Source organism: Choloepus didactylus, chromosome 2 (assembly GCF_015220235.1).
Source record: "Choloepus didactylus isolate mChoDid1 chromosome 2, mChoDid1.pri, whole genome shotgun sequence".
Lineage (NCBI taxonomy): Eukaryota > Metazoa > Chordata > Mammalia > Pilosa > Megalonychidae > Choloepus > Choloepus didactylus.
In genome coordinates this window covers 103,729,329-103,972,842 of record NC_051308.1, presented here as the reverse complement: position 1 = coordinate 103,972,842, position 243,514 = coordinate 103,729,329, and the positions used below count along the sequence as shown (strand labels likewise).

The window sequence follows — 243,514 nt, the reverse complement described above, 5'->3', positions numbered from 1 at the left end:
AACTGGGAGTCTGCATTCTGAAACAAGTGAGTAAGCTGGCTGAAAGTCCCACAGCTGTGCCGCAGTGTGGGGAAACCAGGGGTCGGCATGTGGAGACAGACTAGTTCTTTTTTTAAAAAAAAAAAAAAGAAAAAACCCAGGAACAACTGCAGTTACGACAGTGAGAACTGTGCAGTGAAGCACGGCAGGAGCGGGCTGTGCCAACCTCTTGGTGTCTGGCGTGGAGGATAGACCGCTGCTGATTCCCTCAGGCCAGGGGGCCAGAGGGGAGAGCCAAAAGGAGAAAGAAACCACGCTGCTTGCAGCCGGCTCCCCAGCGGGCTGGGACACTCCTGCCCGGGCCATACCCACAGCCCAGAGCCGCACCAGGAAACTGACGGGGAGTGTATCCTACGGCACCGCACACACACCACAATATCAGCCCTGGACAGTGGCCTTGGGTGCATACACAGCTAGTTGTCTGGGAGCTGGGAAGGCGGAGCTGTGTGAAAAGGCCCACACCCCATTCAGCCATCTTTCCATCAGGCTGGGAGCGCCCCTGCATGGCCCGGCAGCCCGGGGCTTCCCTTGAGGGATGGCATGCACTTGTGACGTAGCACAGCCTTCCCTCGGCAGAGGTCCTGGAAGATCACAGGTATCAAGCAAAGCAAATGCCAAGAGGCCAAAAACAACAGAAAATCTTAAAACATTTGATAAAACCAGATGATATGGAGAACCCAATCCCAAACACCCAAATCAAAATGTCAGAAGAGACACAGTACTTGGCGCAATTAATCAAAGGACTACAATCAAAGAATGAGAGCATGGCACAGGATATAATGGACATGAAGAAGAACATGGCACAGGATATAAAGGACATAAAGAAGACCCTAGAAGAGCATAAAGAAGAAATTGCAAGAGTAAATAAAAAAAATGGAAGATCTTATGGAAATAAAAGAAACTGTTGGCAAAATTAAAAAGACTCTGGATACTCATAATACAAGATTAGAGGAAGTTTGAACAATGACTCAGTGTCCTAGAGGTCCACAGAACAGAAAATGAAAGAACAAAAGAAAGAATGGGGAAAAAAATTGAAAAAATCAAAATGGATCTCAGGGATGTGATAGATAAAATAAAATGTCCAAATTTAAGACTCATTGGTGTCCCAGAAGGGGAAGAGAAGGGTAAATGTCTAGAAAGAGTATTCAAAGAAATTGTTGGGGAAAACTTCCCAAACCTTCTACACAATATAAATACACGAAGCATAAATGCCCAGCAAACTCCAAATAGAATAAATCCAAATAAACCCACTCCGAGACATATTCTGATCAGACTCTCAAATACTGAAGAGAAGGAGCAAGTTCTGAAAGCAGCAAGAGAAAAGCAATTCACCACATACAAAGGAAACAACATAAGACTAAGTAGTGACTACTCAGTGGCCACCAGGGAGGCAAGAAGGTAATGGCATGACATATTTAAAATTCTGAGAGAGAAAAATTTCCAACCAAGAATTCTTTATCCAGCAAAACTCTCCTTCAAATCTGAGGGAGAGCTTAAATTTTTCACAGACAAACAAATGCTGAGAGATTTTGCCAATAAAAGACCTGCCCTACTTCAGATACTAAAGGGAACGCTATCAACAGAGAAACAAGGAAAGGAGAGAGAGATATAGAGAATTTTAACAGACATATATAGAACCTTACCTCCCAAATCATCAGGACACATATTTTTCTCTAGTGATCACGGATTTTTCTCCAGAATTGACCATATGCTGGGATGTAAAACAAGTCTCAATAAATTAAAAAAAAAAAAAAAAGTTGAATATATTCAAAGCACATTCTCTGACCACAATGGAATACAAATAGAAGTCAATAATTTTTTATTTGTAACTCCACTATTTACTTCCTACATGATATAAAATACACAAAGTGTAATGACAAATCAGTGGTTTTGGACTCAATGTAAAATATGTAATTTTTGACAAGAACTATATAAAGGTGGGGGAATGGAGGAGTATAGGAACATAGTTTATGTGTCCAATTGAAGTTAAGTTGGTATCAAAGAAAAACAAGATTGTTATGGATTTAAGAGGTTAATTTTAAGCCCCACAGTAAACACAAAGAAATTATCAGAGAATATGACCATAAGATGAAAAGTAAGAGTATGGGTTACAAGAAGTGGGGGAAGGAGCAATGGGGAGTTAAGAAATGAGTGTAGGGTTGCTGTTTGAGGTGAAGGGAAATTTCTAGCAATGGATGGTGGGAAGGTGATAGCATTACAACATTCTAAATGTGATTAATCCCACTAATGGAATGCTAGGGAGGGGGTGGAATGGGAAGATTTAGTCTGTATATATGTTTCCACAATTGAAAAAAAAAAAAAGACGACAGTCTAAATAGATAACAATTGAATGCCAAGGATGATCCTGGATGGGATCTGAGGACGGAGGACAGGAGGCTCAAAGGGACACAGTTGAGACATAAGGAAAAAAAAAAAAGGAAATATAGAATGTAAGCTTTGTATTAATGTTGAATTTCTTGAACTTCTTAGCTGCGCTTAATGGGATTGCATAAAAGAATGTTCTTGTTCATGGGAATTGTATACGTGAATTACAGTGTTTGTTCAAGGATGTGTGCAGCTTGCTCTCATATGTTCAGAAGACAGAGCAATAGATGATGGGTGATAGGGAAGGAGGGAGGGAAGGAGGGAGGGAAAGAGAAATGGTGGTGTGACAGCATGTTAAAGTTGGTGGATTGGGGTATCGAGGGAGGGGGGTCAGGGTATGCTGGAGTTCTGTGTATGGGGTTTGTATTGTTTTTGCAATTGTTCCTATAACTTTGAATTTACTTCAAAATAAAATTAAAAAAAAAACACATCATGCCAAATATTTTATTCTGATTTTTATAAATACATTTATTTCTATATGGCATATTCCATGGAATTACCATACCGTTAATGGTTTCTAGGAGCTTTCTTCCCTTCTGTTATAAGTAATGATTTGGATTTCTGCCATTATTAATATATTTCCTTATGCCTTCTTGCCTATATACATGCTCTTCTGTCTGCCTAGAATGCCATACTTCCCCTACTCTCTGTCTCCTGTCCAATTTACTCATCCTGAGTTCAAATGCTGTTTATTAGCCTTACCTGATTCTCTCAGATATATTTAGACATTCCATCTACTTTGTTCAGATAGTACTCTCTATACCTCCAGAATAGGGATTTCTTATTGTATAATTGTCTGCCTATTGGCTTCTCCCCAGAGACTGTGTCTTTTCATCTTTGTTAACCAAATCCTTTGACACCCCCATTTCTTGCCAAGATCTCAAGAGCCAATAAGTAGAAGTGAAATCACATCAACAATTAAACTCAAAGTCCATCGGTCCAAAGACCCTCAGGAGGACGGCAACATCTCAGAAGGGCCTCTTCCTGTGCACACTTTCCCTCCACTCATGGGAAGGGATTGGTTGTCTCTCATGTGTTCCTGCAGCTGTGCTGTGCTTGGTTAAGGACCACCAGTCTCCCCTTGTGCTTGCAGAAGCACTGGTTCACTGCTTATTGCTTTCTGCCTTTTAGGGACATCAATAGCCCCTACCACCACTCCCAATCCCTCAGAAATCTGTTAATTTCACATTGACCTGGTGATGGTAGAGAGGCAGTTTAAAAAGTGGTTAAACTTTGTGACTGGATCCAGTGTATAGGCAGATGAGTAATAAAATAAAGACAAATATATATATATATAATATATAATATATATATACACACACATACGCACACACATATATATGTAATGGGGGGATAAAGGGTATGGGATGTTTTGGGTGTTCTTTTTTATTTTCCTTTTTTATTTTTATTATTTTGGGGGGTTAATGAAAATGTTCTAAGATTGATCATGATGATGAATACACAACTGTGCCAGTTTGAATGTATTATGTCCCCCAGAAAAAGCCAATCCATCTCTGGTGTTTTGCATTTCGCAGCATTAGCAAACTAGGACAGATTTTGGTACCAGAGAAGTGGGGTGCTTTTGCTGCTGAGTTTTCAAATACCAAACATGTTGGAACGGCTTTTTAAATGGATAAGGGGAAGATTCTGGAATAATTGTGAGGAGCTTGATAGAAAAGGCCTAAACTGCTTTGAAGAGACTGTTTGTGGAAATATGGACGCTAAAGATACTTCTGACGAGGCCTTGAACAAAAATGGTGAATGTGTTGTTGTAAACTGGAAGAAAGGCGATCCTTGTTTTAAAGTGGCAGAGAATTTGGCAAAATTGAGTCCTGGTGTCAGATGGAAGGAAGAATTTGAAAGTGACAACCTGGAGTACTTAGCTGAGGAGATCTCCAGACTACATGTGGAGGAAGTACCCTGGCTGCTTCTTGCAGCTTATAGTAAACTGCGAGCAGAGAGAGATAAACTTAGAACTGAACTCTTGGGTTCAAAGTGACCAGAAGCTGATCGCTTGGAAAATTACGAGCTTCCAGGGGATGGAATCCCAGAAGCTACAGCCCAATGTGAGGATGTAACCAAACATGGAACCCAGCCGCCATTTCAGTACAAGCCAAGATTGGAGATGGAATTATCCAGAAAGGATTTGTGGAAAGTCCTATTGTCTGATGGCTTTGACCCCGGCATGCTTCATGCAAAGCCAACAGAATTTTTGCGAGATCTTTACAGACAGAGCCATTGCCAGTCTGGACTGGAGGAGACAGACAAGGAACAAACTGAAGGAAAAATTTCTTCAGAGACAGAGCCATGGAGGTTGAGGTCTGGAGTCAGGAGGTCTCGGGCTGGGAGAGCGGAGCAGCCCACACGCATGGAAAGGGTGAGTTTGCCCTGGAAGTCTAGGGCGGACCTTCTGCCTCGATGCTTAGGAAACGTCCTGCCACCTCAGGTCCCCAAGAGGGTGGAGCACATTTCCAGGGAATTGGGGAGAGCCTGGCTGCCACCACACTGTTCTGAAGGGGTTGAGCATGTGCCCCAGAGATGGAAGGGAATCCGGGAGCTGCCCCGATGTTTGAGGAGGGTGGGGCCGAGAAGGTGGTCTCCCCAATGTGTGGATATGTTGGAGCACTCACCCAAGTGTTTGGAGAGGAAAGGGCTGCCACAAAGGCCCTTAGGAAGGGTTAGACTCCCGCTCTCTCAAGCCCCAAGGATGCAACGTCGTTCTGTTAATGACTCTCAGACTTTGAAATCTAATGGAGTTTGTCCTGCAGGTTTTAGGAACTGTTTTGGTCCTGTTAACCCTGTTTTCCTTACTCCTTCTCCTTATGGCAATGGGAATGTTTATCCTATGAATGTCCCTCCTTTGTATATTGGAAGCATATAACTTGTTCTAAGTCCACAGATCCAAAGCTAAAGGAAAAGTATGCCTTAGGACTGACCACGCCTATATTTGATTTTGATGGGATCTTGTACTTAACTATTGTTGCTGAAATGATTTAAGTTTCTGTGGTATTGTGGGATGAATGTATTTTGTATTTGGAAAGAATATGTTTTTCTGGGGTCCAGGGGTGGAATGTGCCAGTTTGAATGTATTATGTCCCCCAGAAAAAGCCAATCCATCTCTGGTGTTTTGCATTCTGCAGCATTAGCAAACTAGAACAACAACTATATGACACTGTGAGCTATCAATTGTATATTTTGGATGAATTATACGATGTGTGAATATAGCTCAATAAAATTGCATTAAAAAAGTGGTGAGAAATGTGTCTGGGATTGAATTCCATTTCTACCACTTACTGTATGTGTGATTTTGGGCTTTTGTCATTTAACCTTTCTGTGCCTTGGTTTCTTCAGAGGTAAATGAGGATAACAAAAGTAACTACCTCAGAAATAAAGGAGTTAACATTCTTAAAATGTTTTAGGATAGGAGGATGGGGCAAGATGGCAGCATAGAAAGGAGTGGAATTTAGTCAGTCCCCTGGAGCAACTAATAAACAACCAGGAACAACTAATGAATAATTTGGAATAACTGCTGGGGGCAACCATGACTGTCCAGGTATTGTACACCAACCTGGACTGGGAGGAATGCCTGAGATCACAGCATGGAATCTGTAAGTAAAAGCTGCGGAATTGCGCTGAAAGCCCCCACCCCCCACAGCAGGCTAAGCTGCAAAACCTCACTGGTAGAAACTAGCAGCACTCTCCAAGCAAGTGAATATAGCGCAGCTGAGCTCCAACTCAGGTTTTAATTAGCAAATATGGACCGCTGAATACAAGCTACAAATCCCCAACAAGCAGACAGAGGCTTTTAGTGATGACTGACCTTGAAGAATGAGAAGACTCATCTGTCCCTGGAGGGGGAGCCCAGAAGACCAGGTGTTACCTCTGGCCGATGAGTGAAGCTTGAGGGCAGTGTACTGGCTCCAAAAAGGGGCTTTCTGTCCCTTTTTCTCTCTTTCAACCCGAGGGGCTCAGAAGAGAGAGCTGCAGCCATTTTCAGTTTGCAGTGCTCTGACCCAGATGAGTGGAGATAACAGAGTAAGAGAGACTATTCAAATGCAGACGGTAACTCCGTAGGGGGTTTATCTTCCCTAGGAGTAAGGAGGTGGGGCCCAGCTTTCCCTTCAGAACCAGACCCCAGAGACTGAGGGAAAACAGCCAAAATAGAAAGGAAGGAAGCCACACCTCCTTACACCAGTTGAAGCAAGAGGCTGACAGGCGCCACCTGCTGGGCAGGTTAGGAAAAGCACAGCAACTAGAGACCTCACAGGAAAGTCTGTCATTCTTCTAAGATACACCCTGAATATAACCCCATTCTGAGACCTGAACCCATGCTTGTCTTGGAAAATCTGAGATTGGGGTAACCAAGGAAACCAGATACCTAGACAACAGAAAACTACAATCTACACTAGGAAAAACAAAGATATGGCCCAGTCAAAGGAACAAACTTACACCTCAATCAAGATATAGTTGAGATATTGTTTCACTTTAATGAAAAAATCTATTAAAGACTTTCGAAGAAATATGCTAAATCAAATCAAAAACCAAATCAACAAGTTCAGGGAAGATATAACAAAAGAGATGAAGGCTATAAAGAAAACACTGAGTGAACATAAGGTAGAAATAGAAAGTTGGAAAAAACAACTGGCAGAATCTATGGAAATGAAAGGCACAACACAAGACATGAAAAACACAATGGAGACATACAACATCAGACCTCAAGAGGCAGAAGGAAATATTCAGGAACTGGAGAACAAGACACCTGAAATCCTACATACAAAAGAACAGCTAGGGAAAAGAATGGAAAAATATGAACAACGCCCCAGGGAATTAAATGACAACATGAAGCACATTAATGTATGTGTCATGGATGTCCCAGAAGAGAAGGGAAAAGGGGCAGAAGCAATAATAGAGGAAATAATCAATGAAAATTTACCATCTCTTATGAAAGACATAAAATTACAGATCCAAGAAGCACCGTGTACCCCAAACAGAATAGATCTGTGCCAAGACACTTAATAATCAGATTATCAAACATCAAAGACAAAGAGAGAATCCTGAAAGCAGCAAGAGAAAAGTGAGCCACCACATACAAAGGAAGCTCAGTAGATATCTCAGTAGAAACCATGGAGGCAAGAAGGAAGTGGTGTTATATATTTAAGATACTGAAAGAGAAAAACCACCAACCAAGAATCCTATATCCAGCAAAACTGTCCTTCAAATAGGAGGGAGATTTTAAAATATTCTCTGACAAATATACAATGAGAGAGTTTGTGTACAAGATACCTGCAGTGCAGGAACTACTAAAGGGAGCACTACAGACAGATAGGAAAAGACAGGAGTGAGAGGTCTGGAATACAATTTTGGGTGATGGTAGCACAGCAATGTAAGTACACTGAACAAAGATGACTGTGAATATGGTTGAAAGAGGAAGGTTAGGAGCATGTGGGACACCAGAAGGGAAGAGGAAAGATAAAGGCTGTGACTGTATAACTCGGTGAAACCTAGAGTGCTCAACAATTGTGATAAAATGTACAAATATGTTTTTACATGAGGGATAACAAATAAATGTGAACATTGCAAGGTGTTAAAAATAGGGTGGTATTGGGGAAAAAATACAATCAATGCACACTAGCGACTATACTTAACAGAAACTTTGTATTATGCTTCCTTTAATGTAACAAAGAGAATGTACCAAAGCTAAATGACTATAAGAAGGGGACATAAGGGAGGGGTATGGACTCTTGACATTGGTTATGTTGTCTGACTCTTTTATTCTACTTTAGTCTAATTCTATCTTTCCTTTCATTGCTATTTAGCTGCCATGTTTTTCCTTTTTTTTTTTTTTTCCTTTTGTCTACCTTCTTTGACTCTTCCCCCTTCTTTGTGGAAGAAATGGAGATGTCCTTATATAGATAGTGCTGATGGTAGTAAATACATAAATATGTGACTATACAGGGAACCATCAATTGTTTACTTAGAATGGAAAGTATGCTGGGTGAACAAAACCATCTTAAAAAAAAACAGGTTGATGAAGAAACCTTGAGGGCACTATATTGAGTGAAAAAAGACAGACACATAAGGACAAATATTGCAGGGTCTCATTGATATGAACTAATTATAATATGTAAACACATAGACATGAAATATAAGTTAACAGAATATAGAACGAATCTAAAGAATGGGGAGCAGTTGCTTATAATGAGCAGAATGTCCAACTAGGTTGAACCTAAGTGTTTGGAAGTGGACAGAGGTGACGGTAGCACGTTATTGTGAGAATAACAGTGCTGAATGGTGTGTGAATATGGTGGAAAGGGGATGCTTAGAGTCACGTATGTCACCAGAAGGAAAGTTGGAGGTTAAAAGTTGGGAATGTGTAAAACAGTGAATCTTGTGGTGGACAATGTCTGTGATTAACTGTACAAATATTAGAAATCTCTTTCATGAACTAGAACAAATGTATGACACTATAACCAGAAGCTAATAATAGAGGGGTATATAGGGAAAAATATATACCTATTGCAAACTATGTGCTACAGTTAAAAGTATTTTAACATTCTTTCATCAACAGTGACAAATGTACTTATACCACACTATGAGTCAATAATGGAGGGGAGGGGATTAGGGGTATGGGAGAAATTGAGTTTTCTCTTTTTATCTTTATTTCTTTTCTAGAATAATGAAAATTCTAAAAATTGGAAAAAATTAATTGTGATGGATGCACAGCTGTATGATGGTACCATGGGCAACTGATTGTGCACTTTGGATCCTTGAATAATTGTATGGTACGTGAATAATCTCAAAAAACTTAAATTAAAAAAAAAATGTTTAGGATAGAGCCTGGCACATATTAAGCAGTGGGTAAATGTTTACTATTATCTTTCTCTTTACCTATTAATTCTAAGTGAACCCATCCATCCCTTTCAACCCCCACAGCATAATAGAGACCACCTACAACTTCCAATAATTCTTCCTTAAAGTCTCAAGATAATAAAAGGTGATAACAAAAGAGAAAATATTCCAAAACTGGCTATCTATCTGCACTGATCCTCTATGGGGCAGTTCCCTCCCTGTAGGAAAGCCAGCCTCACCCTCACTATTCTTAAGAATCTTCCAGGAAGTAAAGTAGGTTTCTTAGGTTAGTAGTCTTTTTCTTACTCCCTTGTTATGGTTTGTTGGAAATTTTTTTTATTGTATGTTTTTAAATTTTTTTTTTATATAGTTGATTTAAAAAAGAAAGGGTTAATTAAAAAAAGTAAAATAAAATAAATGCAGAGCCCCCTTGAGGAGCTTGTGGAGAATGCAGGGTTATTGGGCTTCCTCACCTTGATGGTTGCTGATGTGCTCACAGACATAGGGGACTGGTGGTTGATGGGCTGAGCCCTCTACCATAGGACTTGCCCTTGGCAAGACTGTTGCTGCAAAGAAGAGGCTAGGCCTCCCTATAATTGTGCCTAAGAGCCTCCTCCCAAATACCTCTTTGTTGCTCAGATGTGGCCCTCTCTCTCTAGCTAAGCCAACTTGGCAGGTGAAATCACTGCCCTCCCCCCTACGTGGGATCAGACACCCAGGGTAGTGAATCTCCCTGGCAACGTGGAATATGACTCCCGGGGAGGAACGTAGACCTGGCATCGTGGGACGGAGAACATCTTCTTGACCAAAAGGGGGATGTGAAAGGAAATGAAATAAGCTACAGTGGCAAAGAGATTCCAAAAGGAGCCGAGAGGTCACTCTGGTGGGCACTGTTATGAACAATATAGACCACCCTTTTTAGGTTCTAATGAATTGGCGTAGCTAGCAGTAAATACCTGAAACTATCAAACTACAACCCAGAACCCATGAATCTTGAAGACGATTGTATAAAAATATAGCTTATGAGGGGTAACAATGGGATTGGGAAAGCCATATGGACCACACTCCCCTTTGTCTAGTTTATGGATGGATGAGTAGAAAAATGGGGTAAGGAAAAAAACAAACAAAGGCACCCAGTGTTCTTTTTTAGTTTAATTGCTCTTTTTCATTTTAATTATTATCCTTGTTATTTGTGTGCGTGTGGTAATGAAGGTGTCAGGGATTGATTTTGGTGATGAATGCACAACTATGTAATGGTACTGTGAACAATCAAATGTACTCTTTGTTTTGTATGGCTGCATGGTATGGGAATATATCTCAAAAAAATGAATTAAATTAAAAAGAATCTTCCAGGATAGTGGAGTCCAGACCCAACTCCTTAAAGACCAGGAAGAGGAAACATTTTTCTTCCTTCTCAAGCCCAAGGTTTATTTCCTAATCCAGTGTATATTTCTCCTGCTGTCCCCCCTGCCTTTTCGCATGATGACCGACAACAGGGCTTTCAACTACTTTCAGCAGCTCTCCCTGTGCACTCAGATGTAGCATCCCACCAAAACTATAGTCTGATATCAATGCATTTCCCAGAGTTAAGTTATTTAATCAATTGTATCCAATCCGTTTTTATAGCTGTTTTAGGATAATTGGCTTGAGGACAGTGACTCTGCCTGCCTTGTGTACTACTGTATTACTACTGCCTGGAACGTGGTAGGAACTCCATAAGCATTTCTTCATGAAACATTTCTTGATGTAGGAACTCCATGAAACATTCCCCGTAAACATTTCATTTCTTCCTCTGAAATAAGGTGAAGCTCATGCCTACACACTCTTCCATCAGTCTTCTGGATTTCTGCTTCTGATCTTTTGTGAGAATTACTTAATATTTAAACAAGTATACATCTACACAATAGTAAGTTAAATTCATATTTTAAAAAAATTCTTTAAAAGAAATATACTTTGTAAAGGTATAACATTACCTACAATATAGAAAGCCCTTTGTGTTATTATACATATTTCGAGTTCTGCTGTACTCAGTGGCCTAATAAGGTGATTTTTCAAAACAAACAAACAAACAAACAAAAAAGCAACATGCAGCTTTAAAAAGACAGCTTTCATGGTGCTTACCTTACCACCAAGATATTTGTTTATGTTAAAACTATTGATTGAGCACTTACTCTGTAGCTGGCACTGTATTAAGTTTTAGAAATACAGCAGTGAACAAGACACATAGTGCCTGTGCCAGTTTGAATATATTATGTCCTCCAAGAAAAAGCCATGTTCTTTTAAACCAATCTTATGGGATATTGGGATGAGGTTGTTTCCATGGAGATGTGACCCACCCCACTGTGAGTGACACCTTTGATTAGGGTTGACCTCTTGATTGAATGTTTCCATGGAAGTGTGGCCCCGCCTATTTAGCCTTGGCCTTGATTAGTTTACCTGTGCACTATAAGAGCTCAGGCAGAAGGTGCTTGGAGAGCTGCAACTTAGGGAAACATTTTGAAGATGGCTGTTGAAAGCTGACATTTTGGAGAATGCAATTTTTTTTTTTTTTAATCATCATTTTATTGAGATATATTCACATACCACGCAGTCATACAAAACAAATTGTACTTTCGATTGTTTACAGTACCATTACATAGTTGTACATTCATCACCTAAATCAATCCCTGACACCTTCATTAGCACACACACAAAAATAACAAGAATAATAATTAGAGTGAAAAAGAGCAATTGAAGTAAAAAAGAACACTAGGTACCTTTGTCTGTTTGTTTGCTTCCCCTACTTTTCTACACATCCATCCATAAACTAGACAAAGTGGAGTTTGGTCCTTATGGCATTCCCAATCCCACTGTCACCCCTCATAAGCTACATTTTTATACAACTGTCTTCGAGATTCATGGGTTCTGGGTTGCAGTTTAATAGTTTCAGGTATCCACCACCAGCTACCCCAATTCTTTAGAACCTAAAAAAGGTTGTCTAAAGTGTGCGTAAGAGTGCCCACCAGAGTGATCTCTCGGCTCGTTTTGGAATCTCTCTGCCACTGAAGCTTATTTCATTTCCTTTCACATCCCCCTTTTGGTCAAGAAGATGTTCTCCATCCCACGATGCCGGGTCTACATTCCTCCCCGGGAGTCATATTCCACGTTGCCAGGGAGATTCACTTCCCTGGGTGTCTGATCCCACATAGGGGGGAGGGCAGTGATTTCACCTTTCAAGTTGGCTTAGCCGGAGAGAGAGGGCCACATCTGAGCAACAAAGAGGCATTCAGGAGGAGACTCTTAGGCACAAATACAGGGAGGCCTAGCCTCTCCTTTGCAGCAACCGTCTTCCCAAGGGTAAAACTTATGGTAGAGGGCTCAACCCATCAAACCACCAGTCCCCTATGTCTGTGGTCATGTTAGCAACCATGGAGGTGGGGTAGGCGAATACCCCTGCAGGAGAATGCAATTTTGAAACACAACCTGGGAGCACGCTGACTCCAGCCACATGCCTTCAGAGGTAACAGAGGTTTTCCGGACACCAGTGGCTTTCTCCAGTGCAGGTACCCTATTGTTGTGTTACTTTGGACACTTTATGGTCTTAAGACTCCAACTTTGTAACCAAATAAACCCCCTTTATAAAAGCCAATCCATTTCTGGTATTTTGCATAATCAGCAGCATTAGCAAACTAGAAGAGTGCCCACCTTGATTGAGTTTCCAGTCTATCGAAACAATTAAACAAGCGTGATGATGTTGCTGACAGGGCAACGCTGAAATGAGACACAGACACAAAGTTAAGATTTAAGGGAGCAGGGGACCCACAGCATCATGTGCCAAGTGGGTGCTGATGCACCTGTGCTCCAGTTATTTATTCGTTACACAAAGCTAGACTACGCTACGTGATCAAAAGCATTCAGGGTCTCTCAGATATTAATCTTTACATCCTGCTGCGGATAAGAAGGAACAATCTGGGGTCAATGGTTAAAGCTGCTGTCATAGTCACAAGACACACATCTTTACAGGGCATGCCTACACGGCATTCCATGAAGGCTTGTGACCCAGCGTTCCAGGCCACCGCCCCAGACATGGTCTAAGTGACATGAAAAGCTTGGTTCCCCACATGATGAGTGGTTACCATAGGGGATATATTCTCAGAGATAGAGGTCTACTGCCTGCACTTGTACCAGAGCAGCACTGCATATATCACTTTTGTGTTTTGAGATGTCAAGTAAGATTTTGTTTGCAAACCTGGCTCCACTATAAAAAAGTTTGAAAACTACTGCCATAATGAAGAGATGTTGCATATAGTTACAACAACCCCATAAGCATTATTAGTCTCCTTTTATAGGTGAAAAGATGTGGTTCACATAGGTAAAGTAATTCTCCAAAGTCTTAAGACAAATCTCAAAGCTTCATTCCAAATATCTGCTTTCTCTACCACACCACAGTGTCAATACCCTAAAGGGAATAAATCTTTATTTCTCCTAGGAAAGAGCTCTCTAGTGAATATTACAAAGCTTTGTGTTGAACTTATCATGTCTCACACTTTTCATGAAAGAGATATAACATGGTGTTCTGGTTTGCTAGAGCAGCTGTTATGCAAAATACCAGAAATGGATTGACTTTTATAAAGGGTTTATTTGGTTAAAAATTTACAGTTGAAAGGCCATAAAAGTGTCCAAACGAAGGCATCAACAAGATGATACCTTCATTGAAGAATGGCCAATGACATTCAGAACACGTCTGTTAACTGGGAAGGCACATGGCCAGTGTCTGCTGGTCCTTTGCTCCTCGGTTGCATTGCTTTCAGCTTCTGATTCCAGTGGCTTTCTCTCTAACTGTCTAGGAGTCCTCTCTTAGATTCTCCTGGGCAAACTCTGGGCTCCATCTCTTAGCTTAGCATCTCTGAATATCCTTCTGTCTGCATCTCCAAGCATCTCTAAGCATCAGCAAGCATCTGGGTCTGTACCAGCTCTTAGCTTCTCTCTTAAGTACTCCACTGAACTAATCAAGACCCACCCTGAATGGGCAGGGCCACACCTCCATGGAAATAATCTATCAAAAGTATTACCCACAGTTGGGTGAGTCATGTCTTCATGGAAACACTCAATCAAAAATTTCCACCCTAACCAAAAGACTAATTGATGGATGAGTAGAAAAATGGGGACAGGGACTAAATGAATAGGGTAGGATGGGGTGTGTGTGATTCAGGTGTTCTTTTTGTTTGTTTGTTCTAATTCTTATTTTTATTCTTTATGGTGTAAAGAAAATGTTCAAAAATGGATTGGGGTGATGAAGGCACAACTGTATGATGGTCTTGTGAACAGCTGATTGTACACCATGGATGATTGTACAGTATGTGAATATATCTCAATAAAACTGAATTTTTAAAAAAGACTAATAAAACTTATTAGTCTCTTTAAAAAGACTAATAAAACAATTAAATCTTTAATAAGATTGCATTAATAGAACATGACTTTTTAGGGGCATAATATATCCAAACTGGCTCATTCCACCCGCTAGACCCCAAAAAGACATGTTCTTTGCAAATGCAAAAATACATTCATTTCATCACAATATAGGTAAGTACAAAGTTCTTACATTCTCCTCTGGCTGTGGACCTGTGAAACTCAGAACAAGTTATCTGCTGCCAAAATAAAAGGAGAAACAGTCATAGGATAAGCATTCCCACTGCCCTAGGGAAAAACTGAAAGGAAAACAGGAGTCAAAGGTCCAAAACAGTTCCTTAAACCCGCAGGGCAAACTTCATTAGACTTCACAGTGTGGCAGTCATCTACGGAATGATGTTTTTTCCTTGGGGCTTGAGAAAGCAGGAGTCCAACACTTTCCAAGGGCCTTTGCCACAGCCCTTTTCTCTCCAAAACACTGGGGTGAGTGCTCCAGCATATCCATGAGTCGGGGATACCACCTTCTTCTCAGTCCCACCCTCCTCAAGCATCAGGGCGCCACTCAAACTCTTCATCTCCAGGGCAAAGGCTCTCCCCTCTTCAAACAGTGGGGTGGTGGCCCAGCTCTCCTCAATCCCCAGGGAATGTGCTCCACCCTCTCTGAGGCCTGAGGCAGCAGCACTCTTCCTGAGCATCAAGGCAGAAGGTCCACCCTCTGCCTCCCAGGCAAACTCACCCTTTCCATGTGCATGGGTTGCTCTGCTCTTCTTGCCCAAGATTTCTTGGCTTCAGACCTTGGATTTCAAAGTCTGCCTTCTCTGAAGAAATTTTTCCTTCCATCTGTCCCTTTTCTGTCTCTTTTAGTCCAGCCTGGAAGTGGTTCTGTTTATACAGATCTCGCAAAATATCTGTTGGCTTGGCATGCAGCATACAGGGGTCAAAACCATCAGACAATAGGACTTCCCACAAATCCTTTCTGGATAATTTCTTCTCCAATCCTGGCTTGTACTGAAGTGGTGGTTGGGTTCTATTTTTAGTTAAATTCTCAGGTGGGGCTGTAGCCTCTGAGATTTCACTTTCTGGAAGCCCAGAGTTTTCCAGACCATCAATTTTTGGTTTCTTTATACCCAAGAGTTCAATTCTTAGCTTATCTCTTTCCTCTCACACTTTACTATAAGCTGCAAGGAGAAGCCAGGCTGCATTTTCCTGATTTAGTTTTGAACTCTCCTCAGCTAAGTATCCCAGCTCATCGCTTTCAAATTCTGCCTTCCATCCGACAACAGGCCTTAATTTTGCCAAATTCTCTGCCACTTTAAAACAAGGATTGCCTTTCTTCCAGTTGGCAATGACACATTTATCTTATCTATTTAAGGCCTCATCAGAAGTATCTTTAGAGTCCATACTTCTACCAACAGTTTCTTCAAATAAATCTAGGCCTTTTCTATCAAGGTCCTCACAATTCTTCCAGAATCTTCCCTTTGTCCATTTAAAAAGCTGTTCCAATATGTTTGGTATTTGCAAACTCAGCAGCACCCCACTTCTCTGGTACCAAAATCTGTTCTGGTTTGCTAGAGCTGCCATTATGCAAAATACCAGAAGTAAACTGAATTTTATAAAGGAGGTTTATTTGGTTACAAATTTTCAGATCTAAGGCCATAAGAGTGTCCAAACTAAAGCATCAGTAAGAGGATACCTTCACTGAAGAATGGTCAATGACGTTCAGAACATGTCTGTTAGCTGGGAAGGTACATGGCTGGCATCCACTAGTCCTTTGCTCCCGGGTTGTGTTTCAAAATGGCTTTCACCAAAATGTCTCTGGGCTCTGTCTTTGCTCCTCTCTCTCAGCAACTCTACATCCTTGCTTCTTTCTCCCAGGACATTTCCTCTCTAAGCATCTGGGAGTCCTCTCTTAGATTCTCCTGGCAAACTCTGGGTTTCCTCTCTTAGCTTAGCATCTCTGAATATCCTTCTGTCTGCATCTCCGTTCACCTCTAAGCATCAGCTAACATCTGTGTCTGTGTGGGCTCTCAGCTTCTCTCTTAAATACTCCACTGAACTAATCAAGGCCCACCCTGAATGGGTGGGGCCACACCTCCGTGGAAATAATCTAATCAAAAGTATCACTCACGGTTGGGTGAGTCACCTCTCCATGGAAACAATCAAAAGTTTCCACCATAATCAAAAGACTAATAAAACTGCCGCCACAAGATTAGATTAAAGAACCTGACTTTTTGAGGGACATAATATATCCAAACTGGCACACATGGCAATAAAGGACAAAAAACACACTCATCTCAATCAATACAAAATCCAGCACCCATTTATGATAAAACAAAAACAAAAGCAAAAAACCCTCAACAAAGTAGGAATAGAAAGGAACTTCCTGAACCTGATAATGAGCATTTATGAAAACCTATAGCTAACATCATACATAATAGAGAAAAAGTGAATGCTTTTCCCCCTAAAGTCAGGAACAATTATCAGGGAGTGACATCACCAAGATGTGGAGTGAGACACTCCTAGGTTCTGTCCCCCTACAGAATTTTTTAACAAAAAGCAAAATCTGGCACAAGCATCTTTCTCAGGGTTGCAGTAACAAGGTGAGCACCAGATCAAGAAAAAGGCAATTTAAAAATGGTAGGAAAATACCCAACAAAGCTATTCGAACCAGTGAACAAATTCAGCAAAGTAGCAGGGTACCAGATGAACACATAAAAATTGATGGTGTTTCTATATACTAGTAGTGAACAATCTGAAAAGGAAATCAAGAAAAAATTCCATTTACAACAGTAGGATATGTAAATTAGGGCCAAAATTAAAATAATCCGTTTAAATTGAAAAACAACTGGAAGATACAAAATTCCGCAAAAGGATTACTGGGTACCTACGACATGCACCAGGGATACAGAGCCATGATTCTTTCCTAAATGGTTAAGTCCAGACCGAAAAATGTCTAGGATTCAGTCAATGAGTGCCTATTCTAGGCTAGACTGAGGCAACTCTTTTGTGACTTCTAAACTCCTTTGACACTATTAAGACTTCCCTAATTAGAAAGTGTTGATTCTTCATAGCAGGGATTGTATATTATACTTTAATTCTCCACGTTTCTAACAATTACCAGGAGTTCAATATTCTTCTGTTGGATGAATGAATTTGGTCCCTGCTACCACAGTTGGACTACGTGAAACCAAAGGAAGCTTCTTCCAAGCGGAAACTTACGAACCTCACATTTAAGGTAAAGAGTGCTCGGAAAGGTGTCTAAATTCAACCTGCAATTCTAACAGCTCGCCAAGTTTATGTAAGTGTCCCGAAAGGTTTTCTGAGATTACTTCTCTGAGCATGAGCAGAAGTCACCCTCTGAGAAGTATGCGGTGTGTTTAATTAGGTGCCATATTCAAGAAAGAAATCCGTTCCTCCTCTGTTCTTCCCTTTGCACCCACAAGCAGGGTGACAACTCTGTCTTCGCTACAAGAAAAATAAGGATCCCATTCACAGAAGTTTTAAGGCAGCCCAAGCCCCCTTCTTCCCATAGTAAAGATGGCGGCGTCCTAAGTGTTAGCAGCTGGCAGACCACTTCCGCGTTTCTTTTGCGCCCCAGTTCAAGATGGCGGATGAGGTTACTCGGCGCGTCGTGTCAGAGATCCCTGTGCTAAAGACTAGCGCCGGACCCCGAGATCGGGAGTTGTGGGTGCAGCGACTTAAGGAAGAATATCAATCTCTTATCCGGGTCAGTTATGCTTCTGCAATGTATAGGGTTGCAAAAGGGTTGCGGTAATCCGGTGTCCTCAGAAATACGCTCCGTGTGGAAGCCGCTTCCGGTTTTTAAATTTAATCCCCAAATTTATAGAAAGTTACTGTGAGGTTGCGGAGGCTGAGGAGGAATGGATGGGAGAAGGGATAAAAAACTTGGGTTAGAGGTACAATGCTGCCAGACCTTCTGGTTGAAAGCAACAGTTTTTTTAGGGTTACGCTCCACCGGAAGGTGACGTGTCTCTCCGGTTCCAGGCGTTTTTCTCCTGGGTAGTAGGGAAGGTGGTTAAAGGATTTCTCGGGGTTCTATGTCCACGTCTGCACCTCTCTGCTTTTTACTTCCCTCTTTCTGAGGAAGGAACGCACGTTAGGCCTGAAAATCCAATTAGTTGATGGTTCCGATGTCAAAGAAAAAACTGCCCCGGACAATGTGGAAGAGACAAGCATGACTATTCATAGCTACTGTGGTAGGGGAGAGAGAGTAGAACTCAACTCCGAGGAAACAAAGGACCGCAAGTTTTTTAAGGGCTGGGAGTGGGTTGGAGGGTGTTGGTGGCGGTGGTGGTTGGGGAGGGAATGGGGTGTTTGATTATTGAGATGGGTGAGTGATTTACTTAGGTTGCAATTAGGACCACCTGGTTCAGAATGTTTTCCATTGGGGTAATTAGGCCACCTGGAGAATGTAGGAGCCCGGAGGGAGGAAAGAGGGAGAAAAGTAACGACCTAGTTAGGAACATCTCAGGAGCCAGGATAGCCTACAGGCGGGGGTGGAGAAGGAAGTCAGGGTTCCTGGAGTTAGAGAGAAGCCTGTCTAAAGTATAGTCGAGCAAACCAGGATGGCTTTAATATTCCTATAGCTTGACTAAACTTCGGACAGGCTTTCTCTTTATCTTGACTAAATGAGGCATCTTCTCAGCTAATCTCTCTTCTGTGGGAAGAGAAGTAGTTTGTCTTCTGTGCAGTGGTCTTGTCAACTCCAAAGGCAATTAGCTCTCCTACCACATGTATTCATTCACTCAAACAAACAAAAACACTTATTGTGCACCTGGTACCTAGGGAAGGGATACAGTGTTGACTAAGGTGGAGTCTACTGAGGTAGACAGACAGAAACAGATCTTTATAATGTACTGTTTAAGTAAAAAAGAGAGAGAGAGAAATGGCTAGGATGCTTTGAAAGCTTAGAGGAGATATACCTAATCCAGCTTGGGCTTGGTCAGGGAAGACTTCCTGGAAGTGGTGGTGCTTGAGCTGAGACTTAGAGAGTAACCTGATAAAACATAAGGGAAGGTGAAGGACATTCAAGACAAAGGGACAACAAAAGCAAAGGCATAGAAGCTAGAAACTGCATGTTTTGTATGAAGAAACACAAGTAGTTCAGAATTGCTATAGAGCATCAAATAAGAGGCAGGGAGTGTAGATGAGGTGGAGAAATATGATTTTTGTCTTGGATGCCTTTAACGGATTTTAAGGTAAGGAATAAAATCATCAGATTTCGGTTTTCATCAATCACAGTGACAGTAGAGAAGAAAATAGAATTGAGAGGGATAAGACTGAAGGTAGGAGATAAGCTAGGAGGCTGTTATTAATCCAAGCAAAAGAAAAATGATCTAACCTAGGCATTTGTGGTGACAATGGAGAGGTAATCTAAAGTAAATTCAGAAGGCAAAATCAGCAAGACATCTGCTCTGGGCAAGTGCCCTGCTTACCAGTGTGGCTTTGTCTTCAGCCTTGCTTATATCAGAAAAGTTTGATAAACATACTAAGAGAAAAAGTAATCATGTTTTTTTTCTTTTGAGGGAAGGGGGACTGCCCTTGATGCCAGCTCCCCCTCAAAGACCTCATTCTCTGCTTTTAGTATGTGGAGAACAACAAGAATGCAGACAATGATTGGTTCCGACTGGAGTCCAACAAGGAAGGGACTCGGTAAATACACCCTCTTTTCTAACCTGGCTTGAGCAATTTGGTGTCCCAGACCCCATTGCTAGAACTGCCCTGCCTCATGTTTCATGTTTCCACTCCCACTCCCCAAACCCTATCCCACACTGTCTCCCAGACTGGTGTCATTTGAGTATGAAAAGAATGGGCAAATTGGACTGAGATTTGGTCTTTGTTACAGGTGGTTTGGAAAATGCTGGTACATCCATGACCTCCTCAAATATGAGTTTGACATCGAGTTTGATGTGAGTGTGATAGAGTGGGAAAGGTAGAGATTGGTAGAAAGGGGGAAATTAGGTGATTGCTAACAAGCTAACCTCTCTTGGAGGAACCAAAGAGAACTTTAAAACTGGGACAGGAAAAGCTAAGGTTTGAAGCAAGCATAGATTACAGTTACTCATCTTCATGTTTATAATGCAGGTGTGTCCACGTTGCTTGGGGAGTATGCAGAACATTTCAGTTCAACCAAGAAATATGTATGTCTGATTAGATTAGTTCCTTTAAATCCTATCTTTTATTAAGATTTTATAATTCCTCCAGATTCCTATCACATATCCCACTACTGCTCCAGAAATTGCAATCCCTGAACTGGATGGAAAGACAGCAAAGATGTACAGGTATGACTGAATAGAAGATGGGAAAGGGTCAGAGAACATCTTAGAAAAGGATCAAAGAAGGCCTTAGGGAAGAACTCTGGGAGGCAGAAGATTTTCCCAGAGTTCTGCTGACCTAGAGGAGCTCTAGGCCTTCCTCTCTCACTCCTGGGGAAAATACTTAGCTGATCTTGTTCTCAATTCTGATTTCTAGTAGCCTTCTTCTGCTCCCAAGGTAACCTAACATGCCAATACCTTCCTCTCCTGCCTTTCCTAGGGGTGGCAAAATATGCCTGACCGACCATTTCAAGCCTTTGTGGGCCAGGAATGTGCCCAAGTTTGGACTAGCTCATCTCATGGCTCTAGGGGTAAGTTTTGGCATATTTGACACTTGAGGGGAGTTAGGCCTTGAGCAATACAAGAAAATTAGCTGAGAGTCAACAAGAAATAACACTATTGTCCTTTATGTATGCTCCTGCAGAATCTCTCTGCAGGAAGGAGCTTCCTGTGGGACAGGAGGTGTTGACTGGGTGGTAGTACTCTCACAGGGTCTCCTTTGTATTGCAGCTGGGCCCATGGCTGGCGGTGGAAATCCCGGATCTGATTCAGAAAGGCGTGATCCAGCATAAAGAGAAATGCAATCCATGAAGTGTCAAGACATTGGGGCAGGACAGAGGGACCTTTGATAGGCTAGGTTCCTGTTTTACTGTGCATCACTGGTCTTACTCACCTAACTTCTACCCCAGACCCATTTCCACCCCTAGTTGTTACTAAGTAGCTGCAGCAGGTATTGCTGCAAAATATACATGGCTACTAAGTTTCTAACTGAGGCTGAAGAGGGAGAGGAAAAGACTTGGCCCTTAGAAAACCAAGAGGCAATGTATAACCCCTCTCCAGATGGACCTATGTGAGATCCTGGAGGGATGGGGGTAAATCAAAGTGGGTACGTAGTACAACCTTTTTGGTTTGTAAAGACAACCCATCAATAAAAGCTGCTTCCTCCAGTGACTTATGGTTCTCATTGATGTCTGCTGACAGAAGGTGAGCAGGCTAAGACCTGCTACATTAGTTTGGGAGAGGGGGGAAATGAAGGCTGCTCTGGTCAGGAACTGCGGAATGAAGAGAAGTCTGACTGTTCTCCCTGCTGCTGAGATCTGCCTTTGTCCTTTACCCATGAGCTATGCCTCCCCCTACTGCTTTGGCCTGCAAAGAGCTTAAAGCATGGTTTTGCAGCGCCTGCACTCCCCGCCCTCCAGGGATCTTCCCAGCCCTATATTGAGTGCTGGATACTTCTCTACTGGTCTGCGGGCTGGACACAGGCCCTGCAGCTTCCCCATCCGCACCTCTGCTGTCTGGGCAGGCTCTGTGCTGCAAGCCTGGAGGCCATACTACAATTGTCAGTCTACATTCTTTTGGGCCACAGGATGGGGTGAAGCGCGCCTGTACCTCAGCAGCGGTGGCTTAAAAACCATTCTAGGCAGGATTGGGAACCGTAGATGCTAACACTGGCTGCGTTTCCATGGTGTCCGCCGCGGAGCCAAGGGGGCGGGTTCACGCAAGCGCCAAGAATGCGGGCGGGTGGGTTACGAGTGTGGTTGCGCAGACTCTCTGGGAGGCGGTGAAGCCGGTGGCCCGGCGCTGGGCGGGACCAACAAAGATGGCGGCGGCGCCTGCGGCGGTAGCGGTCTTGGCTACAGCTGCAGCTAAAGCTGCAGTCGGGCCCGCGGGGGGGCTGCACGGGGGTAGGAAGGGGTGGCCCTGAGCTGGGGCCTGGCCCTGGCTGGCCTCCCCCGCTGCCTCACCGGGGGACAGGTACGGGCTGGGGCAATATGGTGTGGGGGTTGCTAAAGGAAGGCTGCTCCAGACCCAAGAGGACGATCTCCCACAAAGGCGGAGGCGCGGTGGGGCCCAGCGGAGCTTGGGAGAATTGGGCTGGCGGGACAGCATCCCTGGACCGCGGGGAATATGCCGCCGGACCCCGTAGCCAATCAGTGGCCTCGGCCTTTCTGCTCTCGAGAGGGGCGGACCCGGCTAAAGCCCAGCTGGGGTGGGAAAGAAGCAGAGATTAGGGGTCAAGGAGTTGTTAGTCTTCCATCCCCGACCACTGTCCCCCACCCCGACCCCACTGCCCCCCATGTCAGAGCTCGGGGAGGAGGGGTGGTATGGAGGGAATGGATCACAAGTCACCCGTTTAGTCTGCTTTCTTTGCAGTGCGGAGGGACAGGTTTTTGAGGGTGGAATACTGTCTTTGAGACAGTTATCCTTGTATCCACACCCCCATTTGACCAAAGGTTCTAAGTGACCCGGGGCACTTCCCACTTCACTAGCTAGGTATGGGGGCCCTTGTCCTGACCTTACAGAGTATAAAGACAGCAGAGATGGGAACTATCACTGGCTTTTCAGTAAAGCTGTAGTCTTCAGGGAGGGGGTGGGGCATATCGAAAGGGTCAATTCATTCATTTCTTTACTTAATAGATATTAAGTATTTACTATGTGCCAAACACAATGCCAGGTACTGGGGTTATAATGACTGATATGCTAGACATGGTTCCTGCCCTCAGAACATGTATAGGCTAGCTAGTATGGGAGCCTAGGTGCCCATCTCTGTCCATACTCAAATGTTGACCATCTCTTCTCCTCCCAGGTCCAGCCTGTGGTGTACATAATGCCCCAGGCTTCTGAGCACCGCCTGGGCCGAACCCGAGAGCCACCTGTTAATGTCCAGCCCCGAGTGGTATCCAAGCTACCACTTGCTCCCCGGGCCCGCAGCAAGGAACGCCGCAACCCAGCTCCTGGGCCAAACCCCATGTTACGACCTCTGCCTCCCCGGCCAGGTCCCTCTGATGATCGGCTAAAGAAACTGGAGTTGGGACGGGGACGGACCTCAGGCCTTCGTCCAAGAGGCCCCCTTCGGGCAGATCATGGGGTTCCTCTGCCTGGCTCCCCATCCCCAGCTGTGGCTCTGCCTCTGCCATCCCGGACCAACCTAGCCCGTTCCAAGTCTGTGAGCAGTGGGGATTTGCGCCCATTGGGGATTGCCTTGGGAGGGCACCATGGTGTCGGAGAGCTGGGGGCTGCACTTAGCCGCCTGGCACTCCGGCCTGAGCCACCCACTTTAAGACGCAGCACCTCTCTCCGCCGCCTCGGGGGTTTTTCAGGGCCCCCCACCCTGCTCAGCATACGGACAGAGCCCCCTACCTCCCGTGGCTCCTTCCATGTGATACCGGCTCGGCCTTCTGAGGCTTTCTACTCAGATGACAAGATGGTGAGGACTTGCCAGCACATGTGGCCTTCCATGCTCATGATCCTCCTTGCTCTCAGCTTTCTTGCCAGCATATGGTTTCCCTGTCCCCCTTTTCCCCAAGTTCATTTCTCAGCCCCTCATTACAACAGTTTTGACTCTCTCCTCTCCCTTGCTTAAGTACCCTTGAGCCTCATAGACCCTTTTCTGGATTGTCTGTGACTCCCCAACACAGAGTTAGTCCCCAGGGAATTAACCCAACTATTTGGAATTCTTCATTGGGTCCCCAGGCCCTTCCTTTCCCTTGCTGTACCTTCTCTCCACAGACTCTGCCTAGGCCTAATTAATCTCTGGAGCTGAAGAAGGGCGGGCTCAGAACATCTGAGCTAATGTGGTTGCCCATTTCCTGAGCTAAGTGAGCTAGGCTGATTGCAGTTGGAGCCAGCAGGAGAGTGTGCAAGAAGGGGCCACGGGGGCAGGAGGGGGCCTTGGGGGCAGCAAGGTGGGGGTGGGGAGCGGCTGGGCAGCCATGCCAGTGCTTGGGGAATTGCCCCAGGAACTGCAACGCCGGCTAGCTGGGCAGAGGAGTAAGTGGGGAACAGGTGGGACAGCCATGGCTGAGTCCGTGGTACACTCAGCTGTGATGGGCTTACTGCTCATGGCCACTGAGGTAGGGAAACCAGAACACCCAGTGAGGGAAAAAGGGTAGAGTTTGGAGATGAAGAACGTATGGGGTGGGGGAGGCAGTGAGCAGCTTGACTGGGAACCTGCTGACTATATTCTGACCTTCCAGGCTCATCACACACTGCTTCTTGGTTCTGGTCATGTTGGCCTTCGAAATCTGGGGAATACGGTGAGAGCCATTCTGTCCTTCCTCTCCAAAAAGAATGTAAAATAATTCTGGGAGTGGGAATGGGGGTGTGTTGGGGGGACTGGCTGATTTGGGGAAGGGATGTGGAAGGAGAACACTGAAGCTCTTCTAAGGCTTCCAGGACTGGAGAGATAATGGCAGGGTCTCTACTGCTCCCTAGTGCTTTCTGAATGCTGTGCTACAATGTCTGAGTAGCACTCGGCCTCTTCGGGACTTCTGTCTGCGAAGAGACTTCCGGCTAGAGGTGCCTGGAGGGAGCCGAGCCCAAGAACTCACTGAAGGTGGGATAGCAACTCCTCTTCCCTTTTTTCCAGGTCCCTTTTCCCCTGCCCCTTGCAGGCCCATCAGCCAGTGCTGGTGGGCCCCAACCTGTAAATCTGGCAGTTGTGCCCATTTTTTCCCAGTGTCTACTTACCTAGAGGTTACTTTCCACCCTTTGAGCCTCCTCTTGCTTGCCTCTTCCAGTCATTAAACTTTGCTTTCCTTCCCTACTCCTATCCCAATAGCCTTTGCAGATGTGATTGGTGCCCTGTGGCACCCTGACTCCTGTGAAGCTGTGAATCCTACTCGATTCCGAGCTGTCTTCCAGAAATATGTTCCCTCCTTCTCTGGATACAGGTGGGAGAACTGTAGAGTATGAGATTTCTCTCTGGCCATGTCTGTGGGGAGGGCCAAGCTGGGACTGTGGCAGCACTGTTCTGAGCCTGGTTCATCCAGGAAATGGGGACCAATGTCTGGGGAGGAGTAATGTTTGTGGACTAGGAGAGGTTCCGTTGCCAATACTTTCTGTCTGGCTCTAGCCAGCAGGATGCCCAAGAGTTCCTAAAACTCCTTATGGAGCGGCTACATCTGGAAATCAACCGACGAGGCCGCCGGGCTCCCCCAATCCTAGCCAACAACCCAGTCCCCTCTCCACCCCGCCGAGGAGGGGCTCTGCTAGAAGAACCTGAGTTAAGGTAAGAGTCACTCTCCCTCCCTCCTCTCCCCAATAGTTTATCAGCAGATTTATCCTTCACTGAACTGAGCTAGTCAAGGCTGAGGATGCAGGGTCCAGGGAAACCTTTTAGCTTGGAAAATGGTTTGGGAAGGAAGTGGGAGAAGGAAGAAGAGGGAGGCTGAGGGGTATGGATGGAGGCAGAAGATAGGGGTAGGGATGCCACCATGCTAAGGGACCTTATACATGGAATGTAAAGGGTTTGAGGTCAGGTGAAGGAAGACAGCATGTTTTTCCCTTGTTTACATTCCTTTCTTCTCCTCTCATTTTGGATTTCCCCAGAAAGGTCTCTGAAGCTTTACTCCTTTGACTTGTCCCTGAAATTTAGGGAACGAGCTGGGGCTTGGGTGGGGCATAGGATTCTATGGATCATTTCAGTGGTGTTGGAGCACCCAGTGTTCCTGCTGTCTCATGGGTGCTCTCTATTCCCCTCGGTTTGTGGTAGTGATGATGACCGAGCCAATCTAATGTGGAAGCGTTACCTGGAGCGAGAGGACAGCAAGATTGTGGGTATGGAGTGGGGCAAAGCATTGGGGGAAAATTAGTGTGTGTGAAATGCACAATTGGGAGAAAAAACTGGAACTATCAAGGGGGTGTAGGAACAAGACTGGATGGTAAAAATGTGGAAATGGTGGGAAAAATGTTAGGAGGTTGGTTGCGGGAAAGGTCAGGCAAAGGGGTAGGGGAGATGGGAATCCAAGAAAGCACCTCAGGCATCCAACAGTGACTTTTTCTCCTGCTCCTTTGCTTCTGTCTAGACCTGTTTGTGGGCCAGTTGAAAAGTTGCCTCAAGTGCCAGGCTTGTGGGTATCGCTCCACGACCTTCGAGGTTTTTTGTGACCTGTCCCTGCCCATCCCCAAGGTGGGACTCCAGAGGATTCCAGGGGTGGATGGGACACGGGCTCTATGACCCAACCCTGCCCACCCCAGAGTGTGGGAGGGAATGCTGAGGGTGACTGGAGCAGGATTGAAGCCTGGGCTGATTGAAAAGAGTTGGAGAAGGCAATTCAGGACATGCTGACCCTTCCTTCCCCTCTCCCACCAGAAAGGATTTGCTGGGGGAAAGGTGTCTCTACGGGATTGTTTCAGCCTTTTCACCAAGGAAGAAGAGCTAGAGTCGGAGAATGCCCCAGTATGTGGGAGTTCACAAGGGATGTAGTAAGGGTGGGAGACCTGGGGGACTCCATATGGGTAAAAGAGGTTGCATGATGCCTTGGTATAGGGATTAGTATTTACATGTCTGGGTTTGTGTTGGAGTCTCAGGAATACCCAGTACTCCTAGGGCAAAAGGGAGTGGCCCAGAGGATACGTACATAATGGGGAACATTGTAAATTGTATGTGGGTCAGGGTGTCAGAGAAGCCAAATGAGATTAACCTACATTAATCCAACACTATCTGACATTTATTTAGGTGTGTGACCGATGTCGACAGAAAACACGAAGTACCAAAAAGTTGACAGTACAAAGATTCCCCCGAATCCTCGTGCTCCATATCCTGATCTTCAAATTCTTATATCTCTTAGGATAGCTCCTATCCATTCTCTTCCCTCATTTTTTCCTGTTGGTAGAGGCTGGCCATTTGGGAATTGAGTTCTCCTTAAGAAAAGACTATCACCCCACCTTTCCCCACCATGCTCCCAGTGTGTTGGGGGGAGGTGGGAAAGAGGACAGTATCCAGGGCTGCAGTCCCCCTCAGAGGCCCTTTGCCTTCCAAATGCTCCTTAACCAGGGCTTAGATCTGAATAGATTTTCTGCCTCCCGTGGCTCCATCAAGAAAAGTTCAGTAGGTGTAGACTTCCCATTGCAGCGACTGAGCCTAGGGGACTTTTCCAGTGACAAAGCCGGTGAGTCTGGTGGGGAAAGTCCTAAGGAGTCCCAGGCAAGGGAACACAGCTCTGAGAGTACAACTTGATCATCGCTAATCCTGCAGGAAGCCCCATATACCAGCTGTATGCCCTATGCAACCACTCGGGCAGCGTCCACTACGGCCATTACACAGCACTGTGCCGGTGCCAGACTGGTTGGCATGTCTACAATGACTCTCGGTAAGAATGATTTCTTACCCATCTCCTGCCCCATTCCTACCGCACCCGACACCCTCCCCTTCTACGAAGCCCCAGGGTGTCTGGTAAAAGGAGATGTGGGGTCTCCCTATCTCTTCCTTGGTACTGTGGGGTTGAGTGGGCAGGAGGGAGTATATAGGACTGATCACCACCCCTTTTCTATATCCGTTCTTCCTAGTGTCTCCCCTGTCAGTGAAAACCAGGTGGCATCCAGTGAGGGCTACGTGCTGTTCTACCAACTGATGCAGGAGCCACCCCGGTGCCTGTGACATCCCCTTTTAAGCCCCAACACCTGTGAAACCCTTTCAACACCCTTAAGCCCCAGGCTCCCCATTTACCTCAGAGACGTCTATTTTTGTGTCTTTTTAATCGGGGAGGGGGGAGGAGTGGTTGTAGGTCCTATTATTTTTTTTATTAAAAAGTACCCTTCCACCTGGAGGCCCCCTTGTCTCCCAGCCCCAGTACAGAGTTCACCAGGCTCCTGCCCGTTTACAGCCCCCAGTCCCTCTGCAATCTCACTTTTTGTGAATAAATTTATTAAGAAAAAGTGATGTCCTTATTTGTATTCATGCTTGGGTGCTGGGGATAAAGAACTTGGCTCCAGTTCCCTCTCTGAACAGATGGGGGCGCTCTTAAAGCCGGAGGTACGGAGGCACGACATGATGCCAACATGTGCCCAAGCAGCGAAGGTTTGGGGAGGAAAGGAGGGAAGACAAACTTGAGACTCGTGAAGCTGCAGGAAGGCCTGGAACAGAAATGCGGGAACTGAAAGGTCGGGTATTGCCGGCGACGGGGACTGCCCCCCGAGGGCGAGGCACCCAGGACCCCTGTTGACAAACACTGGGTACGTTGCTGGGCGGCCCTGGCTCCCGTAGGCCCGGCCTGTTGCTAACATCAAGGAGCTGTTTATGGAGCCGCTTCCCCGCGGACCGGCCTCTTGTGTCCCTGTCTCTTCTCCCTACAGTCAAAGCTCATGGGGGCCGTCCCTCCGGAGTTCTCACCCTAGTTGGGCCTGGGAAGCTTGAACTGGGGAAGGCTAACGGAAAGATTCAGCTCTCGCCGCCCGGGCCCCGGGGAGGGCAGTGCCAGATATAGCTGCTCACTCCAACTTGGCAAAGAACCAGTTAAATTTCAACTCCACGGAGTAGCTTTTCACAGCCACCGTCTTTCCGCCTCTGCTGGGAGAGTCACTACCAGTTCAGTGTTTTCATTGGTGAATGTGATCCGGGGCCTTCCAGAACCCACCAATCCAGAAGCAGGAAAAACAGGGTCACGCGCGTGCCGCGAGAATAGAATGGACGGGGAGTCGGAGAGATCAGTAAGGTTGGAGGCGGGAGTGCGCACCTGAAGCATTTGGTAAAAGGAGAGCGCCTCAGAACCCTTGCTGCCGGCCGGTTCTCGAGAGTCTTGTGAGGGCAGATAGCGTGGGTGTGTCCCTTATCCGCCTCCCAGCGAAGCGCGGGCGGGGTGTTGGGGCTAAGACTCCCCTATCTCCTCCTTTACCTTCGTTTTCTTACGTCCCTCCCCACCTCTTCTGCGTGAGTCCCCTGGACGGGAACTTCTCTGTTTCACCAGCCCATCCCCGCGCGCCGTGCCTTAGTGTGCCCTAAAGCAGTGAGGGGGCGAGGGTGGACTGCGAAACCGGAAGGGCTTCTGGGGAGCAGAGTGCCCCTCGGCCTGTCAGTATCGCCCCCGTTCCCGTAGGTTTCCCAATGAGCCGGACCGTGGTCGTGCTGGGCGGAGGCATCAGCGGTTTGGCCGCCAGTTACCACCTGAGTCGGGCTCCCTATCCCCCCAAGGTGAGTGCCCTACCGGCGCCAGAGGGAGCCTCCTTTAAAGGGATTCCCACCTCTTTTCCTGTTTCCAGCAAAGGCAGGATCCTGGCCCGCGGGATCCTTCTCCGGGCTTCTTGTCCCGCACCTATAGGCAGTGCTTCAGTGTCTCCCTCCTGTCCTTCAGGTGGTCCTGGTGGAGGGCAGCAAGCGTCTAGGAGGCTGGATCCACTCAGTCCGAGGGCCAGATGGTGCTGTCTTTGAACTTGGACCGCGGGGAATTCGGCCGGCGGGAGCCCTGGGAGCCCGGACACTACTTATGGTGAGAGGCTTGTGGAGTGCCTCGGAAGAATCTTTTACTAGGGAGTAGAGTTGAGGGGAGTATATTTGGTGGTTCAGTCCTCTCCTTAGTTTTTCCTCTTCCTGAGGGCTCGTGGAGAGCAGGTTTCTGAGCTTGGCTTGGACTCAGAAGTGTTGCCTGTCAAGGGAGACCATCCAGCTGCCCAGAACAGGTTCCTGTATGTAGGAGGTGTCCTGTACGCCCTGCCCACTGGCCTCAGGTAACACCACCACTTCCTTACTGCACATCCTTGTACTTTGGTCCCTATTGTCAAATCCCTCCCATTTCCACCTCTCCCTGTCAGCCCTCTCAGCATAAGGGGACTAAATGAATGGAAATGACCCCCTGGAGCTGAGGAGGTAAATAAGGAGCGCCTGGCTCACTATGCCTTCCTCCATGCAGGGGGCTACTCCGCCCTTCACCCCCCTTCTCCAAACCTCTGTTCTGGGCTGGGCTGAGGGAGTTGACAAAGCCCCGGGGCAAAGAGGCTGATGAGACTGTGCACAGCTTTGCCCAGCGACGCCTTGGACCTGAGGTGACACTGCCCAGAGGCCCCACCCCTCCTCTCCTTAACCAGTTACAGAGCCCCCTACTCAAATCTGTCACCTAGGGGCTCTTCCATATTATTTGGGAATGCCCTCTTCTCTTCATTATCCCTAGGAATCCCTAGGAATTCCAACCTAATGTTGGAAGTAAATGCCTGCACTTTTTTCCCATCCTTCTGTTAGTGGGAGTGCTTTCCAACCCATATCCTGACCAAGCCCTACTCCCTACCAGGCAGGGGCAGAGATCAGTCAGTGTAGCTTTTTCCTTGGCCTCTCAGTCCCAGTCTCACCCTTAAGGTTGCATCTCTAGCCATGGACAGTCTCTGCCGTGGAGTGTTTGCAGGCAACAGCCGTGAGCTCAGCATCAGGTCCTGCTTTCCTAGTCTCTTCCAAGCTGAACAAACCCATCGTTCCATACTACTGGGGCTGCTACTGGGGGCAGGTAAGGGGGATTGGTTCAAGGGGTGAGGATATTAAGGACTGCCAGAGCAAGGGATGCTAGCTTGATGATGACTTTGTTTCCTCCTCTGCAGGGCGGAGTCCACAGCCTGACTCAGCCCTAATTCGACAGGCACGGGCTGAGCGCTGGAGCCAATGGTCACTCCGAGGAGGGATGGAGATGTTGCCCCAGGCCCTTGACACCTACCTGACTAGTAGGGGGGTCAGTGTTCTCAGAGGCCAGCCAGTCTCTGGACTCAGCCTCCAGACAGATGGTCGCTGGAAGGTAGGGGAGCCCCCTGGACAGTAATAAACCTGGGTCTCAGTATTTCCATTTTTGCTTAAGTGGTTTAACCAGGGCAGACAGGACTGGAGTTACACAAATATTAGCCACTTCAGGTACCTAAGCCTAATTTGTGGACCTTCCTTAATTTTATGAATAGAAGTAGTGCTTATAAATGGCTCAGGAATAGGGGAAGCAACAACTCTGCTCCACTAAACATTTCAGAGTGGCCACACATACTGGCCTCTGCCTGGCCCACCTCCTGGTGTATGCAGGGGAGTGATTTTTGTGCAGACAATACAGTCACTCAATCACTTCATCACAAGTTAGCACTCAGTCTCTCCTGCCACCCCTTCTATTTGAATGCCTGGAAGTTGAAGGTGAGGCAGCAAAAGTCTTGCTTCACCCATAAAATTCCTATTTCTGTGTCCCTCAAATATTTCCATCCTCTCAGGTGTCTCTAGGAGACAGCAGCCTGGAGGCTGACCATGTTATAAGTGCTGTTCCTGCTTCAGGTAAATGAAGTAACCCCTTCCCCTTCCCATCCTGGGTGAGGCAATAGCTGTACCTTCCTGGGCCAGGAGCACACCTTACCCCTGAACTGGTCATCCCTATGAATTTTAATCCTAGAGGGTTGATGAACTTGTCATGTGCATGCCTCCCTGAACCAGGCCTGTGCCTAATCTCCTCCAGTGCTCAGTGAGCTGCTCCCTGCTGAGGCTGCACCTCTGGCTCATGCCCTGAAGACCATCACTGCTGTGTCTGTTGCTGTGGTGAATCTGCAGTACCGAGGAGCTCGTCTGCCTGTTCAGGTGTGAGGAAGAAGGTAAGAAGGAGACATGGGCTCAGCTGAAGCTCTTCCCTGCTGACCCAAATCTCTTCTCTCCAGGGATTTGGACATTTGGTGCCATCCTCAGAAGACCCAGCCGTCCTGGGAATCGTGTATGACTCAGTTGCTTTCCCTGAGCAGGATGGGAGCCCTCCTGGCCTCAGAGTGACTGTGAGAGGAAAAAGCTTTGCTTAGTGGGGGCTTCCAAAGAGTTCCTGTGTCCCAAAGTAGGCAAGGCCAGGCTGGTCAATGCTACATTCTTCCTAGGTGATGCTGGGAGGTTCCTGGCTACAGATGCTGGAGGCCAGTGGCTCCGTCTTATCTCAGGAGCTGTTCCAAGAGCAGGCACAAGCAGCAGCTGCTACACAATTAGGACTAAAGGAGCCACCAAGTCACTGTTTGGTCCATTTACACAAGGTGAGATAGGATAAACTCCCCTCAGCTCCCCCATTGGAGGCAGAGGAACTGGTATACTTGTCACTGTATGCCCACCAGAGGCTTGAGAACCAATAATAAACCTTTCCCTGTATCTCCTGCTCTCTCTCCCCAGAATTGCATCCCCCAGTATATGCTAGGCCACTGGCAAAAACTGGGTAAGCTGGGAAAACAGCTGGGTTGAGGAGGGCCAAACAGATCAGACCCCCAGCTATAATACTCATTTCCTTCCAGAATCAGCTTCCCAATTCTTGGCTGCTCAAAGGCTGCCACTGACTCTGGCTGGAGCCTCCTATGAGGGGGTTGCTGTCAATGACTGTATAGAGAGTGGGCGCCAAGCAGCAGTCCGAGCCCTGAGCACAGAACCCAACAGCTGATTCCTAACTCCCATCTCCTCCTGCCCCTGCTGGCGGGGAGTCTCCCACCCATGAAAATAAAAGTTGCTAGAATTTGGCTTGGTCTGGCTGTTCTATCACCTGTAGGCATATGGTTGTAAGGGGCAAAGACAGGTAATGGCTGCCTGGGATGCAGAAAGCAGGAGCAGAGGCAAGACAAAGTCCTTTATTAGAAAATATATCAAAATTCTAGCCCCCTTAGCCAGGTCCAGGAGAGGCAGTTACTCCAGCACTGGCAGAAAGTGCCCAGGGAGGGGCTTCCTTCACCAAACACACTTCCTGGGAACCATAAATAGAATAAATATTCACAGGAGGCCCTGGAGAAGCTAGATCACTCTTCTCTCCATGAAAGAGGAAGAGGCTTGGGATCCAGCCCTGCTCCTACCCCAGGGGCATGGGGCTCCCAGGAGTCAACACGTAAAATCATGACATCAAGGATTCACAGTCATAAGCCCTGGCAGGCGGCCCTAGAAAGAGGGACCCCCAGGTCTAGAGGAGCCCAGCTCCAGTCCAGCAGTGAGAGGCCCCTGCCCCCCAACATAGCTCTAGAGTTCAGGTCCCCCATAACCCTCTAAAAGAGCATGAGGAGCTGAGGGTGGGGATAATACAACCCCTTTGATTCAGCTTCATGATTAAAGTGGGGAGGAGGGAGTCAGTGTGAACCATGAGGGGCTGTGTGGTTGGCAGTAGGTGGAGGGCCAGGCCTGATTGGGGGCTGGCGCTGCAGCATCTCTTGACGGAAGGCCTGGGAGGAACCAGGTGGGTAACGGGGACCAGAAGGGGCCCGTGGACCACGAGGGTCAGTCCCAATGTCTGCTGTGATGTTGGTATACAGAGGGCCTAGTTCTCGAGCCAGCAATCGATATGTCAGTGAGTTCATTCCATCTTGCGTCCAAGAATTCTGAGTACGGACCAGCAGGTCAAATCTGAGGGTTAGAGGTTGGATACTAAGACCCAGAAAGGAACAGCCAAGAATCTAGGGACCTTTATAGAGTTTCCTGGCTATGGATACAGAATCCTGAAGATCTGTAACAATTCCCAGGCAGTTTTCCCTTCCTACCTGTGGGGATTTTCCTCGTTGCCTTTATCTCCTCGATGCTTTACCATCTTATAGTGTCCCACAGATGTGGGAGGACGAGAGATCTTCATCCCAGCCAGGCGTACCCTACAGGAAAAGTGAGGGGGATCTTGGAGGATCAGATTGGAGGAAAGCTGCTGACAGGTGAATAAGAAGAGCTAAGGCCAACAAGGAAGGGACTACATGTTTCCACTCACAAAGAACAACTATTAGTTAGGCAAAAAAGTGCCAGGTACTGGAGTGAGGATAAAGTCAAGCAGAAAGAAGGAAATGGCTAAAGAGTATGTATAAGCTGGATATATCCAAATCCTCAGGGTCCTAGTATCAGGAACCCTGGGGTGTTTAAACAACTGGCAAAGGAAGGTTTGTACTTCCCATTTTTGTTTTTCTAAATGGCTTCCAGGAGCTGCCTTTGTGGTCTGGAAAGGACAGGGAGACAGCCCATTTTGTCAAAAGGATAGGACAAGACTGGGAGTTACAGATACTAGCCCAGCAACTCTTATTTAGAATTGTGGCCTCTTGTCAAAAAGGGTAGAATCAGGAAATCAGGACCTGGAGAGAATCCCAACTCTGACACAAAAGCAAGGAGTGAATATGGTCTGGGGAAGGTACTGAAAGAATATGTACATTTAGGGTTTGCTGGATGCTTTACACAAATATGGAGGATGAGAATTCAGAAATGTCATCCCAGAAGATACAAGGGGGAGGGAAGACATTGGGTCCAACATACCCAGCCCAAATGTTCATACCACAAGTAAGAAATTGGGCCAGCTGAAGGTGAAGGTCAGAATGCGTCATATGTGAAAAAAGAAGCTGGCATCATCCCAATGATTTTTTTTTTTAAAAGTGATTCTGGGATATATGGAACAGAAACAACCCCTCCCCATCCTCACAGGGAAATGGTCTGGATGCAACCCTAGCAGAAGGAGGGACTAAGCTGTCTCTAGGCCCCTTTTCAGCTATGGAATCCCATGAAGCTATTTCCTATTGATCTTCTCTCCTCTTCTAAGAACCTAACTAAGTTCCAGTAGACTGAAAGAGGACAGAATGGGGAACAGCAGCATGTAAAACCTGACATGGGTAGACTGAAAAGACTAAGGAAAAGGCATGGGCTCAGGGGACCTACAGGGCACTGTTGAAGGGCTATGGCCAGGGGTGGTCTTAGAGCAAAGGGAGCCAGGCTAGGGTAGGGAAGGAAGTGATGGCAGAAAGTCTGACCTGGTAGCAATGTCATCATCCTCACCGCCCCAGCCCCAGTATTCGTTGGGGAAACCGTTCATCTTCAGGTACTGGTCAGGAGTGAGTGCTGAGACTCCCCCAAAGTACTGGGGGTACGGGAGGCTGGGGAGAGAAAGATCCTTAGATTCCACAAGTTTTCAGGGGAGATATCCCTATCCACAATCTCCTTGGTTTTCCTCTTTCCATTGGATGATGATTTCCAGTACCTTCCTCCCCTGCTCTCTACCTGTATCCAAACTTGTTCATGGCGACAGCGACGTGCCGGGGCCCCCGCGGATCACACACATACAGATTGTGGTCATTCTCTGGCAGCAGGTCCACATCATGCAGGAAGAGGCAGTCCCACTCCTCATCACGCAGGGCCTCCCGCACTCCAACATTCAGCAGCTTTGCCCTGTTAAATGTTCCATTTCCAGCCTAGAAAATAAGGGAAGGAGACCAGCCCTATGTCTATAAGTAGCATGGGGAAAAAGGGGGCTAAAATATAAAAGTGAAGGGGGAAATCAAAGTGGGGTGCAGGGTAAGGAGAATTAAGAGGCAAAATATCTTTTTCATTTAGTCATTCAACAAAATTTTTCTTGAGCATCAACATGTGTCCATTACTTAACATGCTGCTATTTAGCATTTAATCCTAACAACCAACACAAATGTGAAACAGGTGGTATATTACTTATCTGTTGCTACTTGCTTTATTTTAAGAGGTTAAGTAACTTATTCAAGGTCACACATATAACAAATATCAGAAAACTAGAATTTAAGCCCAGAACTGTCCAATCCCAAATTTGTGTTTTTCATTGCACAAGCCACCGAATAAAGGAAAAATCATCAAGGAGTATAAAGGAGAGTAGGAATACCCTAAAAAGAACAAGGAGAAGTATAGGACTAACAATTTTGGCAGAGCAGTGCCAACAGTGCTTCCCTTTGTTCAACAGTCTGGCCCTCTTAAAATTAGTCCAGGGACCCCTTAGATGAGAGTGGAGTGGTGTTTGCTTGAGCCTTCCTTACAAGAAAGAAAGTCAGGGTGAGCTGGGGATTACGGGTACCTGGTGGATAACATAGATGCCATACGCAAGCTGCTGGCGCTGCAGGAAGGGGTGCAGGTGGTAGAGCAGCAGGCGCAGGTGGTGCTCCCGGGCACGGTGGGGCACAATGATGGCTGTTCGAGAGCGGGGCTCACACCCTGCCGGGTGGTACCGGCCCCCTGGTTCCACCCGGGGATTCCTCTCCACAATCTCTGCCAGCGAAGGCACTGGGCTAAAGGACACCATCACAGGACCCACTGTCGGGAGGGGATGGCAAGGTCAGGGATTAGAGGGACAAGGAGGAAAAACAGGAACACCAGGGCCTGGGAGCACTTCTGGTAGTCTTGATCTGGGGCTCAGTTCTCCTCAGGGCTCACTCAGAAATCTCACAACCATTGGGTTCACCATCATCAGGACAGCTTTGCAAAGCCTGGAAGGTGTAGGCTCCTTACCCCGCCTACCTTCTTATTATAGGGTTCCATAAATTTCTCTTGCTTCACAGGGTTGAAAGCTACAGTTGAGGGTGGGTGGGTAGAGAGAACAGAAGGACTTCCAACTAACTAAACCAGGGTTCATCTACAACGGAAACAATTCCTAGCCTGTGGCAGGAAGAGTCCGTAAATGGTCAGGCAATAGAAAGTTGTGGCCCAAACCAAGAGCCCAGTCTAAACTCTGAATGCAGAGTCTACGCTACCCAGCCTACCTTCCGATTACATTAACCTCTTGTTCTGAGTCCCACTCCCACCTCCCCATGGATGCCCAAGCCTCCCTGTCCCCATACCCCTTCCTTCCTTCCTTCTGGACTCACCTAAGAGAGGGGATCGTTCTGGACAGTAGGGCAGACCCTGAGGAGCTGGAGGGCCCCCTGGGGCAACAGGGACCCCAGGCAAGTGACTGAGGTTACTGTAGACATCATGGGGGTGAGAATAGTCAAAGGTAGGCCCCTGCTCTCGGCCAAATAGAGCACTGAGGCTTCGGAAGCCCCCCAGCGACAGATACATCATGACAGCCAGTTGGGAGCCCACCAGCAGGGCCAGAGTGCAGGGCCGCTCCAGCAGCCTTCGCAACATCCTGAGATGGAATGGGGGAAGGGGTGGAGATTCTGGGGGTGGGTAGGAAGAGAGCAAGAAGCCAGTAGAGATCAGCAGGTAGGGATGAAGGTGGTGGTAGCGCGACAAGAAGGGGCAGGGCAAAGAGGAGAAAGAAGCAGAGAACAGTTATACAAGAGAGCACCCAGGCAAAAAAAAATGTAACCACCAGTAGCCCTTCCACCTGTCACTTCCAGCCCAAGTTTCACTATACTCCACCCCTCCCCCTAAACCACTCCCACCATCTACTCTCAGTTTCCACCCCCAGGAACGCTTACATCATTCAAGTCCCTTGTCCATTCAGAGTCGTCTCTGGAGAACTCCCCCTTCCAATCTTAGAGCAAAAGAAAAACTCACCTAGATTCAAGCTGTCTTCTTATGGGGCCTGGGGGCTCCAGGAGGTTCCGGAGGAGCAAAGATATGAGGCATTATTTAAAATTGGAAAGGTCACAGAGGGCAGAGAAAGGCTCCCTCCATCCAGCACTGGAACCAGCTGGAACAAAAGTGGTCACTGAGAACCAGCCACCCACAGAGGACAGCGAACTGCACCAAGGTGAAGGCTGTTTCCAGCAGGGGAAGTGAGGGAAAGTGGTTGGAAAGAAAAGGGAAGAAGCAGGAGATGTTAGATCCCAGGTCTCACCCTCTGGCTACAACTGGAGTGACAGTGTCAGGCTCGGACTTAATCACTACTCCCCCCTCCCACCCCAACAGGACAGACCTATTTGGGGAGTGAGGACACGGCGGCAAATAGAGTCAATGTCTTCCCCCAAACCGAGAACCGTTCAGGGGGCGAAGCAGTCATATCGGGACCGTCTCGAGTGGCCTCAGGAGAGCCCAGGGCGGGGTAGGAGACAAGCTCTTTTCCGTTCTTCACGTGCCTCGGAGCAGGGAGCGTGACCACCTGGGAGCTGCAAGCAAACAGCCCTGGAGCGCAGCGCAGAGTAGAGTGGGGGTGGCGTGCTCCACCTTTTGTACCTTTCCCCAGTCCGAGAGGGGGAAGGGGGCGGGAAGCTAGAGGGAGAGTTGCTTGCAGAAGTGAAATGGGGAGAGGAAGGGCTGGGGCAGAGAGGGCCGTGGGTACCTGGGCGGGCTCTCCTGGAGGGGCGTGGTCAACGCTTGCATTGGGGTTAAAGCCCAGCATTCCCCCACCCCAAATCGCCTCTTGCGTTTGCCCTACCTTGCAATCTGAGCCCACCCGGCCCCCGTCCATCTTTCCACCTGGGACCTCCCCCTCCTCCCTCCGCTCAAGCCTCGTCCCCTGCATTTGCCCCAAACTTCTCACCCTTCCGGCCGCCCGAACCTTTCTCCTGGGTTTCTCACTCCAACATCCCCACCCCACATACCTGGGCTTCTGGCCCCCGGCGTCACCGCCGTCCCGACAGCCGGGCAGGAATCACTGCCGCCATCTTGGAATCGGGCGGGCGCAGCGAGGGGAGGGACCTCGCGTCACGGGGCGGGGCCTCGGGGTGGAGCCCGGGTTCCTGGAAGCCCCGGGTCTGGCTGCGAAGCGGCGCGGGGTGCAGTTCGCCTGGGCGACCCCGGGGCTCGAGTGTGGCGTAGACTGGGGGCCGGAAGTGCCGGGCCTCTCGGGGAGCGGGCGCGGGGGCTTATCCTCACTGGACCGACTCCTAGCGGAGTTCTACTTCCCAGCCTCTAAGATCAATAAAAGGAAGCAACTCAAACCCTTGACTTTTCCTCAGGATAGAGACTGACCGAACGGCCTGTGGGACAGTTTCTGGTGCGTCCGACGACCTAGAACCCCCGGGCACGTTGAACCCCCCTCTGTATATGTCAGTGGCGCCCCCTGCAGCCTGGTGCCACTAAGTATAAATACTGTTTCTCGTTTAGATACATAGTTGCAGAGTACTCTAGTGCATTTTTATAACCCCACGGTATCCCACAGGCCTTGAAATAGGAACTGTAAGTTAGTAAAACAATGAAACAGGAGGGAGGGGCAGCGTCTGCTTTAATGTAAAAGTGTATTTCCCCAGATAGGAGAGTAAAATGGACTCTCCATTAATATACAACATGTTTATCTTGTGGCTACCACTATTCCCTGGCATATTGTGTTCCCTGGACGCAGATACTCATGCTGAGGAAACAATAAGAGACTTGAGTAACTCAGAGTCCCTGCGCCAAAAAGTTCGTGGTCTTATGTGTGTCTGTATGGAAGAAGGAAGGGATATAAACAATCCAGTGTAAGAAATATGATATCCCAGAAATGACACCTCATCCAGACTTGGAGATTCAGGAAGGGCTTCCCAGAAGTGATGGCTAATGGGAAATTTGAAGTGCTGTGATCAGAACGTTAGGAAATTTATTCTGGTGAACATGTGGAGCATTAATTCAAGTGGCCAAGACTGGAGGCAGGGAGACCATTTAGGAGGTTATTTCAGAAATCCAGGAGTGAGATGAAGCTTAGGCAAAATTAGGTAGTATCAGGCACATCTTTCTGCCTTACACAATTCTGATTTTATGGGAGCTGTTTTACAACTCAGTGTTTAGGTAACTGATGTACAAGCAACTTCAGTCCTGTCTGGTAGAGGTTCAATTAACCCCCATCCCTCACTTTGTGGAAAAAAATACAAACAGATTTTTGCCTCTATTTTCATATTCTTTTCTATATTCCTGGTCTATAAATGTGTCTATTCTTCAGATTCTCTCTTGAAGCAGTTGTAACATCTGCCAGTTCCCTCGGGAGTAAAATAAAATCTTTAACATGTGTTCATTTCTATATCTGTTTGAGAGCCATTATTTTACCATTTTCTGAAAATTATCTTTTAATTAATTAAGAGTGTTCTGGGCAGTGGAAACCACAAGTGCCCAAGGCTGCAAATGAGGAATAAATTAGGGAGTTTGGGAAAACAAAAGTGGATCAGTAAGGCCAGACAGTAGAGTGAAAGGAATGGTGAGATATGAGACTGGAGAGGTTAAATAGGGGCCAGAGAAGGAAAGACTCCATAAACCACTCCAAAAGTGTATAGGTTTTATCCTAAGGGCAAGAAGGAGGCATTAGAGTACTCCAAGCAGAAAAGTGCTATAATCAGAACTTTAGGAAGTTTACCCTTCCTAGTAGTAATTAATTCTAGTAGACAAGACTGGAGGCAGGGAGACCATCGAGGGGATTATTACAGAAATCCAGTGGGCATGGAGGGAAGAGGGTACTTTTGAGAATTGTTAGGAGGCAAACAGGACTTGGTGATTTACTGGATGTGCCAAGGGAGTTAGAGGACTCCAAGATGACTCCTGAATTTCTGATTTGGACCACTGTGTGGAAGGGGGCACATTTAATGAGAAAAAAAACTTGGGAAGAAGCACTTATGCAGGGAGGGGTGGAGATGACTAGTTCAGCTTTGGACATGAGTTTGAGGTGCCTATAGAGGTTCAGAATAAGATAATACTAGGTTTGGATACAATACCAGCTTTGAAACACATTAGCTATGTGACATTGGGCAATACACTCTTTGGGTTTTATCTGTAAAATGAACCCCATCATTGGGGGTTTTGTGATAATTAGCAAGAACTATGGAAAAGTGCCTAGCAGACCACAGATATTCAATACATCTGAATTTTGAGCACAAAGTAGGGGCTGAGTAAAAGCTCTAGTTTTTTAAAGGAGCTCACTGTGTGGTAAAAAAAGAGAAACTTACATAGAGAGCTGAGCCTCTGCTCCACTGTGGTGTTCTTTTCTTGCAGATCTGACTGCCTTCTATCCCTCCTTTCTACCTTCTCTCTGTCTGCCACCTACTAACCACTCCCCTGCATTCAACTGCAAGTCCCTGGTTTTCAGCAACCGTCACCACTACCCCATTTCAGCTACCCACACCCTGGCCCCACCCTAGACTTAGTCATCAACTACAACCGCTACATTTGTGAAAATTGAAATTATAATATGCTGGTTTCCACCATAAAATCCCGTCTTTCTACATTCTGAATAAACTCTGGGGCCCTTACTGGCACAGTCATGACACAATAATACAATGGAAGAAACCCAATCTAGTAACCAAATCTAGCATAAAATAATTTAAATCTTTACTTTGTTTCTCGAGGAAATATCAAAAGGAATGGGATGGTGCAGGAACACACTTTAATACATAGTTCAATGTCTTTAAAATCTTCTCTCTCCCACTCAACATTTTTCACCTAGTTGGCAGTCTGTCCCCAAAACTGAACCTCCCAACCCCCTTCAGCCCACATAGTTTTTCCAGATCTCTCCCCTCCTCAGCTCCTTACTGTATTATCCTCCAGCTTCAGGTCTGTTCTCTTTACTTCACCTTGATTTTGAGTGACAGAGGACAGCTCACCTGGCAAGCAGAAATTCTTCCTCCTCCTTCTGCCACCTTACTCCCCATGGGGACCCTACAGTCTTACAGCTTCTAGGAGAGGGAGATACCCTCTCCAGGAACCCTTCCATGATCCTATATTCTCTATCACGGCACCAGTCACACAGGTCTGGAATTTTTGTCCTACTTGAACATCTCATCCACCAGACAGTGAACTCTCTGTGGACAGGGACCAGGTCTTCCCTTTTATCATCCGCTAAATGTAACCTAGACCATTTGGCACAAACCACAAACTTCAAAAAATACCCTGCCTTAGATCTGACCTAGACAATTCCTGGGTATAATTATTTTCTTATGCTAATGTGGGGGAGGAGAAAAGGGGACAGGCAAAGGAATAAATTAGAGGGAAAGAGAATCAGCAGGTATTGACTACTTACTAGAAGCCAGACATGGGGCCTAGCATTTACATCATTAAATTCTTAAATCCTGACAACCATGCCATAAATCAGGTAGCAGTATACCCATTTTATAGATAAGGAAATTGAGGCTAGCAGAAATCATGTAATTTCAGGTCACATCATTACATGTATATAAGTAGCAAAGCTTGGATTCCATTCTGACTCCAAAAGTCCATTCCGTGTCCTTTCCCCTCTACCAGACACTATTGAGAGCATGATTTGATTCCCAGTCGTGGTTTATTTATTGAACAAATAAGTGGGATAAATAGTCGATTCTCAATGGGGGATTAGGACAATTAATATATTTGACTCTTTTTCTCAGACCCATTTTCTGGCCAAAATTCTCCTAAAGCATTTTCAGCTCCCTAATGCTTATTTGCATCGACATTATCAAGAGAATGTGCCAGTCTGTGTCCATAAAGTCAGACATATGTGTATCAATGTGTGTCACGGTATTGTGTATTTATATATTACTGGGTTTATGGGGCGTGTTGCTGGTCGCCCAAAGACTGTGAGAGATTCTCTAAATCTACTTCCTCCCCTCCCTTTCTTTCTTAAGGCAACTTAAGTACTCTGGGCCTGTCCCCATATAAGGTGCTGTCTGGGGAAGTTGTTCAGTGTTGTTACTTCTCTGCCTTCTCCCACCCTCCTCTTTCTGAGCATTTTTAGAACTGGTGGTTTCCCCCAGCTGTCAGCTGGTTACTCTTGCTGCCAATGATTTTGCACCACAAACCACCCCCCCACACCCCCAGCAACAGTCCTTCCCCAACATGGGGGAGGTATTCAATTGGTTCAGAAACATCCTCTTAGCCAGTAAAATGTTGATACATTGAATTCCACTTTCATACTCTTTCCTCCCCGATGGGCCCAGACCAATGAGATGCTGGTTTTGTCACTTACTGTCAATCTGGTATTTTAAGGGGAAAAAAAAAACACTGTAATACTGTACAGAGATTAAAGAAGTGGGTCTAGAATTGGAGTAGAAGCTCCCCCTAGAAACTGTGGTCCTCCCACCCCCACTACAAAAATAGTGTTTGGACAAATGCCCAGATTTCTTCCGCTCTAAGCACAGAAGTAGAGAATCTCAGGGGCAGAAAGAGCGTAAAGAAATTGACCCAGTTCGCATTAGTGCTTCAACCTCCTCCCCACCCCAAAAACACAGAACACTGGCCATCCCAGAAAATGGTCAGCCAAACTCTGCTTGACCCTCTGTAGGGACAGGTTGCTCCCTCCTTCAGCAGTCACTGGCTCTTCTCTCTCCAGCTCCTCATTGTTCCCTCTTTTCCCCTGTCAGATGAGACACGAACTGGCTCGGTGCCTTCTTCCTTCCTGTTATTCCTCTTTCTGCTCCTGGTTGTATGGCCACACCCCAGCTGGGATCCATGAAGACAATAGGCAGAGAGACTGGGAAGACCGAGCTTATCCTGCCTTGTAGGGGGTATGTGCTCCCCACACTCCAGCAAGAACTAGCTCCTGGCTTCAGGACTTTAGGGAGAGTCTACAGCCTGGGTCTGGGAAGGATGGTATAGGGGAAACTCTTCCAGAAAGGGGTCAGTCCTTGCCAGGGATTGAGGCTAGGATGCCCAACACTTCTTGAGACGCTAGCTCTCTCTGCCCCCTTTCACTATACAACCCCCACCCCTTTTCTGAGAAAAATTCCTTTATGCCAGTCAGCACTGTCTCTGAGCAACAGGCTTCCTCTTAAAATAATACATATGAAAGTAATTTGCAAAGTGTGAGTCACGATGAGAAAGTCAAGAAAGGCTATTATGATTACCTGTTTCTCAAGGCCCAGCTCAAGATGTACCCTGCTTAACCCTCATAGCCCATTAAATCTGGGCTCAGTGTCTGCACAGTTCACTGGACCCTTATCATACAGTTCCTGGGCTAACCCATTGTTCCTCTTTGTGGAGATGTAGTACATTACCTTCACGCCAAAATGCAGTGTGAGCTCCTTTAGGACAGGGTCACACATTGTTTGTGTTTGTACCTCACACCTACTTAGCACAGGGCTTTGCTCATTGTACCATGAGCTCAGAGTATTATGGTTCAAAAAGAGGTCATTGGCAATTATATAATAATGTAGATTACAAGGGGTGACAGTGTGATTGTGAAGACCTTGTGGATCACACCCCCTTTATCTAGTGTATGGATGAGTGGAGGAATGGGGATAAAAACTAAAGGACAGATGGGGTGGGATGGGGGGATGATTTGGGTGTTCTTTTTTCACTTTTATTTTTTATTCTTTTTCTGGTTCTTTCTGATGTAAGGAAAATGTTCAGAGATAGATTGTGGTGATGAACACATAACTATGTTATCATACTGTGGACAGTGGATTGTATATCATGGATGATTGTATGGTGTGTGAATGTATTTCAATAAAACTGAATTTAATAAAAAAAAAAAAAGAGGTCATTGGTAGTCCAATTTTGCTAACAGGTTAAACAATTAAAGAATACTCTGGTCTTGTCCCACTCTTCTGTTTCCTATATCTCCAGCCTGGTTGGTAGGAAGGCCAGAGGAATGGTGAGGTGCGAAGCACAGCGGCAGGGGCCATGTTTGCCAGAGTGAAGAGAGAGCAGGTGCCCTTTGTCCCATTGCTGCAGAAAGAGTAGGTGCTGTGCTGAGGGCATAAAGTACAGGCAATGTGCAAGGTACTGCCTGATATGGAACTTCAACAAAGCCCAGCCTAGTTAGCATCACGCCCACATTCACCACAACCTCTGTGGCCCCAACCCACAAGTCCCAGTTCCATACCCCAAGCAATGTTTAGCAGCTGAACCGGGAGCTGCAATAGCAGAGCGGATCAGCTTTACTTCCTCATTCTCTCCTCTCCCACCTCCAGCATCAGGGTCTTCTTTATCTATAGTTCCTCCCTCGCCCCCTACATTCGGCTCCCTCCCGGACACACACAGGAATGCCCAAGTTCTTTCAAATTACTTGCTCAGATGGAAAAGTAGAGCTGTTCCCAGTACTGTATGCCCCTCAAGTGCTTTGGCACCGTGGAACACCTGGCTCTACCTCACCTCAAGCCCTTCTCCATGCCGTTCCTTTTGCCTTCCTTCCTATCATCTACCAAATCATGTCCTGTTCCTCTTATTAACTTCCATTCTAAGCTCATCTCTTCAAAGAAGCCTGCTGGGTTTTCACTGGTTGTTTCTGGGAATCTTGTCCCAGTCACTCAGTAGTCAAAAGGGTAATCTCTCATACAGGTACAGTCTCTACTATTTTTAAAGTATTTTAGTATTTATGTCCAGAACAACCCTGTAGGAACTGTTATCATTAGCTCCACTCCTCACCGTCAGTGACTTATCTGCCACCACCCAGCTAATAAGATGCTGAACCCCAGTTGAAATTCAGACCCAGAGGCTCCCCACCCAGTGCATCTTCTCCTATAACAGCTCACCCAATTTCTCGGCAACTTCGTTCTCATCATTAACCACTTGTGTTGATGTCATTCTTGTTATTCGTGAACCTTCGTGTTTTTGTCAGTTGTGCTTGCAGCTAAGTGGTTATTATATCTCCTTCATGTGACTGGGAGCCTCCAGAAAGATAACGGGCAGACTGGTCCTTTCTCTGATGGACCTTCCAAATCCAGGATAGGGTTCTGCAAACCGAAGGCACTGGGCCTTGCACTGGGTCTGTGGGCCGGGGCAGGCACCACTGGTGTGGATCTTCGTCACCTTCAAGTGTATCACAGACCCCACAGTGGGTGGACAGAAAGGGAAGAACAATGACTAACAGTGGCTGTCACTTTTTAAGAAAAAAACAAGTGCTAGGCATTGTGCTAGTTCTTTATTTACATTATTCAATCCTCAAAATCCTCAAAACAAATTTCCAAGGGAGGTATTATTATTGGCACATGAGGAAACTAACACTTAAGAGATGTGGAGCCAGGGTGCAACCCACAGCTGTCTGACTCCAAAAGGAGCACATAAATAACACAATTCAATTTATATTTTTAAAATATGACAATTAATAACCCTTGCTCCCTGAAGGTCCATCCTACCCTTGACTCTTCCTTTCCCAGAAAATAAAATTCAGGGAGAGGAAAACCAGGCAGGATGTACCTCATACGTAAGAACACATGTACACACACACTCTCTCTCACACACACACCCTCTCACACACACACACTCTCAATCACTTAAGCCAATCACCACCACCCTGGATGTCCTAGCCAGGGTGAGGGCTATGAGGGGTGGGGGTCAGTTTCCCCAGGGCCCAAGACCTCATCCCCTTCCCTGGTGCTAAAGAAAAGTGAATAAATACCAAATAAATACAACTGGGGCCCACCCTGCCTTCCCCCTCCCTCCTGTGACCAGCAGGGCAGAAGGGGCAGTTTAGATAGGGGACCACCTCCCAGCCCCCTTGGATCCACCAACTCTTCACTGCCTCCCAGGGCAGGAAACCAGGGCAGGGCCAGCCTGCAGATTAGGACAGGGAGGAGGGGCAGGTTTCACCTTCGAGCTCCCCCTCTCCCCACTGTGTCTTAGCATGAGGCAGCTGCAGAAGCCCCCACTTTCTCCCAGATAAATCCGAGGCCCCGGTGCCCAGAAAGGGCAGCCGGGTTGGTGAGGTTATTTCCTGCCTGCCCAGGAGCGCCGCCGGAGGATCTCCAGGATCTGTGCCTTGCGGTGCAGCCAGTCCTGGGGAGTGGAGCGTGGCACTGACGGTGCGGGCCGGGGCACAAAGAAGCTGTAGCGGAGGCGTGCGTTCTGGGGGTCACCAGCCACCAGGGCCTGCAGAGTCAAGGGCTGGGCCAGTGGCCCATGGCCCGACAGTGTCTCTGAGGCTGCAGTGGCCCCACTGTAGCGCAAGTTGGCTGCCCCGGGCAGTACCACGTCTGTTGGGGAGGGCATCAGTGTGTATTCACCATTGAGGGCATAGGAGCCATCTGGGAGCTTCAGGGCCAGGTAGATGCTCCGGGGGCCAGGAGTCCCCTGCTGCCGGACAAGGATGTGGGTGGCCCCCGCGGGGATAGTGACCACATCGTTGTAGCCATACCTGTGTGGAAAGAGTAGGTGAGGAACTCAGCATCTTCTTGAATCCCCTCAACCGTTCTGAGCTGTTTGTATGAGTGGATGTGTGTATACACGGGTGTAGAGGGTTATCTCCCCATACCTATGTGAGCCGTCCAGCCCAGATCTGAGCCACTTGCAAATGTGCCCCCCTCCTTCTTATCTCTGAACCTACCTGCTGCCCCTGTTACTGTGGTGCCCTTCTAAGCCCCACCCCTTGGTGCCTGTCCAATCCCTACTCCCCCTCCAGGATTTACCTCCCAGGGAAGCCTTCCTTGATGCCCACGAAGGCTCTTGCAGCACACTGTGCTGACACCTGCTGCACTCAGGTGACACTGTGCTGTAACTGACTGCTTACTTTCCTGCCTCCCTCCAACAGACTGTAAGCTCTTGGAGACTAGAAACAGTATTCAGTTCACCTCTGTATCCCCAGGGCCCAGAACAGTGTCCAGGTAGGTGGCAGAAGAAATAACTGGTGCACGAACCTGAATTTTCTGAAGGAGCCAGACTGCTTGCTGCAGCCAGAGCCATCCCCACCGCACACCATGCACTTGTCAAACTTTTTTTTGGAGCCAATAACGTGGTCACAACCGGCATGGATGCAGCGGCCCTGGACACAGATGGAGGAGCTGTCTGGGGAACAAGGGGTCCCGTCTACCACCTGAGGGAAAGAGAAGAAACGATGCAAAATGTTCTTTCCAAGTCAAGAGGGGTTGGTGAGCCAAACAAGATCCAGATCCCATCAGGGAAAGGGTGGCAGAGAAGTTGGGTGAGGTAGGGGATGTGGATGATGGAGGGCGCAGCCACTGTGTGGGATGATGATCAATAATGATGAAGATGATTCTAAAAGCCACCTTTTTTAGGGTACTCACTATGAATGAGGCATGGTGCTAAGTGCTTTATAAACTCTAATGTGTATTTTACAACAACCACTTGAGGTTTCTAGAAATGGGAATACTGAGGTTTAGAAAAATTAAGGAACAGGCAAGCAGAAGAGCCGGGATGGGAATTGCCGCCTGCCTGAGTCCCGGCACCTTGATAGCATTGTCCGCAGATGGACACTAGAGGGCAGCCAACCCACAGGCACTCTCCCCAGGGTAGGGGTGAAGGGAACAAAACCGCGGGGCTTTTCTTCCCTCTTCTGCCCTCAGCCTACTGCCCCATCACAGAGAGGGAGTGCAGTGGCAGCACTAGTCCCGGGAGGTCTTTCCACCGAGGGGCTGGCCGTCGGTGAGCTGAATGAAGCCACCAGTGTAATAAGACAGAGGAGCCAACAGAAAGGGGTGCAAGGGCTTGCCCCAAAGGCCACATTCTCCCGTTCTCATCAGATGGAGCACTGGGAGATGGGGAGAAAGCGGTAGACAAACCAAGACAAAGTTGCCTGGATGACAACTTATCCAGAGTTTGGGGCTTTCCCAATTTCCACGAACAGTAAGTCAGAGCTGTCCCTCGCCAGGCCCGGCATGTCTGTGTCCTGGCATGGCTGGGAATGCCAGCCTCAGTGCTGACTGGGAGGACCTTTGCCATCAGAAAAATAGAGTGGGTGTCGGGAAGTGTGTGAGCCTGGACAGGGACTGGGGGCATCGTGACCCTCACCCGTGGCTCCAGAACGTAGTAGTAGCCCAGTGCCCGGGCCTGGCAGGTGAGCTTGCACTGGTCCCGAGGGGCCACACCCGTATAGCGGGGGACCCAGTCCATGGGCCCCGGGAAGTTCTTGAAGAGGTCAGTGCGGTGGTTGTAGGCAGCACACTGCTCCTCGCGGAAGGTCAACGCTGGGGGCGTAAAATGGACAGTCAGAGCCCTTCCCTCCTCAGACTGCCCCACAAGCCTCTCCACCTAGCCCCTAGACCGCTAGACAGCACCGCCCCTCTCTTCCCCCATGGACTGTCAGGGACAGCTGCTGAAGGGTTACTCGCTCTCCCCCACAGTAGGACAGTCCTGTGTTGACAACACCCCTAGGTCCCCATACCTAAGGGATAGACTTTTCTGCTTTACCAGACCCTCCCAAGGACGCCCACCCCTCCTGCTCCTCACTTGAGCCTGTTGGGCAGTCCTGGGTGTTGCAGGAACGGAAGCGGGTGCGGCGGCCCTCACAATACTTGCCACCATTCCGAGGGATGGGCCGCGTGCAGTCCCGGGAGGAGAACTGAACGCCACCCCCACAGCTCCGAGAGCAGTCGCCCCACGGCCCCCAGGGACCCCAGCCACCAGCCTGGGGGATCTACAGAGGAACAGATGGGAGGGTAGGATAAGTGCACTGTCTCCTGGCCTCAGGGCCTGTGTCCCCAGGGCCCCAGTCCCACCCCTGTCCGGGGATCTCACGTTGAAGTCTTGGAGCTGGTCGATGTGCAGGCAGCGGCCACCCATGCAGGCCTGGTTCGGCCCGCAGGGGGTGCCATCAGCCCAGGGTGAGTGCTTGGTCTGGCACATGGCGTGGCCATTGAGGTGACCAGAGCACCAGAGGGCAGCACAGGGTGGCGGCAGCTGCGGGCAATGGCGTGAGTCGGGCCCAAAGGTCAGCTGGCACTGACGGTCGGCATCATAGTCCTTGCCAGGGAAGGTCACAGGCAGATGCAGAGGAGCCTCTGGTTTGTCTAGGAGACAGTGCCCTGGGAAGAGGGGTGGGGCACGAAGTTAGCAAGGGGCTAAGGCAGGCATTCTAGATTACCAGCTGAAATTGTGGGCTCTGAGGCCTGCTGGATCCTACAATCCAAATCCTTGGGCTGGAAGGGGTTTTAAATAACAGATACAATTTATGGAATGCTTATTATGTGCTGATTGATTGGCTAAACGCTTGCCTAGCACAAACACCTTATTCCTATTTTACAGACTAGCTACAAACAAAGAGAGGTTAAGTAACATGTCTACACACCTCTAAAGGAACCCAAAGCACTACGCCTTCCTACTTCTTCTACAGCAGGATTCTGGAGTCTGCTCCTCCTCAACAGCACTGCCCAGCAATTGTCATCCTGCTCTACCTGCACACCTCAAGTGACAAGGTTTCCACCTTGTTCACAGCCAGCCCATTCCTGGGTTGGACAGTTCTGGCCCTCTGAAGGTCACTTCTAATTCTCTTGGGCTAAAATATGCCCCCCCTCAAGCTTTGCTATTTATTCTGGAAGTAAGAGCCACCCACAGACAGCAGCATTTCCCGTCCCTTCCCACACTGCAGAGGAAGCACACTTGGGGGAGTCAGTGTGGCCCACATGGAGTGTGGCAGAGTGGTAATGGTGGGAGTGCGGGCCAGGAATTGAGTCTCACACAGGGAAAGGCAAGTGCCACCTGCTTACCATAGCCATTGTCCAGGAAGTCAGTAATGAAGCGAGCACTGCAAGGGGACCAGGGCTCTTCAGGGTCCACATGAGCCATCACAGGAGCCATGACATGGCGGGAGCTGCTCCCAGGCCCATTCAGATCCACGCAGGGCTTTGAGTTGTCGTGCAGCATGTTGAAGACATGGCCTGTGAGAGCAGAGGTCCTGTTAGGGTCTGAGGGTCCACTCCTGTGCCCTCAGAGGGGCTGCAGGCCCATCATAAACCTGGCTGCAGCTGTGAATAGTCAGACCCATTCCCCACCACACCCAATGCCCAAGCCCCTTCTGGTGCTCCTCAGTCTGTAGCCCTCACTCTTCCATCTCCTCTTCTTCCCACATACATTCAAAGCCCCTTCCCAACCCACTTTTCCTTGTTGCCAACATTCCCAACCCTGAGTCTACCTGCTCCCTCACTGACTCTTGTGAATAATTTCTCTCTAAACACTGTGGTGCCTACCCCCACAACACACACACACACACACACACAAAGTTCACAGTAGGTTTCCACACACTGTCTCATTTAATAGGAAAATCTAAATGTTTGTCTGCAGCCAGAGAAGAAAAGGATAATGGTCCCTGGACCTGGGCCTGGAAAGGTGGAAGACATACTTTGGGACCTCCATCTGCACTCTGGTGAGCTCACTATTCCCTGCTACCTCTCTCATCCCTCCCAGGGACCGCTGACCCCACCTTACCCAGTTCATGGGCAGCAGTAAAGGCCGACTGGAGCCCATCATCCTCTACGATGGCGCAGCTCCGAGCCGGGTCACACACAGTGCCTACATCTGCCATGCCCAGAGTGTCACAAGTGGAGACCCCACACAGATCCTGTGGAGAAGAATCACAGAGGATGGTGGAGAGCCAAAACACCAGGGTCCCCTGGGCTGAGATCCAGATTAGCGGGGACCTGAGCACTGAGCTCTCAGCACTGTCAGGGCTCAGGTACCATTGGCAGTGGTGGTGGGGCCAGGCGGCATGTTGCACAACTCCAGGAGTGCTATTTACATCCTAAGCTATGCAGCAGTCCTTCTTGGAGTCATGCAGTACACAGCCTGTGGCACTGATCGGGGTCTCACCTGACGGGTGAACAGAATGGCTGTGTCGAAGTGGTCAGGGTCTGAATCCTCAGGGGTATTGAGGCCCCGCTGCCAGGCACAGAAGCTGCGCAGGGTCTGGGCGGCACTGGGCCCCACCTGGGGCCCTTCCTTGCCTGGCCCCAGGATCACCAGCCGAGTCACCACCAAGCTGACAGGGTTACGGATGCTTGGGTGCTTGAAAGCCTTGGCTGCCGCTGCCATAACAGTCAGCAGGTAGCGCTTTAGCCCGGCGCCGTGAAAAGCCGCCATCTTGTCATCTGCTACCACCAAGGTCTCCACGAATCGACTCACTGAAGCAAAGCGCTGGGGAGAAAAAAGAAGAGGATCCTGCAATAGCTTCCCAGACCCGTGGATCACTTCTCCCCTCCCTTACTTCCTGGGTCTGGAATTCAGCAGGGCTAGCTGGGCTCTGCATATTCCACAGGACTCCTGACAGGTCTGGGTAGGGTTCTCCCCCCAACTTCATAGCGGTAACTATGAGGAATGAGCTGTTGGTTCTGAGAAGGGGAGGAGAAGGAGATGCCACGTCCCAGGGCTGCGTGGGCCCCAGAGGTGGAGAGCAGCTGGAACTGGTTCGGAGAGGGGCTTTGGGGTCCCCAGGCCTGGTGGGGCAGAGGCCTGTGGACTGGGGCTACAGGGCTGGGCTGCAACGTGTCTGCCCTGTGCGGTCTGTCAGAGGAACAATTCAGTCAGCAGCTAGGGCCAGGGCCAGATCTCAGCGTGGCGGGTGTGGAGCTAGCGTCTGGTCTGGATTAAAGCTAGGGAGGGAGGGAGGAAGGAAGAGAAGAAGGGGGGAGAGCGGGAGTGGGAGGGAGAGAGGATGGACCTTCAGGCAGCCTTGCCACAGTCAGTCCGTGGTATGGGGAGGGGATTGACCAGAAGGAGGTACAGGATGCTTCTCTTCCCCTGCCCACTCCTGCCCTAGTTTGCAGTTTGCCAGGACAATTATGAAGGCAGCGTCAGTAGCCAGAGCCCAATCCCCCAAGACCTCAAACCTTCAAACCTCACTCCTTTAGCAGGGGGTGGGGTTGGGGGGTTGAGGGGGTGGAGATTTGAGGGGGGTGGGTCATAAACCAAATTTGGAGCAGAGCAAAGAGACAAAGCCAAGAGGCTGTAAGGAGAGCCTTTCTGCTGGGGACTGTGCCAGCAGGGGATGCCACGGCCAGGCAGGGGCAGGGAGTGGGGGGGGGAATGGTCACTGCCAACCTAGAGTCTCTGATCCCCCTCTGAGAACCCTCAGTGGGGATCAGCAGAGCAGTATGGTCAGGAGAAGGGCTGGGGCTGGGGCAGGGAGTGACCAGAATCTTCCTGACGCGGCTCCCTGAACCCCCCCAGCCACCCCAGCCACCCCCAGCTTCTCCGCTAGACAGATCCCCAAGCAAGGAGAACAGTGAAGAGAGAGGAAAGGCAGGCAGGAGGGAGAGAAGCAGAATGGCCAGAAGTGGAAGTGGGTGGAGAGAGGGTGAATAGGGGTCAGTAGGACAGACAGAGCGGGAGGACACTGTAGGACATGGACTCCAGGGCTGCCTACCTTGGCTCTTCGGGGGCTGGGACTGGGGCTGGGACGCCCTGGGGGAGCCTTGACGTTGCACATGGGGCCTTGGTCGCTGGCGGGGCTCTTCCGCCGTAGGATGTGAGCCCCAGGCCCCACAGCAGAGTTTGGAGTGCCCCCCTCCAGGGGCTGGAGGTGGAGTTCGGCCCCCTGATACTGCAGCACCCCTAATAGGGCTCCCCCATCCCAGTGCAGAGATGCCACCGACTCCGGATCTCCATTGATGGTGCCCGTCAGGTAGGTGCCTGGCTCGGCCCCGCCCAGTAGCTCCGGCGCCTTGCCCAGGTACTGCACCGTCAGCCCCTCAACCCGCACGCCGGGGTCCTGCTCCAGCTCTAGTAGCAGCGTCTCCCCAAAGGCTGGCAGGTGGTAAAACAGCCTGGCAGGGGTGCCTAAGCCAGGCAGGATGCTGCCGTTGAGCTTCTCTGGAAATACGATCTCCTCTTCCCGGGGGAGGGGGCTGGCTGGCTGGGCCGAGGGCAGGAGGGAAGCCAGCAGCAGCAGAAGCAGCCACACCAGCCCGGAGAAGGGCACAGTGGAGAGCAGCGGGCGGAGTTGGACTCCCCACAGCCAGCCCTCTGCCAAGCCCCTCCCGGGACACGGGCCGGTCCGGGACATGGCACTGGTGCTACAGCTGGGAGGGAGGGAGGCTGTCTGGGGCATCAAGCCCTCCATGCCCTGGCTTGGGAAAGCTCCTCTCTGCAGCCTGGGGGCTCGGACTCGTGCCAGATGAGAGGCAGAGTTTTCAAAGGGGCTGGGGACCTCCAGAGGAGCTGGAGAAAACTTGGCTCCTAGGCTTAAGGGAGATCCCCAGTCGTCTGGCTCCTCCAAATTCTCCTCCCGCGCCTGCCTGTCCTGGATCTTTGTCTCTGCCTGCCTGGATCTTCTGCAGCTTCTCTGGCCTCTCCCACTTGACGACTCTGTCTGGCTTCACCTCTGTGCCTGCCCTGTCTCTGCCTCCTTCTGCTGTGCCTTTGTCTCTGTCTCTCTCCTCCTCTGTCTCTCCCGTGTCTATGTGTCTATGGGTCTCCCCGTGGGTTCTCCCAGCCTCTCTCCGCGCCAGCTGCTTTAAGCATCACAAACCTCTGTGATTGGCTGAGCGATAAGCCACTCAGCTGGGAGCTCTGTCGTGGGACTCAGATGTGTGTCTCATTGCTTCCCAAAATCCTACTTTTTATTTTCCTTGAAAAAAAAAAAATGGGACTTACCCAGAGGAGGGGAATCTCTAGCAGCCGGATGGATCAGAGGCACCCAGCCAGCTGATGACATAGCGTTTTCCCAAAACCCCACATCAGCTCTCAGCTGTCTCTTTCCCTTTTTGGTGGGATAGAGCCCCAGGAGAGAGAGGAAACTGGTGAAAGGGGCTGGCCAACATGCACAGAAAGGGCCACAGTCTTGGGAGAATTTCTGCTCTCATTGTCTAACCTGGACTAACCTCCCCTTTCTCAGGGCTCCCTCATGCTACCTTCTGCTTTTAGAGGCTCGTTCCCAGGGCCCAGGAGATTAAGTGAGCTGCCAGAGAAAGAGGGTGGGGAACAGGCAAAGAAGCATTAGGAGTGCAGAACAAGAAAAGATAATGGGGGAACCCTGAAGATGGGACCCAGCAGCTGGAGAGAGTACAGGAGGCTGGCAGATGGGGAAGGCAGGGAAACTGTGATCAGAAAGTTTACTGCCCAAAGTTAGGATGATTCTTAGGATGGACACATGGAGGGGGCAGAGGACAAGAAGAAGGGGTTAAGGACTTTTTCTTTTATAGAAGGAGGATCCAGGATGGCACCTCCTTTTCTCTCTAACGTCCCTTCTCCCTAGGCTCCCTCTTCCTGAGTTACCACTACCCGCCCCCTCCAAAGTCCAGAACAGCCATTCCGCCTCCATTCCCCCCAGGGCTCCCCCTCCCCACTTCCTGACTCCCTTTTCCCTGGCCCAGCTCCCAGTAGCTTCCCCCAGCCTCTTGGCCCTGCTCCTACCTCCTCCCAACTGCCCTAAACCCTGTCACAGCTTCAAGTTAGCCAGCCCCAGACCCCCAGCCTGAGAAAGGCTTGCTCTCAGGAGCCCAGACATACTCAGTGTCAACAGAACGGAATCCCCCATCCAGCTCCCTCCCCTGGCCCCACCTTGCCCTGAGAACTCAATCCTTCCTGGAATATCTGGTAATCTTTTATTTTCTCATTTGCTGTTCACCCTGGGACAGGCAGAGGGTGGAGGCAGCACTGTATATACAAGGAAATTAGGGTACTGGGAGAGACAGGAACCCAGTGCTTGGGGGTGGGGCAATAGGAGGAAGAGGTGTGTTAGGCAAAGGAAGCAAAATGATTCCCTTGGTTCTGGACTGGAGAGAACTCATAAGGAGTTAAGGACTTTCAAGGCAAGGCAGTAAGGGGTTCAGAAATAGGGGCAATTTCTGCTCACCCCACCCCATGGCCACTTGTTTCCCCAGGAAATCCCGAGGAAGGAGAGTGTAGTCAGCAGTCCCTTCCCTTTCCCAGGGGGGACCACTTCTCCCTCCCCCCATTTCCCTACTCACTCTCTGCCTTGTCACCTCCTGTCCCCCACATCATATCCTTCAGAATATTTCCTCTCCCCCTCCCTTCCGACTCAGGTCACTAATACCTGCTGGTGCCCCTCAATTCCCGTACTGCCTGACCCACCTCTTAACCTATTAACATGCCTGTTCCTGGTCTTAAGTTGAAGGGGCTGGGGCTGGAGGAGTCAGACAAGGGCCGGGAGAACAGAAGGGGCAGGGGCAAGAGGAGCTATCCCCAGAGGGCTCTTGCTGCCCCTCTCCACCCCCCATCTGAGATGAAGACAAAGGGGGTGACTAAGCAGTGAGAGACAAAGAGCCTTAGAGTCACAGAAGCAGTGTGTATGTGTGGGGGGTGTTGGCAGCAGGGAGAAGGCACAAAAGATGCAGTGTCCCAAGCAGCCCCCCAGGAGCCCTCACTCCAGTCCCAGCTTAAACTGCCCTTAGGGCCAAGCAGTCCAGACTTCTCCCAGGCTGGATTAGGGCAAATAAATGCAGTCCCCACAGCCCCCACCACCATCTGTGACCCATTAACTGTGTCCCAACTATAGAGGGAGAGAAAGCCCAGGGGAAGGGTGAGGAATGAGGCGGGCAGTGGGGCTTAATCTCTGCCCTGGTTCTGTGGGGGCTATCCTGTCCATCCCAAGTCCTGGCCAGTTCCCACAGCCCAGGCTCTGGCCCCACCTTTTGGTACTGTTCCCATTAGGTCAATTCCCAGGCAAGAAATTTGGCTTCCTCCTCTTTCTCTGCAGTTAAGAGTCCCGGTCTCTGCCACACCCCCTGTCTTGTCTGTCTCACCCTTCTGCACTGCTGGTGGGCTGTGTCCCAGAGACTCTGTCTGGGGGAGATCTGGGGAAGGCCTCTTTCCACTCAGGGTGGGAGGGATACACAAACTCAACGGGTGGCCCAGCTGGAGCTGGGCTTGGAGGCAGAGAGAGAGAACAGTAACTGGTCTCCAAGACTGGAAAACTCTATCCCTTTCTTACAGAATTAGGATCAGACTCCCAGAATTACTACATTTCTATGCTGTTGGGCACTGTCCAGGACTGAGGCAGGGCCAGAAAGACCTGAGGGAAAAGAGATTGAACCAGGATGGAAGAGGGGTGTGAAACATTTCTAAGGGCACTTCCTGGGTCTGTGATTCTGAAGATTTAGGGAGCTTGGCAGTTATCAGGGTCACCCATCGGGGACCCCCACCCCAGCTGGGGTGGAGTGGCTTTTCCACACCCCGACAGCCTGTTCTGCCAACGCTGGTGGCCTTGGCGCCCTACTCTTTTAAAGTTTTGGTTTGGCGGGAGTTCTCAGGCCCGCCTAGCTCTACTTGGGCCCCTATTCCTTAACCTGATTTAGGACATTTGTTAATTAGAAACGCACGCGGCTGGCTTTCCTCCGTTATCTTTTAGATTCAGGGATGGGGACGTAACAGAGAGCCAGAAGGTCAGGGCTCAAACACAATTGGGGAGTAGGACTAGGCAGGACGACAGCCAAGGGAGAAGGCGGTAGGGAAGGACATTGCGCTAGTGTGTGTGCTGGGAACCCCTGCGGGAGGGCAGTTACTAAAGTACACCAGGCGGACACGGCGAGAAGAGCGCGGAAAAGCGCGTTTGTCTCCATCAAGAATGGCAAGTTTCCCTGGCTCACACCTAGAAAAGTCACCCTGGAGCGGTGGGAAAACCCTTCCTCAGTTAAGACTACCGCAGTCCCCGTCATTTAAACGAAAGTGAAGGCGAGGCTCAGAACCCGGATGTTATCATATTCGCAGGCCGTGACCCCGCCAGCTTTCAAAAGGGCGGCTCCATTGTGTTAATAGGAGAGAAGCCCCCAAGGAGGCGCGCGAGAGTCACTTCCGCCCGGTTCTCCTTCCTGAAACCGGCAGCGGGTAAGATGGCGGCGCTGAGGGCTCTGTGCAGCCTTCGGGGCGTCACGGCCCAGGTGCTGCGGCCGGGGTCTGGGGTCAGACTGCCGATTCAGCCCAGCAGGTGAGACCGAGAGAAGCCTTCGACGCGCTTTCCCTAAGGTTAGGGTTTCTCGAAAACTGTGGAAAACTGTTGGGTTAGACATTCCATGAGCCCTGTGACCCCCAAGGAAAGAATGACCCAGGCCTGTCACCCCTCGTCTAGCCTGTCGTCTCGGGCTCCAGGTTGCAGTGGTGTCCACTCTGGCCGAGGGATGGAGGAGTGTCTTGAGCTCGTTCTCCAGGGATGAAATCGGTGGGGTGAGACACCCTGCCCTTCAACGTTGGTGATAGTGTCTTAGTAATCTGCTGCCCTTCCCGACTCGGGGTGGGGTGTGACTGGTGAAAAATCTCCTCAGAGATTGGGGACACTGGGAGAAGAGGAAAGCACCCCTGATGGAGTTAAAGGAGGAATACAAACTAGGACCCCGGGTTGACCCCAGTGCGCCTGTCTGGTTATACCTGAGCAACTATATCTGAGTGACCAAGATATATAAATATTTCTAGCTGTTATATTCTCCAGGATGGGAATGTGAATATAAAGGAGCTAGAATTCCCAACCTTGCATGCTCAAGGGTGATGGGTGAAGTGTAAGTTGTTAGTAGAAATGGAGTGTCTAGGTTTCCAGCCTGTTCTGCTAGAGCTGTTCTGTGTCACTGCCTTGGGGCATTGAAGGGTCCAGGACATCCTTTCCTGGGCCCACCCGAGAGGAACCAAGGACTGTTCAGACATTTGTCTAGGATTTGTCTTTAACTTCCTAGAGGGGCTCGGCAGTGGCAGCCAGATGCGGAATGGGCAAAACAGTTTGGAGGAGCTGTCATGTACCCCACCAAGGAAACAGCCCACTGGAAGCCTCCACCTTGGAACGGTGAGTGCCCAGAGCTACTGTCCCAATCCATGCCCATCCCTGCCTTAAGCTGATTTCTAACGGCTCCTGTCAGTTTAGATTGCTGCTCTCTGTCTTGGGCTTCTTTTACCACATAATTCAATAAACATAATAATAGTTGTAATGATAGGTGTTTGTGAGGCTGAGAAGGAAAGGAAGGGCATTCCAGGAAGAAAAGAAAAAATAGGTTCCAGCCAACACCTGAGGGTCCCTACCAAATTTAAATCTTCAGCTTCAGCTTTTTCCAGAGGGTCAGTACCACATTTCCAGCTCCCTCTCTGGACAAGGTGGTTTTCCCACTGGTGCCCAAATAAAACCTGCCTGGACACAAATCATTTTTTCCTATCAAAAGTAGTTCTTCCTTTTTACTTTTTGGTTTTAATCAGTAGCACCATTATTCTCCTAATCCCTCAGTATTGAAACTTTTTAGTCATCTTTGACTCTTCTTTCTCTTGCTCTCCTTGTCCATGTCCAATAAGTCACCAAATGTTTCATATCTGGTTATTTCTCCCTTTTTATTCTCACTGTCATCATTCTTGTTAAGACTTAATTTGCGTTATACCTTGATTATTTTAGGAGTCTCTTCACTGGGTTCCTGCCACTTTTCTGTCCCCTCTCCAACTCTTCTATACAGTGTCATTGCCTTCATCTTCGCCAAGTAATCATTTTACAATGCCATTCAATCTCTTGCCCAGAAACCTTCAAAGACACTTCCAGTTACTTTTTAAAAACTTTAAAAAACAGTAGACCATCAAAATTAAAAACTTTTGTGTATAAAAGGACATTATCAAGAAAGTGAAAAGACAGCCTGCAGAATGGAAGAAAGTAGTTGCAAATCATATATCTGATAAGGGGTGAATATCCAGAATATATGAAGAACTCTTACAACTCAACAACAAAAAGACAAACAATGCAATTTAAAAATGAGCAAAAGACTTCAGTAGATATTTCTCCAAAGAAGATATACAAATAGCTGATAAACACTTGAAAAGATGCTCAATATGATTAGCCTTTAGGATAATGCAAATTGAAACCACAATGCAATATTACTTCACACCCACTAGGATGGCTATTATTTTAAAAAAGAGTTGGTGAGGATGTGGAGAAATTGGAACCCTTGTGCGTTGCTGGTGGGAATCTGAAGTGGTGCAGCCGCTGTAGAGAACAGTTTGGCTTTTCCGCAAAAAGTTATACATAGAATTACCATGTAACCTGGCAATTCCATTCCTAGGTATATACCCCAAAGAACTGAAAACAGGGAACCAGTGTTCACAGCAACATTATTCACAATAGCCAAAAGGTGGAAACACCCCAAGTGTCCATCAACAGATGAATGGTTAAACCAGATGTGGCATATACATACAATATATGCAATGAACCTTGAAAACATTATGCTAAGTGAAAGAAGCCAGACACAAGAGGGCAAATATTATATGATTTCACTGATATGAAGTATCTGTAATAAGCAGATTCATAAAGACAGGAAGTGGATTCGAGGTTACCAGGGGTTGGTGGAAGGGAGGAATGGGAAGTTATTGCTTAATGGGTGTATTTTGGAGTGATGGAAAAGATTGGGTGGTGATGGTAGCATAACATTGTAAAAGTAATTCCCTGAATTATACACTAAAAATGGTTAAAATGACAAATTTCATGTTATATATATGTTACCACAATAATTAAAAGAAAAAAAAATAACTAACAATAGCTGATGTACTAAGTTTTTTGTATGCATTATTTCATTTAATCTTACAGCAATCCTATGAGAGTGGTACTGTATTATCCCAATTTTGAGGAAATTATGGTTCAGGGAGATTAAAACTTGCTCAAGGACACAGGCAGATTTGAACTCAGGTCTGTCCTCCAAGACCCATACTGAAGAATCCTGGTTGAAAAGATGGGCTTTGGGTTTCAAGTCTCAACTCTCCATTTAGCAGTGAATAAAGTACCTACTTCATAGAATTATTGTAAGGATTAAATGAGATGATAATGCCATAAACCATTTAGTGTAGTGCCTGACACATGGTAAGTCTTCTGTGTTAATTGTTACTAATGATATTGATAATTTAATCGCTACCCTCTACTGCCTCCCAACATTAATCTGCCCCTTTGGATGGTCTGTTAGAAGTTCTGCAGATAATTTGCTCCTTGTTTCTAAGATTTGACCTGGGTTGATTCCACAGCCTAAAATGCCTTTTCTTCCCTCTACCTACCTGAATCATTCCTTTTATTAAAACCAGCTCAGATCCCACCTCCATGAAGTCTTCACAATGTTCTTTCCTTCATTTAAAGACTAAGCCACCTATTTGGTAATTTATAAATTTGACCTGTGTCGGTAGTTTCTCATATTTATTATTATTTATGATATAAACAATATATTTATTAGTCATATACTTATTTCTTGAGGGTAAAAACTGTCATCTAGTAATAATAAACATGAAGTGTATGTTTCCTGATTTATTGGCCATTCAGCAGGTAGATATATTTGAAGGGTCGTATATCATGGTGGTTAAGAGTGTATAGGAGCTGAACTAGCTGAGTTCAAATCCTGTGTCTGCCACTTATTAGCTCTGTGATCTTGGACAAGTCATTTATAACTCTCTGACCTCCATTTCTCCAGTAAAATTGGGATAATACTAGTACCTACTACTCACATAGTTTTTGTGAGAGTTTAATTAGTTAATAAAAGTAAAGTGCATACAGTAAAGTCTGGCACAGTAAGGGCAATATAAGTGTTACCTATTATTATTAAAAAGGTATTCTGGGTGACATGGAAAGAGTGAAATTCATGGTCCTTCTCTTCAGAAAACTTAAATCTCCCTTCCCTTTTTTCCCACCCAATAGTCCTCTTTCTGCTTATGTGGGAGATTAGGACATTAACAAAGTAAGGAATCATGGGAGGGAAGATATACAGGGAGAGGCTAACTCCTTGCTGTCTCCTGGAGGATTCCCAAGGTAATTATCTTTTGGCTCTGAATTATTTCCTGTTTCTCAGATGTGGACCCTCCAAAGGACACAATGGTGTCGAACCTGACTTTGAACTTTGGACCCCAGCACCCGGCAGCCCATGGAGTCCTACGACTAGTGATGGAATTGAGTGGGGAGATGGTACGGAAGTGTGACCCTCACATCGGGCTGCTGCACCGAGGCACTGAAAAGCTCATTGAATACAAGACCTATCTACAGGTGAGGGGGGTGAACAGGGGTCTCTTGATGGTCCCTGGGGTGCTTTAGCCTGGGACTTCGCTGGTTTGCTGCCCCCAGAACCCGGTGGGAGAGGGTGTTAGGGGAGCAGTCCTTTGAGGTCATTAGAACGGTCTTGGTTGAGAGGAGAGGGGTTGGTGGGGGCAGGCAGAAGACGCTTGCATCATCTGGATTTGATTTATCCAGCAGTAATGCTTTGGAGCTGGAACTACACTCCCAGCTTTTATCTGGCTGACTTTTGGCTGGCCCTTTTACCCTTACTCTAGTGCCTCAGTTTCCCTGCTCTTATATCATAGTACTGCGTAAAAAGCTGGTGTCCCTGGGGGCAGGGAAGATGGAAAGAGACGTCAGCTCTCTAGGATTAACAGCTGATTCTTGTATCTTCCAGCTGTCTGAGTTTGTTTTCAAAATACTCAGTGAGTCAGTGTGACCAGTAGGGGGTTTGCGACTGAGTCTGCTGTTTTTCAGAGAACTGCGTGACCCAAGTGTTGAGGGTCAGATTTGAAGGAGTTGGATCTGGGAAAGGAATCTGAAGTTTTTTCTTACTTTCGTGAAGAAAGAGGTTCTGATACAGCCCAGTGTCAGATTGAAGAACAGTGACTAGAACATGATTCCCCCAGAGAGTCTTGGCGATGGTGGTTTCTTGTCCCAGAGTCTGTGCAGTTAACCCCAGTAGCGTTATCCCACGTCACAGTGACATCAGGCCAAGAACAGGCTGTCCCAAATAGGGGTATCCTAGCTCTGCCTCTTTCCTGGAAGCTGAAGCTGGTTCAGAAGACCGCTAGGACTTCACTTTCTTGGCATTCTGGAGAAAGAAGCATTCCTACCTGACCATTCCCTTCCAGAAACAAATCCTATCCTTCTCAGGGCTCTGTCTTCCTTAAATACCTCACTCCTCAATACTGCTAAGGCTGACCCCCTTTCTTCTTCAAAATCTCAGTTTTTAGAGACTTGAAAGAGGGAGCACAACTATGTGGTGGTGCTGTAAACAATTAAGTGTGCGCTTTGTTTTGTGTGGCTGCATGGTATGTGAATATATCTCAATAAAATGAATTTAAAAAAAAAAAAAAGGCAAGAGAGAGATGGAGTCCAAGGAACTCTTCTTTGACAGAGTCACTCAGACCAGAAGATTACAGGAAGCGGTGTGCTAGAGCCAGCTCATACAGGCTCACAAAATTGTTAAATTTTCAGGAATTTTGTGAGCTGATTGTTCAACACAGCCATTATTAATATCCAATTATCTAAGCTTATAATTCAATACATTACATTAAAAATGTTGGTAAGAAACACTCAAAACTCATCACTCCTTAATTTTTTACTACATTTTACTATGCTGTGCTCTCAAGGTATTTATGGTGGAAATACTGTACAGTGGGGTGCTACTGCACATCACTTCCCGACACTGTATTCAAATACCTAAAGTTGATAGTTTAAAATTGGCCATGGAGGGAGTATTTTTACTGTGGAAATTGGTAAACACTACAAATCAGTGTTTTTCTTCCCCCCCCTGGTAAACATATACCAGCATACTGCTGGTTTGGGGGATGTTTCATCGTGCCTTGCTAGTGCTCCTGAGCCTGGGAAGCACTGACCTCTGATGCCCACTGACAGCAAGGCTTCCAGCAGCCAGGCTGGGGCTTCTAGGTCTTTGGGTATGACCTGGATTTCTCCCTTTTCCCAGGCCCTTCCATACTTTGACCGGCTAGACTATGTGTCCATGATGTGTAATGAACAGGCCTACTCACTAGCTGTGGAGAAGTTGCTGAACATCCAGCCTCCACCCCGAGCACAGTGGATTCGAGGTATGCCCTGTCCTTGTCTTCCTGCAGCCCACTGTGAGCACAGTGCAGTGCCTCCACCCCATCGTAGAAACATTGAACCTAAACATATTATTCAGACCCCAGGCTCTGCTCAGAACTTCTGTGCCAGCCTGGATCCTTGGCTCCTGTACCCTTCTTTTCTCCTTTTTCTTCACTTCTCCACAGTGCTGTTTGGAGAAATCACACGTCTTTTGAACCACATCTTGGCTGTGACCACACATGCCCTGGACATTGGGGCCATGACCCCTTTCTTCTGGATGTTTGAAGAAAGGGAGAAGGTATGGGAAGGAGGAAGGGATAGGAATAGGGAAGGGAGTAGAGAAGGTATAAAGGAGACAAGAGATTAAAAGGAGGGTAAAAGATACCAACCAGTTATTTGTTTATTTATTTTTAATTATGGTAAAATATACATAACAAAATAATTTTAATCATTTTAAGTAGACAATTCTTTGGCATTAATTACATTGATAATATTATATAACTTGCACCACTATCTATTTCCAGTCTATTTACCTCGTCCCAAACCAAAACTCATATTTATTTAGCAAAAACATCCCTTCCCCCCCACCCCCATCCTGTGTAATCACTATTCTGTTTTCTGTCTCCTTGAATTTGCTTGTTCCAAGTATTTCATTTAAGAGAAACCATTCAATGTTTGTCACTTTGTTTCTGGCTTGTTTCGCTCAGCATGGTGTCTTCAAGGTTCATCCATGTTGAAGCATGTCATTAGTAATGCCCTCATTTCTGTTCCTGATTTTAGTTATTTGTGTCTTCTCTTTCTTTTTCTTTGTCAGTCTGTCTAAAGCTTTGTCAATTTTATTGATCTTTAAAATAAAAAACATTTAAGTTTAAAAAAAAAAAAAAGGAGGGTAAAAGAGAATGAGAGGAGAACATTTAGGCAGGTAAGGTATAGAATATAACCTGGGTTATATTCTTAGGAACTCTGTGTCATGAGGGGTTGGTCAGGTGTAAGAAAACGGGACAGGAGAGCGGACCACAGTGTTGTTGGCCTTAGGGGCCCAGGACTTTGTCACTAATTCCCAGTGTGTCCTATCAAGATGTTTGAGTTCTACGAGCGAGTGTCCGGGGCTCGAATGCATGCTGCTTATGTCCGGCCAGGAGGAGTGCATCAGGTGAGCCAGCTCCCCACCCTCCATGAACTTTTATTCCATGCCTGTATTCACTGTGGCTATTGGAGGGCAGCGCTAGTTGATAGAAACGCAAAGCCTGGCTGTCCCTGTAGCCCTGGGGGAGTAGGTTGAGCTGGTTTTCCTTAGTGGACCCTCTGCTGTACTGACTATCACCCTCCATTTGGCTTCTAGGACCTACCCCTTGGGCTTATGGATGACATCTATAATTTTTCTAAGAACTTCTCTCTTCGGATTGATGAGCTGGAGGAGGTAAGGAGGAGTCAATGGGAAAAAAAAATCTCTTTTCCCCTAAGAAGGGATTACGGGGTTTTAGTCCCCAGTTGTAGAGAAATACAGAGCTGTCTTATTATGAAGAGTGTTAACACAACAATTTCTTTAATAGATGCTGACCAACAATAGGATCTGGCGAAATCGGACGGTTGGCATTGGGGTTATATCAGCAGAGGAAGCACTTAACTATGGTTTTAGGTGAGAGGAGTAAGACTTCTCTCCTGGGTCCTGGGCTGCGCATTGCTCTGTCCTCCTTAGAGTTGGGACTTTAGTTGGGGATGAGGGTAGAGAAGTTACGGTCTACTGTATTGGCTTCAGGAATGCTTGGCCCTTTCCTTGCCATGTTCTGAGTTTGGATCCCATACACTGAAAGTGGGGGAGGGAAAAGGGGAGATGAAAGAGGAGAGGGTACCTCCTTTCTTAGTTTATGGAATGTGGCCCTTATTCCCATTATGTTTTCCACAGTGGGGTGATGCTCCGGGGCTCAGGCATCCAGTGGGACCTGCGGAAGACCCAGCCCTATGATGTATATGACCAAGTAGAGTTTGATGTCCCTATTGGCTCTCATGGGGACTGCTATGATAGGTAAGGCCCAAATCCTTTCCCAGCTCATTGTCCAGCTAGTATCCCCTGCCTGACTTTTCTCTTTGCCACATTCTTCTTTACCTTACCTCTCAATATCTGTTTGAACTCTTTTGTGTAAAATTAAACTAGGTTGCTTTCCAAAGCATTTTCACATATGCAACATCTTATTTTGCTCTTACTCTATCCCTGTGTCTTAGATAGAACTAGTATTGACTGCATTTTAAAGATGAGCAAGCTGAGGCATAAAAGTTAGGGAGTAGCCTGGGCTTATTCTGTTAATAGTGGTTGAGCCTAGAATCTTCCTGTCCAGTTCTCTTTCCACTACATTCTAAGCTTCACATCCCACTCCTGTGTACTGACCCTGAATAAGATTTATTACTGTTTTCTTTTTGAGTCCATTTGCTCACCCATTGTGTAGTCTAAAAAGTGTTAAAAGAAGATAGTGAAAGAGGGAAATTCTGCAGGGCATGTTCTAAGAAAATAAGGAGAGGATTTGGGGAAGGACCCAACAGTAGACTCAGAAGACTATAGGATTTATATGGATGACCAAGCTATTCAGAGAAAAGAGTAAGAAAAGTGTGCCTAGCTCTTTTCTAGTTGACCAAAAGGTGTCCTTCCCAGTCCTGTATCTGACCCTGTGACTGCCCTTTTCTTGCTCTGGGTCTGTCTCATCTACTTCAGGTACCTATGTCGGGTGGAAGAGATGCGCCAGTCCCTTCGAATCATCTTACAGTGTCTGAACAAGATGCCTCCTGGGGAGATCAAGGTTGATGATGCCAAAGTGTCTCCTCCTAAGCGAGCAGAAATGAAGGTTGGCTGTGGGGAGAGGGAAAGTGAGGTCTAAGGAAAGGTATTCTTGGATTGGATCCTGCTTTTCAATTTTCCATTCTCAAAGAATTTACTGTGTAAGATTCTTAACCTCTCATAGCTCTCCTCTCTTAATCTGCTTATTCTTGTTATCTTCTCTGCTCACTGACTTATGTATGGGCTTTTAGTCTCCCTGAGGATAGAGATTATTTTCTTTGGTCCATTTGAGTTAATTTTTGTATGTGGCATGAGACAGTAGTCCTCTTCCATTCTTTGGCATTTGGATATCCAGTTCTAGCACCAGTTTTTTTTTTTAATTCAGTTTTATTGAGCTATATTTACATACCATACAATCATCCATGGTGTACAATCACCTGTTCTCAGTACCATCATATAGTTGTGCACTGATCACCCCAATCTATTTTTGAATGTTTTCCTTACATCAGAAAGAATCAGAATAAGAATAAAAAATAAAAGTAAAAAAGAACACCCAAATCATCCCCCCCATCCTACCCTATTTTTCATTTAGCTTTTGTCCCCATTTTTCTACTTATCCATCCATACACTGGATAAAGGGAGTGCGATCCACAAGGTTTTCACAATCATACTGTCACCCCTTGTAATCTGCATTGTTATATAATTGTCTTCAAGAGTCAAGGCTACTGGGTTGGAGTTTGGTAGTTTCAGGTATTTACTTCTAGCTATTCCAATACATTAAAACCTAAAAAGTGTTATCTGTGTAGTACATAAGAATGTCCACCAGAGTGACCTCTTGACTCCATTTGAAATCTCTCAGCCACTGAAGCTTTATTTCATTTCATTTCACATCCCCCTTTTGGTCAAGAAGATGGTCTCAGTCCCACAATGCCAGGTCCAGATTCATCCCTGGGAGTCACATCCTGCGTTTTCAGGGAGATTTACACCCCTGGGAGTCAGGTCCCACATAGGGGGGAGGGCAGTGAGATCACCTGCCAAGGTGGCTTAGTTAGAGAGAGAGGGGGCCACATCTGAGCAACAAAGAGGCACTCAGGGGAAGACTCTTAGGCACAATTATAAGCAGGTTCAGCCTTTCCTTTTCAGTAACAAGCTTCATAGAGGTAAGCCCCAAGACAGAGGGCTCAGCATGTCAAACCGTCAGTCCCCAATGTTTGTGAGAACATGAGCAACAATCCAGGTAGCACCAGTTTTTGAAGAGACTGTTTTTTCCCTATTTAAATGGACTTCACAGCCTTGTCAAAATCAATTGGCTATAGATGTGAGGGTCTGTGTATCTATCCTTGTTCCAGTACCATGCTGTTTTGACTACTGTAGCTTTGTAATATGCTTTAAAGTCAGGAAGTGTGACTCCTCCAACTTCATTCTTCTTTTTCAAGATGTTTTCAGCTATTTGGGGCCCCTTACCCTTCCAAAGAAATTTGATAATTAGCTTTTCCATTTCTACGTAGAAATTATTTTCTGTTGTAGGGAAAGGCCCAGGGGATGGAGTTTGGATATGACTTATTGATACTCCGTTTTTCCTCTCTCCAGACTTCCATGGAGTCACTGATTCATCACTTTAAGCTGTATACTGAGGGCTACCAGGTTCCTCCAGGAGCCACATACACTGCCATTGAGGCTCCTAAGGTGAGGGGAGGAAGGAAAAGACAGTATGTGGAGTGGGTGACTGGAATAAGTATACAATAAAACACATGTTCATCAATGAGAGAGGGGACATGGGGGTGGGGAGGGGAATAGAGTGGCTTTGTTGTTAGAGAAAAATGTTCTTCCTGTTAATGGAGGCAGCCGACCTTTCTCGGACAGGGCGAGTTTGGGGTATACCTAGTATCTGATGGCAGTAGCCGCCCATATCGATGCAAGATCAAGGCTCCTGGTTTTGCCCACCTGGTAAGAACTCCTCTCAACAATTCTAATTCTAAAACTTTATTGACCTTGGCCAAGTGTTTTTATGAAGTCTCCCTCCTTCCCCTCCTACCCTGCAAATTTTGCCTAAAAAATGTTGCTATCTCAATCTCCCTAGGCTGGTTTGGACAAGATGTCTAAGGGACATATGTTGGCAGACGTCGTTGCCATCATAGGTAAAAGGCCCATGTGCAGTAGAGACACCCTAGACAAGGGGGTTGTGGACTCCATTTGGGGACAGAAACAGAGCACTCTGTTCTGCATAGACTGTGGGCGGGGACTCACATCCTCAATCTCCTGGGCATAGGAGTGAGTTTTTGATCCTTAGTAACACCACTTTTTTCTCCACTCCTTGACCTCCTAGGTACTCAAGATATTGTGTTTGGAGAAGTAGATCGGTGAGCAGGGAACAGCATATGATCTTTGCTTAACAACTTTCCGATTGGAAATGTGTGTATGTGTGTCTGTGTGTGTACATACTTGTACACCTAGCTCGCAGGCTTTCTGTGTGTATACTAGAAAAAGAAATTATAATAAATTAGCCGCCTTGCGGCCCCTATGCCCAAACCTCTGGTATGTCTTTCTCAGTATCTTGTCTTTCACTTTAATGGGAAATTTAGTAAAAGTATTCATTGACCCTCCATTTCTTTACTAGACTAGTTCTTACCACTTTTTTCCTGCTTTTCCCCACCCCCTCCTCTGACTTGTACTTTCCACTTCTCCATTCCCAATTTCCTCTTTTCTTCCTCTTCTCCCCTCAGTCCCCCCCTGCTCAAATCCTCTCACTGCCAAATTGGTAAACTCAAATCAACATTGAAGATAAAGTTCCAGGTAAGAAGGAGAGGGCTATAATGGGTCTTAGAGAATCTAAAAGGGCAGATGATCACAGTTACATCTCTTAGCAGAGGGAGAGTAAAAGATGGCAGATGTAGAAAGCCTTCTCCAAGCATGGGAATCCCTTCTTTTCATAGATCAATGGGCTTGATCATTGCAGGACTGAGGCTTAAGAGCCTGGAACTCCCAGCTCCCCTCGTTGGCCCTTCCGGGAGCCGCCTGGTCTCTAGGGCAGGAAGGGGAAGGGGCCAAAGCATTGAGGAAGGCGTGGCAGGAAGGGGGGAACTCTGTGGTCAGGGAACTGCTCGCTGAACACAGCTGCGCACTGCTGTCAGAGCGTCCGATCCCCAGCTCACGGCCCCTCAGCCTTTTGTACAAGATGATTCCAGCAGTGGTCTTGCTCTTACTCCTTTTGGTTGACCAAGCAGGTGAGAGGATTTGGTGAGAGACAGGAAGCTAGTCTCCAGGGTGGGAGTTCAGGGCATGTGTGTAAGGGCTGTGGCAGGGACAGATGGAGGAAGGCCGGCAGTGGGCAGATGGCCAGACGGCTGCGGTGGACACAGAGACCTAGAGACTGATCCTATTGAGCTCCCCCAGGGCACTAGAGTTTCGTGTTCATAGTTCCCTCCTTTCCTGATGCCATCTTTGGTGTAACTCTTCTTATCCTCTTACTACCTCCTTCTAGCCCTACTTTTCTCTTTTCAAGATTAATATGCTCATGCGGCTTCGGTTTAGCAGAGGAGGGGTGTGGTTATATGACATGAAGAGCTGGTCTGGGGCAAAACTCCATTTCCCACTACCAGCATTTCCTGCAGGATGCCATTGATCTTGTCCATTGGGGGCTGATCTCCAGCTGGTTTGATAGGACCAAACCCCCTTTAGGAAAGGAGCGAGGCCAGGGTGGTCAACATAAATAGATGTAATCACTGCTTTTGTGGGTCGTCACTAATGTATACCATCTGTCTTTGTGATGGTATGAGGGTGGGCAATATGGAATGCCCCCTTCTTTGATGCCTTGGCCTCAGCTGAGAAATAGAGGCAGAAATGGGAAGGTCCCGGCAGCTTGAGGTTCCAGTCACTCTAAGAACCCTTCCTGATATCTTCAGATTGTCTAAGCTGGAGGGGTGTGTGTGTGTGTGTGTGTGTGTGTGTGTGTGTGTGTGTGTTTGTGTGTGTGTGAAGAGTGATGGTGGCAGCTATGTATGTGCTGGAAGGGAGTGGGTTAGTAAACTGCAGGAAAACTGGAGCAATGGAAAGAACCACAGGGGAGGAGCTCCACAGTCCAGGTGTGAAGATGGAGGGAAGGATTAAGTTAGCTGCCAGTTTGCTGCCATGGGATAAGGAGAGGGCAGGAGCCACCGAGGCATAAAGGAAAAACACAGGTGTTGGAGGCTTTAGAAAACCTGAGTTTGAGTTGCAGCTCTGCCACTTAACTCAGTGGCCTTGGATGAGTTACTTAACTTCTCCGAACCTTGGTTTCATCATCCATGAAATGGCGATGATGGGTAGTTTTGAGATTTACGCAATATAATGTGTGAAAGAGTAGAATAAAAAGTGCTTTACTGGTAACAGTTTAACACCCACAAGCCTTTCTGATAGGGGCTGGGAACAAGTCTCTAGAGCCCAGACCCTATGTGATTTTTAAAATTGTAACAAACTTCCCCTCTCAGGCCCTGAGTGAGTGAGTATGTGATAGGGCAGAATAACGGGACATGGAATTTGCAGAGCTTGAGGTCATTTCTTTGAGCCTGGGCTAGGTCACTCCCCCAGCCTTGTGTCCAGAGCCTTTGGTATCTGTCAGGCCTAGGAAAGCAGGCACCTCGTTTTTACATATTTGTGTGTGTGTGTGCGCGTGTGTGTGTTGGTACAGAGCTGGGGCTAGGATATGACCAATGATAGAGTAATTGCCTTCTCTCTCCCTTGCCCAGCTCACATCCTTCCTGTCCAGCCCTCAGCCACAGGTCACAGGACTTTAGCAGAGACACTCCTGTGGTTTCTGCGCAGAAATTTGTCAGGGCCTTCTCCTCCCCCTCCCTCTCTGGGCTGAGGTTTTGGATCTCAGCCCAGAGATCTCAGATGGGTCCCCTGAGGCGGCAGAAGTGCTCAGTGGTGCCTGAGGAAGCCACAGTGCTAAAGAGAGGGGTGGGGGTAAGGGGAAAAGTCCTTGACTCTTAGTATACACAGGTTCCATCACAACAGAACCCTACTCATCTCTTATCCTACCTTGCCCTGAGGTGGGGAGAAAAGGGAAAGGCAACAGAAGTAGGAGACCAGAGAGGAAAGCAGAGTTTCTTCCTTTGGAGGGCCCCCATCCAGCCCTTCCCCTTCTCTCCTCTGAGCACTGCATCCTCCCTGATGCCCTTGACCCCATGGGAACCCTCTATCCCCTCAGCGGCCCTGGGAGAGCCTCAGCTCTGCTATATCCTGGATGCGATCCTGTTTTTATATGGTATTATCCTTACCCTGCTCTACTGTCGACTCAAGGTAAGACGGGCAGGGTGGACTGAGGGCCGGAAGGAGAGGTGGAAGAGTGGTGACAGCATGGATTTGAGGAGTGGGAATAAAAGGGGTTCCCCCACAGAGTTTGGAGGGAAGTGGGATGGGCCATTAACTTCCCCTCTACTGATCACCCTTCTTTTCCCCCACTCCAGATCCAGATGCGAAAGGCAGCTATAGCCAGCTATGAGGTATGAACCCTCCTGCACCTGGGTGTCCACCGTTTTTCAGCCCCTTGTGGGACTCGAGCCTCAAGGTCTAAGGCCTCTGGGAGGGCATGTTTCAATTGCTGACCTGCAGAAGCCTCAGTGGTTCCCCTCCCACCTCAACCCACCCCACCCTGCCACCTAGCCAAGCCCCAAGTAAATATTCAGCAAGTGAGATGGAAGAATTGAGTGCAAGGTGACAATAGTACATAAGAGAGTTGTATATTGTGTGTACATTTGTGTTTGTAGCCATGTGGGCGAATGTGTATTCACGTCCCAGAGCATCCATATGCATGCCCTCTAGCCCAAGGGAGCTAGCCACTCCTGGTCAGATCCCTCCCGGGGTGGGGAAGAGGGTGCTGGAGGGCTCTGGAGGTGTGGGTCTCTAATGCCTTGACCCCTTTGCCTCTGCAGAAATCGGATAGCGTTTACACGGTGAGTCAACCTGCCCCCAGTCCCAGGAAGTCAACAGAAGAGGGTGGGATTTTAAGTGACCTTTGGGAGGGGTGTGGTCTGTGGGGGTGGGCGGGGGCCCATGTGATGGGCTCAAACTCCTGACCTTCCTTTGACCTCCACCTCCAGGGCCTGAGCACCCGGACCCAAGAAACTTACGAGACCCTGAAGCATGAGAAACCTCCGCAGTAGCTTTAGAACAGATGACCTTGGTCATTTTCTTCTTCCCCTCCTAGTCCTCCTCCCCACCCTCATGGTTGGCATCCACATATGCCCGCCAACCCCATCATTAATGCCCCCTGACCCCATCCCTGTAATGGCCCTGTGTCCCTCATTAACATTCACCAGTGGTTCCTCCTCCCTGTCAAAGACATAGGTTCACAATGCTTTTCATTAATAATATTTACATTCTAGTCTCACCCTTTTGCCCCACCCTTCTCTTCCTCACATCCCCTAACTCTTAAGCAATGGGAGAGGAGTACCCCCAATAAAGCCACCACAGATTTAGATTCCATTCATTCATTTATATATTTTTTCAGCCTCTACTAAGCACTAGGCTGGACATTGAAGATACAGTTTTGAGTAAAGCAGACTCTTCCTGATCTCATAGGCTAATGGACTTCCAGGCTTTTTTGTCTGATTGAGGGAGGAGTGCTGACTGTTGGTGGGGGAAGGGTGAGACTCATGACCCCAGGTGCCCTGGGATGGAGCTGGGGTGGAGAGTAATCTGTTGAGAGTTGACTCGCATTCCGAGACATTAGAACCTAAGAAATGACTCCTGTATCCAATTGGCCTTCTGCATCTGGCAATTGAGCGAGGGTTGGGTTCTGGGGGACCCTGGATGTGTTCCCCCAAATAGTTATCAATTCAATTCAGATAATGGTAGGGGAGGGGTTTGGAGTGGGTGTTCCCAAGACTGGGGTCTAAGCGAGGTTTTGAATGGAGGAATTAGAGCACTTTTTGGAAGAGGAGTGAACCCAGGCCTTTTTGTTGTTGTTATTGAGGGAATGGGGAAGCATGATATTCCTGTGGCTCAGAAGGAAAGGCAGGGCCATGGGTGACACCTCTTGGTTCGTTTTTTGGAAGCTTTCACCTCTTCATAGAATGATTAAGAGGAAATTCCGAGAGGTGCCCTCACTTTCTGTGACCCCCAGGAGTCTAGGGATTTAGTTCACAAACCTTCATTGCTTTCATGGTTCCTTAACAGATACAAAGGCTCTTTAGTGCTCCACCACATAAGCTGTTCCCAGGCCTATAGGGAGATATTTTGGGTCTGGAGAAGGGTCAGAGGTATCCCTACCCTGTCATTTCCGTCACCTGCTTGTCAACCGTTCCCCACCCCACCCCCATCCCCACTTTCCTTTTAGAAGTAGATTTCTCTTTGTCTTTCTTCCAATTTTCCCCTCACTATCCCTACCTCTCCCAGTCTCCCAAACACACCAGACTCACAGTTTGACTCCTCATTTATTGTATTATAGAAAACATGAGTGGGTAGGGAGAGGGGCTCTTGGCTTGGTTGGTGGGTGTTCTAGGGGCCCGTGGGGATGAAAGACAATGGTCTGAACACCTCACTGGGCGACAGGTTGTGTTTTGGGGTTGATGAAGTTGCTTAAGAAGTTAAACAGATCAGTTCCGACCTTCTTAATCTGGGGTAGCAGATGCTCTTCCGCCTTCTCAAGGTAAGTCCTGGATATGTAAGGGACTAGAGATCAGTGTGAGGGACCCTAGGCACTGGCAGGGGCTTGTTGGGGGGAGGTAGAGCAGACTGGCCAGGTCCCCAAACACTAGTGCTCTAATGCCTGGCAGATCCTGGCATGGCAAAGCCCTAGGAGGAGAGCAAAGCCTTCTCCACAAGGCAGAGGAACCGACAACAGGGATTCAAATTCAAGGCCCAATTCTTGTTGCCCCTATCTGTCCTGGAGGCCCGTGGGATCCATGGGGTGTTGAAGGAATTCTTCTCTCCAATTTAAGTTTAATCCTCTCTAAACCCCACCCTTAAGCTCAGTCCTCCCCAGTAACTTCCATCTTCTCCTTCTCTCCACAGCCCCACAGCCCCTGAACCCCCTTCCCTGACACTCACTGGGCCTGGGTCTGAAGCTCCGGGGCCTTGACCTTTTCCATCAGGTCCTTGAAGTAGTCAGTCACGGTCTGGAAGTACTGGGACAACACCGCCTGCAGACTTGGTTCCTCTGTCTGTCTCCGAACCAAGGCCCCTGCACATACGCATGCGTCCACACACATTCATCTCAGCTGGATCCCTAGCAATGAGTCCTGGCCTCCTGCCACACCCTTTGCCAGTATCTAGCCCCAGCCCTCTGCTCCCTCTCCAAAGAGGTGTCTAGCTCCAGGTCGTTGGATTAGAGAGGGCATGATCTTCCTTTTGAGTCCTCTGCTTGCCAGACCTGGCCATAGGAGCACAGATAGATTGGAAGCTGGGACCCCCAACCCCTTCTCCTTTGGGGACACCCCTCTCCATATCACACTCACCCTCAAGGCTGCAGACGGTGAGGAACAGCACAGCCAGTGCGAGCAGCTTCATGGTGATAACCGTGGAGAAGGTGATCTGGGAACGGGGGGAGGGGCACTGAAGTCGAATGAGCTTTAGCCTGTCCCCAGGGATCTCCCTGCCTAGGCTCCCACTCCAACCTGATTCCCTCCCTCTCCACAACGCAAGCCCAGTCAACTTTGGATGCTGCCCCCACCTCCTGCCCCCTTACCCTACTGAGTCAGCGTCTGTCCTTGGCGTTTGTGCCTGGCCTGACTGGGGAGGTAGGGGATATTTATCTGTCTGCCTCCCCACCCCCTGTCAGGTGACAGGGATTGTGAAAGGGCCCAGTGGGGCAGGGGCCATGTTGGGGAACCGGGAGGAGTATAAGCACATGGCGATTCATGGTGATGAGGTGGAAGGCAGGGTGCAGGCCTTAATAGAGGCTTTGAGAGCCATTCTTTTGGGGCCCGGGGCTAGCCATCCTTGGATTTGAATACAGCAAGAAGCAGGACTCTTAGTTCTTTCTCTGGAAAGCCCTGACATATCAAATCCTTAACCCTTGGTATCTTTATCCCATTATGGGTAGATTTCATCTCCCCCTTCAATGAAACTTGGCAGAGCAGTATTGGGGAACAAGAGAAAGGAGAAGGATGTTGAAATCCGGGGCAGAAATGAGGGGAATGGGACTTAGGGGAATGAGGGTTAGGGTCAGAGGGCAGGTGTGATTGACTTTGTCCCCTTTCTGAGTTAATGTTTAATGAGACAGAGGGAGAAAACATAAGAGGCCAGAATGACCCTCCTGGGTACTGATCAATGAGCACACCCTACCCCCCAATAAACCAAATCCAGAAGGCAGCCCCTGACCTCTCCCTCCCAACTGGATGGCTCTGGGAAGAAAAGAAGTGAATGAGAGGCTTCTGTCAGGATAAAGGTTGAAGGTCCCTGATCATTTGATCACCTTATCGGTTCTAGGTCGTGGTCAGCCAATACTGAGTCAGCAAGGGCAATAGCTTCCCTCCAGCCAAGGCCCTGGCTTTTGTCCCTGCCTGATTGTGAGGGATGGCAGAGGCACATCCCCCAGGCCCAAGGCATTTGGGCAAAATCAGCTAAACAGATTTCAGAAGAATTTGTATCTTTTACCCGTTTGCCCCCAAAGCTGAATCCCTGTGGATTACATGGAACATTCCTGAGAGATGGGGGGTGGAGGTGTGGGGGCTCATGAGAGAGGTCATGACCATGAAATCCTCCTCCATCCTCAGTTATTCCCCCATGGAGTGCTTAGGGCTTGAGGATCACCCACTGACTTGCTCCTGGGGTGGAGCGTATTTGGGGGCCCAAGTTTAGATTCCTGGATTTCATTTGCCTACTCTGTCTAGGGACATGTCAGGGAAGGAAGGGCTGACTACAGGGAGCAGCTATTTCAGGTAACACTGCTAGAACTATTGCTGCAGGTGCAGCTCCTCTACCTCAAATTCTGACATCCATTCCACCCAGGAAGCAAGATGGCAAACTGAAAAGATATACACTTCCAGGAGAGAGGTGTGTGCCCATGTTGCAGGCAAAGCTGGGCTTATGAGTGGTACCTGTTTGTAAGTGTACTGTGTACCATGGTGTACGGTGGAGAGTTTCCCCAGGTACGGTGAGGAGAATTCTCCAGGGGCTCTCTATGGGGGGTGGGGAGAGGGAGCGGTACGAACCTGGGTTCGAAAGACGTCTTTAACAATCGTTCCCTCTACCACCCTTCACAAGACGCAAGTTTCCAGTCTGCACAGTTTATTTTCTCAAGGGTGAGGAAGCTTCAGTGGCCCAAGCTACAGGATGCTCCCTCTAGTGTCTCATGCTTACCGGTTTTTCCCGATCTTGGAGAGGCTGGGCGATTTCAGGCCTTCTACTAGAACAAGTCTAAGGGACCACCAATCAAGTCCCGCCGGGCTCTGCAGCGCGCGGGTTGGAGCGCTCCGGAACTGAGATCTGCCACTCCCTTACTTCCTCCTCTCCCACTGACCCTTTGGAGAGCGAGGAGGCTTCCCCCCTCACCCCCTCACCCCCTCATCCCCACCCCCACCGATTGGGCGGGGTTTATCGAGGAGTGGGAGGTGAGCTGGGTCTTCGAGATCTGTTTTTTGCCCGGTTCCAAGATGGCGTCCACAGCCACGGTGGGAATGCAATCTGAAGCCGTAGGTCTGCCATCACTCAAGATGGTCGCCCCCTTCAAGATGACCGGGCTGTGCCGGGGGGAAAAGGGGGCAGCCTGATGGTCTGAGACGGTAAGGGCTACTGTTCCATTGTAAGCCTGGCCTTGGGGTCTGGGAATGAAGAGAGACTGGGAAACTGGGTGAGGTCTCTGGTAGGGGCTAGGATTAGAGAGTAGAGGAGGGGACATGGGTGACAGGTGGAGGTGAGGGATCAAAGGAGGGACCAAAGTGTGCGTGCGGTTCGGTCTCTTCACCCGTGCTGTCTCCCCTCGTTCTCCCTGTTTTAGGTCTAGCGTCGGACCATGTGGAAGTTTCTGGGACTGGTGAGCCAGATGATGGGGGGTGGGGCCCGTGGGGGATAGAGGGAGCAGTAGCGTCCTTTCCCAGGCTAACCCTGGCCTCTCCCCGTCCTCTGGACTGAGATGGGGAATACGTTAGGCCTGGCACCCATGGGGGCTGCGCTCCGCCGCAGCCCCCGCCGAGAAGAACCTCTGCCCAACCCTGGGAGCTTCGATGAGCTGCACCGGCTATGCAAAGGTGGGAACTTGGCGTTTGAGTGTCTCAAGTTGAAGGGATGGAAGAGGGGAGGGTCTGGAATGCTAGATGTCCAGTGGTGGGAACAGAAAAGGGGCGATCATAACTGGGCATTTAGCCTCAGGGAGAATCAGGTGCCTGATTAAAGTGGAGCATTTCCTTTCAGGACTTGAATGGAGGTCAGTTCCTCCAAAGTGCTTCCAATGGAGTAGGGGTTCCTTGTCTGTGCTTATTTCTTCCCTTCCCCCACCTCCTTCAGATGTATTCCCTGCACAGATGGAGGGAGTGAAGCTCGTTGTTAACAAGGTTCTGAGCAGCCATTTCCAGGTGCTCCCACTTCTCTGACCTATCCTTACCATTCCTCCCTGCCTGTCCTCTTCTTTCCTTTTTACTCCTGCCTTAGCCAGGCTATATGGGGCAAATGAAGGGAGGATGTGGGGCTCTTCTTCCTTCCCTTGCCTGTGGGATTTGTTGCTTTTGATCTAGTAACCCTCTATGTATTGGACTATTTGGGATTCTAAAGAGGCCCTCAGGGTGGGGAAAAGATGAGAGATGGGATGGGTGACTGGAATGGAGCAGGAGTGCTCTCTCCTCCGTTGACTCCTCTTTCCTCAGGTGGCTCACACCGTGCACATGAGTGCCCTGGGCTTGCCGGGCTATCACCTCCATGCGGCCTATGCTGGGGACTGGCAGCTTAGCCCTACTGAGGTGAGGGTTTCACACACCTGGGGTCATCTCCCTAAAAGACTCCCCTGGGACCCAGGTCTGGAGGAGGAGGAGATATTTGTATTATGGGGGAAGAAAGGATTGGGCATCTGATTCTGTGTCCCTTCTGAATGGGAAATGGTGGGGAAACATTTGTTTGCCTGAAGAGCCAGGAGTTTGTCTTTTTGGATCCACCAGGGGGCGCTGGATACTGTTAAGGAAATCCTATATTGGGGTTTAGTTTAGCTTGAGAGGTGCCACCCAGCTCAGCCTTACCTAGTCTACTCTCTCAACAGGTGTTCCCCACTGTGGTAGGGGATATGGACAGCAGTGGTAGCCTCAACGCCCAGATTTTGCTCCTCTTGGCAGATCAACTCCGAGCCAAGGCTGTTTTCCAGGTGACCCGCAGTTTCCTCTTCTGTTCCCTGGGGCATTTCCTCTTTCTCCCCAATGAGTGACCTCCTCTGAGGCTTCTGTGGGGAGGGGCAGAAGTAATAGGGTCTTATGGAAGGAGGGAGATTTTATTTTTTCCTCTCCCCACCCAGACGCAGCAGGCCAAATTCCTGACATGGCAGTTTGATGGTGAATATCGGGGTGACGACTACACAGCCACTCTGACCTTAGGAAATCCTGACCTGATTGGGGAATCGGGTAAGGAATTGGGGCAGGTTCTTTTTATCTTGGCTGCTCACTCCTTAATGTCAGCTAGGCCTCTTCATCTTCTGCATGATTCAGGGATTAGGAAAGGAACTTCTTGGGCAGGGTGCAGGAGGTGGGGGGGGGTCCCTTGAGGGGAGGTACTAGGCCTGGATGCTGTCCCTGTGACTGACTCCATGTCCCCCCACTCCCCTACAGTGATCATGGTCGCTCACTTCCTGCAGAGTCTCACCCATCGGCTGGTGCTAGGGGGAGAGCTAGTTTATCACCGGCGGCCAGGCGAAGAGGGTGCCATCCTGACACTGGCCGGGAAGTACTCGGGTATGGGGTGAGGGGCAGTAGTGACGGGAAGGGGGCAGTTCTAGGCTTTGCTGGAGTTCCAGGCCTGTGTGCTACCCCAGTAATGCCCCTTTTTTCCTGTACTTTGGTTTTCACAGCTGTTCACTGGGTAGCTACATTGAATGTGGGGTCAGGTGGGGCCCATGCAAGTTATTACCACAAGGCGAATGAACAGGTAAGACTACTGATCCCACCCCCAACCCCCCACCCCAGCAAGTCAGTTGTGAACTCTTGCCCCTCCAGAGCTCCACAGGCATTGGTGACCCACTGTTCTCCCAACCCAACTTGCACATACATTTTCAGGAATGCCTTCATTCTGGACCCTGCTGACTCCCTGCCAGGGCCCCTTTAGTTTTCACTAACCTGCCCCTTCTCTCATCCTTGCTCATGGTTCCCAGGTTCAGGTTGGAGTGGAGTTTGAGGCAAACACAAGGCTACAGGACACAACCTTCTCCTTTGGTTACCACCTCACTCTGCCCCAGGCCAACATGGTGTTTAGAGGTGAGAGTTATTGAGAAGCCATTTGAATGTGCTGAGGGATTCGGAGGGTACAGAGAAAAGGAAGTTCTACCTTATTTCTTCCAACCCTGTTCTCCAAGTCCTTGGTTAGATAACCTGGTTGGTACTCTCTTCCCCAACAGGCTTGGTAGATAGCAACTGGTGTGTGGGTGCTGTGCTGGAGAAGAAGATGCCTCCCCTGCCTGTCACCCTAGCCCTTGGAGCCTTCCTCAATCACTGGCGCAACAGATTCCATTGTGGCTTCAGTATCACTGTGGGCTGAGGTTGTCCCAGAGCGCCCACAGCAGCTGGTACCTCTGAGCCAGGCGCCCTAGGGCCAGAGACTAGGCCTCTCTCCAGAGCCTTCCTTGCTGAGTGACCTCTAGGTCCCAGGAGCAGAGAGGGGAACAGGACCATGTCCTTCTCAGAACTGGAGCTACCACAGGGCAGCTGATGAGGCAGTGGTTTGGGGCTCCCACCTCCGCCACCAGTCCCACCATCATCCTCCCCATGTTCTTGGGGCTCTGGACTAAGGGAGAAGGATTAAGGGGTATATCTGGCTGATTTTACCCCCTCATTTCCTTCTTTCTTTCCCTTTGGGTTAAAGCTCCTAGCCTCTTCCTCTTCGGAGCAGAAAGGTCTGCACAGGATTAGCTCCCCATCCTGTTTTCCAGCCAGAGCATTCCAAAGTTGGGAAAGAAATGCTGAAGGGCTAAATTTTTGGCCTCAGAAATTGGGGCCCACCCATTCCCAGAAGGAGTTTCTTTACCTCTTGGCCCTGAGGCTACCTCTTTCCCCATCTACCACACTTCCAGAGAACATGTCCGTATGGTCATTCATCCCCCCACCCCATGACTGCATGAAGAGGCAGTTATTGCTTTAGTCTTTCATTGCAACCACTGGGCTCCCTTTTTACTGGTCCAAGCCTCTGGTCCCAGCATTTTCCCCTTTACAGGCCAGTGTGTCCCAGGTGGGCTGGAAAAGGAGGCGAGCCAGGGCCTCAGCTGCAGATCTCTTGGAGCAGAGGCATCATGGCGGACAGCCCCTGGATGTGCTGGATTTGGTACCAGTATGCGTTGTTAATGCTCCGGAGCTCAGCCAACAGGCTCAGCAGCTTGGCATATAGAAACCTTTGGAGGAAGCAGTGGAGTCCCCAGGGAAAGAGCAGAAAAATAAGTCAGCTGGTAGTCTTGTTCTGAGGCCCCAGCGCCCTGAACTGCCCCCCTCAGAGAAGCAAGCTCTGAATGCTAGGGAAAATCATGTTCTGGATGATAAATTGATCAAAGGTTCCAAAGGTCCCAAAGGACTGTCTTCTCTTGCCATGCCCATTTCCACCCGAATCCAGAGCTCCCAGGGCCAAGTGTGAAGAAAGCCCCAGACTTGGCCAGAACTTCAACTGTGTGGAATCTGAGGGTCTGAGCTCCTAGAGCAGGTTCTAGAAGGTGGGTGTCTTCTATGGGATAAAGAATCCCTCTCCTGGCCAAACTGGCTCATTGAGGAATAAGCCAGAACAGAAGTGGAATGCACCTCGAGCCTGGATAGATCATGGACTCTTGAGCCAGGACTGTGAAACTGTGAATGACCATAACTTCAAGGGGAATGAAAAATTAAAGGAATTGGCCCAATGGAGAGGCGGGGAAGGGCTAAGGAAAGGGAGTGAATAAGACTCTTGAAAGTCGGGAGAGGTTGGATTGGCAAGGTAGTGGATGTCATCAATCTCAGGAATGCTACCATTCAGGGCCTGTGAGCTACTACTTTGCATCTCTACTGAATAAAAAAAATCTGGAAAAAGTGAAGTGAAACAGCAGCAGGAGCAATTTGGATGCTGGAACCATGTGAGATGGGGATGGCCAGAAAGAAAGACTAGACTCCCAGGGGACCTGGTTTTCCAAAGGAAAGGACAGTAGAAAGCATTCATCCTGACACCTCCAGTCCCCCAGTCTCCCACTGTACCGATCCCGGGGCCTTGGCTGCTGGCCTCTGATGTAGTTGTGCAGAGTCAGTGCCATTTCCTCTTGCAGCTGATCAATCTCCTCTCTCTGGGTAATCCCAGGCCGGTCTGCAGGATGAAGAGCTGGGTAGGACAAGGTAGGGGCAGGGGTGGTCCTGCATAGTGCCCCCGGTGGGTGGGGGGAGGCGATGCTTGGATTGACCTACTCCACAGGTTTAAAAATGCTAGAAGACTGGGGATTGATGGGTTCAAGGGGCTGAAAGTTTGGGTGGAGGTGGTGAAGCAAAATCTTCTGGGCTTTGGGGGATGCTCACCAGGAGAAAAAAGGGCCATGGCAGCCATGAGCACATACTCAGGCTCCTGGAGCTGCAGTCGCCGTAGTGTCCCATGGAAGTGAAAGAGCAGCTCCAAAAACTCTACCTGGAACCCTGCTGTGGGAGATACTAGGCTTAGGAGCCTCATGGTCACTCTGCCACATACCATACCCCATGGACACATGCCCTCTACAGCTCCAGCACTGTCTCACCATGGGCTCCGTCTTCCATTGTATAGCGAAGAGGCCCACAGCGGAAGTTTTGTGTTTGGAGACAGAAAGTGGTATTGAGGGCGATGTGACAGATTTCCACAGCTGCTCCCTTGAGAAGGGAGATCTGGTCCTCCATGGGCAGGGACCTGTGGGGAACAGGAAACAAGGGCACCTTAGACTCTAGCCTGGACTTCAGAGAAGGAGAGGAACTCCCAGTCCTGACTGAGGCACTTAAAAACAAAGCTGGGAATATGAGGTCTGGTGTTTAGAAAGGCAGAGGGATTTATTGTGGTATTTGCTTCCTGAAAGGTGATGGTAGGTCACTCACCGGAAGAGGGGCAAGTCCTTGGTGAACTTGATGACTTGCTGTACCATGAAGGTGTTGATGTCTGCAAAATGCGTGAGCAGAGGGAGTACAGGGGCAAGGGTGGGCATGGGCTGGTGATGGATGAACAAATGAGCTGGAGGCTGCAGAGATCAGAGCAAGAGTGAGAGGCCCTGGCCCCAGGGCTCACCTTTAGGCCTCTCCAGCCTTATCTTGGAAGGGTTCTGGGCTGAAGAACCTGTCCAGGCTGGAGTTCTAGAGAAGCCCTGACTTCTGGATTGGTGCCTGGCACATAGCCCCTTCCCCTAGGCCGGCCTCCTCGGAAACCCTTTTGGTCATACTCCAGCCCAGATCCTGCAATTGCTCACCCCAAACTGCACAAACTGGTCAAACATGGTGCCCACATGGCGAGTGTGGGCTCTCAGGAATGTCTGTATCAGCTCTTTCTGCTCCTGACTCAGCTGCTTAGATGCTTGCTCTGCCCGCCGCTGGGCCTGCTTTGCTCGCCGCAGTGCCAGAGCTTCTGCCGACAGGATCACTGTGTCCGGGCAAGAGATAGGATGAAACTTTTGAGACCAGCAGAGAGCACCTTTCTCTGCCAGCCCTTGGTCTGGTGCAATGAAGGAGGGGAGTGGCCTGAGGCTCTTCTGGCCCTGACTGAAGCCCTAGAGGCTCCAGGTGGTAGGGGATTCCTGCACACTCTCACCACAGCAGGAACAAAGCACCATGGGAGAGAAGGGGAGGGTGGAGAGCAAAGTGGGAAATGTATGAGATGATTGGTTTCTAGGGGAACAATGATGGGGCGTGGGGCTTGCATAGCACTATAATTTCAAAGATAATAATTAAATCTCACTGAATTGAAAAAAAACTTTATGGGGAAATAGGACAGGTATTATTATCTATATTTTTCAGAGAAGTGAACAGTCTTAGGGAGATTTCTGAGACAGGTCCAGGTCACAAAATAAGTTATGTAGATTGAGTTCAAGCCAAGATCTTTTTAACTTCACAGTTTCCTTTCCTCTGGTCCATATGAAAAAGCAGTTTGATGCCATGGGAAAAGCAGAGCTTGGGAGTCAGAGAGACTTGAGTTTGAATCCTGGCTCTACAAGTTTTTAGCCAAGTGAACTTGGGCGAGTTAACTTCTGTGAGCTCTGGTTACATCATCTGTGGGGAGCATAGCACAGAGAAAGCTTTAAATAATTCAACATCTACTGAATACCTACTAGGTAACAAGCACTTTACTCAGGAGATAGAAAGGAAAAAGCATGTCCTATGAATATATAGAGGGCAAGCATTCCAAGTAGAGGGAAAAAAGCAAGTGCAAAAGTCCTGGAGAGAATGTGCTTGGTGTGTTTGAGGATGGCAACAAAGTCAGTGTGACTGGAAAGGATTGAGCAAGGGGAATGGAGTGGGAAATAAAGTCTGAGAGGTGGGATGGGGGAGGTAGGCTACGTAGACCATGAGATCATGTACCCTAAGAAAGATGGAGAGCCTCTGGAAGTTTTGAGCAGAAGAGTGACATGACTTTTTTGTTTTTGGAAAGCTTATTCTGGCTGTCATGTAGAGCATATGCTGTGGGGAGCAAGGGCAAAGAGATATAGTCAATGGATTCATGGCATGGTAAGGGGCCAACTCACTGTCCTTCCTCATGCCAGCATTCAGGCACTTCTGTATCCTGCAGGCTGGGCAGTGGCGCCTCTGAGTCTTGCTGACCGTACAGCTTCCCGCAAAGGGGCAAGTAAGACAGATGCTTTTGTTGACTGTTCGTCTGTGAGAGACAGAGACATTGTTAGGGACCAGTTGGCCATGAACAGACAGGTGGGTACACAAGAAGCTGAGATGACATGGTCTAAAAGGCCTGGGACTCGCTGATCAGGTGGGCTAGTCTGGGCTGTGCCCGAGAGTTCCCGGGGGGGTGGGGAGGGGGATAGGGTATGACTCATTCCAAGCATTTCCATGGGAGCACAGGGTTGCTTAGGAAAGCCTAGTTGGCATAGTACTTAGCTCCATGCTTTGCAGATAGTGGGTACATTCTAAGTACCCTTGACTAATTTGGTGTGCCTATAAGACAAAAGTTCGGTCTTCTCTCTGTTATCATGCCACTTGTTTATAGAGCATTGGATTGGCAAAATGTAGCATGCTAGCCACAGGGTAGTTAGTCTCTCAGATGCAGGAGTAATGTAGATGGACGAGCTCAGGCATGTGCCAGGGCTTAAAGGCTGACTGACAGGCAGTTTGGGGGGTTGTTTCTACTGGGGAGGAGGCTCTCACCTGAAGAAACCCTTGCAGCCCTCACAAGTCAGGGCATGGAAGTGATAGCCCGTGGCTCGGTCCCCACATACCACACAGTCCCTTGGCTCATCTTCCCCACTGGCCATGGCATCAGGTGTTGGGGTGGCCTTCACAGACCCCTGGATGTGAGAGGGATTAACAGTCAGCCCTGGGCCACCCTTATCCCTCTTTTTCCCTTCTACAGAGTCTTTCCCCAAACTGCCTTGGCCCTGTCCCCACCCAGTATTACTGGTACTTTAGTTTTGGTTTCTGGCCGCCAGCAGATTTCCTACCTGCCCCTCTTAGGCAGCATGCCACTTGCAGGCCACAGGATTGGATGTGGGATGCCTCTCCCTGAACGCTCACCCAGCCCGTGCTTTCCGTCTGATCTTAGGAGCTATCAATGCTTGGAGTCAGGAATTGTTGCCCTCAGTACCTGGAAAACAAAGGACTTCTGTTGTGTGTGGCCTCCAGTCGCTCTCAGTGACTACCAAAGTGGGGCACAGACTCTGGACCTGGGGCAAAGGCCTAGGTGGGAGGTTTTCCCAGCATGCCCATGGTGCTGGTCACTGGCACATGAGGAGGGAGCCGGAGGTGGGGCAGGGAGTGGCGGGGTGGGGGGGGGGCGGCTCGTGACTCATTAGAAACTGCTTCTTATAAGAGCCGTGTAGATTTTCCATACTGCTGAGCTTCAGGCCCAAATCTTCAGGATCCTGGGCAACCTCTGGAGAGAGAGACAGAGCATGCTTGTTCACATGTAGTATGTCAATAGTAGAAGAATAGAAATAACAATCGCACAAAGCTAACAAAAGGAAAGTTTTTAAAAAGAGACCAGGGTCTAACTAAAAACTTATGCAGAGAGCTAGAAGGAGTCCTATTTCCTAATTAGGGAAGTCTGAGAATTAAATCAGAGTGGCCTCTAATAAGTTAGAGGTAGCTGGGGTTGATTTGAGAACTCTTGAACCAGAGCTGGCTTCATGGGCATATGACCTGCAGAGTAGCACAGAGGCCTGCTCTCAGAGGGGCCCTGTGCTTGTTTAATGCTGTGCTATTGCCATCGCAAAATTCTTAATAATTTTTGAACAAGGGCCCTGCATTTTCATTTTATACTGGGCCTCACAAGTTCTGTAGCTTGTACCCAAGATGAAGGGATCATGGATTTCTACTTAATAAATTTAAGAATCAGAAAAGAAAAAAAAATAAGGAATCAGAACAGAATCATAAACAGGAGTCTAGTGCTCCACTGGCACTGAAGAATAGTTTTAAAAGTGTAAAGTGTACCTATGTGTGTGTGAGTGTATGTATTGTATCTATGATACACACACATACACACACTATCTCAACATCTGTGAACAGAAGTGATTTTTTCAAAAGGCATTTGGATGTTTTGGGGATGGGCGATATGTTCTAGAAATATATATTGGATAAAATAGGCAAAGGAAGCAGCACTTGTTTTTCATCACAAATCTGATCCCACACACACTGGAATCATGTCCAAAGTCTCAGTTTTCCCATTTGAAAGGTCCTTCTCATTGCACATCTCCCTGGGTATTTGCTGTTCCCATACAGCACAGTCTTCTCCTGCTAGAAATAAGCATTTTTCTAGTCTTCATTTTGTTGTGTCTTTTGCTTCTTCTGTTAAGAGTTAAATTGTAATTAACGAAGCTGTAGATGAGTTAAAAACCCAAAGTGCAGGCTGAAGTCATCCACACGCATACACGCACACACTTGCAGATAGGAGGAGAGAGAGAGGGAGAAGACTGCGTTAGAGTCTTGTTCAGGTTGCCAGAATGAGTTGACACCCTTAGTCCCTAGTGGCACAAAACCCAACTATGCATAACTTTGCATTTTAAAAGAAGCTGAGTTCCAGAGCACACAGGTGCTTGAATTTGGTGCCTGGGAGATGATGAGTATATTTATGTGCATGCATCTGTTAGTATCTTTGCTTGAGTGTGACTGAGAATTCGTATTGATTCATTCAATCAACAGATAATGACTGAGAACCTACTATGTGTTAGACACTAGGGATACAAAGAGGAAGATGCTTTTCTACATTCAAGGAGTTTAGTGCTAGTGGTGGCAGCAGAACTTTAAGCAGGTTTAAGGAAATACAGTCAGACTAGTGATGGTGCTCTGTAATCCCATGAAGCACTATGGGATTACAGAGAAGGGGGACCCAATCCTACTTTGGCAAAGGGGTGTTGAGAAGGAGACAGGAAACGCTTCCTGGAGGAGTGACAACTGAGCTAACTTTTTTTTTTTTTTTTTTTCAATTTTATTGGGATATATTCACACACCACACAAACCATATAAAGTATACAGTTACTCGCTCACAGTATCATCACCTACTTGTACATACATCCTCATGATCAATTTTAGAACATTTTCATTACTCCAGAACAGAAATAAGAATAAAAAATAAAACCCAAAAATAAGAATAAAAAATAAAACCCAAATCCTCCCGTACCCTCCTTTCTACCCCCCCCCATTGTTGACCCATAGTATTGGTGTAGTAAATTTGTTACTGTTGATGAAAGAATATTAAAATATTACTGTTAACTATAGTCCATAGTTTGCAATAGCTATGCTTTTTCCCATATACCCCTCTATTTCTATTATTTTTTTAAATTTGTAGTATTCATGCAAGAACTTATTTACATACATGACTTTACCACTTTCAAATTCACCTACAATACATCACTATTACTTATAATCCCAATAACAAGCTACCATCACCTCTATCCACTCCCAAACATTTGAGTTCAGATGCGTTAACAATTCTGTACATATTAGGTAACCGCTCCCCCTTCTTTAGTTTCTGTCTATCTTTGGTACACTATATTCTACATTTTAAGACAATGAGTTTACATGTTCAAGTTATGACAGGAGTTAGCCAGATAAAGGTGAATGGCAGCTGAGGCAGAGGCTACAACCTGAGAAGTTCAAAAAGCCAGATACAAAATAGTGGATAGGGCAGAACCATAAACAGTCCTCTCTTGCTGAGCATAACATTTCAGTCTGGGTGTGCAAAGACAAAGGGCTAGTGAGAAGAAATATGAGGTTGAGGTGTAGGCAGGACCAGATCATGGGAGACTTTATGTGCCAGGCTAAGAGCTTAGTCCGTCAGTATCTTAGTTTGCCAGGGAGCCTATGACAAATATACAATGGGTTGGCTTAAACAAAAAGTATTGGCTCATGGTTTTAGAGTCCATAAGTTCCAAATCAAGGTGTCTGCAAGGCCATGCTTTCTCCCTGAAGTCTGTAGCATTATGGTGATGGCTTGCTGCAATCTTTGGTGTTCCTTGATTTGTACCTCCACCTCTGTCACATGGAGCTGTCTTTGGCCTCTTCCTGTGGCTTTCTATGATTTCCAGCTTCTCTTACTGCACCCAAATTTCCTCTCTTCGTAAGACCTCCAGTAATACAGACTAAGACCCAGCCTGACTCAATTTGGCCAAACCTTAACTAATAATAACATCTTCCAAAAGTCCTATTTACAAATGGGTTCACACCCACAGGAATTCAGATTAAGATTAAGAGCATGTATTTTGTTGGGATGCATGATTCAATCTACCACAGTCAGAAAGCTCTTAAAGTGTCTTAAGCTGGAAAGTGACATGGTCAGATCTATATTCTAGATAGCTTACTCTGCTGGCTGTTTTGTACATGAGGGGTCAGGACTGAAGGCAAAGAGACCAATTAGAAAGTTATTGTCATAAATGTAGGTGAGAGAAGATTAAGCCTGAGCTGAAACAGTTGTAGGATGTAGAGGAGGAGAGGGTTGTAAGAAATACATGGGAGGTGAAATTACTGAAACTTGGTGATTACTAGTATGTCTCAGTTGAGAAGAATGAGAAAGGAGTTAAAAGGATGACTCCAAGTGTCTAGTTTGGGTGAGTGAGTGGATGGAGGTACCACCAGCTGAGAGAGAGACTCCAAGAAGAGGACAAGGGTCCTCCCTACTAGGGCCCTGATCCACTTCCATAATCACTGTTTTACTCTAGCAATAGGTTATTAAGTGCCCACTCTATAGCTGGGGAGGGATAAAAGAGAGCATACCTATTGCAGAGGAATTCATAGTCTAATGGAGATGGTGTAAATAAATTGAACTCCTGGATCTTTTTTTTTAAATTCGGTTTTATTGAGATTTGTTCACATACCCTACAATCATCCACAGTATACAATCAATTGTTCACAGTACCATCACATAGTTGTGCATTTATCACCCAAATCAATTTTTGAACATTTTCATTACTCCAAAAAATAAAAATAAAATAAAAATACAAGTAAAGAAGAACACCCAAAACATCCCATCCCCCATCCCCCCATTAATTACATTTTTGTTCCCATTTTTCTACTCACCTGTCCACACACTGGATAAACAGAGTGTGAGCCACAAGGTTTTCAAAATCACAGTCACACTGTGTAAGCTACATAGTTATACACTCATCTTCAAGAGTCAAGGCTACTGGGCTGCAGTTCAACAGTTTCAGATATTTCCTTCTAGCTTTCCAATACACTAAAAATTAAAAACAGGTATCTATATAATGCATAAGAATAACCTCCAGAGTGACCTCTCGACTCCATTTGAAATCTCTCAGCCACTGAAACTTCATTTTTTTTTACCATTTTTAATTGAAATATGTTCACATACCATATATTCATCCAGAGTGTAAAAAAATTGTTCATAGCATCATCATATAGTTGTGCATTCATCACCACAATCAATTTTTGAACATTTTTATTTTTTATTTTTTTTACATTTTCTTTTGAAATAAATTCTAAGTTATAGGGACAGTTGCAAAAACAATACAAACCCCATACACAGAACTCCAGCATTCCCTGACCTCCCTCCCCCGATACCCCAATCCACTAACTTTAACATGTTGTCACACCACTATTTCTTTCCCTCCCTCCCTCTCTCCCTAGCTATCATCCATCCTCTATTGCTCTGTCTTCTGAACATATGAGAGTTAGCTGCACACATCCTTGAACATACACTATAATTCACGTACACACTTCCCATGAACAAGAACATTCTTTTATGCAATCTCATTAAGCGCAGCTAAGAAGTACAAGAGATTCAACAATGATACAAAGCTTACATTCTATATTTCCTTTTTCTTATGTCTCAACTGTGTCCCTTTGAGTCTCCTGTCCTCCATCCTCAGATCCCATCCAGGGTCATCCTTGGCATTCAATTGTCATCTATTTAGACTGTCTTTTTCTTTTTCTTTTTTTTTTTTCCCAATTGTGGAGACATATATACAGCCTGTCTTAGTTTGCTAATGCTGCAGAATGTAAAACACCAGAGATGGATAGGCTTTTATAAAACGGGGGTTTATTTCACTACACAGTTACAGTCTTAAGGCCACAAAGCGTCCAAGGTAACACCTCAGCAATGAGGTACCTTCACCGGAGGATGGCCAGTGGCTCCCGGAAAACCTCTGTTAGCTGGGAAGGCAGCTGGCGTCTGCTCCAAAGCTCCGGCCTCAAAACGGCTTTCTCCCAGGACGTTCCTCTCTAGCAAGCTTGCTCCTCTTCAAAACATCACTCCCAGCTGCACTCCATTCCATCTCCTTGAGCCAGCTCATTTATATGGCTCCACTGATCAAGGCCCACCCTGAATGGGTGGGGCCACACCTCCATGGGAGTATCCCACCAGAGTCATCTCCCACAGCTGGGTGGGGCACATCTCCATGCAAACAACATAATCCAAACATTCCAACTTAATCCCCACTATTCTGTCTGCCCCACAAGTTTGCACCAAAGAATATGGCTTTTTCTGGGGGACATAATACATTCAAACCGGCACACAGCCTAAATCTTCCCATTCCACCCCCTCCCTAGCCTTCCATTAGTGGGATTAATCACATTTAGAATGTAGTAATGCTATCACCTTCCCACCATCCATTACTAGAAATTTCCCTTCACCTCAAACAGCAACCCTACACTCATTTCTTAACTCCCCATTGCCCCTTACCCCATTTCTCTTAACCCATACTCTACTTTTCATCTCTATGGTCATATTCTCTGATAATTTCTTTGTGTTTACTATGGGGCTTAAAATTAAACTCTTAAATCCATATCAATCTTGTTTTTCTTTGATACCAACTTAATTTCAATAGGATACATAAACTATGTACCTATACTCCTCCATTCCCCCACCCTTAATGTAGTTCTTGTCAAAAATTACGTATTTTACATTGAGTTCAAAACCACTGATTTGTCATTAGAGTTTGTGTATTTTATATCATGTAAGAAGTAAATAGTGGAGTTACAATTCAAAAATTATTGACTTCTATTTGTATTCCATTGTGGTCAGAGGTTGTGCTTTGAATATGTTCAGTTTTTTTGTGTGTGTGTGTGTGTTTTTAATTTATTGAGGCTTGTTTTATGTCCCAGTATATGGTCCATTCTGGAGAAAGATCCATGATCACTAGAGAAAAATGAGTGTCCTGGTGATTTGGGATGTAAGGTTCTATATGTCCGTTAAAATTCTCTATATCTCTTTCTCCTTTTGTTTCTCTGTCAGTAGGGCTCCCTTTAGTATCTGAAGTAGGGCAGGTCTGTTATTAGCAAACTCTCTCAGCATTTGTTTGTCTGTGAAAAAATTTAAGCTCTCCCTCAGATTTGAAGGAGAGTTTTGCTGGATAAAGTATTCTTGGTTGGAAATTTTTCTCTCTCAGAGTTTTAAATATGTCATGCCATTGCCTTCTCGCCTCCATGGTGGCCACTGAGTAGTCACAACTTAGTCTTATGTTGTTTCCTTTGTATGTGGTGAATTGCTTTTCTCTTGCTGCTTTCAGAACTTGCTCCTTCTCTTCAGTATTTGACAGTCTGATCAGAATATGTCTTGGAGTGGATTTATTTGGATTTATTCTATTTGGAGTTCACTGGGCATTTATGCTTTATGTATTTGGAAGTCTTCTCCAACAATTTCTTTGAATACTCTTTCTAGACCTTTATCCTTATCTTCCCCTTCTGGGACACCAATGAGTCTTAAATTTGGATGTTTTATTTTATCTATCGTATCCCTAAGATCCTTTTCGATTTTTTCGATTTTTTTCTCCATTCTTTCTTTTGTTCTTTCATTTTCTGTTCTGTGGACCTCTAGGACACTGAGTTGTTGTTCAGCTTCCTCTAATCTTGTATTATGAGTATCCAGAGTCTTTTTAATTTGGCCAACAGTTTCTTTTATTTCCATAAGATCTTCTGTTTTTTTTTATTTAATCTTGCAATTTCTTCTTTATGCTCTTCTAGGGTCTTCTTTATGTCCCTTTTATCCTGTTCCATGGTCTTCTTCATGTCTTTTATATCCTGTGCCATGTTTTCATTCCTCGATCCACAACTGTTTGATTAATCGTGCCAAGTACTGTGTCTCTTCTGATATTTTGATTTGGGTATTTGGGATCGGGTTCTGCATATCGTCTGGTTTTATCACATGCATTAAGATTTTCTGTTGTCTTTTGGCCTCTTGGCATTTGCTTTGTTTGATAGGGTTCTTTCAAGTTGTTAAAAAAAAAAAAAACCAATCTAATTTTTCAGAAATACAGGTTGGTGGTGTACGCTTTCTCCAACTAACCAGCAGATGGCGTCTGCGGGTTACCTATACCCCTCAAGTCAGTTCTCCCCAACTCTGTCTCTGTGGTGTGTGGGAAAATGATTTTTGTGGGGTTCAGTTGGTGAACTCAGTTTGGGTTTATTGTTGGAGCTGTCCACCCTGAACGTGGTGCATGTGTCTGGGTGGTCAGGGAGGCAGGGCAGCTTTAATATTCAAACCTCCCAGGTGTTCCCGGAGATTCAAGGCCGCTGCAAGAGTCTAAGCCTTCATTTCAGTTCTGCCCCAGACCCTCTCTGTCATTGTCATTGACCTCTCTGTCATTGACCCACAAACCACTGGCATTGATGTAGCGTCCCCGGGTTTTCCGAGCAGGCCCCCCTTCTCAGCTGTGATCTTCTAGGACCTCTGCTGAGGGAAGGCTGTGCTACATCACTAGTGCGCGTCGTCCCTCAAGGGAAGCCCCACGCCGCTGGGCCATGCAGGGGCACTCCCAGCCTGAAGCAAAGATTAGCCTATAATTCTTGACTGGTGTAAGATCTGAATGAAAGGCAGGTAGTAGAGCTGGGCCCCACCCCTTTCCTCTTAGAGAAGATGGACGCCTTAGGGAGAAGTCATTAGCATTTCAATGGTCTCTCTCTGCCTGTGCCACACCCCTGTCTGGGTCACAGAACTGGGAACTGAAAATGGCTGAGGCTTTCTCCACTGAGTCTGAAAAGGAACAGAGCTAGTCCGAGGCAACCCTCCAACTCTCCAAGGTCACTCGTCACCCCAAGGCCTCTGTCTACTTGTTGGGGATTCGTACCTCGTAGTGAGCAGTTCACACTTGCTAATTAAAACCCCAGTTGGAGCTCAGCTGAGCTATATTCGCTTGCTGGGAGAGAGCTTCTCTCTGGCACCAGGATGCTCTGTAGCTCAGGCTGTGGGGGGAGGGGTCTCCCGATTTGGAGCCGCAGTTTTTACTTAGAGATTTTATGCTGTGATGTCGGGCATTCCTCCCAGTTCAGGTTGAGGTATGATGAGTGGACCGTCATGTTTGTCCCCCTGCAGTTATTCCGGATTATTTACTAGTTGTTTCTGTTTTTTTTTGTTGTTCCAGGGGGACTATTTAGTTTCCACTCCTCTGTATGCCACCATCTTAGATCCTCCAGTCCTTTGTCTTGAACATTTTCATTACTCCAAAAAATAAAAATAAGAATATAAGAAAAAGTAAAAAGAACACCCAAAACATCCCATTCCTCCCCTCCCCCCATTATTCATTTACTTTTTTGTCCCCCTTTTTTCTACCCATCTATCTATACATTGGATAAAGGGAGAGTGAGCCGTAAAGTTTTCACAATCACATGGTCACACCATATAAGATATAGTTATACAGTTGCCTTCAGGAATCAAGGATACTTGATTGCAGTTCAACAGTTTTATATATTTCCTTCTAACTATTCTAATAAATTAAAAACTAAAAAGGATCTATATAACACATAAGCGTTACCTCCAGAATGACCTCTCTACTCCATTTGAAATCTCTCAGCCACTGAACCTTTATTTTGTTTCATTTCTCTTCCCCCTTTTGGTCCAGAAGGCTTTCTCAATCCCATGATGCAGGGTCCAGGCTCATCCCCAGGATAATCAAACTCTAAATTGCACAGTAAAGATTATGGATAATATTATAGTTATTAATTGGTGTATTCATTTACTATTACTGAGTGACCAATCCATGCAGAGTACTGGGTAAGAGTCCATACCTACATTAACCCTATAAGATAGCTAATATCACTATTTTACAGATGATAAAACTGAGGCTCAGAGAGGTTCAATAACTTGCACAAGGATCATTATATACAATAATTTATTAGGTGACCCACTTGGATGTCACATAGGCATTTCAAATTCAATATGTCTAATAAAAAATTCACTGACAACTTCCCACCCCTACAAACTAACTTCTCGTTTATTACCTGATTTGATGACTAACTATGAGAAAGTGGAAAGAGAATGGGCTTAGGTTCAAGTCCTATAGACTTAGGTTCAAATTCTTGTTCTGGCTCTTGCTAGTTGAATTACTTTTTTGCTTCTTCCTATTTATCTGAAATAACTGAGACCATTGGGCCCTGGCAGTCAGATATCATCAGGCTAGGCCAGCTCCAGACCTGGGAAAGGAGGCAGCCTTCCTTTTCCAATGTCACCACTGGATCATAGGGAGGGGTCCAGGCTGGAGGAGAGCTGCTCTGGCCCAGGTCAGAGCCTTGTTATTCTTGGCAATGCCCACCTTGCAGTTCTCTTGAAATGGGTTTGCCTGGGGGACATGCCTCTCTGAGCTTGCTCTTCTGTGGACAGAAATGCTCCCCCAGTCTCAGGGTCCCTCCCATGGAGCAGACTGTTCCGGTTTGCTAATGCTGCCATTATGCAAAATACCAGAAATGGATTGGCTTTTATAAAGGGGGTTTATTAGGTTACAAATGTACAGTTCCAAGACCATAAAAGTGTCCAAACTAAGGCATCAACAAGAGGATACCTTCACTAAAGAAAGGCTGATGGCATCCGGAATGCCTCTATCAGCTGGGAAGGCACGTGGCTGGTGTCTGCTGGTCCCTTGCTCCAGGTTGTGTTTCAGCTCCTGGGTCCTCTCTTAGCTTCTCCGGGGCAAACTATGGACTTCATCTCTTAGCTTAGCATCTCCAAACATCCTTCTGTCCACATCACCAAATATCTCCAAGTGTTAGTGTCAGCAAGCATCTGGGTCTATGTCAGCTCTTTTTAAAGGACTCCAGTAAACTAATAGAGACCTACCCTGAATGGGTGGGGTCAAATCTCCATGGAAATGTTCAATCAAGAAGTCACACCCTAATCAAAAAGATTAATAAGTCTGCCCCCTACAAGAATGCATTACAGAATATGGCTTTTGGGGGGACATAATATATACAAACTGACACACAGACTGAGCCTGTGATCTGTTGCAGGTTGCCCCTGGCATCCATGATGACAGGCTTTTGGGGTTAACTGATGTCCTCACCTTCTTCCAATATGCCTATCTCAGGCCAGGATCTGAGAGACATCTGCTGTGGTTGAGTCCTGGTGGGTTTAGCTCTCTGAAGCTCAGTTTCTCATCTGGGAAAAAGGGTTGATAACATTCACTCTCCGGGTTTTTGTGAAGATCAGATAAAGTAATATATGTAAAACTCCTTACACAGTGCTTGGAATGTGGAAGGAAGTCAATACATGTTCATCCCTTACTCTCTTCCTTTCCTTCCCCTCTACTGCCACCCTCTCTCAGTTGCCAAGCCAGAAGCTGAGAAGTCACTTAGTTTCCTTTCCCTCACTCCCTAAAAATGATCCAGTGCTATGACCTGTCATTCCTATCTCCTTACCTCTCCATGCCCACTACCTCTTAATTTCATTCAGGCTCCCATCATTTTTCTCTTATTACTCCTGTAGACTATTAAATTATTCTCCCAACTTCCAGCCTCCTCTTTCCAACTTATCCTCCATGCTATAGTTATTTCTAAAATGCAAATTTGATTGTGTCTCTCTCCTGCTTAAAATTCTTCATTTGCTTCCCATCACCCTCAGTACAAATTCCAATCTCTTTAGCATGTCATATAAAGTCCTTTGTGATCTGGCCCCTATTTATCACTCTTGTCTTATCTATTCCAACCTCAGTCCCCTCCCCTGACCTAATACTTCCCATTGTAGCTTAAGCATTTAGAGTTCCCTGAACAAGCTGGGCTTGCTCACCACTGAACATCTGCCCTTGTTTTGCCTGGTTAGAATTGCCATTCCAACTTCCAAACCCTTCTCTCCTGGTCCTCCTGTTGATGCTTCAGGCCTGAGTGAGGCAGATCACCTCTGGGAGCCTGTGGGTTAGAGTTATGCCCAGGTGCACACCTTTGTCACAACATTTATCACATTGAAGAACAAATGTCTGTTTCTTTCTGACTCTGTCAATCAAATGTGATTGTTTAAATAAAGGCTACATCTCTTGATTTAAGCTCCTTGAGGTCTTGTGTACTCTAGGCACTATAATAAATGCTGAATGAACAAATTGGCTAGGATATGAATTAAGGTCTGATTCCAAACTCATCCTCTTTCTATGGCATCATATACAATTATTTTTGAATGCATTCTTTCAATCAACAAACATTTAATGGGCATCTACTTTGTGCCAGGCATTTTGCTAGGCCAGTAGTTTCCATGATTCTATCTGTATACATTCCAGTTTCCCCGTTAGCTGCTATCTTTTATAGTTAATTACCCTTTGCTGTCCTGACTCTCTGGACATCTACCTCTGCCCACTAGTCTCCTAGTCTGATTCCTAACTCCTTTCTGACTTCTGAACCATTGCTACCTGCTATTCCTACCTGCCAGTTTTGCTTTTGGCATGTAACGAACCCTACTCAGTTGTCTTTTGAGCCAAATTTCCAGTTTAAGCCTGCTCTATCCTGTTTGCCCCCAGGTCCTGGCACAAACACTTCTTTGAAGAGGATTGGTTCAGGCTACCCCCTTTCCTTTCACCTTGTAATCTGGTTTTAATCCTCTTTCTCTAAATTCATCAGTGATCTCCTGGAGGCTAATTCAATCGTTTTCACTTATGTTTCTCCCAATCAACCTCCCTACTTCTTTTGACTTCCTGACAAGCACATTCTCTTCTTTGAAACTCTTTTTCTCCCTAGCCACTCGCCCCAGGAAGCTTTTGACTCTTTTGGTGTCAGCTGATGTCTTTCCTTGACCTATTATCTTTTTGAACTATTACTCTTAACTATTATACAACTTACTAATGTAGCATACTTGGGCATTTAATCATCTATGGCAGAGTTTGGCAAACAGCAACCTGTGGGCCAAATCTGATCTACCGCCTGCTTTTGCATGACTTATAAGTTAAGAATAGGTTTTACATTAAAATAAAAAATAAGGTATTATGACATGAAAATTATAGGCAATTCAAACTTCAGGGTCCACAAATACAATTTTATTGGAACATAGCCACACCTATTTGTTTATATATGGTCTACAGCTGCTTTCAAGTTAAAATGGCAGAGTAGAGTATTTGCACAGAGACCTTATGGCCTGCAAAACCCAAAATATTTACTATTGGTTTGCTGACCCCTGATCTACAATCTGAATTCTCTTTGATATGATCTTTGTTTAAGAACTTCAGAGAGGTCTGCTTTAATAAAGAAAATCTTTCCAATGCTAATTAGCCATTCATTAGAAAGGTGGGGGAAGCCAGAGGGGTAAGCTGCATAGAGTGGGTAGGAGTTAGCCTAGTTAGACACTTAGTAACTTAGGCAACCAGACTCCCATTAGAAAGTGAGAGTCAGAGGATCTCAGGTGGATAGAGGAAAAGAGGTGATCTTTTCCCATTTTCTCTGTCTCTGTTTGGGCAGAGAGTCTAGCTAGAGAAACGGCTGTTCATGGTCTTAAATCTAGCTGTTGAGAAGAGATAAGTGGTTGCTGATTGAGAGAAGCTCAGTTATTGACTCAGTTAAAGTAGGCCATGAAAGAAACCACAAAGTGTGTAACAGCTAAAGCTGAAAGTGTCTTGGCTGACTGAAGCTGTAAGTAGGCCTAGAAGTATCCTAGGCAAGAGAATTATTTAAAGGATTTCTTTCAAGTAGAAATGAAAGCTAGATATTTAGATAAATAGGGATAACAGTTGAAGTTATCACAATTTCATGACTTTTACCTATGTATATTTTTCTTAAAAATTATACAACATAATTATTTAACAAAGCTTCTTCTATTAAAAAAAATCTCTATTTCAAAAGTATAGATTATGGGTTTTATCTTTCGCATCTGCTCCCTGCACCCTGACAGAGTCCACTTAACTTGTTTTGATACTCAAACATGGACCACCAAATGGTGGATTGCTACCTGAATTGCAGGAAGGAACAGGCTAGACTGTGGGAGATAGGACCTGCATACTGAAGCCTAATATTTTAGTGGCAACAACAAGTATGTCTGTGTTTGTTTACTTATTTCTTTTTTTAATAGGTTCACAGCCATACCTGGCACAGTGAAGGGCACAATGCCAGCTTGAGGTTGAATGAATCAGTAGTTGTAAAATAACTTTTGGGGGAGCTCATTACCTTATCACTAGAAAGTGTTCAAATGGGCTCTGGGGGATCAGAAGGCAGATTTTGGGGGAGTTTTTATGCATTGTGTAGGAGGTAATACTTGATAAACCCTACAATGTCTTCCAACTCCTAAGATCTGTGATCTTCCCCAAAAAATAGGCACTTCACAATTTCCCTGTTCTGTGACACGGAACATCGTCCACTTGCTGCAGTTTCTCTTGCGCAAGCGCTTGCGCGGATCCCTTACCCAGAAAGTTCACCTACTAGTAAATACTACTACTAAAGCAACGTTTCTTGGCTTTACCATTTTCCTCCGCTGTTTTTGCTTCCCATGTACCCTCTTGACCTCCTTCGAACTCTTCTTTCTTCTCTTTCTCAAACTCACACACTTTTCTCTCCCTTCTTCCCCCTCCATCTTCGCTCCCCCCACTTGATTTTCCGTCCTCTCATCCGAGGGTCTCCCCCTCCTTCCCGCTCGCTGTCTGTCTTACCCTAGTTTGGAAATGCTGCAAACCTCCGGGCCTGCCATCATTGGACGCGAGGGGCTGTCATCTGCGGTAGGAGTAGTTCCTATTGGTCTGGCTGGAGGAAGGCAACGGAGCTGACTATAAAAGGTGGGGCCGGTGGAGGCGCGCCGAGCGGCTTTGACAGGACCGGGTCGGCAAGGGACCCCCTGGCGGGGAGCTGAGCGCGGAGAGCCGGGACTCCCGCACCGGACAGCTGCTCTCTGTACTAGCTCTCCGCGCCTCGTCAGCAGGGACCTCTGCCTCAGGGTCCCGCAACTCGCGGCCGCGGTCCGTGCAGCCCCGAGGGCCCCTCTCTTCACCTGCGCGTGCGGTGCCCCGCCGCCGCGATGAGCGAGGTGAGCGGGGCGGCCGGGCCCCCGCCGCTCGGATCCTGGGTCTGGGGCGGGGAGGAGGCAGCGGCTAGGGGTCCCGGGGAGATGAGGGAGGGCACGGCAGCCAGGAGCCACGGGGGAACCCTCCGGACACGTCCCACTGCCCCTCTGGGAAAGCTCCGAACTCAGGGTGCTAGGGACCTATTGGAAGAGGGGGCGCTCTAAGTCCCACGACTGTGGATGATGTTTTCGGAGTGACTGGAGATTGGGGGGCTGAGCTCTCAGGTAATAAGTCTCCTCAGTACACTGCCCTCTGCGTCTGTCTTACGGCTGTGAGGTTATTCTGGAGGAATTCCCTTCGCTCCCCTCAATTCTGAGAAAAACGTTCGCTTCTTGCCTCTCTCCACTAGGGCTGTATTGATCTCCCACTCCTTATGTAGCATTCCAACAAGAACCATCCCATGCCCCCTGCCTCGGCACTGTTCCCTCTTCAGGGACGTGGGTGGCATCCTGTCCTCCACTCATTCGGTCAGGAACCGTTGGAGGAGCCATTTTTGATATTCAGAAGCCTCTGGAGTGGGTGCGTGCTCAGCCCTTGGGGAGATGTCCCTTTCAAGAGTAGACCTCCCTGTGCGGTGTCTGTTACATTCTGGGTCTTCAGGCAAGCTTGGTGGTATTTATCTGAGCCAGACTCAGTCCAGTAACTGTGATTGACTCTTTTCAATGATAAGGGTCTTTGGGGGGAGAGGGGTATGTGAAAGCAGAGCTTCAGAAACACCTCTCCCATTGTTTGTATTGATTTGTAGGCACAGTCTCATGTCCAGAAACAGGTATCTTCTTTCCCAGGTAAAGTCAGTCTGGACACTGTCATCACATATTTGCTCTCTGCAGCCCTTTCCTAGTTCTCAGGTCCTGCTTTGTCTTCCTCCAGGTGTATTTGCAGATTGCTTTCCAGTCATAGTCTCAAATCCAAATTCTCGGCTATATGCTAGACCCCAGCTCCATTACTTACTAGATATTAGGCAAGTTACCAAACTTTCCTGTGCTTCAGATTTTTATCTGTAAAATGGAAATAAAATTATTTCGGTTGTTCTAAGGATTAAATAACATAGTGTGTGCCAAGTAAAAGAACAGTGCCTGGCAGCATAGGCATTAGATATATGTTAGCTATTATTATCTCCCTGTTTCTTTCTTCTATTTTAGAGTACTACAGGAATCTAGCAGGAGAATTCCCAAGGATTCTCGTTTAGTGAAGGAACAGGACCCTGGAGCCTGGGTCCCAGATCTTCATGTGAAACCATGCTATGCTGGCTTCTACTAAAAATGCCACTATGTTGTCTTGGCTACCATGTCCACTAAGTTTATCTTGGAAAATTCAGCTAGTCTTGAGGCTACAGATGAACCAAGTGGTTTCTAGTCCCCCAGCTACTGTGACTGTGACCATGGTGCCAAAAGAAAGAAAGACGGGAAGAAGGAAAGAAAGAAAGAAGGGAGGAAAGGAGGGAGGGAGGGAGGGAGGAAGGAGAGAGAAAGAGGGAGAGAGAAAAGGACCAACTTTCTCCTCTCCCTTCTTTCAGCCCTAATGTTTCACGAAGGGTTTCTTTGCTCTTCCTTACTGAGGTCTAAGGTTCACCATCCCCACTATTGTTTGTTTCTAAATCTGAAAGTTGCAATTCAAGTCACTCCCCGGGAGTTTGTGATTTGAAGGTTATGCCAAATGAAGGGTATTTGTTACACTGTGCTTTTTGAGGGGAAGTGCATGGCCCATCTAAAAGACATTCTCAGAAGCTGATATTTAGGGTGGTATTTGGTAGAGTTGGCAGAGCTGTTTCATTGACAAGGAAAACAAATTCGGTGTTCTGGGGGAAAGTCAAATCTTGTGGCTCCTCCTGACTCAGTAGCTGAGCGTGGCTAGCCTCAGTTGAATAATGAGAGGAGGATCCTTGGATGGGGGACTAGCTGTCAGCATGTGCAGGGCTGCCCAGCCTCCCAATCTGTCAGAGTGAACTGGTTCTAACTAGCAATTTAGCCATCAAAGCTGCCTCCTAATACGGAGCTGAGCCTGGCTTCAGGGATGAGTATTTTTAAAATCCAGAAGCAGCCACCTGGGTGTACACAGAGACCAACTGTCTCTGAACCGGATCCCCAAAGGGTCTCTGTTTCCCTAGAGGCCAAGACCCAGCCTGTTTTCTTCCTCTTATAAAATCTATGATGAAAGACGGAAGTGTTGCCCAGTGCTCTGCAGCTCTAGGGAGATTCCAAACTGCTTCATTTCTCTCAGCCCAGCCCCATGGGTCTCCTCTTTCAGGCCAGGAAAGCTCTGTGCACCCCGAATCTTATGTAAGCCTCACCTCCCCCACCTGCTTCTTTTCTTGTTTCAGAGAAACTGCAGGAAATTTGAGGATGTGGGATCCCTTTAAGAGATTCCCATTTCACTTGAAGAACAAAAACTAGGGAGGAGCCTCCAGACCACTAAAAATGTAGGGGTCCTGGGGAAGGGGCACTGCTGGGGAGGATCTTTGATTCTGCTTTGATTTCATGGCTCTTTGCTGTCACTCAGTACTGCAGCAGAGCATTTCCGTGTGAGTGTGTGTGCATTTGTGTGCAGAGGAGCTGCGGGAACTCTTCTCCAGCTTGTCTGCATCCTCAGCTGCAGGCAGGCCTTGACTGCTCTGGATCACTGTCTATCTTTTATCGTTTAATAACTTTTCCCTGGTTTCAATGAAGGATGGAAATGCTCATCCCTTTCTTAGTCACCCATTTAGGTTGTTGGCTTTAGCTGCTTGAGCAGGAGAAGACTCTGGCTGCAAGAAGTGTATGACCTTGTCATTCTGTGACCCAGGAATATGAATAGTTCTTTCTCCCAACCTGAAGCTATGAGCAGTTGCCTCTTAGAGGGTTACGTCTCTATAAGGATGGGCAACCAAAAGTAATGTGGCCAGAGTCCAAATATACAAACCTGATGAATCTTTCACGTCTGCCTGTGGAGGGTCTTAACTGATGGAAGTTATGGAGTTAAGGATGAGAGGGAAGGGGAGGAAGCAGGATCAGTTCGATAATTGTCTTTTTGTATTGGTGAGTCTATGGATCCCTTCCCTGCTTTCTTTATAGTTTTCTGAATTTCCAAGTTGTCTTTCATGAGTCTTGTTTTATCATGGGGAAAAAAGTAAACTTAGTTATGCCAAAATTCTTCAAGATGAAAACACAGTGTATATTGCATCAAAAAACCTCAAATAAAATACCAAAATATTTTAGTGATATAATATTAGACCTGTTGAAGAACCCTAAGGATCATCTGGTCCAATTTTTTCATTTTACAAATGAGGATACAGAGTCCCAGAACTTATCCAGTTTACACAGTGGTAGAACCAAGACTAGGGAGCAGTACTGCTAACTTCACTTCCCAAAAGAACTTTCCATAGGATGCCTTTTACATGTTACCCCAGTGAATAGAGAATGATTTGATTTAACTGGAATTTTTAATTACTGTAGTAATTATGGATACTTTCTATAAGAAATTTAAGCAGTGTCAATTAATAAATGCATAAACATAAGCTTTATTGAACAAGATGATAAAGAGGAGAGACCAGCATGGGATGATATTTATCAATAGGGTACATGTTGGTAGACTACTAGGCAAGGCAGGTATATCTTTCCTTATGCAGGATGTCTAGTCACCTTTACAATGGGTGCAGTGAAAGTGCTGGAGCAGAGTACCTAAGCTGATAGGAGTGAGGGAAAGGGGAAGTCCAGAAGCCCTCTTTTCATGGGTTCTTAGCTCCTGGTGTCCATCATCGATTTCATAATTGCCAACCATCAGGGACCAGAAAGAGAGGCTTCTTTCTGAAATAAAGCATACAGCTATGACAGCAATTCTTTTAACTCTAAAGTATTTGACTTGGAGGACCTAGTCTGGGAAAGTGGGTGTCTAAGTAAAAGCTGATGGCCAACTAGGCCCTGGGTATTTAGTATGCTTTTGTTTAGTTACTGGCTTCCAAGCAAAGAGTACAAAGTCTTTGGGAGGAGAAATGTAAGAGAAGGTAAGAAGAATGTACTATGCTGGCAAGGTAAGTGATGAAAGCCTACTGGGATTCCAAAGTCTTAAGTGCATGATTTTCTAAATCCATACTCCTAACTTGCTGCTTAAAATGGCTTGGCTTGTCCCAGAATTCTTCTAGCTGCAAGAGTAAGCTAAGTTAGAAGCAAATCCCAAACCTCTTTTTCTAGGAGCTCTACATCCCTGCAGATGCCTATAAACAAGTGCTTAGAAACTTAGACTTTGCCACATTCTCCTCGCTCAAGCCTGATTTCTGCTTTGCTCTAAGGCTGACTACTGAGGACATGCCCACCTAGGTTTCCCAACCCCCCACCCAGAGAAAAGAGGTGCCATTTACCATTCTGTTGCCCTTGGTGCTGCCTCCCTCCCACACAAAGCCCTCCAGCTGAGTGTTTGCTTTGTAAGCTGTGGGGGGTTTAATACGTTTATTTTGGGACATTAATGCCATGGGTGGGATGCACATTGAAGATTATAGTAATAAATGATGCTTTGGCACTACTCTCTCCCCCCACCCCCTACCCCCCAGTATGGGGTGCAGGCACAGCTCCAAGCTGCATACAGAGCACCACAAATAACCACTCATTAAACTGTGGCAGCCCATGCTGGGGGGAATGGACCAGGGTTGTTGACTCACTGCATACCATGAGCTGGCATGGCCAAAGAATTCTGCCACTCACTCCAGTGGGGGGTACTTCTATTCCAGGAAACAGGGGTGGGGTGGCTGAGGGAGAGGGACAGACTCCAGGGGGTGAGGGTGGGGTTTGGGAGCTAGGACTGTTGAGGACCTATTCCTGTCCTAGGAGGCATCTGAGAAATAGGGCATCTGGGTTAAATTCCATATGTTAGGAGAGGACTGTGTATATGTAGAACCTAGAGTAAGGATTCCTAGTTCTTGTTCTGTTATTATCTTGAGGGTGACCTTGAGCAAGTCTTTCTGAAGCTTTTTGAGGGCTGCAGCTGGTTGCTGCACTGAAAACATTGGAACAGTTCCAGCAGTGCTCCCAGAAAGCAGGCTAGGGTCTTCCAGGGCACCAGCGGACCCCAGAGGCTGCTCCCTGGAAGGTCCTTTAGCAGTGGCCTTCATTTAACATTGGGAGAGAATATGTTCTCAGGAATAGAAGGGCCTCTGGGGAGCCAGGGCCTCTTTGCTGCCACTTAAGCAAATGCACTAACTCCTGTTTCTCTTCACTTCCTGTACCTCTAGAGCCAGGGAGCTTATGAAGCCTAGGATTTGTGTCAACACAAAGGCAAGAAAGGAGCCATTTTTGGCTCATATTTAGGATTTTTAGGATTCAGGTCCTTCATAAGTTTTCCCTGCCCTGGATGGTAGAACAGGATTCTAAGTACCTGTGCCTATTCGTCTAAAATAATTCAGCAGTACTGTAATGTGTTTATAATGTGTTTTCATTTGCATAGTATCCAGGCTGTCTCATGCTAATGCAGGGTATATGTGGTCCAGGTACAGGTGAGGTGCTTCTTTGTTCCTGTCTGTTGACAACCTGTGAGCCCTCTTTAAAGAGCCCAGTGGAATGAGGAAGATGGGGGAATCTGTGTATTTGCCCTTCCCAAGGTTAGTTCCTACCTGCTGCCTGGAGCAGAGGGAGTGACATTATCTTGCCTCTTCTGGTTAACAATGGTTGCTGTGGCAACACCATTAAAGATGAAAGAAACAAAGGAAGGAAGAAACTCAGCCAAGAAGGGGGCAGGGTGAGTCGGGCTAGAGTTAGAGGGTACCTATTCCCCAATAGTGGAAGCAGAAAAACAGCATCTCAGTTGCTACGTCTTTGCCTGGTTTTCAGTGCTTTGTCAAGATAATACTAACAAAGTATCCTTCTGAGGCACGGAATATACTTACACAGTCATCTCTGTGATACTAAGGTAGACAAAAGGTCTTGACCAAGGAGAGATGATTTATTTGCTGCTGAGAACTAAACTTCTCCCTGTGGTTTGCAACTTAGAAAAGCAGCCAGGGTGCCTAAGGGTTCCCTGACGTGAAACATGAACATTGGAGATGGTGCTGCATAGTTAAGGCCCCACGTGTACACTCCTAACCTGTAGGCTCCAGGGCTACAGACAGGGCATTTGCAGTTTGTCGGAAATAAAGCGGTGCCTGTAAGGGAATAAACGCTCTCTCGGTTCTGGAGGAGAAAAGAATTTATTTACAATCTTGCAAGATGGGGCGTCCAGCCAAACACGCGGGAGGCTGGCGCCCCAGAGGAAGAGAATGGCGATGTTTAAATCTCCTACTCCTAATTCGCAAGTCCCTCCCCTGTTTCCCCATTGACTGGGTACTACAGAGGTTACAGCCTATCCGAGAACACTAACTAATTCATCTTTTGAGATTTTAATTTGTACAGCCAATCCCAGAGAGCCAACTAGCTCATTATTGAGATTTTGAACTGATTAGCCAATGCCCCCCCAAATTTTTATTTTTTTGCTGTGAGTTCCCGCCTCTGATACTACCTCATGTCTCTTTACATCAGGCAGATTCTCTCTTCTCTTTGTCTGGGGCTTGTTTAAACTGGTTTTGCCTCCATTTCCCTTATTCCATGCTGTCTCTATGTGAAAACGAAACTTATTCCTTTCTTACAGATTCCCTCCTCTTTTTTTTTAAACACTTTTAGTTTTCACATTTTAGATTCTCAAATTTGCTAAGGGCTTTTTCACATTCCTCATCATACGGATCTTTTTTATTTTTGATTCTAGTGGTTTTGATGGGTTTTTGAACTAGCCTTTGAGCACACGGGATTATGTAGCACCCAGCTGTTATAAACATTTTGGCTGGAATGATAAGGAAAATTAAAATAGATGTTGCAATTCCTTTCCATTTCTCGAACCAATTTTCCAACCATTCTATGAGTGGGTTGTTAATGCTAGAATTCTTTTCTAGTTTCTGAAATAAGGCTGTTAAGCCTTGTAGGGCTTTGGTGATAGTTCCATTAGGCGCGGTATTATAGGGGATGAATGTGCGACAATTTCCCCCAACTATAGCACAGACGCCTCCTTTTTCAGCTAGCATCATGTCTAGGGCCATTCTGTTTTCCCATGCCATTCGGCTAGTGGCATCTAACTGTTCTGCTATTTCTTTAATGACATCCCTGGTATAGTTGATAAATTTTAGCTGATGATTGACATTTTTATTGATGGTGACCCACCAGAATAAGGATGATTTAAATTCTGCAGCTACTTGATTTTTAGCTTTAAACTCATTAGGAACTTTCTGGGGAACCCCTATACTATCTACAAACATTTTTTTATTGAAGTAACTAGGTACACTTTGTACATTTTTCTTTTCTCCTTTGCCTTGGGTTGGTACTTTTTTATTACTTTCAAATGCCAGGGTAAATGAGATAGCCAATTGAACCAGAGCACAGGTTCCTCCCCACCTTTCAGGTAGTGTTGGCCAGAGGATGCCCTTCCCACAGTACCACCAGAGGTCTGCTCGGGGTATAGTTAGGCTGGAGAAGTTGCCAGTACTATCCTTGCTCACATTCCACACCTGTGTACACAGAGCCATGGTACCAAGATCCTGGAGCCCTTCTTCCCATCTGGAGAGACAGGCAGAGTGGTTTCCGGGACCGAGGTGAGACGCTGGTATGGCTTTGACACTTCCCTTCTGGACTGGAGGGAAAAGGGAGGACAACGTACTACAACTTTCACCAGGAGTAGCATTTTGAAAGAGGAGTGTTATACATTTAAACTCCCTTTCATGCTTTTTCATCCCCAAGGGGAAGGGCATAATCTGAACAGTGGGTTGTTTGGTTGTACAAGCATAACAGTCACTTCTGTTTAGACTCTGGATGGTATGTTTGCCCCATTCTACCCAGGCATTTGTATTTCCATAACCTGTCTCTATTTCTGTGGTTTGCTTTAAGTCTTTGGTCTTAAGTGTTCTAATGACCTTGGGGTCAATTTGAACTGGAGAGTTAAATTCCAGCCAAGTTTCCCTTAATGGTTTTTCCTCCAACCTGGGTAAGACCCATCCCTCATACTGTGTGGTCCACCAAGCAGTGTCCCAAGAATAACAGGGGTTAGGTGTCTCATAAGTTATACTCTCAAATGTTCGCCCCCCAACAATCTTGCTTTCTATTTGAACAGTCTGCTTACATAAATGCTTATATTCCTCACTCAGTTGTTGCTGACGTTTTAGATTTTTACAGCTCATTACTTGACAAACATCAAATTGTACAGTTTGAGACTTTAAGCCTTTGACTACACTTATAACCAGCTTAGCAGAACCTGTTACTCCTTGAATATAGAACATTATGATCAGTATAAGCAATTTCATCATTAAGCTATACACAGAGCACAATGCAAACATAGGGTTTAATTCAGCCCTTCCTCCCTCCTAGTATGTTCTTTCAACTGTTGCCTATTTAAAGTGATCCTTAGGGGATCTGAGGTAGGAGTCACTTTCCAGGATTCAGGTTGAGTTGCTGGATACTTATCGTCTGGTTCAGGCACCGGTCCCTTCACTCGTGTGTAATGAGTCCAGCCTCTTTCTGCCGTTCGGACTGCCGTCTCAGTTGTCAGCAAGACCTGATAGGGTCCTTCCCAGATCGGTTGAAGTTTGGATTCTTTCCACGACCGGATCAGAACCCAGCTGCCAGGCTGATGTCGATGGGCAGCAAATTCAAGAGGCGGGGTCTGAGCCAGCAGTCCACGGTGCCTGAGAGATGATAAAGTAGAAGACAAGGCCAGTATATAATTCTTAAGAAAAAGATCTTTTGTGTCTAGGGAGGGGAGCTCTCCAGTCCACCTGGGGAAAGGCAAACCAAAAAGCATTTCATAAGGGGAAATTCCCAGTTCTTTTCTAGGGGCAGTCCTGATTCTTAGTAGAGCTATAGGTAAGCACTTGATCCAAGGTAACTTTGTTTCCAAAACTAATTTAGAAAGATGTTTCTTTATGGTTTGATTCATTCTTTCCACTCTCCCAGAGGATGGTGGATGCCAGGGAGTGTGGAAGTCCCAAGTGACACCCAGGCTTCTCATGACATTCTGCAACACACAGGAGGTAAAGTGACTGCCATTATCAGAGTCTATATTTTCCACTAACCCATAACGGGGAATGATTTGTTCAAGGATAACTTTAGAAGTTCCCAATGCTGTAGCTGAGGATAGAGGGTAGGCTTCCACCCATCCAGTGAGGTGGTCGACAATTACCAAAATGTATTTTAAACGACCGATTGGTGGCATTTCAGTATAATCAACTTGAATGCTCTGGAATGGTCTCAGGCCCGGCTCTCTTCCCCCTTGTACCTGTTTTCTTAAAACCTTTTATTAATTTTTGACAAATTATGCACCGCTCACAGATTTGTTTAGCAACTGTATAAAGGCCTACACATCCAAATTGTCTAAGTACTACATCACACATGGCTTGTACCCCCCAATGACTCCCCTGGTGTAGGACTGCTAATATCTCCCTCATTATTTGTTTATTTAACATTTGTCTGCCATCTGGGAGAAACCATTTCCCCTGATCATTTAAGGTTGCTCCTAACTGTTTCAACTCTTTTACTTCTTTGGCAGAGAATGTAGGGACCCCAAATTCCTTAGGGATAGAGGGTATTAGGATCATTATTTTTAAAGGGGGGTAGAGAGAGGCCTCCTTAGCCTTTTCATCAGCCAACCTATTGCCTTTTGCCTCAAAAGTAGGTCCCTTCTGGTGTCCATTTATATGCACCACTGATATTTCTCTAGGTAAGAGTAGATTGGTTAATACTTGTTTCACCAATTCCCCATGAACCAGTTCTTTTCCTTTGCTATTGATTAATCCCCTTTCTTCCCAGATCTTTCCAAAGGTGTGGACTACCCCAAAGGCATACTTAGAGTCAGTGTATATTGTACCATCCTTTCCTTCTAATAATTTGAGGGCTTGATTTAGTGCATACAATTCACAAGTTTGAGCTGACCACTTATTGGGCAATCGGCTAGCTTCTTTTACTTCACAAGTTATCCCATCCACAACTGCATAGCCATTGTGCCTTTCTCCTTCTAGGACTTTGGAGGATCCATCTATGAACAGTCTTTCCCCCGAGTGCAGGGGAAGATCCCTTAGGTCAGGTCGGACTCGAGTTTGGTATTCAATTAGGTCTAAACAGTCATGCTCAGGGGTCTCTACTTGCTCAGGCCCCTTCCAGAGGAAGGAGGCCGGGTTTAGGCTATGATCTGTTGTTAAGACCAAATCATCTTTTTCCATTAGGATTGCTTCATATTTTAAGATTCGAGAATCAGTTAACCATTTCCCTGCCCTTTGAGACAGAATAGTTCTCACTTGATGAGGAGTACTAACTACTAATGCCCCTCCAAAGGTTAATTTCCTGCTTTCTTCTACTAAAAGGGCAGTTGCTGCAATGGCTTGAACACACCCAGGCCACCCCCTAGAGACTGGATCTAAAACCTTCGAAAGGAAAGCCACCGGCCTTCTTTGGCCTCCCCAGATTTGGGTTAGGACCCCCAAAGCTGTTCCCTTATCTACTGTAACAAACAGGTGAAAGGGTTTTTCGAGGGAAGGAAGTGCTAGAACAGGAGCTTGCACCAGTGCCTGCTTGAGTTCATTTAATGCCTTTATTTCCACTTCCTCCCATTCTATCTTGTCAGGCTCTTCCTCTAGTAATTTTTGGTATAGCTCTTTAGTTCGAGATGCAAAAGAATCTATCCACAATCTACAGTACCCTACCAATCCCAGGAATTTTCTTAGCTCTCTGTTTGAGGAAGAGGCAACTCTACTATGGCCTGGATTCTTTCTGGATGGATTTTTCTTTTTCCTTCACTTATGAGGTGGCCTAGGTACTTAACTTCCCTTGCTACAAATTGCAGTTTACTTTTAGATACCCTTAATCCTTGTTCCCCTAAAAAGTTCAGTAGATTTTTCGTAGCTTGAGCCACCACTTGCCTTTCTTTACCTGATATTAATAGATCATCTACATATTGCAGAAGGGTGATTTCAGGTGGGACTGGAAATTTTTCCAGTACCCTCTCTAACTCTTGCCCAAAGAGATTGGGGGACTCCGTGAAACCCTGAGGTAAGACCGTCCATCTGTATTGCTGCTTTCGCCCATTGAAGGGATCTTCCCACTCAAAGGCAAACAGGTCTCTACTTTCTGGATCAAGGGGACAGGCCCAGAAGGCATCCTTTAAATCTACTACACTAAACCACTTATGATGGAAGGGAATTTTACTCAGGAGAGTGTAAGGATTAGGAACTACAGGGTGTCGAACCTGGACAATTTTATTAATGGCCCTTAGATCCTGCACCATTCTCCAGCTACCATCTGGTTTCTGAATGGGGAGAATGGGAGTATTAAAAGAGGACATACAGGTTTCCAAGAGTCCATCCCGAAGGAGACCCTCAATGATGGGTTGGAGTCCCTGTCTTCCTTTAAGAGGAATAGGATATTGTTTCTGGCACACGACCTCCCCTTCCTTTTTTTAACTTGATTTTAATTGGGGGAATTTGCAACCCTCCCCTGTTTCCTTCTTTTACCCATACCTCCTCCTTAATGTCTCTTTCATCTTCTTCAGTGAGCAGGGCCAAAACCTCAATCCGTCCATTCCTTACCTCTAAATCCAGTCCCATAGGTATTATTAGGTCTCTTCCTAATAAATTACTCCCAGCTTCTGGGATGTGCAACAAGGGAGCTATGATTTGATTATTTTCCCAACAAATGTTAGTAGGTTCAAGAATGGGAACTTTAAATCCCTCCCCTTTTACCCCTGTGACGGTGAGGGAACTGCCAGAGAGCCTGGCCCCCTTTGGAAGATGATTTACAGAGGAGCAAGCTGCTCCAGTGTCTACCAAGAATGTAATTTCCTCTTGATATGGGCCCACCTTTAAATTTACTAAAGGCTCCCGGTGGGCTTCTGAGATGAGGAGCCTCTGACTCTCCTAGTCTTCAAAATTCATTAGCGGTATAACTCGACCCTCCTTCTGTAAGTCTGGGCACTCCCTTTTGAAATGGCCAGGCTTTTCACAATGATAACACCCTGCAGAGTTCTGCATTTTCCTTGCTCCTTTTTTTAAATCAGCCCAGCCCCCTCCCCTATCTCGCCTCTGTCTGCATCCCCCATTTCCTGTTTCTAATCTTTTCTTGACCAAGTGGTCAACAGTGGCTATCATGACTTTAGCCTGCTGCTTTTGTTTTTCGTCCTCCCTTCTTACAAATACTTTCTGTGCTTCCCTTAATAACTCCTCCAATGGCTTATTCATCCATCCATCTATTTTCTGAATCTTTTTCCGAATATCAGGCCAAGATCCCTTCACATAGCTGACCTTTAACATTCCCTGGGCTACAGGGTCATCAGGGTTCATACCTGAATATTTCCTTACTTGTTCTCTCAATCTTTGTAGATAAGCAGAGGGAGACTCATCTTTCTCTTGATTTACCTCAAAGGCCTTATCCAAATTTTGAGATTTGGGTACCGCCAATTTTATTCCCTCTACAATGAGGTCTCTGAGATCCTTCATTTGTGCCCTATCCTCTTTATCATTATTATCCCAATCAGGGTCAGTATTTGGAAATTTTTGCTCTGCTGCCATCACCCCTTGCCCTGGCGGGTGTTGCCTTTCCCATTCTTTCATAGCAGCCCCTCTTATCATTCCTCTCTCCTCTTTTGTAAAGAGGATGTTTAATATGGACATAAGTTCAGACCACGTGTATAGGCTAGAGCCTAGGAACTGATCTATTTGCTCAGCCAGCCCCATTGGGTCCTCTATTAGCAATTTCATCTCCTTCTTAAAATTTCTTACTTCTGCACTCGTTAATGGGGCATTTACATACCCGACTTCCTTTGGCCCCATAGGCACCTCCCTCAAGGGGTAAAGGGATTTAACGGGGTGATGTTCCCTTACTCTCTTTCCTTCAAGAGTTTTTGGAAATGGAAAATTCTGTACATCCTTTTTGCACTGTATTAATTCTTTCCTCAACCATTGATGGGTCATATCTGGTGGGGCAGTTGGCGCCGATGGGCCTCCTGATTCCCCTGGAACCTGTGCGGACCTTATTAGGTCCTCAGACTCTAACAATCTCTGCCCTGGGGGAGGAGGGGAATAGTAGGGAGGAGGAAGGCTTAATAAGGGGTCCCAGGGTTTAGATTCTACCAACTCATCTTCCAAGTTTGGGTTTTTATCTTTCACAAGGTAAAGGGGAGTTTTTTTGTTCTTTAGCCAGCACGTGGCATAATCAGACTCCTCCTTAGAAAAGGGTTTCTTCTCATTAACATAAATTACAAGGTTGGCACAGAGCCAGTCCTCCTCTGACCCATACTTTGGCCAGAATACGTCTGGTGGTGAAATGCTTTCTTCAGTCCAAATGTAACAACAGTATTTAATCATTTTCTTTTTGTCCTTTCCCTTGGTCCGATCGCTATCGGTCCAATATTTTAACATCCTACCTAGTGGGCTATCTGGAGGGATGTCCCCGAGGGACTCTATAGGTGTCCCCTTTTCTTCTTCCCCGGCCGGCCAACTGCCTCTATTTCCCATCCTGAGTCTTGTCTGGGCTTCTTTCTCTCAGTTCCTTTCGCTTCGTCTGTCTCTGGCCCTTTCCCTCGCGGGAGAAGGGAACCGCAGATTGAGACTCCGCACTCGCTTCGTGCAGTATGTCGCACGTCTCAGTCACACACAAGCAGCTCCAGACTCATCAGGAATTCCCGACCACCAAGGCAATATATTACTTTCCTTACCTTGGTCCGTGCACGGAGTTGCCTGGTCAAACAGAGGCAAGCCCTTTCCCCCTTTTCTCATCCACAACCGGCAGATCCAAGCGTCTGGTCTCGGGCCCTTTAGCTGCCGGAGATGGGCCCCCAATGGCGGAGTCTGAGACCGCTCAATCAGCGGGGCGCGCCTTCCCTTTGTCCACCTCGGGGGTCCCCCTCCGAAGCTTTGGATCCCGGACGAGCCCCCAAGTTGTCGGAAATAAAGCGGTGCCTGTAAGGGAATAAACGCTCTCTCGGTTCTGGAGGAGAAAAGAATTTATTTACAATCTTGCAAGATGGGGCGTCCAGCCAAACACGCGGGAGGCTGGCGCCCCAGAGGAAGAGAATGGCGATGTTTAAATCTCCTACTCCTAATTCGCAAGTCCCTCCCCTGTTTCCCCATTGACTGGGTACTACAGAGGTTACAGCCTATCCGAGAACACTAACTAATTCATCTTTTGAGATTTTAATTTGTACAGCCAATCCCAGAGAGCCAACTAGCTCATTATTGAGATTTTGAACTGATTAGCCAATGCCCCCCCAAATTTTTATTTTTTTGCTGTGAGTTCCCGCCTCTGATACTACCTCATGTCTCTTTACATCAGGCAGATTCTCTCTTCTCTTTGTCTGGGGCTTGTTTAAACTGGTTTTGCCTCCATTTCCCTTATTCCATGCTGTCTCTATGTGAAAACGAAACTTATTCCTTTCTTACAAGTTGCTGTGCAGAATATTATTTCTGTCCAAAAAGAATATTGCTAGGCCTTTAACAGGGGTTTAGAGCCATTCTCAGCATTTTTGCAGACAGTCATTGGGAAGACGGGATGATTGCGTTTTCCAGGGTTGGTTTAGAGGATAAAGAGACCATTGATGGAGCTCATAGGGTAGCAGAATAAGCCTCAAGGGCCCTTAAAGCAATCTCAGATATTCTCTTCTTCCTTCACGTCACTTAGTAATGATGCACTCTTTGATTCCAGTACTTTAACCAAGCAATACCCTGGTAACAATCTATTTTGTATCCAGTGCAGGGTTACATGACTTCAAAATGATAACTACTTATTATTTTAATATGTGCCAGGCATTTTACATACATTTTCTCTATTTCTTTTCACTCTTCAAGGCAGATATTACCTTTCTTCTGCAGATGAGCGATCTGAGGTCAGCAAGGCTAAGTAATTTACCCAATGGCACACCACTAGAAATGGCAGTGCTGGCATTTGAACTGATGATAGTCAGTGCAGACCCAGGGTTGGAATTCAGATCTGTCTGATTCCAAAGGCTACCCTCCACCGAATATGCCACATTGCTACTCCGAGGAGTTTGAAGACTGGGGAAATTTTTAATATCTATTGAATACCTACTATGTGCAAGACACAGTTGCAGTTACTGCTGGTGATACACAAATAAATGGGAAATACGGGCTGTGCTTTCAAGGAAATGGAATCTGGTGAGGTGGTGGGGTTAAGTAGGGCAGGTGAGACAAATATACAATAACTGCAGTGCAGCTAATATGAAATATACTTCTAGAGAATTTCTCCCCCTTTAGCTCTTTTTCAGGCACATATATTGAAGTGAGAAAAAGCAATGACCTTCTCCACCTCTCAGCTAGCTACAGAATGGAGGCCCTCAGCTCTTTGAAAACAAATTCAACTTCAGATATTTAGAACAGGGGACAAATAAAGCAGAGCAGGGCTCCCTTCATTAATTCAACAAATATTGAGGGTAGATCATGTGTAAAGGCATTATGCCAGGCCCTGGGAATATGGTGGTGAATGAGGTAGACACTGCCTCTGCCCTCAGAGGAGCTTGTACAGAAGTGGAGGAGACATTCAGTATCTAAGTGCAACATTAATTCTTTAATTGCATAAATGATGAGTGCTACAAAGGAGAAATACTAGGTAATGTGAAAACTTATAATGAGGACCCTAACCTAATCTGGGAAGCTAAGAAGAGAACTCTGAAGGATGAGCAGGAATTAACTAGACTAAAGGGGGGCAAGGGTAAGAAAACCATGTGCCAAGGTCCTGAGGTGGGAAGGAACATGTTATGTTCTAGACATGAGGCTACTGAGGTAATTGGGGCTGTGATGTAGGGTCTTCTAGGCTATGTAAGAATTTAGTTCCTTATCCTAAGAGCATGGGTAGCCACTTGGGCTGTTGCAGTGGTCCAGGTAAGAAACAACTGTGTTAGGGTGGTAGCGGTGGAGATAGAAGTAGATGAAGAGATGTTTAGGAGGTAAAGTGAACAAAACTTAACATTGAGTTGGATATGCAGTGTGAGGAAAAGGAAGGTGTCAAGAACAATTCCTGGGTTTCTGGCTTGTGCAACTGCACGAGGCAGGGAATACTTGCAGAGGACTAAGTTGGGTGGTATAATGGGCTGAATGGTGCCTCCCAAAAAGATGTGCCCATGCCCAAATTCCCATAATCTGTGTCTGTCAGCTTATTTGGAAAAGAGTCCTTGCAGGTGTGGTTAAGTTATGGATCTTGAGATGAGATCATCCTGGATTATCTGGGTGGACAAGTGTCCTTATGAGAGAGAGACACACAGAGGAGATGCTGAAGAAGAGGAGGCCGTGTGCCATGGAGGCAGAGACTGGACTGCTGTGGCCACAAGGTAGGGGTCGTGGGCAGCCTGGAAGAGACAAAGAACAGATTCTCGCCTCCAGCCTCCAGAGGCAGTGCCGTCCTGCTGACACCTTGATTTCGGACTTCTGGCTGCAAGAACTGTGAGAGGATACAGTTCTGTTTCTTTATCGTACTCAGTTTGTGGTGATTTGTTACAACAGCCTCGGGAAGCTAATAAGCTAATATAGGTGGCCAGGATTATGAATGCAGTCTGGGATACGTGGGGTTTGAAGTCCGTGTAAAACATCTGGTGGGGATGTTTAGATGCTCAGAGGAAAGGTCTGGGATGGAGAGATACGTTGGAGATTTACAGTCCTCAGTGGTATTCTGAGCTGTCCAATATGGTAGCCACTAACCATGTGTAGCCATTTAACTTAAGTTTAAATGAATTAGAATTAAATTATAAATTTTATTACTCAGTTGCACTGGCCACATTTGAAGTGCTCAATAGCCTCATGTGGCTAGTGGATACTGTGTTGGATAGCACAGATATAAAACATTTCTATTATTGGAGGGGTCTACAGACTTTTCCTGTGACAGGTCATATAGTAAAACATTTCAGCTCTGTGGGCCATACAGTCCCTGTGGCAACTACTCAACTCTGCCACTGTATTGCAAAGGAGCTATCTGACAATATGTAAATAAATGGGTGTGGCTGTATTTCAATAAAACTTTATTTACAAAATTAGGCTGTGGGCTACATTTGGCCGGTGGACTGTAGTGTGCTGACCCCTGTTCTATTGGACTGTGCTGCTATAGTTGATAACTGAAGTCACAGTTACAGGTAAGGTCACCTAGGAAGGGAGAACAGAAAAGGGCCTAGCCTTAAATCTTGAGAGCCTCCAACACTTTATTGGGCAGAAGTGGCCAGAAAGGTATCAGAAAAACCAGGAGATTGTGATGTCACAGGATCAAGGAGAGAATATGTTTCAAGAAAGGGGAAATGATTGATAAAGTTAAATGCTTCAAGAGGCCAAGGCAGATGGAAGTGAAATTTTTGCATTTGATTTAGATCCTGGAAAGCATTGGTTATATAAAGGAGAGATGTTTCGGTGGTGTAGGAGTAGAAGATAGATTGAAGTAGGTTGGAGAAAGTGTGCAAGGTGAGGAAATGGAGAGAGAAAGTATAGATGGCTCCTCTGAGAAGTCTGGCTATAAAAAGAAGAGAAACATAGAGACATGAGAAGTATCCTATTTTCTGGCTGCTTCCTTTTCAGTCTTCATTGATCTCTTGTTAACCTTTATTTCCATTTTAAAAATTAAGGTATGAGAAAAAATAGTTAAATTGGACTTCATCGAAATTAAAAATTTTTGAACATCAAAGGACATTATCAAGAAAGTGAGAAGACGACCTGCAGAATGGGAAAAAGTAGTTGCAAATCATATCTCTGATAAGGGGTTAATATCCAGAATATATAAAGAACTCCTATAACTCAACAACAGAAAGACAAACAACTCAAAATATGGGCAGAGGACTTCAGTAGACATTTCTCCAAAGAAGATATACAAATGGCCAATAAGCACATGAAAAGATGCTCATGTCATTAGCCATTAGGGAAATACAAATCAAAACCACAGTGCAATTCCACTTCACACTCACTGGGATGGCTATTATTTAAAAAGTGGAAACTAAGTGTTGGAGAGATGTGGAGAAATTAGAATCCATGTACATTGCTGGTGGGAACGTAAAATGGTGCAGCTGCTGTGGAAATAAATCAGTTTGGTGGACCCTCAGAAAGCTAAATATAGAACCACCACAAGAGGCAGCTCTTCCACTTCTAGATATATGTATACCCCAAAGAATCTTGAACAGATACTTGGGCATTGATGTTAATAGCAGCATTATTCATAATAGTCAAAAGAGTGGAAATACCCCAAACATCTCTCAACAGATGAATGAATAGAGAAAATGTGGCATACGCTTACAATGGAATATTAGCTCTAAAAAGGAATGAAGTTCTGATACATGCTACAACATGGATGAACCTTGAACATATCATGTGGAATGACAAAAGTCAGATACAAAAGGACAAATATTGTATGACTTCACTTATATGAAATATCTAGATTGGGCAGATTCATATAGAGACAGAAAGTAGGTGGGGGTTACCAGCGGCTGAGGATAGGGGGAAATGGCAAGGTTTTTTTTTTTATTGTATATATACATAGAAGTGATAACTTTCCAAGTGAAATTTAACAAGTAGTTAGCAAATTTCAAAGAATGTTATGAGTTACAGTACCATAGTTTCAGTTATTTCTTTATTGTGAAATGTAACATGTATACAAAAAATTGATAATTTTCAAATTACAACCTAACAAGTAGCTATATAGCAAATTTCAAAGAATGTTATGAGTTACACCTCCACATTTCAGTTCTTTCCTTCTAGCTATTCTAATACCTTAGCAACTAAGGAAGTTGTCGTTTAATGGTACAGAGTTTCTGTTAGGGTGATGAAAAATATTTGGTGGTGAAGGCAAAATATATATTTTTTTAATTTAAATGCAATTTTATTGAGATATATTCACTTAACATACAGTCCTTCAAAGTATACAACCAGTTTTAGTAACAAAATATTGCAAATGCAATTAATATCACTGAATTGTACACATGAAAGTAGTTTAAAATGTGGAATTTTGTATTGTGCATATGTTACCACAATAATTTTTTATAAAATTAATGTATAATTTACATACAGTAAAAATTACCCTTATCAATGTGCAGTTCTCCAGTGAACTAACGTTCTCCAGTGAACTAATGACTAGATGGGTGGGGTCACACCTCCATGGAAATGATTTAATCAAAACATCTCATCTACCGGTGGGTGGGTCACATATCCATGGAAACAACCTAATCAAACATCCCACCCTAATCAAAAGACTAATAAGTCTGCTGCCACAAGATTGCATTAAAGAACCTGGCTTTTGTGGGGGACATAATAGATTCAGACCAGCACACTGCTGAACCATTTTCCAAAGTAGCTATACCATTTTGCATTCCTTCAAGCAATGTATGAGAGTTCCAGTTGTTGGATATTTTCACCAGCAATTGGTATTGCCATTAAAAAAAAAAGACATTCTAATAGATAAGTATGGTATCTCATTGTGATTTTAATTCACATTTCCCTAATGATTAATGATGTTGCACATCTTTGCATGTGCTTATTTGCCATCCTGGATCTTCTTTGGTGAAGTGTCTGTTCAAATATTTTGCCAATTAAAAAATAGTTTTCTTGTTATGGGGATTTGTAAGTTATTATATATTCTGGATGGAAGTCCTTTATCAGAAATGTGATTTGTAGATATTTTCTTCCAGTCTTTAGCTTATCTCTTCATTCTTGTGGGAGTGTCTTTCAAAGGGCAGAAGTTCTTTAATTTTGATAAAGTTCAATTTATATTTTTTCTTTTATGGATTGTGTTTTTGGTGTTGTATCTAAGAAATATTTGCCTACCTTAAAGACATGAAAATTTTCTCCTGTGATTTCTAGAAAATTTATAGTTTTAGATTTTGCATTGAGTTCTGTAATTAATTTTAAGTTAGTTTTTGAACAGGGTGCAAGGCAGGGATTGAGATTTTTTGGGGACGGGGGGAGGTATATGGATATCCAATCTTTCCAGCACTACTTATTGCAAAGATCTCTTCAGCCTTTTCACGTTTGTGTCTGTGGTGGATTGAAGCGATGTACCCCAGCAAAATATGTTCTTAAACTTAATCCATTCCTGAGAGTGTGAGCCCTTGTAAATAGGACCTTTTGATGAGGCTACTTCAGATAATGTGTGGCCCAGGGTGGGTCTTAATCGTATTACTGATGGCCTTATAGGGAAGGCACAGAGAGAGTAAAGAGCCATGGAGGCAGTAGCCGGAAACTGAAAGCAGTCAGAACCTGGAGGAGAAGAGAGAGGCCAAGAGAGGCTGCCCTGTGCATTGCCGTGTGACAGAGGAGCCAAGGACCAAGGATTACCAGCAGCCAGCCCTGGAATGCCAGTCTTCACCTTGATGATGCCTTGATTTGGATTTCTCCTAGCCTCAAAATCATGAGCCAGAAAACTCCCACTGTTTAAACCAACCCATTTCATGGTATTTCCTTTAGCAATAAGGAAACTCAAACAGTGTTCCTCAAGGCTTGGTCCTAGGCCTGCTTCTTTTTGCTCTAATGGTAGATGAAGAAGGAATTCAGATTGAGGAAGGTTTTTTATTATTTTTGTTTAAAAGAAAGGAAGAGGTTTTATGTGTAAGAGAACAAAGGGAGTTGATTGTGAAGATTCCTGAGAAGGAGAAGGGAGTGAGATGAAGAGTTCAGATGGAAGGACAAGGCATCATTTGGATGCTGATAGATGCCCCGGGAGGAGGTAGACAGGGCAAGTATATGGTGCTTCCCTTTGCTGGAAGGTGGGAGGAAATAAAAAGGGTAGATACTTTGGGGGAGAGTATTAGGAAAAGGGAGGATATTGCTGTGTTGTGTTCCTCTCTGCAACCTCAAAGCCTGAAGAAAAAAGACCCCTGTGTCAGCAGCCCTCTCTTCCTTTTCCTCCTTTCCTATGGGAAAGGAGAGTTCACAACTTTGAGCTGCAGAGGAAAACAAAAATATACTCATGAGGAATTGGCAGCTACTGCCTAGCTGATGGAATGGAACATTGGTGTGCGTCAGGCCCAGAGGTAAGGAGGAAAGGAGTACAGGAAGGTAGGCAAGGAAAGAAACTAGGGTCTCCTGGGAAAAGGGGAGAGTTGATGGGCCTCACATTTGCTAATTAGTGTTTGGTGTGTTTTGAGAAGTGAGCAACATTTAGTCTGTGTGGGCAATGAGGCTGAACAGAACCAAGCTCCATGCCTGCTGGAAACTGGGACTATTAGACTTGAATGTAAGCAAGGGAGACATTAAAAATAAAATCCAGTGGGATGATCCTGCACATGGAATTCTCAGAATCTAAAGGGCTAGGGACTGGCCCTGTGAGTGAAAAAACACAGGTGGCTGTGGCTATCTCCCCAGGGGTCAGCCTGGTGTGTGTCAGGAGGACCAGTGAGCAAACATCAAAATGAAAGCCGGAGTCAGGATAGTTAGATCAGTTGCAGAGTAGGAATCTGAGTTAGTAGGCATGGTTTAGTATTGGGACCTCAAATAATATGTAAGAGTTCTCCATGTTGGTGGAATAGGGCCCTGATCCCTGTGTTCCCTGTGGAATGTACGTGAAGAAAGCATTGGGGACTGTGAATTGAAAGGCTGGGCCTGGGTACAGCTGCCTAACTGTGGGTGTGGAAGGAAATGATGACCCCGAGAACTTTCCTTCCCACTTTGGGATTGCTCTGCCATGTGGGGGAACTTGTCTAGTCAAGCCAGTCTCTCACTGGACAGCATCCTCAAGTGTACACACACTCATACACACACATGCCCATGCTTTTGGTTGGGGGCTGAGAAACAGCATAGCGTAATATCCAAGAGTGGACTCTGAGACAAGGTGCCTGGCTTTGTTACATCTTAGCTGTATGACCTTAGGCAAGTTAATTGACCTCCTTTGGCCTTAGCTCCCTTGTATGTAAAATTGAAATAATAATAATAATTACTTACAGGGATGTTATCAGGATTCAATGTGTTAATGTTTATGAAGTGGTTAGAAGAGTTACTGGTACATAGTAAGTATTATATATGTGATTATTAATAAAATAAGGTGAGGTGGTATTCTAAAATCCTTGATTCTTCCAGTTCCCCTAGCAGGTTCCTATAAGGAAGAGGAAGGATTTGCTAAACCATTTCATGGTTGCTGTTTCTGGTTAGAAGTATTGGAAGATGTAGAAGAGTACCTGAGAAGTTTGGAATCCATACCTGGCCAGCATGGGGGCTGAGAGAGGCTGAGAAATGCACCCCCGCCAGCACAGCTCTTGTGGGTTAACCTTGATCCTCCGGAGGTGTGCACATGAGGTTTCTGGTTCTCCCAGAGTGGATCTCCGTGCTTCTTTGGTTTGCCTGAAGTATGGTTAATCTGATGCTTTGCCAGTGGACTCACCAGAGGACCTTGATTCATCTGAAACTGCTGAGTTTCTGGACAATAAACAGGAGAGTTGGGGCAGGGACCAGGGACCAGCAAAAGATGGAATACCATATAGAGGGTGGGAGCTGACAACTTGTGATCTAACCACCCCCAATCCCAACCTCAGCAAACCATACGCAACTAGATCCAGAAATCAAGATTTCCAGAGTGGCTATTTTGAGAACTGGTTGGAGAAGTTGAGGGAGGAGGGGCAGGTGGTAGAAGCCCCGCCATACTACTTTTCAGCAGAGGGTGCTAGGAGATTTCAAGGAACACTGTGAGTGGTAAGGGTTTTCTTTTCCTTACAGCACCCTTCCCTGGTCTCCCCAGCAGAGGCTCTGGCTCTTGGATTATGACCTCTCATAGTAAATTTAAGCCAAATGGAGCTGGGAAACCCCCGGGGGCAGACAGTAGCTGAGCCCTGGCTCTGTTCCAGGGCCAGTGAACTCAGGAGAGACCCAGGGAGGAGGGCAGTTGGCAGGGCTGAGGGGAAAAGTGGCAGCCTGTGCGGTTCAGTCCAGACACATATTCTTATCTAAAGGATTCTCAAGGACAGCTGAGATGAGAAAGAAAGTGGAAGAAGAAACAGCCACCTGAGAAGAGACATTTAGGATTGGTCTAGATTTTCTTCAAGGGGGAGGGGCTGGAGTGAGAGAAAAGGGTTGATGGATTAAGGGAATAGGCTTAGAATCAGACAGAGGGATAATGGCTAAAGAAGGATCAGAGCCAGGGATTTGTTGGCAATAGGGAAAGTAGGATCTGAAATCAGAGAGCATGGGGCTATGGAACTTGCCTCTTGACCCATGACCCTCTTGTCTGGACAACTGACTGTTAACCTAATACTGCACACCCCATCCATGTCATGCTTTTGCAGTGGGGACAAGCCTCCTGTGATGACAGTATGCCAGAATGGAAGGTGTTGTCCAGGTAACATGAGGAGAGAAAGCGTAACGACTGGGCCAGTCTCCAAAGAGCCTCAGGAGCAAACTTTCTCTCATGGAAACTTTTTTTTTTTTTGGTCAAAGAGGGACTAAATAGGAATTCCATATTCCATAGGGCTTCAGGAACCATTTTTGTTTATGTTCTTCCAGATTTTTAAAATGAAAATGAATACATAGATAAGCACATATATAGTTATAGAAATTTATTATCAATCTATCATCTGCTTTTAAAGAATTTTTTAATGTCATGGACACTTTCCCATGTCAAATACAGCACTGCAGTATTTTTTATTTTAATAATTTTTGTTTTACTTTGACTTATCATTTTCTTATTTCCTCTTAACTTTTTATTAGAAACATTTTCCAGATTTGAAAGAACAGTTAAACGCATGTCTGCATACCTTCCAGCTGGATTCAATAATCGTTAACATACTAGTGTATTTGTGCCAGCATGTGACAATATTTAGTATTCTGGAGATAGTATGCCTGGTGGTTAGCAATTCTGGGCTGTGGAGTCAGTCTGTCTGTGTTCTAAAGTGAGACCCACGGTTTATTAATATGATGTTGCCCTTTGGCAAGATCCTTAACCTCTCTAAGACTGTTTCCTCAGCTATAAAATAAGAATAATATTTCCTCAGAGATTTCGGAGGATTAAATAAGTGTGTGGCACGTAATAAATGCTCAATAAGTGTTTTTTGGGGTACTTGTCTTATCTTCTCACTTAGCCTGGAAGACAGGGACAATATCTTGACTTTTTCACTTTAAATCCATGACAATTAACATTAAGTGGACCCTTAGAGCTGCCTGATAATCCTATTACATCTCACCAGTCATCTACCCTCTTAGATGATTTACTTTCTTAGATGGTTATTTCACTCATTCTCCTCTCTCATCAAACCTTGCCCCTCTTCACGCTCAGCTGACAACCTTGCTTCTTATTTCACTGAGAAAATAGAAGCAATTGGAAGAGAACTTTCATACATTCCCACGACATCTGCCACCTTGCTTGTACCTGTTCCCATAGTCTATGCCTTCACTCTCATATTGTGGATGAACCGTCCATATTCCTACCTAAGGCCGATCCCACTACTTGAGCTTCAGATCCATTTCCTCTTGCCTGTTCAAGTCTCATTCTAGTCATTATCCCCTCTCTCTCCTGCATCATCAATTTTTCCTTCTCTACTAACCCATTCCCATCGGTATTCAAATATGCTATACCATTCGTCTTACCCAAAATACCCTCCCCTAATCCCGCATTCTTCCCCGACTGCTAATTTCTCTGCTGTCCTTTAGAGCAAAGCTCTTTGAAAGCACTATCTGTACTCACAAATCCATCAGCACATCCAACTTATTCTACCATAAAAATGGTCTCAAACCTGAGTACTTCTTATCCCCTCCATCACTACCACCCTAGTCCAAGCCACCATTGTCTTGTTTGTACCACGGTAAGAATCTCCTAATCATTTCCCCTGATTTTTCTCTTCCTGCCCCCTCCCTCCATAGTCTATCAGAGCAATCCTTTTAAAACATGTTGGATCATGTTACCCTCTGCCTAAAATCTTATGATGCCTTTCCATCAACTCAGAATAAAGTCCAAAATCTTTGCCCTGATCCAAAGACACACATACTCTGGCTTTCTTATGTCTTATATTCTCTCTCTTGCTCATGCAACTCTGGCCAGAGTGATTCCACTTGATATCTTCTCTGCCTGGGAGGCTCTTCTTTCAGGTATTCACATGTCGTTCAAGCCTCTTCTCAAATGTCACTCTTCACAAAGTCATTCCTAGACTTCTCTTTTATTTTCCTTCATGGCTCTTGTCACTAACTGACATATTTGTTTAATGGATGCTTAGGCTTTATTTTGCTCACTGCTGTATCCCCAATGCCTAGAACAATACTTGGCATGTATTAGGCATTGCATATTTTTGAAGGAATGAATCTCGTGTTTGTTTTATATCCCTTTAGTGCATATAATAGTGCCAAACACAAATAGGCGCTTGATAAGTATTCATCAAAATAGGGTAGAAAAAGCATAATCTATAGATTTGTATCTGTAATAAGGAAGATAATACTACACAGTCCATGGAATTGTTCCAAGGAGTAGATGAGAGAACATTTGTAAAATACTCAGTTCCTTTATCTTGGCAGATAATGAGTACTCAAAATTGTCAAATGAATAAACAAACTCCAATGGTGCCAAGAAGCCTACAGAAGTGACTTTTACTCTAGATGCATTGTACTTAAGATGAGGAATGTCCAGATGCAGGAGTTTTGTTAATATGATTCTGAGGAAGGTGAATTGCTATGATGTTAAATCTAACTCTCCATCGGAGCAGAGTGACTGAAAAAAAAACATACACAGCAGCTCATAGTCTCATGATAGCCTCATTTCAAATTCATGGCCACCTGCCTTATGAGGGCCTTAATGCCTCCCAGCAATCCTACTGATGTTCCCCAGTCCATTCACTCTCCCACTTTCCTAGATGACTCTCATACCTTCTTCTTCCCTCCTGCCTTCCTTTAATACCTCTTCCTTCCTCCTCTTGGATCATCACTTTGTTTCCTATTTTAGTGAGAAAGCAGAAGCAGTCAGGGGAGACCTAACAGATGTTTCCACCTGGCTGCATCTGGGCCCATGTGCTCTGCCTTCCCTCCAGTTACTGGGGGTGATTTGTTCTAGCTCCTATTCAAGACCACCCCCTACTCATGTAGTAGATTTCATCCCCTCTCTCCTACTCCAGCAATGATCTTCTTTCTCTCCTATGGTTCTTTCTTTTCTACTGGATCAGTCTCAACAAAACCCAAGCATTTTGTAATTTCTGCCATCTTAAAAAAAATCTTCTTATGACCCCATATCCCCCTGAAGCCACAAATCCCCCATCCCCATTTATCTGGAACTCAATGTGTATTTGATGCTTCAAGTCCTCTTATCCCTTTCTTTCTTGAACCACTCCAGTCAGGCTTTTGCCCCCTCACTCCAGTGAAACTTCTCTTGTCAACATCATCAGCAACCCCCACATAACAAAACCCAATGGTCGATTGTCACTCCTCATCTTACTAGACCTATCTGCAGAATTTGACACAATCTCTCCTTTCTCCTTGAAATAGGTTCTTCACCTGGCTTCCAAATCAGTATAATCTTCTTGATTTTTCTCCTACCTTCCCAATTTTCTTTATTGATTCCTCCTCGTATTTATAACCTCGAATCACTATAATGCCTCAGGACCTTCCCTTCTTCTCTTTTCTATCTGAACTCACTCCCTTGCTGACCTCATCCTTCTCATGGCTTTACATGCCATCCATATGTTAGTAGCTCCCTAATTTATAACTCTAGCCCATACTTTTCTCTTTGACTCACCTTATCCAACTGCTTATAGAAGCAACTTCTCTCGGAGATCTAATAGGCATCTCAAACTCAACATGTCCCGAAACAAGCCCGTGATCCTCTCCTTGAAACCTGCTCCTCCTCCTATTCTCTCCATCTCAGAAAGCTGCAACTCTACTCTTTCAGTTCCTCAGACCAAATACCTTGGAGTCATCCTTGACTCTTCTCTTTCTCACATCACCACTTATCCAATCTGTCAACAAATCACATTGGTCATAGCTTATAAATATAGCCAGAATCTAACCACTTCTTACTATCTCCACTGCTACCATACTGATGCAAGCTACTTTTTTAAAAATTCAATTTTATTGGGATATGTTCACAAACCATACAGTCATCCACAGTGTACAATCAATTGTTCATAGTACCATTATATAGCTGTGCATTCATCACCACAATTTTTGAACGTTTTCCTTACCACAAAAAAAGAATAAGAATAAAAATTAAAGTAAAAAAAGAACACCCAAAACATCCCATATCCCTTATCCCTCCCTATTATTCATTTACTTTTCATCCTCATTTTTCTACTCATCTGTCCATACACTGAACAAAGGGAATGGGAGCCACAGGGTTTTCACAATCACACAGTCACACAGTGTAAACTAGATAATTATACACTCATCTTCAAGAATCAAGGCTACTGCATTGCAGTTCAACAGTTTCAGGTATTTCCTTCTAGCTATTCCAAGACACCAAAACCTGCAAAGGGATAGCTATATAATGCATAAGAATAACCTCCAGAATGACCTCTTGACACTATTTGAAATCTCTCAGCCACTGAAACTTTATTTTGTTTCATTTCTCTTCCCCCTTTTGGTCCAGGAAGGCTTTCCCAATCCTATGATGCCAGGTTCAAGCTCATCCCTGCGAGTCATGTCCTACATTGGCAGGGAGATTTATACCCCTGGGAGTCATGTCCCACTCAGTGGGAAAGGCAGTGAGTTTACCTGCAGAGTTGACTTAGAGAGGTCACATCTGAGCAACAAATGAGGATCTCTGGGGGTGACTCTTAGGCACAATTGTAAGTAGGTTTAGCCTCACTTTTGCAGTAACAAGCTTCATAAGGGCAAGCCCCAAGATCAAGGGCCCGGCCTGCTACATTGGTAGTCCCCAATGATTGTGAGAATATCAGTAATTCCCCAAGTAGGGAAGTTTAATATTTCCACATTTCCCCCCAGTCCCTCAAGGGGACTTTACAAATACATTTTTATTCTTGATGCAAGCCACTCTTGCCTGTTTTTTTTTTTTTGTTTGTTTGTTTGTTTGTGTTTTTTTTTGCAATAGCCTCATAACTGGTTTTTCTGCTTTGTCCTTTGTGCCCCTTTTGTGAGAACTGAAAGCTTCCAATGGCTTCCATCTCACTTGTAGTAAAAGTTAAACTCCTTACAAAGACTTCCAAGGCCCTACATAATCTATCCCCAACTCCCAGTTATCTCTGACCTCATCTCCATCCATCTTTCCTCCTTCCTCTCTCCACTCCAGCTACACTGGCCTCTTGGTATTAATCAGACAGGCTAGGCACACTTCAACTCCAGGGCCTTTGAAACATCTTCCTCCAGATAGCCATAACTCTTAGTCCCTCATCTCCTTCAGATCCTTGCTTAAATGCTGCCTTTCAGAGAGGCTTTTCCTGACTGCCCCTCCGTTTCCACTCTAGCACTCACTCTCTCCTTTCCCTGCCTTATTTTTCTCTATAGCATCATCTAATATAGTAATCATTTTGTTTGTTTCTTCATCTGTCTATCCACTAGAATGTAAACTCCATGAGGATAGGGCCTCTTGTTGTTTTGTTTTCTAGTTTCCTTTGCACCAATAAATATTCGTTGAATGAATTTTGATGGCTTTTCTTCTTCTCTTTGATCTCAAGACTCATTTCTTCAAAAGACTAAGGAAATGTACTTCGTAATAGGAGGGCTCAAAAGTAGGATGAGTCTAAGGGGATGACACCTTCATATTTCCACAAATATCTAATAATCTGTTTTTTTTGTTTGTTTTTTGTTTTTTCCAGCTTAACACCAAAATCCCCCCAGCAACCAACCAGGCACCTGGCCCAGAGGAAAAGGGTGAGTGAGGTTGGGCTAAGCAGTTGATAGGGCATTTTAGTACAGCGACATGAGACAAGTAGGACTGTAAGTCTAGAAGCTCCTAAAGCCAGATGAGATAGGAGTAGGAATGTGAACAAGTGAAAACAGAGGACTTTTTAGGACTACTGTACCCATTGGCTTCTTTCCACTTTTTCCTAAGAAGTAAACCTATGAATATTTACTCTTTGATTTTAGAATCTGAGTAAATCTGGAAGAGGCAGGCACAATAGTAAGATTCAGCTCGTCAGATAATCTCAGCCACTGTCTCATTCGGAAATTGAGAGAACGCTGGGGAAAGTGAATGTGCTCTGGGACCCTATACTGCAGGATTTAGGAAGAAGTGGTGATAGAAGACATTTGTCATCGTGTTCCAAAAGTGTAGCTCCCCTAAATGATTATAACTAATTCCTAGCCTAGGTACCCTGACTCAAACTTCTGGGAAAATTGTTTATCAGGCATTTATTCAGGAAAGACTGGGGAACTCCACTGAGCCCAGTAGAAAGTAGATCTTAATCACCGTATTTGGGGTGTGGAGGAAAGGGCTGGGCAAGTCAGGTTCACTCATTAATGAGTCTCCCCACTACCTGCAGGAAAAGCTGGCAATGCCAAGAAAGCTGAGGAGGAGGAGGAGATTGACATCGATCTTACAGCACCAGAAACAGAGAAGGCTGCCCTTGCCATTCAGGGCAAGTTTCGGCGATTCCAGAAAAGAAAAAAGGATCCCAGCTCCTGAATGGCCAGCCTTGCCTTTACCCTGCTCCCTTCTCTCCCCTTCTCCACAGCCCTGACTCCCACATACCTTTGTCCCTTTATCCTCTCTTTGAGGCAAGTTCAACCCTCCTATCATTTTGTCTGTTCCCCTCAAGCCATCACAGCAGTAGAGGCACGAGAACAAGGGGAAAGATAAAGACTTCAACTGGCAGCCACTTAACTAAGAGTGAACCAGTTTCTCCTTGGGATAAGGCCCTTTGATCAATACCTAGACCCGCCCTGTGAGGTTGGAGGGTACTTTGAGGCTGAGAGAAGGGCTCCAGATAGTGGGAAGGAGGGGAAAGCCTTAAGAGCAGGGAGCCAGAGGGTGGGTCATATGCACTGTTCTGCCAGTTACAACATTCACACATCAGGTAACATTTTCTCCCTTCAGCTCCTTCTGCACCCCCACCTGCAACTTCCCTCCTATGAGCTAAGCCACAGTGTGGGTTGGAGCCTTCCTTCCCCCTGGCAGAACTAAATTGAGCGGCTTACCATAGTAGTGCATGCTGAGTAGATTAGTTCCAAGGAAGGGTAGAGGGGAAGAAAAGTTTCCTACATCATCTAGTCTAGGACCATAAGGGACAGAGGTGGAAGCATTTCAAGGGGTCACAGGGCTGGAAAATGGGAAGTAGGGTAGATTTGGGGAGGAAAGAAAAGTGAAGAAGGGGGAGGTCTCTCAGTTATTGTGGTAGAAGTGACAACATGGAAGATTCTTGGGGCCTCGCTAACCTGCCTACCTCTAACCCCCCAAGTCTAGCCACCCCCAGAAGCCACATGAGCCAAATGAACCCCTGTAGTTCCTGCCTGCCCCACTGTGGAGTCAGGGCAGAAGTGGAATGTGATTTTAGCATGTTTAATAATTATAACAATAAAAATAAAAACAACTCTTAAATGAGTTCATTTAAACTCTCCTCTTTTCCTTCAGAGGAATATGAGCGTGAGCCTGAGCTGGCCTCAGGGAGGGTGGTAGAGCAACTGCATGGTACTCGAAGGCACAGGAAACAGAAACTGTCTGAGCAATTTTCAGGCTGAGCCAACCCCTACCTTCCTTCTCCTGACCTTGTCCTACCTTGATTCACCACCCACATTGTCTCTATCTGCTGCTGTCACCACCCCCGGTGTGCACCTACAGGGGTGCTCGCCTCCCCCCCTTCCCCTCCCCTTCGGGCTAAGAACACTCTATTTTTTTTTTTTTTTTTGCAAGTTAATTCTTTAAATTTAACCAGTACTTTATAAAACTTCCCAATTAATTAGTAAAAGTTGGCTTATTTTAATAGATTTAAACATTGGTCACTGTTTAAACAAGACAGTCTAAAACAGAAAAAGCAATCACATAATAGTTACAGTAATTTAAAAGTGGATGGTATACTTTTAGATACAGAGGTAGAAGTCCACTTCTGCAATGTTTCACATTATATATACCAAATTCAAGGCATAAAGTAGTTTGCTTTACAAAAAAGAATACTGTAAAAATGTCATTTACTGTTCTACAATGTGAATAAAACTTTCTAAAGAATCTTTACACACTTACACACATAGTCCACAGAATAAGATCTTCCCCCTCCCTAATCACAGTTGGCACAAAAATGGGAACTTTTCTATGTTGACGTTCCCATTTTTAGAAACTGTTTCTTTGCAGAGCTGATGTAATCTATACAGAGTCCATACAAAGAAATGAAACTGCAACTTCCTGAGAAAAGGGCACTTTCTGTATATGGCAAAATTCATAGGAAGAAAATGTATGGTGTTTGGGGATAACTAGGTCTCCAAAGCAATAGATACTTAATGAAACAGTTCAAAGATAAAATTAAAAAGTCAGCTAATACTGTAGCTATTATGACTTTAAGAAAGAGACTTGATCACCTTTACTGTAACACTCAAACATCATTTACTTCAAATTGATGGAGATTTCAAAGTTACTTTTTTAAAGAGCTGAACAAACACCATGAAAAAGCCACTCAGGCTTTGCAAAACTGAAACTTAGAAAACAGGAGGAAATAGAGCAAGGATGTCAATTAGCTAGAGGTTAACTACAAAAATTAATAAACTCCATAAGAATTAAGAAAAATCACACATGAAACACACTGTAGTTATTATCTCTAGACTTTCTGTTCATTAAAAAAAATTGTAGTCTGAAGATATCACACAATGCATGTCTGAAGATATCAAACAATGCATGTCTAAAGATCTAACTGGTTTTAAGGTCTGTCTAAAAGGACCTTGTGGGCAATAACCTAAGCTCACATTTGCTGATCACATTTTCCAAATACTTGAGTCAGTTAGTTTACACTTTTTTTTTTAAAGGTAATTAAGGGAAAAAAGTCAACACGGGTTCAGAATCCAGAGAATGTCAGTAGTGCTGATGAGCGTTGGATTGAAACATTTTTGTCTTCTGATACAAATGATATTCCACACGAAAAGATTCTTAGCGTCTCATTTTTGTTTCATTATTATTTGTGGCTTGTTTTCTTTGAGCAATAAAACGCGCATACATTTGTCTGTTCCTAGGAATCATAACATACACACAACTGCTTCAAAAGGGAGGATGCGCTTCATGAAGCTCACAGTGTACATGAGTCAGGGGGTGCAGATCAGGGGCTGGTCGTAGGGGGTGGCCTTCACATCTGCTTCACACAGTAATTGGGCTTCAGAGGTGGCAGGAAAGGCTCAATCTCTCTCCTGATTCAGGAGCCTCTGCACACGCCAGCGTCGACAAGGTAAGGGCAAACCAATGTTGTTTAAACCCATCATTTTCAGCAGCCATTAGCTCATGGCTCAAGGAGACATGAAAATGCACAATGTCCGATTTATCAGCACAGCAATCCTCAACTCCAGCAGTACTGAGCAATCCTGAGGAACTTGTAACTGTTACAATATGACCATGATTGGTCTCCAGCATTGTAGGATGAAAAGATTTAGTGGTCCAGACGTGTGCGTGGCAATTGACCATCATGGCTCTCTCAATGAGCTCATCAGAACATTCCCGAAGGTGATGCACAGAGATCAAGCCCACATTATTGAGCAGGACCGTGACCTCACCAAGTTCCTTGCAGACCCTTTCAGGCATTAGGTAGACATTCTGCCTCTTTCCCTCATCACAGGTGTAAGTAAAAACCTGCCTTCATGGCTCTCACTCCCTAACGAGGAGTGTCAGTTCCTCTGCCTGCAGGCCCCTGGCCAAGATCACTCTTGGTACATATCCCTTTGAAACAAACCTAGTCTTGCCTGTTCCCTATTCCCAAATGACCTATCCTAGATATCCTGTCTCCCCCTCCAACCATTTATTATAATCAAACTCAGGGAAAGGAGAAGGGGACTCTGTGTCAGTAGAGAGCACCACTGTCAAACTGAAGATTTAAAATCATGAAATTAAATGATGGCTTTCAAGTGGGCTTACATTGCTGAGAAATGATCTCTATACATTGAAACCAGAAGCCAAATGCTTGAAGATCAAGCAGGGAAAATATGTCCCCCGCCCCCTGTGCCCCTGCCACTTCTTAGTGTTTACCTTTCCTTTCTTGATTCTAGAACACAGAAGTTGAAATCATGCAACAGCTATGAATAGCAAATAAGGGGCAATATCCCTGGAAAGCAACCGATATCCCAAAGTTTATCCACGTCTAGCAAGCCCATGGCTACAGGATATTAGGAAGATTGAACAGTAGTTCAAGGATGTACCTCCTCCTCCTGATGCCAGAGAAAAAGGACTGTTGACTGTTGTACTTGGCATCTGTTCTGAGTGCAATATTGCTCCTGGTGGCCTTTGCTCCTGACCTTATCGGCAGATAAAAGGGTAACCTCACTGCCATACCTGCTGTGTATCCATCATGTCCTAGGAAAGCAGTAATGTTCCCCATTCCCTCGTTGCACAGACATGAGATGGGGATTGAGTGGTGCTGCACCTTGTTCTGCCCTGATGATGCTGAGTTACAGTAGGTGCTCCCTGTTCCTGAGGCTGTGGACTTTGGAGGGTCAGCTGGTGTTGAGGCAATGGTGGAGCTCCACTGCATGGAGGATATCTGCTCATTTGGTGGTGGTGGTGGTAGTTGTTTTGTTTTTTTTTTGTTTTTTTTTTTGCCACATTGATCTGGAGAATAGTTCTGAAATTTTTTTCCCTTCACCATCTCTTGCTCTAAAAGCGAGGTTCTCACACACACTTTTAAGAAAAAGGCATTGTAGCAAAAATATTGTCTGTTGCTTTAGGAAAGAGGGTTCTGACTATGGAAAAAAGAGGTTTAGGCATCTTTGGCTGAACCAATGGTAGTTCTTATTAAAGGCTCTGAAAGCTGATTTCTCTCTGCTGGCCCCTACCCTGGGGGCACTGGAATCAAGTCTCTTCTCTCTAGCGTGTCTGTAACTCCTTTTTGGGGCTTTTGGCTTGAACAGGCATCTCCCCATTGAGGCCCTGGGCTGAGCTTGTTTCTCCCCCTTGGGGCTCTGGAACCCTGTTTCTCTTCTGTACTTTGGTGCTTTGATTTGTGGAGCAAAAATTTCAGGTGAATTGGTGAATGCCCTTATAAACAGCTTTGAAGAAGAAAAAGGCATGAGAAATAGTCAAGGAAGAAGACAACACCGTTATTGTATATATATCACTAATGTGTCTTTTAGGTCTTTTTCAGTTGTGTAGGAGTGGTAGAGATGGGATTACAGTCCTGGCAAAAGTGGAAGAGTTCTGGAGATCTGAGTAGGGATATACTTTTAAATATGTTCTCAAAGCCCAGACTTGGAAGGTGAAGGTCTTGAGGCTATTTAGGCAGCAAAAAGAACAAGGATCCTGCTCCCTGGACAAGCTTGTTCTCTGAAGTTAGGGACTTGGTGTCATTCTGGCTAGGGCTGTTGACCTTCCCTTGATCTTGCCCCAAAATAGATCTTTCACACTTACATCTCTTCCATCTTTTACTCTTGCACCTAACCCCTGACTTAATGTCCTTTTCAGAAGCTGCTTTTCCTGCTACCCTTTTTGTTGCTACCCCTTCCTCTGGTTTAATCACTTTCCCAATCTTCAGGGATGTCTAGGCAGTGACCACCCTAAGTTGTTCATGTTGAAGAGAGGTGCTGACGTTATGGGAAAAGGGGACGCAACTGGTTGATGTTCTTGAAGAGAATGTTGCCTCTGGGTTTTGGGATTTAGCTGGCATAGGAGCCCTCCGGAAAATTTAAGTTTCTGAAGAATAAACTTAGTGAGTGAAACTTTTATAGAATCTCATATAGGGACCTGGGTATTCTTTAGAATTTGGGGGACTACTGTTACTGTTCCAAGGTGATAGATTCTTTTGCCTGATGCGCTCAAATGACCAATTCCTGGGACACCGGGGTTTGAAAGAGAGAAAGAGTTTTATTGCTAGGTATGAAGCAGGAGAGCAAATGGCCTAATTGGTCCAAAGTCGGTCTCCCCGAAAGGCAATAATTCTTATAGTTTTACAGTATCAATACTTGGGCAAGGTTTAGGATAATAAAGACCTCAGATGGTATAATTAGAAGTGATTTAATTATTGAGCATGCACAGATTGGGTTTAGTCACAGAATGTATGTAAGAAAATGGTGGCCTTAATATAATGATGGGTGTGATTTTTAGTATTATAATGAGGTATAGATGACTTGTAGGTTAAAGTGTAAGCTACTGCGCATGTCAGGCGGGCCCATTTTGGTTAGATTCAGCTTTCAGTTATCAAGATAACTTTGGGTTAGTTCTGGGCTGACCCAAGACCCTTCATTAATAAACATTAGGGGCTGTTTTTAGTGATCATAAGAATTTAAAGTAAAAAAAACTGGATAAATGAGTACAACTGGAGGTTAGTCACAAGGTTTTTGCAATCACAAGGCACAAGGTAAAGGCTATACAATCATGATCAGAGACCAAGACAGCTGGATAAGAGTTTAGGTGTCAGGTATTTCCCTCTGTCTACTCTAATATGCCAGAAAGTAAAAAAAACTAGCTATATAATGATTCAGCAGTCATAATCAGCCCTTAAATACTTACTTCTCAGTTATACTACTGTTGACTTGGGCTTATCATACTGTGGCCACTTGGGATATCTAGCTGAAGGATATCTTGTATAGGAGTAACCTCTGGACAGCTTCTCAACTCTATTTGAGATCTTTTAGCCACTGAAACCTTATTTTGTGCCTTTCTTTTCCCCCTTTTGGTCAAAAAGTCATTCTTAACCTTTTGATGCCAGGGTCAGTCTCATTCCTGGAATCTGTGTCCCATGTTGCCAGGGACTCACTCACCTGGGAGATCCTGTCCCACATCAGAGAGGGTGATGAACTTATTTGCAGAGTTGGGCTTAGAGAGAGAAAGTCCACATTTGAGCAACAAAAGAGGTTCTCTGGAGGTGACTCCTAGGCATAATTATAGGTGGACTTAGACTCCTCTTTACAACTGTAAGTTTCACAAGAGCAAGCCTCAAGGTCGAGGGTTTGGCTTATAAAGTAGGGGCTTCCTAATTTCACATAGCATATGTTCTGTCCATGAAAATCAATCAATATCTCCTATTATCATCATTTAGTTGTACAATCCTCATCACTTTCCATTTTAAACAATGTTATGACCCAAAACACCCACTAGCTCTTTTCAGCCCTTAATTATTTGTCCCTAGTATTTGTGTGGTACTAGTAAGGTTCCTATTAATTATAGTTCCTGTTATGCAATCCGTAGATTTTTCCCATGTACCCTTCTGTTGTCAACTCTATGTGCTAGTGTCATACCTTAGAAGTATATCATGCAGCACCTATCTATATTTGTGGTGCTAATCTATGGAAATATGCCTTTAAACAACCCCTTTCACTGCTGTTCAACTTCAATACAGCTCTGGTACTTATAATCCCATTAACAATCATTACCCCTATCTATTACCATACCTTTGACATATCTGAATACATTAGATCATCATTAACACATCTGAACATATTAGATCATCATTCCCCCTCACTAGCTACTGTCTATCACTAGGTCCCCAATATTCTTATATTATAAGACATTGATTTTACATTGTTCAGATAGTTCATAGATGTGGTAACATACAATATCTCTCCTTTTGTATCTGAGTTATTTCACTCAGAATTCTAATAATAATAATAATGATAATACTAAAAGGCCTTCATTATTCCCCAATATTCTAGGTCTTCAAGAATGAAGCAAAGGGAGCCATACCCACTAGACCACCTCAGACCATCCTTACCTGTACATAATTCTCAGTCAACTTAGATTCCATAGTTAGAGTCCTCAGGAATGCTCATCCCCCCAAGTAGGGGTGATTCCCTAGCCTTGTGCTACCTGAATGGTGATGGTGACAGTAATATCTAAGATTTGCAGAGTGCTGACTCTTTGCCAGAAGTCTGTTCTAAGCACTTTTACATATCTTGACTTATTTAATTCTTGCAACCCTGTGACATCAATACTATTATCTCCATTTTACAAATGAGGAAATTTGCCCAAAGAAAGGCAAGTGTGCTAGGACCAGAACTCAGGCAGTCCGGTTCTGGAATCTGTGCTCTTTATATACTACCTTGAGAAGGGACCAGATGAGGTAAGGGCAGCCAGCTGGGTTGTCATGGATGTTGTCCAAGCCTAGCTTAGTAGCCTAGTGTGCCAGTTTGAATATATTGTGTCCCCCAAACGCCATTATCTTTGATGGAATCTTGTGTGGGCAGACGTTATCAGTGTTGATTAGATTGTAATTCTTTGAGTGTTTCTTTGGAATGCACCCCACCTAGCTGGGGTGATGACTCTGATTGGATATTTCCATGGAGGTGTTGCTCCGCCCATTCAGTATGGGTCTAAGTTGATCAACGGAGCCATATAAATGAGCTGACATAACAGAAGGAACTCAGTGCAGCTGTGAGTGACATTTTGAAGAGGAGCTACAGCTAAGAGGGACACTATGAAGAAAGCACAGGAGCTTCAGATGAGAGACAGTTTGAAAACGGCCGTTGAAAGCAGACTCTTGCTCCGGAGAAGCTGAGAGAGGACAAATATCCCAAGTGCAACTAAGACTGACATTTTTGAGGAACTGCAGCCTAGAGAGGAACATCCTGGGAGAAAGCCATTTTGAAACCAGAACCTTGGAGCAGACACCAGCCGCGTGCCTTCGCAGCTAACAGAGGTTTTCTGGACACCATTGGCCATCCTCCAGTGAAGGTACTCGATTGCTGATGTGTTACCTTGGACAATTTATGGCCTTAAGACTGTAACTGTCTAACCAAATAAACCCCCTTTTATAAAAGCCAATCCATTTCTGGTGTTTTGCATCCTGGCAGCATCAGCAAACTAGAACACCTAGTTAAAAGAGGGCAGAGCTTCCCTTAGCTGAGCTCAGGCATACCTACTTGGTCCCTCATAGCCCAGATGGATAAGATCACCCTCTCTGATCCCTTATCCTTCCAGGGGAGGACCAGACCCTGGCTTTACCTGACTGATCCGGCTCTTGTTTCTTCCAGATGGTACCAGTGCCTTGATCACATTCAGCTGCCTCCCCTCGTGCTCCAGGGAACATGTGGCCAGGGTATCTGGAATTAATAGTGGTTTGAAGTGAAATGGAGAGAAATGGGGCCCAGAACTGAGGTAGGGCTGATATGCAGACCTAGAAAGAAGGAAGGCTCAATAGGCTCTCATTTAGGATATAAAGTTGAATAGGGATGGGCATTGTGAAAGGAAGCCAAACTAAATCATGGGAGGGCCCCAGGCCTCATTTATTTCCTTGTCAGTTCTCAACAGGGGAGTGCACTGCCCTCTAGGGGGTGTTTTTGAAATTTCTGGGGGTATTTTTTTCACTGTCACAATTAAGAGGGGTGGAGTGGGGGGCTGGGGGTAGGGGAGGGTGCTCCCGGTATTTAGTATCCAGGGCCAAACTTGCTAGGCATTCTGCAATGATCAGGACAGTGCTGCACAAAAAAGAATTGTTCCACATCCCATGGGACTTTTAAAAGTCCCACTAGAAATTAATATAGGTGAAAAACCCATTTTTATCTGTGTCTACAACTCAACTTCCTTTTACATATAACTCCCCTCCCCAATTTTTTTTCACAGTTTCAGAAACTGAATGGAACTACTGCATAAGTTAAAAGAAGATTACAGTTTGTTGTTTTGTTCAGAACTTTACCAAAAGTTGCTTACCATTTCACAAACTCATGTCATCCATGACAAGGCTACTGGTGGTATTTGAATCACTGATACTTCTGACCCCATCACTGTGCATTTGTCGCTGTTGTATTCATGCTGATTTTAGGTATAGTTTTTGAGGCTCTGACTGTCCCAATGTGTTTCCAGCTTATTCATGCCTGAACATTACAGACTAAAATACTTACAATTTTATTTTGAATTAATCTCTTTATTTTATGATATAGTTGAGATGTCACATTTACTATTTTGAAATTGTTTACAGGTTATATTCCATATTAATTTCATTTCAGGATGGCAAAAGGGGTACTGGGTCTGATGGGGTTGGGCACTATTTTCCTAAGTTTTTGGAAAGCCATACCAGCATTAGCCCTAAGACTCAGGAATCCTACCTTTTTCTTGCCGCCTCCCCTTTTCTGTCTAAAAATGAGCCCCCGATCCTCACTGTCAAGCTGTATGTCTTTACCAGGGGCTGGACACTGAGGAAGGCATTGCAGGATAGATAGCTGGGCTCACCCTGGGAGCCACGGTTAATGCCCAGTAGGCAAAGCCTTTGCAGGACAAAAGGATGGTGTCTGAATTGTGAAGCACAGTAACAGCCTGAGATCCCGGACCCTGGAATCCTGGAGAGTGAGTTAGCACTGCTCCCTGAGTGTGTGTTGTGGAGAGGGGCTTCCTTCTTCCTTGACTGAACAGAAGAAAAAAAGGGAAGTAGAGGATGAGCGGGAGACAGCATGGATGGATCTCACTCTCTATGCCAAGTACTTTGAGACATGGTGTACATGTTCTCAATTCCTTCTTTTAAATATACCACAGGATAGTTATTACTAATTTTGAAAAACCTAAGGTACCGCAGTCAAGTGATTTGTCCTAAGTCACACAGAGCCACGACAGGATTTACACCAGATCTAGTTTGATACCTGTTTTAGATCTCACCAAAAATGGGGGTGATCTTGGTTGTCTGTTGAGCATCTTTTTCCTAGAAATCACAGGTCCCTTCTCACTCCCTTTGGTGGGTTCAGCATGAGTTTTAACCCCTCTTTAGACTGGAAAAAAGTAACTACAACTTAAAAATAGTTTAGTGTTGCCCTCCCCCCTACGTGGGATCAGACACCCAGGGGAGTGAATCTCCCTGGCAACGCGGAATATGACTCCCAGGGAGGAATGTAGACCTGGCATCGTGGGACGGAGAACATCTTCTTGACCAAAAGGGGGATGTGAAAGGAAATGAAATAAGCTTCAGTGGCAGAGAGATTCCAAAAGGAGCCGAGAGGTCACTCTGGTGGGCACTCTTACGCACACTTTAGACAACCCTTTTTAGGTTCTAAAGAATTGGGGTAGCTGGTGGTGGATACCTGAAACTATCAAACTACAACCCAGAACCCATGAATCTCGAAGACAGTTGTATAAAAATGTAGCTTATGAGGGGTGACAATGGGATTGGGAAAGCCATAAGGACCACACTCCACTTTGTCTAGTTTATGGATGGATGAGTAGAAAGATAGGGGAAGGAAACAAACAGACAAAGGTACCCAGTGTTCTTTTTTACTTCAATTGCTCTTTTCCACTCTAATTATTATTCTTATTTTTGTGTGTGTGCTAATGAAGGTGTCAGGGATTGATTTAGGTGATGAATGTACAACTATGTAATGGTACTGTAAACAATCGAAAGTACGATTTGTTTTGTATGACTGCGTGGTATGTGAATATATCTCAATAAAATGAAGATTAAAAAAAAAAAGAAAAAAATAGTTTAGTGTTGAATCTTTTGGTAAACTGAAGACCCTTTTATATGCAAATATTCACAACAAAATTAATATATTTTGTGAGATTAAACGTTTGTAAATGCTTGAACTTTCTTGAAATATGTTCATTTCAAAGTTGCTGAATGTATGTTTTTATGAATCATAAAATATTATTTTCAGAAGCACACTAGGCCCATGAATTATTTCCTTACTTTTACAGTTAATGAAATGCTGAAATGTAAATCACAGAAATTTATCAAATAAATAATTTTAAACTGCAAAACAAACAAAAAAATGGGAGTGAGTTCTTTTCTGGACTATCCCTTATTTGGGTTCTTTTAGAGTAAGCAAAGAGACTTAGGCCTTTCAGAGAGATGTTGTATTCTTCACCTAAAGCAGCAATATTAAACAATATTCATACACTACACACGCTAGAATCAACCATCAACCTCTGCTTATGAAATTTCTCTCTCTCTCTCTCTCTCTCCTGTGTGTGTATGTATGTGTGTGTACATATGCTCAGTTCCAGATTCCCTGCTTTTGTGGGGAAAGTACACGTCTGGCTTTGCACCCAGGGGGAGGGTGTTCTGATCCTTTTTCTTTCCCCTAGAGCATGAACAACTGGGTGTGAGGAGACCCAATGAAAACTTTACTGTCTCAGTGGAACCTGGTTCAATGGACAACACCCTTCCTGTTCTTTAGCAGCAATTTCTCATAAGAACTCTGAAAGCATTACATGTTCGATTTATTTCAATACATAAAAACGTTCTTCTGAGAAGGAATATATAATATATATATAGTGGTATAACATCTTAATAGTCATATTTGTTATTTTCACTTTTCTAAGAAAGAAAAAAGTCAATTCTGTGGTGAGTAGTGTTAGGTCGTTCAGGAATTCACACAAACGCAGCGAGTCATGGTTTTAAGTAGAGAGTTTAAGGTTTATTAGAGGAAGAAAGCAGAAGAAAGCAGGTGGGAGCCATCGGAAAAGAAAGAAAGGAAAAATGGCTCCGGCCCTCTATCTGAGAGCAGCATTTTTTAAAGGAAAAACCCACGTTGGGTATTAGGGGGGAAAGTCCTGCTGAGTGTGTTCTGGGCCTCAACTGGGTGAGTGCTTATCAGTTTCTGAGCTGACTGGTTACTAGGGTTTTAACACACTACTCTTCATTGATGTGCACTATATTATCTATGTGGAGGAAGCAGGCCTTTTGGCTTGTTTGTGGTCGTTCATCTTTATGGGGATATCTGATCTTGCCTTGTCTGCCCCCTGGAGTCTAGGCACCACTGTGACTGGGATTCCTAAAACAGCCTTCAACCCTTAGTTTATGGCGCACCTGGTATTTATGAGATAAGCAGCAGGGCCCGTGGATCAGACATTCCTTCTATATGTTAGACTCTTTTTCTGGGGCCTGACAAGTAGGAGGGGTGCTTCAGGTCTAAAAAGATAAATTTGACTAAAAATCCTCTAGGTGACTCCAAAGTGCTTTCCATGGAAGAAAGCTTTTATTGAAAATTATTCTGAACCAGGCATATTCATAGGTGATAACTCTTTATATTCTAACTTCAATTCAATATTTTGACATGCAATATTTTCCTTGATTTTTATTATTATCCCCATTTCATAGACCCGGGAAAACTGGGGTTCAGAGGGGTTAAATAATTCCCTTTAAAATTCAGGCTTTTCTGACTCCACAACTCACGTTTTATTCTGCACCTCTAATGCTCTCCTGTTGGTCTCCTGCATTGAGGAATTGACTATGCCTGATACACATCCCTGACTTGTAGTTCAGATTGATGCACTTAGCTCCCTTGAGTGGGCTGAGTGGGAAGGGAAGAACAGAGGACATCAGGAAAGCAGAGGACATCAGGAGACATGTGGCCTGAGCTCTGACACTGGTTCCTGTTGCATTGCCTCCTCTCCCTTAATCCATATCTATGTTCTCTGTTGTGTTCCTTATGAACAGCTGACTGAGGATGGAAAAATTCATGTTTGGTTTACAGATGGGTCTGTACCATGTATGTGCTTGTACCAACCCAAACTGAACAGCTACAATACTATAGCTCCACTCAGGGGTGACTCTGAAGGAAAATTCTCACAGTAGGCAGAACTTTGAGCAATACATTTAGTTGTCCGCCATGTCTAGAGGGAGAGATGGCTGGAAGTAATGGTCATGGGCAGTTGGCTGGATGGTTGGAGACTTGGAAGGAACAGGATTGGAAGATGGTTCATGACAAAGTCTGGAGAAGAAATTTGTGGATAGAACTCTCAGAATGGCACAGATTGAGAAAATATTTGTGTTCTGGGTACATGCTCATTGTCTCAGATTCCTAGAGCTGCTGCAACAGAGTACTACAAACCAGGTGGCTTAAAACTACAGAAATGTATTGTCTCATAGTTCTGGAGGCTGGAAGTCTGAATCAAGGTATTGGCAGGGCCATGCTTCATCTGATGTCTGTAGGCTTCTGGTGTTGGCTGGCAATCCATGATGTTCTTGCTTGCGGCATAACTCAATTTCTCCCTCCGTCACATGGCCACCTCCCTCCCTGCCTATCTCCTACTGACTGTGCCCAAATTTCCTCCCCTTCTAAGGATACCAGTCATATTGAATCAGGATGCACCCTAATCCAGTTTGGCCTCACCTTAACTGATCCCATTTCCAAATAGGATCACATTCACAGCACCAGGGGTTAGGACTTGAACATATCTTTCTGGAGGACATAATTCAATCCATAACACCCACAAAGGCCTCTTTCTCTGCCCACCCCAGTGCTTGCTCATTAGGCCCTTGAACACGGTGGCTGTTTTGGCAAGGCTGGAAGCTCTGCATGAGCTCAACAACATGGACTGACACTTCCCCTTATCAAGGCTGATCTGGTTAATGCTACTGCTGTGTGCCAAGCCTGTCAACAGCAGAGGCTGAGTCCCTGATAGGCACTATTCTCAGGGGAACAGCCAGTCACTTGGTGGCAGGTTAATTACATTAGACCTCTTCCATCATAGAGGGGACAGAGATTGATCCTCAGTGGAACAGACACATTCTATATAATGTATCTATTCCAGTGGGACTTCTGCCCATTAGGCTTCTGCCAGCACCACAATTTCTGGACTCACAGAATGCCTTATTCACAGTTACAGAATTCCCCATAACACCATTCTCATCACACAAAGGAAGTGCAGCAATGGACTCATGCCCATGGAATTAAGTGGTCTTACCACATATTGCATCATCCAGAAGCAGATGCCTAATTGAAAGATGGAATGGTTTACTGAAGACTCATAGTAACAGTTGGAAGACAACCTCCTGAAAGAATGGCATTCTGTCTTACAAGATGCAGTATATATGCTTTGAATCAGAGGTCATTATATGGTGCCCTCTCTCTTGTGACCAGAATACGTGGGCCTAGGAGCCAGGGGTAGAAGTGGGAGTGGTTCCTTTCATTATTACACCTAATAACCCACTCACAGAATTTTTTGTTTCCCATCCCACAATTTTGAACTCAGCTTGTTTGGGAGAACTTAGTCCACAAAAGTAACCCAACTACAATGCTTCCATTGAATTGGAAGATGAGAGTGCCACCTGGCCATTTTGGGTTCCATATGCCACTGAACCAAGAGATAAAAAAAAGAAGGATTACTCTACTAGCTGAAGTGGTTGATTCTGATTACCAAAGGAAAACTGATGTTGTACACAATGGAAGCAAGGAGAATTATGTCTGCAACTCAGAGGATTCTCTGGGGATGTCACTTAGTGCATCCTGGTCCAATAGTAAAGGTTAATGGAAAACTTTAGAAACCAAAAATAAACAGGATGATTGGAGACTCAGACACTTCAAGAATGAAGGTTTTGGGTCACTCTAACAGGTAAAGAACACTGACTATCTGAGAGTCTGGCTGAGAGCCAGGGAAATTTGGAATGTATAGTGGGAGAAGACCATAGATATCAGTTATGGCTTCTTGATTAATTACAGAAAAGAGGGCTGAGTAACTTTTTATATTTTCTATTTTCTTGTTATAGATATTATAGATATGCATTTATTTGCTAATGCTAACCATTTTATTCACCATTCTTCTTTCCTTTTTTATTTTATTATTCAAGTTGTTGGAAGTTAACTTTATAATTTAGTCTTTAAATAACAGAATATTCTGTGAGACTGTGACTGAGTTTGAGGAGTAATTAATATAGCCAAAGGTGAATACAATGTCTGTTGACCTAGCTGAAGAAATGTGAAAAGCTCTGTGTGTGTCTTCTGATCTTTTTTTTACCATAACCTCACCTCCCTGTAAGCCAGTTGTTTCAGTCTGCTAAAGCTGCCGGAATGCAAAATACCAGAAATGGATTGACTTTTAAAATGGGGGTTTATTAGTTCACAAATGCACAGTTGTAAGACCATGAAAAGTGTCCAAACTAAGGCATCAACAAGAGGATGCCTTCACTGAAGAAAGGCCAATGGCATCAGAACACCTCTATCAGCTGGGAAGCCACATGGCTGGCGTCTGCTGGTTCTTTGCTCCTGGGTTACATTGCTTTCAGCTTCTGATTCCAGTGGCTTTCTCTTTAAGCATCTGTGGGTTCTCACTTAGCTTCTCCGGGGCAAACTCTGGGCTTCATCTCTTAGCTTAGCATTTCCAAACATCTTTCTGTCTGCATTTCCAGGCGTCTGGGTCTGTGTCAGCTCTGAGCTCTCTCTCTCTCCCTGAGCTCTCTTAAGGACTCCAGTAAACTAATTAAAAACCATTTGAATGGGCAGAGTCACATCTCCATGGAAATAATCTAATCAAAAGGTCCCACTCACAATAGGTCTGCCCCCACAAGATTGTATTAAAAGAACACAGCCTTTTATGGGGTACATAACAAATCCAAAACAACACACTAGTCCCACTCAATATTTGTACAACAATTTCCTAGAGACAGAGTTACAAATTCACATGTTAGTGGTCAAGCAGGTAAGGAAATGAGAAAAGTGAGAACGCAGGCCCATCTAAACAATTTTCAGCTCAAGGTGATTGTTGGCCTGTGTCAATAAAATGCAGCATTAATTTGAATAAACAAACATGTATTGTATTTAGACAAGCAAAAGATGTCTTCCAGGTTGTTGCAGTCTCTGCTTTCAAGTTAATTCATGTCATTAAAAGAATAATTAGGAAATACTTTGTTTTGATGGGGTCATGATTAAGAAATGATATATTGGTTTAAAGTTAGAATTATTTTGTAGTGCATTCAAATCAGCGATTAAACATCAAATATTTTCTTTAAGCTTGTCAGAGCTCTGTATTCTTTTGCCTTCAATCTGTTGTCTTTGAAACAAATACTTTTTGCTCCCTCTTTTTTTAATTTTTTATTTTTTTGTGGTTGTATGCAAAAAGTAGAGAAACTTATTTCATTAAAAAAAAGTGCGAGTATTTTCTTAAGCCATGATATGAAACCAGTGAACCTGTGGTCACATGACACAGAACACTAAATTTTGGTCCCTTGGCTGAAACTTTAGGGTGACTAATATAAATGCCTATGCAACATGATATCTATCTTGGATGGCCATTTGATCTCTGAAAATGAGGAATTTTGTACACTCCACAGAACTCTGTCTATAGTGAAGTTGATTTTCATTGTAAACAGGTGGGCAAAAAGGCATTTTCTCCAAGAATTTTAAACTTTATCTTTAAATGGTTTAACAAAATCTGTCAGTAAATATTACATAGAGAAATGTTTTAAAAATAATTTCTAGCAAGCACTTGACATCTAGTCAGCTCTTCTTTTTAAATTTTGTTTTATTCTATCAATAGATTGGGAACTCCTTTGTTAAAGAAAAGTTCCTCATAATTAAGCAGCAGAACATCCATCTTTAGGAAGTAGGGGGATGCCAGATGTTGGTAAAATGGCTGTTTCTTAATCTGGACAAAGCAAACCTAATGGATTTTTCTGATGAGCATGTTTTATGAATCCTCCATTGTACTCCATTCTATCACATGTGCATTTTTCATGTTAAACTTCAATTACTTAAACTCTTCCCTATCCTTCTAAATTAATTTTCCAATGTTGGACTGTAGTCTTTTCCCCCTTAAGCTATGCATTACTTGAGGCTTTTCACCAACACTTTACGATGTCTAGTATACAGTATTTCTACTTCCCACATCTTTGCTGTGCACAGTCACCTTGCCCTCCCTCCCAGAACCTGAGAAAAAGATGGTCATACTAACAGGTGAACTGTACAAGATGTCTGTGTGTTTTGTGTAGCTTCAGCGTTAGATTGAAATTGCCAGGCACAGATTTAGTCTTATCATTTTGTTTACACATTGGGGAAAAATATTCAGTTTATTAAATGTAACTACACCCAAGTTTTGCCAAACTAGAAACCTGGATCATTTTTGTGTACTGACTTTTTTTTTTTTAATTCATTTTATCGAGATATATTCACATACCATGCAGTCATACAAAATGAAGTGTACATTCAATTGTTCTCTGTGTACTGACTTTTTAATTCTAGTTTTCATAACCTGGAGATCAGACTGTTGCTTTCACATGATGTATGTAGTGTCTCATGACCTGAGCTTGCTTTGTTTTATAGTATCTGTACTCCTTGTATTTATTAAGAGCTATTTTGTAAACAGAAGATGTATTTCTCTGTTGAAAACACAATAAAAAAAACAGCACACACAAAAAAGTTAATTCATGTGTTTCCCAAATAGGTAGACCAAAAAAAAAGAAAAGAAAAGAAAAGAAAGAAAGAAAAAAAGAAAAAAAGAAAAAGAAAGAGAACATGTTTCAAGGAAGTCAAGAGATAAAGTATTACCAGATGTAGGAAGCAGCCATGATGTTGAAGGTGGCTGAGAAGATGAAAAAGTCTGAAAAGTGGCCACTGGATTTGGCAAAGTGGATGTCATTAATGCTCTTTGACAAAAACAGTTTCAGGGCAGTAATGGGAAGAGAAGAATGATTGGAGTGGGTTGAAGAGCGAATTAGAGATATTGGAGATAGTACCTGTGCTGGTGTGTATATATTATGTCCCAGAAAAAGCCATATTCTTTAATGCAATCTTGTGGGGGCAGATGTATTAGTGTGGATTAGGTTGGAACCTATTGGTTCAGTATTTCCATGGAGGTGTGGCCACGCCCATTCTGCTTGGGCCTTGATTAGTTTACTAGAGCCTTATATAAGCTCAGACATAAGGAGCTCACAGCCGTAGCTGAGACAGACATTTTGAAGACGGCTGTTGGAAGCTGACACTAACATTTTGGAGAAAGCCATTTTGAAACGTAACCTGGGAGCAAGCAGATGCCAACCATGTGCCTTCCCAGCTAACAGGTTTTCCAGATGCCATTGGTCATCCTCCAGTGAAGGTACGTGATTGTTGTTGTGTTACCTTGGACACTTTATGGCCTTAAGACTGTAAATGTGTAACCAAATAAATGACCTTTTATAAAAGCCAATCCATTTCCGGTGTTTTGCATTCTGGCAGCATTAGCAAACTGGAACAGCAACTTAGACTTGTTTAAGTTTTGTATAAAAAGAAACAAAGAAGTGTGGCAGTGGCTGGAAGGAGGACTGTGGGAGATATTAGAATATCTTATATATAGGAACATATTTCATATGTGTTGTATTTTTCTCCATGATTACCAATTATCTTCTGATTTTGTTTATAATGTATTTTGCAATTAGAGGTTAAAGATTTTATGTAAGTCCTTTGCAATTTTTGAATTTCCTATATTGCTTAAATTAAGGCCTTCCCCATTTGGAGATTAAACAAACACTCTTATTTCCCCCATGTGGAGATTAAACAAATACTCTTATTTCCTTCTATTTGTATTCTTTTATTTTTTACATTTGACTTTAGTTTTGTGTATAGTATAAGATAAAGATCTTACTTTTTCTTCCAGATGTATAAGCCAATTGTAATATAATAAAGTTTTTTTTTAATAATCCATTCATTCTCTTACTACTGAACTGAAATTCTATTTTTATAATATAACATGCTCTCATATTTATTTGCATGTTTCTGGTCTCTGAATTTTATTCCGCTAATCTGTTTATCTATACCTGCCCTATCAAACTATTTGATTATACTAGTTTTATAGTAAGTTTTAATATGTGGTAGAGAGGCGGGGCAAGATGGCAGACTGGTGAGCTGTAAGTTTTAGTTACTCCTCCAGGAAAGTAGGTAAACAGCCAGGAACTGCGTGGACTGGACACCACAGAGCAATCTGTCTTTGGGCATACTTCATACAACACTCATGAAAACGTGGAACTGCTGAGATCAGCAAAATCTGTAAGTTTTTGCGGCCAGGGGACCCGCGCCCCTCCCTGCCAGGCTCAGTCCCGGGGGAGGAGGGGCTGTCAGCTCCGGGAAGGAGAAGGGAGAACTGCAGTGGCTGCTCTTATCGGAAACTCATTCTACTGATTCAAACTCCAAACATAGATAGACGGAGACCAGACACCAGAGACTCTGAGAGCAGCCAGCCCAGCAGAGAGGAGACAGGCATAGAAAAAAAACAACATGAAAAACTCCAAAATAAAAGCAGAGGATTTTTGGAGTTCTGGTGAACACAGAAAGGGGAAGGGCGGAGCTCAGGCCTTGAGGCGCATATGCAAATCCCGAAGCAAAGCTGATCTCTCTGCCCTGTGCACCTTTCCTTAATGGCCCTGGTTGCTTTGTCTATTAGCATTTCAATAACCCATTAGATCTCTGAGGAGGGCCGTTTTTTTTTTTTTGTTTTGTTTTGTTTTGTTTTGTTTTTTTAAATCCTTTTTGCTTTTTCTAAAACAATTACTCTAAGAAGCTCAATACAGAAAGCTTCAAAGAATTGCAATTTGGGCACGTCAAGTCAAGAGCAGAACTAAGAGAGCTCTGAGACAAAAGGCAATAATCCAGTGGCTGAGAAAATTCACTAAACAACAACACAACTTCCCAAGAAAAGGGGGGTGTCCGCTCACAGCCACCATCCTGGTGGACAGGAAACACTCCTGCCCATCGCCAGCCCCATAGCCCAGAGCTGCCCCAGACAACCCAGTGTGACGGAAGTGCTTCAAATAACAGGCACACACCACAAAACTGGGTGTGGACATTAGCCTTCCCTGCAACCTCAGCTGATTGTCCCAGAGTTGGGAAGGTGGAGCAGTGTGAATTAACAAAGCCCCATTCAGCCATCATTTGAGCAGACTGGGAGCCTCCCTACACAGCCCAGCAGCCCAGAACTGCCCTGGGGGGACGGCACTCACCTGTGACATAGCACAGTCATCCCTCAACAGAGGACCCGGGGTGCACAGCCTGGAAGAGGGGCCCACTTGCAAGTCTCAGAAGCCATACGCCAATACCAAAGACTTGTGGGTCAGTGGCAGAGACAAACTGTGGCAGGACTGAACTGAAGGATTAGACTATTTCAGCAGCTTTAAAACTCTAGGATCATCAGGGAGATTTGATTGTTAGGGCCACCCCCCCTCCCCGACTGCCCAGAAACACGCCCCACATACAGGGCAGGCAACACCAACTACACATGCAAGCTTGGTACACCAATTGGGCCCCACAAGACTCACTCCCCCACTCACCAAAAAGGCTAAGCAGGGGAGATCTGGCTTGTGGAGAACAGGTGGCTCGTGGACGCCACCTGCTGGTTAGTTAGAGAAAGTGTACTCCACGAAGCTGTAGATCTGATAAATTAGAGATAAGGACTTCAATAGGTCTACAAACCCTAAAAGAACCCTATCAAGTTCAGCAAATGCCACGAGGCCAAAAACAACAGAAAATTATAAAGCATATGAAAAAACCAGACGATATGGATAACCCAAGCCCAAGCACCCAAATCAAAATACCAGAAGAGACACAGCACCTAGAGCAGCTACTCAAAGAACTAAAGATGAACAATGAGACCATAGTACGGGAGATAAAGGAAATCAAGAAGACCCTAGAAGAGCATAAAGAAGACATTGCAAGACTAAATAAAAAAATGGATGATCTTATGGAAATTAAAGAAACTGTTGACCAAATTAAAAAGATTCTGGACACTCATAGTACAAGACTAGAGGAAGTTGAACAACGAATCAGTGACCTGGAAGATGACAGAATGGAAAATGAAAGCATAAAAGAAAGAATGGGGAAAAAAATTGAAAAACTCGAAATGGACCTCAGGGATATGATAGATAATATGAAACGTCCAAATATAAGACTCATTGGTGTCCCAGAAGGGGAAGAAAAGGGTAAAGGTCTAGGAAGAGTATTCAAAGAAATTGTTGGGGAAAACTTCCCAAATCTTCTAAACAACATAAATACACAAATCATAAATGCTCAGCGAATTCCAAATAGAATAAATCCAAAAAAACCCACTCCGAGACATATACTGATCACACTGTCAAACATAGAAGAGAAGGAGCAAGTTCTGAAAGCAGCAAGAGAAAAGCAATTCACCACATACAAAGGAAACAGCATAAGACTAAGTAGTGACTACTCAGCAGCCACCATGGAGGCCAGAAGGCAGTGGCACGATATATTTAAAATTCTGAGTGAGAGGAATTTCCAGCCAAGAATACTTTATCCAGCAAAGCTCTCCTTCAAATTAGAGGGAGAGCTTAAATTTTTCACAGACAAACAAATGCTGAGAGAATTTGCTAACAAGAGACCTGCCCTACTGGAGATACTAAAGGGAGCCCTACAGACAGAGAAACAAAGACAGGACAGAGAGACTTGGAGAAAGGTTCAGTACTAAAGAGATTCGGTATGGGCACAATAAAGGATATTAATAGAGAGAGGGAAAAATATGGCAAACATAATCCAAAGGATAAGATGGCCGATTCAAGAAATGCCTTCACGGTTTTAACGTTGAATGTAAATGGATTAAACTCCCCAATTAAAAGATATAGATTCGCAGAATGGATCAAAAAAAATGAACCATCAATATGTTGCATACAAGAGACTCATCTTAGACACAGGGACACAAAGAAACTGAAAGTGAAAGGATGGAAAAAAATATTTCATGCAAGCTACAGCCAAAAGAAAGCAGGTGTAGCAATATTAATCTCAGATAAAATAGACTTCAAATTCAGGGATGTTTTGAGAGACAAAGAAGGCCACTACATACTAATAAAAGGGGCAATTCAGCAAGAAGAAATAACAATCGTAAATGTCTATGCACCCAATCAAGGTGCCACAAAATACATGAGAGAAACACTGGCAAAACTAAAGGAAGCAATTGATGTTTCCACAATAATTGTGGGAGACTTCAACACATCACTCTCTCCTATAGATAGATCAACCAGACAGAAGACCAATAAGGAAATTGAAAACCTAAACAATCTGATAAATGAATTAGATTTAACAGACATCTACAGGACATTACATCCCAAATCACCAGGATACACATACTTTTCTAGTGCTCACGGAACTTTCTCCAGAATAGATCATATGCTGGGACATAAAACAAGCCTCAATAAATTTAAAAAGATTGAAATTATTCAAAGCACATTCTCTGACCACAATGGAATACAATTAGAAGTCAATAACCATCAGAGACTTAGAAAATTCACAAATACCTGGAGGTTAAACAACACACTCCTAAACAATCAGTGGGTTAAAGAAGAAATAGCAAGAGAAATTGCTAAATATATAGAGACGAATGAAAATGAGAACACAACATACCAAAACCTATGGGATGCAGCAAAAGCAGTGCTAAGGGGGAAATTTATAGCACTAAACGCATATATTAAAAAGGAAGAAAGAGCCAAAATCAAAGAACTAATGGATCAACTGAAGAAGCTAGAAAATGAACAGCAAACCAATCCTAAACCAAGTACAAGAAAAGAAATAACAAGGATTAAAGCAGAAATAAATGACATAGAGAACAAAAAAACAATAGAGAGGATAAATATCACCAAAAGTTGGTTCTTTGAGAAGATCAACAAGATTGACAAGCCCCTAGCTAGACTGACAAAATCAAAAAGAGAGAAGACCCATATAAACAAAATAATGAATGAAAAAGGTGACATAACTGCAGATCCTGAAGAAATTAAAAAAATTATAAGAGGATATTATGAACAACTGTATGGCAACAAACTGGACAATGTAGAAGAAATGGACAATTTCCTGGAAACATATGAACAAACTAGACTGACCAGAGAAGAAATAGAAGACCTCAACCAACCCATCACAAGCAAAGAGATCCAATCAGTCATCAAAAATCTTCCCACAAATAAATGCCCAGGGCCAGATGGCTTCACAGGGGAATTCTACCAAACTTTCCAGAAAGAACTGACACCAATCTTACTCAAACTCTTTCAAAACATTGAAAAAAATGGAAGACTACCTAACTCATTTTATGAAGCTAACATCAATCTAATACCAAAACCAGGCAAAGATGCTACAAAAAAGGAAAACTACCGGCCAATCTCCCTAATGAATATAGATGCAAAAATCCTCAACAAAATACTTGCAAATCGAATCCAAAGACACATTAAAAAAATCATACACCATGACCAAGTGGGGTTCATTCCAGGCATGCAAGGATGGTTCAACATAAGAAAAACAATCAATGTATTACAACACATTAAAAACTCGAAAGGGAAAAATCAATTGATCATCTCAATAGATGCTGAAAAAGCATTTGACAAAATCCAACATCCCTTTTTGATAAAAACACTTCAAAAGGTAGGAATTGAAGGAAACTTCCTCAACATGATAAAGAGCATATATGAAAAACCCACAGCCAGCATAGTACTCAATGGTGAGAGACTGAAAGCCTTCCCTCTAAGATCAGGAACAAGACAAGGATGCCCGCTGTCACCACTGTTATTCAACATTGTGCTGGAAGTGCTAGCCAGGGCAATCCAGCAAGACAAAGAAATAAAAGGCATCCAAATTGGAAAAGAAGAAGTAAAACTGTCATTGTTTGCAGATGATATGATCTTATATCTAGAAAACCCTGAGAAATCGACGATACAGCTACTAGAGCTAATCAACAAATTTAGCAAAGTAGCGGGATACAAGATTAATGCACATAAGTCAGTAATGTTTCTATATGCTAGAAATGAACAAACTGAAGAGACACTCAAGAAAAAGATACCATTTTCAATAGCAACTAAAAAAATCAAGTACCTAGGAATAAACTTAACCAAAGATGTAAAAGACCTATACAAAGAAAACTACATAACTCTACTAAAAGAAATAGAAGGGGACCTTAAAAGATGGAAAAATATTCCATGTTCATGGATAGGAAGGCTAAATGTCATTAAGATGTCAATTCTACCCAAACTCATCTACAGATTCAATGCAATCCCAATCAAAATTCCAACAACCTACTTTGCAGACTTGGAAAAGCTAGTTATCAAATTTATTTGGAAAGGGAAGATGCCTCGAATTGCTAAAGACACTCTAAAAAAGAAAAACGAAGTGGGAGGACTTACACTCCCTGACTTTGAAGCTTATTATAAAGCCACAGTTGCCAAAACAGCATGGTACTGGCACAAAGATAGACATATAGATCAATGGAATCGAATTGAGAATTCAGAGATAGACCCTCAGATCTATGGCCGACTGATCTTTGATAAGGCCCCCAAAGGCACCGAACTGAGCCATAATGGTCTTTTCAACAAATGGGGCTGGGAGAGTTGGATATCCATATCCAAAAGAATGAAAGAGGACCCCTACCTCACCCCCTACACAAAAATTAACTCAAAATGGACCAAAGATCTCAATATAAAAGAAAGTACCCTAAAACTCCTAGAAGATAATGTAGGAAAACATCTTCAAGACCTTGTATTAGGCGGCCACTTCCTAGACTTTACACCCAAAGCACAAGCAACAAAAGAGAAAATGGATAAATGGGAACTCCTCAAGCTTAGAAGTTTCTGCACCTCAAAGGAATTTCTCAAAAAGGTAAAGAGGCAGCCAACTCAATGGGAAAAAATTTTTGGAAACCATGTATCTGACAAAAGACTGATATCTTGCATATACAAAGAAATCCTACAACTCAATGACAATAGTACAGGCAGCCCAATTATAAAATGGGCAAAAGATATGAAAAGACAGTTCTCTGAAGAGGAAATACAAATGGCCAAGAAACACATGAAAAAATGTTCAGCTTCACTAGCTATTAGAGAGATGCAAATTAAGACCACAATGAGATACCATCTAACACCGGTTAGAATGGCTGCCATTAAACAAACAGGAAACTACAAATGCTGGAGGGGATGTGGAGAAATTGGAACTCTTATTCATTGTTGGTGGGACTGTATAATGGTTCAGCCACTCTGGAAGTCAGTCTGGCAGTTCCTTAGAAAACTAGATATAGAGCTACCATTCGATCCAGCGATTGCACTTCTCGGTATATACCCGGAAGATCGGAAAGCAGTGACACGAACAGATATCTGCACGCCAATGTTCATAGCAGCATTATTCACAATTGCCAAGAGATGGAAACAACCCAAATGTCCTTCAACAGATGAGTGGATAAATAAACTGTGGTATATACACACGATGGAATACTACGCGGCAGTAAGAAGGAACGATCTGGTGAAACATATGACAACATGGATGAACCTTGAAGACATAATGCTGAGCGAAATAAGCCAGGCACAAAAAGAGAAATATTATATGCTACCACTAATGTGAACTTTGAAAAATGTAAAACAAATGGTTTATAATGTAGAATGTAGGGGAACTAGCAGTAGAGAGCAATTAAGGAAGGGGGAACAATAATCCAAGAAGAATAGATAAGCTATTTAACGTTCTGGGGATGCCCAGAAATGACTATGGTCTGTTAATTTCTGATGGATGTAGTAGGAACAAGTTCACTGAAATGTTGCTATATTATGTAACTTTCTTGGGGTAAAGTAGGAACATGTTGGAAGTTAAGCAGTTATCTTAGGTTAGTTGTCTTTTTCTTACTCCCTTGTTATGGTCTCTTTGAAATGTTCTTTTATTGTATGTTTGTTTTCTTTTTAACTTTTTTTTTCATACAGTTGATTTAAAAAAGAAGAGAAAGTTAAAAAAAAAAAAGAAAGAAAAAAGACAAACAAGGAAAAAAAAAATAAAGATGTAGTGCCCCCTTGAGGAGCCTGTGGAGAATGCAGGGGTATTCGCCTACCCCACCTCCATGGTTGCTAACATGACCACAGACATAGGGTACTGGTGGTTTGATGGGTTGAGCCCTCTACCATAAGTTTTACCCTTGGGAAGACGGTTGCTGCAAAGGAGAGGCTAGGCCTCCCTGTATTTGTGCCTAAGAGTCTCCTCCTGAATGCCTCTTTGTTGCTCAGATGTGGCCCTCTCTCTCTGGCTAAGCCAACTTGAAAGGTGAAATCACTGCCCTCCCCACTACGTGGGATCAGACACCCAGGGAAGTGAATCTCCCTGGCAACGTGGAATATGACTCCCGGGGAGGAATGTAGACCCGGCATCGTGGGAGGGAGAACATCTTCTTGACCAAAAGGGGGATGTGAAAGGAAATGAAATAAGCTTCAGTGGCAGAGAGATTCCAAAACGAGCCGAGAGATCACTCTGGTGGGCACTCTTACGCACACTTTAGACAACCTTTTTTAGGTTCTAAGGAATTGGGGTAGCTGGTGGTGGATACCTGAAACTATTAAACTACAACCCAGAACCCATGAATCTCGAAGACAGTTGTATAAAAATGTAGCTTATGAGGGGTGACAGTGGGATTGGGAATGCCATAATGACCAAACTCCACTTTGTCTAGTTTATGGATGGATGTGTAGAAAAGTAGGGGAAGGAAACAAACAGACAAAGGTACCCAGTGTTCTTTTTTACTTCAATTGCTCTTTTTCACTCTAATTATTATTCTTGTTATTTTTGTGTGTGTGCTAATGAAGGTGTCAGGGATTGATTTAGGTGATGAATGTACAACTATGTAATGGTACTGTAAACAATCGAAAGTACAATTTGTTTTGTATGACTGCGTGGTATGTGAATATATCTCAATAAAATGATGATTAAAAAAAAAATATGTGGTAGAGTGTGCTTCTCATTATTATTTTTTCTTGTTCAGAATGTTCCTGGCAATTTCTTGCATATTTATTCAGTTATATGGACTTTAAAACAGTTTGGTCCAGTTCCAAAAAGAGCCCATTTGGATTCCAGTGGAATATTTTAAATATAATTCTTATGGTGGAAGGCAGACATTTTAATATTTATGTCTTCCTTAATAGAATGGAACATGATATGTCTTTGTATTTATTCAAATCTTAGGTCTTTTAATAAATTTTAGTTTTCTCTATACAAATTCTGTATCTTTCTTGTTAATTTTTGGTTTTGTTCTTTCTACTGTTTTGAATGGCTTTTGTACTACATCCCCATTTCCATTTTTAGCTAGATTTCTAGTCATACATTTCAATAAATTTATCTTGTAATTACATTACCAAAGTGACTTATTAGTTCAATAGTTTTCTAGTTGAATCTTATGGATTTGATAAGTGTTCCGGTTTGCTAATGCTGCTGTTACGCAAAATACCGGAAAAGTATTGGCTTTTATAAATGGGATTTATTAAGTTACAAATTTACAGTCCTAAGGTCATAAAAGTGTCCAAGCTAAGGCTTCAACAACTTCACTGAATGATGGCCGATGGCATCCAGAAAACCTCAGTTAGCTGGGAAGGCACATGGCTGGCATCTGCTGATCCCGGGTTGTGCTACAGCTCCCCTCTCAGCTCTTGATTCCTTCTCCCAGGACGTTTCTCTCTAAGCACCGGGGCTTCCTGTCTTAGCCTATCCCAGGGCAAACTCTGGGTTTCATCTCTCTTAGCTTCTCCAGAGCAAACTTTGGGCTAGCAAATTCTGCTTTCAGTGACTGTCTCCAGAATGTCTCTCTCAGCTGCAGCACTGAGCTCCTTCTGTCTGAGTTCTTACAGGGCTCCAGTAAACTAGTCAAGACCCACACTGAAGGGGCACACCTCCATGGAAATAATCTAATCAAAGGTATTACCCACAGTCTCCATGGAAACAACCTAATCCAAATATCCCACAAGATTGGATTAAAACATGTCTTTTGGAGGGACGTAACAAAACCAAGCTGGCACAGCCTCTTAATAAGAACTGATTTGTGGGAGTCTTGTTTTTCTGCCATCCCAGGGGAAAATGGTACATGCATACACACATACATATAAATTTGTTTTCCATAATCATGTAAGGATTCCAGGATATTAATGGTGTACTTAAATTGGTATTGCTAGTATACCTTAAATGGCATACCAACTATTTTTGTTATCAAAAGTGCAATCAACCATCTGCAAAGACTACAGTAACTCAATCCAATCAATTCTGACCCTAACTACCCTGAGTTAGGCCAGACTCCACAGGGTAAGGGCAGCCCTTTACAAGACTATCCTTCAGGTACCAGTCACAAGTTCAGGGGCCCAATCCACCTGCACTCCTGCCCAACTGGCTACAAATTTGGGGGTCCCCCCCCCCTCCCAGGTTCGATAATTCACTAGAAAGATTCACAGAACTTACTGAAAGCACTATACTTACAGTTATAGTTTCATTATAGTAAAACGATACATATAGGAAGAAGCCAAAAGAAGATATGCATAGGGCAAGGCCTGGGAAGGTCTTAAACACGAGCTTCCATTCCTCTCCACGCAGAGTCTAAACACATCATCCTCCTGGCACAGAGATTTATCTTATCAATTGTGGATAAATTTATATGGTGTCTCATTATGTAGGCATGATTGATAGAATCAGTGTCCATATGGTTGAACTCAATCTGTAGCCCCCCTCCTTTCTCAGAGGTCTGGGAGGTGGGCCAATATGATGTAGGTCAAAGCTCCAACTCCCTAATCATGTGGTTGGTCTTTCTGGTGGGGCCAGCCCCTTACCCTAAGACTATAGGTCTGGCTGGCCACTCCCTGTCGTCTTGTTAACATACGAACTGTCAGATAGGTAAGGTCCTGGATCCACCAAGAACAAAAACACTAAGGAAATTCCAAAGATCCAGAGCTTGCTTCTCCAGGAACTGAGGACAAAGACCAGCTAAGTTTCATTATTCCACACTGCAAAACAAAGTTGTTGGTTTTTTTAATAGGATGAATGAGATCTGTGCTAGTTTGTAAAGTGGACTTGTTTAACTGACAACTAGCAACACCTGTAAGGGTGCTGACCTTTAATATCTCTTAACTGTATATCAATTTAAACAGGATCTCATTTGATTTTCATAAAAACCCTGGGAATTAAGCAAGGCAGGTATCATTATCTCAATTGTTTATAAATATGAAACAAAGTTACCAAAGTCAAGAAATTCAGATTCTGGTGAAGGGGGAATTCTGGGTTTTTAAACTGATTTAAACACAGAGCCTGACACACTGCTTAGAATATAGTATAAGATCACTGGCTATTTGTTGACTGAATGAATGCATCTTGTAATCCTATTTCAGAGTGCTTTCCACTGAATATGCCCATATACCAAATATCTGCCCATACCATGAAACCAAACTCTTCAAAACTGAAACCAGCTACTGAGGAGCGGTGGGGGATGGAAGAGATGGCAGAAGGTGGGAGGTTGGGGATGGGATGAGGGGAAAGAAATATTCCCTGGAGGATAAGGGAATAAGAAATGGAGGCGATTGAGGGGGCAAGATGGCAGACTGGTGAGCTGTATGTTTTAGTTACTCCTCCAGGAAAGTAGGTAGAAAGCCAGGAACTGTGTGGACTGGACACCACAGAGCAATCTGTCTTTGGGCATACTTCATACAACACTCATGAAAACGTGGAACTGCTGAGATCAGCGAAATCTGTAAGTTTTTGCGGCCAGGGGACCCGCGCCCCTAACTGCCAGGCTCAGTCCCGTGGGAGGAGGAGCTGTCAGCTCCGGGAAGGAGAAGGGAGAACTGCAGTGGCTGCTCTTATCGGAAACTAATTCTACTGATCCAGACTCCAACCATAGATAGACTGAGACCAGACACCAGAGAATCTGAGAGCAGCCAGCCCAGCAGAGAGGAGACAGGCATAGAAAAAAAAAAAACAACACAAAAAAATCCAAAATAAAAGCAGAGGATTTTTGGAGTTCTGGTGAACACAGAAAGGGGAAGGGCGGAGCTCAGGCCCTAAGGCGCATATGCAAATCCCGAAGAAAAGCCGATCTCTCTGCCCTGTGGACCTTTCCTTAATGGCCCTGGTTGCTTTGTCTCTTAGCATTTCAATAACCCATTAGATCTCTGAGGAGGGCCTTTTTTTTTTTTTTTTTTTTTAATCCTTTTTTCTTTTTCTAAAACAATTACTCTAAGAAGCCCAATACAGAAAGCTTCAGAGACTTTCAATTTGGGCACATCAAGTCAAGAGCAGAACTAAGAGAGCTCTGAGACAAAAGGCAATAATTCAGTGGCTGAGAAAATTCACTAAACACCACAACTTCCCAAGAAAAGGGGGGTGTCCGCTCACAGCCACCATCCTGGTGGACAGGAAACACTCCTGCCCATCGCCAGCCCCATAGCCCAGAGCTGCCCCAGACAACCCAGTGTGACGGAAGTGCTTCAAATAACAGGCACACACCACAAAACTGGGCGTGGACATTAGCCTTCCCTGCAACCTCAGCTGATTGTCCCAGAGTTGGGAAGGTGGAGCAGTGTGAATTAACAAAGCCCCATTCAGCCATCATTTGAGCAGACTGGGAGCCTCCCTACATAGCCCAGCAGCCCAGAACTGCCCTGGGGGGACGGCACTCACCTGTGACATAGCACAGTCATCCCTCAACAGAGGACCCGGGGTGCACAGCCTGGAAGAGGGGCCCACTTGCAAGTCTCAGGAGCCATACGCCAATACCAAGGACGTGTGGGTCAGTGGCACAGACAAACTGTGGCAGGACTGAACTGAAGGATTAGACTATTGCAGCAGCTTTAAAACTCTAGGATCGCCAGGGAGATTTGATTGTTAGGGCCACCCCCCCTCCCCGACTGCCCAGAAACACGCCCCACATACAGGGCAGGCAACACCAACTACACACGCAAGCTTGGTACACCAATTGGGCCCCACAAGACTCACTCCCCCACTCACCAAAAAGGCTAAGCAGGGGAGAACTGGCTTGTGGAGAACAGGTGGCTCGTGGACGCCACCTGCTGGTTAGTTAGAGAAAGTGTACTCCACGAAGCTGTAGATCTGATAAATTAGAGATAAGGACTTCAATAGGTCTACAAACCCTAAAAGAACCCTATCAAGTTCAGCAAATGCCACGAGGCCAAAAACAACAGAAAATTATAAAGCATATGAAAAAACCAGACGATATGGATAACCCAAGCCCAAGCACCCAAATCAAAAGACCAGAAGAGACACAGCACCTAGAGCAGCTACTCAAAGAACTAAAGATGAACAATGAGACCATAGTACGGGATATAAAGGAAATCAAGAAGACTCTAGAAGAGCATAAATAAGACATTGCAAGACTAAATAAAAAAATGGATGATCTTATGGAAATTAAAGAAACTGTTGACCAAATTAAAAAGATTCTGGACACTCATAGTACAAGACTAGAGGAAGTTGAACAACGAATCAGTGACCTGGAAGATGACAGAATGGAAAATGAAAGCATAAAAGAAAGAATGGGGAAAAAAATTGAAAAACTCGAAATGGACCTCAGGGATATGATAGATAATATGAAACGTCCAAATATAAGACTCATTGGTGTCCCAGAAGGGGAAGAAAAGGGTAAAGGTCTAGGAAGAGTATTCAAAGAAATTGTTGGGGAAAACTTCCCAAATCTTCTAAACAACATAAATACACAAATCATAAATGCTCAGCGAACTCCATATAGAATTAATCCAAATAAACCCACTCCGAGACATATACTGATCACACTGTCAAACACAGAAGAGAAGGAGCAAGTTCTGAAAGCAGCAAGAGAAAAGCAATTCACCACATACAAAGGAAACAGCATAAGACTAAGTAGTGACTACTCAGCAGCCACCATGGAGGCAAGAAGGCAGTGGCACGATATATTTAAAATTCTGAGTGAGAAAAATTTCCAGCCAAGAATACTTTATCCAGCAAAGCTCTCCTTCATATTTGAGGGAGAGCTTAAATTTTTCACAGACAAACAAATGCTGAGAGAATTTGCTAACAAGAGACCTGCCCTACTGGAGATACTAAAGGGAGCCCTACAGACAGAGAAACAAAGACAGGACAGAGAGACTTGGAGAAAGGTTCAGTACTAAAGAGGTTCGGTATGGGTACAATAAAGGATATTAATAGAGGGAGGGGAAAAATATGGCAAACATAAACCAAAGGATAAGATGGCCGATTCAAGAAATGCCTTCACGGTTATAACGTTGAATGTAAATGGATTAAACTCCCCAATTAAAAGATATAGATTCGCAGAATGGATCAAAAAAAATGAACCATCAATATGTTGCATACAAGAGACTCATCTTAGACACAGGGACACAAAGAAACTGAAAGTGAAAGGATGGAAAAAAATATTTCATGCAAGCTACAGCCAAAAGAAAGCAGGTGTAGCAATATTAATCTCAGATAAAATAGACTTCAAATGCAGGGATGTTTTGAGAGACAAAGAAGGCCACTACGTACTAATAAAAGGGGCAATTCAGCAAGAAGAAATAACAATCGTAAATGTCTATGCACCCAATCAAGGTGCCACAAAATACATGAGAGAAACACTGACAAAACTAAAGGAAGCAATTGATGTTTCCACAATAATTGTGGGAGACTTCAACACATCACTCTCTCCTATAGATAGATCAACCAGACAGAAGACCAATAAGGAAATTGAAAACCTAAACAATCTGATAAATGAATTAGATTTAACAGACATCTACAGGACATTACATCCCAAATCACCAGGATACACATACTTTTCTACTGCTCACGGAACTTTCTCCAGAATAGATCATATGCTGGGACATAAAACAAGCCTCAATAAATTTAAAAAGATTGAAATTATTCAAAGCACATTCTCTGACCACAATGGAATACAATTAGAAGTCAATAACCATCAGAGACTTAGAAAATTCACAAATACCTGGAGGTTAAACAACACACTCCTAAACAATCAGTGGGTTAAAGAAGAAATAGCAAGAGAAATTGCTAAATATATAGAGACGAATGAAAATGAGAACACAACATACCAAAACCTATGGGATGCAGCAAAAGCAGTGCTAAGGGGGAAATTTATAGCGCTAAACGCATATATTAAAAAGGAAGAAAGAGCCAAAATCAAAGAACTAATGGATCAACTGAAGAAGCTAGAAAATGAACAGCAAACCAATCCTAAACCAAGTAGAAGAAAAGAAATAACAAGGATTAAAGCAGAAATAAATGACATAGAGAACAAAAAAACAATAGAGAGGATAAATATCACCAGAAGTTGGTTCTTTGAGAAGATCAACAAGATTGACAAGCCCCTAGCTAGACTGACAAAATCAAAAAGAGAGAAGACCCATATAAACAAAATAATGAATGAAAAAGGTGACATAACTGCAGATCCTGAAGAAATTAAAAAAATTATAAGAGGATATTATGAACAACTGTATGGCAACAAACTGGACAATGTAGAAGAAATGGACAATTTCCTGGAAACATATGAACAACCTAGACTGACCAGAGAAGAAATAGAAGACCTCAACCAACCCATCACAAGCAAAGAGATCCAATCAGTCATCAAAAATCTTCCCACAAATAAATGCCCAGGGCCAGATGGCTTCACAGGGGAATTCTACCAAACTTTCCAGAAAGAACTGACACCAATCTTACTCAAACTCTTTCAAAACATTGAAGAAAATGGAACACTACCTAACTCATTTTATGAAGCTAACATCAATCTAATACCAAAACCAGGCAAAGATGCTACAAAAAAGGAAAACTACCGGCCAATCTCCCTAATGAATAAAGATGCAAAAATCCTCAACAAAATACTTGCAAATCGAATCCAAAGACACATTAAAAAAATCATACACCATGACCAAGTGGGGTTCATTCCAGGCATGCAAGGATGGTTCAACATAAGAAAAACAATCAATGTATTACAACACATTAAAAACTCGAAAGGGAAAAATCAATTGATCATCTCAATAGATGCTGAAAAAGCATTTGACAAAATCCAACATCCCTTTTTGATAAAAACACTTCAAAAGGTAGGAATTGAAGGAAACTTCCTCAACATGATAAAGAGCATATATGAAAAACCCACAGCCAGCATAGTACTCAATGGTGAGAGACTGAAAGCCTTCCCTCTAAGATCAGGAACAAGACAAGGATGCCCGCTGTCACCACTGTTATTCAACATTGTGCTGGAAGTGCTAGCCAGGGCAATCCGGCAAGACAAAGAAATAAAAGGCATCCAAATTGGAAAAGAAGAAGTAAAACTGTCATTGTTTGCAGATGATATGATCTTATATCTAGAAAACCCTGAGAAATTGATGATACAGCTACTAGAGCTAATCAACAAATTTAGCAAAGTAGCGGGATACAAGATTAATACACATAAGTCAGTAATGTTTCTATATGCTAGAAATGAAGAAATTGAAGAGACACTCAAGAAAAAGATACCATTTTCAATAGCAACTAAAAAAATCAAGTACCTAGGAATAAACTTAACCAAAGATGTAAAAGACCTATACAAAGAAAACTACATAACTCTACTAAAAGAAATAGAAGGGGACCTTAAAAGATGGAAAAATATTCCATGTTCATGGATAGGAAGGCTAAATGTCATTAAGATGTCAATTCTACCCAAACTCATCTACAGATTCAATGCAATCCCAATCAAAATTCCAACAACCTACTTTGCAGACTTGGAAAAGCTAGTTATCAAATTTATTTGGAAAGGGATGATGCCTCGAATTGCTAAAGACACTCTAAAAAAGAAAAACAAAGTGGGAGGACTTACACTCCCTGACTTTGAAGCTTATTATAAAGCCACAGTTGCCAAAACAGCATGGTACTGGCACAAAGATAGACGTATAGATCAATGGAATCGAATTGAGAATTCAGAGACAGACCCTCGGATCTATGGCCGACTGATCTTTGATAAGGCCCCCAAAGTCACTGAACTGAGTCATAATGGTCTTTTCAACAAATGGGGCTGGGAGAGTTGGATATCCATATCCAAAAGAATGAAAGAGGACCCCTACCTCACCCCCTACACAAAAATTAACTCAAAATGGACCAAAGATCTCAATATAAAAGAAAGTACCATAAAACTCCTAGAAGATAATGTAGGAAAACATCTTCAAGACCTTGTATTAGGCGGCCACTTCCTAGACTTTACACCCAAAGCACAAGCAACAAAAGAGAAAATAGATAAATGGGAACTCCTCAAGCTTAGAAGTTTCTGCACCTCAAAGGAATTTCTCAAAAAGGTAAAGAGGCAGCCAACTCAATGGGAAAAAATTTTTGGAAACCATGTATCTGACAAAAGACTGATATCTTGCATATACAAAGAAATCCTACAACTCAATGACAATAGTACAGACAGCCCAATTATAAAATGGGCAAAAGATATGAAAAGACAGTTCTCTGAAGAGGAAATACAAATGGCCAAGAAACACATGAAAAAATGTTCAGCTTCACTAGCTATTAGAGAGATGCAAATTAAAACCACAATGAGATACCATCTAACACCGGTTAGAATGGCTGCCATTAAACGAACAGGAAACTACAAATGCTGGAGGGGATGTGGAGAAATTGGAACTCTTATTCATTGTTGGTGGGACTGTATAATGGTTCAGCCACTCTGGAAGTCAGTCTGGCAGTTCCTTAGAAAACTAGATATAGAGCTACCATTCGATCCAGCGATTGCACTTCTCGGTATATACCCGGAAGATCGGAAAGCAGTGACACGAACAGATATCTGCACGCCAGTGTTCATAGCAGCATTATTCACAATTGCCAAGAGATGGAAACAACCCAAATGTCCTTCAACAGATGAGTGGATAAATAAACTGTGGTATATACACACGATGGAATACTACGCGGCAGTAAGAAGGAACGATCTCGTGAAACATATGACAACATGGATGAACCTTGAAGACATAATGCTGAGTGAAATAAGCCAGGCACAAAAAGAGAAATATTATATGCTACCACTAATGTGAACTTTGAAAAATGTAAAACAAATGGTTTATAATGTAGAATGTAGGCGAACTAGCAGTAGAGAGCAATTAAGGAAGGGGGAACAATATTCCAAGAAGAACACATAAGCTTTTTAACGTTCTGGAGATGCCCAGGAATGACTATGGTCTGTTAATTTCTGATGGATATAGTAGGAGCAAGTTCACAGAAATGTTGCTATATTAGGTAACTTTCTTGGGGTAAAGTAGGAACATGTTGGAAGTTAAGCAGTTATCTTAGGTTAGTTGTCTTTTTCTTACTCCCTTGTTATGGTCTCTTTGAAATGTTCTTTTATTGTATGTTTGTTTTCTTTTTAACTTTTTTTTCATACAGTTGATTTAAAAAAGAAGGGAAAATTAAAAAAAAAAAAAAAACAAGTTAAAAAAAAAAAGATGCAGTGCCCCCTTGAGGAGCCTGTGGAGAATGCAGGGGTATTCGCCTACCCCACCTCCATGGTTGCTAACATGACCACAGACATAGGGGACTGGTGGTTTGATGGGTTGAGCTCTCTACCACAGGTTTTACCCTTGGGAAGACGGTTGCTGCAAAGGAGAGACTAGGCCTCCCTATGGTTGTGCCTAAGAGCCTCCTCCCGAATGCCTCTTTGTTGCTCAGATGTGGCCCTGTCTCTCTAGCTAAGCCAACTTGAAAGGTGAAATCACTGCCCTCCCCCCTACGTGGGATCAGACACCCAGGGGAGTGAATCTCCCTGGCAACGTGGAATATGACTCCCGGGGAGGAATGTAGACCTGGCATCGTGGGACGGAGAACATCTTCTTGACCAAAAGGGGGATGTGAAAGGAAATGAAATAAGCTTCAGTGGCAGAGAGAATCCAAAAGGAGCCGAGAGGTCACTCTGGTGGGCACTCTCACGCACACTTTAGACAACCCTTTTTAGGTTCTAAAGAATTGGGGTAGCTGGTGGTGGATACCTGAAACTATCAAACTGCAACCCAGAACCCATGAATCTCGAAGACAGTTGTATAAAAATGTAGCTTATGAGGGGTGACAAGGGGATTGGGAAAGCCATAAGGACCACACTCCACTTTGTCTAGTTTATGGATGGATGAGTAGAAAAATAGGGGAAGGAAACAAACAGACAAAGGTACCCAGTGTTCTTTTTTACTTCAATTGCTCTTTTTCACTCTAATTATTATTCTTGTTATTCTTGTGTGTGTGCTAATGAAGGTGTCAGCGATTGATTTGGGTGATGAATGTACAACTATTTAATGGTACTGTGAACAATCGAAAGTACGATTTGTTTTGTATGACTGCGTGGTATATGAATATATCTCAATGAAATGAAGATTAAAAAAAAAAAAAAAAAAGACATAATGCTGAGCAAAATAAGCCAGGCACAAAAAGAGAGATATTGTATGTTACCACTAATGTGAATTCTGTGAAAAATGTACAATGTTTTATACTGTAGAATGTAGGGGACCTAGAGATACCAATTAGTGGAGGGGGAATGATAATCTAATAAGAACAGATAAACTATGGAGGGTAATCTCAATGTTATGGGAATGCTCAGGAATGATTATCGTTTGTAAACTTTCTTGGATATAGTAAGATCATGTTGGAAGCAATAGAGTTATTTTAGGTTTTTTTTTTCTCTTATTCCTTTGTTTTCTTAGGGGTTGTTAATTTTCTTGGGGTATGGTAGGAACATGTTGGAAGCAAAGTAGTTATTTTAGGTTATTTGTTTTCCTTAATCCCTTGCTTTGTTTGAAATGTTGTGGGGTTTTTTTGGTTGTTGTTTGCCTGTTTGTTTTTAATTTTTTGATAAACAAAGTTAAAAAATTGAAAAAAAATCAGTAGAAAAATGGGAGTAAAAACTAAATGACAAATAGGGTGGGATGGGGGGATGGTTTGGGTATTCTCTTTTCACTTTTATTTTTTATTCTTATTCTGATTCTTTCTGATGTAAGGAAAATGTTCAGAAATAGATTGTGGTGATGAACGCATAACTATATGATCATACTGTGAACAGTTGATTGTATACCATGGATGACTGTATGGTTTGTGAATATATTTCAATAAAACTGAATTAAAAAAAAAAAAAAAAAAAAAAAGACATAATGCTGAGTGAAATAAGCCAGGCACAAAAAGAGAAATATTATATGCTACCACTAATGTGAACTTTGAAAAATGTAAAACAAATGGTTTATAATGTAGAATGTAGCCGAACTAGCAGTAGAGAGCAAGTAAGGAAGGGGGAACAATATTCCAAGAAGAACAGATAAGCTATTTAACGTTCTGGGGATGCCCAGAAATGACTATGGTCTGTTAATTTCTGATGGATATAGTAGGAACAAGTTCACAGAAAGGTTGCTATATTATGTAACTTTCTTGGGGTAAAGTAGGAACATGTTGGAAGTTAAGCAGTTATCTTAGGTTAGTTGTCTTTTTCTTACTCCCTTGTTATGGTCTCTTTGAAATGTTCTTTTATTGTATGTTTGTTTTCTTTTTAACTTTTTTTTTCATACAGTTGATTTAAAAAAGAAGGGAAAGTTAAAAAAAAAAAAAAGAAAGAAAGAAAAACAAGGAAAAAAAAACGATGTAGTGCCCCCTTGAGGAGCCTGTGGAGAATGCAGGGGTATTCGCCTACCCCACCTCCATGGTTGCTAACATGACCACAGACATAGGGTACTGGTGGTTTGATGGGTTGAGCCCTCTACCATAAGTTTTACCCTTGGGAAGACGGTTGCTGCAAAGGAGAGGCTAGGCCTCCCTATATTTGTGCCTAAGAGTCTCCTCCTGAATGCCTCTTTGTTGCTCAGATGTGGCCCTCTCTCTCTGGCTAAGCCAACTTGAAAGGTGAAATCACTGCCCTCCCCCCTACGTGGGATCAGACACCCAGGGGAGTGAATCTCCCTGGCAACGTGGAATATGACTCCCGGGGAGGAATGTAGACCTGGCATCGTGGGACGGAGAACATCTTCTTGACCAAAAGGGGGATGTGAAAGGAAATGAAATAAGCTTCAGTGGCAGAGAGATTCCAAAACGAGCCGAGAGGTCACTCTGGTGGGCACTCTTACGCACACTTTAGACAACCCTTTTTAGGTTCTAAAGAATTGGGGTAGCTGGTGGTGGATACCTGAAACTATCAAACTACAACCCAGAACCCATGAATCTCGAAGACAGTTGTATAAAAATGTAGCTTATGAGGGGTGTCAATGGGATTGGGAAAGCCATAAGGACCACACTCCACTTTGTCTAGTTTATGGATGGATGAGTAGAAAAATAGGGGAAGGAAACAAACAGACAAAGGTACCCAGTGTTCTTTTTTACTTTAATTGCTCTTTTTCACTCTAATTATTATTCTTGTTATTTTTGTGTGTGTGCTAATGAAGGTGTCAGGGATTGATTTAGGTGATGAATGTACAACTATGTAATGGTACTGTAAACAATCAAAAGTATGATTTGTTTTGTAAAAAAAAAAAAATTAATAAATAAATAAAAAAAACAAAAACAAACAAACAAAAAAAAAGAAATGGAGGCAACAGCTTCTGGAAATGTCAGTGTTTATTAAACATTTAAGGACATTTGGGGTTTTGGGAAGAAATATACAGAATGTAGAAAAAATCCTACGAGTCCCCTGTGGCTGAGAGTGTAGCCTGTTCTTCCCTTTACCCCCCATTTCCCATTTTTTTAAATCCTGCTTTCTGTTTGGTTGTTTAAAGCCATTTGTTAAGGCTTAGCTCACTTCTCTTCTACCCCTTGACCTGTGACTTTCTATTGTCTCTCTCTCCTTCCCTAAGATCTTGAGTCCCAGAACTGTGCTCCAAAGTAGTCAGGGGGCACCAATCCTGTAGCTGATATTGAGAACCAGGGGCCCTTTAGCTACAGCTGGCTTCTGTTGAGGACTTAATGGGGGGTGGTGGACGGCAAAAGCCACATGACGTCATTGGTCCTCAGTCATGGGGTGGGGGAGGGGGCAGAACATGGATATAAGTTTAAAAAAAAAGGCATGGATTAAAAAATAAAAAATAATCAACAACCTAAATAAACCCTGAAGGAGAGTCTGATCTGGGTGTTAGCTCTGAGGACGGAGTGTGGGGCTGAGCTACCTGATGGAGGGGAGGGAGGCGGGGACAGGAAAGAGCCAGAGGGACATGCTGGGTGGTGCAGGGGAAGAGAATGCCAGGTGGCTTGGAGTTGTGGGGGAAGGGGTATCAAGGTCCCTTTCTTCTCGGTGCCCAAGAGACAGGCACCAAACACACAGTCCTTGGGGCTGAAGTCGGGGGTAGGATCTGTCCCTGGGCTCCCAGAGAGCCAGGGGGTGAAGGTGGGGGAGAATATGAGTGCGTGGGGAATGAACTTTGGAACGAAACTTACATCTCAAAGGGAGGTGAGGGAAGGGCAGGGCTGGGGAGCAAGGGAGCAAAGCACCTAGACTGGGGATAAGATGAGCCTAGGTCCCCGTGCTCTGGCAGGGCCTGTCGGGGGGGCGGGTGATCACTTGTCCAAGTCCAGGCCCATCATGTTCTTGAGGGCGTTCTTGAGGCTGGTTCTGCTGGGGGACTTGACAGCAGGCCGGAGCTCCGAGCTCTGCTCATCCTTTCGTAGCTCCATCTCGATGACCACCACCCGAGCGCCTTTGGAGGGCTCAGCCCCTGGCTCCCGACCCCCCGCCCGGCCCGCTAACCGCTATTTCTTATCCTTGCGAGACTCCCCCAGCCCCTTGGACTTCTTCTCAATGGCAGCTTTGGTGCTTCTGGTGTGGTCCAACATGGCATACAGAACTGGCGTCTGGGGGCGGGGGTGCAGGGAGAGGGTATCCACACATCAGTCACCGATCTGGTGGGGCTTGCCTGTTCCCCTGCCACCCCTCACTGGGGCCCGATTGCTGCCCGTGTTCTCCTCCCCAGTTTATCCGGACACCCAGTCCCGCTAACCTGCCGGCCACGCTTAGAGTCCTTTGCAGGCTTGTGCAATTTCCCCTTCTCCATGGCACTGCAGGAAAAACGGGTGCTGTGGATTCGGTTCCGCCAGAACCCCTCGCCGAGGAGACACACCTTCCTGTTTCCTTTGGCCCTCCCACCCACTGGAGTAGTCTCCGCCCAGATTGGGGAGGGGAGGGTTGGGGGAGTCGGGAACCAGGCTCCGCCCCTTACCTGAGTCTTCTCTGTAGGGCCGCCTGCCTACGTAACCAGCAGTACCGTACCAGATAGAAAAGCAGCAGCAGCAACAGTACCACCCCCAGGACACCCCCGATCACGGCTCCCAGCACCACTCCATACCTAGTTGGCACTGGGAGGAGAAGAGAAAAGAAATGAGGGAATGAGCTCTTTGGTTCCCAGGCCCACACCTATTTCCTGCAGTTGAAGACGTAGGACTCCCAGCCAAGCCTTGGACCCACCCTCCCAGAGCTTAAAGGCCACTAGAACAGGCTTTTTGACTTTTCCCCAGCCTCTTAGCTCTGACCTTTCAAAGCCTTGGGCTACTTTGTACTGCCTCCCCATCCCCTGTCCCTCTCACACCTTTTTCAAAGACGTAGAGTGTGACCTGAGACGTCTTGCCCACTATGTCTGGTGGGTTTTTGACATCACAGGTGAAAGTGCCATTGTCACTATAATCCAGGTTGTGTATGACTATGGAGCCATCCTTCCATTGAGGGTCCCCTACCCACTGGATGCGCTCTTTGAAGGCCCCCACCTCGTCGATGTAGGGTTGCCCCTTGGCGAAGTGGAAGATCTATGAAGAATGAGAAGCATGTGAGAGGAAGCATGTGAGAGTCAGGCTGTCAAAGCTTAGCTCCAACCTCAAGGAGAGGGACCTGGACTGGAGAGGGTGGTGCTGGGGGAGGGGAGATAGTATAGATAGGCCCTGGCCAGGGTGACAGAGATTGCACTTACCTTGCCAAAGTTACGAGATTATCACTCATCAGGGATTCCTTAGCCCAAGTTATCTTTTCAGTTGTTCTTTGAAGCATCCTTTTCTGCCTCCTTTCCAGTTATCCACCCCCAAGATTTCCCCCAGGTGCTCACCGAGATGGCATCACGGCCCCCTTCTGGTTGGTAGCGCCAGGTGAAGGAGATGTCATCTGAGACCCACTCGCTGGACCAGAAGGAGCAGTGTAGTGTCACCTGTGAGCCCACAGCACCATGGACCTCCCTGTCCGTGTAAACCACAATGGCCTGGGCAGGAGACAGCACTGCAAGCACACATTGGGGATCAGATACACTCTGGGCCCAACAAGAGATCTAGAGGAAGAGAGCTTAACAGGGAGTCAAGGGCTGAGTCACAGGACAGAGGTGATTGCAAGGACTGGGACAGAAGTGACCAATTCTGAGACCCAAATCCTCATCCCAGACTAACTGAATAGATGAGCATAAATCCTATGTCAGTTGAAGGTGCTCAGCGTGTTCTGTAAAGGAAATGAAGTCAGCAATAACAGAATTCTCTTGAGGACTTCCAGAGGTTGGATTCTGTCTCCAAGTCTCTCTTTCCCTTAGATATAGACTTTAAATTTTTAAATAATAATTTATTATAAATTATTCAGGTAGTACATATTGCATTATTCTTATAGACAATTCAAACAATAGAGATAAAGCTAAAGTCTCCCTTGGCACCTCCAACCAATTCTCTTCTTGTAGACCTCTCCCAGATAAAACCACGATTGAAAGTTTGGTGTGTATCTTTTTCTTCTGCTTTAAACTCAACATACATTCAAAACATACATGTACCTCTAAGAAATAGTTTTGTTCTGTTGAGAATTTTTTTTCTTTCTGACAACTTACATTTATACTCTTTCTTTTTCCTATGTGCCTTGGGGAGCTTCCCACATTGATCCATACAGATTAGTCTTCTTTTTAACAACTCCCTATCATTTCACAGTATGGTAAACTCAAATTTCATACAGCAAAATAATAGAGAAAGCTGACCCAACTCTCCCTCACTGTTGAATTCCCAGTTGCCATACAGTCTGCTCTTGGCTGGGGGTTAGGGAGGGAAGGCCCTCACATCCTGTTCAGGGAAGCTGTGGTACAGAGCAGGCTCCGGGCCCAGAACTCAGATGACTCTGCATGTGAATGCTCTGTGGTTCTATCCTTCTCACCCTCCTCTTGGCCAACTGGCCTAGTGCCACTCCTGAAACCTACCCACGCATGGAAGGCCATTCCAGGGAGATTATGTGTGTGGGCTGGCCCCGGGGGTAGTGGTGGTGGTGACTGTGGACCCTTTTGTTCTACAGGAGGGGAAAGAGGCAACCAATCGAGTACAGCCCCATTGTATGACTAGTGTTGGGGGCTCATGCCACCTCCCCTCATGATCCTGAATCTCCCACCTCAGTATGCAACATCATGCTCTCAGCCTTAGAGCCTTCCTGGGAATCTCACATATACCAAGGGAGGTTATTCATGAAATATAACTTCAATCATTCCTGTTATAATATCAACTATTGCCCTTCTCAGTTCTGCTCAGTGGTTCTGAATGGGATAGGTGCTAGGACAGAGCTCTCTCTTCTCTGGTACTCAGAGCTTCCCTCTACTTCCTTCACTTCTATCCTTAACATTTTCCAATGTTCTCCAACTTCCTTCTTCTCCAACTTCCTATCCTTAACATTTTCTCAGTGTCCCCCAGAATAGTCCAATACAGCCTGGAAGAGTCCAGGTTCCAGGTTTAGGATTCAAGAAGCTGACAGCAAAGAACCTTGGACATTCTGACCCACACCCAACTCCTGTCCTCCCAGCTTGCCTACTGCTCTCCCATTGTGCTAGGCTTCAGGGCAGTTCAGAGAAGGGAAGAATCCATCCAAATAACCCTGCTTTGACCTTCTCTTGCTCACCCAACATCTGCCAGGGGACAAGGAAGAGGCTGGTCAATTTATGAATGAGGGCAGCTTTAGAAAGCAAGATCCTAGAATCTCCCTTCTTCTCCATGCACCCATATAATAGACAATGGAGCCACAGAGAGAAACCGAGGTGCCGAGAGACATAGGATCTGAGGAGATGGGACTACAAGCCTTGGGCTCCCTCCCTTAGATCACACTCCCTGCCTTTTGTTTTCTAGGGAAACTAAGGTTAAGTACCTCCTGCACTGCTAGAGGATGAGTGGGGATCAAAACCCAGATGCCTGGTCCTCCTCCTTCCATGTGCTAACCCTTCTTCCTACCAGGCTTTCAGCATGGCCCTGTGGGCCTGTTACTGGTTTCCAACTTGGGTCCAGTCATGCCCACCTCAGGGAAACTCTCCATAATCACTCTCTTTTACCATCTCCCTTCACAGTATATCTTTACTGCCTCCCTCCAAACTATACTTTTTTCCTCCCTCTGAATATAATATCACCTTCTTGCTCTTGCTGGCTCTTTCTTTGATTGTAGTGGCGGGGGTGGGGTGGGGGAATGCAGATAAAGACCTTGCAATTGGAAGTTTGCTGAGAGACAACCTGAGTCCCAGGATTCCCAGACTAGGGTAGCTCCACTTACCCAAAGAGGAGAAGAGCAGTACAGCCACGATAGGGCTGGGGCTGGACGAGGGAGCCCCAGGAGCCATAGCTGGGGCAGGGGCTAGGGCCCGGAGCGTCTGCAGGGTTGGGAGAGTGGGGGAAAAGGAACTGAGCGGGGGCTCCTGGAACCTTCTTAAAATCCCCCAAGGCCCCAGCATGAGGGGGCTGTCCTGAGCCAGTAGCCAATTGCAGCCTGGCATGTGCAATTGAGAGGTGGTGGGGAAGGGAGCAGATTTCAGGGAGCAGAAGGGTCATTGTGTCCTCTGGGTGGAGGGGTGGGGAGGCACATACCACCCCATACACAGAGGGCTTTGTGTCCATTGGCCTCCCCCTGCCCTAGGCTGGAATGTTGGGGGGTGGGAGTGGTAAGGGAAAGGGACAGAAAAAGGGACACAGGCACACTTCTCTGAAGGATAGATAGGCAGAACCTAAATCCTAAGATCATGAAAAAGGGATTAGTCTGCTTGACCGAGAGAAAGAACTGCTTCCCCAGAACTCTAGGGGTTAGAGGCATGCTTCCCTAGGAAACTCTGAAAATGGGATATCCCTTGATGTCCTGACTACCAGGGGCTGTGTTATAGGCTTCTTGATATGACCAAGTCCTTTGGGAGTCATTTTTTTTTTTCATCTCCCTGCATCCTGAGTGATTCTTTACAGATAGAGGCTTTTTTCCACAGGAAAATTTCCAAGGAAGAAGCCCTTGACCTCTCCCTCTTTGTCACAGAGTTCTTCAATGCCTCATGCTGCAGTTTGAGAACATTTCAATTTAGAGCAAGCTAACAAAATTTTATTGAGTGCCAGCTTTAAGTAAGGTAAGGGGATGGGTGTAACAGAGGCATAAAATTAAGTCTCTCCCTCAAGGAGTTAAAAATCTAGTTTGGGGAGGTGGAGAAGGGAGGATCAGAGGACAAACCCAACAACCAAGTATAACAAACCATATTTTCTATAGTAGAGCAATGAACAAAGTGCTGCAGTACAAAGGAGGGCACACAGCTGCAAAATCAGGAAGATTGAGTTATATAAAAGAGATTAAAAACAAAAAGAAAGTTCATTTAATAAATGAAGTTCAGAGGAAGGAGTACTCATTTATAGGAGGCAAAATTAGATATGGACCAATCTTGAAGGATGTGTGTCATTTTGAAAAGCCATTTTTAAAGGGAGCGAATCCAGGCATATAGAGCAGCAAAAACAAAGAGGAAGAGGTGAAGAGGTACGTGTGGAGTGGTCTGTGTGTGTGTGTGTGTGTGTGTGTGTGTGTGTGTTTAGATTTATGGAGTATTGGGCATATTCAGGGCAGATCTTGTACCATCCACTTTAACTTGATTTGGGGGAACTTGAAGGGACATAGTAGGAAACAAGTCTGAATGGGAACATTGGAGCCAGTTTGTGAAGAGCCTGAAATAATAGGCTAAGGAGGGTGGATTTAATTTGGTATACCATAAGAATCTCCTGAAGGTTTTGAAGTGGGAATATGAGTAGGGATGTTTATATGGCCAGAGCTGAGTTTTAAGACAAATCTGACCAAAAAGTCTTTCAGGCTAGAACTCTCCTGATCGTTGCCTCCTCTTTTCTTCATCTGAAATGATTTTACTTTTCCCAGACCCTCTCATCCACCCACCAGAAACTGTTTCTCCTTCTACATTCTCCTTCCTTTCTCTCACTTCAGGCCTTGTTTTTTTTTCCTAGGACCCTGCTTACTTTTAATATAAGCACTGGTGTTTATACCTTGACTTTATTTTCAGTTTGAATTTTAATATGATTTATTCCCATAATTACGGGCTGAAGGTTCATTTGAAGGGGGAGGTTGCTGCTGTTGCTGAACCACTACAGGCTCATCCCTGAAGCCACAGTCTCTTGGCATCTCCTCAGACCACAGTCTTGGTGGATTCAGTGAAGTATTTGTTGATTAGTATTGGATTGCAGTTGTGGACTCTGAATGTGGGACTTGGTCAGAAACTCCACAAGCAAAATCTTCACCATCAGCAAACATTTACAGGATGTTGTGCTCAATATTTGAGGCCTTAGCATTCCTCCTCTCACCCCCAGTCGTACCCCTTTTATCTATATCCTTTTCATGGGAGTGCTACTTTCTTTGTAGTATTTTCTTTCTTTTTGTATTGATCCTGAGGAGGCTAGAAGTTATTTGAGGACAATATATATGTCTGTATCTCTGTATGCCCTTCAGCACTTTTCAAAGACTCTGCCACAAAGTCAATACATATTTGTTAAATGAAATTATTTAAAGAGCTAAGTGAAAGAGGCATTCATTGGATTTGTTAATGTGACGCTCCAGAGGGCCAAACTAGGATCAATGACTGGAAGTTCAATAACAGAAAACTGTATTTTAATACAACAACTTCCTAATGATTAAGCTGTTCACTAAATGAAGCTTGTTTTTTTTTTTGGGGGGTGGGTAGTGAGGTAATCATCATTGAATGTGTTGGAGCAGAGGCTAGAAGATCATGTCAAGGATATTGCAGAGGAGGTCCTTGCATTGGAAGAAAATTGCGTTGGAGAGCCTCCAAAGTCTGTACTAATCCTAAAGTTTTCTTTGTCAAGCATTATGGAAATGCAAAATAGTATGATTTATCCAATGCAGTAATAAATGAATTTGTGCTGTTTAAATCCTGAAAGGAAAAGTGCAGGAGTGCAAAATATTACTATAACTGAGTATATTTTATGCAGAATAGGAGTTGCTCTGGGCTATTACTTTCACTCCTCCACATCCCTCCCCCACCCAAAGAAAGGCTCAAGAAATTTTGCTCTCCGTTTTGTTCACTTCTCACTTGTTTTTTCTCCTTTAAGTAGTAAGTGCCCTGCAACCAATTCCAGTCCTTGAGTTTCCCAAAACTGTTTACTTGTGTTTATGAATGTGTATCTCTATATGTATGAATTATATGTATATAACCCCCCACCCCACCCCCCAGGGTTCTTCTGTCTGTGGGTGTCACCCACACATTACTGAAACAAGGAACAAGGGAGCTTTATCTTTGGCTAGTGGGCATCTAGTAGCATAAAGCTACTCGAGGTGGTTGGAAGAGGCTCTCTGTCCTTGGGAATGGTGCTTTGTGCGGTTCTCTTCCCCGGTGGCCCTTCCTCACAACCTTCAACTTGGGTCTCAGCTTGTGTATCTTTGTATGGGTGAGCTACAAGAACCGGAAGAAAGCCCAAAGGATCTTTTCCCTTGGGTGTCTCAGTTGGCCTACCAGGACGTTTTCAGGCCAACCCAGGGGCAAAGGGGAGAAAAAACAGACTGAAAAGTCCTCGGAGAATAATTTGGGCAAATCTAGTGTTCGGTAGTGCGATACAACTTGAATGCCTATGCAGGTAAAACGTAGATCGAAGCTTTTGATTCAGTGGCCCAAATCCTTATAAATTCCAGTTACAGTCGGCAGAAAGAGGCGGGGGTGGAGCCCAAAAAAATCAGAGAACACTGATAAACCCTCTGAGCAGAATTAAGCCGGAAAACCTCCAGCGACCGAGAGCATCAGACGTTTTTAGAGAGTCCCGCGTTGTCACGTGACAGGAGCACCGCCCCCTTCTCTCCTCCTCCGCCTTCGGGTCGCGGGGCCGCCTGGCGTCACTTCCGTCCAATCTGGCACTGAAGATGGCTGCTCTGCTGTTGAGGTGACTTTGGTGTGGGACTGGGAGTCGGTGCCCGCGGCCCTCGGGAGACCTGAAATGGCCCCTCACGTCTTGCTGGCAGCGGTTTACCCTGTGACTGGCCAGAGAAAATACCCGAGGGTGTGGAGGCCCACGCGCCCTGGAATCCTAGGGACTCCCCCCTCCCCAGCTGCCGGGGCGCGCTCCATAGGGTTTTGGGGTCACTGGCAATTCTCTCTCCCTCCGTGCAGAGGGGTGGCGTGGCTTTTCGCCCCTCCTATTTTCCCCAGCTCTTCTGTTTCTTACCCAAATTGCCTTCGGGGCCTCACGCAGAACAGAGTCCCGAGAGAGTAAATAGCTCTACTTCGAGGTCAGCAGACCGTGGATTCTGCAGTTCCAAGACCTTATTTAGAAATGGGTCTCCAGGAGGGAGATCTTGGCGTACTTTGCTTTTGCTTCTAATTCTTGCAAGCGATAACTGTTACTGGCAGTGCGTGGGCCTTGTCTGGGTTCCTAACGGACAGGGAGTGCGGGACGCCTGGATGCCTGGACGCCTACCGGGCTGGCGATTAGTAATAGCGCCCGGAGCGGTTGCTCTAGCCTAGGGAATTCATTTTTAGTATCTTTTTACGGGGGTGGGGGTGGGGTGGGGTGTCCCAGTTTTTCTCTACAACGTCAAATCACTGTCGGGATAAATAAACTAGGATTTTTTCCATTCTGAAATGTCCACTGCCAGGCCTCATTTTCTACTCAGATTTTCTTAGCCATAGCAACTTTAGAGTCTCCTGATACAAATCCCAGCATAGTTTTGTACCAACCCTAATTTGTTGTTGTTGTTGTTAATTTTTATTTTAGTAACATATATACAACCTAAAAATTTGCCCTTTAACCACATTCTGTGCCAGCCCTAATTTTAGAAACTATTTATTGTGGAAAGTTAGCTTTAATGCTGTTGAGATCTCAATTCCTGATTTCCCCAAATGCCTTCTCATTTCTTTTCCCACTTCAGTCACCCAGGTTAAAAATAGAGGGACTTTGTTTATTTTTGCTTTGTGACAAAATGATTCCTCTCTGAGTTGAGGCCAGGAATGGGTTATATATAACCCTTCATTTTCTCTTTTCCTCTCATTTTCATGTCTTGTTTTCTAAGGTATGCCAGGGACAGTCTTGCCAGAGCTGCCTCCTTTATTCCAGGTAGTTTGATTGTAATTGAATTTTTTTTAATTCTTTGATATGTCATATTTTGGTAGATGTCAGGGATCATTGCTGGAATTAATATTGTTAGTTACAAACAGTTCATTTTAGGGTTTTCAGGTTTAGTGTTTAGAAGCCAAGGGTCATCATATTCATTAAGTATGTCCAGGCAGAATTATTTTGATTTGTGTAGTGCAGTCACCATTAGGATTTAATGCCAAGAAATAGATTTCCTTTCCATTAGTGGTAATGGAATCTGACGCTCTTATGGAAGGGTACGTTGCTCCATTTTTCACAAGGGCTTTTTTAGGAGGAGAAATAGGGAATTAGTGTCACTAATTCCATTTATTTTGGATAAGTCAAGGTCATTGATTCTATGACTGTATTTTCCTTCTTTGTAAATTGAAAACTAATTATTGGGCCTGCTTAAGAAAAATGGCAGTTAACTTTTTTTTTTTAATTAAAGATGTGGGTTCACAGAACAATCATGCATAGAATATGTATTGCCATATATTATCCTATTTTTTTTTTTCTGGCATTTTTTATTTATTAGAGAAGTATGTTTACAGAAATATCATGCATAAAATACAGAGCTCCCAATACCACCCTATTATTAATACCTTGTACCACCCCATTATTAATACCTTGCATTGGTGTGGTATATTTGTTAAAATTGATGAAGGCACCTTTTTATATTTGTACTGTTAACTATAGTCCATGGTTAACTAAGGGTTCACTGTATGTTTTGCCCTGTTCCATGGAGGTGGGTTGTTTTTTGTTTTTTTTTTAACTTTTATTCTAATACCATATATACAACCTAAAATTTCCCCCTTTAACCACATTCAAATATATAATGTGGTTAACATTTTTAATGCTTGGCTAATTAAGAATTACTAGTTGGCAGAGTACTACAGATCATGGCTTTTGAATAGTGCTCTATATATTATTTACTTCCTAAGCAGTTTATAGACCAACCAGTCATGGTTGTTACAGCCTCAAGTAACATAAACTCCATTGGCATTCAGTCAAGGAATGATTGGCCAAAGCCAAGAAGGAGGTAGAGAACTAAACTCAGAATAGCTAGACTTCTATATAATAATTATATAGTAATGTTTGTGTTGCTTAACTACAAAGTCAGTGAGTCATTGGCCATCTGGATGGTGCCCGTCATGTTAAGTACTGTATGTGACACACCTTTAAAAAATAAAGTTTCACTCTGAATTCATGTTTTGAGCCTCTTCTATGTGTCAGACATTAAAGGTGCTATGGATACAAAATATCTCAGTCTTATCCTTGAGGAGCTCAAAGTCTAATAGGGGAGGTAAATAGATTAATTATTAAGCACCATAATAAATATTGATATAGCGATAACAAATGGTGTGGAAGCATAACAAGTAAAATGAGGAAGGCTAAGAAAATGGTGAATGGAGTTGTTTGGTTTTGAAGGATGGGTTTATCATGCTGAGAGGAGGGGTTCCAATTGGAGAATAGCAGAAGCAAGGGCATGTAGTTAGTCATAAGTGGGCTTGCTGTATCTGGGCATAATGTAATGTTCAGTGTGACAAGTCTGGCAGGAGGAGGGTGTGGGGAATTTGCGGAGAGTTGGATGGGGCCATGTTGAGAAGGGCCTTGTTGCCCAAAATTTGGAATTTATACTATAAGTAGTGAGGAACTGTTAACGAATTTAAAGCAGAAGAGTGATTAAAATCAGCTTTAATTTTCAGTAAGGTAGCTCGGGTGGTAATGATAGGGGTTGGTGATATGGAGATCAGTTCAGGAGCTCCTGTTACAGTCCTCCTACTGAGGAATGAAGAGGATATGGACTATAACAACAGATTAGAGTAGAGAGAAGTTTCCTTGGTAGTATTGATAGGTTTGGGTGATGTGTTGCATATATATATCAGAGGTGAGAGAAAAGAAGAAATTAAGGATGACTTCGATTGCAGTTTGGGAGTTGGCTGGATGTAATAACCATTAACCAAAATTTTTGTATATAAATATTGATCTTCATCATGTTCTTCAAGGTTATATATCTGTTTTAGTGTTGTTATCCTAACTACATTCTTTTTGGGATAATATCAGATCAAGTTTGGAGGTCATAAGAGAAACTTTCATTATGTTATAGTTACATCTTGTTTTGGAATCAAAAATGGCATTTCTTAATTTGATCTCATAGACTTGGCTTTGAATAACTTGTTTTTTTTTCCAGAAATCAAATCCATTCTCAGCAGATAAATATCTTTATCACCAATGAGGGTTGTAAAAAGAATGTGATACAAATTCTAAAGACCTTGCGGAGACCAATAATACTAATATTTTACATATATGTGGCATCTTGCAGTTTAGAGAATACTTTCCTGTACATCTTCTCATAATCCTCCCAGCAACCAATAAGTTAGGTATTATCAATCCCATTTTATATATGAAACCTGAAGTTGAGAGATTTGCCCCCAAATTACACAACTTATTAAGGGCAGATCTAAGACTCCTGTTGGGGATTTAAGCATGTCCCCTACAAAAGGCATGTTCAGTCCCAACCTCTGGTCCTGTGGGTATGAACCTATTTGCAAATAGGTCCTTTGAAGATGTTATTATTTTGGTGTGCCCAAACTGAATGAGGGTAGATCTTTTCCAATATGGCTGAAGACTATAAGCAAAGGAAATTGGACACAGAGAAGCCATGGGGAGCAGCCAGAAGCTGGAAATCAATGGAACCTGGAAGAAAAAGGACAAAATGCTACCCTGGACATTGCCATGTGACAGAAAAGCTGAGGAACCCCAAAGATTGCCAGCCAGCCAGAAGATACCAACCCCAGGAGGAAGCAAGCCTTCTAACTTCTGAAACTGTGAGCCAATAAATTCTTATTGTTAATCCAACCCATTGTATGGTATTTGTTTTAGCAGCTAGGAAATGAAAACAGTTTTTGGTACCAGAGAGTGTAACAAATACCTGGAAACAGCTTTGGAACTGGGTAATGGGCAGAGGCTGGAAGAATTGTGGGGTGCTTGATAGAAAATGCCCAGATTGCTCTGAAGAGACTTGCTAGAATTATGGACATTAAAGGTACTGTGGAAGTTTGAAGCTGTTATGTATCCCAGAAAAGGCCATGTTCTTTTAACCCATTCCTGTGGGTGCAGACCTATTGAAGGTGGAACCTTTCGATTAGGTTATTTGAATTGAGATGTGACCTGCCTCATTCAGGGTGGGTCTTGATCCTCTTGCTGGAGTCCTTTATAAGAAGCTGAGAGAGATGAAATTCAGGAAAGTACCCAGAGAAGCTCATATAGAAAAGCCCCAGAGAAGCTAAGAGAGGACCACAGAAAACAGAGGAAGTCACTGAAGCCGGAAGCTGAAAACAACGAAACCTGGGAGAGAAGGACCAGCAGACGTTGCCATGTGCGTTTGCTATCTGACCGAGGTGTCCCAGATGCCGGCAGCCTGTCTTCAGAGTCCAGTATTATCCTGTTGACAGCCTAAGAACTGTAAATTGTAAGTTAATAAATCACCTTTGTAAAAGCTAACCCTTTCTGGTATATTGCATTCTTGCAGCTTTACCAAACCAAAATGGGTATCTCTGGTGAGATTTTAGAAGGAAATGATGAATGTATTATTGGAAATGGGAAGAAAGGTGAACGTTGTTATAAAGTGGCAGAGAACTTGCAAAATTGCATACTAATGTTGAATGGAAGGCAAAACTTGTAATCAGTGAACTTTGATTTTTAGCTGAGGAGATGTCCAAGCTAAGTGTGGAAGATGTAACCTGGCTTCTTCTTGCAGCTTATAGTAAAATGCAAGAGGAAAGAGATAAGCTAAGAATTAAACTCCTAAGCAAAAATGCTTAGCAGTTGATGACTTTGAAAATTCTCAGCCTATCCAAATGTGTGCTCTGAGACTACAGCCAGAAGTGGCTCTATCAGGGTATCTTTCTGAGCTCCCAGGAAGTGAATCCCCAAAGAACAGGGAGCCATGTGAGGGTTTAAATGAAGAACCCTTTGCTAAAGAGGGTGTGGCTGAACATGGATACAGCCAGCCGTTTCAGTGGAAGTCAAGATTAGAAATGCAGTTATTCAGGAAGGATCTTAGTAATATTCTATTGTCTGATGGCTTGAACTGCCTGGAACTGTGCACAAAGCCAACAAGAGTTTTGCAAAATTTGTATGAGCAGAACCACTGCCAGCCTGAATTGGGAAGGACAAATTGAAGGAACAATGACTTCAAGGGCAGACAAAGATCTGGACCGAAAAAAATTTCAGGCCAAGAGAGTGGGCCTGCCCACATGTGTGGAAAGGGCAGGTCCACCCCTGTGCTTGGAGGGGGCAGGCCATCTGCCAGGTGCTTGGAGGAGGTGAGCGTTATGCCCTGTTGCTCAGGGAAAGTTCCCACCCCAGTGCATGAGATGGTGGCACTTGTGTCCTGGTGTTCTCAGAGAGCCTGGTTGCCATTCCACTGCTTGGAGAGGGTGGGACCTGCATCCCAGGGTTAGGGAGAGCATGGCTTTTGCACAAGTGTCTGGAAATGGTGGGGCTGCTGCTCCATCAGGCCCAGAAGGACAGAATCAAGCCACAGATAGCTCTCAGTTTTTGGGATCTAAAGGAGTTTTCCTACTGGGTTTTGGACTTGTTTGGGATCCATGGCCCCTGTTTTCCTTCTAATTTCTTCCTTCTGGAATGGGAATGTTTATTCTACGCCTGTATCACCACTGTAACTTATTTTCTGGGTTTCACAGGTCCATTAGACAGAGGAATTTTACCCCAGGACAGACCGAGCCTTTGGTGGTTTGAAGCTGTGTATACCCCAGAAAACATACTCTTAAATCTAATCCATTCCTGTGGGTATAAATCCACTGAAAGTAGGACTTTTTGTTGGGGTTACTTTAATTAAGGTGTATACCGCCTCAATCAGGATGGGTCTTAATCCTATGTTACTGAGAATGCAATTCAGATACACAGAAAGCCACAGAAGCAATAAGCTGAAATCAACAAAACCCAAAAGAGAAGGGAGAAACCAGCAAATGCCCCCATGTGACAGAGGAGCCAAGGATCACTGGCAGCTGGTGTTCATGAAGGAAGCATCACCTTGATGATGCCTTAGTTTGGACATTTTTCCAGCCTCAAGACTGAGCGAATAAATTCCCATTGTTTAATCTAAACCATTTCATGGTACTTGTTGGAACAGCCTAGGAAACTAAAACAAAGCCCATAACTGACTTTGATGAGATTTTGTACTTAGCATTTTTACTGAAATGACTTAAGGCTTTGGGGATGTTGAGGATGAAAGAAAGTATTTTTGCATGGTCTTTTTGGGGTCCTGAGAGCGGACTGTTGGAGATTGAATCATGTCCCCCTCAAAAGGCACGTTCATGTCTTAACCCCTGGTCCCGTGAGTATGAACCCTTTTGTAAATAGACCTTCGAAGATGTTTTAGTTTTGGTGTGTCCAGACTGAATGAGGGTGGACCTTAACCCAATATGGCTGAAGTCCTGATAAGCAAAAGAAATTGGACATGGAAGGAGAAGCCACGGGGAGTGCCCAGAAGCTGGAAGTTAGTGGAACCTGGAAGAGAAAGGGGAAGATGCCACCATGGGCATTGCCATGTGATGGAAAAGCCAAGGAACCCCAAAGTTGCCAGCCAGCCAGAAGGAACCAACCCCAGGAGAAAGAAAGCAAGTCTTCTAGCCTCTGAAACTGAGCCAATAAATTTTCATTGTTAAGCCAACCCAATTGTATAATATTTGTTTCAGCAGCTGGGAAACTAAACTCCAGTCTGCCTTTTTTTACTTTGTCCAGTGTTCTTCTATATTACTGTTGCTCCCCCAATCCAGAGAGGAGTTTCAAAAATATTTTGAGCACATATAACTTGTTGAGGTATTTGGAAGGGGACAATAGTAACTAGAAATTACAATTTCTGATTTGTTAATTAAAAATGAAACAAAAAATTACTTTTTAGCTCTAACACCTGAAGCACCATTCCCAGGTGGGAAAAGAGAGACATCGGTGTCCACATGAAAGGCAAAGATAGAGATCTGCTTTTGTCGAGTTTTGAATAAGGTTATGGAGTTTGTGCAGCTAGTTTCTGAAAGGGCCTTGTACAAAGTTTACATTGGTATTTGTCTGGGAAACAATAGCAGTAGACAGAACGAGCCATAGATTCCAACCCACATCTGCAAACACTTGCTGGATAGCTGAGTTACTGGACTCAGCCTGGTGTGAGGAATGTGTGCCCTGCAACTTCAGAGCCACAATTACTTCAATTGATTTAAAGAGATTTGTTCCCACTTCTTTCTGGTTGGGCACACAATGTCTGTATTTACCACTTGCCTCCAGAACTGGAAAGAGTGAAGAACTGAAGAAGGAAGTGTTGATTGGATTTTTTCCTTCAAACAGTGGGTCCTTCTAATGTACTAGTGTTAAGCATAAGGTTCTTGAACTGTTTGGGCATCTAATATTAATCTTAGGGACATCACAGGCTGTTTTAGAAGATCATTGGATCCTAAGGAAATCTTACATCCCCATAGAGCCTTGCACAATGTATGTGCATGGTTAACTTTTGTAGAATATATATAATTTTTATTTTTAGTCCTAGAGCTTCACTCTGATAACCTTAAATGCTTTTGGGAAGATTTGATATATTGTGAGTGAAGAGGTGTAGTGGTCCTGTATATTTTCATAATAACAGTTTGAAATCCCTGAGCATCTCTCAGTTTTTGGCCTGAAAAGCAGTTCTAGTACTGATGTATACATTTCAAAAATAGCAAAATTTTAGTAGAAAATATCTGTATCTTCAAATGAATATCTTTTGCACTATTATATGAGGGACTTTTTGACTCGTGAAGTTCATCCAGGTTGCCTGGAACTTGTTGGTAGTTCCTGAAATAACTTAGCTTGATAATCAGGACCCTCCTTCCACAACTCCCAGTTCTTCAACCTTTTAATTCATCTATTTGCAGCAGGTCTCTTCTTCTGCTAGACTAGCTTGCTCTTGCCAATGATCTTTTTCTTTTTACCCATTCCTGTTAATCATTACCTCCTTTAAGACTGAGCTTAAAAAAATCTTTTTCTACATTTCTCTGTTGAATACTACCAACTCTGATTATTATTTTACCTTATATTATTTGTGTTAAATTAAATTTTATTTTATATGTGTAGATAATGCTTCTGATTATTCTCAAAATAATCTCAAGGGCATTGATATTGCCATTGTTTTCTTCTTTTAAATCTATCCTTGCACCCCAAAGTATAATACTGTACAAAAATAGAGAAGTTGGTATACTGAAGTTGGTCTCTAAATGTGTATTGATACTTGATTTTTTTATCTTGCAGACATGTTGGCCGTCATTGCCTCCGTGCTCACCTTAGTCCTCAGTTCTATGTCAGAAAGTAAGTTTCTAAGTCTGTGGAGATTATTACTTTTCTTTTCCTCAGAGAAAATCAGTAGGTTGTTAGCTTAGATTTGGGGTATATATATATATATATATATATATATATATATGTATATGTATATATATGTATATGTATTTATATGAAAGTGGACGGTTGTTGACGGTTGAAAATTCAGTGATTGTGGTCACTATTTTTTTTTCCCTAGGAATGGAAGGAGGTTTTTTCTTTATTTTCCTCACTTTCAGCTTTCTTGCTATATTTAACTTCATTGATTTGCTCCAGCTTTTTGATTCCTTCCTTGATATCCCATTCTCTTCTTTCCGTTGTATTTTGTCATCTTTGAATAATTTTTTTTGTCTCATATCCTTTAATTTGGGGCAGCTTTCAGGACTTAGTTGTTGAATATATTTCTTCCTTTTATATTCATTCCTAGTTTGTTGACTTCAACAATTGTGTCTGTATCAGTAGTTCTTTTTTTTTTTTAACTTTTTATTTTGGAAATATCTTATACTCTTAGAAAAGTTGGAAGAATAGTACTAAGAAGTTCTGTATAATTTTGACCTAGATGCATCAGTACTTTATCACTATATATTTTAAGTTGGACCATTTGAAATTCTTATATTTGTAGGTCAAAACTGGTCAAATATCGACAATTTAGTATGATTCAGCCTAATATAGAATTATTTATTGTTAATATTTCTGCTCAGTACTTTGAGAGTAAGTTGCAGTTATCATGACCCTTTACCTCTAAATATTTCTCCTAAGAACAAGGACATTGTCTTACCTAACACTGTACAGTTACCAAATTCAGGATATTTAACATTGATGTACTGTTATTATCCATTATCATCTTTAGATTTTCTTTTTTCCTGAATAATATGCTTTATAGAAATGCAATCTCCTTTCTCCTGTCCAGGATCACACATTGTATTTAGTTGCCATGTATCTTTAGTGTCCTTTAATCTGGAACTGTTTCTTAGTCTTTAGTTGTCTTTTATGATATTGATTTTTTTTGAAGAATATGGGCTAGTTGTTTTGTAGAGAATCTCTTAATTTGGGTTTGTTTGATTCTTTCCTACTCATTAGACATAGGTTATGCCTTCCCCAACCCCCAGAATGCCATTCCCCCTTTTTTTATTTTATTTTTTATTTATTTTTATTTTTATTTTTTTATCCTTAAATTTTTTTTTAAATCTTCATTTTTATTGAGATATGTTCACATACCACGCAGTGTATGTACCACGCAGTGTATGTACCACGCAGTGTAATGTACAAATCGTACATTAGATTGTTCACAGTACCATTACATAGTTGTACATTCATCACCTAAATCAATCCCTGACACCTTCATTAGCTCACACGTAAAAATAACAGTAATAATAATTAAAGTGAAAAAGAGCAATTAAAGTAAAAAAGAACACTGGGTGCCTTTGTCTGTCTGTTTGTTTGTTTGTTTCCTTCCCCCCTTTTTTAATAAGGTTTTATTATTAGGAAAATTGTAGGTTTATAGAAAATCATGCAGAAAATAGAGTTCCCATGCACCCCCCCCCCCCCAATGATTAACGCCTTGTATTAGGGTGGTGCTTTTGTTACAACTGATGAAATAAAACATGTTGTAACTGTGCTAGTCACTATAGTCTGTAGTTTCCATTAAGGTTCACCGTTATTGTTGTATGATCTTTTGGTTGTTGTTTCTTAAAAATTTTTATTCTAGTAACATACAACCTAAAACTTCCCCTTTTAACCACATGCAAATATATATTTCAGTGATGTTAATTACATTCACAATGTTGTGCTACCATCACCACCATCCATATCAAAAATTTTCTGTTACTCCAAAAAGAAATTCTGTACCAACTTAGCATTAACTCCCATTCTGTACCCTTACCTGAGACCCTAGTAACCTGTATTCTAGTTTCTGACTATGAAATTGCTTATTCTAATTATTTCACATTAGTGTTATGCATTTTTCAGCAGAAGTAATGCATAAATGATGTTAAATCCTCAGTACATCTTATCAGGGAGCATATGATGCCATTTGTCCCTTTATCACTAATATTAACTTTGATCATTTGAATAAGGAGATGTCTACTAGGTTTTTCTCCACTGTAGAGTTACTGCTTTTCCTTTTGTAATTAATAAGTAATCTATAGGGAACTATTTTGAGGCTATGTATCCACATTTCCACATTTTAATAGAAAGATATATTATAAATTTCTTGAGCGGATGACATCATGTTTAATATAGGCACCTAATAAAATAAATTGTTGAACATGGCTGTTTTAACAATTGGTTTCAACCTAGCGCAGTGACAAGGGATACCAGGAAACTATTTACAGGTACTGAGTTGAATCCGTTTCTTGGTTTTTTGAGAGCCTGTAAGACTGATTATGTATTAATAACATTATGTGCTAAACTTGCAGTTGTCATAGTGCCCCAGGGGATTTTCTATTTCTTGCCTTTTGACTGAATAAAAATCTTCTATGCCAATTGTATAATACTGATTAGCTATGTACTTTATGTGGTCAATTATCAACGTGCTTACAGTCTTGTACTGGGTACTGTGGTAGGTAAAAATAAAATAACAGGCATATGAGTGTGGGAACATTTAGAAAGATAGGGGGCAGTAGATAATGGTTGAGAATGAAAGAACCAAAAGCAAGGGTGAAATTGGGCTATAGGTTATAACAATGCATACTTCAGCTTTCACCTTAAACTTACAGCTCCAGAGTTAGAGTATGTTAAATTGAAAAATAGGTGGAATGTGTAGTTACAGATATTTCATGAATTCTGATTTTCTCTTAACCCCAAACTCAAACTAGGTGTTGAGTCAGTGATCTGGCTAATTCCTAGTTACCTTGGGTTTTTTAAGAGACTTTTTTTTTCCTTTTTCTTCTCAAAAGTCATGATCTTGGTCAACTCAGTAATTTGACAAGGACATGTCCTCCTGTGGCAAGGTTAACTCTGATTTTCCATATATTTTTGGTTAATTATACGATCCAAGGGAAAGCCTCTTTGCCCAAAGTAAATTCTACTAAGCTAAACCTTTTTCCCTCTTGCTGTTTGTCTAAATTGTGTGCACATATCCTGATACATGCACAACCGTTATTTCATGTATAGACTCTCCATTTAGAGTGTTTTATGACGTCATCTGTTAGATATTTGAATTTTTTATGCTTATTTTGTTTTTTAAATGCCACCTCTCCCTTTTGTAATAATGGTAGCCAGTATCCCCCCTCTTTTTTTTTAGTTAGAGAAGTTGTGGTTTACGGAAAAATCATGAGAGTTCCCATATACCACTGTGTTATTAACACCTTGCATTAGTATGGTACATTTGTTAAAATTCACGAAAGAACATTTTTATAATTAACTATAGTCCATGATTTACATTAGGATTCACTGTTTGTGTTGTACAGTCCTATGGTATTTTTTTTTTTTTTTAAGTTTTTATTCTAGTAAGATATATACAACCTAAAATTTCCCCTTTTAACCACATTCAAGTATATAATTCAATGCTGTTAATTAATGCTCATAATGTATGTGCTACCATCACCACCATCCATTGCCAAAACTTTTCCATCAACTCAAATAGAAACTGTACAGTCTAAGCAATCGCCCCCCATTCTCTACCCCCACCCCAGCCCCTGATAACCTATATTCTAGTTTCTGACTGTGAATTTATTTATTCTAATTATTTCATATCAGTGAGATCATATAATATTTATCCATTTGTGTCTAGCTTATATCCCTCAATGTGATGTCTTCAAGATTTATTCATGTTTTCGCATGTATAAGAACTTCATTCCTTTTTACAGCTGAGCAATATTCCATTGTATGTATATACCATATTTTAATTATCCATTCATTGGTTGATGAAGTTTCACAATTGTGAATAAGGCCACCATGAACACTGGTGCACAAATATCTTGAGTCCCTGCTTTCAATACTTTTGGCTGTCTACCTAGAAGTGGGACTGCTGGGTCTTATGGTAATTCTATACTTAACTTTCTGAGAAACTGTCAAACTGTCCTCCAAACTGGCTGCATCATTTTACATTTCCATCAGCAATGAACGAATGTTCCTATTTCTCCACATCCTCTCCAACACTTGTAATTTTCCATTTTTTAAAAAGTAGCCATTCTAGTGGGTGTGAGATGGTATGTGGTTTTGATTTGCATTTCCCTAGTAGCTACTGATATTTAACTTGTTTTCATGTGCTTTTGGCTAGCTTTTCCACTATAATTTGTAATAGCACCTTCCACTGTATTTCTTATTTCATACTTCAGGGAAAGAGGTTAATAAACAAACCTGTTTCAAAAGCCATATTTTGCTTTTTGAATTAATCTATTTTCTTAATTTTACTCTAGGTCCAGTTACACTTCAATATACACATTTCCCATGTATTACTTGGTTTCGTTGATAATTCTGACTCTGAGTACCTGTTTTTATGTGCGGGATCTCTCTTGGGTTAGAATTTTAAAAATGTAAAGTAAGATACAGATACATGAGTCATACCCTATTTTTTTTTTTATATTCTTTGACTGAAAGGAATGTGAAAAACATGTAGATACCATAATTTATCAGGAATTTTCTTGCAGCTATATTGATATTCACATGTTGACAGGTAGACCAACAGAGGAATAAGGAAGGAAGCCTTGAAGACCTAGATGAGGACAGGTGGTAATGTACGAAATAGCACTCATAGCTTAGGAAAAGAATAATACATTTATGTGAATGGTTTTTAAATGTTGTACTTGCCCTGCTGCCCAACTAGAAAGAAGTTGAGTTTTCATTGCTGGATCTGTGTGTTGGGTGGGACTAGGAAGAAGAATTATGTTTTGATATGCCCACATTGGGTAATCAAGGTTACTAATAACTGAATTGAACTTGGTATAAAGACAAGGGAAGTGGATGACTATATTTTCCTGATGCAGTGCATTGGTCTAGCCAGCTTACTTTTTTTAAAAAAAACTTTTTATTATGGAAAAAATTAAACTAAGCTTATGTATAATCCTTTTAAAGGCTTTTGGTTTTATTTTAGTGCTATTCCTATGGGAACCACAGCCAAAGAAGAGATGGAACGATTCTGGACTAAGAACTTAGGTTCAAACCGTCCTTTGTCTCCTCACCTCACTATCTACAGGTAAGAACTCTGGAGCCAAGGACTCTATAGAGTTAGTAAGTGAAAGCTCTGGAGGTTGGCCCATAGCCTCCCTGATACTTCCCTCCCTTCTACTCAACTGGATTACAGCTATATAGATGAGGTAAACCCTTTAGGGAAGAGAGACGTAACATAAGGGTTAAATAGCCTTAGGTCTTTTTTATAAAGAGATAACTAAATTCTGCCTTCTACCCTTAGAAAGGTAATCAATTCTGAGAAACTACCATTTGTCAAATTCTGGTAAATCAAAATATATTTCCCATTAATTAAAAAAATTAGTTTGAAATAATTTCAGAGTTACATAAAAGTTGCAGTAATAGTACACAGAGTTCCCATACACCTCTATGCAGAATCCCCAGTTGCTAATATTTCTCAGTCATTTAAGAATACCTTGCAGAGATCATGTCCCATAACTCCTTCATTAGTTTTCTATTGCTGCTGTAGTAAGTTATCACAAACTTAGTGGCTTAAAACACCACAAATTTATTACTTTACAGTTCTGTGGGTTACAAGTCCAACACTATTTTCACTGGGCTAACACCAAGGTATTGGCAAGACTATGTTCCTTTATGGAGGCTTTAGGGAAGAATGAGTTTCCTTGCCATTTCCAATTTCTAGAGGCCACCCACATTCCTTGCAATTTCCTCTATCCATCATGAAAGCCAAAACAACAAAGTCCTTCTCACATTGCATCATTCTGACCCCTTCTTCTGTCTCCCTCTTCTGCTTTTAAGGATATACTGTAATAATCCAGGAAAATCTCCCTATCTCAGGGTCCTTAATTTAATCTCATCTGCAAAGTCCCTTTTGCAATGTAAGGTAACATATTCACAGCTTCTGGGTATTAAGATGTAGACGTCTTTGGGGGAGCCACTATTCTGCCTACTACGTTTTACCCTCTGGCCCCCAAAGATTCATTTCCACCCCCTGTGCAAAATACGTTCACTCCATCCCAATGTCCCCAAAAGCTTCAACCCATCACAGCATCAACTCATAATCTAAAAGCTCATCTAAATCTTATCAGCTCCAAAGTTCCAAATCTCATCATCTAAATCAGATATGGATGATAATCCTTCCTGGAGCACAATTCCTCTTCATCTGTGAACCTGTGAAACTTAGGAAACGAGTTACCTGCTCCCAAAATACATGGTGGGACAGGCATAGGGTAATAGTTACAGATATTCCTATTCAAAAAGGGAGAAAATGGAGGGAGAAAGGAGTCACTGGTCCCAAGCAATTTTGAAATCCAGTCGGGCAAACTCCGATTGATTTCAAGGCCTAGAATAATCCTCTGGGGCTCTTGCAACTTTGTTCCCAGAGTCATCCTTCCTTTTTTGTGAAAGGTAACATGTTTTTCTACATTTGAGTAGTTTTATCAGCTTGTTTCTTGCCTATGCAATTTTGGGGATTTGACAGCTGTTTTAGTTTCCTCATTGCTAAAGCAAAAACCATGCAATGGGTTAGCTTAAACAATGGGAATTTACTCGCTCATGGTTTTGAGGCTAGGGGAAGTTCAAATCAAGGCATCATCAAGGTGGTGCTTTCTTCACAAAGTTTGGCATTCTGGGGCTGGCTGCTGGTGATCCTTAGTCCTTGGCTCCTCTGTCACATAGCATGTACATAGTGGCCTCTTTCTTCTCTTCTGGGTTCCATTGACCTTCATCTTCTAACTTCCCTTGGCTTTCTCTCTGTCTGAATTTCATTCGGTTTATAAAGGACTCCAGTAACAGGATTAAGACCATACTGATTGAGTTGGGCCACACCTTAACTGAAGTAACCTCATCAAAAGGTCCTACCTATAGTGGGTTCACATGCACAGGAATGGATTAAATTTAATAATATGTTTTTCTGGGGTACTTAGGTCCAAATCACCACAACAACCTTCTTTCATTTTGCCCTCTTTATGTCCCTTTCAATCAGCAAGTGTTGCTGCTGTTATAACATTTCCAAGAATCTTATGGATCTCCTATGTATATCCTAGAAAGTCACTCCATTAGACAAGAGGCTCTTCCACAGATCTTTCCTAAATAATTTCATCTCTGTTTTTGGCTTCTGCTGAGAAGAAGAGGACCTCTGAGTCACAAACTTAATATTTTCAAAGATCCTTTTGTGTAACTGAATGCTCTGCCTTTTTGATCTTTCTGAGATCTTAGCAAAAGATTGTACAGTCACATCCTCAGTTTCTTCCTCTCTTGACAGTCAATCTCTTAATTTTAGTGTCTTGTTAAATCTAGAACAGCTAAGAATTTTCCAAATCATCAAGTACGGGTTCCTTTTTGCTTAACAGTTCTTCCCTTAATTAGTATCTATCCTCTCACATTTTACTGTAAGCAAACAGGAAGAAGAAACCAGTCTGTGTCTTCCACACTTTGCTTGGAAATCTCCTTAGCTAAATGTCCAATTTCATCATTTACAAGTTCTTATGGCTTTTTGCCACTGTATAACGAGGATCCCCTTCCCTCAAGTTTGCAATAACATGTTCCTCACTTCCTTCTGAGCCCTCACCAGAAGCACCTTTAACATCCATATTTCTACCAACAGTCTATTCACAGTGAGTTAGATATTCTCTAAGGTGTTAATCTTTTTTCTTCCATGCTTCTTACTTCCTTCTGAGTCCTTACTAAAGCAGAATTGTCCATGCTTTTTTTTTTAGCAGCTTTATTAAGATATAATTCACATACCATATGCTTTATCCATTTAAAGTGTACATACAAATCAGTGGCTTTTAGCATATTCACAGAGTTGTGCAACCGTCACCACAATCACTTTTAGAACATTTATCCTCACCCCAAAGAGAAACCCTGTGCCCATTAGCCATCTCTCCAACCACCCCCATTTCCCCCACCCCAAACAACCACTAATCTACTTTCTGCCTCTAGATTTTCCTATTTTGGATATCTCATATAAATGAAATCATATAATATGTGGTCCTTTGTGACTGGCTTCTTTCACTTAGCCTATTGCCTATTGTTTTCAAGGTTCAGCCATGTTGTAGCATGTATCAGTACTTTATCCTTTTTTATGGCAGAATAATATTCCATTGCTTGGATATACCACATTTTGTGTACCCATTCATCCATTGATGGACATTTGGGTCATTTCCATTTTTTTTTGGTGTTACGAATAATGCTGCTATGAATATTCATGTACAAATTTTGAGTGGATGTATTTTTTTTCAATTCCCTTGGGTATGTTCTAAAAGTAGAATTGCTGGGTCATATGATGATAACTCTATGTTTAGCCTTTTGAGGAACTGCCATAGTGTTTTCTAAAGTGGGTATACCATGTTACATTCCTATCAGCCATGTGTGAAGGTTCCATATTTCTACTAACAGTCTGTTCAAGGCTACCTGGGCTTTTTCTGTCATGAACCTGGACTTTTCTAAATCTTTTCTAGAAGCTGCCCAAATTCCTTGGCTCATGGTCCTCTTCCTCCGTCTTTGCAGCCAATAATGGCATGTCGAGGCCTTTGCACATCACATCATTCTGACCCTGCTTCCATAGTCACATCTCTTTCTCTGATTGCCTTCTTTTGCCTCCCTTGTTCACTTTTAAGGACCCTTGTGATTACATTGGAGCCACCTGGATATTCCAGGACAGTCTCCCTTTCTCCAGCTCAGCTGATTAGCAACCTTAATTTCATCTACAACCTTAATTCCCCTTGCCATGTGGGGATTAGAATATGGACATCATTTTTTTTGGAGGTGGGGGGGGCATTATTCTATGTACCACAGTTCCTTAATACTTGCATGTATGTTTCCTAAATATAAGGACACTCTCCACAGTACAATTATCACAATCAGAAAATTAACATTGATCCAGTATTACCCTCTAATCCTTAGATTCCATTCAAATTTTGCCATTTGTCCCAATGATGTCCTTTATATGTCTAGGGCCCAACCTAAGATCATGTGCTGCATTTTGTTGTCATGTCTCTTTAATGTCCGTTGAGCATGGAACTGTTATTTAGTCTTTGCTTGTCTTTTATGAACTTGGCATTTTGAAAATGTTCCTTAGTTTAGGTTTTTCCAATGTTTTCTTCTGATTCATGCATTTTGGGTGGGAAAACCCTTAAAAGTGATGCTGTGATCTTCTCAGTGCATCACTTGAAGAGGCACATGATGATTTATGCCATTACTGGTGGTGTTAACTTTATCAGTTGTTTAAGATGTGTCTGCCAGGTTTCTCCATTATAAAATTAATTAAAAAGCTGTTATATTTGCTAATTAATACATATTTTGTGGGGAGACACTTTGAGGCTATAAGTATTACATTTCTCATCAAACTTTCATCTACTAGCATCTGTTGATGATACTTGCCTCAAACAGTTCTACCATGATGGTTGCCAAATTCTAATTTGCTAATTCCAGCATACCTTCTAGATTTCTATATTACACTAGGGTAAATCTTACAGTACATTATTTATTTATTTATCAATTAGTATGGATTTAAGGATTTTTATTTTGCTCAAAGGATTATACTCTTACTCTCATTATTTATTTTGATGTTCAGATTGTTCCAGCCTTGGCCAGTGGAGTTCTTTAAGATGGCTTCTGTGTCCATTTGACATATCAACATTATTTTTTTAGTACTTCTTCAATTTCTGGCTCAAGATGTTCCAGGCTTATCTTGTATTTTCTCTGCCCAGCCCTCATTCCTTATAATGGAGAAAATGGTATTTGGAAATCAAGATCTGGTTGCTACATGTTGTCATTGCTTCTAGGTCTCAGCAGAAAGAGCCAGGATATGTAAAATATGCAAACACCCACACACGTGTGTATATGAACATCCATCTGTATCTTCTTATCTATTGGCAGAAATAGTATAATAACTGTTATTGCTGGTGGCTTTTAAGAAAATCCCTCCTTCTTTCTAGCTAACCCAGCAAAGCATCTTTAGCTCTGCTGCCCTCCTTCTTTGGGTTCCTGCCAGGAAGGCTGACCATTTTTTAACCACCTCCACAAATACTACAACCCTTCAGATTTTTTCCAAGCCACATTCCAGGAATAATTCTGATTGCAGAAACTGGGCATTCAACTAAAACAGAAAGAGGCTAATAAGTGTTTTAATTCTTGGTACTTTATGGAGAAACTTTTTAAGAGATAAAAAAAGGATTGTAAGGATGAAGAACTTCCCATATTATTCGGAATCTATATTCCGAATAAAAGGCTCTGGCCTTGTTTTGACAGCTCATATAAAGAATAGTAGTAGGCTGGCAGGGTGAGTCTTACATTACCTTTTTTGCTGTTCCATAGTATCCATAGGCATACTGTGGAAAAAAGAAACAGCTGGGACATAGGACTGTTTCCAGGGTGATGTCAGGGAAAGATGTCTTGTCAGAGTTTTTTGGAGACATGAACAGTAAATGGTTAAGAGAGCAATTTATGATATACTGTTTTAACTCTTAGTAAATTGAGTACATTTATCAAAGCAAAAGTTTATATAGGGATTAAGTTAGGAGGAGGAGAATAAAATGCATTGTAACAAGGGTCATTCAAAGGACATTAGGAAATTTAAAAAAAAATCTTAAGAGTTGAAAAAGTTCTTAAAAATTTAATTTAATTGTCAACCTCACTGGTCTTCAGCAGTGCTTCTTAGGACTTTGGATGTTCCACTGAATCTTTGGGGAGGCTTGTGTGGGAGTGAACAGCATGAAGAATGGATTGTAGGTCCCTGGCCCTGGATAGCCACCTTTGATTTGTTTTATATGTTGGATTTTTGCATTTGAAGAATGGATGCTATGCCAAAAAAAATAGTTTGAGTCCACTATTGTATGTAATGAGTGAATTTCCTCTGCAATTTTTTCTTAATGGTTGTTCTGCCTCTGCATGAATACCTCCAGTAACAGGGATTTACTACTATTCTCTTCCAATATGGGGATTTCTCTTAACATCAGGAACATCTTTTTTATTGAATTCACTACAATTTGTATCTTCTATCTGGTGGCCCTAGCTCTACCTTGAACCATATATTATAAATGTAAGCTCACATTTTTAATGACAGCCCTTTAGATATCAGAGGACATTCTTTCATGCCCCTCTCTCGAAATGTCTTTTTATTTTCTCATTTCTTTCAATTTTTCTAGCCTTGTTCCTTTCATATATGTAACAGTTTATTAAAGGTTCCCAAAGCACAGAATGCAATATTCTGAAGTGTCATTTAACCAACACAGAAAGGGAGGCTACCTTCCTTGTTCTAAATAGTACATTTCTAATAATATATCCTAAAGTGACATTCATTTTTGGAGGCCATCTTATTCATTTGTCATGTTGAGATGAAAAAGACTGTCTAGTTTTTAAAGACTTTATTTTTGTCATAGTAATATGTGTACATAGGTTTAAAAAAAATAGTACTGCAAAGCTTATACTATAAAATAACAGTTCTCCACCCCAGGTTACCATTTTCTGGAGGTAGTCACTTCTAGCTATTTCAACTGTTCCTTATTGTATTTCCTTCTGTATTTCTAAATAACATGCTTATACTGCTATTTCATGATTCTTCAATTTTTTTTACATTGACGTGTATTAACTTTCTATGATGGAAGATATGAATTTAGCTCTTATATACTCCCTGCTCCCTTCCAACAAAACACACTTTATCTTCCCAATCTAGTTTTATCATAATTTTGGTTAAATCAGTATTCCATATTTACATTATTATAACTGTAATTAAAGTCTGTAGCTGAGCTATACAGTATATTATGATTCCTTACTCGATGTTCATCCTGCAATAGTTAATTTTTAGGTTTCTACTTATGTAGTACTAATTGAGCCTCAAATTTTCTGATATAGCTATCACCAGTTGCATTTTTTTCTCCTTGGAGCTATTTCTTCTGGCGCCCTCTTCTCCCTTCTTTAATATGGACTGGTTATTTTCCAGGTCTGCTGCACATGTTTTAGGTTGATGCCAGCTATTGACAGGGTCCTCAGTTTCTCTCTACATGGGCCTTTTCTTCATGTAATCTCCCTGCATGGGCTAGTTTGATCTTCCTCACAGCAAGGTGGCTGTGTTCCAGAAACTCAGCATTTAGGGAGAAAGAGAGAGAAAGCAAGAGCACAAACACATTAGGCAAAAGCTGTGCTGGAAGTTATCTAGTATTCTGCTGCCCAGGTTCAAGGGAAGGGACTAAAGATTTGCATGATGAGTGGCAAGATTCTGGAAGATCATTTGGGTCTGGAAATAATGTCATTATTTTTGGATATAATATCTCCCTTACCTACTCAGTACTAAGTTCATCAAGCTATGGTTTTTCCATTTTTCCATTTTTGAAAATCAGGGTAACATTTAACTTCAGCACTTTCTCACACCACTTCCATTTTCCATTCCAGTATTCCTAAAAGATTACCAAACAGTACATATATTTTGTCTATATGTTCTTTTAGTCATGGGATTTAATTCTTCTGGGCCAGGAGTCCTAAACTCATTTGGAATGCTAAGCAATGTCTTACAATTTCCCTGCCTCTCTAGAGTTTCAGTTCTCTCAAATCAATATTTGTTCTGTCTTTTTCAGTCTGATAATCATTTTCTTTGAGAAATAAAATAGTTGAACAATCCACTTCATACTCTCTGTTATCCATTAGCATAAAATTGTCCATCCCGCTTAGGAGGCTTTCTTTTCCTAAATACAATTTTAAAAGCCCCTTTTGTTGTCCTTGACATGTTTAGAAGCCTTAGCTCATTCTGGGTTTTAGTCTCCTGATTCTTTTTACTGTTTTATGCCATTGTTCTATGTTTGTCCTTGGTTATGTGGCTTTTCTCCCACCTTTTTATTTATCCTGTTTAATCTGAATTAATCAGTTTTAATAAGGAAGAGTTTGAGTTACAAGTGGTTCCTCTTCTCAGTTCTATCAGTGATGCAGTCTAGCAAAAGGAAGAAATACTTACTAAATACATCATTTTAAAATGTTCAAACTAGAAGGTAGAAACATAAGAGTGTGAAAGCTGTTTGTTTTTGTTTTTTTTAATAGTGATTGTTTCAGAAGTAGTTTATATTCTGTTTGTCAAGAGGGGCTCCCCACTATGGTGTCATCTTTTCCTTTTTGAATTGTGTGTGTTTCTTTGCAGGTGGCCTCTTACCATGATAATGTCTGTTTCTCACCGTGGCACTGGTATTGCCTTGAGTGCAGGTCTGTATGTGCATTTTTACACGTTTCTGTGGCTCTTGGCACTGTCTCCTTTACAACTCAGCACCTTGATTTAGAGAATATGAGTCTATTTAAGCTTATTCTTTCATTCCTTTAACATCTAATTATGTGTTCCCACTATGCTTAGGTACTTTTCTTAGCAGATTTTTAAATCATCCTTAGCACTTCCTGAAATTATACTTATTGAAATTACAAAGCAACAAAGATAAAAATCTCATATAGAGAAAATGGCTGACTAATTCTTGACCAAACACAGTCCAGGATCAGTCTTCAACCTATTCTTCCAGAAATTCAATTTTAATACCCAGTCTTTGCCACCTAGAATTGATCAGGCTCAAAAAGACCAACTCACTAATCAATGTCACAAAATTTTGATTTACAGACCAGAATATCAGTTTATTCATTGATGTAATATGAAATACTTCACAGTGAATTATATGCTGGTTTAAAAAGTTAGTACATACTTTTTAGGTAGGAACGTTTATTACAGAGTGTAGATTATAATTAGGTTTCTTGGGATCTGATCTATCTCTCCACAGTAGGGATATACCTTATAAGAGATTTTTAAATCTTCCCTTGGGTAGCATACACATTTTTGCTTTTTAGCTTTCCTTTATCTGGCCGTAGAGTTGCTTCCCCAATCCCCTGCCAAAAACAAAAACTAGATTAGATGCCCTAAATATATACTCCCAAAGCGTTCTGATTTCACCTTTCATAGCAGTCATCACAGTTGTAACTTACTTATTCATTGTTGTCCTTCCCTATTGTATTGTAAGTTCTATGCACTTAGACCACATCTGTCTCGATTTTCAACACCTAGTGTAGTGCATAAAACAGAGTAGATATTCATTAAATGTTTGCTGAATGCAAAATGAATACTGCTCTCCTTTTCTGTTAACATATGTTTTCATCTATTTTTTCCCAAATTTTTCTTCAATACATACCCATATTTTCAGGCTCTGAGGTAACATTTTGCCCCCCTGCATATTGACTATACTACCCAACTAGCTAGTATGGTATTTCAACACTGATATTTTTGTTAGTTTAGCAGAAAGCTACTCAGTGCATTGGGAGCAAGAAGAGGTTATCAGGCATTAGGGTGCTGCATAAGTAAGTCCGAATTTGTTCTCCATCAGTCTCCTTGAGACACCCAGGAAGCATGTCCTGTTTCTTAGCAAATGTAATTCAGCTCCTATAAATCTACAACAGGAACAGATACAAACTAAGAGTGGTGGAATGCTTTCTAAAAGAAATGCTCAAATTGGCTGTTAGCACATATTCAACAGGCCTTCTGTTCCAAGTTGATTGTCCTAGGCCCTTTGCTGGCAAATGAAAATGAGCTTATGACTTTGAGCAACATATGTATGCCTCCTGTGTGTACAGACTCTTTCCTCCTGTAGACAGTTCCGTCATATGTCTTTAACCTTATCCTAGGAAGTGAGAGAAAATTTCTTACCTAGAATCTGTATAAGGTCATGCACCTGAGAGACAGAAATCCCACTGTTTTTCCATATGTGAAACTCTGAGCGTCTCTTTCCTGCTTTCTTTTGATGCTTTACCCTTGGAGCATAGCCCAAATCTTACTCATCACATTAGGCATCATTACCAGCTTGCCTGGAGCTGACCCATTTGTATGGAGTAAAGTAGATGGCAGCCTTCAGGTCCTAACATGTAGTGTGCTCTTGCTTCGGAAATCTCATGTTTGGTGTTAGATAGAGCTGTCAGGATAGGCAAAAGAATTTCTCTTGACTTTTGCCTTGGTGAAGTACTGTTCATATTGGGAAGGTGCTCTTCTTTCTGTTTTTTATAACATCATTCAGGACCCCTCCTAGTTTTCTGTAGACAGTGTTTTTACTGAAGTAGTCATTAGTAGGACTCATGGCTCTAGTGTAGAAATCCTGTATTTAGGGAGCTGCTGCTGAGTTACTGGCAGAAATTATCTGAAGCTAAGTCTCTGCTGTTTGCAGTCAGGCATACACACACATTAGAGTTTTGTGATAAATAAGGATAGAACGCCTATCTAAGTTCTGATGCCATCATTCCTTTGGTTGTTAAAGGGATGATAGAATACATGTGTAATGGTGACTGGTGTTGCCTGGGAATTCCTGTGTAATTCCTGGCTTTTTAGCCTACTTGTACTGAACTAATTAATGGGATAAATTCTAAGATCAGGACACCCTAATTCGTAGTTGCTTTTATTTCTGCTTGCTTAGAATCTTATAATGTTTAGATTGACACTTCCTGTCAGTTTGGTGGCATTGATGAGCAGATTTAATCTTAAAAATCATTGGAAATACAAGAGAAGTTTATTTATTAGGCTATAGCTCCCTTTATTATCTCAGTGTATTTGTCACCGTGAGTGAAAAAAAGGATGTTGATTCCTTTATAGACTGTAATGATTTTTAAAATGTGTTAGTTTGTCAAATATGGCTCAAATTGAATATATACATTTTTCATTACTATACTTAATAATTATTGGTTTTTCTTATTTTTCCCCCTTTGAAAGACCTTGCATTCATCAGTATGTATCTTATTCTTCCCAAACTTTTTCTCCAGATTCCCATGATAGAATGTAAGTAACTGGTTTCTACAGAGTAGAGGTTTTCATGTTTCCCCTGAAATGCTGGAAGTCCCTTCTTCAAAACTGGAAGGTAGCAGGTTTGTGCTAGGTGGATGACTTAGGCAAATTAGTTAACTCTCTAAACCTCAGTTTGCTCCTTATAAAATGGGAATATTAATAATGGCTATCTTAGAATTGATAGGGTTTCAAGAAGCTTTACCCTCTGTGTGTTGAGTGATGAAAACAGGGATGAAAAGCTTGATGAATTTAATCACAGCAGTTTCTTAGAAGATGATGTGCACTTGGTCAATTCCGGCAGCTGTGATCTTTGCATTCTTGTGACCCTTCTCCAATTCATTTTTTCACATCACAGCAAGAAAAATATTTTGAAAATAAATTGAATCATGTCACTCCCTTGCTTAAATGTTCTAATTGCTGTGCTTGCCTTTGGGCTTAGATTAAAATTCAAATGTCCACCGTAGCCTAAAATGCCCTCTCTGTTCTGGCCCTTGCCTAACTCATCTCTGTCATTCTTCCTCTTGCTCACTCTGTCCCACCCACATTAGTCTTTGAATTCCTTGGAATAGACAAAACTCTTTCCCTCCTCAGAACCATTGCTTGTTTTGTTCCCTTGGTCTGAAATGCCCACCCCTCCCCTTACCTCTTGTTGCACTGTGCATGGTTATTTCCTTTTTATTCTTAGATTTCAACATAATTGTCAATTCAAAAAGTACTTTGCCTACTACCATAATAAAGTAGTAGCTTCTTTGTTAATTTTTTATTTCATAGCACTATTCCTTCACAGCTCTTGTTATAAATCTATCTCTTTCATTAAACAATAAACTCTTAAAAGACTGGGGACTGCATCTATCTTATTTAATATTCATACATTTTAGACTCAGTAGGTGCTTAGTGAACATTTATTAAGTGAATATACCCTTGTAAATCACTTTGCTCATAGTGATTGCTTCAGAAATGTTCATTCTTCCTACCCTCTAATCTCCTATTATGCGTTAGATTTTGGATAGGGATAATACTAGTCTCTACCCTCAAGGAGTTATTTTCTAAGAGGTGAGGTAAAGAAAATAAATATTTGTAATGCACTGTGATTTTTCTTTTATATGTAAGCTTTTTGTTTTGAAATAACTTCAAGCTTATAGGAAGGACAGTTATAAAAATAGTACAAACCTCCATACATAGAATTCTGACATACTCCCCACCCCTCTACCCCTACTCCCAGATACCCATTTCCACCAATTTTAACATTTTGTCATATTTGCCATAGCTGTGAAAATTTTTTAATAGAGATATGGGACCCTGGAGGAGAGACTTAAAAGAGGAGGAGTTGGAGAGTTTGAAAGGATGAGTAGGGGAGTTCACGAAGAGGGGTTGGAGAAGGGCATTCCACCACAGATACTACCTGTTCCAGTTTGCTAGAGCTGCTGTTACGCAAAATACCAGAAATGGATTGGCTTTTATAAAGGGGATTTATTTGGTTACAAATTTAAAGTTCTAAGGCCATAAAAGCATCCAAACTAAGGCATCAACAAGAGGATAGCTTCACTGAAGGAAAGCCGATGGCGTTCAGAACACCTCTGTCAACTGGGAAGGCATGTGGCTGGCATCTGCTGCTCCTTTGCTCCTGGGTTGTGTTTCAAAATGGCTTTCTCCAAAATGTCTGTGGGAGTCTGTCTTGCTACCTCTCTCTCAACTCCTGTGCGTCCTTGCTTCTTTCTCCCAGGATGTTTGTCTCTAAGCATCTGGAGGTCTTCTCTTAGCTTCTCTGGGGCAAACTCTAGGCTTTATCTCTTAGCATCTCCAAATGCCCTTTTGTCCCTGTCTCCAGACATCTCTAAGCATCTCTCCCTATTCCAGCTCTAGAGCTCTCTTAGTCCAGTGAACTAATCAAGACCCATCCTGAATGGGCGGAGCCCACACCTCCATGGAAATAATTTAATCAGAGATTTTACCCTCATCAACAGACTAATCAGTTTGCCCACAAGACTATATTAAAGAATGTCGCTTTTCTGGGGGGCATAATATATTCAAACCGGCACACTACCTTATGCAAAGGTATAGGGATTTAAAGCTCTCAGAGTCATTGAATAATAATGACTGGGTCTGGGTGGCTTGAGAATGGTATTTGTGGAAGAAATGACAAAGATAATGAAGCAACAAAAGTGACGGAGATGGGCCAGAGAGTAAAGGACATTTTTACCATGCTGAGGGGTTGGAACTTGATCCTGTAGACCGTGAAAAGCCATTAAAAGTTCATGTTTTCCTTTGTTCCAGTATTAACAAGCTGGCCTAGACAAATCCATGATGAGTTAATTATTCAGACTTTAAAGATTTTTTTGGCCAACATATAAATTCTAAAAGCATGTTAATTTAAAAAAAAACATATTGACACTAGTTTGACTTTAAAACAGAATTTTTTGCAAAAGAACTTGACAAATGATGCATTAAAGTTAGAAAGAGGAGGCTAATAGCACTCCTCCATTGCTTAGATTCTATAGAGATTAAAATACTCATGATTTTTCATGTTGACTTATGGTATAAGAATTTGATGAAATTCGATAAATTCCTTGAGAATGGTAGACAACTAAAGCTGCAGTAATGAATGGGAAAGAGTAAACAAGATGCAATATATAACAGTTAATAGAACAAGACTGGGAATAGAAAATAAGGATGCCGAAGAATAGATATTTTGAAACTAAATGCCACTATAAATAAATCATTCAGTTAACTTCAATGTATGTAAGAATGGTCCTGAGCATTGTAGTTATTTTAGGTTATTTGTTTTTCTTATTCCTTGGTTCGGTTATGGTTTGTTAATTTTCTTGGGGTATGGTAGGAACATCATTTTAGTTTGCTAATGCTGCCAGAATGCAAAACACCAGAGATGGATTGGCTTTTATAAAAAGGGGTTTATTTGGTTACACAGTTAACAGTCTTAAGGCCATAAAGTGTTCAAGGTAACACATCAGCAATCGGGAGGATGGCCAGTGGTGTCCGGAAAACCTGTTAGCTGGAAAGATATGTGGCTGGCGTCTGCTCCAAAGTTCTGGTTTCAAAATGGCTTCCTCCCAGGACGTTCCTCACTAGGCTGCAGTTCCTCAAAAATGTCACTCTTAATTGCACTTGGGGTATTTTTCCTCTCTTAGCTTCTCTGGAGCAAGAGTCTGCTTTCAAAGGCCGTCTTCAAACTGTCTCTCATCTGCAGCTCCTGTGCTTTCTTCAGAGTGTCCCTCTTGGCAAGCTCAGTCCTTCTGTCTGATCTTATATAGTGTGCCAGTAATTTAATTCAGATCCACCCAATGGGTGGGCCAACACCTCCATGGAAATTATCCAATCAGAGTCATCACCCATAGTTGGGTGGGGTGCATCTCCATGGAAACACTCAAAGAATTACAATCAAATTAACGCTGTTACCTCTGCCCACACAAGATTACATCAAAGATAATGGTGTTTGGGGGGACATAATACATTCAAACTGGCACAAGCATGTTGGAAGCAATGTAGCTATTTTAGGTTTTTTGTTTTTTTCTTATTTGGTTTTGTTTGAAATTTTTTTTTATTTAATTTTTTGATAAAGTTAAAAAAACAATGAGTGTTAAAAAAAGTAAATGAACAATGGGGGAGGAGGAGAATGGAATGTTCTGGTTGTTCTTTTTTATTTTAATTTTTATTTTATATTTTGGAGTAATGAAAATGCTCAAAGATTATGGTGATGAATAGACAACTATATGATGATACTATGAACAACTGATTGTACACTTTGGAGGATTGTATGTTACATGAATATATCTCAATAAAATTGCATAAAAAATAAAAAGTTAAAAAAAAAAAATGAATGGTCCTGAATGTTTCAGGTAGTCTTTAGAAATGAGTCATATTGGAGAATCAGAATTTCAGTGAAGGGTTGTCTGAATTCGTAGCCAAACCTGTTGCTCAAGCAGTCAGCTTCATTTCTGGAAAAGCCAAAGGCCTTATAGATTTGTAAAGTAACTAATGGACCTCTGAAAAGGCCATTTTTCTTCAGGGCTTTTCATGGGATGAGAAATTACTTTATTCGTTCTCAGATATGACAGGGTATGTTTTAGGCATCTTGATCATTCCAAACTAAGGCACTGTAGAAAAAGTGAAAAGAGCATGAACTTTGGAATGAAACAGATCTGAGTTCACTTCCAACTCTGTCACTAACTAACTGTGAGATACTGGGCAGGTAATTTGACCTCCCTGAGCTTTAGCGTTTTTGGTCCACAGAATAGGGAGAATACCTTTTTGCTGTGTACAGGGGCAGCAGTTGCAATTCAGAGATCTTAAACTAGTAAAATCCTCTTAGAGTGGATATGATTTGCTGTCTGTTGGAGTAACACAAAAGTTTATGAATGTGTCACTGAGGAATACAGTACAAAAACAACCAAGATGACCTAAGTGTATCAGAGACACAGGACCAGAATGTGATTGGGCCCCACTGCTCTATATTATCTTATGTTCTGCTTGATTCACACATTTGTGTGGCTCCTGTAAGTATTTGGGTTTGGCCAGCCCATTGGAAAGGGAAGGGGTAAAGGTGGGGGTGGGTGGTGGTAATAGTGAGAGAGGAATGGGTAGTCAGGATCATAAAAAGGGAAAAAGTGAAGCCTAAGGAATCAGATGTTGAGTGTGTTTATCCACTGGTGTGCAGAGGAGAGAGCCACTGAATCTGGAGGACACAAATTATCCAGTCAGTGGAGAAATATATTCTTGTGAGACATGGGTGATTCTGATTCATCAGGGCTCACCTTGGCCTAGATGACCTTTCACTCAAAATTATTTCCTCCATTTGCTCTGATCTGCTAATTTTAAATTCAGCTTTCTGGATCTTGGATTTTGGTCACTGCAGTCTATTTTGTATACTTTATTTTTATGTATTTTATATATTTTTTAGTCTCTTGTTATTTTGACAAGGCTGAAGACCAGGTAGGCCTTGGACTGTGGAAAATACATCGAAGGTTTTTATTACTTATGAGATCTCTGGGTAGATTATCCTTCAATATGGTGGATCATCACTTTTATACTTTTATAATAATGCCTACTTAGGGTTGTGAGAATTAAATGAAATACTATATACAAAGTTCCTAATGTAGGTCTGGTAGTGAGTATTAGTTGCATTAATAACCAGAATATTTAATCCTATACCTTTCAGAAAATGTCTGATCACTGGTAGCTAAAATCTCATTCTCAGTCCTTTCCACTTGATGACTGCTATGTCTTACTCCTTGCTTTACCAAGATGGGATGACCTGGAAAAACTGTTTGTCACCAGAAGAGAAAATGCCTCTCAGAAATGCTGTACTTTATCTCAGTGCATGAATACTTCCCACCCAAGAGAGGGGCTCCAGGGAAGTAGATGGGCAGAATACAGCATGCTGGGATTAATGCTGACAACACTTTAGATAAAAGAGCACTTTAGATAAAAGAGCAGTCAGCTGCTGTCAACCTGAGTTTTTGAATCATCGTTAGAGCAGCTCTTCCAAGGCTCTTTGAGTTGTTTTCATTTTCGTTTACAATGACATATGCAGAGGCTTGCAGGGAAAAAGTGTCTGAAAGAGCTTATGACATCTTCTGGAAGTGGCAGTAAAACTTATGGACATTCTGTACAGCTCCATATATAGTACTTAATTGCGGCAGCGCCAGGGACTGGTCTTGGCATCCAAATGAAAGAACCATTTAATTTTTTACTGATTAGATGGGACAGCTTCAATGGCTTTGTTTTCCCAGTTTAAATTATTTAGCTATTAGGGGATTCTCTCCTCAAGTACTCGGGTTCTAGATATAGAGGCTACCTTCTGCTTCCCCATATACTGAACTTCAGAGGGGGATTTAGTAATTCTTATATTGCTTTTTTTTTTTTAATGTAATTTTCACTTGTAATAAAGAGAGCTTTGGCAAAAGTAACTCTTGATTGAATTAACTGATTAACATTCCTTGTTTGAAGAGGAGATTTTTTTTGAAAGAACAGGGAGATTGTCAGCCAATATGATCTAATTGTATCTGGGTTGGAATTTGTATAATGATCTCCAGATCTCCTTGACCTCCCAGAGACATAGTTTTAATTTTTTTTCTGATGACAAGAGCATATTGCAAATAGTTAAAACATAGAAATGTATGACTTAAAAAAATTTCCATTTAATCCTTCACTCAGAGATTGCCACTATTTTGTGTATATCCAGAGACTCATTTTAGGTTTTTTTTTTTTTTTTTTTTAAGGACTCATCCTTTGAGATAAATACCACTTATTTAGAATAGAACTGTCAGTACTGTTTCTAGCTATCATTTCCTGAACATTTACCTAATTATTTAATCCTCCTAACAATCTGCAAAATGTTGGTACCCTCATTTAACAGATGAAGAAACTGAGGCTCAAAAACATTAAGTTTATCCAAGTTTACTTGCATTTAAGTGACTGGACTGGATTTTGAACACTTAAAAACTCCTGATTCTTAATTGTTCTATTAGACTTGGTGGTTTCTTCATCTTTTTAAAAAATACTGATGTTGAAAGCAATTGACATGGAGCTACAGAGTAGAATGGTTTTGGAAACCTGTATGCAGAGACAATCTTCCTTTTGAATTGATTAAACTAATTGACAGAATTCTATGACATTCATGGGAGAAGCAAAGGCTGAGGAGACTAATGTGATTACTGAAATCACATCCCAGAATTCCATTAGTTTTAACTCTGTGGTAGATTATGTGAGAGTAGGTGGTGTTATCCTCAGATGAGGCAGCCATATCAGAGTCTGGTTTTTGTGAGGTGGATATTTCTAAGTGGCCCTTCCTGGGACTAAGCTATTGGTCTGGTGTCCCATGTGGGGCATAAATCAGAGCTAAGTTTGCCCTGATAACTAAGGCATGTGTGTGGCTATTGAGGTTTCAGAGATTTACATTTGCATTGAAATTTAAAGTATACTGGAGGGGCTCCTGTGATCTTCTGGCTTCCTATCTATTAAGACCAATAAATATCCTTGAAACCTCTTAGACCATGTCTTCCTCCGAGACCTTCTCAAACTGTCTTGATTCATGGCACCTCAGTGTCTTCAGTAATTTTTTTCATGGTGCTGTAAACCAAAAGAAATACCTAGTAATTTTGTTTATTAAGTAGTTCTAATAATTTAGTAGCCATTTGAAAAAAAATCATCCACATGAATTGAAAGAAAAAATATATTCATTCTTAACTAATCAGTTACTTACTAATGGGACGTACATGCTTGGTCGACACAGCACAATTTCTCAAATTTTGGAAATCAGGACACTACCTACCTTCATTTCCTGTTCTGCATTGATTTTCACATGCACTTGCTTTTTGTTGAAAACTCAGCTTTGCAAAGATACGCTTACTGAAAGGAATCTCAATATGATCTGATGTTGAAATTTTGAACTATCTTGACTGCTAGTTCATATGGTGTTCAACAGACGTGGAATATCACTGTTTCCTTAAAATATTAAAAATATCCTGTAGCACCCTATGAGTTTGCTGTAGCACCCAGGGGACTGCATTGCCCTGGTTGGGAACCACAATTCTAGGCTGTAGAGCAATAATCCCAAACCTACTGTAATCAGAGTCTCTGGGTGTTCTTTTTTCCTTACCCAAAGTTTTTTTTTTTTTTTTTTTTTGGCTGATTCTGGGAAAATTGCTGGCCTCTTGATTCTAATTTGAATTCCATACCTAAGTGCTACTTGATTTGTCAGTCATTGGTGATTGATATTTACTAAAACCAACGAATAATGTATCCCTGCCAGACATTATAATCCTCTGTTTTTTTTTCCACATAGGGAAATGGTCTTCCAGAGTTCACAATAATATAACACTGTAACCATAACCTTCTCTTATAGAAGGTCAGACTGTGAGTAACCAAGTAATTGTTAGTGCAGTGGGGCCTGGTGGCCATGGATCAGAATTTAATCAGTTTCTTCCTAGACTTTGAGCTCCTTGATCAAGAAAAGCCTTTGAAGCTTTTGAATGCTTTGAATATTGCCTCCAGTCTTCTGGAAGAAGAAGGGGTAGATTAAATGCAGAGATAAGGTTGGCAGAATTAGAGTAGGAAATAGAACAGAAAATATAATGATCATACCTTACATTTTATATAATGCTTAGGCTTTTTACTTTTACATATGCTATTTAATTTCTTTAAAATTCAGTTTTATTGAGATATATTCACATACAGTACAGTCACCCATGGTGTACAATCAGCTGTTCACAATACTGTCACATAGTTGTGCCTTCATCACCCCAATCCATTTTTGAACATTTTCTTTACACCATAAAGAATAAAAATCAGAATAAAAAGAATAAAAAGAACGCCTGAATCATCCACCTCCATCCCACCCCAGTCTTCATTTAGTCCCTGTCCCCATTTTTCTACTCATCCATCCATACACTGGGTAAAGGGAGTGTGATCCACAAGGTTTTCACCATCATACTGTCACCCCTTGTAAGCTGCATAGTTATACAATTGTCTTCAAGAGTCAAGGCTATTGGGTTGGAGTTTGATAGTTTCACGTGTTTACTTCTAGCTGTTCTAATACATTAAAACCTAAAAAGGGTTATCTATATAGTGTGTAAGAATGTCCACCAGTGACCTCGCAACTCCATTTGAAATCTCTCAGCCAGTAAAACTTTATTTCCTTTATTTCATTCACATCCCCCTTTGGTCAAGATGATGTTCTCAATCCCACAATGCAGGGTCCAGATTGACCCCTGGGAGCCATATCTTGCATTGCCAGGGAGATTTACACCCCTGGGAGTCAGGTCCTATGTAGTGGGGAGGGCATTGAGCTCATATGCCGAGTTGGCTTAGCTAGATTGAGAGGTCTGGCAGGCTTCTTAATACAGAAGATACCGCTGATAAATATTTTTAGCTGATTGTTGAACCATGCAGAAATTCACACCTAGTGTTTACTAGGTATCTCAATCAGGAGACAACAGATTGGTGGTTTTTTACATGAAATATTCTGATATTTTAATGTTGGCAGTTTATTCAAATATTTTAAAAACATTATAAGCTATACTACATGGCTAAACAAAACATATTTTAGGCTGAGGGTCACCAGTTTGTGGCTTCTTAAGGCATTGTCTGGAAAAAAGGCTGTGCCTTTCTCAACAGTGACTAGAGAAATTTTTTTAACAAACAGCACTTTTTTGGATCACAGTCTTTCATTTAACCTGAGCTTCTTATATCCTGTGTCTTTTCATCTTAGCCTCCTCTAATCAGCTGCATTTCATACCTTTTTTCATATTGTGCAGTTTTGATAAATGTTAGTCCTCTATGGTGACAAAAAGTACTTTACTGTGGCTGCCCAGTACCAGTGTCTGGCCTTTAGCTTTGTAAGCCAAGAAATTTGATTTCATTAGTTTATTCTGTGCTTATCCAAATCTTAGGACTGATTCACCAGGAAACTGATATTCTGAGCAGAGTATCAGTTTATTAATTTACAACGAGAGAGGTAATTAATTACCCAATACAAGCACACCTTGAAGATAGTGAGGTTTGGTACCAGACCACTGCAGTAAAGCAAATGTTGCAATAGAGCGAGTCACACAGATTTTTTGCTTTCTCAGTGCATATAAAAGTTATGTTTACACTATACTCTTAAGTGTACAGTTTCCTAAGTGTATAGTTACATTATGTCTAAAAAACAATGTATATACCTTAACTAAAAATACTTTATTGCTAAAAAATGCTAACCATCATCTGAGCCTTCAGCAAGTCATAATCTTTTTGCTGGTACAGGGTTTTACCTCAATGTTGATGGCTGCTAAGTGGTGGTTGCTGAAGGTTGGGGTGGCTGTCACAATTTCTTAAAATAATACAACAATGAAGTTTGCCACATAATTTGACTCTTGGTTTCACTTGATCACTTAGAGGCCATTGTAGGTTCCTTAATTGGCATATTTCAACATAGTTGTGTGTTAGGAAATAGGGAAGCCCAAAGAGAGGGAGAGAGATGGAGGGACAGCTGGTCTGTGGAGCAGTTAGAACACACATGTCATTTATCAATTGAGATCACCGTTTTATATGGGTGCAATTCCTGGTGCCCCAAAACAATAATAGTAACTTCAGAGATCACAGATCATCACGACAGATATAATAATAATAGAAACAATAACAGTATTTCAGACAAGTTTTACATATTGCAAGAATTACCAAAATATGACACAGAGGCATGAAATGAGCACATGCTGTTGGAAAAATGGCACCAACAGACTTGCTCAATGCAGCGTTGCCACAAACCTTCAATTTGTAAAAAACAACAGTTATTTGCGAAGCATAGTAAAGAGAAAGGCAATAAAATGAGGTATGCCTGTTCTCTGTTTCGTGATGTGTATATTCCTTTCCTATAGGGAGTCTATATGGGATGCTACATTATAATCACAAAGTTGTCTGGTTAACAGGAAATCAAAGCAAGAGGAATTAGTTGAATGATCTTATTAGTAAATAGTATCATTGAGAATATACATTCATCCCACTCTAGGGCTATTCCTGATCTAGGGACTTGATGTGCTATACTTGAGTTAAGGCATCTTGTTCTCTGAATAATGCTAGGGAAATACTGCCTACTTTTCTGTTGTTTTAAACCACCCAGTTTGTGGTACTGTATTATGGCAGCCATAGCAAACAAAGACAGTATGCTTTCTACAAATGTCTGTGAAAGAAATGAGAGTACATGCTTATTGTGTTTGACAGCAGTAGAATTAAAATGGACTGCTAGAAGTTACTTTCTGCATCCTGTTTTTTATCTCCATCTACTATAAATGTTTCATGGTCTTTAAAATCTTCTTGGGAAGATTTTGCTTAACCATCTCAATGATCTCGCTATCATAAATTCCTTCCAGTGTTGAATTGTCATGATTTTAGCCATTTTTCTGACTTGAGTGGAAATAGAGAATAAATGCTTGTTAGAGTAATTCTATATATTTTCAACATGTGTGGCCTGTCACCCTACTGTACGAGTCACAGTTATTGATGGAAATGTGTAGGGGTAGACACTAGGTAACAACTTTTGTGGTAGAGATTATTTTTTTAACAGCTTTAATAAGATATGATTCACATACCATATACTTCCCCAATTTAGAGAGGATAAATCAGTGTTTTTTAGTATATTCACAGAATTGTGCAACCATCCCCACAATCAATTTTAGAACATTTTTTTAACATCCCCAAAAGAAACATTGTGCCCATTAACAATCACTTCCTATTTCTCCCAACTCTCTCCAAGTCCTAGGTAACCTCTAATCTATTTTTTTTCTCTCTAGACTTGCCTATTCTGGACATTTCATATAAATTGAAACATACTATAGGTGGTTCTTTGTAATTGGCTTCTTTCATTTTGCATAATGTTTTCAAATTTCATCCATGTTGTAGCATGTATCAGGTATTCTTTTCTTTTTATTGCCAAACAATGTTCCATTGTCTGGATTTATCACATTTTATTTACCCATTCATCTGTTAATGGACATTTGGATTGTTTCCACTTTTTGACTGTTATGAATAATGTACAAGTTTTTGTATGGATGTATGTTCTCAGTTCTCTTGGGTACGTACCTAAGAAGGGAATTGCAGCATCATAGGGTAATTACGTTTAGACTTTTGATGAACTGCCATATGGTTTTCTAAAGTGACAGCACCATTTTACAATCCTACCAGCAATGTATGAGGGTTCCAGTTTCTCTGCATCCTTGTTGACGGTTGTTATTATCTGTCTTTTTTATTGTAGGCATCCTAGAGGTGCAAAGTAGTTTTACTTTCCATTTCCCCGATGGCTAATGATGTTGAGCATCTTTTTATGTGCTTATTGGCCATTTATGTATCTTGAGAAAAATGTCTATTCAGATCCCTTGTCCATTTTTTAATTGGGTTATTTATCTTTTCATTGTTGATTTGTAAGAGTTCTTTATATATTCTGAATACAGGTCCCTTATTAGACATACAATTTGCAAGTTTTTTCTCCCATTCTGTGGGTTGTCATTTTACTTTTTGAATGGTATTGTTCAAAGCATAAAAGGCTTTAATTTTGATGGAGTCTAATTTACTTTTTCTTTTGTCACTTGCAGTTTTGGTGTCATGTCCAAGAAACCATTGCCTTATCTAAGGTTATGAAGATTTGCTCCTATGTTTTATAGTTTTAGCTCTTACATTAGGTCTCTGGCCCATTTTGAGTTAATTTTTGTGTGGTAGTGATTTGAACTATTAAAATTTTTTTCTCAGTCTTCTTTTCTGTGCACTAAGTACACTGCTTTTACTTTTTCTTACCAAGGTAATGATGTAGATGAAGCCACAGGGTGACCCTCTAATGTGGCAGTGAGGATTTTTATAAAGAAAAATGTAAGAATAGGAATAATGTGCCAAAATGCATGGCAAATTTAAAAGATAAGGGTCAGATTCGAAATAGCCTATTTACCATTACAAACTTGAATGATAGTTTAAAACTTCCCCATTTCAGAATGGTTTAGAATTGTATGAAGTGCCAGGAGCTGTCGTAGAACTCAGTTTTATATGTTCTATTACTTGTAACTAGTAGGCATCTGTGATAGTCTTCTTGGTTTTCTTTACAGGAGTCACTCTTTTTGGCTTGTCGGCCCTAATTCTCCCTGGGAATTTTGAGTCTTATTTGGAACTTGTGAAGTCCCTGTGTCTGGGGCCAGCACTGATATACACAGCCAAGTTTTTGCTTGTCTTGCCTCTCACATATCACGCCTTGAATGGAATCCGACACTTGGTAAGTTGATTGTGGATTTCCACATTATCTGGGTAAAGAGAGTGGGGAGGCTGGGAGGATTCTCTCCTTCACCATCTGGACTTAGTGCTGTTCTTAAGGTTAGTTGTGCTGGACCTTTGCCCAACAGCCTCTAGGAAAGGTAAACAAGGCCCCTGTGTATTCTTTGGCAGTTTGGTTGGTGGTATAGCTGAGCAGTGTATGTTGGCCTACCACATGCTTCCTGGGTCTCCATGTGAACTCATCCAGTTTTAAAGGGATATTACTAAAAGAGAACCCTGGAGCCAGGTCATACATCTGGCATAGAAAGCCTGTATGTTAGACAGATATTATTAAATTAGCACATATTATGTGTCAGGTTTTAATATTAAAACTTTGGATCCCACGTTTTAATATTGGATTTAGGAATATTTTGATGGCCTGAAAACTGTCAGTGTTGCTACCTACATGACTTTGGGGAGTCCAAAACTGGTGTCTCTAAAGGAATTAAAGCTTAATCAAACCTGCCCCAGGTTTGAAATTAGTCCCTCCTACAGTATTTTAAGATTTCATATGTTGTGGTCTCCCTTTCCCATGTCTTGCTTCCTACCCTAAGAAGACAATTATAATTTCCATTCTTTCTGGTTGTCTGTTATCCCTGCCCTTGAGCCATCTGTCAGATGGATGCTTTTGCTTTAATTTGACCTTGTATAACTTCTGTATCAGAGCCTAGAGACAAACACTTTCTGAATTTCAGTCTGGTCCAATAGACAATTTGATGGAATTGGAAAAGTAAGAGATTAAATGACTTTTTAAATTAAGTGTATCTATCAACTGTTCTCTGGGGCAGTGTTCAGTTTGATTTAAAATGTGTTTTCACTACTCTGAGGGGGAAGGGAGTAGGGCATTTCCATTAATGACTTCTTATTCCACAGAACAAAGCTCTCTAATGAAAATCAGCTGATGATCAGCTTCCTCTGTTCACATCCTGGCTCAGGCGGGATATGCTTTTGTCTGTAGATGAGGGGGAGGGGTGTGCGTGGGGGGGAGGTGGGTTGTGGAAGGGAGAAGGTTTTACAGAATTCCAGAATGCAGTCAAGCCTTTTCTGCCCTGATTATGCCTATAATGGTAGTCTCTTTTTTGAGAGGAGAGAGGAGCCTAAAGGCTTTTCTTAAACTCTTAAATCTGCTTTTATTTTTATTTTTGACAATTACTGGCTCTGAGTGTGGGTCAGGATTTAGTTTGTTCCTTGCGATAGTCCATAGTTCATGGCCTCTGAGCTTGACGGTTGTCTTGCCAGAAGAGCTAATGGGGGACTGGAGACAGTGGGATTGATGTAAGAGAGTATGAAGCGATAGGGTCTGTGGCATTCTATCGAGTTTCTCCTGACCACCACACCACCCAATATGATTTGAATTTTCATAAAACACCATGCCTATATGAACAAACCAGTAATTTGCAAAATCTGCTTCATTGTTAATTTGATCTAGGCAGAATCTATCTTGGAATTGAGGCAGGGACATTGTCTCATCTTGACTTTTTTCTGGGGTCTCTCCAAATTTTCTCTGAAGTGACTTCTAATTTAGTCAGTTTTACTGTCACAGTATGAGTGTATATGTGTTGGAGTGGCCATGTGTGTGGAAAGTATGGAATCCAAAACCCCTACTTTTGCCCCAGGAAATTTTTTTAATTTGGGGGTTTGACCAAATGGATAGGAAATCAGTTCGGTGGGTTGCTTCCAGGAAAAAAAAAAGAAAGGAAAGAATTAAATAGAAAATATAGAGACTGTAGCGCACATAATAATGGCAAATGTTTATTGTTCATGAATTGTCACTATGCACACACACACACACACACAGGGTTTCAATTTAAATTATATCCTACTGGGGTCACAGTCAAAGGAAAATTAAGAAACAGTGTTCTAGATCCCAAAGAGTGTTCTTTAGAATACTAGCCTTCGGATGGAAAAGGATTCTGTGATTGACTAAAGCTAGGAAATCATGCATATCATATTCCCTTTTGGAGACTCACAGTGTGCGTTAATACAGTAAATTGTTTAAGAAGTCTTACAATTAAGTGTTTACCAAATTTATTTGACTATAGGATTTTTCCCCCACATAATCCCTTTCAACATTCTGAGGAACTAGTTTTTGGAGGAACACACTTTGGGAAACACTGGTTTGGGTGTATTGTCATGAGGGAAAGTTTTATCTATTCAGTCTGGAAGCTTTTGCATATAGGGACTGAGGATGCCTTTTCTGTCATTGAGATAAGTGGGTGTAGTTGCCATGTTGTGGGTTTTTGAGGAGGGCAGAGGTGGGGCATAAAGGTAGAAGTGCTTTTCTCCAGAATCATGCTGAGAGGAGTTGGCCTGTTTAACTGGGTAGAAATCCTTTCTGTGAAAGGAGCTATGAGAGTGACAGGGTCTTGATTGCTCAAATTCTTCTTTTTCTTTTTCTACAGTCATGGGACCTAGGAAAAGGCATGAAGATTCCTCAGCTATACCAGTCTGGAGTGGCTGTCTTGGTTCTTACTGTGTTATCTTCTGCAGGGCTGGCAGCCATGTAAAGAGATAAGATTCTCAAAATCATCTTTACAGATTATTACATTGACCTTTCTATTGTTTGTCACTCATTTCCCATCAGGGCAAGGATCTCCTGATTTCTTTAGATCCTTTTGTGTTCACAGATTCCCTTGGAACTCAGTAGCAATAAAGTACTTGTAGAACCATAATGTGCAAGAGTCCAGTCCCTTGTTTCTAGGATGAAGTGGTTGCAAAAATTCCCTTTCCCTGTCTCTAGCTTAGAGTCTACTTTGGGCCTAGGAGCCCTTATTCTCTCTCCTTATTGGGCCTTGATTTGTGCTGAGGGTCAGCTTTTAGCTTCTTCCTGAGATAGTGGAAACAATGCCAGCTCTGTGGCCTCTGTCCTAGGGGACTGGGGGTGGGGCTTTGGGTGCCACTGTCTGTGGGTTGCTGGCTTAAAGGACAGTTCTGTTCATTGGTGAGAGTCCAGGGTCTTTAGCACCCACACAGTGTGACTGAAAGAAGCGGGGTGGGGGTGGGAGAAAATTAGCTTGTCCCAGCTGGAGAGGGAGATAAAGAGATTGAGTTGGTTGTTGGAGCAGGTGCTTTAGGAAGAAGACATACAGTCTTGGATACAAGAGGAAGATCCAGAAAATTATCATTCAACATATTAAAGGTTATTTCTTTTCCTTGCATTTCTGAAAAAACAAGCCTCTTAAGTCATTTTTTCTGATCCAAGTTCATGTGACATGTTTTTCTGAAACTGAATTAAAATACTCATTTTTTCTTTGACTCTCCTTGATATCTGGAGGAACTGGGAGAATGGTGGTTGGGGAGGAGCCAATATCCTCCCCCTCCCTCTGCTCTCAGGCATTTACACCCCCTACTCTGACCTTTCCCAGGAGGAAAACAGCTTGTCCTGCAACTGACCACTGGAAAAATTCTCAGGGAATTAAACATAAGTAGCCAGAGATTTACTATCATGTAGAAACCTCAGAGAGGGAGGGGGCCAGAGAAGGGAAGTTAGGCATGTGAAGAGCTTTTGGGTTATTACAGACTCCAAAATCCCATTCAAGATTGATTAAGAGCAGCCTCCTGGTTTACTGTTCATCAAGTTATGGACCAGTGAGGGAGGCTGGGGCCAGTGGAAGCAAAATCTCAAGAATGTAGAGTTGGAGAGGAAGGAGGAATGGTTGAAAACTTGGGAAAACTTTATAACTGAGTAAGGAAACTGGCTACTTTTATATTCCACATCGGCCAAGCCTGTGGGTCCCTGGCTCCCTTGGCAGGAATGTTGCTTGGATAGTCTTTGGAAACATTAGGGTAACAGATCAATCTTGTCCATCAGTCCGAGTTATTGACCATCCAATTAAAGCCCTAATTTGGAAAGGAGTAACAATGACTGTGGGCTGTGGCTGGTATCATTTGGAGAGGAAAACTTTACTTAAGCTAAGACAGTGGGGACCTGCTGTCTCAACAGTCTTCATCCCAACTCCCCACTTGTCTTTGGTCTTAAGTAATGTTCTCTTCTTTTTTGCTAGGCTAGTCATGGGAATTCTTTATAGCCCTCTTCCAGCTTAAACCATTTGTTCTCTGTACTTCTTGTCCTTGGAGTGAGGGACATGTCTTCATAAGGGAACACTTTGGCACTGGGACTGGGAAAGATTTGGCAAGGGGATTAAATTTAACAGCCAGTGCCAGATAAACAGATGTTGGGGACCAGAAAATGAGTAGGGATCTTCTTGACTCTTTTGGTGACTTCTTACCGTTCAGGTGATTGAGGGTGTGGGATGGCAGAGTAGTCATCATGTTTGTCATACCACCCTAAATTCTTATTTACTGTCTCACTTTCTTCTTCCCTGTCCTCCAATCACTTCTGTATCTACAGTTTTCAAACTATATTGGTGCTTTGGCTTGAGTGTTGCTTTTGTAACACTCTCTAATGTTCTGTCATTGATTAGACAAGGATATTGTCTTCTACTTCGGCTTTTCCCACCTTTTCTTCCCCACCTTTTCCAAACACACATTCACATACTCTACTAAGCGATTACATTGCTGACTTTGAAACTGTAGTTGTGTTTGCTCTCTTTCCCCAAGGTCACTTTTCACTGTTTGGTTATAGATATCCTAAAAAAAATGAGAACCTTTTCTTTACAATGTTGGAATCCAAGCCCGGGATGAAAATGAGAACAACGGGGGACTGGTTCTTTGTGGTTCTGTGCTTCTGAGGTGGTTCATACCAACTTCTTCTTGGTCTTTCTGGAGTGTAATGGACTTAGTCCTTAGGGAAATGTGTTCTGCCCCATGCCCTCTTCCCTACTCTATTTTCCCAACTCTCCTCCTCCTAGTTATGGATTACAAGAGCAGCCATAGCAGGAAGAGAAAATCCAGATCAATGAAAGATTCAACAAATGATGTTTATTTTCCGAATTTGCCTTTACTCCTACCCTATAATTTCCTCATTCCACATCCCTGACAGGGGTCTTGTTTACTTCACACAATCTCTAGACAGGTTTTCTCAGTGTGGTACCTTAGTCCCTTCTGGAGTTCCAGGTTTGCATTTCTGGATCTCAGCTAGATCAGGACTTGCCAAGTTTTCCAGCACACACAGGCTTCCAGGTGGACTCTTAGGAGAGTTGGCTAGGCTTTGGGGACCTGGAGTGTGACCTGCAGAGGGGTGTGCACTTCGGAGTTCATCTGGAGAACTTAGGGTTTGGGCTGGGGAGTTTGGAATTAAGGTTGGACTTGGTGCTTGTTGTACAGTCCTTGTGGCAGACTTCTTCCCAAGTTTCTTCTGACTGTCTGGATTGTGGGGCTGTCGGGTGGAGGGAAGAGATAATCTTATTTCTGGTCAGGCCCAGATCATTCTCAATCCATTTCAGAATTCTGACTCCCTTCCTCCCCATACTATGGGCCAAAGGTAGATTTCAAATAAGAAGAGTTAAATTTGATTCACCTAACATCCTTTTGAGATTAGATCATTTTCAACTGTGGGTATAAGATGTGCTTGGCTTGTCCCTTTAGGCTTCAGAAGATGATTAGGAACTAGAGAGTATAAGAGTTGGTTAAAGGGTCCTCTTCTGGAGTATTGGTGGTATTAACAGTAGGCAGTTTTGAGTTTGAATAGAATTTGAGACCATAGGGTTTGGGGTTAGATGGGAGGAATAGATAGATACCTTGCCTAAGATTTCAGGATGCAATCCATTGGAAGCCTTGAGTAAATCAGGACTTTTGTGTATCCATTTTGTGAGCGAGGCAGCACCAGCAGTTGTACGGGAGGTCAGGGTCACCCGAGCAGGGGGTATCCTCAGAGGCATTTGCCAGGTGCCCATGAAGGAACCCCAAGGATTTGCCTAAAAGGAAAAGGATCTTCAGCAAGGCTTCTCACTCCCAGTAACTAACCTATTGGCAGAACCTCTCTACGTCTTATGTCCATCCTTTACCTTTCGGAATGCATGTAATGAAACAAGACTGAAAGCATAATCTCCCCCCTCTTCCCTCTTCCCCTGCCTCATTTAGGTTCTCTGAAATTTTTATACCCTTCCCTCTGCCTGCTTAAATTCTACATCCTTTGGGTAAGTTTGGCAAAGGAGTGCCCACTGCATAAATATCATCACCCGAGGACATTCTTTTCACACAGGTCAGTTATCAGTTCACAACTCTGTCCTGTTGGATAAACTGGCTAGAAGTTTGGGGATGCTCATGTTACAATGTGAATTGGACTGGACTTTAGTTTTCCAGATAGTAGCCTTGAGAGATTGTAAATCTCTCCTCTCTCTCTTATCCCAGTTCTATGCCTCAATTCTTTACTTTTTGTGATAATAGTGGAGATGGATCTCTCACCTTGGATCGTGGCACTGAAGGCAACAGGTGGCCACGATCATTGGCAATAATCTGAGTGTAGCCTTCATGGGAAGAGATGCTCTGAGGTAGAGGTGGGAGAAAGACATGCTTGTGAAAATGAAGTAAAAAAGTGGGGCTTGAATTAAGGAAGGGGGAGAGAGGGATGTGGGAATTTAGAGAAGATTAAAAGGAGTTAGGTGCCAGGGAATTATAAAGAACATTATATGAAAACTAGAAAAAGGCCTTGTGGGTACATTGAATTTGTGCTACCTCTTTTGTTGGCTTGGCAGGAGACCAGTTCTGAAGATACTTGGGTGAGAAAGCTTTTTCATACTGTGGAGAGAAGGATGAGAACCTTATGAAGCTCAAAAATATCAAGCCCAGGAAATAATGACAAAGCACAGGTTTTAGATTTGACAGCCAAAGGCCTGACAATCATTCTAGGCTTTAAACTATAGCAAACTATAAAGGCTGTAGAATGGATGTGATTTGGTCTAGATATGCGCTGTCCAGTACAGTAGACAGAAGCCACATGTGATGAACCCTTGAAATAGTCTGAATTGAGGTGCTTTCTAAGTATAAAATATACACTGCATTTTGAAGACTTAGTATAAAAATATATAAGATATCTAATTTATAACTTTTAAAATATTGATATGTTAAAATAATGTTTTGAATAAGCTAAATTCAATGTAAAAATTAATTTTTTTTCTTCCATGTGGCTACTAGAAAATTAAAAATTGCATATGTGGCTAGTGTTATCTTTTTATTGGACAGCACTGGTCTAGACTAAGGTTTGGTAAACTATGTGCTATGAGCCAAATCCATCCTGCTGTCTGTTTTTGGATGGCCTACAAGCTAAGAATAGTTGTTATAGATGAACATTTGCAGTTGATGAAGGGAATACTAACTTTGAACCAAATTAAGTGAAATATTTTCTCCCCCCCAAAAGAATTACATTATTTTCATTAATAGACATGCATTACAAAAATATTGCACTCAATTGTTACTATTTTGAAGCTTGTCAAAACTTTTATGGAAATTTGTTTTCTCTCATTAGGTAAGTACCTACATAGTATCCTTGATTTTGCCACTTGACCCTCAAAGCCTAAAATATTTAGTCTCTGGCCCTTTACAGAAAAAACTTGCTGACCCCTGGTCTAGACCCTACAAACTCAGAAATGCCTTTTGCTTGTCTCTGAGTCCTCACTACCCTGAGGAGATGAAATGAGTCCTTACTCCATTCTCACTACTATTCAGTGATCAGAATCGTATGGGAGGGATCAGTCCAAAGATACAATCTGGAAGGCAAAATTAAACATTGAAGAGATGAAGAAAGAGAACTTACCTGATTGGCACTGTAGTTAGTGGCCATGATCCTGCCACTTCTGCTGTTTACACTTGTTGCCTGGCAACATCAGAAGGCAGGCTTTCCAGGACTACCTCCCAATCAGCAGGGCTGCCTTTCCTTTCTCCTGTTCCTCACTTCCTTGCCTGACTCTGCCCCGACCTTTCTCCCTGAAACTGAAGTTCATTTTCATTTTAGAGAGGTGAGGGAGAAAGTAAAAGTGAGAAAATTAGCTGAATGGTGGCCTTCTTTTTTTTTTTTTCCTAGCTTAAGAAATTCCACATTGTCTTTGGGGCTTTTAAACATTTTAACAAATCATGGAAACCCAAGAGCTGTGTTCATTGGAAAGTGTATCACGGACTTTAGAGCCAGACCCTAAAGTTTGAGTCTTTATCCTTGAACATAATAGCTGTATGACACTAAACTGACTTCCCTTCACTAAATTTCTGTTGATTCATTTATATCGTGGAGAAAATACAGCCTGCCTTTACAGAATAAGTGAGATAAAATGAATCAATTGCCTAGAACAATGTTAGCAGAGTAGTTACTTAATAATATTGGTAGGAGAGACCCTGTTTATAGGGCCCACTTCATTTTCTCAGTCAGAATAACAAAGGAATAATGTTTAGAAAGAGACTGACTCAGATTTGTCCCCAGATGGAAAAACATATCTTGTCCTTGGTCCTTAAATGACTCTTTTCTCCTCTGTCACTCTCTAGAAGTGCAGGACTAAGAACACAGAAGCTTAGTGGTTGTTGTGATGAGGTAGAATCAGGAGCTAGTGTAGGAAGACAAAACAGGGAAGAGGAGAGAGCCATAGAGTAGAAAGCACCAAGTTTGGAAACTTAAGTGGTGGTACAAGGACACAACCCTAGTATTTGTGGGACTGGGCACCCCTTCTGAGACTCATCTAAAATGATGTAATACCCAGTTACTGGGTTGTTAGGAAATTAATGACAAAGTGGAACTGTGCTTTGTGATTTGTAAAGTCTGTTTATATGTAAGATGTTAGGATGAAAGGAAAAAACTAAGAAATAGATAATTGCAAACTGGGAAAACATTATAAAGGCTAATTGTTGATCCCTTTTCTCCTCCTCCTTGCCCCAGAATCCTCATCCCAACCAACACACCAAGTATAAGAATACGCCTATACTTCTAGAGATGAAGGTAGAAACAGTTTTATATAGGCTCTGGCAGTTGGCTGGATAATGTGAGGTCTGGAAAGGACCTGTGTGCTTAGTCCCTGTAGTTCTAGAGAGTGATGGAGGAGACAGGAGTTATTTAAGGACCAAGATTATATAGGCTATGTAGGATCTGCTTATCTAAGGTGTCCATTGTAGTCCTTAGAGCCACAGTGATAGTTAGGCAAGCATCATTGCTCTTACAACATGCTCTTAGCATGCTTCCCTATGCTTTTCTGAAAAGGACTGTAATGGTATGTGATTATTGTATTCTTTTATTTAAAAAAACTATTTTTTGTTTAATTGAAAAATCAATATACTTGTATATGGAAAAGAATTTCAGTTTTTACAGAAGAATATTCAATAAAAAGCAAATTTGACTTCACACTCAGCCTTGCTCCTCAGAGACAATTCCTGTTACCAGTTTCTTGTGTATTCTTCCAGAAATAGTCTATGCATGTATAATTTTTAACACGACTGGAGGAAATTTGTCCACATTGTGTTGTAAGAAGCTTTTTTTGAGTATTTTAGGGATTATATTTTTCATGACAACATAGTAATCCATTTTAGGATATACCGTAATTTATTTGTCCAGTCCCATATGCATAACCATTTAGGTAATGTCTAGTCTCTTGCTGTTACAGACATCATTGCAATGAAATGTTCAAGGACATATATATATATATATTTTTTAATTCATTTTATTGAGATATATTCACATACCAAAGACATACATTTTTATGAACATATACATGCACCTTTATGAACGTATGTGAGTATCTCAGTAGAATAAATTCCTGAAAGTGAATTGCAAAGTCAAAGAGTTTGTGCACTTAAAATGTTAATATTGTCAGTTTACCAGTTTATACTCCTGCAAACAGTATGAAACTGCCTAGTTCTCCATTCCCTTACCAATACTACTTATTAGCTATGTTTTCCCTACTTTTGTCAATCTGATCTTAAGAACTAATGTTAGTTGAGCAGTTACTATATGCCAGGCACAGTTCTAATTGGTTTTATTATATTTTTTCACTTGGTTCTCCAAGTGACCACAGCCAAGGATATGGGCATACACGAAAAGGAGTAGAGCCAGGATTTAATCCCAAGTAATCTGATTACACTGTATTTTCTCTCAAACTATAGAGAAAGCATGGTGTATTAATGTTTTAAAATTGCATTTCTTTAAGTATGAATAATGTTTTCATATATTTATAAGTCTTTTTAATCCCTCCTCCCCCCAAAAAATGGCCTTTCAAGAATTTTGCCATTTGCTATTGTGTTGCTGGTCATTTTCATTTATCTTGAACTCTGTGTATTAAGGAAATTAACCCTTTGTCACATATGCTGCAAACATTTCCCTCCAGCTTATTTGCCATTTAATTTTGTTTATAGGTTTTTTGGTTTTGCCATGCAAACATTTTTTAATATTTATGCTGTCAATTTTATTAATCTTTCTAGGTTTCTGGATCTTATGTTATCTTTGAATGGCTTTTTTAAAATTTCAATATTTAAAATATAATTCATCTGTGGTTCAGTTTGTATATTTAATGTTTGTTCTAGCTGGAATTTATTTTGGTGAATAGAAGGCTCCAGATGCCTGACTAGTTGTCTTGGCATCAGTTACGGAATAAGCCATATTTTCCCCGCTGATTTGAAATGCCATCATATTCCCTAATATATTTGGGTGTATTTCTGGATCCTCATCCATTTTTCTGGGGGGAAGGATGGCCATTTTAAGCTACTTACCTCTCTTTAATATAAAATCTAGGGTGCAACCCTAGCTTGGTCCTGTGTGAATTCTTGCAGTGAAATTTTTTTCATGCAATGAATTTGCATTTCACTTGAAAAAAAATTAAGGGCACTAGGAAATTGTAATATATACAGTTAACAAGGCAGTTTCAAGCGTCTAATAAAATTCTATTGAATTTTAGCCTTTATTCAGATTAATGGATTAACTTCAGATAGAGCTGATGTTCTTTCATCAGGACCAGATTTAACTCTTTCAAAGCTGGAATAAAAGGACCACTAAAGACTTCACCCCCAAAATATACGTTAAGATCTTTTTATTATTCATTTCAATTATCTGATGCCTGAAATTAGACCATTAGGGAATTTTTTATTTGGATCAACATCATCTGCTGTTGAAGAACAAGTTTGCTATGTAGTTAAAGGTAATGTATAAACTGGCCCTAAGTGAGGACAACTGCAGGACTGTGTTATAACAATGAGCTCCAGAGTCGGATTGCCTGGGTTTCAATTCTGTCACTGCCTGAATGTGTGACCATGGACAAGTTAATCTTTCTGGGCCTCAGTGCCCTAAATGTAAAATAGGGATGATCTTAGTTTTGAGCATTAAACTTATATAAACTTTATATAAGTTTATATATATAAATTTATATTGACTTAAAACTGCCCAGTAAGAGGAAGTACACATTCAGGTTATCTTAAACAAAATAAAAGGAGGAGTTTATTAGAAAGTTGTAGGAGTATAACAGAGTGTAAAGGCAGGAAGTATAGCTGGGTCTCACAGGGTACTAGAATGTGGAAATAGAACAGGATCAGAAAGAAAGGTGGTAGTGGTGGTGTTTTACCCCTCTCCTTCATCTCTGTTTCTCAGCTTCTCTGGAGAAGAAGTCTGCTTTCAATGGCTGTCTTCAAACTCTCTCATCTTCAGCAGTATCTGGGCTTGTGTGACTTTTTAAAGTATTCCAGTGATCTAATTAAGACCTACCCTGAATGGGTGGGGCAATACCTCCATGGAAATAATCCAGTGGAAGGTCTCCCCCACAGTTGATTGAGTCACATCTCCATGGAAACACTCAAATAATTCCAATCTGATCAACACTAATACATTTGCCCCCACAAGATTGCATTAAAGAAAATGGCTTTTTCTGGGGGACATAACATATATAAACCAGCACAGTTGGCTTAGAGAGGCCCCATCTGAGCAACAAAAGAGGTTCTCTGGGGGAGACTCTTAGGCACAATTTTAAGTAGACTTAGTCTATCCTTTGCAGTAACAAACTTCATAAGGGCAAGCTCCAAGATCGAGAGCTCAGCCTTCTAAATTGGTAGTCCTCAATGCTTGTGAGAATGTAATTAATTCCCCAGGTGGAGAAGTTTAATATTTCCACATTTTCCCCCAATCTCTCTTTTTTTTTTTCCAAATATGTAATGCTTTCCCCATAACCAGTTATCAGTTTTTTTCGTAGATTTCCAAAGGTTTTATAGCTATATGAGAAATATAATAAATTGAAATTATATTTTATCCTCCACAATTACCTTTATATACAAATTATAGTATATCACACTACTTGTTTTATTTTTAATTCATTTTTATTGAGATATATTCACATACCATACAGTCATACAAAACAAAGTGTACACTCAGTTGTTTACAGTATAGTTGTGCATTCATCACCAAAATTAATTTTTGACATTTTCTTTACCACACACACACAAATAATAAGAATAAAAATTAAAGTGAAAAAGAACAATTAAAGTAAACAAGAACACTGGGTGCCTTTTTTTTTGCCTCCGTTTTCTACTCATCCATCCATACACTGGACAAAGGGGAGTGTGGTCCATATGGCTTTCCCAATCACATTTTCACCCCTCATAAGCTACATTTTTATACAATCGTCTTCAAGATTCATGGGTTCTGGGTTGTAGTTTGATAGTTTCAGGTATTTATTGCTAGCTATTCCAATTCATTAGAACCTAAGAAGGGTTGTCTATATTGTGTGTAAGAGTGCCCACCAGAGTGACCTCTCAGCTCCATTTGGGATCTTTCTGCCACTGAAGCTTATTTCATTTCCTTTCACATCCCCCTTTTGGTCAAGAAGATGTTCTCCATCCCACAATGCTGGGTCAAGATTCCTCCCCAGGAGTCATATTCCATGTTGCCAGGGAGATTCACTCCCCTGGGTGTCAGATTCCACGTATGGGGGAGGGCAGTGATTTCACTACTTACTTGTTTTAAATTAAAATATATTTTGGGTATCATTACATATTAGTGCATAAAGAGTTTTTAAATATGGTTGCATAATATTCCATTGATATAATTCAATCAGTTCTCTACTGTTGAACATTTAGGTTGCTTCCAAACTTTTGCTATTACAGTAATTCTGCAATGAATAACCTTTTACATCTGTCATTTTATGTGTGTGAATATATTTGCATGATAAATTTATAGAAATGAAATTGTGAAGTAAAAGGGCATGTGCATTTTCATAGATATTGCCACGTTACCTTCTCTAGAGGTTATAACCCCTCCAGCCTTGTTTGAGAGTTCTCTGGCATGTCTTGAAGACTTGCTAGATTGATTAGATCTCCACGTTGTTTGCTTTCATCCTAACAGTCCTTCCCAGATATTAAATGGATTCACAGCAACTTCTCTGCAAAAATTTTCATTAGGTAAACTACCTTATCTTGTGCTTTCTAATTTATAATAACCAAAATTTAGCAACTCAAGTTTTGATGTATTTTCCTTCCTGTGGTAATTTTTAAAATTAGAAGACTCAGTAGTAACTCTTAATAAAACTTTGGGCATTCATCTGTTACACGGTTTGACTTTCTAAAGGTGTTTAGTCCTACCATCAGCTCTCTAAGGTTTCTTCCAAATAGCTGCAAGATCCACTGCATGCTACCTCATTGTGGCAGGTTTTGTCCTGGAAACTTGACTTTTGTTCCTTTTCCTGGACTAACAGGATTTTATCCAACCAAGCAACTGGCCTGATCTTGAGCTATTCCATATCCCCTACCTTTTGTAGATTTCCTAATAGGATACAGTAAGTACCCAAGAGATGGATGACTACAAATACAAAAGCTGTAATTTTAAAGCTCTCTAGATTAAAGTTTCTGATCCAGTTTTCTTTCCTGAGGCTCCCTCTAGTGGACACTGCTATTAATCTCCCCCCATACACCACAAAAGAAGAATATACTTGATATGAGTCTTCCTGAGTAATCTAGAGAAAAAACGACTGAAGAGACATCAGCAGAAGAACTGATGAGATAAATTTACACTTAATTGCATAACTAAGAATAAATGATGGTTATAGTGGGGACAGTATAGGATGTAATAGCTATGTGTTTGACAATATAGAGTAGTCATAAAGTCTGAAAATACATACTGTTATTTTGTCAGGTGTTGGAATATAAAGTTAACAAGCCATTATTATGTATTCATGTTTCCAGATTTCTTAGCCACCCTGTATATATAGTACAACTATCAAACAATGAGGAGAGAATAGGGGGAGTATGTAAGAAGTAGAAACAACTTTTAGATTGTCATATACAGATATAAACTAGGAGTAAAAGGATTTTGCCTCAAGTTAGGTGCTAGGGAAGAAAAATAGGGGAATTAGAGGTTATTAGATAATTTCAATATTGGTCATAATACAGACAATAGCCAAAAACAGGGTGTTCTTACGTATTGTTTAAAAGTATTAGGATAAAAGTAACCATTAAAACAAAAATAGGAACCTTAAGTACCAGAAGATATGTTTTTAGAAAAAGGGAGTGGGGGGGGTGTTGATAAGGAATTTAATTAAATAAATCTTCCTGAGAGGTCCTTCCCAACTGCCTCATCTCTAATCCTTCATCCACCATGCAGAGGGAGCATGTCCCAGGTCCCAATGTCCTTCTCTGTCTGTCCCCCTCCCCTAAAAGCCCTCCCCACCCTCATTTCTATCTGAAGAATTTAATATAGAATTTCAAAATTAAATAAATCATGTGTTGAAAGACAAACATACAAAAGTATAAAACAGTTAAGGCAGATCTGAGGTTAAGCATGTTGATTAGATCAACAAATATAAATGCACTTTCCTCGCCTATTAAAAGGATTTTCAAACTGACTAACAAATCAAAACCCAACACTATGCTGTATAAAACAAACACATCTAAAACAGAGGTTCAGGACAGTTAAAAATAAATGACTGGAAGAAGAGGAGGTGCCGTGCCCCAAGGAGAGCAGTGTTGGAGGAATGAAGTTCGGGGGTCTCCTTTCATGTGACTCCTCCAACCAACTTCAGGGTCTGCGCCTAGAGCAAGGTCCAGCCCTGGGCAAGAGGGCCTTAGCGGCCTGTTGGCAAAAATGACTGGAGATGCCAAGGTGTAGGTGACAGAGCTGCATGGAAATCGGCACCAAGAGGCTGATTTGGGGCAGGAGGAGGGAATCTGACCTGCCAACGTTAGAGAAGCTAAGGAAATTCTGTGAGAGGACAGGAGAGTAGAGGCTGATGTGACCAGAGAAATCCAGGAGGGCTTCAAGAAGGTGGTGACTTCTAGGCTGGACCTTAAGAGACAAGTGGAAATTCTTCAGATAGAAATGGAGGGTGAGGAGGGCTCGTAGGGGAGGGGGACAGACAGAGAAGGACCCTGGGACCTGGCACATGCTCCCTCTGCATGGTGGAATGAAGGGTTGGAGATTAGGAGGTTGAGAAGGACCTCTCAGGAAGAAGCAAGTAAAGCAAAGTGAAACAGGGCTATAAGAATCAAACCACCACCACCACCACCACCACCTCCCACCCCCACCCCCACCTCCCACCCCCACCCTCATCAGGATCTAGGTGGCAGCAAGGCTGTTGTTCCAGTTTGATAATGCTGCCGGGATGCCAAATACCAGAAATGGATTGGCTTTTATAAAAAGGGGGTTATTTGGTTACATAGTTACAGTCTTAAGGCCATAAAGTGTCCAAGGCAATGCATCGACAATTGGGTACCTTCACTGGAGGATGATCAATGGTGTCTGGAAAACCTCTGTTAGCTGGGAAGCCACGTGGCTGGCATCTGCTCTGGAGTTCTGGTTTCAGAATGGCTTTCTCCCAGGATGTTCCTCTCTCAGTTCCTGTGCATTCTTCAAAGTGTCCTTCTTGACTGTAGCAAGCTTGCTTCTTCTGTCTGAGCTTATATAGTGCTCTAGTAAACTAATCAAGGCCCATGCTGAATGGGCAGGGCCACTCTTCTACGGAAACTATCCAGTCAGAGTTATCACCCACAGATGGGTGGGTTGCATCTCCATGGAAACACTCAAAGGATTACAGTCTAATCCACACTAATACATCTACCCACACAAAATTACATCAAAGATAATGGCATTTTGGGGGACATAATACATTCAAACCGGTACAGCTGTGTTTGCAGGTGCATGAAACATCTTTTGTCTTCAGGCAGAGGCTGATTCCATAGGCACCAGGCAGTGCCAGCCAGTAGGGAAGGCTCTGTCCCACCCCAGGCATGAGAGGAAGAGGACAACTTGCCGAGAATAAAGAGTAATTAGCTACAAAGCCAAAATAATCGATGCCTGAATTCATTTATTTTTATACAAAAGAAATCATGCATAATTCTGTAACTTGCTTTTTATTGATGATGTAATTTTTATGAAGTAGTATGCATGCAAGATAGGATATGTAACAAATTTGTGTTTTAACACATAACAATAAATGCCCACAAACTTGCCATTCAGCTTTTTTTTATCTTCATTTTATTTAGATATATTCACATACCACGCAGTCATACAAAACAAATCGTACATTTGATTGTTCACAGTACCATTACATAGTTGTACATTCATCACCTAAATCAATCCCTGACACCTTCATTAGCACACACACAAAAATAATAAGAATAATAATTAAAGTGAAAAAGAGCAATTGAAGTAAAAAAGAACACTGGGTACCTTTGTATGTTTGTTTGTTTGTTTCCTTCCCCTATTTTTCTACTCATCCATCCATAAACTAGACAAAGTGGAGTGTGGTCCTTATGGTTTTCCCAATCCCATTGTCACCCCTCATAAGCTACATTTTTATACAATTGTCTTCGAGATTCATGGGTTCTGGGTTGTAGTTTGATAGTTTCAGGTATTCACCAGCTACCCCAATTCTTTAGAACCTAAAGAGGGTTGTCTAAATTGTGCATAAGAGTGCCCACCAGAGTGACCTCTCGGCTCCTTTTGGAGCCATTCAGCTTTAAAAACAGATATTTCCTGGATGTCCCACCCCAATTCCACCCCTCTGTCTGCTCTTCTGTTGTGTAAGCACTATCCAGATTTTTATCAATTCATCATTTTTCTTCAAAGGTTTGCCACATCTGGATATATCCCTAAACAATTATGGGGGAAATTGCTATTTATCTCTTAATATTCATCTTCCAAAACAATAGGGTTTTCACGGAGCCTTGGGCTGCCTAGAATAAAGAAAACACTTCCCAGCCTCCCCTGCAGCTAGGAGTGGCCATGTGACTAAGTTCTGACCAGAGACATGAGCAGAAATAACAAACAACTTCTGGGTCATTCCTTAAAAGGCTGGCACCTTCCTCACCCTCCTTCATCCTGCTGCTTGGAACACAGAATTGGGTGGGAAGGAAGCAATCACTGACCAAATGGACAAGGCAGCTGGAAGGAGCCTGGATGCCTGGATGATACCCGAGCAGAGCCGCCTCTCCAGCCCCAGACCACCTCCTCCCCTGCTACAGAGAGAAACCTTCTTGTTCCAGTCTCTCTGACTTTGGACTCTGTTTCATGCAGCCAGAGTTTGAACCCATGTCATACAATGGTGTATTGGGGTGGGAAATTGTTACATTTTTTACTTTAGACTAACAGAATTATACCGAACACCAACCTCTGCAACTTCCTTTATCACTCGAATTTATGCTTCCAAGATTCGCCCTCCTATACACATGCTGTGAGTCATTCATTTGCCCCACAATATAGAATTTGTTTTTACAATAGCTGAGAATATATGTATCAATTCTCCTGCTGAGGACAGCTGTGTCATTTCCAGTTATTCACAGTTATAAATGGCAACGAGTGAAGATTAGCGTACGTGTCCACTTTTTTTTTTTTTTTTTTTTAATCATCATTTTATTGAGATATATTCACATACCACGCAGTCATACAAAACAAATTGTACTTTCGATTGTTTACAGTACTGTTACATAGTTGTACATTCATCACCTAAATCAATCCCTGACACCTTCATTAGCACACACACAAAAATAACAAGAATAATAATTAGAGTGAAAAAGAGCAATTGAAGTAAAAAAGAACACTAGGTACCTTTGTCTGTTTGTTTGCTTCCCCTACTTTTCTACACATCCATCCATAAACTAGACAAAGTGGAGTTTGGTCCTTATGGCATTCCCAATCCCACTGTCACCCCTCATAAGCTACATTTTTATACAACTGTCTTCGAGATTCATGGGTTCTGGGTTGTAGTTTAATAGTTTCAGGTATCCACCACCAGCTACCCCAATTCTTTAGAACCTAAAAAAGGTTGTCTAAAGTGTGCGTAAGAGTGCCCACCAGAGTGATCTCTCGGCTCGTTTTGGAATCTCTCTGCCACTGAAGCTTATTTCATTTCCTTTCACATCCCCCTTTTGGTCAAGAAGATGTTCTCCATCCCACGATGCCGGGTCTACATTCCTCCCCGGGAGTCATATTCCACGTTGCCAGCGAGATTCACTTCCCTGGGTGTCTGATCCCACGTAGGGGGGAGGGCAGTGATTTCACCTTTCAAGTTGGCTTAGCCAGAGAGAGAGGGCCACATCTGAGCAACAAAGAGGCATTCAGGAGGAGACTCTTAGGCACAAATACAGGGAGGCCTAGCCTCTCCTTTGCAGCAACCGTCTTCCCAAGGGTAAAACTTATGGTAGAGGGCTCAACCCATCAAACCACCAGTCCCCTATGTCTGTGGTCATGTTAGCAACCATGGAAGTGGGGTAGGCGAATACCCCTGCATTCTCCACAGGCTCCTCAAGGGGGCACTACATCTTTTTTTTTTTTTTTTCCTTGTTTGTCTTTTTTCTTTTTTTTTTTTTTTTTAACTTTCCCTTCTTTTTTCAAATCAACTGTATGAAAAAAAAAATTAAAAAGAAAACAAACATACAATAAAAGAACATTTCAAAGAGACCATAGCAAGGGAGTAAGAAAAAGACAATTAACCTAAGATAACTGCTTAACTTCCAACATGTTCCTACTTTACCCCAAGAAAGTTACATAATAAAGCAACATTTCAGTGAACTTGTTCCTACTACATCCATCAGAAATTAACAGACCATAGTCATTTCTGGGCATCCCCAGAACGTTAAATAGCTTATCTGTTCTTCTTGGATTATTGTTCCCCCTTCCTTAATTGCTCTCTACTGCTAGTTCCCCTACATTCTACATTATAAACCATTTGTTTTACATTTTTCAAAGTTCACATTAGTGGTAGCATATAATATTTCTCTTTTTGTGCCTGGCTTATTTCGCTCAGCATTATGTCTTCAAGGTTCATCCATGTTGTCATATGTTTCACCAGATCGTTCCTTCTTACTGCTGCGTAGTATTCCATCGTGTGTATATACCACATTTTATTTATCCACTCATCTGTTGAAGGACATTTGGGTTGTTTCCATCTCTTGGCAATTGTGAATAATGCTGCTATGAACATTGGCGTGCAGATATCTGTTCGTGTCACTGCTTTCCGATCTTCCGGGTATATACCGAGAAGTGCAATCGCTGGATCGAATGGTAGCTCTATATCTAGTTTTCTAAGGAACTGCCAGACTGACTTCCAGAGTGGCTGAACCATTATACAGTCCCACCAACAATGAATAAGAGTTCCAATTTCTCCACATCCCCTCCAGCATTTGTAGTTTCCTGTTTGTTTAATGGCAGCCATTCTAACCGGTGTTAGATGGTATCTCATTGTGGTCTTAATTTGCATCTCTCTAATAGCTAGTGAAGCTGAACATTTTTTCATGTGTTTCTTGGCCATTTGTATTTCCTCTTCAGAGAACTGTCTTTTCATATCTTTTGCCCATTTTATAATTGGGCTGTCTGTACTATTGTCATTGAGTTGTAGGATTTCTTTGTATATGCAAGATATCAGTCTTTTGTCAGATACATGGTTTCCAAAATTTTTTCCCATTGAGTTGGCTGCCTCTTTACCTTTTTGAGAAATTCCTTTGAGGTGCAGAAACTTCTAAGCTTGAGGAGTTCCCATTTATCTATTTTCTCTTTTGTTGCTTGTGCTTTGGGTGTAAAGTCTAGGAAGTGGCCGCCTAATACAAGGTCTTGAAGATGTTTTCCTACATTATCTTCTAGGAGTTTTATGGTACTTTCTTTTATATTGAGATCTTTGGTCCATTTTGAGTTAATTTTTGTGTAGGGGGTGAGGTAGGGGTCCTCTTTCATTCTTTTGGATATGGATATCCAACTCTCCCAGCCCCATTTGTTGAAAAGACCATTATGGCTCAGTTCGGTGACTTTGGGGGCCTTATCAAAGATCAGTCGGCCATAGATCTGAGGGTCTATCTCTGAATTCTCAATTCGATTCCATTGATCTATATGTCTATCTTTGTGCCAGTACCATGCTGTTTTGGCAACTGTGGCTTTATAATAGGCTTCAAAGTCAGGGAGTGTAAGTCCTCCCACTTCGTTTTTCTTTTTTAGAGTGTCTTTAGCAATTCGAGGCATCTTCCCTTTCCAAATAAATTTGATAACTAGCTTTTCCAAGTCTGCAAAGTAGGTTGTTGGAATTTTGATTGGGATTGCATTGAATCTGTAGATGAGTTTGGGTAGAATTGACATCTTAATGACATTTAGCCTTCCTATCCATGAACATGGAATATTTTTCCATCTTTTAAGGTCCCCTTCTATTTCTTTTAGTAGAGTTATGTAGTTTTCTTTGTATAGGTCTTTTACATCTTTGGTTAAGTTTATTCCTAGGTACTTGATTTTTTTAGTTGCTATTGAAAATGGTATCTTTTTCTTGAGTGTCTCTTCAGTTTGTTCATTTCTAGCATATAGAAACATTACTGACTTATGTGCATTAATCTTGTATCCCGCTACTTTGCTAAATTTGTTTATTAGCTCTAGTAGGTGTATCGTTGATTTCTCAGGGTTTTCTAGATATAAGATCATATCATCTGCAAACAATGACAGTTTTACTTCTTCTTTTCCAATTTGGATGCCTTTTATTTCTTTGTCTTGCCGGATTGCCCTGGCTAGCACTTCCAGCACAATGTTGAATAACAGTGGTGACAGCGGGCATCCTTGTCTTGTTCCTGATCTTAGAGGGAAGGCTTTCAGTCTCTCACCATTGAGTACTATGCTGGCTGTGGGTTTTTCATATATGCTCTTTATTATGTTGAGGAAGTTTCCTTCAATTCCTACCTTTTGAAGTGTTTTTATCAAAAAGGGATGTTGGATTTTGTCAAATGCTTTTTCAGCATCTATTGAGATGATCAATTGATTTTTCCCTTTCGAGTTTTTAATGTGTTGTAATACATTGATTGTTTTTCTTATGTTGAACCATCCTTGCATGCCTGGAATGAACCCCACTTGGTCATGGTGTATGATTTTTTTAATGTGTCTTTGGATTCGATTTGCAAGTATTTTGTTGAGGATTTTTGCATCTATATTCATTAGGGAGATTGGCCGGTAGTTTTCCTTTTTTGTAGCATCTTTGCCTGGTTTTGGTATTAGATTGATGTTAGCTTCATAAAATGAGTTAGGTAGTGTTCCATTTTCTTCAATGTTTTGAAAGAGTTTGAGTAAGATTGGTATCAGTTCTTTCTGGAAAGTTTGGTAGAATTCCCCTGTGAAGCCATCTGGCCCTGGGCATTTATTTGTGGGAAGATTTTTGATGACTGATTGGATCTCTTTGCTTGTGATGGGTTGGTTGAGGTCTTCTATTTCTTCTCTGGTCAGTCTAGGTTGTTCATATGTTTCCAGGAAATTGTCCATTTCTTCTACATTATCCAGTTTGTTGCCATACAGTTGTTCATAATATCCTCTTATAATTTTTTTAATTTCTTCAGGATCTGCAGTTATGTCACCTTTTTCATTCATTATTTTGTTTATATGGGTCTTCTCTCTTTCTGATTTTGTCAGTCTAGCTAGGGGCTTGTCAATCTTGTTGATCTTCTCAAAGAACCAACTTTTGGTGATATTTATCCTTCTATTGTTTTTTTGTTCTCTATGTCATTTATTTCTGCTTTAATCCTTGTTATTTCTTTTCTTCTACTTGGTTTAGGATTGGTTTGCTGTTCATTTTCTAGCTTCTTCAGTTGATCCATTAGTTCTTTGATTTTGGCTCTTTCTTCCTTTTTAATATATGCGTTTAGTGCTATAAATTTCCCCCTTAGCACTGCTTTTGCTGCATCCCATAGGTTTTGGTACTGTTGTGTTCTCATTTTCATTCGTCTCTATATATTTAGCAATTTCTCTTTCTATTTCTTCTTTAACCCACTGATTGTTTAGGAGTGTGTTGTTTAACCTCCAGGTATTTGTGAATTTTCTAAGTCTCTGATGGTTATTGACTTCTAATTGTATTCCATTGTGGTCAGAGAATGTGCTTTGAATAATTTCAATCTTTTTAAATTTATTGAGGCTTGTTTTATGTCCCAGCATATGATCTATTCTGGAGAAAGTTCCGTGAGCACTAGAAAAGTATGTGTATCCTGGTGATTTGGGATGTAATGTCCTGTAGATGTCTGTTAAATCTAATTCATTTATCAGATTGTTTAGGTTTTCAATTTCCTTATTGGTCTTCTGTCTGGTTGATCTATCTATAGGAGAGAGTGATGTGTTGAAGTCTCCCACAATTATTGTGGAAACATCAATTGCTTCCTTTAGTTTTGCCAGTGTTTCTCTCATGTATTTTGTGGCACCTTGATTGGGTGCATAGACATTTACGATTGTTATTTCTTCTTGCTGAATTGCCCCTTTTATTAGTATGTAGTGGCCTTCTTTGTCTCTCAAAACATCCCTGCATTTGAAGTCTATTTTATCTGAGATTAATATTGCTACACCTGCTTTCTTTTGGCTGTAGCTTGCATGAAATATTTTTTTCCATCCTTTCACTTTCAGTTTCTTTGTGTCCCTGTGTCTAAGATGAGTCTCTTGTATGCAACATATTGATGGTTCATTTTTTTTGATCCATTCTGCGAATCTATATCTTTTAATTGGGGAGTTTAATCCATTTACATTCAACGTTAAAACCGTGAAGGCATTTCTTGAATCGGCCATCTTATCCTTTGGATTATGTTTGCCATATTTTTCCCTCTCTCTATTAATATCCTTTATTGTACCCATACCGAATCTCTTTAGTACTGAACCTTTCTCCAAGTCTCTCTGTCCTGTCTTTGTTTCTCTGTCTGTAGGGCTCCCTTTAGTATCTCCAGCAGGGCAGGTCTCTTGTTAGCAAATTCTCTCAGCATTTCTTTGTCTGTGAAAAATTTAAGCTCTCCCTCAAATTTGAAGGAGAGCTTTGCTGGATAAAGTATTCTTGGCTGGAAATTCCTCTCACTCAGAATTTTAAATATATCGTGCCACTGCCTTCTCGCCTCCATGGTGGCTGCTGAGTAGTCACTACTTAGTCTTATGCTGTTTCCTTTGTATGTGGTGAATTGCTTTTCTCTTGCTGCTTTCAGAACTTGCTCCTTCTCTTCTATGTTTGACAGTGTGATCAGTATATGTCTCGGAGTGGGTTTTTTTGGATTTATTCTATTTGGAGTTCGCTGAGCATTTATGATTTGTGTATTTATGTTGTTTAGAAGATTTGGGAAGTTTTCCCCAACAATTTCTTTGAATACTCTTCCTAGACCTTTACCCTTTTCTTCCCCTTCTGGGACACCAATGAGTCTTATATTCGGACGTTTCATATTATCTATCATATCCCTGAGGTCCATTTCGAGTTTTTCAATTTTTTTCCCCATTCTTTCTTTTATGCTTTCATTTTCCATTCTGTCATCTTCCAGGTCACTGATTCGTTGTTCAACTTCCTCTAGTCTTGTACTATGAGTGTCCAGAATCTTTTTAATTTGGTCAACAGTTTCTTTAATTTCCATAAGATCATCCATTTTTTTATTTAGTCTTGCAATGTCTTGTTTATGCTCTTCTAGGGTCTTCTTGATTTCCTTCATATCCCGTACTATGGTCTCATTGTTCATCTTTAGTTCTTTGAGTAGCTGCTCTAGGTGTGTCTCTTCTGGTCTTTTGATTTGGGTGCTTGGGCTTGGGTTATCCATATCGTCTGGTTTTTTCATATGCTTTATAATTTTCTGTTGTTTTTGGCCTCGTGGCATTTGCTGAACTTGATAGGGTTCTTTTAGGGTTTGTAGACCAGTTGAAGTCCTTATCTCTATAATTTATCAGATCTACAGCTTCGTGGAGTACACTTTCTCTAACTAACCAGCAGGTGGCGTCCACGAGCCACCTGTTCTCCACAAGCCAGATCTCCCCTGCTTAGCCTTTTTGGTGAGTGGGGGAGTGAGTCTTGTGGGGCCCAATTGGTGTACCAAGCTTGCGTGTGTAGTTGGTGTTGCCTGCCGTGGATGTGGGGCGTGTTTCTGGGCAGTCGGGGAGGGGGGGTGGCCCTAACAATCAAATCTCCCTGATGATCCTAGAGTTTTAAAGCTACTGCAATAGTCTAATCCTTCAGTTCAGTCCTGCCACAGTTTGTCTCTGCCACTGACCCACAAGTCTTTGGTATTGGCGTATGGCTCCTGAGACTTGCAAGTGGGCCCCTCTTCCAGGCTGTGCACCCCGGGTCCTCTGTTGAGGGATGACTGTGCTATGTCACATGTGAGTGCCGTCCCCCCAGGGCAGTTCTGGGCTGCTGGGCTGTGTTGGGAGGCTCCCAGTCTGCTCAAATGATGGCTGAATGGGGCTCTGTTAATTCACACTGCTCCCCCTTCCCAGCTCTGGGACATTCAGCTGAGGTTGCAGGGAAGGCTAATGTCCACGCCCAGTTTTGTGGTGTGTGCCTGTTATTTGAAGCACTTCCGTCACACTGGGTTGTCTGGGGCAGCTCTGGGCTATGGGGCTGGCGATGGGCAGGAGTGTTTCCTGTCCACCAGGATGGTGGCTGTGAGCGGACACCCCCCTTTTCTTGGGAAGTTGTGTTGTTTAGTGAATTTTCTCAGCCACTGGATTATTGCCTTTTGTCTCAGAGCTCTCTTAGTTCTGCTCTTGACTTGACGTGCCCAAATTTCAATTCTTTGAAGCTTTCTGTATTGAGCTTCTTAGAGTAATTGTTTTAGAAAAAGCAAAAAGGATTTAAAAAAAAAAAACAAAAAAAAAACGGCCCTCCTCAGAGATCTAATGGGTTATTGAAATGCTAATAGACAAAGCAACCAGGGCCATTAAGGAAAGGTGCACAGGGCAGAGAGATCAGCCTTGCTTCGGGATTTGCATATGCGCCTCAAGGCCTGATCTCCGCCCTTCCCCTTTCTGTGTTCACCAGAACTCCAAAAATCCTCTGCTTTTATTTTGGAGTTTTTCGTGTTGTTTTTTTTCTATGCCTGTCTCCTCTCTGCTGGGCTGGCTGCTCTCAGAGTCTCTGGTGTCTGGTCTCAGTCTATCTATGGTTGGAGTTTGAATCAGTAGAATGAGTTTCCGATAAGAGCAGCCACTGCAATTCTCCCTTCTCCTTCCTGGAGCTGACAGCCCCTCCTCCCCTGGGACTGAGCCTGGCAGGGAGGGGCGTGGGTCCCCTGGCCGCAAAAACTTACAGATTTCGCTGATCTCAGCAGTTCCACGTTTTCATGAGTGTTGTATGAAGTATGCCCAAAGACAGATTGCTCTGTGGTGTCCAGTCCACGCAGTTCCTGGCTTTTTACCTACTTTCCTGGAGGAGTAACTAAAACATACAGCTCACCAGTCTGCCATCTTGCCCCGCCCTCATTCCTTTTTATGGCCAAATAATACCCCATTGTATGTGTATGCCACGTATTGTTTATCCATTCATCTGCTGATGGGCACTTGGGTTCCTTCCACCTTTTGGCCATTGCAAATAATGCTGCTATGAACATTAGTGCAAATATCTGTTCAAATCCCTATTTTCAGTTTTGTTTTTTTTTTGGGTGGGGGGAGGGTGGTATATACCTGGAAGGTCATTTTGCCAGGTTATATGGTAATTCTGTGTTTAACTTCCTGAGACACCACCAAACTGTTTTCCATAGCAGCTGTACCATTTCACATTCCCACCAACAATGCACAAGGGTTCCTAGTTCTCCACATTCTCTCCAACACTTGTTATTCTTGTTATTTTCTGTTTTTGTTTTTTTAAAAATAGCCAGTCTAGTGGGTGACTACATGTTCTTCTTAAATGAGATGCTGACATTCCTCTCATTGAGAGGTGGAATCTGTGTTCCCTCCCCTGAATATGGGTGAGCCCATGACTAAGGTGAAAGTGGTACTAGGTCATAAAAGGTGATACAGCTTCCACTTGGTTCTCTTAGGCTGCTGTCTCTTGGAATCCAGCCACCCTACTGTGAGGAAGCAAAGAGACCTCATGGAGAGACCACATGTAGGTATTCTTGCTGATAGGCCCCAACTGAGGTCCTACTCAACAGTCAGTATAATAATCTCCACACATGTGATGAGCAATTCCAGATGATCTTTGATGGTTCCTAGCCATCAAGTTGCCTATGGCCTCCAAGTCTTCCCCAGCTAAAAGTCTCAGAGTTTTGAGCAGAGAAAAGCTGTCCTTTTCCAAATTCTTGCCCCACAGAATTCATGAGCATAATAAATTGGTGGTGGTTGCATTCCACTAAATTTGGGGTGGTTTGTTATACAACAGCTGATAACTGGAATACTCCCTTAGACTCAAGATGGCAACTTGGTGAAGGTGGAGCTGCCATGGCCTAGAGGCAGCAGAAAAAGGAGGCAACTTCAGATCTCTATAGCAGGCCTCTGAGAATCTACTGCTCTCAGATGTGTTGTGCTGGTCTTATCCCTGGTACCTTGTTCTGACTAAGGTGCAGCTGTTTCTGTTGGGCCTTTTGGAGTATCATTCTGCCATTCACTGCACAAGTCCATGGCTCCATCCATTTGTCTCTAATTGCAAAGTGCCTTCCCAGTGGGGTTTCTTTGTCTCATTCCCTTCTATGAAGGATGTTCTAGTTTGCTAACGCTGCCGGAATGCAAAACACCAGAAGTGGATTGGCTTTTATAAAGGGGGTTTATTTGGTTACGAAGTTACAGTCTTAAGGCCATAAAATGTCCAAGGTAAGTCACCAACAATTGGGTACCTTCACTGAAGGATGGCCAATGGTGTCTGGAAAACCTGTTAGCTGGGAAGGCACGTGGCTGACATCTGCTCCAAAGTTCTGGGTTCAAAATGGCTTTCTCCCAGGACATTCCTCTCTAGGCTGCAGTTCCTCAAAAATGTCACTCTTAGTTGCTCTTGGGGTGTTTGTCTTCTCTTAGCTTCTCCGGAGCAAGAGTCTGCTTTCAACGGCTGTCTTCAAACTGTCTCTCATCTGCAGCTCCTGTGCTTTCTTCAAAGTGTCCCTCTTGGCTGTAGCTCTTCAAAATGTCACTCACAGCTGCACTGAGTTCCTACTGTTTGTCAACTCATTTATATGGCTCCAGTGATCAAGGCCCACCCTGAATGGGTGGGGCCACACCTCCATGGAAATTATCTCATCAGAGTTATCAACTACAGTTGGGTGGGGCGCATTTCCATGCAAACAACCTAATCCAAATGTTCCAACTTAATCCCCACTAATATGTCTGTCCCACAAGATTGCATCAAAGAATATGGCTTTTTCTGGGGGACACAATACATTCAAACCGGCACAGAGGACATTATTTTTGTCTATGTGTCTTCCCTTGCAAGGAGATGGGAATCCAATCTATTCAGAATCCATTCCTCTTCTATCCGTCTAAGAACTCCCAGTGTGGCTGGGTTTGACAGGTTGCTGGGTGAAGTTCCCACCAACCCCTAAAGGGATATTTAACCATTCCCTCAGGTGCAGGAGGCCCAGATTCCTTCTAGCACTGGTCCCCATCCTCAGGGTTTCATTGGTGTATTTTGGGAGGTCCTGCAAGGGGTTTATGGGTGAGCAGCTGTGTTTAAGGTAGCAGGAAGTATTGGCTGGCACCCCAACCCTAATTTCCTGCATAATTTCTCCAGTCTCACCTTGTGATCAGAAGCCAGGTAGTCCACTCCATCCATGGCAGGCCTGGGGCTCAGGTTCCCTTGGTTGGCTTGGACCTCACAACTGCCCCCTCCAAGACCCTGAGACCAAGTGTATTCTTTGTAGCACTGGTCTCAAGTGGTGCTCCAATTTAAAAATGGACTTGTGGATAATCAACGTTAATCACCTAGGTTTGCTTCTAGCTCCATCGCTTACCAGAATTGAACCTCAAGAATGTCTGCAACTTAATTTCTGAGATGAGAGGATCAGGGAGGAAGTGGAGTGAACGGGACCAGGTTGGAATTCGCGGCATGTACTAGGTGTTCAGGAAGTGTTCAGGTCGGTGGCGACCGCCACTCCCCTGGGGCGGGTGGGGGGAGGCACCGAGTGGCCGGTCTTCTCGCGGTCCAGGGGCCGAGCCCGGGACGGCTACGGAGGCTCCTGGGATCGCGTGTTTGGATCTGTCCCTCCTCCCCACGCCACCCTCCGCGCTCCGCTCTGCTTCCCTCTGACGTGCATGTTACGGGTACCGTCCCATCCTGCCTCCACTGTCGGGAACTGAGATCATCCCTTCTCCGCTTTCCGGCTCTGATTCTGGCCTAACACGCGAGAGCTCCCCAGACCGCTGCCGCCCTCGGGAAGAGTGGCGGAAAAGTGAGTCAGGGAGGAGAAGTGAGTCAGGGCGGGGCGGGGCGGCCCTGGAGCCGCGGCTGCTGAGTCCCGGCGCTAGGGTCTCGGAGGACAACAGGGAATCCCGGGACCCATTTTTCTCCAGACCTCAGGGCCTCCCGCGTCGAATCTGAGTCCAGCGAATTTGGCCGATGTGCCGGATCGGTGTCCTGGAGGCAGCCGTCTTCCGCCAAGCTCTCGCCGGACTCCGCTCCTTCGCGCGCCTGGGCCAGGAGCCCAGGTCTGGGTGCCCCTGGGGACCTCGGTCTGATTGGGGCGCCACCGGACGAGATGTCAGGTCCCTGAACTTGCCTTCAAGGAGGGAGGGGGTTGGGTGAGGCCTAGAAGCCCCCAGGAATACGAAGGCGAAATCACAATGTGACGAATTAATTTTAGGAAAACGCACGTTTCTATCATTTTGTTAAGTGTACATATTTTCTTTGTCTTTGTAATGAAAACTTTGGAAAAGCTCTCTTAATCTCGACTGTTTTTTCTCATGGTACTTTATATCTATTTACCATACTTGAAGTCGTCTGCTCAGTCCAGTTCATGTTCATTAAAGTTAGGTCACAAACACTTCCCACATTTCTATTTAGGCTTAATGGTGTTTTTTGCCTTTTTTTTTAATCTTAAAAAATAGATAATATGAACATAAGTAAAATTCGAACATTAAGAAAGTGTATACTAGGAAAAGTAAGTCTTCTTTCCATCCCCACCCTTTTCCCAGAAGCAACCACTTCTTGCATGCCCCTCACAGGTAATCTATACATGTCTATATGTGCATAAATATATGTCCCCCATTTTTCTATACACAGATACTTTATACCACACATGCTGCTCTGCATCCAGATCTATTCATTTAATATTTCTTGGAGACCATGAACCAGTCCAAGAGCAGGATGATCTGCAAGATGAAGAATTATATGAAACTGTCTTAGTATGGTTGGGCTTTCAAATATTTCCAGCTTTTTGCCAATATAGACAGAGAGCCCATAGAA

At 43.4% G+C, this 243,514-nt stretch overlaps 14 protein-coding genes and 1 pseudogene across 39 annotated transcripts; 8 read left to right on the top strand and 7 right to left on the bottom strand.

Annotated features, from left to right (window-relative positions):
* The first annotated feature begins 18,073 nt into the window (after positions 1-18,073).
* Positions 18,074-21,947, top strand: UFC1 (ubiquitin-fold modifier conjugating enzyme 1). 3 transcript variants are annotated; one of them, XM_037813365.1, is made up of 6 exons: positions 18,074-18,388; positions 20,267-20,334; positions 20,528-20,591; positions 20,887-20,963; positions 21,217-21,307; positions 21,507-21,947. In XM_037813365.1, exons 1-6 carry the CDS (start codon positions 18,266-18,268, stop codon positions 21,585-21,587), a joined length of 504 nt encoding a protein of 167 aa, XP_037669293.1. In that variant the 5' UTR covers positions 18,074-18,265; the 3' UTR covers positions 21,588-21,947. The 3 variants fall into 3 exon arrangements, with proteins under 3 accessions (XP_037669293.1, XP_037669300.1, XP_037669304.1); XM_037813372.1 differs by lacking the exon at positions 18,074-18,388 and adding an exon at positions 18,528-18,578; XM_037813376.1 differs by lacking the exon at positions 18,074-18,388 and adding an exon at positions 19,009-19,880.
* Positions 21,948-22,562: 615 nt separating this feature from the next.
* USP21 (ubiquitin specific peptidase 21) lies at positions 22,563-28,655 on the top strand. Of its 3 annotated transcripts, none has more exons than XM_037825522.1 (13): positions 22,563-22,751; positions 23,584-23,943; positions 24,974-25,033; positions 25,212-25,332; positions 25,558-25,669; positions 25,852-26,007; positions 26,491-26,555; positions 26,804-26,907; positions 27,091-27,177; positions 27,457-27,535; positions 27,782-27,889; positions 27,976-28,090; positions 28,287-28,655. In XM_037825522.1, the coding sequence occupies exons 2-13, from the start codon at positions 23,605-23,607 to the stop codon at positions 28,375-28,377; spliced, it is 1,437 nt and encodes a 478-aa protein (XP_037681450.1). In that variant the 5' UTR covers positions 22,563-22,751; positions 23,584-23,604; the 3' UTR covers positions 28,378-28,655. The 3 variants fall into 3 exon arrangements, with proteins under 3 accessions (XP_037681450.1, XP_037681448.1, XP_037681449.1); XM_037825520.1 differs by having other exon boundaries at positions 23,584-24,204; XM_037825521.1 differs by lacking the exon at positions 27,091-27,177 and having other exon boundaries at positions 23,584-24,204.
* A 113-nt stretch (positions 28,656-28,768) lies between these two features.
* Positions 28,769-33,204, top strand: PPOX (protoporphyrinogen oxidase). 7 transcript variants are annotated; one of them, XM_037825525.1, is made up of 13 exons: positions 28,769-28,952; positions 29,813-29,907; positions 30,068-30,202; positions 30,325-30,440; positions 30,623-30,755; positions 31,063-31,207; positions 31,299-31,489; positions 31,941-32,001; positions 32,180-32,298; positions 32,376-32,486; positions 32,583-32,732; positions 32,866-32,908; positions 32,985-33,204. In XM_037825525.1, exons 2-13 carry the CDS (start codon positions 29,821-29,823, stop codon positions 33,125-33,127), a joined length of 1,434 nt encoding a protein of 477 aa, XP_037681453.1. In that variant the 5' UTR covers positions 28,769-28,952; positions 29,813-29,820; the 3' UTR covers positions 33,128-33,204. The 7 variants fall into 7 exon arrangements, with proteins under 7 accessions (XP_037681453.1, XP_037681452.1, XP_037681451.1 ...); XM_037825524.1 differs by lacking the exon at positions 28,769-28,952 and adding an exon at positions 29,014-29,464; XM_037825523.1 differs by lacking the exon at positions 28,769-28,952 and adding an exon at positions 29,015-29,536.
* On the bottom strand, positions 31,532-39,044 carry B4GALT3 (beta-1,4-galactosyltransferase 3). 5 transcript variants are annotated; one of them, XM_037825531.1, is made up of 8 exons: positions 38,916-39,044; positions 37,930-38,065; positions 37,293-37,586; positions 36,506-36,741; positions 35,689-35,879; positions 35,442-35,564; positions 34,206-34,310; positions 33,292-34,071 (listed from the first exon to the last, which is right to left on the bottom strand). In XM_037825531.1, exons 3-8 carry the CDS (start codon positions 37,552-37,554, stop codon positions 33,798-33,800), a joined length of 1,191 nt encoding a protein of 396 aa, XP_037681459.1. In that variant the 5' UTR covers positions 37,555-37,586; positions 37,930-38,065; positions 38,916-39,044; the 3' UTR covers positions 33,292-33,797. The 5 variants fall into 5 exon arrangements, with proteins under 5 accessions (XP_037681461.1, XP_037681459.1, XP_037681460.1 ...); XM_037825532.1 differs by lacking the exon at positions 38,916-39,044 and adding an exon at positions 38,291-38,756; XM_037825533.1 differs by lacking the exons at positions 33,292-34,071; positions 38,916-39,044 and adding an exon at positions 31,532-32,484 and having other exon boundaries at positions 37,930-38,759.
* A 7,049-nt stretch (positions 39,045-46,093) lies between these two features.
* Positions 46,094-54,328, bottom strand: ADAMTS4 (ADAM metallopeptidase with thrombospondin type 1 motif 4). The gene is made up of 9 exons (XM_037813353.1): positions 53,276-54,328; positions 51,724-52,047; positions 51,343-51,475; positions 50,625-50,795; positions 49,657-49,943; positions 49,369-49,555; positions 48,931-49,106; positions 47,820-47,995; positions 46,094-47,320 (listed from the first exon to the last, which is right to left on the bottom strand). Exons 1-9 carry the CDS (start codon positions 53,969-53,971, stop codon positions 46,894-46,896), a joined length of 2,577 nt encoding a protein of 858 aa, XP_037669281.1. The 5' UTR covers positions 53,972-54,328; the 3' UTR covers positions 46,094-46,893.
* A 3,338-nt stretch (positions 54,329-57,666) lies between these two features.
* On the top strand, positions 57,667-68,957 carry NDUFS2 (NADH:ubiquinone oxidoreductase core subunit S2). Of its 2 annotated transcripts, none has more exons than XM_037825518.1 (14): positions 57,667-57,796; positions 58,533-58,639; positions 61,650-61,840; positions 63,540-63,660; positions 63,844-63,956; positions 64,737-64,811; positions 65,001-65,078; positions 65,212-65,297; positions 65,565-65,684; positions 66,366-66,495; positions 68,019-68,114; positions 68,292-68,375; positions 68,509-68,566; positions 68,755-68,957. In XM_037825518.1, the coding sequence occupies exons 1-14, from the start codon at positions 57,702-57,704 to the stop codon at positions 68,790-68,792; spliced, it is 1,392 nt and encodes a 463-aa protein (XP_037681446.1). In that variant the 5' UTR covers positions 57,667-57,701; the 3' UTR covers positions 68,793-68,957. The 2 variants fall into 2 exon arrangements, with proteins under 2 accessions (XP_037681446.1, XP_037681447.1); XM_037825519.1 differs by having other exon boundaries at positions 57,701-57,834.
* Positions 68,958-69,498: 541 nt separating this feature from the next.
* Positions 69,499-72,886, top strand: FCER1G (Fc fragment of IgE receptor Ig). The gene is made up of 5 exons (XM_037825517.1): positions 69,499-69,652; positions 71,617-71,708; positions 71,876-71,911; positions 72,341-72,361; positions 72,509-72,886. The coding sequence occupies exons 1-5, from the start codon at positions 69,604-69,606 to the stop codon at positions 72,569-72,571; spliced, it is 261 nt and encodes an 86-aa protein (XP_037681445.1). The 5' UTR covers positions 69,499-69,603; the 3' UTR covers positions 72,572-72,886.
* Positions 72,887-73,043: 157 nt separating this feature from the next.
* TOMM40L (translocase of outer mitochondrial membrane 40 like) lies at positions 73,044-81,597 on the top strand. 5 transcript variants are annotated; one of them, XM_037825510.1, is made up of 11 exons: positions 73,044-77,134; positions 77,350-77,385; positions 77,501-77,599; positions 77,856-77,923; positions 78,212-78,304; positions 78,598-78,699; positions 78,847-78,952; positions 79,157-79,279; positions 79,396-79,472; positions 79,696-79,798; positions 79,939-81,597. In XM_037825510.1, the coding sequence occupies exons 3-11, from the start codon at positions 77,512-77,514 to the stop codon at positions 80,076-80,078; spliced, it is 900 nt and encodes a 299-aa protein (XP_037681438.1). In that variant the 5' UTR covers positions 73,044-77,134; positions 77,350-77,385; positions 77,501-77,511; the 3' UTR covers positions 80,079-81,597. The 5 variants fall into 5 exon arrangements, with proteins under 5 accessions (XP_037681438.1, XP_037681437.1, XP_037681439.1 ...); XM_037825509.1 differs by having other exon boundaries at positions 77,479-77,599; XM_037825511.1 differs by lacking the exon at positions 77,856-77,923.
* On the bottom strand, positions 73,825-76,790 carry APOA2 (apolipoprotein A2). Of its 3 annotated transcripts, none has more exons than XM_037825516.1 (4): positions 76,713-76,790; positions 74,867-74,942; positions 74,460-74,592; positions 73,825-74,065 (listed from the first exon to the last, which is right to left on the bottom strand). In XM_037825516.1, the coding sequence occupies exons 2-4, from the start codon at positions 74,916-74,918 to the stop codon at positions 73,948-73,950; spliced, it is 303 nt and encodes a 100-aa protein (XP_037681444.1). In that variant the 5' UTR covers positions 74,919-74,942; positions 76,713-76,790; the 3' UTR covers positions 73,825-73,947. The 3 variants fall into 3 exon arrangements, with proteins under 3 accessions (XP_037681444.1, XP_037681442.1, XP_037681443.1); XM_037825514.1 differs by lacking the exon at positions 76,713-76,790 and adding an exon at positions 75,097-75,173; XM_037825515.1 differs by lacking the exon at positions 76,713-76,790 and adding an exon at positions 75,097-75,124 and having other exon boundaries at positions 74,867-74,963.
* NR1I3 (nuclear receptor subfamily 1 group I member 3) lies at positions 80,670-85,400 on the bottom strand. Of its 4 annotated transcripts, none has more exons than XM_037825505.1 (9): positions 85,305-85,400; positions 84,869-85,008; positions 84,235-84,365; positions 82,966-83,135; positions 82,601-82,740; positions 82,273-82,418; positions 82,061-82,189; positions 81,749-81,854; positions 80,670-80,925 (listed from the first exon to the last, which is right to left on the bottom strand). In XM_037825505.1, the coding sequence occupies exons 2-9, from the start codon at positions 84,973-84,975 to the stop codon at positions 80,796-80,798; spliced, it is 1,059 nt and encodes a 352-aa protein (XP_037681433.1). In that variant the 5' UTR covers positions 84,976-85,008; positions 85,305-85,400; the 3' UTR covers positions 80,670-80,795. The 4 variants fall into 4 exon arrangements, with proteins under 4 accessions (XP_037681433.1, XP_037681436.1, XP_037681435.1 ...); XM_037825508.1 differs by having other exon boundaries at positions 82,061-82,174; XM_037825507.1 differs by having other exon boundaries at positions 82,061-82,177; positions 85,305-85,393.
* A 13,513-nt stretch (positions 85,401-98,913) lies between these two features.
* Positions 98,914-129,799, top strand: PCP4L1 (Purkinje cell protein 4 like 1). The gene is made up of 3 exons (XM_037825504.1): positions 98,914-99,362; positions 128,071-128,125; positions 128,737-129,799. Exons 1-3 carry the CDS (start codon positions 99,354-99,356, stop codon positions 128,877-128,879), a joined length of 207 nt encoding a protein of 68 aa, XP_037681432.1. The 5' UTR covers positions 98,914-99,353; the 3' UTR covers positions 128,880-129,799.
* Positions 129,800-131,324: 1,525 nt separating this feature from the next.
* LOC119512458 lies at positions 131,325-169,384 on the bottom strand (annotated as a pseudogene).
* On the bottom strand, positions 168,335-173,325 carry MPZ (myelin protein zero). Its single transcript, XM_037813338.1, has 6 exons — positions 173,238-173,325; positions 170,800-170,966; positions 170,293-170,506; positions 169,927-170,062; positions 169,708-169,765; positions 168,335-169,561 (listed from the first exon to the last, which is right to left on the bottom strand). Exons 1-6 carry the CDS (start codon positions 173,302-173,304, stop codon positions 169,460-169,462), a joined length of 744 nt encoding a protein of 247 aa, XP_037669266.1. The 5' UTR covers positions 173,305-173,325; the 3' UTR covers positions 168,335-169,459.
* A 3,495-nt stretch (positions 173,326-176,820) lies between these two features.
* On the top strand, positions 176,821-216,772 carry SDHC (succinate dehydrogenase complex subunit C). Its single transcript, XM_037825503.1, has 6 exons — positions 176,821-176,884; positions 185,375-185,431; positions 190,476-190,577; positions 198,660-198,721; positions 213,899-214,062; positions 216,503-216,772. Exons 1-6 carry the CDS (start codon positions 176,865-176,867, stop codon positions 216,605-216,607), a joined length of 510 nt encoding a protein of 169 aa, XP_037681431.1. The 5' UTR covers positions 176,821-176,864; the 3' UTR covers positions 216,608-216,772.
* Positions 216,773-218,961: 2,189 nt separating this feature from the next.
* On the bottom strand, positions 218,962-221,929 carry CFAP126 (cilia and flagella associated protein 126). Of its 2 annotated transcripts, XR_005215181.1 has the most exons (6): positions 221,755-221,929; positions 220,677-220,739; positions 220,407-220,487; positions 219,740-219,916; positions 219,520-219,608; positions 219,238-219,378 (listed from the first exon to the last, which is right to left on the bottom strand). XR_005215181.1 is itself a non-coding variant. In XM_037825501.1 (5 exons), exons 1-5 carry the CDS (start codon positions 221,779-221,781, stop codon positions 219,082-219,084), a joined length of 645 nt encoding a protein of 214 aa, XP_037681429.1. In that variant the 5' UTR covers positions 221,782-221,908; the 3' UTR covers positions 218,962-219,081. The 2 variants fall into 2 exon arrangements, 1 of the variants encoding a protein (XP_037681429.1); XM_037825501.1 differs by lacking the exon at positions 219,520-219,608 and having other exon boundaries at positions 218,962-219,378; positions 221,755-221,908.
* Positions 221,930-243,514: the final 21,585 nt, after the last annotated feature.

Excerpts from the sequence above, each read along its gene's own strand:
- APOA2 (XM_037825516.1), bottom strand. The coding sequence starts at position 74,918 with ATGAAGCTGCTCGCACTGGCTGTGCTGTTCCTCACCGTCTGCAGCCTT. Across the intron at positions 74,593-74,866 it reads CACCGTCTGCAGCCTTGAGG|GGGCCTTGGTTCGGAGACAG; the intron begins GTGAGTGTGATA and ends GCGTATGTGCAG. Across the intron at positions 74,066-74,459 it reads GAGCTTCAGACCCAGGCCCA|GACTTACCTTGAGAAGGCGG; the intron begins GTGAGTGTCAGG and ends TTACATATCCAG.
- ADAMTS4 (XM_037813353.1), bottom strand. The coding sequence starts at position 53,971 with ATGGAGGGCTTGATGCCCCAGACAGCCTCCCTCCCTCCCAGCTGTAGC. Across the intron at positions 51,476-51,723 it reads CCATTCTGTTCACCCGTCAG|GATCTGTGTGGGGTCTCCAC; the intron begins GTGAGACCCCGA and ends TCTTCTCCACAG. Across the intron at positions 49,107-49,368 it reads GGACTGCCCAACAGGCTCAA|CGTTGACCTTCCGCGAGGAG; the intron begins GTGAGGAGCAGG and ends TTACGCCCCCAG.
- USP21 (XM_037825520.1), top strand. The coding sequence starts at position 23,605 with ATGCCCCAGGCTTCTGAGCACCGCCTGGGCCGAACCCGAGAGCCACCT. Across the intron at positions 25,670-25,851 it reads CCCTCCTTCTCTGGATACAG|CCAGCAGGATGCCCAAGAGT; the intron begins GTGGGAGAACTG and ends GTCTGGCTCTAG. Across the intron at positions 26,908-27,090 it reads TGTCCCTGCCCATCCCCAAG|AAAGGATTTGCTGGGGGAAA; the intron begins GTGGGACTCCAG and ends CTCTCCCACCAG.
- TOMM40L (XM_037825509.1), top strand. The coding sequence starts at position 77,365 with ATGTGGAAGTTTCTGGGACTG. Across the intron at positions 77,924-78,211 it reads TTCTGAGCAGCCATTTCCAG|GTGGCTCACACCGTGCACAT; the intron begins GTGCTCCCACTT and ends CTCTTTCCTCAG. Across the intron at positions 78,305-78,597 it reads GGCAGCTTAGCCCTACTGAG|GTGTTCCCCACTGTGGTAGG; the intron begins GTGAGGGTTTCA and ends CTCTCTCAACAG.
- PPOX (XM_037825525.1), top strand. The coding sequence starts at position 29,821 with ATGAGCCGGACCGTGGTCGTGCTGGGCGGAGGCATCAGCGGTTTGGCC. Across the intron at positions 31,208-31,298 it reads GGGGCTGCTACTGGGGGCAG|GGCGGAGTCCACAGCCTGAC; the intron begins GTAAGGGGGATT and ends CCTCCTCTGCAG. Across the intron at positions 31,490-31,940 it reads AGACAGATGGTCGCTGGAAG|GTGTCTCTAGGAGACAGCAG; the intron begins GTAGGGGAGCCC and ends CCATCCTCTCAG.
- MPZ (XM_037813338.1), bottom strand. The coding sequence starts at position 173,304 with ATGGCTCCTGGGGCTCCCTCGTCCAGCCCCAGCCCTATCGTGGCTGTA. Across the intron at positions 170,507-170,799 it reads GGGGCCGTGATGCCATCTCG|ATCTTCCACTTCGCCAAGGG; the intron begins GTGAGCACCTGG and ends CATTCTTCATAG. Across the intron at positions 169,562-169,707 it reads ACTCTAAGCGTGGCCGGCAG|ACGCCAGTTCTGTATGCCAT; the intron begins GTTAGCGGGACT and ends CCCCGCCCCCAG.
- UFC1 (XM_037813365.1), top strand. The coding sequence starts at position 18,266 with ATGGCGGATGAGGTTACTCGGCGCGTCGTGTCAGAGATCCCTGTGCTA. Across the intron at positions 18,389-20,266 it reads AATATCAATCTCTTATCCGG|TATGTGGAGAACAACAAGAA; the intron begins GTCAGTTATGCT and ends CTCTGCTTTTAG. Across the intron at positions 20,335-20,527 it reads TCCAACAAGGAAGGGACTCG|GTGGTTTGGAAAATGCTGGT; the intron begins GTAAATACACCC and ends TCTTTGTTACAG.
- SDHC (XM_037825503.1), top strand. The coding sequence starts at position 176,865 with ATGGCTGCTCTGCTGTTGAG. Across the intron at positions 176,885-185,374 it reads ATGGCTGCTCTGCTGTTGAG|ACATGTTGGCCGTCATTGCC; the intron begins GTGACTTTGGTG and ends TTTATCTTGCAG. Across the intron at positions 198,722-213,898 it reads TGGTATTGCCTTGAGTGCAG|GAGTCACTCTTTTTGGCTTG; the intron begins GTCTGTATGTGC and ends TTTTCTTTACAG.
- PCP4L1 (XM_037825504.1), top strand. Across the intron at positions 128,126-128,736 it reads ACCTGGCCCAGAGGAAAAGG|GAAAAGCTGGCAATGCCAAG; the intron begins GTGAGTGAGGTT and ends CACTACCTGCAG.
- CFAP126 (XM_037825501.1), bottom strand. The coding sequence starts at position 221,781 with ATGGCCACTAACTACAGTGCCAATCAG. Across the intron at positions 220,488-220,676 it reads CTGCCAAGCCAACAAAAGAG|AGCATCTCTTCCCATGAAGG; the intron begins GTAGCACAAATT and ends CCTCTACCTCAG. Across the intron at positions 219,917-220,406 it reads CTTCAGTGCCACGATCCAAG|GCAAATCCTTGGGGTTCCTT; the intron begins GTGAGAGATCCA and ends TTTTCCTTTTAG.
- NR1I3 (XM_037825505.1), bottom strand. The coding sequence starts at position 84,975 with ATGGCCAGTGGGGAAGATGAGCCAAGGGACTGTGTGGTATGTGGGGAC. Across the intron at positions 83,136-84,234 it reads TGCTGGCATGAGGAAGGACA|TGATCCTGTCGGCAGAAGCT; the intron begins GTGAGTTGGCCC and ends GCCCGGACACAG. Across the intron at positions 82,741-82,965 it reads ACCAGTTTGTGCAGTTTGGG|CCTCCAGCTCATTTGTTCAT; the intron begins GTGAGCAATTGC and ends TGATCTCTGCAG.
- FCER1G (XM_037825517.1), top strand. The coding sequence starts at position 69,604 with ATGATTCCAGCAGTGGTCTTGCTCTTACTCCTTTTGGTTGACCAAGCA. Across the intron at positions 69,653-71,616 it reads CCTTTTGGTTGACCAAGCAG|CGGCCCTGGGAGAGCCTCAG; the intron begins GTGAGAGGATTT and ends CTATCCCCTCAG. Across the intron at positions 72,362-72,508 it reads AATCGGATAGCGTTTACACG|GGCCTGAGCACCCGGACCCA; the intron begins GTGAGTCAACCT and ends CTCCACCTCCAG.
- B4GALT3 (XM_037825531.1), bottom strand. The coding sequence starts at position 37,554 with ATGTTGCGAAGGCTGCTGGAGCGGCCCTGCACTCTGGCCCTGCTGGTG. Across the intron at positions 34,311-35,441 it reads GATGATGACATTGCTACCAG|GGTACGCCTGGCTGGGATGA; the intron begins GTCAGACTTTCT and ends CTTTTCCTGTAG. Across the intron at positions 34,072-34,205 it reads AACGAGGAAAATCCCCACAG|ATTTGACCTGCTGGTCCGTA; the intron begins GTAGGAAGGGAA and ends TCTAACCCTCAG.
- NDUFS2 (XM_037825518.1), top strand. The coding sequence starts at position 57,702 with ATGGCGGCGCTGAGGGCTCTGTGCAGCCTTCGGGGCGTCACGGCCCAG. Across the intron at positions 61,841-63,539 it reads AATACAAGACCTATCTACAG|GCCCTTCCATACTTTGACCG; the intron begins GTGAGGGGGGTG and ends CCCTTTTCCCAG. Across the intron at positions 63,661-63,843 it reads CCGAGCACAGTGGATTCGAG|TGCTGTTTGGAGAAATCACA; the intron begins GTATGCCCTGTC and ends ACTTCTCCACAG.